Genomic DNA, 288,358 nt, shown 5'->3' on the forward strand with positions numbered 1-288,358 from the left:
TAAGCCATGGATGGAGATACGGATTTGGACTTGTGGTTTTACTTAATTCTCCATACTGGCCAATGATTATAACAGCGATTCGGATCCAACCATTGTGCCCCTGGCCTGAGAGGATGGAAATTCAACATGTAGCTAGATGTAGTATGCTAATGTTAACAGTAACTAGCTGGCCTGGCACATCGTTGCCCATGAAAGGAAGTTAGGCTAGAGAGCAAGCAGTTTAGCCAGGCAGCCTAGGACAACAAAAACAAAAAAATTGTACTTTATGACAGAGTCATAGGCTAATTAGACAACATGAAAGACGAGGATGGCTTTGGTGTTTGACTACAAGTAAGGTGAGTCAACATGTTTTTTCTACTTGCACGCACGCACGCACAGACACACACACACACACACACACACACACACACACACACACACACACACATCAGTACCATGGGCAGCCACATCATATTTAACTTACGTTGATTGGACTAAATAGTTTTTGGTGTCTTTTAGTTGTCACTGTATTAGACTAAGCATACGTGATTTGATGATGTTGAAATGTTGAAGTTGAAATGGTGCTGGAATAGTGGTGGCAGCTCCTGTTTTCTTTGCAACTTGCGTTAACTCTCTGTGGTTCTAAATCAGTAGGGTTGTTTGTTAGATCAAATATATCTGAAACATTACCTTGCTTGACCATGCTGTGGGTCGTCTAACTGTTTGTTACATGAAATATGTTTTGTGGACTTCACCGGACAGATGTTGCTCTCCGGTTTTGTAATGAAACAAATGTCTGGTTGAATATATTCTGCAACTGTTTCTTCTTACCTTCTCGGCCTTAGGTCCATATATCACGGTGTCAAGGCATATAAACCAAATGGTTATATTGCAAACAACACAATTATCACAACACTTACTGTTGGTTGTACTATGGCTTTATGGGGGTCTTTACACCCTTATAACTCCAAGGAAGTAAACTGAAAGATAAATGTACTCTGTGCTACATTTTCACTGGTAATTCAAAACAACACACAAAAGTACTGAAGAGAGTAAAATGACAATTTGAGTTAAATTTAGGCAACTCTCTGAGAGTTGGATATGTATGCCATTTACTGTCATTTTAACTCCAAAAAGGTCAGCCACCATGACCAGAGTATCTTTAACCTGTTATGGCTAGGGGGCAGTATTTTCACGGCCGGATAAAAAACGTACCCGATTTAATCTGATTATTACTCCTGCCCAGAAACTAGAATATGCATATAATTATTGGCTTTGGATAGAAAACACCCTAAAGTTTCTACAACTGTTTGAATGGTGTCTGTGAGTATAACAGAACTCATATGGCAGGCAAAAACCTGAGAAGATTCCAAACAGGAAGTACCCTCTCTGACCATTCCTTGAGATTCTTGGCTCTGTTTAAAGAAAATGTAGGATCTTTGCTGTAACGTGACACTTCCTACGGCTCCCATAGGCTCTCAGAACCCGGGAAAAAGCTGAAGGATGTAATTCCAGCAGCTGGCTGAAAAACTTTAGCGCGTTTGGATGGTGGTCGATCAGAGGGCCATCAGACTGAGGCTCGTGCACGAGGGGATCCCATGCTTTTACTTTCTCTCTCTCTGAACGTAAACACGCTTTCCCGGTCGGAATATTATCACTTTTTTACGAGAAAAATGGCATAAAAATTGATTTTAAACAGCGGTTGACATGCTTCGAAGTACGGTAATGGAATATTTAGAATTTTTTTGTCACGAAACGCGTCGGGCGCGTAACCCTTATTTACCCTTTCGGATAGTGTCTTGAACGCACGAACAAAACGCCGCTGTTTGGATATAACTATGGATTATTTGGGACCAAACCAACATTTGTTATTGAAGTAGAAGTCCAGGGAGTGCATTTTGACGAAGAACAGCAAAGGTAATAACATTTTTCTTATAGTAAATCTGACTTTGGTGAGTGCTAAACTTGGTGGGTGTCTAAATAGCTAGCCGTGATGGCGAGTTACATAGCGAGTTTATAGAGGAGTTCTGTATCTATAATTCTTAAAATAATTGTTATGTTTTTTTGTGAACGTTTATCGTGAGTAATTTAGTAAATTCACCGGAAGTTTGCGGGGGGTATGCTAGTTCTGAACGTCACATGCTAATGTAAAAAGCTGGTTTTTGATATAAATATGAACTTGATTGAACAAAACATGCATGTATTGTATAACATAATGTCCTAGGGGTGTCATCTGATGAAGATCATCAAAGGTTAGTGCTGCATTTAGCTGTGGTTTGGATTTATGTGACATTATATGCTAGCTTGAAAAATGGGTGTCTGATTATTTCTGGCTGGGTACTCTGCTGACATAATCTAACGTTTTGCTTTCGTTGTAAAGCCTTTTTGAAATCGGACAGTGTGGTTAGATAAAGGAGAGTCTTGTCTTTAAAATGGTGTAAAATAGTCATATGTTTGAAAAATTGAAGTTTTTGTATTTTTGAGGAATTTGTCATTCGCGCCACGCCCATCATTGGCTATTGGAGCAGGTGTTCCGCTAGCGGAATGTCTAGATGTAAGAGGTTAACACAAAATGGGGGTGGGATCATATAAACTCCCAAAAAGTGTTAAACCCCATAAGAGTTTAATTCATTATTGCGATTTGACTGTGTACTCATCCCCTGGTCTCAACAGCAGGCCCCTTGATTAAGACAAGTAGGTAATTTACATGTCAAAAGCCGTAGGCACAAAAACAAAAGCCATTACCTAGGGTGCTCGACAAAAACCGATGTCAACGTCTTGAGCCTGACTCCAACAACCAGACAAATATATATAGACCTATTATAGCGTTTGAGAGATAATACAATTATTTTATTCATAATCCAGTAACTGTCATATAATTTAACTAATTAAACATATAGGTTCAACTTCTATTTTACACACAAATTATCCTAGAAATCCACATTGTGAGATCATCCATACAATTAATTCATTTGATGAACAGTAACATCAAGGCGTATGGAGCTCGTCTCATCTGCTCCAAATTAAGAGATTTATAGTGTGTTTCAAAGTATTCAGACCCCTTGATTTATTCCTATTTTATTGTGTTACTAAGTGGGATTAAAATGGATTTAATTGTCTTATTTATTTATATTTCACAATCTCCACAAAATGCTCTGAAATGTAAAAGTGGAAGATTATTATTTATTTTTAAGATTAATAAAAAATTACATAAATAAAATACAGTCATTGCATAATTATTCAGCTCCCTGAGTCCATACAGTATATGTTAGAAACACCTTTGGCAGTAAGTACAGCTGTGAGTCTTCTTGGGACACTCTCTAAGGGGTTCATTCCGACCTGAGTTAAGCAGGCATAAACGACACATAATTCCCTTTTTAAGCTCATTTCTACGCGTATTCTCACCTTGAATTTAAGCATGAGAATAGCATGTATTTCACCTGCTATTCGTTCAGGGTGGAGATTGAATAAATGAAGGTGTGGCAGAGGTGTGTCTACAGATATGCTGTTTTCAGACTTTGACTTAATTCCCTAATAATTCCACCACCTTTACGTATGAGAAAACCATGAAAACATCTAGCAAACCTACCGGTTCCAAGTGGAAAAAGCATATACAGAATTTAACATCATTCTCCATTAACTGTAATTTATAACTTGATAAGAGCTATTGATAAGACCTAGGTAAAATTTGGATAAGGGAATTATAAATATAAATTACACTTGTTTTAGATGTATTTTGCCTTATAATCGCTGGAGACAAATGTGAAACCAGTTATATGGCAGCAAACTGAAGCATATCAACTTTCCCACAGTAAAGTTAATGAAATGCTGTGCTATTATGCATACTTTTTATTGTACAGCCTTTTAACTTGCAGGGATGGGCACTCTTGAATGTCTTAATTATAGGCTGCCCCGACTTTCTCTGTTTTCTATTTCGATCATGTTAAATATTAGCCACTATCAGTATCGACTGTCAGTAGGCCAAATAACAACACATATTCAACCGCCAATTTACTGTTGGCTCCCTTCAGTTAAAATAGGCTACATTATCATTCCATTTAATTACATTGTTTTGTTTACCTTCATTTGCTTCCTCTGTAAACACTGTCACGGCCATGTGGTTGTTGCTGAGGATCATTAGTAACAGTTGATGATATAAAAAAATACTTAGGCTAATTAAATCGTTATGGAGCTGAGCGCTGACCAAGCTGTAACAGTTTGAACCCGACGGATGGTGCACATACACAAATGTATATGGACAGCCCTTCAAATTAGTGGATTTGGCTATTTCAGCCACACCCTTTGCTGACAGGTGTATAAAATCGAGCACACTGGCATGCAATCTCCATAGACAAACATTGACAGTAGAATAGCCCGTACTGAAGAGCTCAGTGACGTTCAACATGACACTGTCATAGGATGCCACCATTCCAACAAGTCAGTCCGTCAAATTTCTGCCCTGCCAAAGCTGCCCCGGTCAAATGTAAGTGCTGTTATTGTGAAGTGGAAAAATCTAGGAGCAACAACGGCTCAGCCGCAAAGTGGTAGGCCCCACAAAGTGGTAGGCCACACAAGTTTACAGAACGGGAACGCAGAGTGCTGAAGCACGTAGTAAAAATCATCTGTCCTCGGTTGCAACACTACCGAGTTCCAAACTGCCTCTGGAAGCAACGTCAGCACAAGAACTGTTTGTCGGGAGCTTCATGAAATGGGTTTCCATGGCCAAGCAGCCGTACATAAGCCTAAAATCACCATGTGCAATGCCAAGCGTCGGCTGGAGCAGAGGAAACGCGATCTCTGGAGTGATGAATCACGCTTCACCATCTGGCAGTCCGATGGACAAATCTTGGTTTGACGGATGCCAGGAGAACGCTATCTGCCCCAATGCATAGTGCCAACTGTGAAGTTTGGTGGAGTAGGAATAATGATCTGTGGCTGTTTTTCATGGTTCTGTCTAGGCCTCTTAGTTCCAGTGAATGGAAATCTTAACGCTACAGCATGCAATGACATTCTAGATGATTCTGTGCTTCCAACTTCGTGGCAAAAGTTTGGGGAAGGCCCTTTCCTGTTTCAGCATGACAATGCCCCCGTGCAGAAAGCATGGTCCATACAGAAATGGTTTGTTGAGATTGATGTGGAAGAACTTGACTGGCCTGCACAAAGCCCTGACCTCAACCCCATCGAACACCTTTGGGATGAATTGGAACGCCGACTGCGAGCCAGGCCCAATTGCCCGAAATCAGTGCTTGACCTTTCTAATGCTCTTGTGGCTGAATGGAAGCAAGTCCCTGCACCAAAGTTCCAACATCTAGTGGAAAGCCTTTCCAGAAGTATGGAGGCTGTTATAGCAACAAAGGGGGGACTAACTCCATATTAATGCTCATGATTTTGGAATGAGATGTTGTGCAGGTGTCCACATACTTATGGCCATGTATTGTAATTGGTTAATGCAGGCAATAGACGAGGGTATAGCCGACTATTCTACACTATTCTCCCTATTATACTTATCTGTACACTAATCTTCCAAAACTACCATCAGTTGAAGAACTGAATGTGGACATTTTCAGAATGAATCAAACCACCGTTTTCTTTCTTTAGTGCATAAAGGCTCTCCAAACATGTTTTTTATGATTCATAAATACTTTCCTAAACCTAAATAATCTACAAGATTTTTCAATTCACCTATTGGTTCTGAAACAGAGACGAATATGCATATATTTAAATGGCTTTCTTTCATTGATCCCTAATATCTTAAACTGTTTCAATTTACCTATTGGTTCTGAAACAGAGACTAATATGCATATATTTAGATGGCATTCTTTCAATGATCCCTAATATCTTAACCTGTTCTGTCGCCAAATTTCGAACTAAAAGTTAGACAGTATTTAAAGGGATGCCTTAAGATAAATGTACTGAAAACCCTATTGAATGAGAAAATCTGTTTGCCAGGAAGTGCGAGGGTTTTCAGCGGTTGAATGAAATGTATTCAGAATGCGCAAGGTAAGCCACATTGCAGAACACGTTACTCAACTGAATAAGGTAAGTGTGAATACCAAATACTGAAAAGTGTGTAGGAAAGGAATGCATTGGAAAGGAATACATTCCTATGTCTGAATCGGCCCTTAAGAGCTTTGCACACCTGGATTGTGCAAAATTTGCCTATTATTATTTTAAAAATTATTCAAGCTCTGTCAATATGTTGGGGATCATGGCTTCATTTTCAAGTCTTGCAATAGCAGATTTAAGTCAAAACCGTAACTTGGCCACTTTGGAACATTCACTTAGGAACATTCACTGCATATCCAGTGTAGATTTGGCTTTGTGACACAGGTTATTGTCCTGCTGAATGGTGAATTTCTCTCACAGTGGCTGGTGTAAAGCAGACTAATGCAGGTTTTTGTCTAGGATTTTGCCTGTGCTTAGCCCTATCCCGTTTATTTTTATCCTAAAAAAACTCCCCAGTATTTGCAGATGTCATGATGATGCAGCTACCACCATGCTTAAAATAAGGAGGCAGTTACTCAATGATGTGTTGTGTTGGATTTGCCCCAAACATTGGGCTTTTCATTTAGGCCAAAAACTTTATTCCTTTAGCCAGGTTCTCCAGACCCCAGGGTTTTCCAGACCCCTTTACAATTTCCAAATGCTGTTACGTTACAGCCTTATTCTAAGATGGATTACTTTTTTTTTTAAATCCTCATCAATCTACATTAAATGCTCCATAATGACAAAGTGAATACAGGTTTTTAGAAATTAGCAAATTTATTACAAATAAAAAACAGAAATACCTTATTTACACAAGTATTCAGACCATTTACTATGAGACTCAAAGTTGAGCTCAGGTGCATCCTGTTTCCATTGATCATCCTTGAGATGTTTCAACAACTTGATTGGAGTCCACCTGTGGTAAATTCAATTGATTGGACATGATTTGGAAAGGCACACACCTGTCAATATAAGGTCCCACAGTTGACAGTGCATGTCAGAGCAAAAACCAAGCCATGAGGTTGAAGGAATTGTCCTCAGTACTCCGATACAGGATTGTGTCGAGGCACAGATCTGGGGAAGGGTAGCAAAAAATGTCTGCAGCATTGAAGGTACCCAAAAACACAGTGGCCTCCATCATTCTTAAATGGAAGAAGTATGGAACCACCCAGACTCGTCCTAGAGCTGGCCGCCCAGCCAAACTGAACAATCAGGGGAGAAGGCCCTTGGTCAGGGAGGTGACCAAGAACCCGATGGTCACTCTGACAGAGCTCAAGAGTTCCTCTGTGGAGATGGGAGAACTTTCCAGAAGGACAACCACCTTAGCAGCACTCCACCAATCGGGCCTTTATGGTAGAGTGGCCAGATGGAAGCCTCTCCTCAGTAAAAGGCACATGACAGCCTGCTTGGAGTTTGCCAAAAAGCACCTAAAGACTCTCAGACCATGAGAAACAAGAGTCTCTGGTCTGATGAAACCAAGATTGAACTCTTTGACCTGAATGCCAAGCGTCACGTCTGGAGGAAACCTGGCACCATCCCTACGGTGAAGCATGATGGTGGCAGCATCATGCAGTGGGGATGTTTTTCAGTGGCAGGGACTGGGAGACTAGTCAGGAACGAGGCTAAGATGAATGGAGCAATGTACAGAGAGATCCTTGATGAAAACCTGCTCCAGAGCGCTCAGGTCCTCAGACTGGGGCAAATGTTCACCTTCCAACAGGACAATGACCCTAAGCACACAGCCAAGACAACGCAGGAGTGGCTTCAGGACAATTCCCTGAATGTCCTTGAGTGGCCCAGCCAGATCTCGAACTTGAACCCGATCTAACATATCTGGAGAGATTTGAAAATAGCGTGTGCAGCAACTCTCCCCAATCCAACCTGACAGAGCTTGAGAGGATCTGCAGTGAAGAATGGGAGAAACTCCCCAAATACAGGTATGCCAAGCATGTAGCGTCATACCCAAGAAGACTCAGGGCTGTAATCGCTGCCAAATGTGCTTCAACAAAGTACTGAGAAAAGGGTCAGAATACTTAAGTAAATGTGATATTTTCGTTTTTAATTTTTTATAAATTAGCAAACATGTATAAAAACCAGTGTTTGCTTTGTCATAATGGGTTATTGTGATGAGGGAAAACAATTGTATCAATTTTAGAATAAGGCTGTAACCTAACAAAATGTGGAAAAAGTCAAGGGGTCTGAATACTTTCCGAAAGGCACTGTAGCCTAGTGCCTTGTTGCATACATTATTGTGGAGTCACTACAATGTTGATGCATCCTCAGTTCTCTCCCATCACAGCCATTGAATATTGTAGCTGTTTTAAATCACCAATGACCTCATGTTAACATCCCTGAGCAGTTTCATTCCTGTCCTGCCTTTCAGTTCAGAAGGACAACTGTATCTTGTCTAGTTTGTTTAATACATAATGAACAATTATTAACTAGAGTCTACCATGCTTAAAGAGATATTCAATGTCTGATTTGTTGTTGTCACCCATCTACAAATCACTGCCCTTTTTATGAGGCTTTCGAAAAGCTCCCTGGTCTTTGTATTTCAATATGTGCTTGCTGTTCAATACTTGACTGAGGGCCCTTACAGATGTTGTATGAATGGGGGACAGAGGAAGGGTTAGTCATTTAAAAATCATGTCAAACACTATTATTTCACACATAGTGAGTCCATATAACAATTTTTGTGATTTGTTAAGCCACATTTATCTCATGAACTAATTTAGGCTTGCCTAAGCAAAGGGGCTAAACACGTCTGCAATGACTATATTTTAGTTATTACATTTTTGTTTATCTTTAAAAAGTGTTCTTCCACTTGAGTATTTTGTGTATATTCAATTCATTGTAATCCCATTTTATAACACAATAAAATGTCAAAAAATCCAAGGGGTCTGAATACGTTTGTAAGGCAAAGATAGCTAATTAAAAGGGAAGCCGTGCCTTTTTCATCAGCACATAAATGAGTTCCTTAATCACTGTGTTGATCCTTGTGTATGTTCAAGGAACCAGTTATCTAATGCTAAAGCCCTTACATGTCCATATGCCTGCTGTCATATTGGAAATTAAAGTTTTTAATGAATGATGAAGATGCCCCCGGAGACGATGGCTGCCAACCGTGCACTTTTGTTCATTTTTTCGCATTATTTGTAAATTATTTTGTACATAAGGTTGCTGCTACCGTCTCTTATGGTCGAAAGCTTCTGGACATCAGAACAGAAATTACTCATCAACAAATTGGACAACACATTTTTCTTTAGTGAGTCGGATGGGAAGGATATACTCCAAACACCCGAACAGGCCCTCATCCCATCATTTGCTAGAGAAAGAAACTGAGAATTCGCGGAAAGCGATCGGGGTGCCTTGTGAGGATCAGGCGACAATTAGCTAATCTGCCTTTGCCATCCGTACAGTTAGCCAACGTTCAATTGCTGGAAAAGAAATGGGACGAACTGAAAGCAAGTATATCCTACCAATGGGACATTAAAAACTGTAATATCTTATGTTTCACGAGTCGTGGCTGAACGACGACATTAATAACATACAGCTGGCGGGTTATACACTATCGGCAGCATACAACAGCAGCCTCGGTAAGAAACAGGGCGGCGGCCTATGTATATTTGTAAACAACAGCTGGTGCAGGATATCTAAGGGAGTCTCGAGGTTTTGCTCGCCTGAGGTAGAGTATCTCATGATAAGCTGTAGACCACACGATCTACCCAGAGAGTTTTCATCTGTATTTTTGTAGCTGTCTACATACCACCACCGACCGATGCTGGCACTAATACCGCACTCAATGAGCTGTATACCGCCATAAGCAACCAGGAAAATGTTCATCCAGAGGTGGAGCTCCTAAAGGTCGGGGACTTTAATGTAGGGAAACTTAAATCAGTTTTAACTAATCAGCATGTTAAACGTGCAACCAGCGGGAAAGAAACTCTAGACCACCTTCACTCCACACACAGAGATGCGTACAAAGCTCTCCCTCGCGCTCCATTAGGCAAATCTAACCATAATTCTATCCTCAAGATTCATGCTTATAATCAAAAACTAAAGCAAGACGGACCAGTGACTCGGTCTACTAAAAAGTGGTCAGATGAAGCAGATGCTAAACTACAGGACAGTTTTGCTAGCACAGACAGAAATATGTTCCAGGATTCTTAAGATGGCATTGAGGAGTACACCACATCAGTTGTTGGCTTCATCAATAAGTGCATCGATGACGTCGTCCCCACAGTGACTGTAGGTACATACCCCAGCCAGAAGCCATGGATTACAGGCAACATTCGCAATGAGCGAAAGGGTAGAGCTGTTGCTTTCAAGTACCGGGACTCTAACCAGGAAGCTTATAAGAAATCTCGCCATGCCCTCCGAAGAACCATCAAACAGGCAAAGCATCAATACTGGACTAAAGTCTAATCATACTACACCTGCTCTGACGCTCGTCGGATGTGGCAGGGCTGGTAAACTATTACAGACTACAAAGGGAAGCACAGCTGAGAGCTGCCCAGTGATATGAGCCTACCAGACGAGCGAAACAACTTCTATGCTCGCTTCGAGGCAAAAAAACACTAAAACATACATGAGAGCATCAGCTGTTCCAGACGACTGTGGGATCACACTCTCCGCAGCTGATGTAAGAACTTTAAACAGGTCAACAGTCACAAGGCCGCAGGGCCAGACATCGGATTACCAGGATGTGTACTCTGAGCTTGCGCTAACCAACTGGCAAGTGTTTTCACTAACATTTTCAACCTCTCCCTGTCTGAGTCTGTAATACCAACATGTTTCAAGCAGACCACCATAGTCCCTGTGCCCAAGAACACTAAGGTAACCTGCCTAAATGACTGCCGACCCGTAGCACTCATGTCTGTAGCCATAGAATGCTTTGAAAGGCATGTCATGGCTCACAACACCACTATCCTAGAAACCCTAGACCAACTCCAATTTGCATACCGCCCCAACAGATGATGCAATATCTATTGCACTCCACACTGCCCTTTCACACCTGGACAAAAGGAACACCTATGTGAGAATGCTATTCATTGACTACAGCTCAGCGTTCAACACCATAGGGCCCTCAAAGCTCAACACTAAGCTAAGGACGTTGGGACTAATCACCTCCCTCTGCAACTGGATCCTGGACTTCCTGACAGGCCGCCCCCAGGTATTAAGGGTAGGTAACAACACATCCGCCTTCGCGGATCCTCAAAACGCGGGCCCCTCAGGGGTGCGTGCTCAGTCCCCTCCTGTACTCCCTGTTCACTCATGACTGCATGGCCAGGCACGACTCCAACACCATCATTAAATTTGCTGATGACACAACTATGGTAGGCCTGATCACCGACAACGATTAGACAGCCTATAGGGAGGAGGTCAGAGACCTGACCTTGTGGTGCAAGGACAACAACCTCTCCCTCAATGTGATCAAGACAAAGGAGATGATTGTGGACTACAGGAAAAGGAGGACCGAGCACGCCCCCATTCTCATCGACGGGGCTGTAGTGGAGCAGGTTGAGAGCTTCAAGTGCCTTGGCGACCACATCACCAACAAACTAACATGGTCCAAGCACAGCAAGACAGTCGTGAAGAGGGCACGACAAAAACAAATTCTCCCTCAGGAGACTGAAAAGATTTGTCATGGGACCTCAGATCCTCAAAAGGTTTTACAGCTGCACCATCGAGAGTATCCTGACGGGTTGCATCACCGCCTGGCATGGCAACTGTTCGGCCTCCGACCGCACTACAGATGATAGTGCGTACTGCCCAGTACATCACCGGGGCCAAGCTTCATGCCATCCAGGACCTATAAATCCAGGCAGTGTCAGAGGAAGGCCCTAAAAATTGCCAAAGATTCCAGCCACTCTAGTCTGCTACCGCAGAGCGCCATGTCTAGGTCCAAGAGGCTTCTAAACAGCTTCTAGCCCCAAGCTATAAGACTCATCTAATGAAATGGTTACCCAGACTATTTCCATTGCCCCCCCTCCTCTTCTACGCTGCTGCTACTAAATTACCTCGACACCAGTGCCCCGCATACTGACTCTGTACTGGTACCCCCTGTATATAGCCCGCTATTGTAATTTTACTGCTGCTCTTTAATTATTTGTTATTTTTATCTCTTACTTTTTTTAGGTATTTTCTTAAAACTGCATTGTTGATTAAGGGCTTGTAAGTAAGCATTTCACTGTAAGGTCTACACCTGTTGTATTTGGCACATTTGAAAAATACAATTGTATTTGATTTGATTTGATGATGTGTGATTTTTAGATAGGGAGAGCTATAAAAATGTACTTTGCATATCATATTTAGGATACACTTTAATGGTTAACCATGGACACTTGACTTAGACACTGAACTAAGATCTGTTATGTGTTTTTCACTTCAAACAGTTAAGGTTTAGCTTGAGGGGTAGCGCCTAGATCTGTGCCTATGGTCATTATCTACGGTGAGGTGCCATAACAGCTCATGGGCAGGGAGTCACCAGAGGGGGCAGCACCTCCCCACCACAACAACAACACTCGTCCCTCCATCCCCCACTACCACTTCCTGGAGAACACTGACTTACAGATGATGACGAACATCGTCTACATTTCTCTTTCTCACAGCCCACTGCTCTGCTCTACCAATAATGGAGTGACTTACGTTATTGTTATTGTATGGCAGGCAGATGAGGCCGGCAGCATAAAACGGAAAAGCAATTAGTTCTAGCTAGGTTCAGGGTTGTGTTGTGAGTGTGATGATGCATGTCCCTGGCTCCTGCCTCATTCCTGCCTCATTCCTACCCAGTCCTTCTCTGTGTGCAGCTAATATAGCCACGTCACATACACTGAGCATACAAAACATTTCAAACACCTGCTCTTTCCATGACACCAGGTGAAAGCTATAATCCCTTATTGTCACTTGTTAAATCCACTTCAATCAGTGTCGATGAAGGGCAGGAGACAGGTTAAATTATTTTTAAACCTTGAGACAATTGAGACATGGATTGTGTATGTGTGCCATTCAGAGGGTGAATGGACAAGACAAAAGATTTAAGTGCCTACGAATGGCGTATGGTAGTAGGTGCTATGCGTACTGGTTTGTGTCAAGAACTGCACCGCTGCTGGGTTTTTCATGCTCAACAGTTTCCTGTGTGTGTCAATGGTCCACCACCAAAAGGACATCCAGCCAACTTGACACAACTGTGGGAAGCATTGGAGTCAGACAATGTGAGGTGCACAGTAATACATAGAGCCACGGCTACATGGAACTCTATTCCACATCAGGTAACTGATGCAAGCAATAGAATCGGATTGAAAAAACAGATAAAAATACACCTTATGGAACAGCGGGGACTGAGAAAAGACACACAGGCACCTGGATGTTGTATTGTAAGTATGTGGTGGTGGAGTGGTGGCCTGAGGGCACACAATGAATGTGTTGGGGAAGGTGTTATGAAATGTAATGTCATGTAGTATTTTAAACTATATGTAAGTCTTATGTTGCTGGACCCCAGGAAGAGTAGCTGCTGTAGATCCATAATAAATAGATATACAAACATGGGCCAGCATCCCTGTGGATTGCTTGACACCTTATAGAGTCCATGCCCGACAAATTGAGGTTGTTCTGACTGTATATAGATATATGCAAACATCCTTACCCATTTAACAATGTTTGGTTTATAGAGTTTCATCAATGACTGTATGAAGAATTTTTAGCAGTAGGTCAATAAGACGACACAAGTATGATTTATGTACAAAGGGATTTAATTGAAATGTTTGTATAAAAAAAAAAATCTGCATCACCAGATCGCTATCATTCATGTCATACAGCTAAACTGAAAGAGAATATCTAACACCAGGCAAGCCACAGATTCATCATAGTCACTAACTAGAATAGCCTTATCCAACCCAATAGCCATGTGCGTCCATGGAGTTCAATGCATGGAGACAGCACACGTGTAATGTACCCCAAAAAGCAGATGTACTTTTAGATTAATTCAATCCAACATTACATGACTATAAAAAAATAGTTCAATCACATTCATAGCTCTTCCAAATTTAAGTAAACCTTGTTTTATTCCCTTTCGACAACTTCAGTGCATCCATCCACAATCTAAAAAAAAAAAATAATGAAGTAAAAATATCATTACAGGAATGCAAAAAAGGCCATGTAAAGATATGCAAATTCTGGAATTTCTCCCCTTCTCTTAAACATCTACAATAAATAAAATGAGCCAAAAGAGTGTGGAATGTCTACACGTTCTGAATAAATTAAAAGCATGGGAAAAAAACTGCACAATATTTGTATTGTAAAAGACATAACTGAGACCATGAATATTGCATTGATTGTGCATTTCACACTTAAGCCATGATACACCAGTCCAGGGCAAGAGCAATGTAGTGCCAGTAGTGAGATGGGGAAAGGCAAAACATTCAATTAAAATACATTTCCAAGGGGCTAAACACAGAGATAATGTTGTTTTAGTATACATTCAGAAATGAAAGGATCCAATTTTGAGAAATCCAAACAACTCGAGGCTGTAGTATGAGTGAGCAGCTTAGTAAGGAGGCGCAGTGTGAGTGAGTTGCATTTCAAGTATTCCATGGTCAACAGTCAACTCCCACCTTCATCCTCTATTTTATGATCCCGAAGAATGCTGGGTGGTGTTGTTTACCACACTCTTATGGAGGAAGACAACTAATCTCCATCATGACAGGGTGGGATACGTACAAACCAGCCCGAAAGGGTTATAACAACAAAAAGTTATGACAAAAGCCCCCCGAGAAGCAGCTTTCAAAAAGGCACTCCAAATCAAAAACATTTAAATATAAAGCATTCTCCAAGCTCTATGAGAGCAGCTATGTCTGTCTGAATAAGGGGCTTTAAACCAGATGCATAAATCAGTCTTGTTATAACAAATTAGAAAATAATAACGTCCAAAATAAATAGTCACTGGTAAAGACCGCCCAAACAGCAAATGTTCCACATTAGGAAACAATTCATGAGTTATAAAAAATAAACAAAAGATAAAGGAAGAACAAACCATAATAAATTATAATAATTCCCTACAAAAGGAAACCAAAAATAATTCTGCCAGCCCAAGCCATGGTGGGGCATAAGGACCAGAGCCCTTTTAAGTCCAGTTAAACACCCCCCCCCCCCCCCCTCATGTCCATTCACTCCTTTTCTCCTCTCATCCCCTCTTCTCTCTTTCATAGGCTCTCCTTGCTGGAGCTTGTGCTAGATGTGTCCGTGTCGATGGTCCTCAGCCGGATGTCCCCATCCTCAGGCTTGGAGGACATCGACACTTCCCCAGCCAAGCGCATCCACGGGTGGTCAAGAATCTGTTCTAGAGTAGGCCTGTCTGAGGGCCGTAATGACAGGCACCACTTGATCAGTTGCTGGCACTCTGGAAGGAGGGAGAGAAAAGGGGAAAACATGGATTAGTATTTTATGGGACAATCTCAAGAGGGAGATGGAGGGTTATAGGAACACACAGGCAGGAAGAAATGAAATAGAAAATAGTGTTAAGAAATATGTTTTAAGACTAGAAATGTGTTATGAATGTAGGTTGTATATTGGAGGTAGTACACACCATTAGACACTCTCCTCCTGAAGTACAGTCTCCCCTGGAGGATTTCCTCGTCTTGCTCAAAGGGGATGTCTCCACAGACCATGTCGTACAGCAGCACCCCTAGCGACCACACCGTAGCCGAGCGCCCGTGGTATCTATGGAAGCGGATCCACTCTGGCGGACTATATACTCTTGTACCTGGGGAAGAAAAGGCTGGTTAGTGACTTTTTTACTTTTATAATAGCATCAAAACAGTTTATTTGGGACATTTGTGACAATAATAATATAAATAGGCCTATATTGCAATACTGTATGATTTGGAAAGTTTATAAATGATGGATATTTAAAAATAGTCAGATAATGTCTCTCTAAAGGCTGAACAAGGCAAGTGTAATTCCATCTAAAACAAGGATGTTATAATGCCTTTTTCTTTTCCACAACAAATCTCTATGTAACTGGGTGACCCGCCTCACTCCCCTCCCTCCAGGCATGAGTAACTTGGATACCAAACAAAAACTCGAGTGAGCAATGTGAGCCATCACATGACATGAATCAGTCCAAGCTCAGGTTTCACAACAAACAGATGTTACGTGGCAGCTGGCCCAATAGCCATTACCTAAAGGCTTTGAAATGAGCGTTTCTTAACACAGACAATTATCAACATAACAAAAACCTATTTTACTACACTAGTGTGTTAAATTGACTAATATGACATTTCTAAAGGTACTTTAAATTAACTACATAGGGATAATCAAAATGAATAAGGATCGGCTTATAAACGTTGCTGATAACATCACCACCCGAGGGAAAACTCTTTATGAGGTACCAAAAACAAACCACTGCGTCACAGCGTCGTGTGGACACACCAGCCAATACAGAGGAGAGGGGGGGATATTATATCATCAGATGATCTAATAAGGCGAGTAGGTATCTATACTAAAACAAAAAAATATAGCTGAAAGCAAGTCATGGGTCAGTGCAGACTATAACGCACCTTCAAAAACACAACAAACCCAGAAAATACATCTGAGCCACTGCTGGCAACGCATTGAGTAAAGGTAGAGTACATACCGTCAAAGTCAGTGTAGACCGTGTCCTTGAGAATCGCCCCTGAACCAAAGTCAATAAGCGTGAGCTCCCCAGTGCGTAGGTCTACAAGCAGATTTTCATCTTTGATATCTCTGTGAACTACCCCGCTGCTGTAGCAGTGGCGGACAGCCTCCAAAACCTGACGGAAAAATCCCCTTGCTGTCTCCTCATCCAAAGCGCCCTTCTCCGTTATGAAATCGAAAAGATCCTTGACCAGCTCCGGTCGTTCCATAACAATCAACCAGCCGTCTGGTCGCTCATACCAATCCAGGAGTTTTATAACCCCCCGAAACGATGAACTGACTTTCTTCAATAAAATAATCTCCAAAGGCACCATCACACCATTCTGTAAGAAAATATGAATCACAAATGAGTTGAGTGACCTAGAATCAATTCAATTATCAAAAAACAACAACTGACATGGGTGAAAAACCTAAACAAACCCGAGTGGTGATACTTACAATAGTTCCCCATTCGGTCACCCGCTCCTTCGGCACATGTTTCACTGCGACCTAATTTCGGGAGAGAAAAAAAAACACACACATCAGATACATTGTAGCCAGACGCGAAGAGATACATAGCAGCAACAACGAAGTAAGTTAGTAAATAACTATGAGATGCCTTGATGGCGCCATGTGCCGAGATCAAAGCACTCCTGTTCTTACCAGTGCGTCATCCGAGAGCCGACTACCGGCGTAGACCGTGCCGAATCCACCGCTGCCCAGCACGGATCCCACTGTGTAAACCTTTTCGAACGGCTCCTTTTCCACTTTAACTGGAGAAACATCAAATTGAGAGCAGATAAGCATACACGATAGTCTCGTCTTTCACAGTGCAAGATAGGCAATCGAGTCGCAGCTGTTGACTAACGTTAGCTTTTCCAGACACAGACAGGTATAGTACCTAGCTAACGTTAGCTATGTTAATCACAGTTGGCTTGCATATCGACAGTACGAAGCCCTTTAAAATAGTTCCATGCAAGGATTTTAGAGTTAGTTAGTAAAATACAAATATTTCATTATTGGAAGCATGAATGACTAACATAAATCTAGTTCAATAAACAGTCCATATTTTCCGGCTATGTAAAGCACGAAGAATGACAGCAAGTTCGAATCATACCTGTCTGGAGCTGTATTTTCACCGGTAAATGGTCCATGCTCGAAGGGTGGCAAATGTGCGAGAATGAGCCAAACTTTGACAACAACATATTCGAACGGAAGACTAACTAAATTCGTGGTTATCTGAAAAGGTAGATTCTGATCCAATCCTATGTAAATATGATTGAAAAGGTTAGCGCTGGTAACGGCTAGCTAATAAATCCAGTGTGCCAACTCCACCCGCCCCGTCGATGTCTCAAATAAAATGCCGCATCGTCCTTTTCCAGATTGAAACGCTGCGTACAACGAGAATCCTGTATCTTAATTCATGCACTTTGAAGACGACAGTTTTCTTGAAGTACTGAAAACAGTAGACTTGCAGAACGGTTATCTATTAGCAATCGCAGAAGATGGTAAGAAATCCAAAAGACTGTGTCGATATTACGGAATGTATTTGCTGTCTGAGCTTTGTCACGATCTTTCCAACCTTTTCTATAACGCCAATGTTTTTTTAACGAGTGGAGGATGGTTGTATCCCTCCGCCCCGAAAGACTACTCGGTATTTTCCTGGATTTTGTCGTTATATCCGGCAATAATTAATTGAAATGTAGAGATAGAGGAATTAATGAAGATTTATACAATATAAAAATAACCATTGTGTAATTTCTCAGATATAATGATATGTATACACGTACTACTTTCTCATAGTATGAGACGCCCAAGGATCTCTTGTCTGGAGGCTTTGCGCTGTGTTCTCTAGGAACCTGGAGGACTTAACCAATGAGATGGTTTATACAATTACCATGTTTTCGATTTGGACCAATCAAATGCTCATTATCATGAAAGGGTGATTTGCGCCCACGTGGTGGGAATTCCGAGACGCCCTTCCCATTTGCTCTGGGACGCAATGGGCGCGTTCGAGGGGACCAATCAATCAATCAATCAATCAGGGGGGGGCAACCCAGACAGGAAGATCACGTCAGTGACTCAACCCACTCAAGTGACGCACCCCTCCTAGGTATGGCATGGGGTGGCAGCGTAGCCTAGTGGTTAGAGCGTTGGACTAGTAACCAAAAGGTTGCAAGTTTGAATCCCCGAGCTGACAAGGTACAATTCTGTCTTTCTGAACACTGTTCCTAGGCCATCATTGAAATAAGAATTTGTTCTTAACTGACTTGCCTAGTTAAATAAAGGTAATAAAAAATAAATAGAAGAGCGCCAGTGACTCAGCCACTGTAATAGGGTTAGAGGCAGAGAATCCCAGTAGAGAAGATAATCCCAGTGGAGAGAGGAGAACTGGCCAGGCAGAGACAGCAAGGGTGGTTCATTGCTCCAGTGCCTTTCTGTTCACCTTTAGACTACACTCAATCATAGGACCTACTGAAGAGATGAGTCTTCAATAAAGACTTAAAGGTTGAGACCGAGTCTGCGTCTCTCACATGGGTAGGCAGACCATTACATAAAAATTGAGCTCTATAGTAGAAAGCCCTGCCTCCAGCTGTTTGCTTAGAAATTCTAGGGACAGTAAGGAGGCCTGCGTCTTATGACCGTAGGTATGTATGGCAGGACCAAATCGGAAAGATAGGTAGGAGCAAGCCCATGTAATGCTTTAGGTTAGCAGTAATATGATAAAAAACATTTTGTTCTAGTCAAGATTCTAGCAGCCGTGTTTAGCACTAACTGAAGTTAATGTAGTGCTTTATCTGGGTAGCCAGAAAGTAGAGCATTGCAGTAGTCTAACCTAGAAGTGACAAAAGCATGGATTCATTTTTCTGCATCATTTTTGGACAGAAAGTTTCTGATTTTTGCAATGTTATGTAGATGGAAAAAAGCTGTCCTTGAAACAGTCTTGATATGTTCGTCAAAAGAGAGATCAGGGTCCAGAGTAACGCCGAGGTCCTTCACAGTTTTATTTGAGACGACTATACAACCATCAAGATTAATTGTCAGATTCAACAGAAGATCTCTTTGTTTCTTGGGACCTAGAACATGCATCTCTGTTTTGTCTGAGTTTAAAAGTAGAACATTTGCAGCCATCCACTTCCTTAAGTCTGAAACACAGGCTTCCAGGGAGGGCAATTTTGGTGCTTCACCATGTTTCATCGAAATGTACAGCTGTGTGTCATCTGCATAGCAGTGAAAGTTAACATTATGTTTCCGAATGACATCACCAAGAGGTAAAATATATAGTGAAAACAATAGTGGTCCTAAAACGGAGCCTTGAGGAACACCGAAATTTACAGTTGATTTGTCAGAGGACAAACCATCCACAGAGACAAACTGATATCTTTCCGACAGATAAGATCTAAACCAGGCCAGAACTTGTCCACCAGCCATCGTTGGTCACCGCCTTTCAATGTGTGTTGCATAATTCTGATAAAATTGTCCAAAATGCGTCTACATGTCAATCAACACGTCCAATATGCACCTACATGTCGACTGCATGTGATCAAAGGTCATGAAGGTTGACCCACATGAACGGGACCAAGACGTGACTAAAACGGGATGCAAATTTGCTCAAATCATGTGGAACCCGCTGTCAGTCTTCGTAACTAACCTTGCTGAACATTGCCAGAAGTAATGCACTGTTTAGCGAACTAGCTTTATTTTGCAGTCGTTTGAGGCCCTCGCTCCCAAATTGTTAGTACAATGTACACATATATTTACAGTTTGTGAGTGTGTGATATGGGGTTGTAGACATGTTTATTTTGACATTATAAATAAAAACTTTTGTAAACAATGGCAACACTATCATGTTGCACTTAGCCTTCCTGTTGGAAAACCACATCAGTATCTGACCTTTGGCTATAGTAGATGCACCTCCCCCGACTTCACTCCTCGACTTTCTTCTGCAGTGGGTTGCTTCAGGTTTACCACTCAAACAAGCCCATCTTTTCATAGCATTTCACCAGGTGGGTGGTGCTATATGTAACGGTTGGTGTGGGTTTCAAAGTGCAACCCAAAGTCTAGGTACCAGTTTGCGTTGTCCTGCGAAGAGATATTGGTCGTGTTCGAGAGCATCAAAACGACTGCAAATGACAAATCACCTTGCATCATAAATAACGACTCATTATTATTTGTAGATCAGTCAGTCAATCACAATTTACCCATGATGCAGTACATTGCGCTTTTGATACGTGTCACATATCAGTTCATAAAAAGAATCATTGAGTTAATAAAGACCCATAAAAACTTGATCTCTTTTTTGCTTTCTTGAGTAAGGCAGCTCCAAAATGCAGGTGTTTCAGCCTAGCTCAGCTCTTTCTTTGGTGGTTGGGCAGCCAGAGGAAAATATGGAGCGTAGGGTTTGGTAATGTTCTCCAGTTGCGCTGTGATTGGCTCAGTGTTCTGTCACTCATGGGGACACTAGGTCACTGCAAAAGAGTAGAGCTCGAAAATTCAAGTGCTGCCAAAGAGTTACATTAGAAGTGCCCATCCAAGAAGGCGCAAAATCATTGCCACAGATAAAATCACGTCAAATCACGTTATATCTACACTAGCTTTGATTGGACATACTTTAAAAATCTTCGCTAGCAAGCTAATAGTCATCATCATGAATCACGTCAACAATCTACTGGCAAATCCTTTTCAATCCTTGTCATATGAAGAGAAATTATGAAAATAAATTATATATAGAACATATCGGTGCTCATCACATAAACATTACACAACAAGTTGGAAATCACAAATTCAACAATGAGGGGTTTGGAAGGAATCAGTGGCTAACTGCAAGCATTGCAAAGCAATCACTAGCCTGCTATTCAGTGGCGTGGGTGTGTGGTCCAAGTCTGGGTTTAAGGGTCTCTTTTCCAAGCTTACAAGGATAAACATTCAATACCATTGGCCATAAAAGGTTGAATATATTGGCCATGCTGTCAAGCCAGCATGACTTCTGCCGCATTCAAAACAACTCGGAACTGGGAAATCTCTGACTGCAGTGAGTTCAAGACAACTGGGAAATTGAGAAACTCGAGCTCCGACTGGGAAAATAAGTTTTGAACAGTCATCCAACTCGGAATTCTAAGTCGGGAACTCTAAGGGGCCTCTTTCTAGAGCTCCGACCTGAAGATCACTGACGTCATGATTCGACGTTGTTCGACCTTTGGAATCCACAGATTTTCTAGTTGAAGATATATACTTTTACTAAGAGTACTGTATTAGTATATTAGTAATTGACTGACCCGGTCTCTCCAGATCTCCCAACAATACTATTTCTAGGGTCAATTTTAGATCAATGTTAAGTATTTTAAGCCGTTCTTGAACCTGAAACCAGAAACAGGCTACCTGTGGGCAATACCAAAACAAATGGTCTATTGATTCTGTATCCTCACAACAAATTCTGCAGAGCTGAGATTGTATGCCCCAAATATTCAACATTTTGTTGGTGGCAAGAATTCTGTACAATCATTTTAGCTGATAAGCATGAAGTCTTGAATCTTGCTTTGTTTTATATATCAACTCATATATACCATGGAATTGGTACATCAAAAATCTCTTCCCAACTGTTTAGCAATCTGTATGGCACTGCTGTCAACATCCTGGTCCTCAAATTAAACTGGTGTACTTTCCTATTTATGCTATTTTTATTCATCTACCAGCTTTGATTCTTTATTGGTCAGACAGACCAGTTCTTTACCTCCTCCTGCTGCAGTGTCATTTAAAAGTTGGATTTTTAAAAATGTACAATACGTAATATTGTACACTTATCATAATTAGGTTTTAGTCCAGAGAGTCAAGAAAAGTTACCTAGGTCTTCAATGACACATTGCAGGGATATGGCTTGTGGACTTAATAGAAAACTTGAGTCATCGGCATACATGGACATCTTTGTTTTTAAGCCTTGGATTTCTAATCCTCTACAGTGGATATTTGATCTGATTTTAATAACTAGCATTATATCTGCAGCCAAAATGTTGTTGGGGCTCCAAGACTTCAGGGCAGAGCATTACAAGGACTATTGTTGCTAGGAAATGTTCTGCCCTCACAGGAGGCTTCTGAGCCTGTATTCTGAACTGATTAGAATGACGTATTTACAGGAAAGCAGGTTGATTTTGTTTAGTTAATTTCATTTGTGGTAGTTTGTATGATATTGTATTTATTTTACCCAAATGTTTTCCTTTTTGGGATCCTTAATATCCACCCGCTCAGTAGGTGGCGAATGGACATTTAATTGTTGTTAACGCCATTATACCATAGAAGAAGAAGAAGTGCATGTCAGAGCAAAAACCAAGCCATGAGGTCGAAGGAATTGTCCGTAGAGATCCGAGACAGGATTGTCTCAAGTCACAGATCTAGGGAAGGGTACCAACATATTTCTGCAGTTCCCAAGAACACAGTGGCCTCCACCATTATTAATAGAAGAAGTTTGGAACTACCGAGACTCCAAACTGAGCAATCGGGGGAGGAAGGCCTTGGTGAGGGAGGTGAGAGATGGGAGATACCTTTCAGAAAGACAACCAACTCTGCAGCACTCCACCAATCAGGACTTTATGGTAGAGTGGCCAAAGGAAAGCCAATCCGCAGTAAAAGGCACATGACAGCCGACTTGAAGTTTGCCAAAAGGCACCTAAAGGACTCTCAGAACATGAGAAACAAGATTCTCTGGTCTGATGAAACCACCTGGCCAATACCATTCCTAAGGTGAAGCATGGTGATGTCAGCATCCTGCTTTGGGGTGTTTTTCAGTGGCAGGGACTGGGAGACTAGTCAGGATCGAAGGAAAGATGAATGGAGCAAAGTACAGAGAGCAGAAAACCAAAGCAGGAGTGGCTTCGGGACAAGTCTCTAAATGTCCTTGAGTGGCCCAGCCAGAGCCAGGACTTTAACCAGATCGAATATCTCTGGAGAGACCTGAAAATAGCTGTGCAGCGACGCTCTCCATCCAACCTGATAGACCTTGAGAGGATCTGCAGAGAAAAATGGGAGAAACTCCACAAATATAGGTGTGCCAAGAAAACTCGAGGCTGTAATCGCTACCAAAGGTGCTTCAAGAAAGGACTGACTAAAGGGTCTGAATACTTACGGAAATGTGACATTTCCATTTCTTTTGTTGAATATATTAGCAAAAATTTCTAAAAACCTGTTTTTGCTTTGTCATTATAGGGTATTGTGTGTAGATTGATGAGGGGAAAAGCAATTTAATCCATTTTAGAATGAGGCTGTAACAACAAATTGTAGAAAAGGTGAAGGGGGTCTGAATACTTTCTGAATGCACTGTAGGTGGGGTTTTTGATTTTGTGGCTGTGGTAACTAGTGACAACCACAACCCAGGTGAGAACGACTGCCCCCTCTCATTGAAACCCCGGAAGTTCAAGGGTGACCGCTGTACTGCAGGCATTGTTAGCACAAAACAGGATCCCCCATTATATTGAATGGAATAATTGCAATCTTTGTGTAACCAATAATTGCTTCTAATACACCAGATGTATGTCTTCAACCAATTATTAAAACATTGGTTATAAGGATAATTTAGTTGCTAACGGCTGAACTACACTCCAATGTACTTTGAAACAACATACTTTCAAGAGCTGTAATTTGTATTTTTAAAATACTTTTCTAAACTATTTTGTTTTATAGCAGTTCATATTTTGTGGCTCCCTTTCACCCTGCATTGGTGTCACTATGGTGTGATGAGAACATGTGTGACTCCCACCATTCCTGTGGCGGTCCTCATGAGAGCCAGTTTCATCATAGCACTTGATGGTTTTTGCGACTGCAGTTGAAGAAACTTTCAAAGTTGTTGAAATGTTCCATATTGACTGACCTTCATGTCTTAAAGTAATGATGAACTGTCGTTTCTCTGCTTATTTGAGCTGTTTTGTCACAATATGGACTTGGTCTTTTACCAAATAGGGCTATCTTCTGTATAACACCACTACCTTGTCACAAGACAACTGATTAGCTCAAACGCATTAAGAAGGAAATAAATTCCACAAATGAATTTTTAACAAGCACACCTGTTAATTTAAATGCATTCCAGGTGACTATCTCATGACGCTGGTTGAAAGAATGCCAATAGTGTGCAAAGCTGTCGTCAAGGCAAAGGGTGGCAACATTGAAGAATCTCAAATATAAAATATATTTTGATTTCTTTAACACTTTTTGATTACTACATGATTCCATATGTTATTTCATGGTTTTGATGTCTTCACTATTATTCTAATTTGTAGTAAATAGTGAAAATAAAGAAAAACCCTTGAATGAGTGTGTCCAAACTTTTGACTGTTACTGTATATATCTGTACATTTTGGTAATTTAGCAGACACTCTTGTCCAGAAAGACTTACGGTTAGTGCATTCAACTAAGATAAATAAACAACAGCATATCACAGTCATAAAACGTTTATGTTAACTGTTACTGAGAATGTTTTTGCTGTTCAGCGGGCTACTTGCAATTTGTATTTTAAAATACTATTTTAATGAAATACATTTCAGTTTATTTTGGTGCATTGATATTTATGATATTTTGTAATAGTTTTTTGTAAATGTATTTAGAAATGTTTGGCCATCGCTGTCTCCAATCCTTTCTCCATCCAACTCATTTCAATGGGCTACCATTGTAATAGGAATCCTCTTCCTCCATAGTTCTGTGTCATTATGAATATATTAGAGACCCATTTGACCTCACATCCTGACACGCCACAACAGTCCATGATGATTTTTTTTCCCATAAAGCAAAGAGGAAACCAGGTCTATGATATGCAGGGCCTATTACAAAGAGTTCATGTTTTATTAATGTATCTTGGGGAAGGCCATAGGCTGTGGTTGGGGTCAAAGGGGGGTGATTACTAGGAATGAATAGTAATTAGGCTCTCTCTGCATAAGGATGGAGGGATTAAGGAAAGACAGATACCCTTTTTTATATCGATCATTTCCATTATGGAATAGGAGGAAAGCCTTGGTGCATTCATCATGCACAATTCATCTTTACCTTTGTGTTTCAGTATCAATGAGCCATTTTAAGATGTCCCATTATCAATTCTATCCAGTTTAGCCTAAGGATAAAAAACGCATGGTGTTCGTAAGGAAAAATCTGTGTACTTTTTCCATCCTAAACACCTGAGTCTGATTCGACCTTGGCTGAGTTGGCTCAATAATAACACAGGACTGACTTTATCCAGTTAAGTCTAAGGAAAAAAAAAACGCATTGTGAGTAGGTGTTCGAAAGGTGAAAGCTGTGTACTTTTCCCATCCAGTCTGACTCGACCTTGACTCATGTTTGTAACGTGTGCTTTCCACCTCCTTTATCTCCCCTGCTCTGGTGATAACCCTTGTGTACACTGAAGAGCAAAGAGAATGTGTATAACATTAGAGACTTCTCTGGAACCTAATCTTCCTATACAGCTACAGAGTTATGTAAATGCATGATGGGCATCCAACATGGCACACTATTCCCTATAAAGTGCACTACTATTGACCTGAGCCCTATGGGCCCTTCTCAAAAATAGGGTGCCATTTCTTAGCAACATGTATGCCCCGCCCACCTGAGGTTCTGTCTTTTTCAGCCATTTACAGTATTTCCTGTGACACTTAAATCTTCCTGCAACTCTTTCATACTCTTGCTTGTGCCTGTCGTTTTATCCTTTTAAAGTTACAACCACGGAATTGTTTGTAATGACTTGTCAAATGGCTGAAATGGGTTCAATGGAATACATTGTATTTCCATTGCATCTATAAGAAGGCATCATCTCAGTACTTACAGTACCAGTTAAAAGTTTAGACACACCTACTCATTCAAGGGTTATTCTTTATTTATACTATTTTCTATATTGTAGAATAATAGTGAGGATGTCAAAATTATGAAATAACACATATGGAATCATGTGGTATCCAAAAATGTGTTAAACAAATCAAAATATATTTATATTTTGGATTCTTCAAAGTAGCCAACCTTCGCCTTTATGACAGCTTTGCACACTCTTGGCATTCTCTCAACCAGCTTCACCTGGAATGCTTTTCCTGGAAAAGCACTTGTTGGCTGCTTTTCCTTCACTCTGTGGTCCAACTCATCCCAAATCATCTCAATTGGATTGTGGTTGGGTGATTGTGGAGGCCAGGTCATCTGATATACCACTCCATCACTTTACTTCTTGGTCAAATAGCCCTTACATAGCCTGGAGGTGGCTTAAGGACAACAAAGTCAATGTATTGGAGTGTCCATCATAAAGCCCTGACCTCAATCCTATAGAAAATTTGTGGGCAGAACTGAAAAAGCGTGTGCGAGCAAGGAGGCCTACAAACCTGACTCAGTTACACGAGCTCTGTCAGGAGGAATGGGCCAAAATTCACCCAACTTTTGTGGGAAGCTTGTGGAAGGCTACCCGAAACATTTAACCCAAGTTAAACAAGTTAAAGGCAATGTTACCAAATACTAATTGCGTGTATGTAAACTTCTGACCTACTAGGAATGTGATGAAAGAAATAAAAGCTGAAATAAATCATTCTCTCTACTATTATTCTGACATTTCACATTCTTAAAATAAAGTGGTGATCCTAACTGACCTTAAACAGGGAATTTTTACTAGGATTAAATGTCAGGAATTGTGAAAAACAGAGTTTAAATGTATTTGGCTTAGGTGTATGTAAACTTCCGACTTCAACTGACACAGCTGATTCAAATAACCAACTCCTCATCAAGCTTTGATTACAGTATTTGAATCAGCTGTGTAGTGTTAGAGGGGGAACTAAACGTGCAGCCAAGCAGGGACCCAGGACAGAGTTAGGGAAACCCTGCTATTCCAGAGTCCTTTGTGTCACTTATTGTGGCAAAATCAAGCTAGTAAAATAAAACACTACCATTAGCATACAATAGGTTTGCATTGACACAACTGAAGTGCACCATAGTAAGGCTACTCCTGAAACTACAGTTGAAGTCGGAAGTTTACATACACCTTAGCCAAATACATTTAAACTCATTTAAACTCTGTAAGGAAAAAAAACAAAACGTGCACCTGGGGTATAATGACACCCGGAGGTATTATTCTCTCAACTTGACACACATGGAAGGAGGACTACATGCATTTGCATAAGTGGAAAGAAGAAAAGGAGATTGTACTATATAGAACACAACTATGTATCCTTTAACTATGGTAGAATGAATACATGGTTATTCCCTCCTGATTTTCTTCTCCCAATATTTCTCACTTCATATAGGAAACTCGTAGTTTGGAGATGTAATGTCTTCGACACTGCAGCACCTTGCAAGGTGAGAACCTTCACATGCAAGCTCTCAATGCTTCACCTAAAGTGTATTGAGAAATGCATTTACCCTTACTTACCGTAGCTTACTGTAGGTATTCCCTATGTGACATGCGGAGTGAATCTGTCAACACACATCTGGATAAAAAGGTGCTAAATAGAACTATATACAGTGCATTCAGAAAGTATTCAGACCCCTTTTTTGTGACGTTACAGCCTTATTCTAAGATGGATTAAATTGTTTTTATTCCTTATCAATCTACACACAATCCCCATAATGACAAAGCAAAAACAGTTTTTTAGATTTTGTTTGCAAATACTACCCTCTGCAACATACAGAGGGTAGTGTGTACGGCCCAGTACATCACCGGGGCAAAGCTTCAAACCATCCAGGACCTCTATACCAGGCGGTGTCAGAGGAAGGCCCAAAAAATTGTCAAAGACTCCAGCCATCCTAGTCATAGATTGTTCTCTCTGCTACCGCACGGCAAGCGGTACCGGAGCGCCAAGTCTATGTCGAAGAGGCTTCTAAACATTTTTTACCCCCAAGCCAGAGGACTCCTGAACATCTAATCAAATGGCTACCCAGACTATTTACATTCCCCCCCATGTCTTTTACACCGCTGCTACTCTCTGTTGTTATCATCTTTGCATAGTTACTTTAATAATATCTCTACCTACATGTACATATTACCTCAATTACCTTGACTAACCGTTTGCCTCCATACATTGACTCTGTACCGGTACCCCCTCTGTACATATTTCTTATTTGTACTGCATTGTTGGTTAGGGTCTCGTAAGGAAGCATTTCACTGTAAGGTCTGTTGTATTCGGCGCATGTGACTAATACAATTTGATTTGATTTGTATATTGTTCTACCTAGAATCCTCTATGAAGGGTTCTGCCTAGAACCCTCTATGAAGGGTTCTACCAATAACCATTTTGTCTTTGGAGGGTTCTTCTTAGAACCCTCTATGAATAGTTCCACCATTCTTTTTAGCCTTTAAAATTAAATCATTTATGACAATACATATCATTAGGCCTTTCTTTGAGGGCCTAGTTACACTCTACCACAGTGGTGTTAGGAAACTCCTGGTTTACAGGCCACATCAGGCCTGCAAGTCACATTATGTTGGCTGGCAAAGTGACATTTAATTCCTACTGGAATCCAGCCAGAATTAGGATAAACAACAAGTGGAATTTTTTGTCACCCCCCCTTCCTGCTTTCATCGCAACTGCCAGGGTTGGAAAGATTGACTATTGAGACTACCTCAATCCTCTAAACTGGAACAATCATCTCAGTAACGGGTGCAAAAACTACAAACAGATTGGATTAGTTTAGAAACATTTATGCTATTTATCTTTGTGTAGAATAAAATTAATCAATCAATCAATGTACATGCAAAAACACAGATATTAAAACAACCAATTTTTGAGATCACCCTACAATAGAGAATGCTAGTAAATATGATATATGGTTCTATGTAGAACCCTTCTTGCCTTCCAAAGAATCCTTTTTTCTTCCAATGAATCATCAAAGAACCCTTTCTTCCAAAAATGGTTATTAGGATGTTAAAGGTCCTAGGTAGAATCATTTGACTTACAAAGAACAGGTATTTAGAACAGATATTTTCTGTTGGCTCTAATTACCTATGACAGCTTTAGGAAAACTATGTCACAGAGCTGAAATTGTTTGATAAGGCTCTCGGGCTGAAGGTTCTACATCTGATCTGTAATTTGATGGGTTGTGTTTCGGGACATATAAATCCAGACGCGTTGACCACATCAAAGCCGTAGGATGGGCAGTGTTATATTTAGCCCAGGCAGTCCGAGCTGGGTAGCCACATCATTTTGGTGGCTGACTGAAATCCATCCAGCTTGGTTGGTACTGCTGGGGCTCTCCATGCCAATGCCTGCTGGGAATACCTCAGGCATGTTATGTTACTGCATGGGGTTAGGGGAAATAAGGGAGATGTGTATATTGCTATGTAGTTAACATGCCACTGTCCTCTCATTATAGCAATGGAGACAATTTTTGATATTTATGGAAAATATAGGGGTACATGAAGACCTTTAGGTGTAGCAAAAGGGTGGTAGCTCTCCAGAAACAAACCTGTTTCTGTCTCTCTCTCTCTCTCTCTCTCTCGGCATGATGTAACAATGTACATATTGCCAAAGCTTATTTTGGATATTTACAATATATATATATATATATAAAAGAGAATCAAAATCGTCAACGGGACAACAGTAACAACAAAATAACCATACATTCAACAATAAGCGTAGAGTACATGTGCAGGTTGATGTGCAGCAATGTAGTGCGCTGCCAACCCACAGCTAACCCACAGCTCTTTGCGTCCTCCCCCAACAGGACGGGTAGCCTATCCTCATCAGAGAGGTCTTTGAAACCTTGAATAAGGGTTTCAAATTTGGGAAAATGACACTCTCTAATTGTTTTATATTTTTTACATTTTGTCAGGAAATGCAGCTCCGTCTCAGGTTCTGCTGTTGTGCAGTGGTTGCACAGCCTTTCCTCTACAGGGAGCCAGGTTTTCCTGTGTCTACCCTTCTCAATGGCAAGGCTGTGCTCACTGAGCCTGTACTTTGTCAAGGTTTTTCTAAGGTTTTGATCAGTAACCATGGTCAAATATTTAGCCACGGTGTGCTGTCGATTTAGGGCCAGATAGCACTGCATTTTGCTTTGTGTTTGTGCTTGTGTTTCCCAATAAGCAATGTGTGTTAGTAGAACAGGTTTGTGAACTCAGCCCCAGGACCAGCTGGATGAGAGGACTCTTTTCTTTGCTCAGCTCTTGGCATTGCAGGGCTTGGAAATTATATGACAGGGAGTCACTGTATTTTAGATGTTTCCAAAACTTAATTGCTCTTTTTTGAGTTTTTATTATTAGTGGATATTGGCCTAATTCTGCCCTGCATGCATTGTTTGTAGTTTTTCTCTGGACATGTAGGAGAATCTTACAGAACTCTGCATGCAGGGTTTCAATGGAGTGTTTGTCCCATTTGACGAAATCTTGTTTTGCAAGTGGACCCCCCTGAGCTCTGGATCTTCTCTGGAAAATCATTATTTTAGTATTTTTGGGGTTTACTGCCAGGGCCCAGGTCTGGCAGAACTGCTTTAGCAGGTCCAGGCTCTGCTGTAGGCCATGTGCTGTGGGTGACAGCAGGCATAGGTCATCTGCGAAGAGTAGGCATTTAACTTCTGAATTGTGGAGACTAACACCAGGGACTGAGGATTTTTCTAGAATAATGGCCAATTCGTTGATGTAAATATTGAAGAGTGCAGGGCTCAGATTGCAACCCTGACAAAGGCCCCGCCCCTGGTTAAAGAATTATGTTATTTTCTTGCCAATTTTAATGCTGCACGTATTGCCAGTTTACATTGATTTAATTATGTCATATGTTTTACCCCCTACACCACTTTCAATATCTTTGTAGAACAGTCCTGTATGCCAAATAGAATCAAATGCTTTTTGTAAGTCGATAAAGCAAGCGTATATTTTGGTATTATTTTGGTGGACATGTTTATCTATCAGGGTGTGTAGGGTGTAAATAGGATCAGTTGTGCGATGTTTTGTTATAAATCCAATTTGGCTTTTACTCAAGACATTGTGCTTATTAAGGAAGTTTAGAACTCTTATATTTATAACACTACAGAAAACCTTCCCCAGGTTACTGTACACACAAATGCCTCTGTAATTGTTAGGGTCAAATTTGTCTCCGTTCTTAAAGATTGGAGTTATGAGTCCTTGATTACAGATGTCAGGGAAATAACCTACACTCAGGATGAAATTAAACAGTTTTAATATAGCCAATTGAAATGTTGCACTAGTAAGTTTGAGCATCTCATTTAGGATGCCATCAGGTCCGCGTGCTTTTTAAAATCATATTAAAACTTCAAAGCGCATTTAAGAAGAATTTAATAAAAAGCTCAATAATTTCTAATCTATCCACCACTCCAAAGTTTTAGAACACCTACTCGTTCAAGGGTATTTCTTATAATTTTTTTTACTATTTTCTACATTGTAGAATAATAGTGAAGACATTAAAACTATGATATAACAAATATGGAATCATGTTGTAACCAAGAAATTGTTAAAAAATTCAAAATATATGTTACATTTGAGATTCTTCAAAGGGCTTTACAGCTTTACACACTCTAGGCATGCTCTCAAACAGCATCATGAGGTAGTCACCTGGAATGCATTTCAATTAACAGGTGTGCCTTCTTAAAAGTTAATTTTTGGAATTTCTTTCCTCCTTAATGCGTTTGAGCCAATCAGTTGTGTTGTGACAAGGTAGGGGGGTATACAGAAGATAGACCTATTTGGTAAAAGACCAAGTCCATATTATGTCAAGAACAGCTCAATTAAGCAAAGAGAAACTATAGTCCATCATTACGTTAACATGGCTTGGATAGGATGGTGAAAAAAACGTGAATGGCAGAGTTTTGATATTCACTTAGAAGACTGGTTAAAGACTGTTGTCCAACTTGGAACCCGACCAGTTACTACAGTGCATTCGGAAAGTATTCAGACCCCTTGACTTTTTCCACATGTTCTTACATTACAGCCTTATTCTAAAATTCTAAACAGCAATCTAAACACAATACTCCATAAAAAATGTATTACAATTAAAAAACTAAAATACCTTATTTACAAAAGTATTCAGACCCTTTGCTATGAGACTCGAAATTGATCTCAGGTGCATTATTTTTTCCATTGATCATCCTTGAGATGTTTCTACATCTTGATTGGTCAACCTGTGGTAAATTCAATTTATGGACATGATCTGCAAGCCATGAAGTCGAAGGAGGCACAGATCTGGGGAAGGGTACCAAAACATTTCTGCAGCATTGAAGGTCCCCAAGAACACAGTGTCCTCCATCATTCTTAAATGGAAGAAGTTTGAAACCACCAAGACTCTTCCTAAAGCTGGCCGCCCGGCCATACTGAGCAATCGGGGGAGAAAGTCTTTGGTCAGGGACCTGACCAAGAACCCAATGGTCACTCTGACAGACCTCTAGAGTCCTCTGTGAAGATGGGAGAACCTTCCACCAATGAGGCCTTTATGGTAGAGTGGCCAGACGGAAGCTACTCCTCAGCAAAAGGCACATGACAGCCCGCTTGGAGTTTGCCAAAATGCATGTAAAGGAAGCTCAGACCATGAGAAACAAGATTATTTGGTCTGATGAAACCAAGATTGAAATCCTTGACCAGAATGCCAAGCGTCATGTCTGGAGGAAACCTGGCACCATCTCTACAGTGAAGCATGGTGGTGGCAGCATCATGCTGTGGGGATGTTTTTCAGCGGCAGGGACTGGGAGACTATTTTGGATGGAGGCAAAGATGAACTGAGCAAAGTACAGAGAGATCCTTGATGAAAACCTGCTCCAGAGTGCTCAAGACCTCAGACTGGGACGAAGGTTACAGGACAACGAACCTAAGCCCCACAGCCAAGACAACGCAGGAGTGGCTTTGGGACAAGTCTCTGAATGTCCTTGAGTGGCCCAGCAAAAGCCCAGACTTTAACCCGATCGAACATCTCTGGAGAGACCTGAAAATAGCTGTGCAGCAACGCTCCCCATCCAACCTGACAGAGCTTGAGAGGATCTGCAGAGAGGAATGGGAGAATCTCCCCAAATACTGGTGTGCCAAGCTTGTAGCGTCATATCCAATAATAATTGTGTCTGTAATCTCTGCCAAAAGGTGCTTCTACAATGTACTGAGTAAAGGGTCTGAATACTTATGGAAACTTGATATATATATGTCACGTCCTGGCCAGTATATAAGGTTAATTGTTTGTAGTTTGGTCAGGGCGTGACAGAGGGTATTTGTTTGATGTGGTTCAGGGTGGTGTGTTTGATTTAAGGGTGTTGGTTTTAGTAATTCCGGGTGTTGGTTTATGTTTAGGTATTTCTATGTGGAGTCTAGTATGTGTGTTTCTATGTTGGTTAATTGGGGTTGGGACTCTCGGTTGAAGGCAGGTGTTGTCTATCTGCCTTTGATTGAGAGTCCCATATATAAGGGTGTGTTTGTGATTTGTGGGTGATTGTTCTGTGTAAAGCCCTATGCTTTGCCAGACTGTTAGGTGTTCGTCTTCGTATTTTGTTATTTTGTATGTTCATTCTTATAGTAAATAAAAGTCAAGATGAGCATTCACGTACCTGCTGTGTATTGGTCCTCCTTCACCGACGACAGCCTTGACAGAATCACCCACCACCAAAGGACCAAGCAGCAGGAGAACAGCATGGATGGATGGACGTGGGCGGATTTAAGGATGTTCGTGTCCAGGGCTATGGAAGAGTTAAGGGAACCCGAGAGGCAGCCCCAATAATTTTTTTTGGGGGGCACAAGGGCTGTGAAGAGGGGCAAGGATGGAGCCCCAGGCCAGCTCCCCGCACAAGCCCTGAGGTACGTGTCTCCAATCTGGTACGCCCAGTACCAGCACCCCGCACCAAGCCCAAGGTGCGTGTCCCCAGCCCCGCCAGTCAACAGTCGTCGGAGCTGCCCGCCAGTCAACAGTCGTCGGAGCTGCCCGCCAGTCAACAGTCGTCGGAGCTGCCCGCCAGTCAACAGTCGTCGGAGCTGCCCGCCAGTCAACAGTCGTCGGAGCTGCCCGCCAGTCAACAGTCGTCGGAGCTGCCCGTCAGTCAACAGTCGTCGGAGCTGCCCGTCAGTCAACAGTCGTCGGAGCTGCCCGTCAGTCAACAGTCGTCGGAGCTGCCCGCCAGTCAACAGTCGCCGGAGTGGTCAGACTGCGCTGAACTGCCGGAGTGGCCAGACTGCGCTGAACTGCCGGAGTGGCCAGACTGCGCTGAACTGCCGGAGTGGCCAGACTGCGCTGAACTGCCGGAGTGGCCAGACTGCGCTGAACTGCCGGAGTGGCCAGACTGCGCTGAACTGCCGGAGTGGCCAGACTGCCCTGAACTGCCGGAGTGGCCAGACTGCCCTGAACTGCCGGAGTGGCCAGACTGCCCTGAACTGCCGGAGTGGCCAGACTGCCCTGAACTGCCGGAGTGGCCAGACTGCCCTGAACTGCCGGAGTGGCCAGACTGCCCTGAACTGCCGGAGTGGCCAGACTGCGCTGAACTGCCGGAGTGGCCAGACTGCGCTGAACTGCCGGAGTGGCCAGACTGCCCAGACTGCCCCGAACTGCCAGACTGCCCAGACTGCCTGGAACGGCCAGAACCTGAGCCGCCTCCAATATAGGTGGGTTGGGGAGGGGGGGTGTAGCACAGTGCCGTCGTTGACGGCAGCCACCCTCCCTTCCCTCCCTTTAGTAAGGGGGAATTTTTCTTTTGGGTATTGTTTGGGGGTATTTATTTATTATTATTTTTTTGTTTTTTTTAAGGTGCTTCTGGGGTAGCACCTTTAAGGGGGGGGTACTGTCACGTCCTGGCCAGTATATAAGGTTAATTGTTTGTAGTTTGGTCAGGGCGTGACAGAGGGTATTTGTTTGATGTGGTTCAGGGTGGTGTGTTTGATTTAAGGGTGTTGGTTTTAGTAATTCCGGGTGTTGGTTTATGTTTAGGTATTTCTATGTGGAGTCTAGTATGTGTGTTTCTATGTTGGTTAATTGGGGTTGGGACTCTCGGTTGAAGGCAGGTGTTGTCTATCTGCCTTTGATTGAGAGTCCCATATATAAGGGTGTGTTTGTGATTTGTGGGTGATTGTTCTGTGTAAAGCCCTATGCTTTGCCAGACTGTTAGTTGTTCGTCTTCGTATTTTGTTATTTTGTATGTTCATTCTTATAGTAAATAAAAGTCAAGATGAGCATTCACGTACCTGCTGCGTATTGGTCCTCCTTCCCCGACGACAGCCTTGACAATATATATACACTACTGTTCAAAAGTTTGGGGTCACTTAGAAATGTCCTTGTTTTTTTAAAGAAAAGCACATTTTTTGTCTATTAAAATAACATCAAATTGATTAGAAATACAGTGTAGACATCGTTAATGTTGTAAATGACTATTGTAGCTGGAAACGGCTGATTTTTTATGGAATATCTACATAGGCGTACAGAGACCCATTATCAGCAACCATCACTCCTGTGTTCCAATGGCCCGTTGTGTTAGCTAATCCAAGTTTATCATTTTAAAATTCTAATTGATCATTAGAAATGTTTGCACAGCTGAAAACTGTTGCTCTGATTAAAGAAGCAATAAAACTGGCCTTCTTTAGATTAGTTGAGTATCTGGAGCATCAGCATTTGTGGGTTCGATTACAGTCTCAAAATGTCCAGAAACAAAGTCCTTTCTTCTGAAACTCATCAGCATCAGCATTTCTGGTTAGAGCCAGCGCAAACTGGCTCTAACCAGAATAGAAAGAGGAGTGGGAGGCCTCGGTGTACAACTGAGCAAGAGGAAAAGTACATTAGAGTGTCTAGTTTGAGAAACAGACCCCTCACAAGTCCTCAACTGGCAGCTTCATTAAATAGTACCCGCAAAACACCAGTCTCAACGTCAACAGTGAAGAGGCAACCCCGGGATGCTGGCCTTCTAGGCAGAGTTGCAAAGAAAAAGCCATATCTCAGACTGGCCAAACAAAATAAAAGATTAAGATGGGCAAAAGAACACAGACACAGGACAGAGATATGGCTTTTTCTTTGCAACTCTGCCTAGAAAGCCAGGATCCTGGAGTTGCCTCTTCACTAATGTACTTGTCCTCTTGCTCAGTTGTGCACTGGGGCCTCCCACTCTCCTTTCTATTCTGGTTAGAGCCAGTTTGCGCTGTTCTGTGAAGGGTGTAGTACACAGCGTTGTGCGAGATCTTCAGTTTCTTGGCAATTTCTTGCATGGAATAGCCTTAATTTATCAGAACAAGAATAGACTGATGAGTTTCTGAAGAAAGTACTTTGTTTCTGGTCATTTTGAGCCTGTAATCGAACCCACAAATGCTGATGCTCCATATACTCAAGCTGTTTTTGCTTTGTCATAGTTTTTTTGAGTAGATTGATGAGGAAAATAACAATTTAATTAATTTTGAATAACGCTGTAACGTAACAAAATGTGGAAAAAGTCTAGGGCTCTGAATACTTTCCGAATGCACTGTATATCCCACGTTACCCAAATTTGCTCCTTGTATTGAGTAGAATGGAATGGAACAGATCAGAACAAAAAACTTAATTGTACCCCCAAAGCCTTCTGGGATGCCCAGGTACCTTGTAGGGAACCGAGGGGAGTCTCATTTACAAGCCAACCGCAAGAGGGAACCTTTTCATGTTGCTGCCAACCCTCTTAAACTTCCACCATTTCCCTTCTTGTCCTTTTATTATGCAATCTCACCCTAACTGGAAACACCAGTGTTAGCCCCACTGGGGACAGAGCTTGTGTGTTTTAAATAAATGCTGCAGGAAGGGACAGAACAAGCTACAGGGCTGTTGTAGCAGACTTAGTAAAACAGAAATCCCATTTGATCATTTAGTTAGGGAACAAGGTTTATTGAGATAGTTCTGCTCTCACATTTCATTGCCCCCCCCCATCTCACAATTTAGCCTACCATGTAAAAATGGTGGCATGCTGCCCAACTCCAAACTGGACCAGTAAAACATTTGTAGTAGGAAAAGGTAACTAAAACATACAGTATCTTGATTCTGAAATGCAAAACAGGTGTTAGCACTACACTTGTAGTACTTTGCCTGTGGTGAAACATTCTGTTTTTGTGGTCAAGGACATTATGGGGATAATATTATTGACTATCAATGGTTTGGGGCTGACAGATGATGACTGACAGACAAGCCATTTGATCTTATGGATCAAATGTACAATTGACACTGTACAATTGAAAGTCTTATAAACAATTCACTCCTCTAAGCGACTTTGGGTCCTTGAAAAGCGCTATATAAAAACAATGTATTATTGTTATTATTATTACTCCTCATAAACAAGCTATATCAACAACCTGATCTCTAACTCTAACCAGCTCCTTCTCTAACCTTGTTATAGGACCGTGGACCTTCTATTTGACTCCAGCCTGACAATATCAGTTCCCCTGCTACTGCAGCCTGCTGCCCCTGAAGAATGCCTGGACACTGCGGCCACTCTATTGGAAAGTGTCTGGTACAGTGGCTTGCGAAAGTATTCACCACCCTTCACATTTTTACTATTTTGTTGCCTTACAACCTGGAATTAAAATGTCTTTTTTGGGGGGTTTGTATCATTTTATTTACACAACATGCCTACCACTTTGAAGCTGCAAAATATTTTTTATTGTGAAACAAAAGAAATAAGACATAAAAATAGAAAACTCAAGCATGCATAACTATTCACCCCCAAAGCCAATACTTTGTAGATCCACCTTTTGCAGCAATTACAGCTGCAAGTCTCTTGGGGTATGTCTCTATAAGCTTGGCACATCGAGCCACTGGGATTTTTGACCATTCTTCAAGGCAAAACTGCTCCAGCTCCTTCAAGTTGGATGGGTTCCGCTGGTGTACAGCAATCTTTAAGTCATACCACATATTCTCAATTGGATTTAGGTCTGGGCTTTGCCTAGGCCATTCCAAGACATTTACATGTTTCCCCTTAAACCACTCTAGTGTTGCTTTAGCAGTATGCTTAGGGTCATTATCCTGCTGGAAGGTGAACCTCCATCCTAGTGTCAAATCTATGGAAGACTGAAACAGGTTTTCCTCCAGAATTCCCCTGTATTTAGCGCCATCCATCATTCCTTCAATTCTGACCAGTTTCCCAGGCCATGCTGATGAAAAACCTCCTCACAGCATGATGCTGCCATCACCATGCTTCACTGCAGGTATGGTGTTCTCGGGGTGGTGAGAGGTGTTGGGTTTGCGCCAGACATAGAGTTTTCCTTGATGGCAAAAAAAGCTACATTTTTGTCTCATCTGACCAGAGTACCTTCGTCCATATGTTTGGGTAGTCTCCCACATGCCTTTTGGTGAACACCAAACGTGTTTGCTTATTTGTTTCTTTAAGCAATGGATTTTTTTCTGGCCACTCTTCCGTAAAGCCCAGCTCTGTGAAGTGTACAGCTTAGTGGTCCTATGGACAGATACTCCAATCCCCGCTGTGGAGCTTTGCAGCTCCTTCAAGGTTATCTTTTGTCTCTTTGTTGCCTCTTTGATTAATACCCTCCTTGCCTGGTCCATGAGTTTTGGTGGTCAGCCCTCTCTTGGCAGGTTTGTTGTGGTGCCATATTCTTTCCATTTTTTAATAATGGATTTCATGGTGCTCCTTGGGATGTTCAAAGTTTCGGATATTTTTTTTAACACAACCCTGATCTGTACTTCTCCACAACTTTGTCCCTGACCTGTTTGGAGAGCTCCTTGGTCTTCATGGTGCTTGGTTGCTTGGTAGTGCCCCTTGCTTAGTTGTGTTGCAGACTCGGGGGCCTTTCAGAACAAGTGTATATATACTGAGATTATGTGACAGATCATGTAACATTTAGATTGCACACAGGTGGACTTGATTTAACTAATTATGTGACTTCTGAAGGTAATTGGTTGCACCACTTTTCTGTTTTTCATTTTAAATAATTTCTGGAGACAAGTTTTTTTTTCATTTCACTTCACCAATTTGGACTATTTTGTGTATGCCCATTACATGAAATCCAAATAAAAATCTATTTAAATTACAGGTTCTAATGCAACAAAATAAGCAAAACACCAAGGGGGATGAATACTTTTGCAAGGCACTGTATGTGCCTTTATCAAAAAGAGATACAGTGCAAGGCACTGTATGTGCCTTGCACTTCACTCCTATTACTTATTTGATCCATTTCACTGTCCATCCCCAGCCTTACGAGGATACTGACACTAAAGTTTAAACTCTGTGAACACTGACCTTATGGGGCTCAGAATCAAAGGAGGTCTGTGTAGATGTTTGGATTAAGATCAGGAGTACTGTATGGTAGGCTGTGAGTGAGTGTGTAGTATGTATGTGATTGTGTGGGAGTGAGGTTATGAGTTCTCTTTTTGATAAAGCCCATTTAGATATCTTACCACAATGCTTTCCATTTCTGAAAATGTAATGCCCTGGTCAAATGTAATCATATGTAAAGAATAATACTTTCACCTGATATCACATTAAAAGGAGCTTATCTGCAATATTCAAACATTCTGCTACAGTTTCAGAGTCTTGTAACTTTCCACACGGATGTCGTGTCGAAAAGGGTGTCACGTTATACATTGAGACACGAGCCACTGAAAACAGGCAGTGCCATTACAAGTGGTGCCTCTATACCCTCTGACCCATGATTCAGAGCAATCCTATTGGCCGGCCTCGGCGATGGCGTTGTGCTGACTGCATGTCTGTGTGGGCCCAAGCTCTGGCAGGGCTGCCTGGTCAGCAGTCTGTGCCCATACGCACATGCATGCATGCACGCACACACAAACACACACATGCTGCTCTGCTTTGCTTTAAAGCCCATAGACTCCCATAGAGATCATCACAGTTCTCTCTGCTCCAGCCTCTTCTGCTCTGCTCTGCTGCGGCAATGGTCAGATCATTATTTATTTAGATAAGGAAGCAGGTGACCACATGTCACGCTGATGACCACATGTCACTACATTGTCCAGAAACTGAACCCATTGGCCTCCCTAATCCATAAGTCTCAGTAGCTGTGACGGGGAGACACTAACAAGCAAAGCTGCCCCCTTGCCACACGTATGACACTTACACAATACCCAAGGTCTCTCCCCGGGCTGCTCCAATCCTTCACACCTGAGTGTGTAGAAACCAGTAGAAACCAATTTACTGTAGCTTCAGCCTTCGTCTTAACACAGTCGGTCTCGTAGCTGAATTCCCCCAGGTAATTTCGCAGCCAGGTGGTAATACAAAGCTTCTGTTTGTTTGTAGTGTTATAGTTTACACTTAGGCTATGTCTTGTATGTACAATGAATTGATAATGCGAGCCACCATGACAATTTGAATTGAAATGAGCTTAGAAGATGATAAGAAAGATTAGCGTTCACATTAAATCGGTAATTTCCCCATCTGAATCCCAGAACGCACTCAGCATGTATTAGTGGCTAAACACTCTCGAAGCAGCATGAGTTAGATCAGTGTTTCCCAACGTCAGTCCCCAGGTACCCCAACAGTTCAAATTTCTATTGTAGCTCCGGACAAGCACACCTGATTAAACTTGTCAGGTGTGTTTGTCTGGGGCTACAACAAAAATGTGTACTGTTAGGGATACTTGAGCACTGGAGTTGGGAAACAGTGAGTTAGCTTGACCAGAACAGAGGGAAACACCAGAGTTAGGGGGTCTGAATGTTTACTCTGCCCAGCCACAGCTCCTCTGTGTGGGCTTCTAATGGGCCATCTAATGGCCTCTGTGGTGGGTTGTACCTTGGGTGTGAGAGCCTGAGACACAGACACAGAGGGTACTAGAGTCAGGGGGTAGTGAACTAGTTAACTGTGCCTGCCTACGGCCTCCTCTGTGTGGTCCTCTGATGTCTCAGTGGTATGCCTGGACTCGACCGGACTACAAAGTATTGTGGGTTAGATTGGCCAGAGTCAGGGGGTCGCAAACTCATTCACTGTTGCCTACTCCTCTGTTTGGGCTTCTGATGACCCAGTAGTGGGCCCGTACCCAATTGTACTGTACTATCCCGGTTCTCCTCAGATCCACACAAACAGGGAGGTAATGAGAATTAATGGCAGAGCAACAGCGTCAGCTCTGAAAATCTCTAAACGACGTCCAGCTAATTGCATGTCATTAGGCATCGCACGCTCAGCAGTTTGGTAAAATAGACTCCTGTCCCATACCTCGGCCTGTAATTACCTAGCTAGTGCGCGGTAATCAAAATAATCTATTCCAAGCTGTGCCCCAGCCCACCATAGATAAGAGGGCGTTATTGAATAATTAAATAACTAGTTATTGCAATCGGCTACCCGTTGTTTTCTCTTAGGTCAACGGTCTCAGAAGGCAAACTCATCTTTACGTAAACGCCAACGGAGGCGTTTAAATACTTAGTGCTTGTGATGATTGGTGTGTGTGTGCATGGCTTGGTTAAATTGTTTGATGAGTACAGAGCAAATGACCACATATGTGTTTCCTAGAGATGCGGCTTTACACAAGGAAGACAGCGCTGGGTCTAACCCATTCGTTGCCAACTGGATGTCTGTTACTTGATCAGGGACAGTATCCATGTAGATATTGTGGCCCTTCCCTAGGATCCCCATCATATTCCACATTGACATTACCTTGCTCTCTAGTAGCTCAGATATGTATCCAATGACCAAAATGACCAATGATCAGCTATAGACCTGCATTGGGCTGAGACAGAGTCATGCTACTGTGAATGCTGGAATGGACATCACAGCACATACAGTAGCCTGGATGGCCAGAGGGTCACTGGCGTAACAAGTGTTCTCAGGACATCCATCTGTATTCTTGGAAATAGGTTTACAACTCTATCAGAGCGCTGACCCATTCAGCCACTGCACCATGCACTGTCCACAAGGACTAGGTTAGTGCATTAGAGAGTCCAGTGCAGACATGTAACTCGATAGGCAGAAGAAGTAGTGTTTTTTCTTGAGCAATTTAGATAAAGTGTTTTGTGGGAATTCTGCCTGGCCACCCAAGAGAAATGCATGGAGAATTTCGAATTTATGTCGCACCCTGACCCCAAACAGACACACAAACACATAAAACAGATCTAATTTAACCATAATGAATTTTGAGTATGTTGTGAGGAGGGAGATCTGTCCATAAAGGGTTACAATACATGTCAGGAAGAGGAAGGTGCATACTGTATGTCATTAAACTAAATGTCACATAATAGGTTGGATCGTCTCTGTGCCACTCCCACGCATGTTTTATTTTTGTATTTATTTCACCTTTATTTAACCAGGTAGGCTAGTTGAGAACAAGTTCTCATTTGCAACTGCGACCTGGCCAAGATAAAGCATAGCAATTCGACACACAACAACACAGAGTTACACATGGAATAAACAAAACATACAGTCAATAATACAGTAGAACAAAAGAAAACAAAACGTCTATATACAGTGAGTGCAAATGAGGAAAGTTAAGACAATAAATAGGCCATGGTGGCGAAGTAATTACAATATAGCAATTAAACACTGGAATGGTAGATGTGCAGAAGATTAATGTGCAAGTAGAGGTACTGGGGTGCAAAGGAGCAAGATAAATAAATAAATACAGTATGGGGATGAGGGAGGTAGATAGATGGGCTGTTTACAGATGGGCTATGTACAGGTGCAGTGATCTGTGAGCTGCTCTGACAGCTGGTGCTTAAAGCTAGTGAGAGAGATATGAGTCTCCAGCTTCAGAGATTTTTGCAGTTCGTTCCAGTCATTGGCAGCAGAGAACTTGGCTTTGGGGGTGACCAGTGAGATATACCTGCTGGAGCACGTGCTACGAGTGGGTGCTGCTATGGTGAGGTAAGTAGGGGCTTTACCTAGGAGAGACTTGTAGATAACCTGTAGCCAGTGGGTTTGGCGACGAGTATGAAGCGAGGGCCAACCAATGAGAGCGTACAGGTCGCAATGGTGGGTAGTGTATGGGGCTTTGGTGACAACGCGGATGGCACTGTGATAGACTGCATCCAGTTTGTTGAGTAGAGTGTTGGAGGCTATTTTCTAGGTGTTTGAGGCTATTTTCTAGATTTTGTAAATGACATCACCGAAGTCGAGGATCGGTAGGATGGTCAGTTTTACGAGGGTATGTTTGGCAGCATGAGTGAAGGATGCTTTGTTGCGATATAGGAAGCCGATTCTAGATTTAATTTCAGATAGGAGATGCTTAATGTGAGTCTGGAAGGAGAGTTTACAGTCTAACCAAACACCCAGGTATTTGTAGTTGTCCACGCATTCTAAGTCAGAGCCGTCCAGAGTAGTGATGCTAGACGGGCGAGCAGGTGCGGGCAGTGATCGATTGAATAGCATGCATTTAGTTTTACTTGCGTTTAAGAGCAGTTGGAGGCCACGGAAGGAGAGTTGCATGGCATTGAAGCTCGTCTGGATGTTAGTTAACACAGTGTCCAAAGAGCGGCCAGAAGTATACAGAATGGTATCGTCTGCGTAGAGGTGGATCAGAGACTCACCAGCAGCAAGAGCAACATCATTGATGTATACAGAGAAGAGAGTCGAATTGAACCCTGTGGCACACCCATAGAGACTGCTAGAGGTCTGGACAACAGGCCCTCCGATTTGACACACTGAACTCTATCAGAGAAGTAGTTGGTAAACCAGGCGAGGCAATCATTTGAGAAACCAAGGCTGTTAAGTCTGCTAATAAGAATATGGTGATTGACAGAGTCGAAAGCCTTGGCCAGGTTGATGAATACGGCTGCACAGTAATGTCTCTTATCAATGGCGGTTATGATGTCGTTTAGGACCTTGAGCGTGGCTGAGGTGCACCCATGACCAGCTCTGAAACCAGATTGCATAGTGGAGAAGGTGCGGTGGGATTCGAAATGGTCGGTAATCTGTTTGTTGACTTGGCTTTCGAAGACTTTAGAAAGGCAGGGTAGGATAGATATAGGTCTGTAGCAGTTTGGGTCAAGAGTGTCCCCCCTTTGAAGAGGGGGATGACCGCAATTGCTTTCCAATCTTTGGGAATCTCCAACGATACGAAAGAGAGGTTGAACAGGCTAGTAATAGGGGTTGCAACAATTTCGGCAAATCATTTTAGAAAGAGAGGGTCCAGATTGTCTAGCCCGGCTGATTTGTATGGGTCCAGATTTTGCATCTCTTTCAGAACATCAGCTATCTGGATTTGGGTGAAGGATAAATGGTGGGGGCTTTGGCGAGTTGCTGTGGAGGGTGCCGGGCAGTTGACCGGGGTAGGGGTAGCCACGTGGAAAGCATGGCCAGCCGTAGAGAAATGCTTCTTGAAATTCTCAATTATAGTGGATTTATCGGTGGTAACAGTGTTTCCTAGCCTCAGAGTAGTGGGCAGCTGGGAGGAGGTGCTCTTATTCTCCATGGACTTTACAGTGTCCCAGACCTTTTTGAGTTAGTACTATAGGATGCAAACTTCTGTTTGAAAAAGCTAAGCTTTGCTTTTCCAAATGCCTGTATATATTTGTTCCTAACTTCCCTGAAAAGTTGCATATCACGGGAGCTATTCGATGCTAATGCAGAACGCCACAGGATGTTTTTGTGCTGGTCAAGGGCAGATAGGTCTGGAGTGAACCAAGGACTATATCTATTCCTAGTTCTACATTTTTTGAGTGGGGCATGCTTATTTAAGATGGTGAGGAAGGCACTTTTAAAGAAAAGCCAGGCATGATCTACTGACGGGATGAGGTCAATGTCATTCCAGGATACCCTGGCCAGGTTGATTAGAAATGCCTGCTCGCAGAATTGTTTTAAGGAGCGTTTGCCAGTGATGAGGGGTGGTCGTTTGTTCGCTGACCCATTACGGATGCAGGCAATGAGGCAGTGATCGCTGAGATCTTGATTGAAAACAGCAGAGGTGTATTTGGAGGGCGAGTTAGTTAGGATGACTTCTTTGAGGGTGCCCGTGTTTACGGATTTGGGGTTGTACCTGGTAGGTTCATTGATAATTTGTGTGAGACTGAGGGCATCAAGCTTAGATTGTAGGATGGCCGGGGTGTTAAGCATGTCCCAGTTTTGGTCACCTAGCAGCACGAGCTCAGATGATAGATGGGGCAATCAATTCACATATGGTATAGAGGGCACAGCTGGGGGCAGAGGGTGTTCTATAGCAAGCGGCAACAGTGAGAGACTTGTTTCTGGAAAGGTGCATTTTTAGAAGTAGAAGCTCAAATTGTTTGGGTACAGACTTGGATACTAATACAGAACTCTGCAGGCTATCTTTGCAGTAGATTGCAACACTGCCCCCTTTGGCAGTTCTATCTTGTCGAAAAATGTTATAGTTAGCGATGGAGATTTCAGGGTTTTTGGTGGTTTTCCTAAGCCAGGATTCAGACACGGCTAAGACATCCGGGTTTGCAGAGTGTGCTAAAGCAGTGAGTAAAACAAACTTAGGGAGTAGGCTTCTAATGTTAACACTCATGAAACCAAGGCTTTTACGGTTACAGAGGTTAACAAATGAGAGCACCTGGGGAGTGGGAGTGGAGCTAGGCACTGCAGGACCTGGATTAACCTCCACATCACCAGAGGAACAGAGGAGAAGTAGGAATAGGGTACGGCTAAAGGCTATATGAACTGGCCGTCTATCACGTTCGGAACAGAGAGTAAATGGAGCAGGTTTCTGGGCACGATAGCATAGATTCAAGGCATAGTGTACAGACAAAGGTAAGGTAGGATGTGAGTACATTGGAGGTAAACCTAGGCATTGAGTAATGATGAGAGAGATATAGTCTCTAGAGACGTTTAAAACAGGTGATGTCATCGCATATGTAGGAGGTGGAACAACATGGTTGGTTAAGGCATATTGAGCAGAACTAGAGGCTCTACAGTGAAATAAGACAGTAATCACTAACCAGGACAGTAATGGACGAGTCGTATTGATATTAGAGAGAGGCATGCGTAGCCAAGTGAACATATGGGTCCAGTGAGTGGTTGGGCTGACTGGGGACACGGTGATTCAGACAGTTAGTAGGCCGATGCTAACAAGCTAACAGTTAGTAGGCCGGGACTAAACAAGCTAGCAGTTAGCAGACCGGGGCTGGCAAGCTAGCAGTTAGCACACTGGGTTAGCAAGCAAGCAGTTGGCAGACCGGGGCTAGCAGTTAGCAGACCGGGGCAGGCAAGCTAGCAGTTACCAGACTGGGGCAAGCAAGCTAGCAGTTAACAGACCGGGGCTAGCAAGTTAGCCTTTGGGGGAGGTTGCGATGGGGGTCAGTCTGTTTTTGCCTCTTCATGCGGTGACGTCGATAGACCAGTCGTGGAATTAGTAGGGTTCCAAGTAGTTCTAGGTAGCAAGTAGGCCGCGGTTAGCAGAATGGGCCTTCAGCGGACGTCGCACCTGAGGGCCCTGTTGGAATCCTCGGGCAGATTATGTCGGTATTCCAGTCGGTATTCCAGTCGGCGGGGTTCCGTGCCCCGTACCGGCAGTAGAAGCTGTCCGGATATTGTAGCCCAGGAGTGGGCTTCGGTGGTAACACAGGAGCCCTTGCCGGGCTAGCTTCAGGCTAATTGGTGCTTGCTCCGGGATAGAAACGCTAGCCAGGAGTAGTCACCCGGGATTGCAGTTAGCTAGTTGTGAAGATCCAGATAAAAATGTTCAGAGTTTGCGGTAGGAATTCGGGGATATGGGGAATTTTTTTTATAAATAATAATAATAATAATAATAGGTCCGTTATGCTCTGGTTTGAGTCACGTTGTTCGAACTGGCGAGAGCTTTCCGAGCTAAAGGTTAGCTGATGACCGCTAGCAATGGTTTGCTGACTGATAGCTGGTAGGTAGTTAGCTGGCTAGCTTCAGTTGAGGGATTCCAGATCCAAAGTAAATAGAAATACTTTAGAAAAAAAACAGATCCACGCCACATTGGGTGAGGCAGGTTGCAGGAGAGTATTTAGAAGTTGAGGTTTAGGAAAATATTTTTAAAAGATATGTGCAGAAAAATATGTAAAAAGATATATACAAGGGACACGACAGGACAAAGACAAAGACGTCTGACTGCTACGCCATCTTGGATTCGAATTTAATATAATACATAATACTTGACCTTTTAAAAGGTATGCATGACCTTACTCTGGAATACGTAAAGACCTGCTATCTCTCTCTCTGGTGTGTTCTCTCCACACACACACACACACACACGCACACACGCACAGACACACAGACACATAGAGGGGCTTTGACCACACTGGGGCCAACTGTTTCCAGCCAAGTTACCCTCTCCAGGCTTTGGCTGATAAGTTTCTGTAACGCGGAAAACCTTGACTTTCATAGCCTGCTGTTTATCTTTCACTTCTGTGTTTGTGTACATACTCCTCCTCTCACCTTTTGGATTTTCCGACTTCCAAGCTGAGGCAAATTTTCCATTTGTAGAATGTTCCATCGTGACCCCCACCCCCCTACACACACACACACACACACACACACACACACACACACACACACACACACACACACACACACACACACACACACACACACACACACACACACACACACACACACACACGCACGTGCCAGAAATATCAGCGTCCACTACTGCCACCGCCAATGAGCCGTGTTAATGATGATAACAAAGGTAGTGAAATTTGTCAAAAGAAAAGGTAAAAATGTGCTTGAGGCATAGCCGCAAGAAGTAGAAGCCGACGATGATGTAAAACCCCCTGAAAAATCTGAACAAAAAATGTTATACTGCACAATTATTTTAATATACAGTACCAGTCAGAAGTTTGGACAGACCTACTCATTGAAGGATTTTTCTTTATTTTTACTATTTTCTACATTGTAGAATAAAAGTGAAGACATCACAATTACTAAATAACACATATTGAATCATGTAGTAACCAAAAAAGTGTTAAAGAAATCAAAATATAGCCACCCTTTGCCTTGATGACAACTTTGCACACTCTTGGCATTCTCTCAACCAGCTTCATGAGGTAGTGACCTGGAATGCATTCAATTAACAGGTGTGCCTTGTTAAAAGTTAATTTGTGTAATTTCATTCCTTCTTAATGTGTTTGAGCCAGTCAGTTGTGTTGTGATAAGGTAGGGGTGGTATACAGAAGATAGCCCTATTTGGTAAAAGACCAAGACCATAATATGGCAAAAACAGCTCACTTAAGCAAAGAGAAATGACAGTCCATCATTACTTTAAGACATGAAGGTCAGTCAATTCCGGAAAATTTCAAGAACTTTGAACGTTTCTTCAAGTGCAGTTGCAAAACCCATCAAGAACTATGATGAAACTCTCTCTCATGAGGACCGCCACAGGAAAGGAAGATGCAGAGTTACCTCTGCTGCAGAGGATTCCTTCATTAGAGCCTCAGAAATTGCAGCCCAAATAAATGCTTCACAGGGTTCAAGTAACAGACACATCTCTACATTAACTGTTCAGAGGAAACTGTGTAAATCAGGCCTTCATGGTCGAATTGCTGCAAAGAAACCACTACTACACCAATAAGAAGAAGAGACTTGCTTGGGCCAAGAAACACGAGAAAAGGACATTAAAACGGTGGAAATCTGTCCATTGGTCTGATAAATCCAAATGAGAGATTTTTGGTTCCAAATGCTGTGTCTTTGTGAGACGCAGAGTAGGTGAATGGAGGATCTCTGCATGTGTGGTTCCCACCGTTAAGCATGGAGGATGTGTGATGGTGATGGTGTGGGGGTGCTTTTCTGGTGACACTGTCTGTGATTTATTTAGAATTCAATGCACACATGGCTACCACAGTATTCTGCAGTGATACGCAATCCCATCTGGTCTGCACTTAGTGGGACTATCATTTGTTTTCAACAGGACAATGACCCAACACACCTCCAGTTTGTGTAAGGGCTATTTGACCAAGAAGGAGAGTGATGGATTGTTGCACCAGATGACCTGACCTCCACAATAAACTGACCTCAACCCAATTGAGATGGTGTGGGATGAGTTGGACCACAGAGTGAAGGAAAAGCAGCCAACAAGTGCTCAACATATGTGGGAACTCCTTCAAGACTGTTGGAAAAGCATTCCAGGTGAAGCTGATTGAGAGAATGCCAAGAGTATGCAAAGCTTTCGTCAAGGCAAAGGGTGGCTACTATGAAGAATATAAAATATAAAGTCTATTTTCATTTGTTTAACACCTTTTTTGTTTGCTTCATGATTCCATATGTGTTATTTCATTGTTTTGATTTCTTCACTATTATTCTACAGTGTAGAAAATAGTCAAAGTAAAGAAAATCTTTGGAATGAGTAGGTGTGTCCAAACTGTTGACTGGTACTATAAATATACGGTGCACTCTGAAATTATTCAGACCCCTTCCCTTTTTCAACATTTTGTTACGTTACAGCCTTAATCTAAAATTGACTAAACAATTTTTCCCTCATCAATCTACACACAATGCCCCAGAATGACTAAGCAAAAACAGGTTTTTAGACATTTTTCAATAAAAAAAATGAAATATAACATTTACATAAGTATTCAGACACTTTTCTCAGTACTTTGTTGAAGGACCTTTGGAAGTGATTACAGCCTCAAGTCTTCTTGGGTATGAAACTACAAGCTTGGCACACCTGTATTTGAGAAGTTTCAACCATTCTTCTCTGCAGATCCTCTCAAGCTCTGTCAGGTTGGATGGGGAGCGTCGCTGCACAGCTATTTTCAAGTCTCTCCAGAGATGTTAGATCGGGTTCAAGTCTGGGCTCTGGCTGGGCCACTCAAAGACATTCAGAGACTTGTCCTGAAGTCACTCCTGCAATGTCTTGGCTGTGTGCTTAGGGTCGTCATCCCAGTCTGAGGTCCTGAGCGCTCTGGAGCCGGTTTTCATCAAGGATCTCTCTGTACTTTGTTCCGTTCATGTTTCCCTTGATCCTGACTTGTCTCCCAGTCCCTGCCGCTGAAAAACATCCCCACAATATGATGCTGACACCACCATGTATCACCGTAGGGATGGTGCCCCGTTTCCTCCAGACATGACACTTGGCATTCAGGGCAAAGAGTTAAATCTTGGTTTCATCAGACCAGTAAATCTTGTTTCTCATGGTCTGAGAGTCCTTTAAAGCTCCAGAGTTCCTGTCAGAGTGACCATCGGGTTCTTGGTTACCTCCCTGACCAAGGCCCTTCTCCCCCGATTGCTCAGTTTAGCTGGGTGGCCAGCTCTTGTAAGAGTCTTGGTGGTTCCAAATTCTTGGTGGTTCCAAGTGTAAGAATGATGGAAGCCACTGTGTTCTTGGGGACCTTCAATACTGCAGAAATGTTTTGGTAGCCTTCCCCAGATCTGTGCCTGGACACAATCATGTCTCGGACCTCTACAGATAATTATTTTAACTTCGTGGCTTGGTTCTTTCTCTGACATGCACTGTCAACTCTGGGACCTTATATAGATGGGTGTGTGCCTTTCCAAATCATGTCCAATCAATTGAATTTACCACAGGTGGACTCCAATCAAGTTGCACAAACATCTCAAGGATGATCAATGGAAACAGGATGCACTCGAGCTCAATTTCGTGTCTCATAGCAAAGTGCCTAAATACTTATGTAAATAAGGTTTTTCAGTGTTTGCTTTTTAATAAGTTAGCAAACATTTCTAAAAACCTGTTTTCACTTTGTCATTATGGGGTATTTTCTGTAGATTGATGAGGAAAAATAATTGTTTAATCGATTTTAGAATAAGGCTGTAACTTGTGGAAAAAGGGAATATGTGGAAAATATGTGGAATATGTGGACTATGTGGAAAAAGGGAATATAAAGCGCAGTAAAGACTGTAGATTCTAATACATACTGTAATGGAAAAGAAAGTAAATGTTCAATGTATGTTTGAAATTGGGAGCTATACTACTTTGTAACATGTTTATCTTGTATACTGTATTACTATAGTGTTTACTGTACTGCATGCTATTTTGTTTTTGTAGAACTGAAAGACGACGAGCACGTGGTGGTAGAAAGTGCTCCTTTGTCAAGGAGGATGCTGCCATTGTGCAAATGGTCATTGAACATAATGCCATAAGACCGGGGGGAAATCCAACAACAGATTATTGAAACCCCTGCCATCTTCCATAACATCAGAGTGAGCTTATCAACCATAAGAAACACCATCTCTGGATGAAGCAAATCCACAGAGTCCCACTTGAAAGTTATTTTCAAAGAGTGAAGGATAAACGGTACGGATATGTGCAAGTTAGTAATGCAGTAGTATTACACTCTTGAAACATTAGAGACTCATTGATGTTGCAAGTGAACTTTACTATACAGCAATTATTGTATTTACTGTCATTTTAGAGAATCATGGAGTTGGATGCAAGTCCCATCCCCCAGGAGCAGAGAGGGCCAGGTGATCCTTCCCTGTATCTCAGTTGGTAGAGCATGGTGTTTGCAACGCCAGGGTTGTGGGTTTGATTCCCAAGGGGGGCCAGCACAGGAAAAAAAATAATGTATGAAATGTATGCATTCACTACTGTAAGTCGTTCTGGATAAGAGCGTCTGCTAAATTACTAAAATGTAAAATGTAAATCCTGAACAGCAAATGTATATTCTAATTTGGGACAATGTGAGTTTCCATCGGGCCACTCAGGTCCGCAACAGGTTCCATGACCATCCCAGGTTTACAATTCTTTATCTCCCACCATATTCCCCATTTCTACACCCCATTGAGGAGTTGTTTACAGCATGTACTGTACATGAATACCCAAACACAAGAGACAAATAGATGACAACAGACCAATATTATATAGGTGACTGCAACTTTCTTTTGGGCAGGAGAAGGCAGCACAAAGAGTGGATTATTTCTGTCTTTGTTTGTCCCCTCCTTGGCCAGTCATGAAGTGGAGGGAAGGATGACAGGGTCTCTCTCTCTCTCTCTCTCTCTCTCTCTCTCTCTCTCTTCCTCTCTCTCTCTCTCTCTCATGGTGTTTAGTTGAGTGTTGATCTTGATCATGTTATGTGGTAGAAGGGCGTGGGGGCACGGGGATGTACAGTACTCTGTGTGCATTCTCCTCAATGAGATGGTGTTGTCAGGAACTGAGCTGTACTGTACTGAAGTGCTCACCCCACCCAGGTGTAAATAGGGATTAACATACCATAAGTAATTAGCTTGTCTGTGTGATGATCTAACTCACTGTTGTTTCCTACTTAAGTTACTGTCTGAGACACAGGATACAGTGGGAAGAAAAAGTATGTGAACCCTTTAGAATTACCTGGTTTTCTGCATTAATTGGTCATAAAATTTGATCTGATCTTCACAACAATAGACAAACACAGTCTGCTTAAACTAATAACACACAAACAATTATACATTTTCATGTCTTTATTGAACACACCATGTAAGCATTCACAGTGCAGGTTGGAAAAAGTATGTGAACCCTTGGATTTAATAACAGGTTGACCCAACTTTGGCAGCAATCAATCAATCAAATGTATTCATGAAGCCCTTTTTACATCAGCTGATGTCACAAAGTGATATATAGAAACCCAGCATAAAAACCCAAACAGCAAGCAATGATGGAGAAGCATGGTGGCTAGGAAAAACTCCCTAGAACCTAGAAAGGTAGGAACTAGGAAGAAACCTAGAGAGGAACCAGGCTCTGAGGGGTGGCCAGTCCTCTTAAGGCTGTGCTGGGTTGCGATTATAACAGTACATGGCCAAGATGTTCAAACATTCACAGATGACCAGCAGGGTCAAATAATAATAATAATCATAGTGGTTGTAGAGGGTGCAACAGGTCAGCACCTCATGAGTAAATATCAGTTCGCTTTTCATAGCCGAGCATTCAGAGTTAGAGACAGCAGGTGCGGTAGAGAGAGAGAGTCGAAAACAGCAGTTCCGGGGCAAGGTAGCATGTCCCGTGAACAGGTCAGGGTTCCATAGCCGCAGGCAGAACAGTTGAAACTGGAGCAGCAGCACGACCAGGTGGACTGGGGACAGCAAGGAGTCATTAGGCCAGGTAGTCCTGAGGTATGGTCCCAAGGCTCAGGTCCTCCGGGAGGGAGAGGGATAGAGAATTAGAGGGAGCATACTAAAATTCACGCAGGACACCGGAAAAAAAAGCAGAAATACTCCAGATATAACAGACTGACCCTAGCCCCCAGACACAAAAACTATTGCAACATAAATACTGGAGGCTGAGACAGGAGGGGTCGGGAGACACTGTGGCCCCGTCCAACAATACCCCCAGACAGCGCCAACTAGGCAGGATATAACCCCACCCACTTTGCCAAAGCACAGCTCCCACACCACTAGAGGGATATCTTCAACCACCAACTTACTACCCTGAGATAAGGCCGAGTATAGCCCACGATGATCTCCCCCATGGCACAAACCCGAGGGGGGCGCCAAACCCAGACAAGAAGATCACGTCAGTGACTCAACCCACTCAAGTGACGCACCCGTCCTAGGGACGGGATGGAAGATCACCAGTAATCCTGTGACTCAGCCTCTGTAATAGGGTTAGAGGTAAAGAATCCCAGGGGAGAGAGGGGAACCGGCCAGGCAGAGACAGCAAGGGTGAATTGTCGCTCCAGTGCCTTTCCCTTCATCTTCACACTTCTGGGCCAGACTATACTCAATCATAGGACCTACTGAAGAGATGAGTCTTCAATAAAGACTTAAAGGTCGAGACAGAGTCTGCGTCTCACATGGAAAGGCAGACCGTTCCATTAAAATGGATCTCTATAGGAGAAAGCCCTGCCCCCAGCTCTTTGCTTAGAAATTCTAGGGACAGTATGGAGGCCTGTGTCTTGTGACCGTAGCATACGTGTAGGTAGGAGAAAGCCCATGTAATGCTTTGCAGTAAAACCTTGAAATCAGCCCTAGCCTTAACAGGAAGCCAGTGTAGAGAGGCTAGTACTGAAGTAATATGACAATTTTTTGAGGTTCTAGTAAACATTCATTCCAAGATGGCATAGCAGTCAGAAGTCCATTGTCCTCCTCTTGTCGTGTCCCGTGTATATATATATATTTACATATTTTCTTGGCCAGTTCATTGGCTAACGTTGGAGATCAGCTAGCCACGGTTGGCGGTCATCAGCTATCCCTTAGCTCGAAAAGCTATCGCCAGTTTTGTACAGTGCGACTCAGACCAGAGCATACCGGACCTATTTTCTCTCCATATCCCCGGATTTCTACCGCAGGCTCTGGACATTTACACCTGGATCTTGCAGCTAGCTAGCTGCTACCCGAGTGACTATTGGCTAACGTCGGTCCCGGAGCTAACATCAATTATTCCGGAGCTAGCCAGCTGAAGAGTTCCATCAGCCACTCCTGGGCTACAATCACCTATCTGGACCCGTTTTACTGCCGATGCGGAGCCCCATCGGGCCTTCACGACTGGACTACCGACGTTATCTGCCCGAGGGAGTTATCCAACTGGCCCTTCCGTCGCGACGTAACCTGAACGCCCATCTGCGGCCCGCTAAACGTTAGCTGTCTTATCGGCTGCTATCTGAATAGGTCTATCGGACAATTTTCTTGGGCCACTATAACTATAACTATTTTGCCAATTGGACTGGTCCCCCCTACCACACGGAACCCCACTAATCTACAGACGGAAACGCACAAGGTGGCTAAAAACAGACCTCCCTCCATCTTCTGCCAGCTTGCTACCTATGGCCCGGCAAGCTGTCTGAATCTCACTGGACCCTTATGATCACTCGGCTAAACATGCCTCTCCTTAATGTCAATATACCCTGTCCTTTGCTGTTCTGGTTAGTGTTTATTGGCTTATTTCACTGTAGAGCCTTTAGCCCTGCTCCTTATAACTTATCCAACCTTTTCATTCCACCACCCACACATGCTATGACATCTTCTGGTTTCAATGACGTTTCTAGAGACTATATCTCTCTCATCATCACTCAATGTCTAGGTTTACCTCCACTGTATACACATCCTACCATACCATTGTCTGTACATTATACCTTAAAGGTATTTTATCGCCCCCAGAAACCTGCTCCTTTTACTCTCTATTCCGGACGTCATAGACGACCAATTCTCATAGCTTTTAGCCGTACCCTTATCCTACTCCTCCTCTGTTCCTCTGGTGATGTAGAGGTGAATCCAGGCCCTGCAGTGCCTAGCTCCACTCCTATTCCCAAGGCGCTCTCTTTTGATGACTTCTGTAACTGTAATAGCCTTGGTTTCATGCATGTTAACATTAGAAGCCTCCTCCCTTAGTTTGTTTTATTCACTGCGTTAGCACACTCTGCCAACCCGCATGTCATAGCCGTGTCTGAATCCTGGCTTAGGAAGTCCACCAAAAACTCTGAAATCTTCATCCCTAACTACAACATTTTCAGACAAGATAGAACGGCCAAAGGGGGCGGTGTTGCAATCTACTGCAGAGATAGCCTGCAGAGCTCTGTGCTACTATCCAGGTCTGTACCCAAACAATTTGAACTTCTACTTTTAATAATCCATCTCTCTAAAAACAAGTCTCTCACCGTTGCCGCCTTCTATAGACCACCCTCTGCCCCCAGCTGTGCTCTGGACACCATATGTGAACTGATTGCCCCCCATCTATCATCTGAGCTCGTGCAGCTAGGTGACCTAAACTGGGACATGCTTAACACCCCAGCCATCCTACAATCTAAGCTTGATGCCCTCAATCTCACACAAATTATCAATGAACCTACCAGGTACCACCCCAAAGCTGTAAACACGGGCACCCTCATAGATATCATCCTAACCAACTTGCCCTCTAAATACACCTCAGCTGTTTTCAACCAAGGTCTCAGCGATCACTGCCTCATTGCCTGCATCCGTAATGGGTCAGCGGTCAAACGACCTCCACTCATCACTGTCAAACGCTCCCAGAAACATTTCAGCGAGCAAGCCTTTCTAGTCGACCTGGCCCGGGTAGCCTGGAAGGATATTGACCTCATCCTGTCAGTAGAGGATGCCTGGTTATTTTTTTTAAATGCCTTCCTCACCATCTTAAATAAGCATGCCCCATTCAAGAAATTTAGAACCAGGAACAGATGTAGCCCTTGGTTCTTTCCAGACCTGACTGCCCTTAACCAACGCGAAAACATCCTTTGGCGTTCTGCATTAGCATCGAACAGCCCCCGTGATATGCAACTTTTCAGGGAAGTTAGAAACCAATATACACAGGTAGTTAGAAAAGCCAAGGCTAGCTTTTTCAAGCAGAAATTTGCTTCCTGCAACACAAACTCAAAAAAGTTCTGGGACACTGTAAAATCCATGGAGAATAAGAACACCTCCTCCCAGCTGCCCACTGTACTGAGGATAGGAAACTCTGTCACCTCCGATAAATCCACTATAATTGAGAATTTCAACAAGCATTTTTCTACGGCTGGCCATGCTTTCCACCTGGCTACCCCTACCGCGGTCAACAGCACTGCACCCCCCCACAGCAACTCGCCCAAGCCTTCCCCATTTCTCCTTCTCCCAAATCCAGTCAGCTGATGTTCTGAAAGAGCTGCAAAATCTGGACCCCTACAAATCAGCTGGGCTAGGCAATCTGGACCCTTTCTTTCTAAAATTATCTGCCGAAATTGTTGCAACCCCTATTACTAGCCTGTTCAACCTCTCTTTTGTGTCATCTGAGATTCCCAAAGATTGGATAGCAGCTGCTGTCATCCCCCTCTTCAAAGGAGGGGACACTCTTGACCCAAACTGCTACAGACCTATATCTATCCTACCCTGCCTTTCTAAGGTCTTCAAAAGCCAAGTAAACAAACAGATTACCGACCATTTCGAATCCCACCGCACCTTCTCCGCTATGAAATCTGGTTTCAGAGCTGGTCATGTGTGCACCTCAGCCACGCTCAAGGTCCTAAACGATATCATAACCGCCATCGATAAGAAACAATACTGTGCTGCCGTAGTCATTGACCTGGCCAAGGCTTTCGACTCTGTCAATCACCACATCCTCATCGGCAGACTCAATAGCCTTGGTTTCTCAAATGATTGCCTCGCCTGGTTTACCAACTACTTCTCTGATAGAGTTCAATGTGTCAAATCGGATGGCCTGTTGTCCGGGCCTCTGGTAGTCTCTATGGGGGTGCCACAGGGTTCAATTCTTGGGTCAACTCTTTTCTCTGTATACATCAATGATGTCGCTCTTGCTGCTGGTGATTCTCTGATCCACCTCTACGCAGATGACACCATTCTGTATACTTCTGGCCCCTCATTGGACACTATGTTAAATAAAGGTGAAATAAAAAAATAAAAAAATAAAAAAGATTCTAGCAGCCGTGTTTAGCACTAACTGAAGTTTATTTATTGCTTTATCCGGGTAGCATTGCAGTAGTCTAATCTAGAAATGACAAAAGCATGGATGAACGTTTCTGCATCATTTTTGAACAGAAAGTCTCTGATTTTTGCAATGTTACGAATATGAAAAAAAGCTGTCCTTGAAATAATCTTGAAATGTTCATCAAAAGAGAGATCAGGGTCCAGAGTAACGCAGAGGTCCTTCACAGTTTTATTTGAGACGACTGAACAACATTAATTGTCAGATCCAACAGAATATCTCTTTGTTTCTTGGGACCTAGAACTAGCATCTCTGTTTTGTCCGAGTTTAAAAGTAAAACATTTGCCGCCATCAACTTCCTTATGTCTGAAACACAATAACCATAACAAAATGTTTTCTGTAGTTGCAGATCAGACCTGCACAACGGTCAGGAGGAATTTTCGAACATTCCACTTTACAAAACTGTTTCAGTTCCACAATAATATTGGGGTGTCTGGTGTGAACCACTCTCTTGAGGTCATGTCACAGCATCTCAATCGGGTTGAGGACAGGATTCACTGGGCCACTGCAGAAGGCGTATTTTCTCCTGTTCAAGCCATTCTGGTCATGCCAACTATGCATTTTTAAGGTTAGGGTTAAGTTCACTCGAGAATCTTAAGGTTATGCATTAACTCTTATTGATTAAGGTAAATGTTAAGTTTTGGTATAGGCTTAAAATAAAAAAATAAAAATTACTTTCTAATCGCTGGATTCGAATTTGCAACATTTATAATCAAAGGCAGGTGCAACCTTTGGAATCAGAGCCCATCCAACTTGCCCACCCACAACGCCCTGGGAAAACCAAAACCAACTTGAAGGTAACATCACTCACTCTTGCCCCTAGTGGCCGGTTATTAAGATCTGCTCATTTCATGAATCAAGTCCTGTGAATACATATATGTTTATTTTTACTCCGGACTCCGACATTGTTCGTCCTAATATTTCTAGATTTTTTAATTCCATTACTTTACCTATATACACATATATACACAGTTGAAGTCGGAAGTTTACATACACTTAGGTTGGAGTCATTAAAACTCGTTATATATATATATATATACACACATACATACACAGTACCAGTCTAAAGTTTGGACACACCTACTTATTCAAGGGTTTTTCTTTCTAGATTGTAGAATAATAGTGAAGACATCAAAACTATGAAATAACACACATTGAATAATGTAATAACCCCAAAAAGTTTTAAACAAATCAAAATATATTTTATATTTGACATTTTTCAAAGAAGCCACCCTTTGCCTTGATGACAGCTTTGCCATCCTGTGCTGTAGATGTCTTGAAGGGCAGGCAGAGTGCTCTTGGTGATACGTTGTCTGACCACACCACCCCCTGGAGATCCCTGCGTTTGCTGACGGTGTAGTTGCCATACCAGGCAGCAATACAGGCCGACAGGATGCTCTCAATTGTGCATCTGTAAAAGTTTGTGAGGGACTTAGGGGCCAAGCCAAATGTTTCAGCATCCTTAGGTTGAAGAGGCGCTGTTGCGCCTTCTTCACCACACTGTCTGTGTGGGTGGACCATTTCAGATTGTCAGTGATGTGTACGCTGAGGAACCTGAAGCTTTTTACCTTCTCCAATGCGGCCCTGTCGATGTCGATGGGGGTCTGCTCCCTCAGCTGTCTCCTGAAGTCCACGATCAGCTCCTTAATTTTGTTGATGTCGAAGGATGGGTTATTTTCCTGGCACCAGTCTGCCAGGGCCCTCGCCTCCTCCCTGTAGGCTGTCTCATCATCGTTGGTAATCAGGCCTACCACTGTCGTCTACAAACTTGATGATTGAGTTGGAGGTGTGCGTGACCACGCAGTCATGGGTAAACAGGGAGTACAGGAGGGGGCTGAGCACTCACCCTTGTGGGGCCTCTGTTTTGAGGATCAGCGTAGTGAAGGTGCTGTTGCAGTCAAGGACACAGTTGCACAGGGTAGGGTTCAGACCCAGGGCCCCGAGCTTAATGATGAGCTTGGAGGGTACTTTGGTGTTGAAGGCTGAGCTGTAGTCAGTGAGGTATTCCTCTTGTCCAGATGGGATGGGGCAGTTTGCAGTGTGATGGCGATTGCATCATCCGTAGATCTATTGGGGCGGTATGCAAATTGCAATGGGTCTAAGGTATTCGGGAAGATGGAGGTAATATGATTATTAACTAGCCGCTGAAAGCACTTCATGATGACAAAAGTGAGTAGTACTGGGCGATAGTCATTTAGTTCAGTTACCTTCACTTTCCTGGGTACAGGAACATTGGTGGGACAGCAGACTGGGATAGGGAGAGATTGAATATGTCTGTAAACACTCCAGCCAGCTGGACGCGGCTCGGGATGCTGTCTGAGCCGGCAGCCTTGCGAGGGTTAACTCACTTAAATGTTTTACTCATGTCGGCCACAGATAATGAGAGCTCACAGTCCTCGGGAGTGGCCCGTGTTGGCGGGAATGTGTTATCCTCAAAGCGGGCGAAGAAGGTGTTTAGCTTGTCCGGGAGCAAGTGGCTGTTTTTTACTTGATAATCTGTGATTGTCTGGAGTTCTTGCCATATACGTCTCATGTCTGAGCCGTTGAATTGTGACTCCACTTTGTCTCTGTACTGACGTTTTGCCTGTTTGTTGCCATACGGATGGCATAACTGGACTGTTTGTATTCAATCAAATTTCCATTCACCTTGTTAAATGCAATGGTTCACACTTTCAATTTTGTGTGAATGCTGCCATCTATCCATGTATTTTGGTTTGGTTAGGTTTTAATTGTCACAGTGGGAACAACATCCCTATACACTTCCTGATGAAGTCAGTCACTGTGTCAGCGTACTGTATACGTCAATGTTATTCTCAGAGGCTACTCAGGACATGTCCCAGTCCGCGTGATTAAAACAGTCTTGAAGCATGGACTCCTACTAGTCAGACGAGCATTGAATAGACCTTAGCATGAGTACTTCCTGTTTGAATTTCTGCCTATAGGAAGGTTGGAGAAAAAAGAGTAATGTTTGTCCCCAGCACAAGGTGTACTTGTGTAATGATCGTGCTGTTTAGTCAGCTTCTTGATATGACACACCTGTCAGGTGGATGGATTATCTTTGCAAAGGAAAAATGCTCACTAACAGGGATGTAAACAAATTTGTGCACAACATTTGATAGAAGTAAGGTTTTTGTGTGTATGGAACATTTCTGGGATATTTTATTTCAGTTCATGAAACATGGGACCAACACTTTACATGTTACGTTTATATTTTTGTTCAGTGTAAAAAAGATGTGCTGTTACCATCAAGTATCATCAGTATTCTCACAGCCTGCTAGAGGATTGTGAACTGCCGTAACGCTGTCACAGCTGTCGTGGAAGATAGAATGGGACCAAGGCGCAGCGGGTTACGTGCTCAACATCTTTATTATAAAAATGAGAACACCACGAAAAAACAATAAACAAACTAACGACAGGAACAGAGTAGCAGACTCAACAAAAGCAGTGCTAACAAATAACTACCCACAAGTGACAAACAAAACACACACCTACTTATAGGACTCCCAATCAGAGGCAACTAGAAACACCTGCCTCCAATTGAGAGTCCAGCACCCAACCTACACATAGAAAAACTAACCTAGAACATAGAAATACAAACATAAACCAGTGACCAACAAACCCCGTAATACATAAATCAACTACCCTCTGCCACGTCCTGACCAAACTACAATAACAAAATATCCTCTATACTGGTCAGGACGTGACAAGCGCATTGGTATGAGCAGTGTGTTTTGACTCTGAGCATTAGGAGTTCACTCCCAGTAGTGGGAAATTGCTTTTATTTTGGCCGGTGAGTGCTGAGGAAGGCATACAGTATATCAATGTTCTCAGGACTTTTTCAAACTTCCAAAATCACAGTGTGTTTCTAGTCATCAGTGTGGGTAATTGCTGTTTTTTTATACATTTCTTTAAGCCGATAAATCAAATTGTTGCTGGCCAAATTGACCGGGAAAAAACTATCCCGTTGCAAATTAATGCTTTTTAGTAATTTATGGGAATATCAGTCAATGCAAATAAATGGTGTTGTCATGCTTATCGGTCAATGGGTTAATTTGCTAAATTTGGTGTAATTACATTGGGGTGTGTGTATTTTATTTATTACATGCGCACAGCATACATGCATACTATGTTGAGCGGAATATCACTTGTCTGAAAGGCTAGAGCTGCTGTTGCAGCTCCTCAGCTTGTTGCTTCAGTGAAACGTGCTACTTTAAACCTAGTCATTGTGCAACACTTCTAAATGCAATCGCGTGTAAAAAATAGTTTTGATGGCCACGATTAAAAGGAGCTATATTTTTTTTTCTCAACTAGTAATTGAAGCGCGCCTCCCATTCGTCATTCAACTGCATAGGCAACGGTAACCAGTCTATCAGCGTGTCACCAACTACTTTGCAAAGTGAGCTGGAGGCATTATGCATTTTGAAAACATATACTTTCCGTTATGGAAAGTAATTGTTTGAAACCTGAATGTTTTTCTTCATATTATGAGGCATGTCTTATCCTCACTAGGATAGGGGGCAGCATTCGGAAGTTTGGATGAAAAGCGTGCCCAGAGTAAACTGCAGGCCCAGAAGCTAGGATATGCATATTATTAGTAGATTTGGATAGAAAACACTCTGAAGTTTCTAAAACTGTTTGAATGACGTCTGTGAGTATAACAGAACAGGTTGGAAAAACTTCCTGGTTGGAAAAATCCAACCAGGAAGTGGGAAATCTGAGGTTTGTAGTTTTTCAAGTGATTGCCTATCCAATATACAGTGTACATTTGGTCAGATTTCACCTCCTAAGGCTTCCACTAGATGTCAACAGTCTTTAGAACATTGTTTCAGGCTTCTATTGTGGAAGGGGAGCGAATAAGACCAGTCACAGTAACTGCCTCAGCTGAAAGCCTTTAGTTGTTGATCGCGTGCGGCCGTGAGCGCAAGCTCCATTCCCTTTCCTTTCTAAAGACAAAGTAATTGTCCGGTTGGAATATTATTGAAGATTTATGATAAAAACATACTAAAGATTGATTATATACATCGTTTGACATGTTTCTACGAACTGTAATGGAACTTCTTTGACTTTTCGTCTGGACTTAGTTCCCGCGCCTTGTGCATTTGGAATAGTGAACTAAACGTGCAAACAAAAAGGAGGTATTTGGATATAAAGAGGAACTTTATCGAACAAAACAAACATTTATTGTGGAACTGGGATCCCTGGGAGTGCATTCCGATGAAGATCATCAAAGGTAAGTGAATATTTATAACACTATTTCTGACTTTTGTTGACTCCACAACATGGCAGGTATGGCTTGTTTTGGTGGCTGAGCGCTGTACTCAGATTATCGCATGGTGTGCTTTCACCGTAAAGCTTTTTTGAAATCTGACACAGTGGTTGCATTAAGGAAAAGTTTATCTATAATCTTATGCATAACACTTGTATCTTTCATCAAAGTTTATGATGAGTAGTTCTGTAAATTGATGTGGCTCTCTGCAAAATCAACGGATGTTTTGTAGGCAAAACATTACTGAACATAACACGCCAATGTAAACTGAGATTTTTGGATATAAATATGAACTTTATCGAACAAAACATACATGTATTGTGAAACATGAAGTCCTATGAGTGCCATCTGATGAAGATCATCAAAGGTTAGTGATTAATTTCATCTCTATTTCTGATTTTTGTGACTCCTCTCTTTGGCTGGAAAATGGCTGTATGTTTTTTTGTGACTAGGCGCTGACCTAACATAATCGTATGGTATGCTTTCGCTGAAAAGCCTTTTTGAAATCAGACACTGTGGCTGGATTAACAACAAGTTTATCTTTAAAATGGTGTATAATACTTGTATGTTTGAGGAATTTTAATTATGAGATTTCTGTTGTTTTGAATTTGGCGCCCTGCAATTTCACTGGCTGTTGTCGAGGTCGGACGCTAGCGTCCCACATATCCCAGAGAGGTTATCTTGCTTCAAAGTAGCCTAGGCAAAATCCAACCATAGAAACGTGGAGGCATTATTTTATAAAGACTTCCTCATGTGCCATTAAAATCAGCATTTCTCTCCAGTTCTATTGGTTTTCAAATCAACTTTCTTTCATTTTACAGAAGCCAAAGGCACAATCCTAGTCATATTAGCAACCCATCCTACTTGTTGCATCTTTAGATTCCTCTCTTTCTCAGTTTCTAACTGAGATTTTCATCACTGGCACATATGGTACCGCTTTTATCAGGTTTGCTTAGAATAGTCGTTTAGAATACTGGTTTCCCACGAAACCATATGTGAGAGAGTATGCTCACTTAAGTAAAAATACCTGAAAGTACTACTTAGGTCGTTTTTTTTGGTATCTGTCCTTTGCTATTTATATTTTTGACAAATTTTACTTCACTACATTCCTAAAGGAAAGTATGTACCTTTTACTCCATACATTTTCCCTGAAACCCAAAAGTACTCGTTACATTTTGAATGCTTAGCAGGACAGGAAAATGGTCTAATTCACACACTTTTCGAAAGAACATCCCGGTCATCCCTACTGCCTCTGATCTAGCTCACTAAACACATGCTTCATTTGTAAATTATGTCTGAGTGTTGGAGCATTCTCCTGGCTATCCTTAAATTAAACAAAACAAGAAAGTGGTGTAGTCTGGTTTGATTAATATAAGGAATTTGAAATTATTTATACTTGTACTTTTAATACTTAAGTATATTTAAAACCAAATTGCGAAAGGGTTTTCTAATGATCAATTAGCCTTTTAAAATGATAAACTTGGATTAACTAACACAACGTGCCATTGGAAACAGGAGTGATGGTTGCTGATAATGGGCCTCTATACACCTATGTAGATATTCCATGAAATAATTTGCCATTTCCAGCTACAATAGTCATTTACAACATTAAAGTCTACACTGTATTTCTGATCAATTTGATGTTATTTTAGTTGACAAAAAATAGTTTTTCTTTAAAAAACAAGCAGATTTCTATGTGACCCTAAACTTTTGAATGGTAGTGTAGGGTTTTCATATTTCTGCTGTTGGGCAGAGAATAGGATATTAGGCATAAAAATATGTTGGAAGGACAAGGCTTTCTATATTTGTACATATGGAAGTCAGTGTTTACTGGTAGCCCTTTCCAGCAGTCAATGACCAAAAGCGCCCTCTTTGGCCTAGTTTTATTTATATTTTTCATAATTTCCTCATTAAATAGTACCCGCAAAACACCAGTCTCAAAATCAACAGTGAAGAGGCAACTCCGGGATGCTGGCCTTCTAGGCAGAGTTGCAAAGAAAAAGCCATATCTCAGAATGGCCAATAAAAATAAAATATTAAGTTGGGCAAAAGAACACAGACAGTGGATAGAGGAAGATTGGAAAAATGTGTTATGGACAGACAAATCTAAGTTTGAGGTGTTCGGATCACAAAAATGAAAAGATGCTGGAGGAGTGCTTGACGCCCTCTGTCAAGCATGGTGGATGCAAAGTGATGGTCTGGGGGTGCTTTGGTTGTGGTAAAGTGGGAGATTTGTACAGGGTAAAAGCAATCTTGAAGAAGGAAGGCTATCAGTCCATTTTGCAATGCCATGCCCTGTGGACAGCTGTTAATTGGAGCCAATTTCCTCCTACAACAAGACAATGACCCAAAGCATAGTTCCAAACTATACAATAACTATTTAGGGAAGAAGCAGTCAGCTGGTATTCTGTCTATAATGGAATGGCCAGCACGGTCACCGGATCTCAACCCTATTGAGCTGTTGTGAGAACAGCTTGACCGTATGGTACGTAAGAAGTGCCCATCAAGCCAATGTCACGTTGGCATGAAGGATTGGGAGACAGACGCAGGTATGCGTAATATGTTTTTTTATTAAACCCAAATTACGGCGTGCCGGGGAGGAAGACAAAACAAATACTATACAAAAACACAGGGTTGAAACCCAAATAAAGGAGCGAGGAGTACCTCGAATAAATACACACGTGCACAATGATTAACACACGGGACGAGACCAGTAATCATCTGCGCAATCCACAATGGCACGAAAGCCAAAACACACAGCACAGGTACTCACACGCACCAACAGACATTGTAACAATAATCGACAGGACAATGGTAAACAAAGGGCACACTTTTACAATTACTAATCAATGGGAATGGGACCAGGTGTGCATAATGACAGTTCCAGAGGGATCCGTGACAGCCAATCCAACTTGTGGGAGGTGCTTCAGGAAGCATGGGGTGAAATCTCTTCAGATTACCTAAACAAATTGACATCTAGAATGCGAAAGGTCTGCAAGGCTGTAATTGCTTCAAACGGAGGATTCTTTGACGAAAGCAAGTTTGAAGGACACAATTATTACTTAAATTAAATTAATTATTTATAACCTTGTCAACATCTTGACTATATTTCCTATTCATTTTGCAACTTATTTCTAAGTTGTTTATTTCTAAGTTTCTAAGTGACCCCAAACTTTTGAACGGTATTGTATATCAGAATATATAAAGCAAAGGGGCGGTAGGTAGCCTAGTGGTCAGAGCGTTGGGCCAGTAACCGAAACGTTGCTAGATTGAATCCCCGAGCTGACAAGGTATAAATCTGTCGTTCTGCCCCTGAACAAAGCAGTTAACCCACTGTTCCTAAACCATCATTGTAAATAAGAATTTGTTCTTACTGACTTACCTAGTTAAACAAAGGTTAACAATAAAAATAAAGAAATATAACAATTCTCGGGCCTTGTAAATGCCTAATTCAGCCTAAATATATATTGCGCATTACATACACTGTTAAACATTTCCTGTGCAATTGGCCAGTAATTTGATTTTCATTAATCTGTTTTACGGAACCAAAGGTGTTACTTGTAATCTAATTTACGGTATATTATTGGAATTACCAATGCAGTGACATATTTCCCCAGTGTTCTTTGCAAGTTTTCATTTTTATTTATAAAATTGCCATTTAGCCAGCAACTTACAGTCAGTACATTCAACCAAGGTTGATTAAAAAAACACATCACGGTCATAGCAAGCAAAACATTATCTTATGATATATCTCTGACTATCTGTGGATAGTGCCAATACATCCCTGAGATATTCACGGTAACGATGCCAGAGCAATGAAACACAGTACAATACAGTAAAAGTGACCATTAAACTGTAAGAAAACTTAGTTTTGCCTATCCCTCTCCCCCTCCCTGTTTTCTTCCCCCTTTACCCCACCCAAGCCAAGCTTATCCCAACCTCCCATCCATACCCACCCTTTCCCATCCCCAACCACCCTTGCCCACCCAAGCCAAGCTTGCCCCAACCTTCTATCCATGCCCACCCAAGCTACTTGTCCTTACCTTCCATCTTTGCCCACCCTTACCCACCCAAGCCAAGCTTGTCTCAACCTCCCATCTTTCCAACCCTCCTGCTGTTACTCATAACTGATCGCTCACATTCTCCCAGTTGCTTGGGGATCTGTTGATTTATCAATTTTAGAGGCTTAATATTTTTTTTTCTTGTTTCTACATATAACCACAGTTTTGTTGGTACAAAACGGAGCTACGCACATGCGATACTCACATGCACCTCTCTATATGTTCAATTGAGACTGATTGAATACCCTACAGGTACTGTTCTGTACAGGTGATATTATAGCACTGCCAATATTCACATTTTCTCATTTGCATGTGCATATCTTACAGGTAATGACAGTTGTTACTTTGTGCTTTTGAACTAATTTGTGGCTGACTGAGTACCTGTTTCATAGACTAGAATAGAGTTTGTTTTTATTTATTTTGACATTTTAGCAATTTAGCAGACACTCTTATCCAGAGTGTGCATTGAACAAATATAGGTCAAGACATGCACAGACAGTCACAGTTCACATAATGGCAGCCTGGTTCATGGTGTTCTGCCCAGAGTTAGAGCTGTAGCAGCCAGTAGTCATCTCTGTAGCACCATGTGTTCTTCCTGTTCTGTTCCTGCCCCGGGGTGCACACTACACTGTCACTCATTCATTAATGTGTGTCAGGAGACCCACCTTTGAAGCTACACCCCCCCCCCCCTCCCCACCCACCACACTCTATCTGTAAATCTCACATAGTTTAATATCAGGTGTCTTTTATTTGGCACACTGGTCCCCTAATGTTATTTTTCTCTCTCGTTCTCTCTCCCCCCCACCCTCTCTCCCCTGATCCCTCATTCCTCGTAAATTAAGACGCATATGTTTCCTCTAATCCTCAGCCAGAGCCGTTAGGTCAGATTGTCGAAGGCTGGCTTCAAGAGGCTGTTCCCTGCCAGGAGATTTTATAAGACACCTTTGAGTAATGAGAGATACTTGTTCTGTGGTTACACATGTGAACTCACCAGTGAGAAAGCAGCTCGTCTTTTAGCTTTGTTATGTTTAATTATCAAGCTATGCACCTACTGCTACTGAACAGAACAATATCCTCATTTAGAATAGATCGACTCCTGTAAAACTTTACATAGAGGAAGTTGCTAAAAGTTATCATGTTAGAAGTGTAGCTCTCTCTGGAAAAAGGCTGAGGCCTTATCAGCGATTTTGTTATCGTAACAGCCCAACCCCTGCTCAAATAATTCTTCCCATTCCCTCTGTGACCAACCGTCTCAATTCGGTCTTATGTAGCAAAATTTGAAACGTTTTTTACGTTGGATAAAAGTAGAGACTCAGAGCTAGAAAATGGTATATCATACACTACAGTTGAGGAACAATGGGAAAGTAATTTTGCTTTGAAAGTTGATGAGTTAACCCCACTTTTGACAAAATGGCCCTTGAATTTTTTGGAACACCTATTGGAGAGCTCTTCTTTATATATATTTGTTGTATTTTTTTTCCTTCACTTTTTCAAACAGTGTATTTATATTTGGCACACCTATTGGAGGGCTCTTCTTTATATATATTTGTTGTATTTTTTAATTTTTCACATTTTTAAACAGTGCATTTATATTTTCCAATGGCGCTATACATTTGGGTGAGGTTTTTTTCTCGCCTGAGTAGTCCCGTTTCACAGCCAAAAATAAAATGAACCATCTCATGTTCAGCAAAATAACAACACAATGTCAAATACAGGTAGCCTAGTAAAATAATTAATTGTTACTCTCGTGCGGGAAACCTTCAATCTTGCGCAGACATTTAGAAACAAAACATGACAATTTGAAAAATAAGCCACGGGAGTTTTTGGAGCGAGAATAAAGATGACTTTCGAGGTAGTAAGACATGTATAAAAGCAACAGATACCATTAATAAGAAGGGGCTAGAAGCATCTCATATGGTGAGCTACTGAGTGGCTAGGACAGGCAAGCCCCATACTATTTTGGAGTTCTTAATTCGTTCTGCTTCTGCGGATATGGCTGGGACAAACCTGGGGGAAAAGGCCAAAAAAACAATACAGACAATGCCTTCATCAAACAACACTGTTTCAACATGCATCAGTGACATGGCAGGAGATGTTTTGAAACAATTACTGCTTCGCATACAAGCCAGTGAATTCTATGCGTTACAGCTGGATGAGTCAACAGACATGGCGGACCTGGCATAGCTCCTGGTATATGTCCATTACGTTTATGGGGGGTCAATTAAGAAAGACATCCTCTTCTGCAAACCACTGGAAAAAAGGACAACATGAGAGGATATTTTTAAAGTACTGGACAGCTTTGTGACATCAAATGGACTTTGGTGGTCAAGATGGGTTGGTATCTGTACTGATGGCGCAAAAGCCATGACAGGGAGACAAAGTGGAGTGGTGACACGCATGCAAGCAGTTGCTCTCGACGCCACTTGGGTACACTGCAGCATCCACCGAGAGGCTCTTGCTGCTAAGGGAATGCCTGACAGCTTGAAATATGTTTTGGGCACTAGAGTGAAAATGGTTAACTTTGTTAAAGCAAGGCCCCTGAACTCTCATATATTTTCTGCATTAAAGCAATGATATGGGCAGCGACCATGTAACGCTTTTACAACATACAGAAGTGCGCTGGTTATCAAGGGGCAAAGTATTGAAAGATTTTTTAAAATTCTGACCACTTGCATGATGACGAGTTTCTCACACGACTGGCCTGTCTGGATGATGTTTTTTCTCGCCTGAATGATCTGAATCTAGGATTACAGGGACTCTCCACAACTATATTCAATGTGCAGGACAAATTGAAGCTATGATTAAGAAGTTGGAGTTCTTTTCTGTCTGCATTAACAAGGACAGCACACAGGTCTTTCCATCGTTGTATGATGTTTTTGTGTACAGATTAACTCAAATTTAAGGACAATGTCAAATGTGATATAACGAAGCACCTGAGTGAGCTGGCTGCGCAATTACGAAGCTACTTTCCCGAAATGGATGACACAAACAACTGGATTTGTTATCCTTTTCATGCCTTGCCTCCAGTCCACTTACCGATTTCTGAACAAGAGCCTCATCGAAATTGCAACAAGCGGTTCTGTGAAAATTGAATTAATTAATCAGAAGCCACTGCCAGATTTCTGGATAGGGCTGTGCTCAGAGTTTCTTGCCTTGGCGCTGTTAAGACACTGATGCCCATACCTATGCGAGAGTGGATTCTCGGCCCTCACTAGCATGAAAACTAAATACAGGCACAGACTGTTTGTGGGAAATTATTATTGAAGACTGAGACTGAGACTCTCTCTAATACAACCCAACATTGCGGAGTTATGTTCATCCTTTCAAGCACACCCTTCTCATTAACCTGTGGTGAGTTATTCACAATTTTTGATGAACAAATAAGGTTTTATATGTAATATGGCTAAATAAAGAGCAAAATTATTGATTATTATTATATTATTATTTGTGCCCTTGAGCTATAAGACCTCTTTGTCCCTCCCCACAAGCCGGGTTGTGACAAAAACTCACACTCATTCTTATGTTTAATAAATGTATCGTATAACGTGTGTGTGGCAGGCATACAATGATGGCAAAAAACAACAATGATGGCAAAAAACAACATTTGAGAGTGCGCAGACCCTGGTGCTAGAGGGGGTACGCAGCTGGAGGTTGAATGTTTGAAGGGGTACTGGACTATAAAAAGTTTGGTGACCACTGGTCTACACCACTCAGCATCATTCACACCCTCTTAAGACTTAGCCCAACCCATCTCTTTAAGGATTCATATGTGAGGCCATGTGCTAAACAGAGTGAGTATGGTAGTGTACTAAACAACCAACGAGTTCAAGACTAAAAGCTAGTTTATACTACGTCTATTGACGTCTGTAGACAGTTGTCACAGTGTCATCATGAACATTCTATTGTCGTCCGACATCAAATTTGACATTGTCATTATGAAAAAGTATAAAAATAAAAAGTAAAGGCTGCATGGTCCAATATAGCATAACTGGTGTATTTTAACACCAATACACACATCTCTTTAAAAAATATTTGAGTATATGTCAATCTAGCAAACCAGGCAACTAAAAGCAACTTTATAAACAATGTTTTGGTTAGGGCCCTGCTTTTATTTTGTCACTCACAGCCGTAAGCTATTCGCTGTAATTAGCTCTCCATTAACTTGTAAATAATCATCTTGTTGTGAGTTTATTTTCCTGGAATAATGAATGCAAATTAGCTAAAGTTAAGACATTGTCAGCTATATGATACGGTCATTCTTTGACCTGGCTAGCCAGCTAACTTAACGTTAGCTAGCTAACAAGCTAGAAACTAACCAAAACATTGTTTAGAAAGTTGCTTTTAGTTGCCTGGTTTGCTAGATTGACATATACTCATTTGACAGCGTCATCATCGTACTGCTCTTTATAACCCTTTTCCCAGGGGTATTGTCAGTAATAATCTTGTGACCACAAAATTCCATTCCACTGTTAACTCTGTTCCTATTAGCCCAATACTGTTAGCCCAAGTGTGTGCAAAACTGTCATCCAGGCAATGGGTGGCCACTTTGAAGAATGTTAAATATACAATATATTTTGGCTACATCATGTAATATCTTTTTTGGTTACTACATGATTCCATATGTGTTATTTGATAGTTTTGATGTCTTCACTATTATTCTACAATGTAGAAAATAGTAAAAATAAAGAAAAACCCTTGAATGAGTAGGTGTGTTCAACCTTTTGACTAGTACTGTACGTATGAAAGTGATTGTCAGTCCTTGAAAACGCTGATAGAGAAAGAACAACCTGTCAGATGGCGTATTGAAGACTGATGTATTCATGTCCTTACTTTCCATAATACCATTGCAGATTCATTTCTTGGTTCTTCTGTGGTACATATAAAGACCACAACACATACACTAAGGCTATATTGTCTATATAAATGCAGCTGCCACTGTATTGAAGCCATTGGATGCAGTTTATCATAGCACACTGCGCTTTATTATGGTCGATAGGTTCAGTACACATCATTGCAGAAAGTAGTCTGGCCCTCTTTGAAGTCTCGCAGATCAATGCATTGCACACTTTTTGTCCTTACATTTACATTTTACTCATTTAGCAGACACTCTTATCCAGAGCAACTTACAGTAGTGAATGCATACATTTCATTTCATGCATATTTTTTATTTTTATTTTTTTAATTCTTTTTGTACTGGCCCCCCGTGGGAATCAAACCCACAACCCTGGCGTTGCACACACCATGCTGGCATTGCAAACACCATGCTCTACCAACTGAGCCACAGGGAAGTCCCCTTGCATACACTTCCACCATACCTTACCTCATCGTTAAGACGTACAGTATAAGTTACCAGACCGGACTCAGGGATTGCTAACCCTAGAGATCCCTTCAATCTCCATCAAATTAGGTAAATCTGCTTTTAGTTTTTTTGCGCCTCTTATGTGGAATGATCTCCAAAACTCCTTAAAGTTGTTGTAGTTGGTGCATCTAGGGTAATTCAGGTGGATGTTAGAGGGCCTTTATACTGTTTCAAATGATTGTGTTTTAATTTTCATGTTTTGTGTTTCCTTTTCATGGATTGTGTAATATAGATAGGCTATGTATAGTGTAATGGATGTTTATTGATGTGTTCATGCAGGGCTCATCTGTAAAATAGGCCGTGGTCTCAGCATGACTCCCTGCTTAAATAAAGGTAAAAAAAAACAGATAGACTTCTGCTTGCAGATTGGTTGTTGTTTGAATGTTGACAGTTCTGTAAGTCACTTTAGATAAAAGTATCTGCTAAATGGCCATATTATTACATATTTAGGTTGAGTAGATACTGTAGACATACACAGTAGATGTAGCATTAGCTCCGGATCTCTCTATTCTCTGTGACCCATTTAACTCTAGGCTTCACTCAGGTAAATCTCTATTGATATAATTAACTAGCCATTTAATCTCTTTTCCAGGTCAGAACAAGAGAGAAAGTAGGTCAAGCGCCGATCACTCCTCGTCTGCATTTCAAATGGCACCCTATTCCTTATATAGTGCACTACTTTGACCAGAGCCCAGTGGGTCTTGGTCAAAAGTTGTGAACTATATAGGGGAAAGGGTGCCGTTTGGGATGCAGCCTTCCTCTCTCTAAGGGAGAAGCCAGAAGCATTTAGTTAAGCTCATTGAATCTATCTGCCATACTACTACTACCTCGCTTAATGATGCATTCTCAGACTACACCCCAAATGGCCCCCTATTCCCTACAAAGTGCACTACTTCTGACCAGAGGTCAAATGTAGTGTACTATATACGAGATAAGGGGGCCATTTGAAACACATTGTCATAGGCCTACACAATTTAAACTCTACAAACAAGCCTTCCCAATTATCTATCTCATTCATGACTTAATCAGAACAGTTAAGATAATCCATAAACAATTTAGATTTCTTGCATGGAAGGAATGTCTTCAGATCTCCTAAAGATCTATGGTTTAAAAAGGTAGCCCTGGACAATTGTCTTAAATTACATACCATGCATTGTTAATACAATTCAATTATTGAATTAATACTTGACTTGTAACAAAATGCTAAAATAATCAAACGAGGCAAACATCTGTCACGTTTAGTCTTAAGTATCTAGGCTGGGCTATCTCTGTAGTACAGTATCTTTAGGCTCTGTGTGAAAGTTTACTTTATACATACAGTATGTTATAAATAACCTTGAGTTTCACTGTTTTACATAAAGCTTCTTTGTTTTAGCTAACGAGTCTATTTGGCTTTACTTATTTTCAGAAGACTTCAGTCAGCCATGCTTCATGTCTGTAGTTTAAAGGAAAACTCCACCCAAAAACGATGTTTTTTATTTGTTTCAAATCAAATCAAATCAAATCAAATTTATTTATATAGCCCTTCGTACATAAGCTGAAATCTCAAAGTGCTGTACAGAAACCCAGCCTAAAACCCCAAACAGCAAGCAATGCATGTGAAAGAAGCACGGTGGCTGGGAAAAACTCCCTAGGAAAAACTCCTGAGAAAGGCCAAAAACCTAGGAAGAAACCTAGAGAGGAACCAGGCTATGAGGGGTGGCCAGTCCTCTTCTGGCTGTGGATATTATAACAGAACATGGTCAAGATGTTAAAATGTTCGTAAATGACCAGCATGGTCAAATAATAATAATCATAGTAGTTGTCGAGGGTGCAACAAGCACGTCCGGTGAACAGGTCAGGGTTCCGTAGCCGCAGGCAGAACAGTTGAAACTGGAGCAGCAGCATGGCCAGGTGGACTGGGGACAGCAAGGAGTCATCATGCCAGGTAGTCCTGAGGCATGGTCCTAGGGCTCAGGTCCTCCGAGAGAGAGAAAGAAAGAAAGAGAGAATTAGAGAGAGCATATTTACATTCACACAGGACACCGAATAAGACAAGAGAGTACTCCGGATGTAACAGACTGACCCTAGCCCCCCGACACATAAACTACTGCAGCATAAATACTGGAGGCTGAGACAGGAGGGATCAGAAGACACTGTGGCCCCATCCGATGATACCCCCGGACAGGGCCAAACAGGCAGGATATAACACCACCCACTTTGCCAAAGCACAGCCCCCACACCACTAGAGGGATATCTACAACCATCAACTTACCGTCCGAAGACAAGGCCGAGTATAGCCCACAAAGATCTCCGCCACGGCACAACCCAAGGGGGGGGCGCCAACCCAGACAGGAAGACCACGTCAGTGGCTCAACCTACTCAAGTGACGCACCCCTCCCATGGACGGCATGGAAGAACACCAGTAAGTCAGTGACTCCGCCCCTGTAAAAGGGTTAGAGGCAGAGAATCCCAGTGGGAAGAGGGGAACCGACAAGGCAGAGACAGCAAGGGCGGTTCGTTGCTCCAGCCTTTCCGTTCACCTTCACACTCCTGGGCCAGACTATACTTAATCATAGGACCTACTGAAGAGATAAGTCTTCAGTAAAGACTTAAAGGTTGAGACTGAGTCTGCGTCTCTCACATGGGTAGGCAGACCATTCCATAAAAATGGAGCTCTATAGGAGAAAGCCCTACCTCCAGCCGTTTGCTTAGAAATTCTAGGGACAATTAGGAGGCCTGCGTCTTGTGACCGTAGTGTACGTGTAGGTATGTACGGCAGGACCAAATCGGAAAGATAGGTAGGAGCAAGCCCATGTAATGCTTTGTAGGTTAGCAGTAAAACCTTGAAATCAGCCCTTGCCTTAACAGGAAGCCAGTGTAGGGAGGCTAGCACTGGAGTAATATGATCAAATTTTTGGGTTCTAGTCAGGATTCTAGCAGCCGTATTTAGCACTAACTGAAGTTTGTTTAGTGCTTTATCCGGGTAGCCGGAAAGTAGAGCATTGCAGTAGTCGAGCCTAGAAGTAACAAAAGCATGGATTAATTTTTCTGCGTCATTTTTGGACAGAAAGTTTCTGATTTTTGCAATGTTACGTAGATGGAAAAAAGCTGTCCTTGAAGCAGTCTTGATATGTTCTTCAAAAGAGAGATCAGGGTCCAGAGTAACGCCGAGGTCCTTCACAGTTTTATTTGAGACGACTGTACAACCATCCAGATTAATTGTCAGATTCAACAGAAGATCTCTTTGTTTCTTGGGACCTAGGACAAGCATCTCTGTTTTGTCCGAGTTTAAAAGTAGAACATTTGCAGCCATCCACTTCCTTATGTCTGAAACACAGGCTTCTAGCGAGGGCAATTTTGGGGCTTCACCATGTTTCATTGAAATGTACAGCTGTGTGTCGTCCGCATAGCAGTGAAATTTAACATTATGTTTTCGAATGACATCCCCAAGAGGTAAAATATATAGTGAAAACAATAGTGGTCCTAGAATGGAACCTTGAGGAACACCGAAATTTACAATTGATTTGTCAGAGGACGAACCATTCACAGAGACAAACTGATATCTTTCCGACAGATAAGATCTAAACCAGGCCAGAACTTGTCCATGTAGACCAATTTGGGTTTCCAATCTCTCCAAAAGAATGTGGTGATCGATGGTATCAAAAGCGGCACTAAGATCTAGGAGCATGAGAACAGATGCAGAGCCTCGGTCTGACGTCATTAAAAGGTCATTTACCACCTTCACAAGTGCAGTCTCAGTGCTATGATGGGGTCTAAAACCAGACTGAAGCGTTTCGTATACATTGTTTGTCTTCAGGAAGGTAGTGAGTTGCTGCGCAACAACTTTTTCTAAAATTTTTGAGAGGAATGGAAGATTCGATATAGGCCGATAGTTTTTTATAATTTCTGGGTCAAGATTCGGCTTTTTCAAGAGAGGCTTTATTACTGCCACTTTTAGTGAGCTTGGTACACATCCGGTGGATAGAGAGCCGTTTATTATGTTCAACATAGGAGGGCCAAGCACAGGAAGCAGCTCTTTCAGTAGTTTAGTTGGAATAGGGTCCAGTATGCAGCTTGAGGGTTTGGAGGCCATGATTATTTTCATCATTATGTCAAGAGATATAGTACTAAAACACTTTAGTATCTCCCTTGATCCTAGGTCCTGGCAGAGTTGTGCAGACTCAGGACAATGGAGCCCTGGAGGAATACCCAGATTTAAAGAGGAGTCCGTAATTTGCTTTCTAATGATCATGATCTTTTCCTCAAAGAAGTTCATAAATTTATTACTGCTGAAGTGAAAGCCATCCTCCATTTGCGAATGCTGCTTTTTAGTTAGCTTTGCGACAGTGTCAAAAAGAAATTTCGGATTGTTCTTATTTTCCTCAATTAAGTTGGAAAAATAGGATGATCGTGCAGCAGTGAGGGCTCTTCGATACTGCACGGTACTGTCTTTCCAAGCTAGTCGGAAGACTTCCAGTTTAGTGTGGCGCCATTTCCGTTCCAATTTTCTGGAAGCTTGCTTCAGAGCTCGTGTATTTTCTGTATACCAGGGAGCTAGTTTCTTATGACAGATGTTTTTAATTTTTAGGGGTGCAACTGCATCTAGGGTATTGCGCAAGGTTAAATTGAGTTCCTCGGTTAGGTGGTTAACTGATTCTTGTCCTCTGACGTCCTTGGGTAGGCAGAGGGAGTCTGGAAGGGCATCAAGGAATCTTTGGGTTGTCTGAGAATTTATAGCACGACTTTTAATCTTCCTTGGTTGGGGTCTGATAGTCCATTGTTGATAAAGTCCCAAAAAGTCCCAAAATTGCATGTCAGCAATCAAGTTTTCAAGATATGTATCTTTGAAAATACAAATATCTGGCTCGTAAGATGCATTTTGCATCATATGATGCATATGATCATCTGGGCTACCAAAAGTGAGAATTGGGTTCTCGATCCGTCCCAGCAGAGCTAGCTCGTAAATTAAGCTCTTGCCGAATTCAGTCAGGAGAAGAGCAAAAACATCTTCTCCCCTGAGAAAAGCCTTCAATGCAGTTATTTGCTGTTCTTTCCATTTAGTTATGCAATCCAGTTCTGATATAACTGCTGCCAACCTCCTCAAGAGCAACCATTGTTGTTATGATTTTCGACTTCAGCGCCCAGTATAGGAGCTTCTCGTTGTCGTCATCAACTAAATCACCCTCACAGATTATCAGAGGAGGCTGATTGGTCTGGCCATATGATGGAAGGAGAGGGTGCGCCTCAAATGGTTTGAGTCTGCTTCATGGCCAGACTGTATCCATGTAGCAAAACAGAATGTAAGCTTGCGAGATCAGGATGTTTCGTACGAAGCTACTCTCCAACCTGGACAAGAGCAACATCTACATGATAATGCTGTTCATTGACTATAGCCAAGCGTTCAAGACCAAACTGTCCTCCAAGCTCATCACTAAGCTCAGGACCCTGGGACTGAACACCTCCCTCTGCAATTAGATATGGGACTTCCTGACGGGCAGCCACCAGGTGGTGAGGGAGGGCAACAACACATCCGCCATGCTGACCCTCAACACGGGGGCCCATCAGGGGTGCGTGCTTAGTGGAAACCCTGTTCACCCGCATCTGCGTGGCCACGCATGACTCCAACACCATCATTAAGTGTGCTGATGACACATTGGTTGGCGTGATCAGTAACAACGATGAGACAGCCTATAGGGAGGAGGACCTGGCAGTGTGGTGCTAGGACAGCAACCTTTCCCTAAATGTCAGCAAGACAAAGGAGCTGATCATGGACTACAGAAAACGAAGCGCTGAGCATGCCCCCATCCACATCGATGGGGCTGTGGTGGAGCGGGTCGAGAAATTCAAGTTCCTAGGTGTCCATATCACTAAGGAACCATATTCCTCATGGTCCACACAATTGTGAAGAAGACACGACAATGCCTCTTACCCCTCAGGAGGCTGAAAAGATTTGGCGTGGAGCCCTCAGTTTCGCAAAAAGTTATACAGCTGTATCATTGAGAGCATCTTGACTGGAAGCATAGCCACTTGGTATGGCAGCCACTTGGTATGGCAACTACTTGACATGCGACTGCAAGGCGCTACAGAGGGAAGTGCGTACGGCTCAGTACATCACTGGGGCCGAGCTCCCTGCCATCCAGGATCTCTATACCAGGTGGTGTCAGAGGAAGGCGTTAAGGCGGCGCTAGTGTCAAACGCACGTTAGTTTGCAATTTCGTCATGTAAAAACTGATGTCACTGGTATTTTCCAGCCCTAACAGCAGGTTCGGCAATTTACCTGTCTTATATCAGCTTGCTTGTGTTCAGATGGGCAGGGTGTAAATATAGTATCCCGATGTGCTTTTGCTGCCTGTATACTTTGTATTTAGAAACATAAAAAACAAATGTTTTTTCCTTCCCAATTCATTTTATTTGATTTAAAACCAAGCATACCCTCCTCTCTTCTCAATTACCACTTGGAAATAATTGTTTAAGTGTTAATTCCTTCATGACTAATAAATCCTAATAATTGAATTTAATAAATGCACTGCACGTTTTACAGAGCAATTCTTTGATTGACGATACGTTCATAATTTAGTAGGTATATTGGTAAATGTTATTCACACTACACATTGCAAGCATATGCTTGGGTTCCATCCTGACATTCCTGGTCTACTTGACTCAAGAAATTAATGCTAGAACATTGGTCACCAGGATTAGCTATTTGTATCTAGCCTCCTAATAATTGCATAACGGTGGAAGATAGGCACATGTTCATTATAGTCATACTGAGAGGTGATGCAAGGCTCACTACCTCAACCTAGATCCTCCAGAAATGCACAGGGCCTGTTGCATTTACTCACATAATCGAGGTAGTGAGCCTTGCATCACCTCTCAGTATGACTCTAATGAACATGTGCCTATCTTGCACCGTTATGCAATTATTCAACATAATTCTCATTTAACTACACCATAAAACTGCTAAATAGTTATTCCAGGTAGCAAATGGTTAACTACTTAACTATCTGCATTGACCCTTTTTGCATTAACTGTTTTGACTCATCACATAACTCTGCTGATACTGTTTATTATCTATCATGTTGCCTAGTCACTTTATCCTTACCTATATGTAAATATCTACTTCAATTACCTCGTACCCCTGCACATTGACTCGGTACTATTATACCATGTACAGTTGAAGTCGGAAGTTTACATACACCATAGCCAAATACATTTAAACTCAGTTTCACAATTCCTGACATTTAATCCTAGTAAAAATTCCCTGTCTTAGGTCAGTTAGGATCACCACTTTATTTTAATAATGTGAAATGTCAGAATAATAGTAGAGAGAATGATTTATTTCAGCTTTTGTTTCTTATAGTACGCAAGTATAAATACCATGGGACCACGCAGCCATCATATCGCTCAGGATGGAGACGCGTTCTGTCTCCTAGAGATGAACGTACTTTGTTGCGAAAAGTGCAAATCTATCCCAGAACAAGAGCAAAGGACCTTGTGAAAATGCTGGAGGAAACAGGTACAAAAGTATCTATATCCACAGTAAAACGAGTCCTACATCGACTTCAACTGTGTATGGGTAGTTATTCCTTGTGTTATTATTTTTCTATTAATTCTCTTTTTTTCTCTCTGCATTGTTGGGAAGGGCACATATGTATGTATTTCACTGTTAGTCTACACCTGTTGTTTATGAAGCATGTGAAAAATAAAATGTTATTGTATTTATGTATTTAGTGTCCTCTCAGCCTCTGAGGTCCTCTCAGGCTCTGAGGTTCACCCTACAACTGACCCCTCGACTCGCTAGCTCTCAATCAATCTTTCAAGTAATGAACCTAAAAAAATAGATAAAGGGGATTTGAAATCTGCAAGCCATTGGATTCACAAAAAAAAAAACTCTGCTTCGGCTTAAAATACAATTATTGTCTATGCTGTTGGAATCCTCGTTGTGCTGGCTGTGTGTATGTGTGTGTGTGTGTGTTTGCTTCCAGTGCTTTCAGAAAGTATTCACACCGCTTTGACTAAATTGCTTGGACTCACTCCGTGTGCAATAATGACTACCTCATCTCCTTTCCCCACACATACAATTAATGTTCCGCAGTGAATTTCAAATGCAAATTTAACCACAAATACCAGGGAGTTTTCCAATGCCTCGCAAAGAAGGGCACCTATTGGTAGATGAAAAAAAGCATACATTGAATATCCTTTTGAGAATTAAGTTCTGAATTACAATTTTGATGGTTAATCAATACACCCAGTCACTACAAAGATACTCATTTGCCAGAGAGGAAGGAAACCGCTCAGGGATTTGGCCAATGGTTAAAGAGTTTAATGGCTGTGATAGGAGGAAACTGAGGATGGATCAACAGTGTTGTAGTTACTCTACAATACTAACCTAGATGACCGGTGTGAAAAGAAGGAAGCATGTACAGAATAAAACATATTTCAAAACATGCATCCTGTTTGCAATAAGGCTCTAAAGTAAAACTGTAAAGGATTTGTCAAAGAAATTAACTTAATGCATCCTATTTGCAATAAGACACTAAAGTAAAATGGAAAAAAAGGCTAATAAATTAACTTTAACCTGTCTTCCTATTTTCAATCATGGTGGAGGCTGCATCATGTTATGGGTATGCTTGTCATCGTCAAAGACAAAGGAGTTTTTTAAGGAGACAAAAGAAACGGAATAGAGTTTAGCTCAGGTAACATCCTAGAGGAAAACCTGGTTCAGTCTGCTTTCCAACAGACACCGGGAGACGAATTCACCTTTCAGCAGGACAATAACCAATAAAACACAACACACTGCCAAAGGTGATTCTAACATGCATTGAGTCAGGAGGTTGAATACTTACTGTATGTAATCAAGATATATTAGTGTTATATTTCTGTATTGAAAAAACATATTTTTACATATGGTCAAATGTTTTATCCACTTTGACATTATAGAGTGTTTTGTGTCGATCCGTGACAAAAAATTACAATGAAATCAATTTTAATCACAACAACAAAATGTGGAAAAAGTCAAGGAGTGTGAATACTTTCTTAAGGCACTGTATGTGTGTGTCCATGCGTGTGTGTGTATTATGCCAGTAGCCATTGTGGTTGGCTGACCTTGGGCTTCTTTGAGGGTGCAGTGACATACAGTCAAGAGTTTATCTAGAGGCTTAGTAACAACCTTTATCAGTTCACGCTGCCTGCCTCTTAGTCATACAGGTATAGAGGAGCTATGTAGAGGACACACATTTGTTTGCATTCCAAATGGCACCCTATTTCCTATATAGTGCACTACTTTTGACCAGAGCCCACAGGGCTTTGGTCAAAAGTAGTGCACTATATACTGTACGTAATAGGGTGCCATGTGGGAGGCAAACATACATTTGGCTCAGGACAGCTTTACATTTAATTTCCATAATGTACCGATTATGCCGTTGGAAAGACGTTGGTGTAATGATGGGAGGTAATAACCAGGAGTATTCTGGGTGAACTTTATCAGGACATTGTTTGAAGGTCAACAGTACACACACAGGTGCTCTCTCTCTCGTGCTCGCTCTCTCTCTCTCTCTCTCTGTCTCTCTCTCCCCATCTCGCTCTCTCTCTCTCTCTGCATGCTGGGAGTGTTTGGTGCATGCTGGGAATTGTACGACTGAGTGCGAGTGTTGTCTGGAGTTCGATCGCCTGTGTTTTCCTTCTTGTTTTCATTTTCTTGGTGGTTTTCCTTTTCCTATGATTAAGGTAATTATTTATTTTATTTAGTTGTTGTAGTCAAATTAAGTCTGTTGTTTTTCTTGTCGAAATTGCCCTGGCTTTGGCGGGGATGACAACCCAAATGGGGATGCCGTCCCTGTCACTTCGGCACGGCTGCAGGTGTGTTACTGAAGCTACTGTCACTGTGGAGGAGTTTCTGGTCGCTGTAGGAGAGAAGGTAGGCTATGAGAATGTTGCTTATGCATCGCGGATGAATAAAGCGATGAATAAAGCGATGAGAGCGCCTTGTTGATCGTATGTTAGAGCATGGGGTACTTCTGAAAAGTATGTTTATTCAAGTTACGTCACTTTTTTCTCCGTCAACAAGGGTAATGATTTCGAATGTACTGCCGTTTATTCCCAATGAGCTATTGGAGCATGAATTATTGCGGTTTGAGAAGTTTGCAAGTTCAATTAAGATTGTCCAGTTGGATTACAAACACCTGGCTTTGAAACGGGTTACGCCGTTTCGGCGACAGATGTTTATGTTTTTGGACTCACTGGAGCATACTTTGGAGTTATCGTTTAAAGTAAAGTATGACAACAGACTGTATATGGCTTATGCTAGTACGGGTAGTCAACAGTGTTTTGAGTGTGGGGATATTGGCCATAAGCGACATGCTTGCCCGAAAAGGGAGAAGGCGGAGGGAGTGGTGCTGGTGGTCCTCGTAACGCCTGGGCCCACTGATGTAGGGAGAGGTCGGCCAACAGTGGTAGAGCAGTCACAAGCACCTGTTGCTGAGGAACAAGTTGTCCGTGTTGATGGTACAGAGTTGCAACTTGTACCAGAGGGGAACACAGCGTCTGTTATGCAGCAGAAAAATATTGTTGTAGGCGGTAAGGACGGATCTGAGGAGCCATTTCCTCAGACTGGTGAAGAGATGCCCAGTACGAGTGATGGGGTACAGGAGGGGGTCCATGTGGAACTAGTTTCCCAGGTAGTGGAGGAGATGCCCACTACGAGTAATGGGGTACAGGAGGGGGATCAGGTGGGGCTAGTCTCCCAGGTAGTGGAGGAGATGCCCGGTACGAGTGATGGGGTGCAAGTGGGGAATGTTGAGTGTGATGTGGCTGATGGGAGTCAGGGGTCTGTGGCCTCAGTTGAGGAGGATCAGGAGAAGGATATGGCTATCTCTCTTAACATCATAGTAGCTGGCGATGACTCAATTTACAATCTAGAGGAGGTAAATGGGTTCCTGGATCAGACTTATGGGAAATCTGTGAAATTGGCAGATTTTTTTGATGTTGATAAGTTTGTGCTGTCAGCTGTGATGTTACAGAAGACGGTGGCGTTAGACCAGTTGAGTGAGAAGAAGTGTTGTCACTTGAGGAAATGTGTTACTGCTGTCACGGCAGCAAAAGGTAGTAGGAAACGTGGTAAGTTTAAGAGAAAATTAAAACTGATGATGATCATGCCTTATAGGGTGTTTTTTCTCTTGGTTTGGTTTCTCTGTGGTTTCTTCTGCTTTTCCTTTCTCTTTTCTATATAGAGGTACTAAGGGTAGGTTCTCTCAGTGTTAACTGGGCAGGAAAAAGAGGGCTTGGGTATCAGAAGTATTAAAACAGAAAAGGCTTAATGTAGTTTTTCAATAGGAGATACATAGGGATGAGGCTAATGAGATTGACTGGGGTATGTGGTGGGAGGGGCAGCATATACTCAGTCATGGTACTAATTTCAGTGCTGGGGTGGCAATTTTGTTTTCCTCAGGCTTAGGGGTGACTGTGGTATCTACAACAGAGATTGTCAAGGGTCGGCTTTAATTGGTCAAGGCGGATGTTATGTTTTTAGTTTTTTTTAATGTTTATGCTCCTAATGCGGTTACAGAGCATATTGCGTATTGCTGTATTTTATAAAATAAAGGAAACCTTAAGACAGTGTGACCAAAAGGGGTGTATGGTGTTAGGGGGGGGACTGGAACTGTACAGTGGATTTTACTGTTGACCGCACTGCTGAAGAACCTCACGTGCGGTCAGTTACTTGCCTGTCTGGTCTATTAACTGAATGAGCTTTCTGATGTGTGGAGAGTAAGGAATTCAAAAGTTAGGCAGTACACATGGTTAAAAGTTAATGAAGGTTCTGTCAGTGCAGGAAGGTTAGACAGGTTGTATGTATCTGAGCACTACTGTAGTAGGGTTGGAAGGTGTAACATTACTCCTGTGGGTTTTTCTGATCACCATAATGTGACTGTGTATATTCACAAGTCCTGTCCACGAAGGTCGTCAACTTATTGGTATTTTAATTTTAAGTTGTTACATGATGTCATGTTTTGTGAAAAGTTGTGGTTTTGGAAAAAATGGAGGATTACTAAATGGAATTTTGAGTCCTAAAGACAATGGTGGGAGATTGGGAAGGCCCAAATACGAGTGTTTTGTCAACAGTATTCTGCTCTGTCTCGTATTGAAGTTAAAGAGATTATCAGGGCCCTTGAACAGGACATCAAATCTATTGAATTGAAGTTGCTCACTCAGAATGAACCCAGACTAGTCATGAATTTACAGGACAAGAGACATGAACTGAGGTAATTTCTACATGGAAATGTGAAGGGTGCCTTGATCAGGTCTCATTTCGCTTCCCTCAAGGTGATGGATGCTCCTATCACTTTTTTTTAAACCTAGGACAGTCGACATTGCAACGTAAACAGATGGTCTGCCTTCGTCTCCCTGATGGGAAGGTGATCATGGATGACAGTGAAATGCCCCAACATGCCGTGGATTTCTACTCTGCCCTCTATAATGCGGAGGATTGTAATTCTCTGTGTGCTGAACAGTTGTTATGTGGACTTCCTCAATTGGGCCCTGAGCAGAGAGCTGCTTTGGACGCTGACATTACTCTGCAGGAGATGTCCACAGCAGTTATGCAGCTCTCATCAGGCCGAGCCCCTGCCATCGATGGTTTACCATCTGAGTTCTATACGCAATTTTGGGGGTCTATTGGTGGGGGATTTTCAGTGGTGTGTGAGTCTTTTCATGTGGGTTCTCTTCCTTAATCCTGTCAACGTGCTGTGCTTTCTTTGTTGCCAAAAAAGTGGGATTTGGCTCTTCTCAAAAATTGCCGATCTGTTGCATTGCTGTGTGCAGAACATAAAATTGTATCTAAACAGTTTGAAAGAATATCTGGGGCTGTTGGATCAGTCTTACTGTGTAACTGACCGCTCTATTGTTAATAACTTGTTTCTAATAAGAGAAGTTTTAGACATTTGTAAACTGTCTGATGTGAATGTGGGTTTACTTTCTTTGGATCAGGAGAAGGCTTTTGACCGTGTGGACCATCAGTACTTGTTCAAAACAATGAAAGCATTTGGGTTTGGGGATGTTTTTTTGTCTTGGATGAGTTTACTGTATGCTGGAGCCTCATGTATGGTGAAGGTGAGGGGTGGTTTGAGTTGCCCCATCCAAAGGGGAATCAGGCAGGGATGCCAATTTCAGGACAGTTATATTGTTTGGCAATTGAACCAATGCTCTTAAGGATCAGCCCCTTTTTTCAATTTTCGCCTAAAACGACATACCCAAATCTAACTGCCTGTAGCTCAGTCCCTGGAGCAAGGATATGCATTTTCTTGGTACCATTTGAAAGGAAACACTTTGAAGTTTGTGGAAATGTAGGAGAATATAATACAATAGATCTGGTAAAAGATAATACAAAGAAAAAAACCAACCGTTCTTTTGACATTTTTGTACCATCATTTTTGGAATGCAAGAGAAAGGTGCAAATCGCATTAGCCTACGTTAGTTCAACCATCCCGTAGATGGGACACCGATCCCAAAGAAGTTTTAAGAGCGAGGCTTACTGTTTTTTCTGTACCAGGGGTAATGAAGGGTCCCACGATAGCACTGTCTGCATATTCAGATGACATGACAGTTTTTATAACAGGGGATGAGGATGTTAAGGTTCTCTCAAACGCTTTAAAGGTGTATGAGGGGGCCTCCTCAGCTAGAGTCAATTAGGAAAAGAGCGAATTGCTGTGGGCAGGTCAGCTTTAGACAGGGTCCGCTCCATAGTTAACAGGGGGGATTCAGTGGGGCAGAGATGGGATGAAGAGCTTGGGGGGTTTTCTAGTCTCCGATGTCTTTATAGGGGAAGGGTGCTGGTAGCCAATAATCTAGCTGCCTCTACCCTGTGGCACACACTAATGATTTTACAGCCACCTGGGGGTCTGACACAAGAGCTTCAGAGGACCCTTGTCAATTTCTTCTGGTCTGGACAACATTGGATTAAAGCTGCGAACCCTGTACCTGTCCCTGCATGGGGGTGGGCAAGGCCAGGTGGACATTTCTTCCAGGATCATGGCTTCAAGCAGCCCAGTCTGTTGTACAGTGACGGTTCTAGCTGGGTTGACACAGCCTATACATCGGTGAGGAGAGCGGGCTGTTTGGGCTTAGACAAGAATCTTTTCCTCTTAAAGCTAGAGGGGGGTGATTTGACTGACCTGACCTTATTTTATGAGTCTGTTATGCAGGCTTGGAGAGTTTTTGTCATATCCCGTAAGGCCGGCACGCCAGCAAGGATGTGGCTTTTTGAAGAACCTCTTTTTTTATAACACTGCCATCCAGTCCCGTGCTACGTTCATGCCTGTTAGGTGTGGGGTGTATCAAGCTGGGTCATCTGATGCGGAGCAGAAGCAGATCATTAGAGGAGCTGGGAGAAAGAGCGGGAATCCGATCATCTCGCCTACTGAGGAAGGTAGTAGCTGACGTCTGCAATTCCTTTCCAGTACTTCATCGGCAGTATGTGACAAACGCTTCCAGTTCTGATCGGTGGACGGAGGGGCTGTATTATGTGTTCCCTGCGCTGAATGTTAGTGCTGCGGCGGGGGTATACAAGGAGGACGTGGGGATGCTGATTTCCTTCGATACCCCGGAGCTAGGGGAATTCAAGTCAGTGGGAAAGAAGGCCATGTACAAAATCTGTGTAAAAGTGTCCCGTGCTTCTTCCCTGGAAGGGGTCAAATTGACGAGGTGGGCGGGTGTGTTTGGTGCAGGTGCCTCCCCAAGAGGCTGTTGGCGGGCTTTATATAAACTGCCTATTGAAAAGAGGACAGCTGACCTCCAATGGAGGATAATCCATGGAGCCATAGCCACCAATATGCATCTAGTACAGTGTTGGGGAAGGGTGTCCATTCTGAGTCTAAAACTCTGTTCTTACAGTGTCCCAGGTTGGTCGGGATGACTGACCTAATTGGTTCTCAGCTCTGGGAGAGGTTTTCTCTTCACAACAGTTTATATTTGGGCTAAAGTACAGGTTTAGTCGAAGGGGTGTAGTTCTCTTGCTTAACTTTGTGTCAGGGGCAGCTAAATTAGCAATATAAGACACAAAATAACAGTATTTGGGGACAGGGGTCTGTGGATGTGGTGAGAATGGTGGAGGGGATGTTGGCAACGAGACTGAAGGTTGAGTTTGCCTATTACAAAATGGTTAACAACATTGATCTGTTCATGAGTATATGGGGTATTCAGAGGCTGTTGTGTTTAGTTACTGTGGAGGGAGATTTGGTGTTGTGTTTTGAATTGATGTGTAACCATGGTTTTGTTCGAGAGTTGATTGTGTTATGGGTTCCCAGACGCAATAAAGGTTATTTAAATCTCTCTCTCTCTCTCTCACACACACACACACACACACACACACACACACACACACACACACACACACACACACACACACACACTAATAGCAGCTGGCTGTAAGTGAAACAGACCCAAACAGTGAGTTAGACTATCAACAATCTGAGTAGTCTAAATCTATCAAATCCAAAAGCAGACAGTGTTTATGAGTAAACCTAGTTAAGTGACACACAACAACACTGTATGGATGACTAAACATGATTAAACAGTAGAGGAATTCACCATAAAATGCAGCCGATGAATCCACACATGCACACACGCGCACACACACACGTCCAGGGACCTAAGCACACATACACACTGCACTCGCTGTGTTAACCTTAACCCTCCACCCTGTAATAACAGCTTAAAGTGGAACTCAACTAAACTATCGTGGAATGCGTTTCAAATGCTTTGAAATCTTTCAAATGGGTCACAATAAATCTAATTTGAGTTTTGAGTCAGCTATGGAAGCATATTCATTTATTTAATGTCTGAGCTTTGTTTATTGTTTTTTAAAAGCCAATCAGTTAAAAAAATTACTTTTTTACTTAGATATTTTTTTTGCAAAAATTCCAGCACTGCAGCATGTTTTTTTACTCGTATTAAAATAATTCCTGAATTGTTTTGTTGTTGAGTGTCTGGTTATTTCTGCTAATATGTGTGGAACTCATTCTTCTTTATTTGCAGTCACATGGCATCAAACCAGGTGAAATATATATAACAGCTATGTGTCCTCAGCTGAATAGCTGTGTTGGCTTTACAGTATCTACAGTATGGAGTCATTAAATCTTGTTTTTCAACCACTCCACAAATTCCTTGTTAATAAACTATAAATTTGGAAAGTCGGTTACGACATCTACTTTGTGAATGACACAAGTCATTTTTCCAACAATTGTTTACAGACAGATTATTAAACTTATATTTCACTGGATCACAATTTCAGTGGGTCAGAAGTTGACATACACTAAGTTGACTGTGCCTTTAAACAGCTTTGAAAATTCCAGAAAATTATGTCATGGCTTTAAAAGCTTCTGATAGGCTAATTTACATCATTTCAGTCAATTGGAGGTGTACCTGTGGATGTATTTCAAGGCCTACCTTCAAACTCAGTGCCTCTTTGCTTGACATCATGGGAAAATCAAAAGAAATCAGCCAAGACCTCAGAAAAAAATTGTAGACCTCCACAAGTCTGGTTCATCCTTGGGAGCAATTTCCAAATGCCTAAAAGGTACCACGTTCATCTGTACAAACAATAGTACAGAAGTATAAACACCGTGGGACCACGCAGCCGTCTGTCTCCTAGAGATGAACGTACTTTGGTGCGAAAAGTGCAAATCAATCCCAGAACAACAGCAAAGCACCTTGTGACAATTCTGGAGGAAACAGGAACAAAGTATCTATATACACAATAAAAAGAGTCCTATATCGACATAACCTGAAAGGCCGCCCAGCAAGGAAGAAGCCACTGCTCCAAAACCGCCATAAAAAAAGCCGGACTATGGTTTGCAACTGCACATGAGGACAAAGATCGTACTTTTTGGAGAAATGTCCTCTGGTCTGATGAAACAAAAATAGAACTGTTTGGTCATTATAACCATGGTTATGTTTGGAGGAAAAGGGGGAGGCTTGCAAGCCGAAGAACACCATCCCAACCGTGAAGCACAGGGGTGGCAGCATCATGTTGTGGGTGTGCTTTGCTGCAGGAGTGACCGGTGCACTTCACAAAATAGATGGCATCATGAGGAATGAAAATTATGTGGATATATTGAAGCAACATCTCAAGACATCAGTCAGGAAGTTAAAGCTTGGTCGCAAATGGGTCTTCCAAATGAACAATGACCCCAAGCATACTTTCCATAGTTGTGGCAAAATGGCTTAAGGATAACAAAGTCAAGGTCTTGGAGTGGCCATCACAAAGCCCTGACCTCAATCCCATAGAAAATTTGTGGGCAGAACTGAAAAAGTGTGTGCGAGCAAGGAGGCCTACAAACCTGACTCAGTTACACCAGCTCTGCCAGGAGAAATGGGCCAAAATTCACCCAACTTATTGTGGTAAGCTTGTGGAAGGCTACCCGAAATGTTTGACCCAAGTTAAACAATTTAAAGGCAATGCTACCAAATTCTAATTGAGTGTATGTAAACTTCTGACCCACTGGGAATGTGATGAAAGAAATAAAAGCCGAAATAAATAAATCTCTCTACTATTATTCTGACATTTCACATTCTTAAAATAAAGTGGTGATCCTAAAAGACAGGGCATTTTTACTATGATTAAAAGTCAGGAATTGTGAAAAAACTGAATTTAAATGTATTTGGCTAAGGTGTATGTAAACTTCCGACTTCAACTGTATATCAACTAATGTAGATAGCCCATTCATTTTCATTTCTATAGCTTTGTTCTTAACTACAGTTATGTTTATGTTTGAGTGGATAAATATGCTTCGCAAAGCAGTACCAGCTTTAAGGAGACTTTCCCTCATCAGTGAGGACAACAGGCACACCAATCTGCAATAATATATAATATACAGAGAGTTTGGGACTATAAGGTTCAATCTTCAAAAAGAGGATTCTGAGATAATTGGCTTTAAAGTTCCGAACCCTCATTGGTTGAATGGTGTCAGCAATTTCTATCTTTTGAACTAAAGGCCAACTTGGCATTTAGAGTACTACATAGGTTGAGAACATTGAACAGAACAATATTTTGACAAAAATCCACATAGAACCAGACACTTTTACGTATGTGTGGCCCCGGGAATCAAAACCACAATCCTGCTGTTGCAAGTGTTATGCTCCACCAACTGAGCCATACAGTTGCAAGCCCCCCTTGCAACCTCGATGTCCCCCTTGCTCCCGACGCCACTCATCTCCTCGGCCTTGTCTTCGGACGGTAAGTTGGTGGTTGTAGACATCCCTCTAGTGGTGTGGGGGCTGTGCTTTGGCAAAGTGGGTGGGGTTATATCCTGCCTGTTTGGCCCTGTCCGGGGGTATCATCGGATGGGGCCACAGTGTCTTCTGATTCCTCCTGTCTCAGCCTCCGGTATTTATGCTGCAGTAGTTTATGTGTCGGGGGGCTAGGGTCAGTCTGTTACATCTGGAGTATTCTCTTGTCTTATCCGGTGTCCTGTGTGAATTTAAATATGCTCTCTCTAATTCTCTCTTTCTCTCTTTCTTTCTTTCGCTCGGAGGACCTGAGCCCTAGGACCATGCCTCGGGACTACCTGGCATGATGACTCCTTGCTGTCCCCAGTCCACCTGGACATGCTACTGCTCCAGTTCCCACTGTTCTGCCTGCGGCTACGGAACCCTGACCTGTTCACCGGACGTGCTTGTTGCACCCTCGACAACTACTATGATTATTATTATTTGACCATGCTGGTCATTTATGAAAATTTTAACATCTTGACCATGTTCTGTTATAATATCCACCCGGCACAGCCAGAAGAGGACTGGCCACCCCTCATAGCCTGGTTCCTCTCTAGGTTTCTTCCTAGGTTTTTGGCCTTTCTAGGGAGTTTTTCCTAGGGAGTTTTTCCTAGCCACCGTGCTTCTTTCACATGCATTGCTTGCTGTTTGGGGTTTTAGTCTGGGTTTCTGTACAGCACTTTGAGATTTCAGCTGATATACGAAGGGTTATATAAATACATTTGATTTGATTTGATTCTGATTGGCTGTCGGAGAGAGAAGTGGAAAGTGACTACATTACTTCCTGCCATGTCAGCACCGTGCATGTCCAATGTCGCATGTGTGTGTTAGAACTCACATAGCAGTAGCTCTCCTCAAACAAACACACACACACACACACACACACACACACACACACACACACACACACACACACACACACACACACACGCACACACTCCCAGACGCCAAGGGAGCAATAAAGGCACAATTGAAGGAAAAGCTTGACTATTTATAGCACTGTAGATTATTTATATGGTTATTGTGTTTATTTTTTACTATTCTATTATTAGTTGAGTGGATTTTGAAATTATGACGCTTTTTTTGGCTGATTGTTGTGGGTAGAGCTATTTATGAACAGGACTAACAATTACACAAGGCCTCATGATTAAGATCACTTTATTGGTGAATTGCACACAAGGTTAAACAGAAACTTTCATTTTACCACAACCCCTCCGAAGGACACATTTAGAGGTTTTTTGAGAGGTGCTGTGGGCTGCCACACTGGAACCGATGTTTAAGTGCCTTGCTCAAAGGCACAACAGCAGGCAGTGGAATCTAGGATTTGATGCCAGCAACCCACCAGATTTTTCCTGTTAGACCGGGATTTTAACAGGCAACCCTCTGGTTGCTGGCTCATCTCTCTAACCGCTAGGCTACCTGCCACCCTTGAGAGAGAGATAAGTGGGCTGTAGTCGCTTTGCTTCTCTCTTTCTACATGGGACCTACTGTTTATTTTTACACTAGCTATACTTCTTTATTTGCAGGTATGTTGTTTTTATTTTATCCACTGCTTACGGTGCAGCAGGGTTTAGAATGTTTTGGGAGGGGATTCATATCTCTGTGTCTGTCTGTCTGTCTGTCTGTCTGTCTGTCTGTCTGTCTGTCTGTCTGTCTGTCTGTCTGTCTGTCTGTCTGTCTGTCTGTCTGTCTGTCTGTCTGTCTGTCTGTCTGTCTGTCTGTCTGTCTGTCTGTCTGTCTGTCTATCTGTCTGTCTGTCTCTCTTCCCCTCTTTATCTCCCTGACCGTCTCAGTCCCTGTTTTTCTGTCGCTCTCTCTCTCTCTGTTTCCCTCTGTTTCTCTCTCTCTCTCTCTCTCTCTTAGATTGTCAACATTATTGTTCCACAGTGATTACATAGACCTTTATTATCTTTTTTCAGATCCCTATATTTTCTGCCCAAAATAGACGACCACACAGTCCAAATGGTGTATTTATGTGCAAATTGTCACTATGCATGAGCGGAGAAGTGCTTATTATGGATCCACAATGCTCATTTGAAATGATTGTATATCGCAAATCCAATGTGAATCACTGTCCCCTTGTCTCCAGGTTCATGCTATCCGGGTTCCTTTGGACATCCCTACCTCATTTAGGTTGAATTGTAAAATGGTTAAGGTAAGGGTTAAGATTGGGGTTAAGGTTAGTTAAGGTTTATGGTTATATTTAAGGTTTGGGTTTGGGTAAGGGTAGGGGTTAAGTTTAGGTTTAGGGTTTTAGGTAGGGACTTCCCAAGGATTCCAGATAGCACTAACCCTTGTCTCCTTCTCTGGGATCAATTTTAACAAACCTAACACAATGGTAAATCTTAGCTCTGGTAGTAGGGCTATAGATCCAGGACTGTGTGCGAAATATTTTTGTAATTTTCACTGCGGGAATGGTGTTGCGAAAGGGCTGGCTGCCCATCATTACGCACACCTGTCACCTTTGTTACACGCATCAGCGCTTCATTGGACTAACCTATACTCCTTCACGTTTTGGTTGCCTTCCCTATATCTGTCTGTTCCTCTGTTTCATCCCCGTGTCAGCATTGATGGCATTATGTTTTTCATGTCCAGACGCTGTAAAGTCCTGTTTCATGTCTGTTTATTAATGAAATGTTCACTCCCTGTACTTGCTTCTCATCTCCAAGCATCTGTCCTTACAGAATGCTAACACCACAATTTGAAGCATCAGGGAGTTTTTGTTTTTTATTTTTGTTGGTGACGTCGGGTCCGGGTGTCACTGCCAATGGAACCGAAGGTGCCTCAGCTGGCTTTTCGGGCTTCCACGCCTTAGCTGACTCGAGAGGTTTCCTTGCCTCGGTTGGCTCGGCAGGCTCCCATGTCATGCCTCAGCCAGCTCGTCGGGCTCCTACGCCTCAGCTGGCTCGTCGGGCTCCTACGCCTCAGCGGGATCGTCGGGCTCCCACGCCTCAGCCGGCTTGTCGGGCTCCCACACCTCAGTCGGCTCGTTTGGCTTCTACACCTCAGCTGGCTTGTCTGGCGCCCATGCCTCGGCCGGCCCGTCAGGCCCGTCCTAGAGAGGGGAGGGGGTATATTATTTAAATGTTCACTCCCTGTACTTGCTTCTCGTCTCCAAGCATCTGTCCTTACATTATATGTGTGAGGAGGGCTTGGCAAGTCACTTGCCAATCAGCACATGTCATGGCTTAATAGTGCATCCCATTTTCTCAAGTTCTGTAGGTTATTGACTGTCTTTGCGTTGTCATCAACTTCAGTGAGAATGCTGTTTATTGACTACAGCTCAGTGTTCAACATTATAGTGACCACAAAGCTCATCAGTAAGATAAGGACCCTGGGACTAAACACCTCCCTCTGGAACTGGATCCTGGACTTCCTGACGGGCCGCCCCCAGGTGGTAAGGGAAGGTAACAACACATCCGCCACGCTGATCCTCAAAACAGGGGCCCCTCAGGGGTGCATGATTAGTTCCCTCCTGTACTCCCTGTTCACCCACAACTGCATGGCCAAGCACGACTTCAACACCATCATTAAGTTTGCTGACGACACAACAGTGTTAGGCCTGATCACCGACAACGATGAGACAGCCTATGCATAGTCACTTTATCCCTACCTACATGTACAAATTACCTTGACTAACCTGTACCCCGCACATTGACTCGGTGCCGGTATCCTCTTTATATAGCCTCGTTATTGTTATTTTCTTGTGTTACTATATTCTCTTCCTAGTCCATTTTGGATTGATACAATTTATGAAATAGCATAGGCTACAGTAATGGGTAATAGCAAGAGTAAAGAAAACATCCAATGTTTGCTCAATATGTTTGGAGTGTTGACAGTCAACATTGTTGTAATTGGCTTCAACGAGTATAGGCCTTTACGCATCGCACTTCTCTTCGAATAAAAAAATACTAGGTTCCCGCAAATTGTATTGAATGTGTGAGGTTCTCAATAAGCATATAGCCTAGGCCTACCGTTGATTTGGCCGACGTGAATAGTTCCAACAGTGCAGCAATATCTAACAAGTATTATCTAACAATTTCACAACAAATACCTAATAGAAACAAATCTAAGTGAAGGAATGGAATTAAGAATATATAAATATATGGACGAGCAATGTCAGAGTGGCTTAGACTAAGATACAGTAGATAGTATAGAATACAGAATATACATATGAGATGAGTAATGCAAGATATGTAATCATTATTAATGTGACTAGCGATCCATTTGTTAGAGTGGGCAATGATTTCAAGTCTGTATGTAGGCAGCAGCCTCTCTGTGTTAGTGATGGCTATTTAACAGTCTGATTGCCTTGAGATAGAAGCTGTTTTTCAGTCTCTCGGTCCCTGCTTTGATGCACCTGTACTGAGCTCGCCTTCTAGATGATAGTGGGGTGAACAGGCAGTAGCTTGGGTGGTTGTTGTCCTTGCTGTTGAACCAGATTTTATTATAGTAGGGTAAGAATAGCCTATAAGGGCTTGTTTTTTTAATAAAACGAAACAGAAAAGAAGCAATTGTTACAGGAAAGTAACACGTTTTTAAACACCATTGTCACTGGATCATCTCATGTCTCATTCCAAGATGGGCATATATTCTACATGGAGGGGTTTTTACTGACATTCAAAATAATAACAGGAGCTGGCTAAAATAATGTACAATAGCCTACATATATAAAAAGGGTATGCTCCCAAACTTGATCTATTAATAAATCTTTGGTGATTAAAATGTATTTCAAAGCAGTCTCACGAGCCAAACCCTTTATGATAGGCTTGAGTACTTGACTAATGCATTGGGCAAGACAAAAACAAAAACTGCCTTCATTGAGAGGAGATGAGGCTATGCTTGGTTTTTAATCAAATGAAACAAAATTGTAAAAACCATTTGGTTTGTATGTTTTTAAGTACTAGGTTTACGGGCTCAAAAAGCACATATTTCTTGTTCCATGTGGCACTGTGCTTCATGACTCGATAGGCTGCACTTCCGCTGTCAAAATATATGCTATAACCAACAGCCCTCTTAGGGCTGAGCGTCTCGGGGCTCTGCACACTCTTAGATTGCATCCTACCTGGCAGGCCGCTTTTACCAGGTGACGTGGAGATGATCTGTGTCTACACCACGTACTCTCATGACTGGTATCCCCCAAGGGCTCGATGCTAGGCCTACACTCGACTCCGTCATATCCTCACAGGGTCTCTGCTATCATTGCTATACGGATGACACTCAGCAACTTTTCTCCTTCCACTCTTTTGACACCCAGGTGGCGACACGCATCACTGCGTGCCTGGCAGATATCTCAGTTTGGATGTTGGCCCACCAACTCAAGCTCAACCTTGACAGGATGGAGCATCTCTTCCTCCCGGGGAAGGCCTGCCCGCTCAAAGACCTCTCCATCACAGTTGACAACTCCACGGTGTCCCCCTCCAAGAGTGCAAAGAACAATGACATGACCCTCGTTTTCTGCAAACATCAAAGCAGTGACTCGTTCCTGCAGGTTCATGCTCTGCAACATCAGAAGAGAATGACACTACCTCACACAGGAAGCGGCGCAGGTCCTAACCCAGGCACTTGTCATCTCCATTCTGAACTACTGCAACTTGCTGTTGGCTGGGTTCCCCACTTGTGTCATCAAACCCCTGCAACTTATATAGAACACTGCTGCCTGCCTGGTGACTGATGAGGAGTCAAGATGATTAACAGCAAGAAAATGAATGAGATGTAAAGAGATTATGCAGTCTGGTCTGGAGCTTGGTGTGTTAGAACACTAATCAAGGTGTGTTTGGGTTCCAGAGAGAGAGAGAGAGAGAGAGAGAGAGAGAGAGGATTGGTAGGAGATGGTAGACAGATCCCAACACTTTGTCTCAAGATACCGACTTTCACGTGTGACCTCACAAGCCACCGCCATCTGATGTGTGACTCTATGATAATCATGATAATCCCAAGTTTGGTCAACATCAACTTGGTTCCTGTATCCTTCCACAGCATTATAAGGCTGCGTTGAGACAATGGCTTATCAATGACCCAATACCAGCTGATTTCATCCCAACCACTGTGTCGCTCAGTTGTCATAATGCTTCAGCAAATGTACATTATCCCAGGGTTTTGGAAGTAACTTCATGTCCCTCTTACTACACCGAATGCTTCTGTTGATCCCACAGCTATTGTATGCAGTAATCATGTGCTTATGAACGAGAGTGATACCGTTAGCACTAAGGCATTGTTTCCTAGCAAGAAGTCCACTGTGTGCAGCTCACCATGCACTAACATAAATACCATGAGCATGTCTACCTCTGCTAAGCTTCCCAGTAAAGCAATAAAAACAATCAAGCATCCCAGAAAAGTGAGAAAAATAGCCCACATTAACATATGTAGCTTATGAAACAAGGTTCATGAAATCAATAATTTTCGTAACAGATGACATTCATATTCTAACAATCTCTGAAACTCACTTAGGTAATACCTTTGATGATACCTTCAGCATCGTAGTTCGAGTCCAGGACACCTACAGCACCAGATGTCACAGGAAGGCCAAAAAGATTAGCAAGGACATCAACCACAGCCTGTTCACCCTGATATCATCCAGAAGGTGAGGTCAGTACAGGTGCATCAAAGCTGGGACCGAGAGACTGAAAAACAGCTTCTATCTTAAGGCCATCGGACTGTTAAATAGCCATCACTAGCCGGCTTCCACCTGGTTACGCAACCATGCACCTTAGAGGCTACTGCCCTATACACATAGACTTGGAATCACTGGCCACTTTAATAATGGAACACTAGTCACTTTAATGATGTTTAAATAATGTTTACATACTGCTTTACTCATCTCATGTATATACTGTATTCTATTCTACTGTATTTTAGTCAATGCCAGTCTGACATTGCTCAATCTAATATTTAATTAGATTAATTCCATTCTTTTACTTTTAGATTTGTGTTTATTTTTGTGAATCATTTTTAGGTACTACTGCACTGTTGGAGTTAGGAACATAAGCATTTCACTACACCCACAATAACATCTGCTAAGCGTTTGATTTTATTTTATTTTGATACAGTGGCAGCAATACATGGTTATAAGATCTACAGAAAATACAGAAATGCCAAAGGGGGAGGTGTGGCCATTTATATTCAAAACCACATTCCTGTAAACCTTAGAGAGGATCTCTGTCACGTCCTGACTATAGTAAGTTGTTATTTTCTATGGTAGAGTAGGTCAGGGCGTGACAGGGGGTGTTTGTCCATTTTTGTATTTCTATGTTTAGTTTGTAGTTTTGTATTTCTAGGTTAGTTTTTGTTTGGCATGACCTCCAATTAGAGGCAGCCGGTTGTTGTTGTCTCTAATTGGAGGCCATATTTAAGTTGATGTTTGTCCCACTGGTGTTTTGTGGGTGATTAATTTTGTGAGTAGTGTATGCCTGCTCTGCATCACGGCTTTCTTGTTTTTGTATTTTAAGTTTATTGTTTATTGCATTAGTTTCACGATTTAATAAAAGATGTGGAACTACGACCACGCTGCGTATTGGTCCGATCCTTCTGAAAGTCCTGACAATCTCATGTTAAATACTGTTGAAGAAATATGGCTACAGGTTCATCTGTCTCACCTAAAGCAAATTCTGGTGTGAAGCTGCTCTAGACCACCAAGTGCTAACAGTCAGTATCTGGATAACATGTGTGGAATGCTGTGATAATGTTTGTGACATCAACAGGGAGGTATATTTTCTGGGTGATTTAAATATTGAATGGTTTCATCATTTGTTTCTCAAATGACTGCCTCGCCTGTTTCACCAACTACTTCTTAGACATAGTTCAGCGTGTCAAATCGGAGGGCCTGTTGTCCGGACCTCTGGCAGTCTCTATGGGGGTGCCTCAGGGTTCAATTCTCGGGCCGACTCTTTTCTCTGTAAATATCAATGATGTCGCTCTTGCTGCTGGTGACTCTCTGATCCACCTCTACGCAGACAACACCATTCTGTATACATCTTCTTTGGACATTGTGTTAACAAACCTCCAAACGAGCTTCAATGCCATACAACACTCCTACCTTGGCCTCCAACTGCTTTTTAAGGCTAGAAAAACTAAATGCATGCTTTTCAACCGATGGCTGCTCAAACCCGCCTGCCCGACTAGCATCACTACTCTGTTCTGACTTAGAATATGTTGACAACTACAAATACCTATGTGTCTGGTTAGACTGTAAACTCTCCTTCCAGACTCACATTAAGCATCGCCAATCCAAAATTAAATCTAGTCTATCACAGTGCCTTCCGTTTGGTCACCAAAGCCCCAAATACTACCCACCGCTGCGACCTGTATGCTCTCGTTGGCTGGCCTTCGCTATATATTCATCGCCAAACCCACTGGTTCCCAGTCATGTATGTCTTTGCTAGGTAAAGCCTCACCTTATCTCAGCTCACTGGTCACCATAGCAACACCCACCCGTAGCACGCGCTCCAGCAGGTATATTTCACTGGTTATCCCCAAAGCCAACACCTCCTTTGGCCGCCTTTCCCTCCAGTTCTCTGCTGCCAATGACTGGAACAAATTGCAAAAATCACTGAACCTGGAGACTTATATCTCCCTCTCTAACTTTAAGCATCAGCTGTCAAAGCAGCCTACCAGTCACTGTACCTGTACACAGCCAATCTGTAAGTAGCACACCCAACTACCTCATCCCCATATTGTTATTTTTGTAAAAATGTTTTTCCTCTTTTACACCCCAGTATCTCTACTTGCATATCATCATCTGCCCATCTATCACTTTAGTGCCTCGATGACCTATTTATTGCCTTACCTCCCTAATCTTACTACATTTGCACACACTGTACATAGATTTTTCTATTGTGTTATTGACTGTACGTTTGTTTATCCAATGTGTAACTCTCTGTTGTTGTTTTTGTCGCACTGCTCTGCTTTATCTTTGCCAGGTCGCAGTTGTAAATGAGAACTTGTTCTCAACTGGCCTACCTGGTTAAATAAAGTTGAAATATATATATGCCCACACCCGCCCGCCCGACTAGCATCACTACTCTGTTCTGACTTAGGTATTTGTAGTTGTCCACATATTCTATGTGTCTGGTTAGACTGTAAACTCTCCTTCCAGACTCACATTAAGCATCTCCAATCCAAAATTAAATCTAGTGTCGGCTTGGATGTAGTCTATCACAGTGCCTTCCGTTTGGTCCCCAAAGCCCCATATACTACCCACCGCTGCGACCTGTATGCTCTCGTTGGCTGGCCCTTGCTACATATTTGTCGCCAAACCCACTGGCTGTTGACTTTAGAAAGGCAAAGCAGGATGGATATAGGTCTATAACAGTTTGAGTCTAGAGTGTCTCCCCCTTTGAAGAGGGGGATGACTGTGGCAGCTTTCCAATCTTTGGGGATCTCAACGATATGAAAGAAAGGCTAGTAATTGGGGTTGCAACAATTTCGGCGGATCATTTTAGAAAGAGAGGGTCCAGATTGTCTAACCCAGCTGATTTGTAGGGTACCAGATTTTGCAGCTCTTTCAGAACATCAGCTGTCTGGATTTGGGTGAAGAAGAAGCGGGTGGGACTTGGGCAAGTTTCTACGGGGGATGCATTGCTGTTGGTCGGGGTAGGGGAAGGCAGGTCGAAGGCATGGCCAGCCGTAGAAAAATGCTTTTTGAAATGATCAATTATCTTAGATTTATCGGTGGTGACAGTGTTTCCTAACCTCAGTGCAGTGGGCAGCTGCGAGGAGGTGCTCTTATTCTCCATGGACTTTACAGTGTCCCAAAACTGTTTGGAATTAGTGCTACAGGAAGCACATTTCTGTTTGAAAAAGCTAGCCTTAGCTTTCTTACCTGACAGTGTATATTGGATCCTGACTTCCCTGAAAAGTAGAATTTCGTGGGGACTATTCGATGCTAATGCAGTACGCCACAGGATGTTTTTGTGCTGGTCAAGGGCAGTCAAGTCTAGGGTGAACCAAGGGCTATATCTGTTCTTAGTTCAAAAATTTTTGAGTGGGGCATGCTTATTTAAGATGGTGAGGAAAGCACTTTTAAAGAGCAACCAGGCATCACCTACTGATGGGATAAGGTCAATATCCTTCCAGGATACTCTGGCCAGGTTGATTAGAAAGGCCTGCATGCCGATATACAAACTCCGAAGATAGATGTGGGCCAATCATTTCACATATGGTGTCCAGGGCACAGCTGGGGGCTGAGGGGGGTCTTTAACAAGTGGCAACAGTGAGAGACTTACTTCTGGAAAGGTATATTTTTAGAAGTAGAAGCTCGAATTGTTTGGGCTTTACCTGGATAGTATAACAGAACTCTGCAGGATATCTCTGCAGTAGATTGGAACTCCGCCCCCTTTGGCAGTTCTATCTTGTCGGAAAATGTTGGAGTTAAGGTGCATTACCACCACCAACTGGAATGGAGTGTGGACCTCAGTTCATCTTTCAATCACCCATGTGAGTATATGCTCCTATAAACCAATGAGGAGATGGGAGAGTTTAGGTCCAAGTTGCTTCGAAACAGCTTCTACCCCCAGGCAATAAGACTCCTGAACAGCTAATCAAATGGCTACCCAGAATATTTGCACCCCCACCCTGATGCTACTCTCTGTTGTCATCTATGCATAGCCACTTTAATAACCCTACCTGCATGTACATAATTACCTCAACCACCTCGACACCGGTGCCCCAGCACATTGACACATGGACTCTGTACCAATACCCCTGTATATCAAATCAAATCAAATGTATTTATAAAGCCCTTCTTACATCAGCTGATATCTCAAAGTGCTGTACAGAAACCCAGCCTAAAACCCCAAACAGCAAGCAATGCAGGTGTAGAAGCACGGTGGCTAGGAAAAACTCCCTAGAAAGGCCAGAACCTAGGAAGAAATTTAGAGAGGAACCAGGCAATGAGGGGTGGCCACTCCTCTTCTGGCTGTGCCGGGTGGAGATTATAACAGAACATGGCCAAGATGTTCAAAATGTTCATAGATGACCAGCAGGGTCAAATAATAATAATAACAGTGGTTGTCGAGGGTGCAACAGGTCAGCACCTCAGGAGTAAATGTCAGTTGACTTTTCATAGCCAATCATTGAGAGTATCTCTACCGCTCCTGCTGTCTCTAGAGAGTTGAAAACAGCAGCTCTGGGACAGGTAGCACGTCCGGTGAACAGGTCAGGGTTCCATAGCCGCAGGCAGAACAGTTGAAACTGGAGCAGCAGCACGGCCTGTATATAGCCCCGCTATTGTTATTTACTGCTGCTCTTTAATTATTCGTTTTTCTTAACTCTTGCTTTTTTTAAATATTTTTTTTAGGTATTTTCATAAAACTGCATTGTTGGTTAAGGGCTTGTAAGTATTTCACTAAGGTCTACATCTGTTGTATTCGGGGGCCTGTGACCAAGTGTCACAAATTATTCTGTCTGAAGATGGCACCGACAGAGTAGGCTGCCTCGCTTCTAGTCCTTAGGAAACTTTGCAGTATTTAGTTTTTTGATGTATTATTTCTTTCATTGTAAGCCCTGAAAATCTTAAATGTAATTACATACAAATAGGAAAAACTTTTGGATATCAGAGCGATGTCAACTTACCAGCACTACGACCAGGAATACGACTTTCCCGAAGCGGATCATTTGTCCGAACCACTCAGAGCATTTGAACTGATTCCAGAGGCTGACCCAAAACAACGCCGCCGGAGCGGTCTTCTGGTCAGACTTCGGAGGTACGCACACCACCCACAGCTTACAAGCATTTCGCTACACACGCAATAACATCTGCTAACCATGTGTATGTGACCAATAACATTTGATTTGAAATAGAACCAAGTTTTATTTTAGCGCCTGGCTACGCAGAGACTCGCGATCAGTGTGGGTGCAATGATTGAATAACATGTATGTATAAATTTATGCTGCGACGCTTGCGCACGTAATATAGACTCTGCACGTGATATAAACTCTGCAAGCGGTGTGGTCAGAATATTACTCCTATTGGCTATGCAAATTGTTTCATGTTCTTTTCTGTGTATTTGGAGCAGAAAATAAAATATTCCAAATGGGTTGTATTCTTGCTTACTTAGACTCCCGGCTCACAGTCACACATCTAGCCCTGCTGTGTAGAAGAGGAAAAAATTCAAAGCTAATAAAGTTGTAACTCGTTCAAACGTTGCAAACAAACATTCCGAAACCTCTTTCCAGGAACTCCGGAACCCAGGTTTGTTCCATGTTTAATGCTAGGTCACCACCTGTGAGGAGTTAACAGCCTGGATGAAAGCGATGGAAGGGAGCGAGGGGGAGAGGAAAGGGGGCCATGGCAAGGCTAGACTATAGCGTGTCGGACCCCCTTCTGTCCCCCCCTCTCTGGGGCCACTCTCTGCTATTGTTTTGACTAAGAGACTATGGTCACGTGTGCGGCGCTGTATTATGTCTGGGTGTCTTGGAATTTAGGTCAGTCTAGAGACCTCTCTCTCCTCCCCTCTTCAATCCCTCCCTTCCCCTGTCCGCTCTCCTCTCTTTTGAGCTGGCTCTCACTGAGACCTCTCCCTCCTCTCTCTCCTTTCAGCTTCTCTGTCTATTTCTCTCCTCTCTTTCTCCCTTTCTCTACCCTCTCCCACCCATCTCTTTTCTTTTTCTGAGAAACTCTGCTCTTTAATCCTGTGTCTTGTGGCACTGTGCTCTTTCGTTCCTGGGTTAGCTAACTGTCTAGATTAATGTGTCCCTGTCTCTGTCTACGTCCCAAATGACAGCCTATTCCCTATGGGACCTGGTCGAAAGTAGTGCACTATAAATGGAATAGGGTGCCATATGGGACGGATCCCTGTCTTTGTCTGTTGTCGCTATCCGCTAGCTGCTGCTGCAAATGCCAGGCGTTTATCAGAGCTAAACAGCTGCTGCCTCCCTACTTCTCTAGGCACTGGAAGAGAGACTCAATGAGAGCTGCACACATATACAGACATGATTGCAGGAGAGCTGGGAGATACAGGCAAACTCATCTGGCGCAGTTGACTGTTCAGAAAGATTTCTTTTTTTGTAGAGATACAGACAGACTCAGTTGACTGTCTAGATTCAAAGTCTGACAAGTGAGCAAGTGATCTTGATTTCGATCCCAGATATGGGAAGTCAAAGCAAACAATCAAATACTTAACATTATGATGGTATTGCGTTATTATGTCTTGTTACATCAGCAGGATATTAAAATAACTGACAAAGAGGTGAAGGCTAAGCTAAATGTGTCATAGTTGGAATGTAGTGCCTAAACAATGGGATTACTTACAGTAACACGCAACAACTTTCACTGAGGACTCATAACTCAGTAGGCTAGTTCTAAACAATATAGTTATAAACAATGTGAAGCCCTAACGTGATGGTGTTGTGTTTGTAATTCCCTGATGCAACACAGGCATCTGACAGGGCTGTTCCATCTGTCTTTATCGCTCTGCCTCATAAGAACTGCCTGCTAATCAACCTTGCAGTCAATTTTATGGTTTTACTGAACAGAAACTTAATGAGAGGAAATTACACTCCTTTATCTTCTTAACATAATTACCTATCCTCTAACCTATTGTGGATAGACTATGTAAACATAAAGCATCTGACTATTTTGCTAAATATTTTAGTTCTGGGTTAACCAAGATTACCTATCCACTGATACCAGACACTCTCTGTCAGCCCTCATATAGCATGCCTAGTCAGCTCAACTGTACAGAAGCCTTCCCTAGTAGTGTTTGCTTTGCTCTGTTGACTTAAATCAGATGGTATCTCACACACAGGGCAGCATGTAATTTGGCTAAAGCAGGGGTGTCAAACTAATTTTGCCCAGGGGGGGCACATTCGGTCTTCAACGAGGTCTAGAAGGCCACACTGAAAATTGGTTATATTTCCTCGCTGTCATAATTTTCAAAACATTATCCTTTATCCATCGTTTTTGGAACTTTTGATGCTCCCTGACTGTTTAGCTAATGCCCGCGGACATTTGTTTCTTTTCCGTAATGAGTCTGGATCTGAGTACATCCACAACAATTTCTAGAATGAAAAACATTCTAACCGTTCTGATTGGTCCCAGAAACCAATGGGTTAGGCCAGAGCCATTCATCAATGGCTTTGCTACTCTGATTGGTAAGATATGATCCAATCGCTGGTTAATTTGTTTTGTACAAAACCCTCATTTTGAGGTCACCACAAACCAGAAGCAGCCTGCCTATTAGGGCTTCAAGGTCGGTGTCCCAGTTGTGATTGGATGAAAAAATTCTCGTAAAATTGCGGTAAATGTGTACATTTTCATGTTTCAAAAATATGTTGTTCAAAACAAGCTGTTCAGTTACTTACTACTCTGCCCATCAATGACTGCCAACAGCAGCAGCTCCGCTTCTGTGGGTGCATAGGCAGTGTGAACATTGCTTGGATTGTTTTGCCAACTATTTGCCATGAGGGGGAACTGCCCCAATCGTAGGATTTCATAGCATAAATTATAACAGCACAAAGTAAATAGACCATCCTTGGGTGCTCAAATGTGCATCCGTACAGTCAGAACTTCTGGGTCTGCTCAGTCTCCCTCCCAATCTAAGTCTCTCGCCGCCAGACAGTTTACTTCTGCACGTGAGACTCTATCAGGTGCAGATGGTGCTAAAGACAAATGAAATTGTAATGAACTTGTAAATCATCATAATATCATGGGAGCCTGGGACCTGATAAAATACATCCAACAAGAGTCGAAGGACATAGGAATACACCAACTATAACCTTCTCTATAGGGATCTGGTAGAACAAAAATGTGATTATTTCCCCCATGTTGTTCATCAGGTTCTACTGTAGGGGGACATGGCGACATGTTGTGTGGACTAAAACAGCATTAAACCGGGTGTATCAAAAAAGCATGACCAAATGAATTAGCCAGCTACAGTAATTTTAAGAAACATTGAGAAATAGTTTGGTCGAATTGTTGGTAGCTTGCTAGCTAGTTTGCTGGTAGCTTGCTAGCTAGTTAACGCCCATGCCAATTTCAAGTCTTTCTGAACTAATAGCTTACTATCTCAAAAATATAACGTTTTTTCAGAATGAAAGTTAACTGGCTAGCACATCATGCTTTGTGACATTATGTTAGCTCTTTATCCACTTATGCATGCTTGTTGAGTTCTCCCTGGTGCACTCATTTGTTTGTGACATGAGCTGGCTGCTTTTTCTAAATACTATAATCTAATCTGTTTATAACAGTGACAGCATGTGCAGCAGTGGTCATTCCATTTTTGCAAAAGTTAAATAAGTGTATATATGCTGTTGTTCAAATGCACAGATTGCTTTATACACACTGCTCAAAAAAATAAAGGGAACACTAAAATAACACATCCTAGATCTGAATGAATGAAATAATCGTATTAAATACTTTTTTCTTTACATAGTTGAATGTGCTGACAACAAAATCAGACAAAAATAATCAATGGAAATCCAATTTATCAACCCATGGAGGTCTGGATTTGGAGTCACACTCAAAATTTAAGTCGAAAACCACACTACAGGCTGATCCAACTTTGATGTAATGTCCTTAAAACACGTCAAAATGAGGCTCAGTAGTGTGTGTGGCCTCCACGTGCCTGTATGACCTCCCTACAATGCCTGGGCATGCTCCTGATGAGGTGGCGGATGGTCTCCTGAGGGATCTCCTCCCAGACCTGGACTAAAGCATCCGCCAACTCCTGGACAGTCTGTGGTGCAACGTGGCGTTGGTGGATGGAGCGAGACATGATGTCCCAGATGTGCTCAATTGGATTCAGGTCTGGGGAACGGGCGGGCCAGTCCATAGCATCAATGCATTCCTCTTGCAGGAACTGCTGACACACTCCAGCCACACGAGGTCTAGCATTGTCTAGCATTAGGAGGAACCCAGGGCCAACCGCACCAGCACAAGGGGTCTGAGGAGCTCATCTTGGTAGCTAATGGCAGTCAGGCTACCTCTGGCAAGCACATGGAGGGCCGTGCGGCCCCCCAAAGAAATGCTACCCCACACCATGACTGACCCACCGCCAAACCGGTCATGCTGGATGATGTTGCAGGCAGCAGAACGTTCTCCACGGCGTCTCCAGACTCTGTCACGTCTGTCACATGTGCTCAGTGTGAACCTGCTTTCATCTGTGAAGAGCACAGGGCGCCAGTGGCAAATTTGCCAATCTTGGTGTTCTCTGGCAAATGCCAAACGTCCTGCACAGTGTTGGGCTCTAAGCACAACCCCCACCTGTGGACGTCGGGCCCTCATAGGGCCCTCATACCACCCTCATGGAGTTTGTTTCTGACCGTTTGAGCAGACACATGCACATTTGTGGCCTGCTGGAGGTCATTTTGCAGGGCTCTGGCAGTGCTACTCCTGCTCCTCCTTGTACAAAGGCGGAGGTAGCGGTTCTGCTGCTGGGTTGTTGCCCTTCTACGGCCTCCTCCACGTCTCCTGATGTACTGGCCTGTCTCCTGGTAGCGCCTCCATGCTCTGGACACTACGCTGACAGACACAGCAAACTTTCTTGCCACAGCTCGCATTGATGTGCCATCCTGGATGAGCTGCACTACCTGAGCCACTTGTGTGGGTTGTAGACTCCGTCTCATGCTACCACTAGAGTGAAAGCACCGCCAGCATTCAAAAGTGACCAAAACATCAGCCAGGAAGCATAGGAACTGAGAAGTGGTCTGTGGTCACCACCTGCAGAACCACTCCTTTATTGGGGGTGTCTTGCTAATTGCCTATAATTTCCACCTGTTGTCTATTCCATTTGCACAACAGCATGTGAAATTTATTGTCAATCAGTGTTGCTTCCTAAGTGGACAGTTTGATTTCACAGAAGTGTGATTGACTTGGAGTTACATTGTGTTGTTTAAGTGTTCCCTTTATTTATTTGAGCAGTGTATATTTTAAAAGAAACTACTGGAAGTTAAAAAATTGGCATAAAATTTCTGTCATGATGCTTTGTTAACAACTCCAACCACCTCGGGCCCTGGATATTCAGCCAGTCAGTGGCCACCAAATACGACTTCAACGAAGACTTAAGTATGTAGTGAACGATAGAGCAGCGGAATAATTCATTTTTGAGTCATCAAGCAAAGTCCACCCCCCACCCCCAAAAAAACATAATATACATGCAGTATTTAATTTTTTTGTATACAGTCAAACCACTCTTGGGCCGTATGTTTGATACCCCTGGTTTAAAATGACACTCATATATCATGGAGACTAGTGCAGCCAAAACACTGTACTGTTGCTGCAGGGCTAGACAAAAACACATACGTGTACACACACACACAGTCAAACAGTAGAGCAGAGGCACCCAGCTGAGTGTAACATTCCAGAGAGCACCCAGATAGACACCCATGACACATAGCTACAGTTCCTCTCACAGTGCACACACAGCTCAAACACAGCTCCATCCCACAGCTACAGCACATCAGGCTGCATTCACACTCACTACTCCTCTCCTGAGGACTGGAGCCTCTCATATGTCTGTCCTGTCTGTACTGGTGGCCAGCACTGATGTGCTTGTGTGTGCGCGCTTGTGCGTGTGTGTGTGTTTATGTGTGTGTAGAGGAGTGGAGGGTTGCGGGTAAATGAAAGCAGTGGGCTGTGACTGTCACAATGTGTCTCCCTTCCCAGGGGACCGTTACAGAGATCACAGCTGGGGGGCCGCATGGATGTTCTGTCCCTGTCCTGTAGGACATATACACACACACACACACACACACACACATACAGAGACATGCAATTACTCCTCTCCACAGTTTAACAGCACACAGGCAGGATGTCACCGTGAGATGGGTTTGTAGGAATCAGAAGGGGATTGTGTACATTGTCAACATTCTGTTAGGGATAGGGATAGGGTTGAATTGCTCACATGAACAGGTTAGGAAATAGGGTGTTGAGTAGAATAGCCTAGGGTGGGGTCATGAGGTTTGCTTGTCCCAGTCATATGGCTGTGGTATGTTGAATCACTCTGTTAGATTTATTCAGAATGATTTGGCTACACCAAACCACAAAATTCCTTATTGTTTGGAATGGATATTTTTTTTTATTGCGTACTGATCGTGATTGTAATCCGGGACATTCACTGTATTGTAAACATAATGGATTGGTATACAACGGCTGAGGTCAATCGGTTAATGACGATTAAAAAGGAGAGTGTTGGAGTTGGAATGGGAGGTGGGATGGGGATGATTGACAGAACAGTGTCAGATGGGAGGCTGACGAACGGGGGGGGGGGGCTGGGTAAGTGGGTTGTGGTACCTCAGAGGTTTGGGGATGGGGCAGGGCATGAAATAGGAGGGGGGCTTATGTACCGTCACCACCCCAGGGCTCAGCGAGAAAGGTTGCCAAGGGCGGGGGGGGGGGGGGGGGGATTAAGATAGGAGAGGCATCGAATTCAGTCAGTGCACTATCAAGATCTGGCAGCTCTGGCAGCTTGTCAAGAAGACTTCACACACTTGTCTATCAAACTGTCATTCAGTGAATAAGCAATTCATCATTTGCATCCACAAGCAATCAACAACAGAGGAAGTGTGTGTGTGTGTGTGTGTGTGTGTGTGTGTGTGTGTGTGTGTGTGTGTGTGTGTGTGTGTGTGTGTGTGTGTGTGTGTGTGTGTGTGTGTGATAACAATGACCTCTATTCCCGGTAGAGTTCGTAGCTATAGTGGTAGCTATAACCACAGGATTATCTCCTAATAAGTCATGGAGTTATGGAAATGACCGTTAGCTAAATCACAACAGAGGCTGAAGAGCATCTGGGAACCAACTCATTTGTTTTCTCTTCTTCTTGGGGTACTTCCATTCTCCTTCCATTCTTCACCAAGAGAGGCTGCATATCTTCTAGATCTGGGTCATTTGGTTTGTGTACATACATTTGTGTACATCATTGTGTTCACTTGTTGGCTATCTAATGATGTTTGGGGTTTCCCTTTTCTTCCAAGAGAAGTGTGTATCTGCTTGTAGATCCAGTGTGTTTGGCAATTTCATGCATGTTGTGTTGGTTGGAATGTGAGATTGTGATAGTGAACATTCCTCTTTGGGCATTTGTTTCCCAGAGACTGAAGGGAACGTTGTCCTCAAGTATCGGGCTGATGATCATCCTTATTTGTAAGGTTGGTGACCTATAGCACAATACATGTGGGGCGGCAAGTAGCCTAGTGGTTAGAGCATTGGGCCAGTAACCAAAAGGTTGCTAGATCAAATCCCTGAGCTGAGAAGGTAAAAATCTGTCGTTCTGCCCCTAAATAAGGCAGTAGGCGGTAGGCCATCATTGTAAATAACAATTTGTTCTTAACTGACTTTCCTAGTTAACTAAAACAGCATGCCCACTTCCATCATTGGATTCAAATAATAAAAAACTGTTTCAACCACTTTCAAGTTCTATTTGTCACATGTACAAATACAGTGACATGCAAGCTCTTACCAACAAATACAAAAAACAAGAGAAATAAAAACTATGAAAGGAGAATGTAAGCTCAGGGTCAGTGCCAGTACCAAATGTACAATGTGCAGGGATACTGGAGTAGTTGAGGTAGATACAGTGTCTTCAGAAAGTATTCACACCCATTGACTTTTTCCGCATTTTGTTGTGTTACAGCCTGAATTTAAAATAGATTAAAATGAGATGTTATGTCTCTGGCCTACACACAATACCCCTGATGTCAAAGTGGAATAATTTTTTCAGAATATTTTACAAATGAATTACTACTGAAAAGCTCAATGTCTTGAGTCAATAAGTATTCAACCCCTTTGATATGGCAAGCATAAATATTTTAAGGAGTAATAAGTCACATAATACATTCATTTGCATTGACTTATGTTCAGATGAAAATGTATCCACAAACTACTGTAAGTCACTTTTAAATTACTAAAATGTAAATTACGTTGTATGCAATGATAGTGTTTAACATGATTTTTGAATGACTACCTCATCTCTGTACCTCACACATACAATTATCTGCAAACAATTATCTGTAAGGTCCCTCAGTCGAGCAGTGAATTTCAAACACAGACTCAACCACAAACACCAGGGACGTTTGCGAATGCCTCGCAAAGAAGGGCACCTTTCCCTTTGAGCATAGTGAAGTTATTAACTAGACTTTGGATGGTGTCGCAGCTAGCAATGAGGAATCGGTCCAGAAGCGGCTCTCTTCCAGGGGGCCAGAACTGATTGAATAGGCCCGGAATCGGGTGTCGGACTAGGCCCATCGGAGCATTTCCGTCTTCCGGAATCCCCCCAGAAGCGGCCCGATGCAAATTTAAATAAATGTATACAAACTTACCTGACAAACTTACCTACAAATTATACCCATCCACAAAAAAACATTTTGTGTCAGAGGCAACACCATACACCTGGTGACCGTGTCAGCGCCTGGCCCGTCACAGGAGTCACTACAGTGCGATGGGACAAGGCCATTCCAGCCGGCCAAACCCTCCCCTAACTCGGACGATGCTGGGCCAATTGTGCGTTGTCTCCCGGGCACAGCCTGCACAGGTCTCGAACAGGCATCTGTAGCAACGCTGTTTGCACTGCAATGCAGTGTCTAAGAACGCTGCGCCACTCGGGAGTTAATGCTTATCAATTGCCTTGCACCAAGTATCAAAATACAAAAATACTTCACAGGGCTCCTCTTGCATCTAGACATTCCGCTAGCGGAACGCCTCGCCAAACATCCAATGGAAGAACATGGCGCGAAATACAAATACCTCAAAAATGCAATAATTTCAATTTTTCAACCATACGACTATTTTACACCATTTGAAAGATAAGACTCTCGTTAATCCAACCACATTGTCCGATTTCAAAAAGGCTTTACAGCGAAAGCAAAACATTAGATTATGTTAGGAGAGTACACAGCCAAAAATAATCACACAGCAATTTTCAAAGCAAGCATATATGTCACAAAACCACAAAACACAGCTAAATGCAGCACTAACCTTTGATGATCTTCATCAGATGACACTCCTAGGACATTATGTTATACAATACATGCATGTTTTGTTCAATCAAGTTCATATTTATATCAAAAAACAGCTTTTTACAGAACTAGCATACCCACCGAAAACTTCCGGTGAATTTACTAAATTACTCATCATAAACGTTGACAAAATACATAACAATTATTTTAAGAATTATAGATACAGAACTCCTTTATGCAATCGCTATGTCAGATTTTAAAATAGCTTATCGACGAAAGCACATTTTGCAATATTCTGAGTACATAGCTCAGCCATCACAGGCTAGCTATTTTGACACCCGCCAACTTCGGGGCTCACTAAGCTCAGAATTACTATTAGAAAAATGGTATTACCTTTGCTGTTCTTCGTCAGAATGCACTCCCAGGACTGCTACTTCCACAACAAATGTTGTTTTTGTTCCAAATAATCCATATTTATGTCCAAATACACCGTTTTGTTCGTGCGTTCAGGTCACTATCCAAAGGGTAACGCGCGAGTGCATTTCCAGACAAAAAAAATCAAAACGTTCCATTACCGTACTTAGAAGCATGTCAAACGCTGTTTAAAATAAATTTTTATGCTATTTTTCTCGTCAAATAGCGATAATATTCCAACCGGACAATGCTGTATTCATTCAAAAAGGAAGAGAAAAAATGGCGAGGTCCCAATCTCTTTGTCACCAGGCAGTCCACTGACAAACTGTGCTCCTGTTATCTGCCCAGAGACAGGAGACACCTCAATCCGGTTTCTGAAGGCTTAGATAGCCAATGGAAGCCTTAGAAAGTGTCATGTAACAGCTCAGATACTGTAGTTTCGATAGAGAAGCAACAGAAGGACTACAAATTCACAGACAGGCCACTTCCTGCTTGGAATCTTCTCAGGTTTTTGCCTGCCATATGAGTTCTGTTATAGTCACAGACACCATTCAAACAGTTTTAGAAACTTTAGAATGTTTTCTATCCAAATCTACTAATAATATGCATATTCTCGTTTCTGGGCAAGAGTAGTAACCAGTTTAAATTGGCACGTTTTTTATCCGGCCGAGAAAATACTGCCCTCTATCCCAGACAGGTTAAAGAATTTAATTTAAATGTTATTTGTTTTTTTTTATCACAGAAACAATGAGAAAATAATACAGTAATACATTTGCGCCAGATAACTCACACCGGAATTGGCCCGAGCTCAATCCCTGTTTCCTGGCCATAAGCAATAATGTCAAAGTCGGCCCAGACTCGGGCCATATGACGTCGGCCGAGTCTGACACTCAGCCGAGTGCCCCAACTCTCAGCCGGAATTGGTCCAGATCCACTGTGCTAGCTGGTGTGTCAATACACCCAGTCAATACAAATATACAGGCATCCTTCCTAACTCAGTTGCCAGAGAGCAAGGACACCGCTCAGGGATTTCCCCATGAGGCCAATGGTGACTTTAAAACAATACAGAGTTTAATGGCTGTGATAAGAGAAAACTGTGGATGGATCAACAACATTGTAGTTATTCCACAAAACTAACCTAAATGACAGTGTGAAAAGAAGGAAGCTAGTAGAGAATAAAACTATTCCAAAAGATGTTTGCAGTAAGGCAGTAAAGTAAAACTGCAAAAAATGTGGCAAAGAAATTCACTTCATGTTCTGAATAGAAAGTGTTATATTTGGGGCAAATCCAACATATCACTGAGTACCACTCTTCATAATTTCAAGCATGGTGGTGACTGCATCATGTTATGAGTATTTAAGGACAAGGGAGTTTTTTAGGATAAAAATAAATGGAATATCCCAAACCACAGGCAAAATCCTAGAGGAAAACCTGTCGCAGTCTGCTTTCCAACAGAGACTGGGAGACAAATTCACCTTTCAGCAGGATGCTTAAGCAAGACGACATTGAATGTTCCGGAGTGGCATAGTAACAGTATTGACTTAAATCTATGGCATGACTTGAAAATGTCTGTCTAGCAATGATCAAATTGATCAATAAAAAGAAGAAGAATTAGCAAATATATTTCAAACAAACATTCTATAATCATCACCACAACTAGACTAACTTTCACAGAACCAATTTTGGTTTGCTGGGTAGTCGACTCTCAGATGGAAAAAAATCCCAGATATTTTTAGTACCTAATGTAAAATTGAAAGATGAATTTGTTGGTATATGCACATGATAGCACATGATAGCTACATGGTATTAGCATTGAAATATGGGTTTTCATGCAGTTGTACCACGTCACAGTCAATAGAGTAGAAACACAACTTGCTGAACCAAAACAATATAATTTGTATTTGTATTTGCATTTATTTTGGATCCCTATTAGGTGCTGCCAAGGCAGTTACACCATTTTAAAAACATTGCAACACATTCACAACAGATTTCACAACACATTAAGTGTGTGCCCTTAGGCCACTACTCTACAACACAAAATGTATGTGTGTGTGTGTGTGTACGGTGCGTATGTTATTGTGTATGTATGTGTCTGTGCTTGTGTTTGTGTCTCCATAAGGTGTATTTTTATCTGTTTTTTAAATTTAATTTTACTGCTTGCATGAGTTACTTGACGTGGAATAGAGTTCCATGTGGTCATGGTTCTATGTAGTACAGTGCGCCTCCCATAGTCTGTTCTGGATTTGGGGACTGTGAAGAGACCTACGGTGGCATATCTAATAGATCTCAAGCACTCACAGCTTAATTTTCTTTATGCATTTTGTCTTATTTTACTGGTAAATTAACATTGCATTGTTATACAGTGCATTCAGGAAGCATTCAGACCACTTGACTTTTTCCACATTTTGTTAAGTTACAGCCTTATTCTGAATTTGATTAAATAAATAGATTCTCTGGTCTGATGAAACCAAGATTGAACTCTTTGACCTGACTGCCAAGCATCATGTCTGGAGGAAACCTGGCCCATCCCAACAGTGAAGCATGCATTATGCTGTGGGGATGTTTTTAAGTGGCAGGGACTGGGAGACTAGTAAGGATCGAAGCAAAGATGAACGGAGCAAAGTACAGAGAGATCCTTGATGAAAACCTGCTCCAGAGCACTCAGGACCTCAGACTGCGGTGAAGGTTCACCTTCCAACAGGACAACGAACCTAAGCACACAGCCAAGAAAACGCAGGAGTGGCTTCAGGAGAAGTCTCTAAATGACTTGAAACCGATCGATCTTCTCTGGAGCGACTTGAAAATAGCTGTGCAGCGATGCTCCCCATCCAACCTAACAGAGCTTGAGAAAGAGGAATGGGAGAAACTCCCCAACTACAGTTGTGCCAAGCTTGTAGCGTCATACCCAAGAAGACTCGATGCTGTACTGAGTAAAGGGTCTGAATACCATTTTTATTTTTAATAAATTAGCAAACATTTCCCAAAACCTGTTTTTGATTAATCATTATGGGATATTGTGTGTAGATTGATGAGGGAAAAAAAATGTTTTAATACATTTTAGAATAAGGCTGTAACGTAACAAAATGTGCAAAAGGTCAAGGGTCTGAATTCTTCCCGAGGGCAAGTATTGCATTGCATTTGCCATTTATCTCTGGTGGGCTTAAAGCAGTGATATTCAAAGTCGGGAATTGGAGTGACGTCGCCAAAATATACAAGAAAAATTCAAGGGTTCCATACTAATATACAAACGTTTTTGAGAAGGATAATTTGAAAAATAAAATTATTGAGTTATTGAGTAAATGTATTAATTGGATTATTTTCATTGTGATAACAGAAGTAAGTGTAACGAATTGAACGTCATTTGTTGATGTAAAAATGTACACATTTTAAGGTTGCATCATTACATTTGGTGTGGTGTGGGGTAACCCGAAATTCAGTGGGAAAAATGCCCCCCACCCCCAGCGGGACCCCCGCTGAAAATGTTTGAATTCCATAAAGAAATATTGTTCAATAGGATCAACACTAACTTAACATAATATTGTAAGCTATAGTGTATATTTATATGACTGGTTTCCAAATATTTTATAAATAAACTTTGGTATTCTGTCATTGTTGTTCAATCTAGGCCCAACATCAAATCAAATCAAATTTTATTGGTCACATACACATATTAAGCAGATGTTATTGCTGGTGTAGCGAAATGCTTGTGTTCCTAGCTCCAACAGTGCAGTAGCACAGTGGCCTGCGAAAGTATTCACCCCCTTTCACATACTTTCCAGGTCCGTGCCCAAACAGTTCAAGCTTCTAATTTTAAAAATGAATCTCTCCAGAAATAAGTCTCTCACTGTTGCCACCTGTTATAGACCCCCTCAGATGCCAGCTCTGCCCTGGACACCATATGTGAATTGATTGCCTCCCATCTATCTTCAGAGTTTGTTCTGTTAGGTGACCTAAACGGGGATATGTTTAACACCCCAGCTGTCCTACAATCAATCTCACACAAATCATCAAGGAACCCACCAGGTACAACCCTAAATCTGTAAACATGGGCACCCTCATAGATATTCTCCTGACCAACTTGCCCCCCAAATACACCTCTGCTGTTTTCAATCAGGATCTCAGCGATCACTGCCTCATTGCCTGCATCCGTTATGGGTCCTCGGTCAAACGACCACCCCTCATCACTGTCAAACGCTCCCTAAAACACTTCTGCAAGCAGGCCTTTCCAATTGAACTGGCCCAGGTATCCTGGAAGGATATTGACCTCATCCCGTCAGTTGAGGATGCCTGGTTGTTCTTTAAAAGTAATTTCCTCACCATCTTAAATAAGCATGCCCCTTCAAAAAAGTTGAACTAAGAACTGATATAGCCCTTGGTTCACTCCAGACCTGACTGCCCTCGACCAGCACAAAAACATCCTGTGGCGTACTGCAATAGAATCGAATAGTCCCCGCGATATGCAACTTTACGGGGAAGTCAGGAACCAATACACACAGTCAGTTAGGAAAGCAAAGGCTAGCTTTTTCAAACAGAAATTTGCATCCTGTAGCTCTAACTCAAAAATGTTCTGGGGGAATGTAAAGTCCATGGAGAATAAGAGCACCTCCTCCCAGCTGCCCACTGCACTGAGGCTAGGAAACACTGTCACCACCGATAAATCCACGATAATCGAGAATTTCAATAAGCATTTCTCTACGGCTGGCTATGCTTTCCTCCTGGCTACGCCTACCCTGGCCAACAGCTCCACACCCCCCACAGCTACTTACCCAAGCTTCCCCAGATTCTCCTTCATCCAAATCCAGATAGCAAATGTTCTGAAAGAGCTGCAAAACCTGGACCCGTACAAATCAGCTGGGCTAGACAATCTAGACCCTCTCTTTCTAAAATTATCTGCTGAAATTGTTGCAACCCCTATTAATAGCCTGTTCAACCTCTCTTTCGTATCATCCGAGATTCCTAAAGATTGGAAAGCTGCCACAGTCATCCCCCTCTTCAAGCCTCCTTCACTCACGCTGCCAAACATACCCTCATAAAACTGACTATCCTACCGATCCTCGATGTCAGCGATGTCATTACAAAATAGTCTCCAACACTCAACTTAGCAAACTGAATTCAGTCTATCACAGTGCCATCCCTTTTCTCACCAAAGCCCCATATAACATCCACCACTGCGACCTGTATGCTCTCGGCGGCTGGCCCTTGCTATATATTCGTCACCAGACCCACTGGTTCCAGGTCATCTATAAGTCTTTGCTAGGTAAAGCTCCACCTGGTCTCAGCTCACTGGTAACCATAACAACACCCATCCGTAGCACGTGCTCCAGCAGGTATATCTCACTGGTCATCTCCAAAGCCAACCCCTCCTTTGGCCACCTTTCTTTCCAGTTCTCTGCTGTCAATGATTGGAACAAATTGCAAAAATCGCTGAAGTTGGAGACTTATATCTCCACTAACTTTAAGCATCAGCTATCTGAGCAGCTTACCGATCGCTGCAGCTGTACATAGCCCATCTGTAAATGGCCCACCCAACTACGTACCTCATCCCCATATTGTGTTTATTTACATGTTTTGCTCTTTTGCACACCAGTATTTCTACTTGCACATCACCATCTACACATCTATCACTCCAGTGTTAATTTGCTAAATTGTAATTACTTCGTTACTATGGCCTATTTCTTGACTTACCTCCTTACTCCATTTGCACACACTATATAGATTTTTCTATTGTGTTATTGACTGTACTTCTGTTTATTCCATGTGTAACTCTGTGTTGTTGTTTGTGTCGCACTGCTTTGCTTTACCTTGGCCAGGTCGCAGTTGTAAATGAGAACTTGTTCTCAACTGGCCTACCTGGTTAAATAAAGAGAAAAAAACTAAAAAACATTTGATTTACACAATATGCCTACCACTTTGAAACTGCAAAATATTTTTTATTGTGAAACAAACAAGAGATTTGACAAAAAAAATACAACTTTTGCATTCATAACTATTTGCCCCCCAAAGCCAATACTTTGTAGAGCCACCTTTTGCAGCAATTACAGCTGCAAGTCTCTTGGGGTATGTCTCTATAAGCTTTTGGAATTTTTGCCCATTCTTTAAGGCAAAACTGATCCAGCTCCTTCAAGATGGATGGGTTCTGCAGGTGTACAGCAATCTTTAAGTCATACCACAGATTCTCAGTTGGATTGAGGTCTGGGCTTTGAGTAGGCCATTCCAAGACATTTACATGTTTCCCCTTAAACCACTCTAGTGTTGTTTTAGCAGTATGCTTAGGGTCATTATCCTGCTGCAAGGTGAACCTCCGTCCCAGTCTCAAATCTCTGGAAGACTGAAACAGCTTTCCCTCAAGAATTTGCCTGTATTTAGCGCCATCCATCAGTCCTTCAATTCTGACCTATTTCCCAGTCCCTGCCGATAAAAAACATCCCCACAACATGATGCTGCCACCACCATGCTTCACTGTGGAGATGGTGTTCTCGGGGTGAAGAGAGGTTTTGGGTTTGCGCCAGACATAGCTTTTTCCTTGATGGCCAAAAAGCTAAATGTTTGTCTCATCTGACCAGAGTACCTTCTTCCATATGTTTGGGGAGTCTCCCACATGCCTTTTGGAGAACACCATATTTTTTTCTTTAAGCAATGGCTTTTCTCTGGCCACTCTTCCGTAAAGCCCAGCTCTGTGGAGTGTACAGCTTAGTTGTCCTGTGGACAGATATGCCAATGTCCGCTGTGGAGCTTTGCAGCTCCTTCAGGGTTAACTTTGGTCTCTTTGTTGCCTCTCTGATTAATGCCCTCTTTGCCTGGTCCGTGAGTTTTGGTGGGCAGCCCTCTCTTGGCAGGTTTGTTGTGGTGCCATATTCTTTCAATTTTTAATAATGGATTTAATGGTGCTCTGTGGGATGTTCAAAGTTTTGGATCTTTTTTTATTACCAAACCCTGATCTCTACTTCTCCACAACTTTGTCCCTGACCTGTTTGGAGAGCTCCTTGGTCTTGGTGCCGCTTGCTTGGTGGTGCCCCTTGTTTAGTTGTGTTGCAGACTCTGGGGCCTTTCAGAACAGGTGTATACATACTGAGATCATATGACACTTAGATTGCACACACATTTCCTAAGGTAATTGGTTGCAACAGATCTTATTTACGGGCTTCATAGCAAAGGGGGTGAATACATATGCACACACTACTTTCCTTTTTTTATTTTTAAGACATTTTTGAAACATGATATTTTGTCATTTCACTTCACCAATTTTGGCTATTTTGTGTATGTCCATTACATGAATACCAAATAAAATCCATTTAAATTACAGGTTGTAATGCAACAAAATAGGAAAAATGCCTAGGGGGATATATACTTTTGCAAGGCACTGTATCTAACATTTCCCAGCAATACACAAATCTAAGTGTAAAAGAACGGAATTAAGAAACATATTAGGACAAGCAATGTGGCATTGACTAAAATACAGTAGAATAGAACACAGTATACACATATGAGATGAAAAAAGCAGTATGTAAACATTATTAAAGTGACTAGTATTCCAATATTAAAGTGGCCAGTGATTCCATGTCTATGTTAATAGGGCAGCAGCCTCTAAGGTGCAGGTTTGAGTAACTGGGTGGTAGGCGGCTAGTGATGGCTATTTAACAGTCTGACGGCCTTGAGATAGAAGCTGTTTTTGTCTCTCTGTCCCAGCTTTAATGCACCTGTACTGCCCTCGCCTTTTGGATGAGTGCGTGGTGAACAAGCCGTGGATCGGGTGGTTGATGTCCTTGATGATCTTTTTGGCCTTCCTGTGACTTAGGTGTCCTGGAGGTCAGGTAGTATGCCCCCGTTGATGCTTTTGGCATACTGCACCACCCTCTGGAGAGCCCTGCGGTTGCGGGCAGTGCAATTTCCATACCAGGTGGTGATATAGTCCGTCAGTATGCTGTAAATTTTGTATCTGTAAAAGTTTTTGAGGGTTTTAGGGGCCAAGACAAATTTTGTCAACCTCCTTAGGTTGAAGAGGCGCTGTTGCACTTTTTTCACCACACTGTCTGTGTGGGTGGACCATTTCAGACTGTCAGTGATATGTACAACTAGGAACTTGAAGCCTTCCGCCTTCTCCAATGCTGTCCTATCGATTTGGATAGGGACGTGCTCCCTCTGCGGTTTCCTGAAGTCCACGATCAGCTCCTTCATTTTGTTGATGTTTTCTTCCTTAACGAGAGGTGGAAGGAGGCGAATAACCACCAGGGGCCTCAACTCCTGTTGTCGGCAGTCTCATCATTGTTGTGTCTTCTGCTGATTGAGTTGGAAGTGTGCGTGGCCATGCAGTTATGGGTGAACAGTGAGTACAGGAGGGGGCTGAGCACATACCCTTGTGGGGCCTCTGTGTTGAGGATCAGCAAAGTTGAGGATCAGCGAAGTGGAGGTATTGTTACCTAACTTTACCACTTGGGGCTGGCCCATCAGGAAGTCCAGGACCCAATGGCACAGGGTGGGGTTCAGACCCAGGGTCCCAAGCTTAATGAGGAGCTTTGAGGGTACTATGGTGTTGAAGTCTGAGCTATAGTCAATGAACAGTATTCTTACTGTATGTAGGTATTCTTGTTGTCCAGATGGGACAGGGCAGTGTGCAGTGCAATGGTGATTACATCGTCTGTGGATCTTTAGGGGTGGTAAGCAAATTGAAGTGGGTCTAGGGTATCAGGTAAGGTAGAGGTGATATGATCCTTTACTAGCCTCTTAAATCACTGACAGAGATGAGTACTACGGGGCGATAGACATTTAGTTCAGTTACCTTTCCTTTCTTGGGTACAGAAACAAAGGTGGACATCTTGAAGCAAGTGGGTACAGTAGACTAGGATAGGGAGAGATTGAATATGTCTGTTAACACTCCAGTCAGCTGGTCTGCACATGCTCTGAGGACGCGACGAGAGATGCCTTCTGGGCCGGCAGCCTTGTGAGGGTTACCACGCTTAAAAATGTCTCACTCACATCGGCCACGGAGAACGAGACCTTGGGAGCGGGCCGCATTTGTGGCACTGTTTTATCCTCAAGCGGGCAAAGAAGGTGTTTAGCTTGTCCTGGAGCAAGACGTTGGTGTCCGCGATGTGGCTGGTTTTCCCTTTGTAATCCGTGATAGTCTGTAGACCCTTGAATTGCGACCCCACTTTGTCTCTGTACTGACGTTTTGCCTATTTGTTGCTTTTTTGAATTCAGCCATATTCCCAGTCACCTTGCCATGGTTAAATGTGGTGGTTCGCGCTTTCAGTTTTGCCTCAAATGCTAGCATCTATCCAGGGTTCTGGTTTTGGTAGATTTTAATTATTAAGGATATCACCACACAATCGCGATGTGTTTCATTGCAAGTAATATTCACTGAACCTGAGCATTTATTTTACTCAAAAACTACAGTTATGCATATTATGCATCTATCCATTGTGGCTTTACCGAGATTAAAAACAATTCATGACAATTAAAAGCCTCTGTACACTCTTCAAGACGTTTGGAGTGGACAGGCAGTCATTGATGCAGAGAGAGAAGAATAAGATCAGGTTTGAAGGACATCAGAGATAGAAGACCTACAATTAGTGGGCAAAGATGATTATTGGACTACTACTCATGCAGTTACTACTACTCATGCATATTGTTGTCCCTCATTCAGCCATGTGTTTTTATGATTTTCTTCACCACATGTACCTTTGTAATAAAACAGTACAGAAGGAGATTTGAAATGTCTTCAGACAGGCTTTAGGACAACAAGTTCAACTAATTAACAAAAATAAGAATAATGTGAACCGGCTTTCACATCATTCATAAAAAGTTGTTTGTGTTACGGTCTTTGTGCATGGCGTCTTATCCACAGAGGGCCGGTGCGGGTGCAGGTTTTTGTTCTAACCAAGCAGTAACACACCTGAATCAACTATTCGTCGTGATTCGTCGCGATTGAGTGATTAATTGATTGGTTGAATCAAGTGTGTACTGGTTGGCAAGAACAAAAGTCTGGGCCCATATTGATCTCTGGATACAATTGGACACCCCCTGTTATGAGTGCTCCTTCCATGATAAATAGTAATGATCAATTGATTAGAAAAGCTTTGAGGGAGAGTATTATAATTTAAGCTTCCATACAAAAATGTCTGTTTGTAATTTTTGGAAATGTATTCTAATTGATCATTTAAGAGGTGGTCTTATTTGGAATACCCATGGACTTTTCACATATTTTATCAAATATTTGTTTCTCACATTTTTTTAAGTGAAGTGAAATCTTCCCATGAGAGAATAATCTTTAATTTTATCTACACTTTTATTTTACGAAAATGTTAAAAGTATACATTAGAAATGTCTGAACTTAGATTTTGGTGGGCTTAATAGGAACACACCCTATTTTCTTAAAATTAGTGTTGAGTGACCTCAAAATAGTGGGCTCGACCAGTATTTCCCACACCTCTCCTTTAGTACCCCAACCACTTTCTGTTAATTCTGGCTTGTAATTCTGGCCTTAATTCTGGCTTGTATTGCCTGTCATACACACCGAAGTGGAGCAGTGCACAGTAAACTACTGAAGCAACCAACGCCCCAATATCTATATTCACTTATCTCAGTTCCCAGTTCTGTATGAGTTAAGATGTGTGTATGTTTATGTGTGTGTGTATGTTTATGTGTGTGTGTGTGTGTGTGTGTGTGTGTGTGTGTGTGTGTGTGTGTGTGTGTGTGTGTGTGTGTGTGTGTGTGTGTGTGTGTGTGTGTGTGTGTGTGTGTGAGTTGAACACCAACTTGAATACTTGCGTTCCCGTGTTTCTTATTATATACTTGGCATTCTGTCTTGTGGTTTTTATTTTATTCTTTTTTCTGTTATCACTGCATTGTTGGGAAAAAGCTCTCACAAAATAATTTCACTGCATTGTTTTACACCTTATACTGTATATCCTGTAAACTTTGAAACTTGAAAACAAACTTGATGTATACTGACGGTCACACACACAGTTAGCAGCTAGTAAATAGTGCATTTTTAGTTACAGAAATGTACCTCTAAAAAGGTTTCTGGGTGTTGTTTTAACGCTGTAGGTTGTAAACACATATTTGCATATTTCCCAGGGTGCCTTTCAAGTGATTTTTTTTTGTTATCAGTATCACCCATGACAGTGTTTGCTAGTGACAGAGAGATTGGTGCATTCAATGGTATTCCCACTTATAGCCTTCACCAAGGGAGCGCCAGGTACATGCCAAATACCAGTTAGTCACCTCTAAATATATGCCTTTGTCAAAGGAGATGATTTACTTTTCCGTCTTCCTAGTTTCTCACCCCTATGCTGGGTCTATATCTGGCCCACACAAAGTCTCCAAATGAGTCCCACATGGCAGCCTATTCCCTATGTACTACACTACTTTTGACAAGGACCCATAAACTGCCATTTGGGAAATACTGTCAGTCTGTCTCTCCTATTCCAATACACTGTGGTCAGAGAACTGCCATGCAGGATCCTGAGGGGGACAGTTTTACAGCGGAGATGTTATTAGGTCAAGTTGGTTATGTAAAGCGTTTAGCATTACCCTGCAATAGATAGCATTCAAGCAGAGACAGAGGAGAAGGAGGGACGGAAATGTAGCAGGGTAGCGTGAGGGAGAGAGGGAGGGAGCCAGAAAAGAGGTTAGTAAACCAGTTGGAAATTGAATAACACTGCCGCTCCAATCCAATGATGAGCTGAGCTTTCAGTTAGCCAGGGCTTCAGTGAATTAAATAGGAGATTTGGCTACAGCGATATAAACCGACCGAACAGATAAAAATTATTTTATGTTCAGTCTGCGTGGTTGCATCTCAATTGGCACACTATTACCTATATAGTGCACTACTTTTGAACAGAGCCCATATGACCAGAGCTGTATGGGCCCAGTCAAAAGTAGTACACTATATTGCCATTTCAGACATGCCCTTAATTTGTTAGTCTGACCCAAATTATGGTTTAGATCAGTGTTTCCCAACTCTTCGAGTACTCCGAACAACACACATTTTTGCTGTAGCCCCGGGTAAACTCACCATATTCAATTCAATGAGATGTTGATGATTAGCTGACAAGTTGAATCAGGTGTGCTTGTCCGGGGCTACAACCAAAATGTTTTACTGTTGGGATACTCGAGGACTGGAGTTGGTTAACATTGTTTTAGATGGCTAAGTACTGTTGTCATTGATAAGGTGTCACCCTGATCTCTTCTCTCTATCTCACCTGCAGTGGATTGGTCTGTAAAGTCTTTATAGCATCTATCACATCAGAGGGAAATCACAGAGAACCTTTTGTACCATTCTCCTCCTTTGAAGCGGCGTGTGCTCATTTCAACACTGTGTGTGAATTGTGTACATTCATATGTGTGTGCGTGAGTGTGTGTGTGTGTGTGCCTGCTTGCCGTGTGTGTGTCTGTATAAGCCTGTGTGTGTGTTATGTGTTGTGCAGTCTGTTAGTGTGATGAGCCTGCTTGCCGCAACGTTCTCCCCAGGCCCTCGCCGCCTTCCTCTGTTCTGTGATTTCTACTAGAACACTCTGTCCCTGACAGCTCTCCTCTCTCCCCCTCCTCTCCTTCTCTCCCTCTTCTCCCCCTCCTCTCCTCCTCTCCGCTGTGTTCTTTCTCTCCTTCCCCTCTCCAGCTTCTCCTGACATTCCATCTTCTATCCTCCCAACCCCAGCAATCAGATCTCTGCTCTCGTTCTCCCTTTTCTTCTTCCTCTTCCTCCTCTTCTTCCTTCGATTCCTTCTCTCCCTCTTATTTTATGCTCTCCCCTATGTACCCTCCAACCCAGAACAATCAGTTATCTCATCTCCTCATATTTCTCCTCTTTCTCCTCTTCTTCTCTCCTGATTCTCCATCCTCTTCGTCCTCCTTTCTCTCTCTTCTCCTCTCCGCCCTCCTCTACCACCTGTTTGCAGGTTTATCTGTTCTTGGCCTTTGTGAAAATAAGATTAATAATAAGAATTATAATAATAATAATAATTATGAATTTGTACAGTGCATATCTGGCACTCAACGTGCATAAGGGAGAAAACAAAACAAAAACATCAAACAGCAACAATACATCAAAAGGTAGAAAAAACAATCACAATGTATCAAAACATTACCTATTAATGCAAAAGATAGACTTTAAGTAGATTAAGTTTTTAAGTGCTTACATTTGGAGACTTTGCTACACTGTTTAGAGTGAGCAGCAGGTCAGTGTGTGAGTAACCTTATCCCCAGGCTATTGTGCACAGAGCGTATAAGCCTGGAATATCAAAAACTCAAAGTCGGCCTTAGTGGGAGTGACCATAGGCCAGACTTGGATGGAAGTGTCTGGGAATGAGATTAGTCTATCCTGCCTTGTCTTTCCTTGTCCTCCCCCTCCCTCCTCCTCTTCACTGATGAGCTTTGGATGATACACACTTGATCTCTATAAGGTGTGTGTGTGTGTGTGTGTGTGTGTGTGTAACATATCACCAGTGGAGGAAAAAGTACTGTCATACTTAATAGAAAATGACTCGAGTTAAAGTAAAAGTCATCCAGTAAAAGTCTGAAAGTATTTGGTTTAAAACATACTTAAGAATCAAAGTAAATGTAATTGCTAAAATATACTTAAGTATCAGGAATAAACCAGATGGCACCATGTTCTTGAATTTTTATTTCAGACAGGGGCACACTCGAACATTCAGATATCATTTACAAACGAAGCATGTGTGTTTAGTGAGTCCGCCAGATCAGAGGCAGTAGGGATGACCAGGGATGAGAAGTGGGGGAATTTGACTATTTTCCTGCATTCAAAATGTTTTGGGTGTCAAGGACAATGTATCAAGTAAAAAGTACAATATTTTCTTAACTTCATCGGGGTAGGGGGCAGTATTTTCACGTCCGGATGAAAAGCGTGCCCAAAGTAAACTGTCTGCTACTCAGGCCCAAAAGCTAGAATATGCATATTATTAGTTGATTTGGAAAGAAAACACTCTGAAGTTTCTAAAACTGTTTGAACGATGTCTGTGAGTATAACAGAACTCATATGGCAAGCGAAAACCTGAGAAAAATCCAACCAGGAAGTGGGAAATCTGAGGTTTGTCATTTTTCAAGTGATTGCCTATCCAATATACAGTGTCTGTGGGGTCATATTGCACTTCCTAATGCTTCCACTAGATGTCAACAGTCTTTAGAACGTTGTTTCAGGCTTATACTGTGAATGGGGAGAGAATAAGAGCTAATTGAACCAGGTGTCTGGCAGAATGGCATAAGCTCAGTCACGCGCACAGCTCTGAGCATGGGTTGAGTTCCTTTTCATTTCTGAAGACAAAGGAATTGTTCGGTTGGAATATTATTGAAGATTTAAGATAAAAACATCCTAAAGATTGATTCTATACATCATTTGACATGTTTCAACGAACTGTAATATAACTTTTTTGACTTTTCATCTGAACTTAGTGCTCGGGCATTTTATATTTGGAATAATGAACTGAACGCGCGAACAAAAAGGAGATATTTCGACATCAATATGGACTTTATCGAAACAAAACAAACATTTATTGTGGAACTGGGATCCCTGGGAGTGCATTCCGATGAAGATCATCAAATGTAAATTAATATTTATAATGCTATTTCTGACTTTTGTTGACTCCACAACATGGCGGGTATCTGTATGGCTTGTTTTGACTGAGTGCTGTACTCAGATTATTGCAAAGTGCGCCGTAAAGCTTTTTTGAAATCTGACACAGCGGTTGCATTAACCTGTTGAGGTGTAGGGGGCAGTATTTTCACGGCCGGATGAAAAATGTACCCAAATTAAACTGGTTACTACTCTGGCCCAGAAACTAGAATATGCATAGTATTAGTAGATTCGGATAGAAAACACTCTGAAGTAGTTTCTAAAACTGTTTGAATGGTGTCTGTGAGTATAACAGAATTCATATGGCAGGCAAAAACCTGAGAAAAATCCAACCAGGAAGTGGAAAGTCTGAGAATTGTAGTTCTTCTTTTGATTCTCTATCAAAACTACAGTTTCTGTGGGGTCACGTTGCACTTCCTAAGGCTTCCATTGGCTGTCAACAGCCTTCAGAAAGTTCTTTCAGCATTCTCCTGTCACTGGGCAGATAATAGGAGCTCAGTCAATCAGTGGACTGCCTGTGGACAAAGGGATTGGATACGCGCGATCCCGCGAGGGGCCGTTCCTTCTTTTTCTTCTTGAATGAATATGCTATTGTCCGGTTGGAATATTATCGCAATTTTACATAAAAAATACCATAAAGATTGATTTTAAACAGCGTTTGACATGCTTCTGAGTACGATAATGGAACATTTAGACTTTTCTTCTCAGGTACCGCACTCGCGCGTTATGCCTTTGGATAGTGCTCTGTACGCACGAACAAAACGGAGGTATTTGGACGTAAATATGGATTATTTTGAACAAAAACAAAATTTCTTGTGGAAGTAGCAGTCCTGGGAGTGCATTCTGACGAAGATCAGCAAAGGTAAGAGAATATTTATGATACTAATTTAGTTTTAGGTGAGTTTAGGTGACCCCGAACTTGGCGGGTGTCTGTATAGCTTGCTGTGATGGCGAGCTATGTACTCAGAATATTGAAACATGTGCTTTCTCTATAAAGCTATTTTAAAATCTGACACAGCGGTTGCATCCAGGAGTAGTCTATCTATAATTCTTAAAATAATTGTTATATATTTTGTCAACATTTATGATGAGTATTTTTGTAAATGGATGTGCACATTCACCGGCCGTTTTGGTGGGAATACATTTTCAGAACATCACGCGCCAATGTAAAATGCAGTTTTTGGAAATATATATGAACTTTATCGAACAAAACATACATGTATTGTGTAACATAATGTCCTAGGAGTGTCATCTGATGAAGATCGTCAAAGGTTAGTGCTTCATTTTTCTGTGTTTGGGTTTTATTGACACATGTCCTTGCTTGGAAAATGGCTGTGTGATTATTTTTGTCTATGTACTCTCCTAACATAATCTAATGTTTTGCTTTCGCTGTAAAGCCATTTTGAAATCGGACAATGTGGTTACATCAAGGAGAGTGTATCTTTAAAATTGTGTAAAATAGTTGTATGTTAGTGTCCCACGTAGCTCATAGAAGTTAAGGAGAAGTTAATCTTTAACTTCTTTGGGATAGGGGGCAGTATTTTCACGGCCGGATAAAAAACGTACCCGATTTAATCTGGTTACTACTCCTGCCCAGAAACTAGAATATGCATATAATTAGTAGATTTGGATAGACAAGACTCTACAGTTTCTAGTATCAAGTAAAAAGTACAATATTTTCTTAACTTCATCGGGGTAAGGGGCAGTATTTTCACGTCCGGATGAAAAGCGTGCCCAAAGTAAACTGTCTGCTACTCAGGCCCAAAAGCTGGAATATGCATATTATTAGTAGATTTGGATATGCCCAGAAACCATAATATGCATATAATAGAGTGTTTTCTAAAGTTTCTAAAACTGTTTGAATGGTGTCAGTGAGTATAACAGAACTCATATGGCAGGCCAAAACCTGAGAAGATTCCATACAGGAAGTGCCCTGTCTGACAATTTGTTGTCCTTCTGTTGCATCTCTATCAAAAACACAGCATCTGTGCTGTAACGTGACATTTTCTAAGGCTTCCATTGGCTCTCTAAAGCTGCCAGAAAGTGGAATGGGGTGTCTCTGGGCAAAGAATAGCAGCAGAATTTGTAAGTGGTCAGCCTGGGGACAGTGAGACTGAGATGCGCGTTCACGAGACTACTCCATTTTTTTCTTTCAGCCTTTGAATGAATACAACGTTGCCCGGTTGGAATATGATTGCTATTTTACGAGAAAAATAGCATAAAAATTGATTTTAAACAGCGTTTGACATGCTTCTAAGTACGGTAATGGAATATTTTGAAATTTTTTGTCACGAAATGCGCTTGCGCATCCCCCTTCGCATAGTGACCTGAACGCATGAACTAAACGGAGCTATTTGAATATAACTATGGATTATTTGGAACCAAAACAACATTTGTTGTTGAAATGGAAGTCCTGGGAGTGCATTCTGATGAAGAACAGCAAAGGTAATCCAATTTTTCTAATAGTAATTCTGAGTTTAGTGAGCCCCAAACTTGGTGGTTGTCAAAATAGCTAGCCGTGATGGCCGAGCTATGTACTCAGAATATTGCAAAATGTGCTTTCGCCGAAAAGCTATTTTAAAATCTGACACCGCGATTGCATAAAGGAGTTCTGTATCTATAATTCTTAAAATAATTGTTATGTATTTTGTCAACGTTTATCATGAGTAATTTAGTAAATTCACCCGAAGTTTTCGGTGGGTATGCTAGTTCTGAACATCACATGCTAACGTAAAAAGCTGGTTCTTGATATAAATATGAACTTGATTGAACAAAACATGCATATATTTTATAACATAATGTCCTAGGAGTGTCATCTGATGAAGATCATCAAAGGTTAGTGCTGCATTTAGCTGTGGTTTGGGTTTATGTGACATATATGCTTGCTTGGAAAATGGCTGAGTGATTATTTGTGTCTATGTACTCTCCTAACATAATCTAATGTTTTGCTTTCGCTGTAAAGCCTTTTTGAAATCGGACAATGTCGTTAGATTAACGAGAGTCTTATCTTTAAAATGGTGTAAAATAATTGATTGTTTGAGAAAATTGAATTGTGGTATTTTAGTTGGTTTTGTATTTTGCGCCGTGCGATACCATTGGCTGTTGGCTAGGGGTTCCGCAGGCGGAACGGGGTTCCGCTAGCGGAACGTCTGTCCTCAACACGTTAATTCTATGGACTGAACGCTCGAACAAAAGGAGGTATTTGGACATAAATTATGGACTTTATCGAACAAAACAAACAGTTATTGTGGACCTGAGATTCCTGGGAGTGCATGATGAAGATCATCAAAGGTAAGTGAATATTTATAATATTATTGTTGACTCCAAAAAATGGCGGTTTTGGTTTCGTGTCTGAACGCTGTGCTCAGATTATTGCAAAGTATGCTTTCACTGTAAAGTTTTTTGAAATTTGACACAGCGGTTGCATTAAGGAGAAGTGTTTCATTAATTCTTTGAATAACAGTTTAATATTTTATCAAAGTTTATGATGAGTTTTTCTGTAAATTGATGTGCTCATTCACCGGACGTTTTGGAGGCAAAACATTTCTGAACATTACACGCCAATGTAAAATGTTTTTTTTTATAAATATGAGCTTTATAGAGCAAAACATACATGTATTGTGTAACATTGAGTCTGGGGAGTGTCATCTGAAGTAGATCGTCAAAGGTTAGTGATTCATTTTACCTGTATTTCTGGTTTTTGTGACGCCTCTCTTTGCTTGGAAAATGGCTGTGTGGTTTTTCTAGTCAAGGTGCTGTCCTAACAATCTAATGCTATGCTTTCGCCGTAAAGCCTTTTTGAAATCGGACACTGTGGTTGGATTAACCTCTATGGGACCGGCGGGACGAATTCGTCCCACCTACGTAACAGCCAGTTGAATCCTGTGGCGCGATTTTTAAAACGTTTGAAATACTATTACTTCAATTTCTCAAACATATGACTATTTTACACCAATTTAAAGACAAGACTCTCGTTAATCTAACCACACTGTCCGATTTCAAAAAGGCTTTACAGCGAAAGCAAAACATTAGATTATGTCAGCAGAGTACCCAGCCAGAAATAATCAGACACCCATTTTTCAAGCTAGCATATAATGTCACAAAAAACAAAACCACAGCTAAATACAGCACTAACCTTGGATGATCTTCATCAGATGACAACCCTAGGACATTATGTTATACAATACATGCATGTTTTGTTCAATCAAGTTCATATTTATATCAAAAACCAGCTTTTTTACATTAGCATGTGACGTTCAGAACTAGCATACCCCCCGCAAACCTCCGGTGAATTTACTAAATTACTCACGATAAACGTTCACAAAAAACATAACAATTATTTTAAGAATTATAGATACAGAACTCCTCTATGCACTCGATATGTCCGATTTTAAAATAGCTTTTCGGTGAAAGCACATTTTGCAATATTCTGAGTAGATAGCCCGGCATCACAGGGCTAGCTATTTAGACACCCAGCAAGTTTAGCCTTCACCAAACTCCGATTTACTATTAGAAAAGTTTGATTACCTTTGGTGTTCTTCGTCAGAATGCACTCCCAGGACTTCTACTTCAATAACAAATGTTGGTTTGGTCCAAAATAATCCATAGTTATGTTCCAACAGCGGTGTTTTGTTCGTGCGTTCAAGATACTATCCGAAGTGTAAATAAGGGTCACGAGCATGGCGCATTTCGTGACAAAAGATTTCAAAATATTTCATTTCCGTACTTCGAAGCATGTCAACCGCTGTTTAAAATCAATTTTTATGCCATTTTTCTCGTAAAAAAGCGATAATATTCCGACCGGGAAAGCGTGTAAACGTACAAAGAGAGAGAAAATAAAAGCATGCTATCCTCTCGTGCATGAGCCTGAGTCTCATAGTACTGTTACTGGCCACTATCCAAACGCGCTAATGTTTTTCAGCCAGAGCCTGCAAAGCCACGATTCAGCTTTTTGCCGCCTTCTGAGATCCCATGGGAGCCGTAGGAAGTGTCACGTAACAGCAGAGATCCTCTGTAATGGATAGAGATAATCAAGAAGGGCAAGAAATGGTCAGACAGGGTACTTCCTGTACAGAATCTTCTCAGGTTTTGGCCTGCCAAATGAGTTCTGTTATACTCACAGACACCATTCAAACAGTTTTAGAAACTTTAGGGTGTTTTCTATCCAAATCAAACATTTATATGCATATTCTAGTTTCTGGGCAGGAGTAATAACCAGATTAAATCGGGTATGTTTTTTATCTGGACGTGAAAATACTGCCCCCTACCCAAGAGAGGTTATCTCCCTCACTAGCTTTAAGCACCAGCTGTCAGAGCAGCTCACAGATCACTGCACCTGTACAGAGCCCATCTATAATTTAGCCCAAACAACTACCTCTTCCCCTACTGTATTTATTTATTTTATTTTGCTCCTTTGCACCCCATTATCTCTATTTCTACTTTGCACTTTCTTCTACTACAAATCTACCATTCCAGTGTTTTACTTGCTATATTGTATTTACTTTGCCACCATGGTCTTTTTTGCCTTTACCTCCCTTATCTCACCTCATTTGCTCACATCGTACATAGACGTATTTTCTACTGTATTATTGACTGTATATTGGTTTTACTCCATGTGTAACTCTGTGTTGTTGTATGTTGTCGAACTGCTTTGCTTTATCTTGGCCAGGTCGCAATTGTAAATGAGAAATTGTTCTCAACTTGCCTAGCTGATTAAATAAAGGTGAAATAAATAAATAAATAAAAGATTGTCTCACCTGTGCATCAATTGAGTCTATGGGGTTAAATAATTCTAACATATTTGTAAACATCATTAAATCTACAGTCGTGGCCAAACGTTTTGAGAATGACACAAATAATAATTTCCACAACGTTTGCTACTTCAGTGTCTTTAGATATTTTTGTCAGATGTTACTATGGAATTCTGAAGTATAATTACAAGCATTTCATAAGTGTCAAAGCCTTTAATTGACAATTACATGAAGTTGATGCTAAGTGTCAATGTTTGCAGTGTTGACACTTCTTTTTCAAGACCTCTGCAATCCGTCCTGACATGCTGTTAATTAACTTCTGGGCCACATCCTGACTGATGGCAGCCCATTCTTGCATAATCAATGCTTGGAGTTTGTCAGAATTTGTGGGTTTTTGTTTGTCTACCCGCCTCTTGAGGATTGAGCACAAGATCTTAATGGGATTAAGGTCTGGGGAGTTTCCTGGCCATGGACCCAAAATATCGATGTTTTGTTCCCCGAGCCACTTAGTTATCCCTTTTGCCTTATGGCAAGGTGCTCCATCATGCTGGAAAAGGCATTGTTCGTCACTAAACTGTTCCTGGATGGTTGGGAGAAGTTGCTCTCGGAGGATATGTTGGTACCATTCTTTATTCATGGCTGTGATCTTAGGCAAAATTGTGAGTGAGCCCACTCCCTTGGCTGAGAAGCAATCCCACACATGAATGGTCTCAGGATGCTTTACTGTTGGCATGACACAGGACTGATGGTAGCGCTCACCTTGTCTTCTCCGGACAAGCTTTTTTCCGGATGGCCCAAACAATCGGAAAGGGGATTCATCAGAGAAAATTACTTTACCCCAGTCCTCAGCAGTCCAATCCCTGTACCTTTTGCAGAATATCAGTCTGTCCCTGATGTTTTTCCTGGAAAGAAGTGGCTTCTTTGCTGCCCTTCTTGACACCAGGCCATCCTCCAAAAGTCTTTGCCTCACTGTGCATGCAGATGCACTCACACCTGCCTGCTGCCATTCCTGAGCAAGCTCTGTACTGGTGGTGCTCCGATCCCGCAGCTGAATCAACTTTAGGAGATGGTCCTGGCACTTGCTGGACTTTCTTGGGCGCCCTGAAGCCTTCTTTTCAACAATTGAACCACGCTCCTTGAAGTTCTTGATGATCCGATAAATGGTTGATTTAGGTGCAATCTTACTGGCAGCAATATCCTTGCCTGTGAAGCCTTTTTGTGCAAAGCAATGATGACGGCACGTGTTTCCTTGCAGGTAACCATGGTTGACAGAGGAAGAACAATGATTCCAAGCACCACCCTCCTTGTGAAGCTTCCAGTCTGTTATTCGAACTCAATCAATATGACAAAGTGATCTCCAGCCTTGTCCTCGTCAATACTCACACCTGTGTTAACGAGAGAATCACTGACATGATGTCAGCTGGTCCTTTTGTGTCAGGGCTGAAATGCAGTGGAAATGTTTTTGGGGGATTCAGTTCATTTGCATGGCAAAGAGGGACTTTGCAATTAATTGCAATTCATCTGATCACTCTTCATAACATTCTGGAGTGTATGCAAATTGACATCTAACAAACTGAGGCAGCAGACTTTGTGAAAATGTATATTTGTGTCATTCTCAAAACTTTTGGCCACGACTGTACACAACTATCAGTGTTGAACCCTAACATTTGTAAAAGGTCCTGAACACTCATTCTGATTCCCATGTAAATTAGCCTTATGAGCAAATAAAATATCCCCCATAATTTTTGTGGGGGATAGAAATGCAATTTTTGGACAAGTACTTTGTCTCTCATGGCTAATTACCAGAAAGTTTGAAGAGACAGGCAGAGCAGGGGGGAGCTTATATTCATGAGCTCGCTTTGACTGACAGCTCTTTGAATTGCCTGTCAAGAAACTTGAATGCAGTGAACGGTGTTGCAGTAAAACCATCTCAATCAAATTTGGTGATAAACAACGCATTAATGATGTAAAACAATATATCATGTTTGATGTTGTTCACAGCAGTACTGATGGATGTGTTGACGTCAGTTTGAATTACCCTTCCCCCCTTTTGTTCCATGCTGGCTGAAGACCTAGCTAGCCAGTAACTAGATAACACCAGACACAGCAGAAAGGGGAAATGTGTAAGTGTCTTTGCCATAGACGAATAGTGAAACATTTAATTATATTTTCCAACACCCTACTGACAAATTTTGGCAACAGTAGAGTAGCTATCTGGTGACTATATATAAACCAAGCCCCTCTGCAAACACACCTTCATTGATGTTGGTTGCAAGGCAGTACTTATTTAAATTAGGTAAGAGAATATCATGTTACCATTGGTGTATTAAAATGAGAGTTAAGGTTACAATGGGCAAAAAAGGTCAATATCAGGGGATGTCTTTATCTATATAAATCTGGATATCTGACATTTTATTAGCTGTGAATATACATGCCCCAGATACGCATGTCCTTAATTTTGTATATGGAGTTAGTGTATTCTCCGTAATGGGACAGTTTCTACCTGCATCCAATCCAGACCTCAGAAATATCCCTGCTACCGTATGAGTCCAGGGAGATATCTGGGGTGAGATCCCTTCAAGACATGCCCCTAATGCTTGTGCACCGGCTTACATGTTTGTAGAATATTTTATCTCTGGAAATGGTATGTGTCAACATGCTGACATATCTAAGCCTTTATACTTAGGCACATACTGTGTCATATCTATAGTCATTACCTGATCAATTATGGATCCATATTTCTACAAAACTTCATGATTTCAATACATATCCTTACATGATATTTAATATTCATCCTCATGCAACTGATCAAAAAAGGACAAAATCTGACTCATGATCAATGTCCAGCGGCCAAATGATTTTACCTGTTCAGGAGCCAAAAATCAATGTGCTTCTTCACATGAAGGTGACATATCTGACCATACATTTGCACCATATTCAGTAGTAGGCTACAAGGCACAGAAAAACAAACGTCGTCATATTTAATCCAAAACACATCTTTGCTATTTCTGTTATAAAAATACAGCATAGCAAATACAAGGCTCCAATCACAACACCTGTTTTCTGTAAAGATACAAACGTAGGCCAATCTTAGCTAAAAATATATTTTATTTATTTAACAGAAAATAAGAGTTGCACAAACTCAATACCCCTGCCAGCTCTGTTTTTTATAGACGATGGATGCAATGAGTGCAGATTGGGTTGTCAGTGGCGTCGGTCTCTTGCAGTGGCATTGGTCCCTCGCAGTCCAGTCCAGACACAACATGCATAAATCATGAATCAAAATTGTGTCAATATTGTAAGAAAACATTGTCATTTCACATAACCATACACAAGGTAGCTCCTCTACCTGCTTCATTCATCATGAGAAAACTAGCTGGAACAAGCTAGCTAGCCAAGTTGCTATATTAACCAGTAATACAAAATATGCCCGAACATTTTAAAACATTAGCTGTCACCTTGGAGCCTGATAGGGGGTAAAAATATCCCTGAAAAGAAGGAAATGTTGTTATTTGTTAGCTAGCTAGGCTACCAGTTAGCTTTTACCCTCCTACCAAGCCTAGCTAGCTTGCTAGCTAGCCCTACTGGCTGCTGGCCAAATTAGCGAATGTTCTTATTTTCATCATATCAAAAAGCATATCAAGATCCGGATATGGACCTCAGCCAAGAGAAGTATATCTGGAATCAATATAGCTTATTATCTTGAATGTGCTGAGAAAACACAGATATGTGATGTATACAGTCAGTATTTGTCAACATGAAGAGAGAAAATAGGATGTCACATATCTCAGGATATCAAATGTCCATATCCGGCCTTCAGGAAATGTCCATGTGTGATATTTGGAGTAATCCCAATATCATATACGTTTTAAAGACACAACGGGATTCAGAATTTGCCAGGATAAGGTGCAAATCCACAAAACTCAAAATATGATTTGGAAAATGTTTATGATATTCTCTAGAATATCAAAGAGATTTCATGCAAAAAATATCCTCTGATATGGACCCCTTTCGCTCAGTGTGATGTCATCCTATCCCCTTAATAATCCCACCTCCTGACAAAGGTGTTTATCATGGAGGAGGGAACTAGTAACCATATGAACAAACTTGATCAGTGTGGAAGCAAAAATAATTTTTCATATTGTCACCATCATATTTTGATCTGGTTTCCTTCCAATATCATCCAATGTCATGTAAAACATGACTTTGGCAGATTATGATCTTTAACATTATAACAGAACAGATTAACCGGAATGACATTTACTTTCACGGGTGGCCAAAAAAAGAACTCTGAATGCCACGCCCCTACTAAATCATGCCTCCAGTCTTCTGAGCTGACCCGCTGGGTCATATCGCAATAACCCAGCATCAATAATCCAGCCTCAACAACCCAAAATTAATTGTTTTAACAAAGAAACAACCCAACTAAGTGACCCAATGCCTGCAACCCAGAAGTTGGGTCATCAAAACAACCCAGCATTTTTTGTGTGTATTAAAGCAACACAATGCTGTGCTTTAATCACGCCTCCATCACGTGCAATGGACACCGGCTATTGGTGTCCCAAAAGACACCCTATTCCCTACATATTGCCATTTTGGACACACAGACAGTCATCATTTTATGACATCTCCACCATGTGCTGGAGATTAGACAGTAATAGACATAGATTATAGATTAGCCATTGCTGACCAGAACAGCCCTACGCCTTAACATGGAAATATCAACGCTATTTGTGTGACGGTTGTCTCAGTGTACCACAATGTTTTGTATCTCCCTTGGCAGTGTGTAGGGGGAGATCAGTGTGTGTGTGCGTCACAAATTGACATTGGGACGGGATTAGTCGTAATGAAAGGAAACGACTACCATATATCCAATTGTTGATAGATACATTGGATCGCTGCCAACTCCAGCAGCATATGATCACAACACAAAGGTCACATGTCTTACCTGTTACTCAGCATTTCCTCTGCTCTCATGAGGGTCTTTATAGAATGGGCTTTTATGAGGTGTGTAGCGAGTGTGTGCGTGCATGCGTGTGTGTGAGACAGAGAGATTGAGGGAATGAGTTTACAAGTTGCAATGTGACTGTGCTCAGAAATAGGAGAGGTCTGCACTTGGGCATTTGGCACACCATACCTTTACCCACGTATGGGTAGAAGTGTCCCATCTATACAGATCCAAAAATAAGATTACGCTCCCACATTCCTAACAACAACCAATTAATGCAAAACCGCAACAACTGACCTTAGATCGGCGTCTCTGACCAATGACCTCCAAGATGCCTTTTAGTCCATCTGTTCAACAGTGGAGCCTCCTCAGAGGAGGAAGGGGAGGACCATCCTCCTCAGTGAATTTCATACAAATAAAAATTGTGAAACAATAAAAACTATAGTAAATATATTCATGTCACCAAATAACTGAATAAAGCACACTGTTTTGCAATGAAGGCATACAGTAGCCTGAACAGCCCTCTCTGGGGTAGCACCATGGTGTAGCCGGAGGACAGCTAGTTTCCGTCCTCCTCTGAGTACATTGACTTCAATACAAAACCTAGGAGGCTCATGGTACACAACCTCTTCCATAGACTTACAACATCCGGAGGACATTCTCCAACCTATTACAGCTTTTGCAGTATGAAGTGACATGTTGTTGACCCAATCAAAGAATTTGAGAATTAAGTAGTACTGAAAGAACAAGCTACATATAGCTAGCAATGCACTGTATAACATGTGGTGAGTAGTGGACTCAGAGAGAGAAAGATAATAGTTGAACAGTTTTGAAATAATACATTTCTTCAAAAAACTAAGGACAAGCAAGACAGAGCGAAATATATATATATTTTTTTACTTTTACTTACGTAGCTAGTGAAGGCAGCTAGCTAGTTAGCCTACTCAAACACCCGGCTCAAACAGAGAGGGATGCTATGTTAGCTAGCTGGCTATGGCTATGGCTATCCAACACTGAAACTGTTCCAAGTCAAGGTAAGCTTTTGGTTTTATAAATGTAGGGGGGCGGAGCTAGCATGTTGGAGTGAACGGCTGTGTGTGAGAGGCTCCTGCAACTTTTTTGCGAAATAATCTAACTTAACCTACTTTATAGCACTTTTTACAACAAACGTTTCTTTCTAATACAATATTGTAACTTTCTATGTGAAAATGCCGAGTAATAAGCGACCAAAGGACAATAAATCCACTTCGGAGGCCTACTCCCCGCCAAACAATGAGACAGACATGGCGGAAGGCACAGGTAACAACGTGACACTTACAGAACTTACCCGCGCTCTGGGAGAACTACGTGTTGCTATAGCTGAGGATCTTAAGGCTACTATTGCTGAACTGGACACTAAAATTGAGAGCACCATTCGAACGGTCGCCTCGCAGGGCCAGAGTATTGTGGACCTTGAGAAAGCCTCTGAATTCAACGCTGGTAGGATCGACGAGTTGGAGAAGCTATGCACGTCATTGCAGGATAGTGTGCAGAGGGTTTCTGTGAAAGTGGTCGACCTGGAGGGCCGATCCAGACATCACAACCTTCGCGTTGTTGGGCTGGCAGAGGGGATAGAGGCGGGCTCCCGCCCCTCCGACTTCTTCGCCAAGCTATTGAAGGATGCAATGGGATCGGATGTTTTGGCTTCAGATCCCCAACTGGACCGTGCACATCGCGCCCTTGTCCCAGTGCCTCGACCGGGCCAACGTCCTCGCCCAGTAATCATCTGTTGTCACAGTTTCAAGACCAAGGATCTTATCCTGCGCGAGGCTCGAATGAGGGGCAACCTGTTACGTAAAGGGCACCCCTTCCGTGTCTACGAGGATTATGCGCCCGATGTGGCAAAGCACCGCGCCGGCTACAGAGATGTCATGACCAAACTCTACAAACTCCATCTTCGCCCAGCCTTGCTCTTCCCTGCAAGACTAAGAATTACCCCGCCTTCCGGGGAGAAGATTTGGCTCTCCTCGGTTTTGGACGCAGAGAAGTTTATCCGGGAATATACGCCAATCCCCCGTACAGGTTAGAGTGCCTTGTCATTGTGTGTTAGGGTCTGCTCATGGACTCGAACCCATACTATACCATAACGGGTGAAACCGTACTAAACGGTCTCGACAGGGCCTGCCGAACATGTAACACGCTGAGCTGACCAATGGAGGGCGGTTAGAGCTCTCATTTAACGTCAGTTTCACTTTAATTCCGACTGGGTTCGGGGTGGTGCCTGTTTGGGAGGCCTTCCAGGTCTGATCATTGACACTTTCGGATGGATATACTTATGTTCCCCCATTTTTGTTTTGTTTCGTTATTTATTTTTCAATTCTTACATTATTCCTATTACCATACCAGTTAGTTATTGCTTGCGGGGGTCTGGGGGTGATGGCTGGGAAGGGGCAGATGCAAACACCTGGATTGCAAGTTGATGTTTTGTGCTGTTCTGCCTTTGTCATAGCCTGGCCCGCTCTCACGATTAGATTCCCACCAGACCTCCGTGGTGCTTGTGTCTGTGTAGGTGTGCATACATATAATTACTATGTGTACTTTATTATTATTTTCTCTTAGCATTTTAGTATTAGGTATGTGTATATTTTAAATTAGTGTAGATTACTATTCTGGGGTGTGTATGTAGATGTGTGTGTGTGTGTGTGTGTGTGTGTGTGTGTGTGTGTGTGTGTGTGTGTGTGTGTATATATATATATATTTTTTTAATATTTATTTCTATAAGTATATATTTTTGGATGTATGTGTATGTGCGTAGGTATGTGTACGTATATGGGTATGTGTGTATATACTTGCGCATGGATGTGTGTAGGTAGGTATGCACGTGTGTGTATATATGTGCACGTGTGTGTGTATGTATGTATATGTACAAGTGTGTATGTATGTATGTATGTATGTATGTATGTACATGTGTGTGTATGTTTATGGATGTATGTGTATGTATGTATGGGTGTGTGTGTAAATAGGTATGTATGTATGTATATGTATATGTGTGTGTGTGTATATGTGTATATATATGTATGTGTATATATATATGTGTATGTATATATATATATATATATATATATATCTCACTATTGTTTTTTTAGTTATTAAAAAGATAATTTTTAACATTTTATTTAGAAAGGAAAGGAAAAAAATGTATTTTTTTTATTTTTATTATTATTATTATTTTATATATTTTTTTTGATTGGGGGTACGTTCAATATATCAAAATCCTTGTTCCCATCTCCTAACCCACAATATGTAATTGTACTGCTGTCTATGTCGGTTGCTGATGGTTTATGTTTAGACCGGCGTTGCTTAGCAATGTAATCTTGTGATGCTGTATCTTGCTTATCTCAGGGATTGACCCAACATGAAGCTTAAGTGCACGATATGTTTAAGTTGCAACTTATTCTGTTTAGGTTTAATAGATGCTAATTGAACACTTTATTCGCGGGAGCCTCCTCAGTTCAGATGTTAGTAGAAGTTCTAGGATAATGAGAGGTGAACGTATAGTTGGGATTTTATTTTTGTTTTACCTCTTGTTCGAGGTTGCGCCGTGCTTTTTTGGCATCGGCCAGACAATGTGTTTATTATTTTTATTTTCATGTTTTTTTCTCTCCTTTTTGTGTATGCCTGTTAAATGTGGGTTGATGGGAGGGGTAAATGTTGGGGAAAGTAGGGGAACAGGGTGGAGAGTAAAGGTGCTTGCAGGGGGGGAGGGGTGGGTTGGATACTGCTCGGGTGTAGGTGCTACATATGCTGATCGTGATGGTTTGGTGCGCTTTCTTACCTTGTTAGTAACTTACATGCTATGCAGGCCACCATAGGAACTACAAATGAGAAGAGGGCGGGGCTTACATTCACTTCCTGGAATGTCAAGGGTTTAAATGAACCAATTAAGAGAGGCAAGGTCCTAGCCCACTTGAAAGCACTCTCGTCTGATATTATATTTTTGCAAGAAACCCATCTGAAAAACAATTCTCACAACAGACTTAAATGTAAGTGGGTGGGGCAAGTGTATCACTCTAACTTCTCTGCCAAAACGAGAGGCACAGCGATTCTGGTACGGAAAGGAATTCCCTTTCAACATAAAACCACTATTGTGGGCAAAGAGGGTCGTTGTGTGATCGTAATAGGAGAGATCCACTCTACTTCTGTAACTCTACTAAATATCTATGGGCCAAACATTGATAACCCCTCTTTTTTCAAAAGAGTCCTTGCCCTGATTCCAGATATCTCCCATACTAACCTGGTCATTGGAGGAGACCTCAACTGTGTACTAGACCAATATTTGGATAGATCCTCTACCCGGCGAACCCCTACCTCCTATTCAAGCGAATTCTTGAATACCTACATAAAAAATTCGAACTTATTTGATATATGGAGGATCTCTAACCCTACGGGTAGGGAATACTCCTTTTACTCTCATGTTCACAATGTTTATACTCGAATTGATTACTTTTTGGTTGATGCTAAACTACTCCCCTATATCTGTAATGTGAGGTATCATGATATTATAATCTCTGACCACAGTCCACTCACCTTCTCCCTGAGATTGGCTGACATCGTACCAAACGAGAGGGTCTGGAGGTTGAATCCTCAGCTTCTCACTGAACCAACATTCTGTGAACATCTTAAAGATCAAATTACATTTTTCTTTGATACCAATGACAACACAGAGACTTCCCCAGCATTATTGTGGGAAACACTGAAGGCTTATTTGAGAGGCTGTATCATCTCCTTTCAGACTGCCAGGAGTAGGCAAAACAGAAGAGAATTGGTAGAACTGGAGGGACAAATTCACTTACTGGATAGGGAGAATGCTAGACACCCATCTAGGGAGAAACATAAAAAAATTATGTCTTTAAAATTTAAATACAATCAGATCCTCTCTGCTAAAATTGCTAAATCTTTTCTCTATGCCAAGCAAAAATATTTTGAGTTTGGTGACAAACCACACAAACTACTCGCCAGACAACTTCGTAAGAATGTGAGTGACCGTATGATTCACAAAGTTAAATCTGCATCTGGGGAATTACTCTCTTCCCCCAAAGACATAAATGACAGATTCCGTCAGTTTTATGAGACTTTATATACATCTAAAGCGGACCCTAACCCCTTAATTATGCAAAACTTTTTGGAGAACTGTAATCTTCCTGCCCTGAACCAGGAAGACTCTAACTTCCTGAATAAGGAAATATCTCTTGAAGAAATTACAGAAACAATAAAAACTCTAAAGAGTGGCAAGACCCCGGGCCCAGATGGATACCCGAGTGAATTCTACAAAACATTCAGCAACATGCTCTCTCCCTACCTACACAAGATGTTGGTTCATGCCAACGAGGATGGAGTGCTCCCATCCACTTTGGATGAGGCGTTTATTACAGTTATACATAAGAAGGGTAAGGATCCGGAAGAGGTAGGGTCATACAGACCAATATCCCTCCTTAATACAGACCAAAAGATTTTAGCAAAAACTTTGGCTAACAGGCTGAGCACTTTAATTGGCAAATTGGTCCATTCAGACCAGACCGGCTTTATCCCTAACAGAAACTCATTCTTCAATCTCAGGCGCCTATTCAACATTATGTATTCTCAGAGGTTACCTAACGTGGACCTAGCCGTTATATCTCTTGACGCTGAAAAGGCCTTTGACCAAGTTGAGTGGCCCTATCTATTCAAGGTCCTACAGAAATGTAATATTGGAGATGGGTTCATAAAGTGGATCCAGCTTTTATATAGGAACCCCTGTGCGAGAATACTCACTAACCAATCATTGTCGCCCCGATTTAACCTTCACAGAGGGACAAGGCAGGGTTGTGCGCTGTCGCCTATGCTCTTCGCTCTAATTATTGAACCTCTCGCTATATATATAAATGTATTGTTGGGTGAATTTTGGCCCATTCCTCCTGACAGAGCTGGTGTAACTGAGTCAGGTTTGTAGGCCTGCTTGCTCGCACATGCTTTTTCAGTTCTGCCCACATATTTTTCATAGGATTGATGGCCAATCCAATATCTTGACTTTGTTGTCCTTAAGCCATAACTTTGGAAGTATGCTTGGGATCATTGTCCATTTGTTAGACCCATTTGCGACCAAGCTTTAACTTCCTGACTGATGTCTTGAGATGTTGCTTCAATATATCCACATCATTTTCATTTCTCATGATGCCATCTATTTTGTGAAGTGCACCGATTACCAACAACAATGAGACAGCCTACAGAGAGGAGGTGAGGGCACACGGAGTGTGGTGTCAGGAAAACAACCTCTCGCTCAACGTCAACAAACAAAGGAGATGATTGTGGACTTCAGGAAACAACAATGGAAGCACCCCCCTATACATATTGATGGGACAGCAGTGGAGAAGGTGGAAAGTTTTAAGTTCCTCAGCGTACACATCAAGGACAAACTGAAATGGTCCACCCACACAGACAGTGTGGTGAAGAAGGAGCAACAGCGCCTCTTCAACCTCAGGAGGCTGAAGAAATGTGTCTTGTCACCTAAAACCCTCACAAACCTTTACAGATGCACAATTGAGAGCATCCTGTCGGGCTGTATCACCGCCTGGTATTGCAACTGCACCGCCCACAACCGCAAGGCTCTCCAGAGGGTGGTGCGGTCTGCACAACGCATCACCAGGGGCAAACTACCTGCCCTCCACAACACCTACAGCACCCGATGTCAAGGCCAAAAAGACACATCAAGGACAACAACCACCTGGGCCACTGCCTGTTCACCCCACTACCATCCAGAACGCGAGGTCAGTACAGGCGCATCAAAGCTGGGACCGAGAGACTGAAAAACAACTTCTATCTCAAGGCCAACAGACTGTTAAACAGCCATCACTGACACAGAAAGGCTGCTGCCTACATACAGATTCAAAATCATTGGCCACTTTATAAATGGATTACTAGTCACTTTAATAATTCCTCTTTAATAATGTTTACATTCAGTATCTTGCATTACTCATCTCATATGTATATACTGTATTCTATACCATCTATTGCATCTTGCCTATGCCGCTCGGTCATCGCTCATCCATTTTCTTATTCCGTCCCTTAACTTAGATTTGTGTGTATTTGGTAGTTGTTGTGGAATTGTTAGATTACATGTTAGATTTTTCTGCACTGTCGGAACTAGAAGCACAAGCATTTCGCTACACTCACAATAACATCTGCTAACCATGTGTATGTGACCAATAACATTTGATTTGACTCTCATCGATTTGAGTAATGACTACAAAATCACTTTAAATATCTGTACTCAGATACTCAGTACTCAGAAGGTCCCTATACAAGGAATAGGGTGCCATTTGGGACACAAAAAACAGTCAGGTGGATGGATATAGTCTCTTTAGGTATGGGTTGCCATGGAAACAACTGCTTTGCAGTGGCTAAAGCAACAGAGACACAGTGTCTGGACGAGTGAGACATTAATTATTATTTACATTTTTACAATCTATATGGGGGCAATACTAGAATAAATAATTGAATGATTCTGTCTCTTTGCAACATAATCTGCAGAGCTGAGATTGTTGTATGCCCCATTTATACACTGAGTATACAAAACATTAGGAACTGCTCTTTCCATGACACAGACTGACCAGGTAAATCCAGGTGAAAGCTATCCCTTATGATCCCCACTTGTTTAATCCACTGTAGATGAAGAAGAGCAGACAGATAATAGAGGGATTTTTAAGCCTTGAGGCAATTGAGACATGGATTGTGTATGTGTGCCATTCAGAGGGTGAATGGGCAAGACAAAATATTTAAGTGCCTTTGAACAGGGTATGGTAGTAGGTGCCAAGCGCACAGTTTTGAGTGTTTCAAGAACTGCACTGCTGTGGGGTTTTCACGCTCAAAAGTGTGAAATCAAGAACGGTACACCACCCAAAGGACATCCAGCCAACTTGACACAACTGTGGGAATCCTTGAAGCTAACATGGCCAGCATCCCTGTGGAATTAAGGCTGTTCTGAGGGCAAAAGGGTGTACAACTCAATATTAGGAAGGTGTTCCTAATGTTTTGTACACTCAGTGTATAACATTCTGTTGGTGACAAGAATTATGTATAGCAATATAAATTTAAAAACTCGAAGTGTTGAATCAACTGTTGTTTTGTGAGACTAATTCATTTTTGTAATTGTGTATCATTTCCAACTGCCGACCAAAGGAGGGGTTCGTGGCTACTGTATCACAGGGTAAAGAAGGAGTAATCTCTGAAGGAGACATTTGGCTCTCACACCCGTTGAAACTGTACTGCTACTGCCTCTTACCGTAGCTAACCAATGATAGAGGTCACCTTTGGATACAATATTCTCCTAATATCACCTCTTTGATAACCAAACAAATATATTATCTTCAAATATGTTATTTTATTTTATTGGAAGGAGGGGGTGTTTGGATAATTTAAACATAAATATTTTGCTCACATTTATATGTCATGAACAGTTTCTGTTTCAATTCTGCCACAGAAGTGGAGGCTGGAGAGAGGAGCTATAGGAGGACAGGCTCATTGTAATGGCTGGAATGGAAAAAATATGTAACGGTATCAAACACAAACGTATGGAAACCACGCTTGACTCCATTCCATTTATTCCATTCTAGCCATTACAATAAGCCCGTCCTCCTATAGCTCCTCCCACCAGACGCCACTGTGCCACAGAGCCTACTGTAGCCTATATTTAAAGTTTCTATAAACCCTGACACATGAATCCTAGCTTCACTCATCTTTTCTTAGCGCTGAATCTCCAATGAAAACATTGTCAATCACGACCCTATAATAGGAGGTGTACTGTGGCTGTAGGCCTGGAAACAGGGAAAGTGAACCATGATGAGAACCCTAATGACTCAGTCATTCCAATGACTGCAAGGCTGGGTGAGTCTACTGATTGTTACTCTACTGCTGCTTGCTTCTGGAGAATGGAATCGTGTGTGTGTGTGTGTTTAGACACTGTCATTATAAAGGCACATGGTGAGACTCAGATGCAGACACAGGAGGCAGATGGTTAGAGTCCAATATGTTTATTAACAACCCAAAAGGGGTAGGCAAGAGAATGGTTGTGGATAGGAAAAAGGTCAAAACCAGTTCAGAGTTCCAGAGGTACAGAATGGCAGGCAGGCTCAAGGTCAGGGCAGGCAGGCAGGAATGGAGTCCAGAAAACAGGCAAAGGTCAAACCCAGGAGGACTAAATCAAATGAAATCAAATCAAATGTATTTATATAGCCCTTCGTATATCAGCTGAAATCTCAAAGTGCTGTACAGAAACCCAGCCTAAAACCCCAACCAGCAAGCAATGCATGTGAAAGAAGCACAGTGGCTAGGAAAAACTCCCTAGGAAAAACTCCCTAGAAAGGCCAAAAACCTAGGAAGAAACCTAGAGAGGAACCAGGCTATGAGGGGTGGCCAGTCCTCTTCTGGCTGTGCCGGGTGGATATTATAACAGAACATGGTCAAGATGTTAAAATGTTCATAAATGACCAGCATGGTCAAATAATAATAATCATTGTAGTTGTCGAGGGTACAACAAGCACGTCCGGTGAACAGGTCAGGGTTCCGTAGCCGCAGGCAGAACAGTTGAAACTGGAGCAGCAGCATGGCCAGGTGGACTGGGGACAGCAAGGAGTCATCATGCCAGGTAGTCCCGAGGCATGGTCCTAGGGCTCAGGTCCTCCGAGAGAAAGAAAGAATTAGAGAGAGCATATTTAAATTCACACAAGACACCGGATAAGACAAGAGAATACTCCAGATGTAACAGACTGACCCTAGCCCCCCGGCACATAAACTACTGCAGCATAAATACTGGAGGCTGAGACAGGAGGGATCAGAAGACACTGTGGCCCCATCCGATGATACCCCCGGACAGGGCCAAACAGGCAGGATATAACCCCACCCACTTTGCCAAAGCACAGCCCCCACACCACTAGAGGGATGTCTACAACCACCAACCTACCGTCCGAAGACAAGGCCGAGTATAGCCCACAAAAATCTCCGCCATGGCACAACCCAAGGGGGGGGGGGCGCCAACCCAGACAGGAAGACCACGTCAGTGACTCAACCCACTCAAGTGACGCACCCCTCCCATGGACGGCATGGAGGAACACCAGTAAATCAGTGACTCAGCCCCTGTAATAGGGTTAGAGGCAGAGAATCCCAATGGAAAGAGGGGAACCGGCAAGGCAGAGACAGCAAGGGTGGTTCGTTGCTCCAGCCTTTCCGTTCACCTTCACACTCCTGGGCCAGACTATACTTAATCATAGGACCTACTGAAGAGATAAGTCTTCAGTAAAGACTTAAAGGTTGAGACTGAGTCTGCGTCTCTCACATGGGTAGGCAGACCATTCCATAAAAATGGAGCTCTATAGGAGAAAGCCCTACCTCCAGCCGTTTGCTTAGAAATTCTGGGGACAGTTAGGAGGCCTGCGTCTTGTGACCGTAGCGTACGTGTAGGTATGTACGGCAGGACCAAATCGGAAAGATAGGTAGGAGCAAGCCCATGTAATGCTTTGTAGGTTAGCAGTAAAACCTTGAAATAAGCCCTTGCCTTAACATGAAGCCAGTGTAGGGAGGCTAGCACTGGAGTAATATGATCAAATTTTTTGGTTCTAGTCAGGATTCTAGCAGCCGTATTTAGCACTAACTGAAGTTTGTTTAGTGCTTTATCCGGGTAGCCGGAAAGTAGAGCATTGCAGTAGTCCAGCCTAGAAGTAACAGAAGCATGGATTAATTTTTCTGCGTCATTTTTGGACAGAAAATTTCTGATTTTTGCAATGTTACGTAGATGGAAAAAAGCTGTCCTTGAAACAGTCTTGATATGTTCTTCAAAAGAGAGATCAGGGTCCAGAGTAACACAGAGGTCCTTCACAGTTTTATTTGAGACGACTGTACAACCATCCAGATTAATTGTCAGATTGAACAGAAGATCTCTTTGTTTCTTGGGACCTAGAACAAGCATCTCTGTTTTGTCCGAGTTTAAAAGTAGAAAGTTTGCAGCCATCCACTTCCTTATGTCTGAAACACAGGCTTCTAGCGAGGGCAATTTTGGGGCTTCACCATGTTTCATTGAAATGTACAGCTGTGTGTCGTCCGCATAGCAGTGAAATTTAACATTATGTTTTCGAATGACATCCCCAAGAGGTAAAATATATAGTGAAAACAATAGTGGTCCTAAAACGGAACCTTGAGGAACACCGAAATGTACAATTGATTTGTCAGAGGACAAACCATTCACAGAGACAAACTGATATCTTTCCGACAGATAAGATCTAAACCAGGCCAGAACTTGTCCATGTAGACCAATTTGGGTTTCCAATCTCTCCAAAAGAATGTGGTGATCGATGGTATCAAAGCGGCACTAAGATCTAGGAGCACGAGGACAGATGCAGAGCCTCGATCTGACGTCATTAAAAGGTAATTTACCACCTTCACAAGTGCAGTCTCAGTGCTATGATGGGGTCTAAAACCAGACTGAAGCGTTTCGTATACATTGTTTGTCTTCAGGAAGGCAGTGAGTTGCTGTGCAACAGCTTTTTCTAAAATTTTTGAGAGGAATGGAAGATTCGATATAGGCCGATAATTTTTTATAATTTCTGGGTCAAGATTCGGCTTTTTCAAGAGAGCCTTTATTACTGCCACTTTTAGTGAGCTTGGTACACATCCGGTGGATAGAGAGCCGTTTATTATGTTCAACATAGGAGGGCCAAGCACAGGAAGCAGCTCTTTCAGTAGTTTAGTTGGAATAGGGTCCAGTATGCAGCTTGAGGGTTTGGAGGCCATGATTATTTTCATCATTGTGTCAAGAGATATAGTACTAAAACACTTTAGTATCTCCCTTGAGCCAAGGTCCTGGCAGAGTTGTGCAGACTCAGGACAATGGAGCTTTGGAGGAATACCCAGATTTAAAGAGTACTAGTAGAAGAGGACTAGTAGAAGAGAAAATAAAATAAAAGCATGGGAAAAACCACACTGATTGACTTGAACATACCAGACAAACTGGCACAGAGAGACAGGAAACACAGGGATAAATACACCAGGGAAAATAAGTGACACCTGGAGTGGGTGGAGACAATCACAAGGACAGGTGAAACAGATCAGGGTGTGACAATCATTTGGAGTGTTATTACCCATAAGCATACCATCCAGGCAGCTAGCTACCAATAGCAAGCATTGCCATGAAAATGAATGCAATGGCACGGCTCAGTTCATCTTCAATGTGTGTTTGTGTTTTTAAAGAAGGAATATATGGGGGTGTGTTGGCAGGTGATGGCAGCACAACAAGTTTATAGAAGCAGTTCTGGAAATATGAAATGTATCCTAGTCAATCTGTCAGTGGGTGAAGTGATGGAAATCGTTTGTCTTTTTATGATGTGTTTTGAGTCAAATGGAGTGTTGGAGGTATGACAGAGTGTACACTGTAAGCCATGAAGCCCTAATGATGACGTCTGCTCAGTGCTTTGTAACTCAGTAATGGAGTAATATTTAATATTTGTTCACCAGGAGTGTTGGTTTACACTAGCGACGTCATGGGGCCTTCATCGCTCAAACAGTGAGAGTGAGTTGTGGAGAGGAGGGGCAGGCTTAAAAGACTCATGTGACCTAACACAAATTGGCATCTCTGTGCCAAAATATCCCCTGCAGTAAAGACACATACCTGTCCAGAGCAGAGCGCTGGTCGTCACGGCATTATTTACAGCATTCCAGAGGGTTTCTGTAATCTTTTTGAGCCAGGCAGGTCTCCTCCTCACACACAAACACGCACACACATGCACACACACATACTTGGGAGTACGCACACACAGTCGTGCATACAAACACTCCTTACCTCTCCTCACCCTCCTTCCTCACTCCTTTACCCCCCTCCTTCCCCCAGGACCTTATGGAAGGTTGGGCTGTAATCACCAGTCCAGATGCCATCTATAGACAGCCCTATTTATATTGCCATCTAAGAAATGGATTGCCCTTTCCGTGTGACTGACAAGATGGAATACCGGAATGAAACGCTCCATTGTTCTTCTTGCTGTAGTCATTCTGATTCTGCATTTGGTGATGTTTCTAAAGTGCTCAGAATTTCCGCACTATTTGAGTTATGTCCGTCATTGACAGCACAATCATCTTATGGTGTTGTGTTGGAACAAAACAGAATCTGCTACAGCCCTGGATTGACATGTGGTATATTTATGTCTTCTGCTTTTAGTTGAAATGGAGGAATGTGTTCACTCTACTGAGCAAAGCAAGCTCAGAGGTGAAGGTTGTTTTAAGGTTAGCTTAAGGTCATTCATCATTTTCTTATGCGATTCATCATACTGACGGTTTGATCTCTGTGAAAGGCCAGCCACCCACTTACAAAACCAGTTCATCAATTGCTAAGGGGAATAGATAACTAGTGATCTTTTCGTATCATAGTTTACTCCAATTGTATATATTTTTTGCAATAATGTTAATAAAAAAAACATAACCCCAAAAGAACATCCCACCCATATTTACTCATGATTCTCATATCCTGTCTATAAAATACAGTCTACTCTCTTTCTTCTCCCTTCGAGCATAACTTTTTATCATTACAAGCATTTCACTACACCCGCAATAAAATCTGCTAAACACTTGTATGTGTCCAATAAAATTTCATTTGATTTGATAAACCACTCTGATCTGAAAACCCATTAAGAGGAAATTGCTACAACTCCCTGCTTATTTGAGGACAGTTCTTTGGTGGTTGCCCCATCAGCCAAGCCCCATGCTGTGATCAGGATGGCTTGCTATTAGTCGTTGACTGAGGATTGGCACATTGTAAAATATTTATGTTATTCCCCTCGATGGCCAACTGTCATTCCTGATACCCCATTGCACTAATAGATAGAGACCAGAGGACATTATGGATAATGTACACGGTGTCCATTTTTACCAGAGCTGATGACTAAGTGGCCACCCGGTCTAGTTACATTGACCACCCCCATTTATTTTTATACTGCTGCTAATCGCTGTTTATCCTGTTAGGGCTAGGGGGCAGTATTTACACGGCCGGATAAAAAACGTACCCGATTTAATCTGGTTACTACTCCTGCCCAGTAACTAGAATATGCATATAATTGGATAGAAAACACCATAAAGTTTCTAAAACTGTTTGAATGGTGTCTGTGAGTATAACAGAACTCATATGGCAGGCAAAAACCTGAGAAGATTCCATGCAGGAAGTGGCCTGTCTGACAAGTTGTTGTTCTTCTTGCCTCTGTTTATTGAAGACTGAGGATCTTTGCTGTAACGTGACACTTCCTACGGCTCCCATAGGCTCTCAGAGCCCGGGAAATAGCTGAACGATATCGAGGCAGCCCCAGGCTGAAACACATTATCGCTTTTGACAAGTGGCCGATCAGAGGACAATGGGCTTAGGCGCGTGCCCGAGTTGACCCCATGATTTATTTTCTTTCGTCTGTTTACTTAATTGCAGATTCCCGGTCGGAATATTATCGCTTTTTTACGAGAAAAATGGCATAAAAATTGATTTTAAACAGCGGTTGACATGCTTCGAAGTACGGTAATGGAATATTTAGAATTTTTTTGTCACGAAATGCGCCGTGCTCATAACCCTTATTTACCATTCGGATAGTGTCTTGAACGCACGAACAAAACGCCGCTGTTGGAACATAACTATGGATTATTTGGGACCAAACCAACATTTGTTATTGAAGTAGAAGTCCTGGGAGTGCATTCTGACGAAGAACAGGAAAGGTAATCAAACTTTTCTAAAAGTAAATCGGAGTTTGGTGAAGGCTAAACTTGCTGGGTGTCTAAATAGCTAGCCCTGTGATGCCGGGCTATCTACTTAGAATATTGCAAAATGTGCTTTCACCAAAAAGCTATTTTAAAATCGGACATATCGAGTGCATAGAGGAGTTCTGTATCTATAATTCTTAAAATAATTGTTATGCTTTTTGTGAACGTTTATCGTGAGTAATTTAGTAAATTGTTAGTAAATTCGCCGGAAGTTTGCGGGGGGTATGCTAGTTCTGAACGTCACATGCTAATATAAAAACCTGGTTTTTGATATAAATATGAACTTGATTGAACAAAACATGCATGTATTGTATAACATAATGTCCTAGGGTTGTCATCTGATGAAGATCATCAAAGGTTAGTGCTGCATTTAGCTGTCTTCTGGGTTTATGTGACATTATATGCTAGCTTGAAAAATGGGTGTCTGATTATTTCTGGCTGGGTACTCTGCTGACATAATCTGTTTTGCTTTCGTTGTAAAGCCTTTTTGACATCGGACAGTGTGGTTAGATTAACGAGAGTCTTGTCTTTAAAATGCTGTAAAATAGTCATATGTTTGAGAAATTGAAGTAATAGCATTTCTAAGGTATTTGAATAACGCGCCACAGGATTCCACTGGCTGTTACGTAGGTGGGACGATTTTGTCCCGCCGGCCCTAGAGAGGTTAATATCTATGCATAGTCACTTTACCCCTAACTATATGCACAAATTACCTAGACTAACCTGTACCCCGCACATTGACTCGGTACCGGTATCCCCTGTATATACAGTCGTTCTTCCTGCCCAGAAACTAGAATATGCATATAATTAGTAGATTTGGATAGAAAACACCCTAAAGTTTCTAAAACTGTTTGAATGGTGTCTGTGAGAACTCATATGGCAGACCAAAACCTGAGAAGATTCTATATGGGAAGTGCCCTGTCTGACCATTTCTTGGCCTAGGGGTTTTGGAGAGTGGTACTTCTGAGAACAATGACACTGGTGCGCGCGTGCATGTGATGACTCCATTTTCTTCTTTCAGTGTTTGAACGGATACAACGTCTCCCGGTTGGAATATTATCGAGAAAAATCGCATAAAAATTGATTTTAAACAGCGTTTGACATGCTTTGAAGTACGGTAATGGAATATTTAGAGAATTTTTGTCACGAAACGCGCTGGGGCGTCCCCCTTCGGATAGTGACTTGAACGCACAAACAAAACGGAGCTATTTGGATATAACTATGGATTATTTCGAACCAAAACAACATTGGGTGTTGAAGTAGAAGTCCTGGGAGTGCATTCTGACGAAGAACAGCAAAGGTAATCCAATTTTTCTTAATGTAAATCTGAGTTTGGTGAGTGCCAAACAATTTTTTTTGCTTAATTCATTTGATTAATATTATGGTCTTTATTTTCCAAGAAAAAATTAATTATACATCTGACAGACAGCGCCTGATTAAGTAACACTAAACAAAGATTAGAAAGAGGCAGATCTTGTAGGAAGAGCCATGGATGTATAGCTGAGGGAAAGTGGGAAGTATCTGGGCAACTACAGTAAATTTTATTTAGAGAGAAGAAAATAGGAGAATAAGAAAGAGAAAAAGTTTTGTTCACATGGCAGGCTGGGGGGAAGAGGTGACTGGCTTTCAAAAGTTGGTGCTGTACAACGTGACCGGTCGGGAGTAGGCTACTAAGTGACTGCGAGTGAAGAGCGAAATAATCCTAACATTGATTTATCAAGACAGGTCCCCATGCTTGTCTCAGAGAGCGCGAAACGGTGTTGACCACACGCGGGTAAGCTATTGCTTCAAATTCTATTATAACAATTGGATGACTTTGGGTGTTCCAGTAAGCAACAATTTGTTGCCTTCATTACCTTACATTATTCTTAAAATAACTCCAGCACAGAGAAAATAAAGGAGCCTTAAATAATTAAACAATGAAGTGATTACATTCACAAATGCATTTGGCTGTTTTTAATATTTGCCATCAACCAAAAACACAGCATATACCGTGGTATTCCATTTCCAGCGAAACTATTCAAACCATCGACTCACTGATGGTTGAAGATTATGAGTGATCGGCAAAGGCAATCTGGAATCTGCTGGCATCACCGCACAACATCAACATCGCTCTAATACAGTCAGAAGACAGTTGAAGAAACTTGGGTGGACTTATGGCAAGGCTCTGTAAAACATTTTATTCATACAGTGGCTTGCGAAAGTATTCACCGCCCTTGGCCTTACAACCTGCAATTAAATCGATTTTTGGGGGGTTTGTATCATTTGATTTACACAATATGCCTACCACTTTGAAGATGCAAAATATTTTTATTGTGAAACAAACAAGAAATAAGACAAAAAAACAGAACTTGAGCGTGCATAACTATTCACCCCCCCAAAGTCAATACTTTGTAGAACCACCATTTGCTGCAATGTAACGTCTGCTTCCAACTCACACTCTCAAACACGTAGATCCCCTGAACGCAGCTCACTTTCCAGCTCACACTCTCAAACATATAGATCCCCTGAACGCAGCTCACAGTCCAGATCCCAGTCACCTGAATTCTGATCACCTGTTCACACCCCTGTATGTCATTATCACACACTATTTAGTTCAGTTCTTTGCACCCCATCATTGGGGGGGGTATTGTTTGCTTTGTGACAGATTTCTAGTCGGAGCTCTGTTTTCCCCGCGATTTAATCCTCCTGTGTATGATAGTTTTTGCCTGTCTCACTAACGACGCCTCTTGCCAATTCCCTGCCTGTACCTTAGCCTATAGGATTTCCTGTTATCAACCGATTTCCTGATCTCCTGGATGACATTACTAGCCTTTTCCCTGCCTGTACTGTTGCCTTTTTGGACCCCCTGTGTATGACTTTCTGCCTGCCTCTGGACCCAGCAATCTGCCTCCCCCTGTGGTTCTTTACAAATAAACACCTGCTGCGCCCTGTGCTTAAAACCAGCTCTCTGTCTCCAATCGTGTTCATTACAAGCAATTACAGCTGCAAGTATCTTGGGGCATGTCTGTATAAGCTTGGCACATCTTGCCACTGGTAGTTTTGCCCATACTTCAAGACAAAACTGCTCCAGCTCCTTCAAGTTGGATAGGTTCCGCAGGTGTACAGCAATCTTTAACCTGTCTGGGCTAGGTGGGATGTCACTGTCCCACTCTATTCAACAGCCAGTGGAACCGTGTGGCACGAAATACAAAACCTCAAAAATGCAATAATATCAATTTTTCAAACATATGACTATTTTACACCATTTGAAAGATAAGACTCCCGTTAATCTAACCACATTGTCCGATTCCAAAAAGGCTTTACAGCAAAAGCAAAACATTAGATTATGTTAGGAGAGTACATAGCCACAAATAATCACACAGCCATTTTCCAAGCAAGCATATATGTCACAGAAACCCAAAACACAGCTAAATGAAGCACTAACCTTTGATGATCTTCATCAGATTACACTCCTAGGACATTATGTTATACAATACATGCATGTTTTGTTCAATCAAGTTCATACTGTATATATATCAAAAACAGCTTTTTACATTGGCGTGTGATGTTCAGAAAATGTATCCCCACCGAAAACTTATGGTGAATTTACTAAATTACTCATCATAAACGTTGAGAAAATACTTAACAATTATTTTAAGAATTATAGATACAGAACTCCTTTATGCAATCGCTATGTCAGATTTTAAAATAGCTTTTCGGCGAAAGCACATTTTGCAATGTTCTGAGTACATAGCTCAGCCATCAAGGCTAGCTATTTTGACACCCGCCAAGTTCGGGGCTCACTAAACTCAGAATTACTATTAGAAAAATTGTATTACGTTTGCTGATCTTCGTCAGAATGCACTCCCAGGACTGCTACTTCCACAAGAAATGTTGTTATTGTTCCAAATAATCCATAGTTATATCCAAATACCTCCGTTTTGTTCGTGCGTTCAGGTCACTATCCAAAGGGTAACGCGCGAGCGCATATCGAGACAAAAAAATCAAAATGTTCCATTACCGTACTTAGAAGCATGTCAAATGCTGTTTACAATCACTTTTTATGGTATTTTTCTCGTAAAATAGCGATAATATTCCAACCGGACAATAGTGTATTCATTCAAAAACGAAAATAAAAAACAGCGTGGTCTCGTGACCGCGCATCTCCAATCTCTTAGTCACCAGGCAGACCACTGACAAACTGAGCTACCATACTCTGCCCAGAGACAGGAAACGCCTCAATCCGCTTTCTGAAGGCTTTAGAGAGCCAATGGAAGCCTTAGAAAGTGCAACGTAACCCCACGAATACTGTAGTTTCGATAGAGAACCAAAATAAAAACTACAAATTCGCAGACAGGCCACTTCCTGCTTGGAATTTTCTCAGGTTTTTGCCTGCCATATGAGTTCTGTTATACTCACAGACACCATTCAAACAGTTTTAGAAACGTCCGAGTGTTTTCTACCCAAATCTACTAATAATATGCACATATTTAACTCTGGGCCCGAGTATTAGGCCGTTTACTCTGGGCACGCTTTTCATCCGAAATCGAAAATACTGCCCCCTATACCTTGACAGGTTAAGTCATACCGCAGATTCTCAATTGGTTTGATGTCTTGGCTTTCAGTAGGCCATTCCAAGACATTTAAATGTTTCCCCTTATACCACTCAAGTGTTGCTTTAGCAGTATGTTTAGGGTAATTGTCCTGCTGGAAGGTGAACCTCTGTCCCAGTCTCAAATCTCTGGAAGACTGAAACAGGTTTCCCTCAAGAATTTGCCTGTATTTAGCGCCATCCAACATTCCTTCAATTCTGACCAGTTTCCTAGTCCCTGCAGATGAAAAACATCTCCACAATATGATGCTACCACCACCATGCTTCACTGTGGGGATGGTATTCTCGGGGTGATATTTTTTTATAACACAACCCTGACCTGTACTTCTCCACAACTTTGTCCCTGACCTGTTTGGAGAGCTCCTTGGTTTTCATGCTGCCGCTTGCTTGGTGGTGCCCCTTGCTGAGTGGTGTTGCAGACTCTGGGGCCTTTTAGAACAGGTGTATACATACTGAGATCATGTGACAGATCATGTGACACCTAGATTGCACTTTATTTAACTAATAGAAGGTAATTGGTTGCACAAGATCGTATTTAGGGATGAATACATATGCACACACCACTTTTTCATTTTTAAATTTTAACAATTTATGAAACAAGTTTTTTTTTTCATTTCACTTCACCAATTTGGACTATTTTGTGTATGTCCATTACATGAAATCCAAATAAAAATAAATGTAAATTGCAGGTTGTAATGCAACAATATAGGAAAAACACCAAAGGGGATGAATACTTTTGCAAGTCACTGTATGTATTATTTTTTTCCCCACAATATATCGTTATGGATCCATTAATATATTTCAAGTCCCTAATCTTGGCAAGAGTCTATTGTCCTGCTGATTGTTGAAATAAACATCTGCATTTTGAAAGAGTATTTTTAACCTCTCTAGGGAGTGTGGGACGCTATCGTCCCAACTGGCCAACATCCAGTGAAATTGTAGAGTGCCAAATTCAAAAACAGAAATAATCATTTTAAAAATTCATAAAACATACAAGTGTTATACATTGGTTTAAGATGAACTTCTTGTTAACTCTATTTAACTTCTTGGGGCTATGTGGGACGTTAGCGTGCCACCCGTGGCGCACCCTATCAACAGCAGGTGCATTTCAAGAGCGGCAAATTTGAAACCAAATAAATGTCAAAATTCAAATTTCTCAAACATACAACTAACTTACAGCCTTTGAAAGATAAACATCTCCTTAATCTAACCACGTTTTCCGATTTCAAAAAGGTTTTACGGGGAAAGCATAAAGTTAGGTTATGTTAGGAGAGTACATTGACAATAGCTGTGTGTAGTGTATTGTCGATTCAAAGACAGGCGTCACCAAAACCATAAAATCAGCTAAAATTATGCACTAACCTTTTACAATCTCCATCAGATGACACTCCTAGGACATTATGTTAGACAATGCATGCATTTTTAGTTCTATCAAGTTCATATTTATATCTAAAAACAGCGTTTTACTATGGCGTTGATGTTCAGGAAATCGTTTCCCTCCAATACCGGCAGTCAAGTCATGACAACAAAATAATTAATTAATATTAGAAAACATTGGTAAAATATTATATTGTCATTCAAAGAATTATAGATTTACATCTCTTGAACGCAATGGACTTGCCAGATTTAAAATTAACCTTACTGGGAAATCACACTTTGCAATAATCTGAGCACTGCGCCAGAAAAATACGCATAGCGATACAGACTAACCGCCATGTTGGAGAGATCTAAAATCGAAAATACTATGTAAATAATCCATTACCTTTGATTCTCTTCATCAGATGTCACTTCCAAAGAATCCCAGGTCCATAACGAATGTAGTTTTGTTCAAAAAAGGTCATCATTTATGTCCAAAAACCTCCGTGTTGTAGCACATGATCTAAGCCAGCCGGACTTCACTTCACTTCAAGAACGGAAAAAATATATTTACGTTCGTTCAAACATGTCAAACGTTGTATCGCATAAATCATTAGGGCCTTTTTTAACCAGAACATAAATAAAATTCAAGGCGGACCATTGGGTTCTCTTTTAAAACGTTTCGGAATGAGAGTACCCACCATCAACTTGCACGCCAGGTGTCTAATCGGCCATCACGTTCCATGGCTCTTCTTCAGTCAGATCTCACTGTAGAAGACTCAAAACACTTTATAAAGGCTGGGGACATGTTGTGGAAGCAACAGGAAGTGCCAAAATATTCCTCAGCCTCTTTGTTTTTCAATGGTATAAGCTTAAAGTCAATTCAACACATCAGGTATCCACTTCCTGTCAGAATCTGTCTCAGGGTTTTGCCTGCCAAATGAGTTCTGTTATACTCACAGACACCATTCAAACAGTTTTTGAAACTTTAGGGTGTTTTCTATCCATATATAATAAGTATATGCATATTGTAGTTACTGGGTAGGATTAGTAACCAGATTAAATCGGGTACATTTTTTTATCCAGATGTGAAAATACTGCCCCCTATACCCTAACAGGTTAACATATCTTCTGCAGCAGAGGTTACTTTGGGTCTTCCTTTCCAGTGGTGGTTCTCATGAGAGCCAGTTTCATGATAGCGCTTGATGGTTTTTGCGACTTCACTTGAAGAAACTTTCAAAGTTCTAGAAATGTTCCGCATTGACTGACCTTCAGGTCTTAAAGTAACAATGGACTGACATTTCTCTTTGCTTATTTGAGCTGTTCTTGCCATAATATGTTCTTGGTCTTTTACCAAATAGGGCTATCTTCTGTATATCACTCCTACTTTGTCACAATACGACTAATTGGCTCAAATGCATTAAATAGGAAACAAATTCAACAAATTGACTTTTAACCAGACACACCTGTTAATTGAAATGCATTCCAGGTGACTACCTCATGAAGCTGGTTGAGAGAATTCCAAGAGTGTGCAAAGCTGTCATCAAGGCAAAGGGTGGCTATTTTGAAGAATCTCAAATATATTTTGATTTGTTTAACACTTTTTTGGTTACTACATGATTCCATATGTTATTTCATAGTTATGATGTCTTCACTATTATTCTACAATGTAGAAAATAGTAAAAATAAGGGAAAACCCTTGAATGAGAAGGTGTGTCAAAACCTTTGAATGGTACTGTAATTATTTGACATATTACCATGCCTATTTCATAAGGCCTTATTTTGAGGGCCTAGTTTTACCCTAATATACTGTAGGGCCTGAAACACCTTTGCCCATCATTATCATATTTCCCAGCATGCTCTATTGCAGGTTGAGTTTTAGAATTGTTATTGATTGATTGATTGATTAATATTATGCTACACAAAGATAAATAAATAAAACATTCTAAACTTATCCAATCAATTAGTTAGATTTGTTTCACACATTACTGAAATATTTGTTTCAGTTTAATTATCTAAGGTAGTTTCTTCACAATGTTCCAAACCCTGGCAGTCATTTTGAAGGCAGTTAAATAACAATTTCAATTGTTGGATAGTGTAACAGTTGTTGTTAGGAATGGACCAAGGCGCAGCGGGTATGTGGATACTCATAGTTTTTTTAATAAACAAAAGTAAAGCATCCACAGGGAAAAACAATAACTGATATTCATGACAGGAACAGTCTTGTAGGCACACAAAACGCAATGCAAGAACAACTACCCACAACCCCAAAGAAAAACACACACTACTATATAGGACTCCCAATCAAACGCAACTCAACACACCTGCCTTCAATTGGGAGTCCAATCACCAACACAACACTTAACACACACAAAAACCCTGTCACATCCTGACCACCCCCCCCTCAAGGTGCAGACCCCGGAATGCACCTAAAAGAAAAAACAAACCCCCAAACAACAAAAAATGTCCCCCTAAACAATAAGGGAGGGAAGGGAGGGTGGCTGCCGTCAACGACGGTACTGTGCTACACCCTCCCTCCCCAAACCACCTATCCTGGAGGTGGCTCAGGTGCAGGACGTGGACCTCGCTCCACCTTCGGCGTCACCCACTTTGGTGGCGCCGATAGCTGCGCCGGGCAGACGGGCCACTCGGGCTGACCCTGGCAGACGGACCACTCTGGCTGGGCCGGAGGACATGCGGGCCACTCGGGCTGGACCGGAGGACAGGCGGGCCACTCGGGCTGGGCCGGAGGACAGGCGGGCCACTCGGGCTGGGCCGGAGGACAGTCGGGCCACTCGAGCTGGGCCGGAGGACAGGCGGGCCACTCGGGCTGGGCCGGAGGACAGGCAGGCCACTCGGGCTGGGCAGGAGGACAGACGGGGCACCCTGGCAGATCCGGGCAGTCGGGCCACTCTGGCAGACCCGGGCAGTCGGGCCACTCTGGCAGACCCGGGCAGTCGGGCCACTCTGGCCGGACCGGAGGACAGGCAGGGCACCCTGGCAGACCCGGGCAGTCGGGCCGCTCTGGCAGCTCCGGGCAGTCGGGCCGCTCTGGCAGCTCCGGGCAGTCGGGCCGCTCTGGCAGCTCCGGGCAGTCGGGCCGCTCTGGCAGCTCCGGGCAGTCGGGCCGCTCTGGCATCTCCGGGCAGTCGGGCCGCTCTGGCATCTCCGGGCAGTCGGGCCGCTCTGGCATCTCCGGGTAGACGGGCCGCTCTGGCATCTCCGGGCAGACGGGCCGCTCTGGCATCTCCGGGCAGACGTGCGGCTCTGGCGACTCGACTGGCGGGCGGCTCTGGCGACTCTTGACTGGCGGGCGGCTCTGGCGACTCTTGACTGGCGGGCGGCTCTGGCGACTCTTGACTGGCGGGCGGCTCTGGCGACTCTTGACTGGCGGGCGGCTCTGGCGGCTCTTGACTGGCGGGCGGCTCTGGCGACTCTTGACTGGCGGGCGGCTCTGGCGACTCTTGACTGGCGGGCGGCTCTGGCGACTCTTGACTGGCGGGCGGCTCTGGCGACTCTTGACTGGTGGGCGGCTCTGGCGACTCTTGACTGGCGGGCAGCTCTGGCGACTCTTGACTGGCGGGCAGCTCTGGCGACTCCTGACTGGCGAGGCTGGGCTGACGCACTAGACGCCTGATGCGTGGGGCTGGTACTGGACGTGCTAGTGCGTATAGTGGGAAGCACCTCCATGCTAGTGCGTATAGTGGGAAACACCGGACCGTAGAGGCGCACTGGCAGTCTTGAGCGCAGGGTTGGCATCACCCCTTCCGGCTCAATGCTCACCTTGCCCTGGCACATGCGGGGCGCTGGTACAGGGCGGACTGGGCTGTGCGTACGTATAGACGAGATGGTACGTACCTCAGCGTAACATGGCGCCCTCCACCTCATACGCACCTCCCTGTAATCACGGGTAGCTGGCTTACGGCTCTTCCTTGGCCTGGCCAAACTACCCATGTGCCCCCCCAACAAAAATTGTTGGGGGTGCCTCTCCGGCTTCCTCGCCAGCCGTGTTCCAGCATAACGTTCGCTCCCTTTTCCTGCTGCCTCCGCTCTTCTCAGTGCCTCCACCTGTTCCCATGGGAGGCGATCCCTTCTGGCCAGGATCTCTTCCCAGGTGTAGTATCCCTTGCCATCCAGGATGTCCTCCCATGTCCATTCATCCACCCGATGCTCCTTCCTCTTCCGCTGCTTGGTCCTTTTGTGGTGGGTTCTGTAACAGTTGTTGTTAGGAATGGACCAAGGCGCAGCGGGTATGTGGATACTAATAGTTTTTTTAATAAACAAAAGTAAAGCATCCACAGGGAAAAACAATAACTGATACTCACGACAGGAACAGTCTTGCAGGCACACAAAACGCAATGCAAGAACAACTACCCACAACCCCAAAGAAAAACACACACTACTATATAGGACTCCCAATCAAAGGCAACTCAACACACCTGCCTTCAATTGGGAGTCCAATCACCAACACAACACTTAACACACACAAAAACCCTGCCACATCCTGACCAAAACTAACACAATTACGCCCTCTGCTGGTCATCATGTTGCAAACTAGCATAATGTGACTTGCAGGTAGGGTTGAAGAATGTTGATACCTTTCCAAAAATTCCAAGGTTATGCAGAAATCCTGTTTGGAAGTTTCTTGTAAATGGAAGCAGGAAATCCAAAATCCTTCAAACAAGTTTTTTTAAATAAATCTGGGAATTTTGGGAAAGTCACCAACAACCTGTATTCAGATTGACTTCCAAGGTTGGGAAGGCTATATGAGACAGTACAGTGTACAGCAAGCAGTTTAGCAGATACACCTGCAGGCCCCAGTAGCAATATATTAATAAAACCAAAAGCTTACCTTGACTTGGAAGAGTTACAGTGTTGTACAGCCATAGCCAGCTAGCTAACATATCATCGTTGGCTGCCATACCCCATTTGTGTCAAGGTACAACGAGTTGTGCATTCTATTATGGGTCTTTGGGCACCAATTTTGTAGTGGACTGTCAGTTGACTAACTGTAGCCCGTCTGTTGCTCTGCATAATTTGTGTCACCCTCCTTTGCCCTCTTTCATCAATGTTGGCTGGATCTCCTTTGGGTGGTGGACCATTCTTGACACACACAGGAAACTGTTGAGCATAAAAAACCTAGCAGAGTTACAATTCATGACACACTCAAACCAGTACGCCTGGCACCTATTACCATACACTGTTCAAAGGCACTGAAATCTTTTGTCTTGCCCATTCACCCTCTGAATGCTACACATACACAATCCATGTCTCAAGGCTTAAAAAAATAATTATTTAATGTATGTTCAGTATACTGTATATTCCATCTAATACTACAATAATTGATAGTATTTCATTATTCATGCAACACGTGGATACATTTAAATTTTATAGCCAACCATTTCTTACCCTGCTCTGAGTGGGCACAATGTTTATAGTGCACCTGAATGTTTGCAAGACTCATAAGGTAGAAGTTCTGTTTATTTAATTCAATGTATGGTTTATTTTTTTCCCTATTTCCCGGTTCGAAGTTCTGTGTGTCTGTGTCCTATGTCTCAGTCATTTTTGTTGTGCCTAATAGGAGCACGTGTGCCTCAGTGTGCATAGAAATAGGCTATGTGGCCTGCCACCACGCTTTGAAGTCAGAATGTTGAATAAGAGAAAATGATTAACACAATGCATACATTGAATAAAATATAATTCATAATAATGAAGTCTGATTAAGACGAATGTACCAATGTAACATTGGAAGTGTAGATTGGAGAACCAGTTTATTGGTTGTAATTGCTTATTCATATTTCAAAAACATTCAACTTAGTTTTTCTGTTGAGTATCATAAATGATTGACACTACAAAGCATACGCGTCAGTCTTTGATAATTAATTTTGGTCCTTGGGGCCAGGTACTTTATTTACTTTATTATTTAGGCCTACCTGTTTCTGTTAGACAGATTCGATTTGGGGAAGCTGTACAGTCTTGCCCTCTACCAGTGTCCATTCAGATAGGACAAGTTAGGCTTGGTAGAGAGGCCATTTCTTTTGTGCTATTTCCTTCAGAAATTATTCCTACCCCTTGACTTTTTCCAAATGTTGTTGCGTTACAGCCTTATTCAAAAATAGACTAAAAAAATCCTCAGCAATCTACACTCAATACACTATAATGACAAAGTGAAAACAGCTTTTTAGAAATATATTTTTAAAAAACACCATATTTACATAAGTATTCAGACCCTTTGCTATGAGACTCGAAATTGAGCTAAGGTGCATCCTGTTTCCATTGATCACCCTTGAAATGTTTCTACAACTTGATTGGAGTCCACCTGTGGTAAATTAAATTGATTGGACATGATTTGGAAGGCACACACCTGTCTGTATTAGGTGCCACAGTTGACAATGCATGTCAGAGCAAAAACCAAGCCATGAGGTCAAAGGAATTGTCCATAGAGCTCCAAGATAGGATTGTGTGACATCCATCATTCTTAAATGGAAGAGGTTTGGGCACACCAAAACTCTTCCTAGTTCTAGCCGTCCGGCCAAACTAAGCAGTCATGGGAGAAGTGCCTTGGTCAGGGAGGTGACCAAGAAGCCGGTGGTCACGCTGACAGAGCTCTAGAGTTCCTCTGCGGAGATGGGAGAACCTTACAGAAGGACAACCATCTCTGCAGCACTCCACCAATCAGGCATTTATGGTAGAGTGGCCAGACAGGATCCACTCCTCAGTAAAAGGCACATGATGGCCCATTTGTAGTTTGCTCTTAGACCATGAGAAACAAGATTCTCTGATCTTATGAAACAAGATTGAACTCTTTGGCCTGAATGCCAAGCGTCACGTCTGGAGGAAATTTGGCACCATCCCTACTGTGAATCATGATGGTGGCAGCATCGTGCTTTTGGGATGTTTTTTCAGCGGCATGGACTGGGAGACTAGTCATGATCGAGGGAAAGATGAACAGAGTAAAGTACAGAGAGATCTTTAATGAATACCTGCTCCAGAGCACTCAGGACCTCAGACTGGGGCGAAGGTTCACCTTCCAACAGGACAACGACCCTAAGAACACAGCCATGACAACGCAGTAGTGACTTCGGGACAAGTCTCTGAATGTCCTTGAGTGACCCAGCCAGAGCCCAGACTTGAACCCGATCAAAAATCTCTGGAGAGACCTGAAAATAGCTGTGCAACAACGCTCCCCATCCAACCCAACAGAGCTTGAGAAGATCTGCAGATAATAATGGGAGAAACTCCCCAAATACAGGTGTGCCAAGCTTGTAGCGTCATACCCAAGAAGACTCAAGCCTCCAAAGGTGCTTCAACAAAGTACTGAGCAAAGAGTCTGAATACTAATGTAAATGTCATATTTCTGTTTTTTTATTTTCATACATTAGCAACATTTCTAAAAAACATTTTTGCTTAGTCATTATAGGATTTTATTTGTAGATTTATGAGGGAAAAAATTATTTAATCAATTTTAGAATAAGGCTGTAACGTAACAAAATGTGGAAAAAGTCAAGGGGTCTGAATACTTTCCGAAGGCACTGTATGTATGTAAATCTACTTGTATATTTTGTATGATATGGCACTTTCACCATTGATCACCAAGACCTGTAAATAAATTTACACTCTGCGCACTTCAGCCTGTCTTATGCAGATTTCATGCCCTTATTACTGCTACAAGGTACATATTTTACAATTACACAGGCTAATAAAGATATGTTGTTCACAAATTAATGAAAAAGGCTGTCTGACAGCCTCAACAACACAAAAACTTGTAGTTGAACAAGTCTTTGCATTTATATAGTGGCAAGAAAATGTACGTGAAACCTTTGGAATTACCTTGATTTCTGCATAAATTGGTCATAAAGTTTGATCCGATCTTCATCTAAGTCACAACAATAGACAAACAGTCTGTTAAAACAAATAACTCACAAATAATTATACCTTTTCATGTCTTATTGAACACTGTGTAAACATTCACAGTGCAGGGTAGAAAAAGTATGTGAACGCTTGGATTTAATAACTGGTTGACCCTCCTTTGGCAGCAATAACCTCAACCAAACTTTTCCTGTAGTTGCGGATCAGACCTGCACAATAGACAGAAAGAATTTTGGACCATTCGTCTTTACAAAACTGTTTCATTCTTGGGATGTCTGATGTGAACCGATCTCTTGAGGTCATGCCACAGCATCTCAATCAGGTTGAGGTCAGGACTCTGACTGGGCCACTCCAGAAGGCGTATTTTCTTCTGTTGAAGCCATTCTGTTGTTTATTTACTTCTGTGTTTTGGGTTGTTGACCTGTTGCATCACCAACTTCTGTTGAGCTTCAATTGGCAGAGAGCCTTACATTCTCCTGCAAATAGTATTGATAAACTTAATTTTTCTGTCAACAATAGCAAGCTGTCCAGGTCCTGAGGCAGCAAAGCAGCCCCTCCACCATACTTTACAGTTGGGATAAGTTTTTGATGTTGGTGCCTTTTTCTCTCTTCACATGTGTTCCTTGCAAACAATTCAACTGTAGTTTCATCTGTCCACAGAATGTTTTGCCAGTAGCGCTGTAGAAAATCCAGGGGCACTTTTACAAACTGCAGACGTGCTGTAATCTTTTTTTTGGACAGCAGTGGCTTCTTCCGTGGTGTCCTCCCATTAACACCATTCTTGTTTAGTGTTTTACATATTGTAAACTCATCAACAGAGATGTCAATATGTTCCAGAGATTTCTGTAAGTCTTTAGCTGACACTCTAGGATTCCTCTTAACCTCATTGAGCATTCTTCCCTGTGCTCTTGCAGTCATCTTTACCTTACGGCCACTCCTAGGGAGAGTAGCAAGAGTGCTGAACTTTGTCCATTTATAGACAATTTGTCTTACCGTGGACTGATGAACATCAAGGCTTTTAGAGATACTTTTGTAATCCTTTCCATCTTTATGCAAGTGAACAATTCTTAATCTTAGGTCTTCTGAGATCTCTTTTGTCCGAGGCATGGTTCACATCAGGTAATGCTTCTTGTGAATAGCAAACTCAAATTTTGTGAGTGTTTTTCATAGGGCAAGGCAGCTCTAACCAACATCTCCAATCTCGTCTCATTTATTGGACTCCAGGTTAGCTGACTCCTGACTCCAATTAGCTTTTGGAGAAGTCATTAGCCTAGGGGTTCACATACTTTTTCCAACCTACTGTACACTATGAATGTTTTAATTATGTATTCAATATAGACAATAAAATACAATAAGTTGTGTGTTATTAGTTTAAGCACACTGTGTGTCTATTGTTGTGACTTAGACAAAGATCAGATCAAATCTAATGACCAATTTATACAGAAATCCAGGTAATTCCAAAGGGTTCACTAACATTTTCTTGCCACTATAGATACGTTGTATTACTTGTCATGAGACTTGACTTGAAAAGTTGTGACTCGACTTGCTCTTAGAATACACGACTTGGACTTGACTCGAGTCTTGACCCGTTTTACTTGGGACTCAACTTGAGACTCGGACCATGTGACTTGAGACTTGCTAGTGACTCGATTAATAGTGACTTCTAGCCCCTTCTTATTAATGATATCTATTGCTTTTATACATGTCTTAACACTCGAAAGTCGTCTTTATTCTCGCTCAAAAAACTCCAGTGGCTTTTTTTTCTAATTGTCATGTTTAGTTTCTAAATGGTGTAGTTTCCCGCGAGAGAGTAATGGTTAATGTGATTGGATGTTAATTATTTGACTAGGCTACCTATATTTGACATTGTGTTGTAATTTTGCTTAACACTAGATGGTTTAATTATATTTTTGGCAGTGAAACGAAGCTACTCAGGCGAGAGAAAAACCTCCCATGTCACATGTGCTCCCTCTCCGGCCTCTAGGTCACCAGGCTGCTCGTTATGGTGCACACCTGTCACCATCGTTACACGCACCTGCGCGTCTTCAGACTCACCTGGACTCCATCACCTCCCTGATTACCTTCCCTATATATGTCACTTCCTTTGGTTCCTTCCCCAGGCATTATTGTATCTGTTCCAGTGTCATGTCTGTGCGTTGTTTGTGTTTTCTTGTTTTGTATTACGTTACGTTTATTTATAAAACCCTCACTCCCTGAACTTGCTTCCCGACTCTCAGCGCACACATTACATCACCCAAATGTATAGCCCCGTTGGAAATATAAATGTACTGTTTGAAAATGTCAATAAAAAAAATTAGAATACATATTTTTAAAATGTGAATATTTAAAAAAAATAAAAATAAATTGGCGTACCCCCGACGGCATTGCGAGTACCCAAGTTTGGGAATACCTGCTCTACAAGCTATGCAACAACCACAATTGAGTTCCTTTGAACAATATAATAGTTAAATGGGGAAAATGTAAGTACAGTGTGACTCATGTAAACTGAAAAGAGTGTACATTTCACACTTTCAGAATTAAATATACACCATTTGTTTGTGGACTGAAGATCCCATCCTATTCTCTCCAGTCAGGACTGGATTGGACTCTGCATCACTCAGAAGGGTGTTAGAACACTATAATTAGAATTTAGATGTCTTTCCTTTCTATTCTAATTCTGTGGTTAAAACATTCTAATGTTTTTAGATTATTATCATTCTATGAGGCAGAACAGAAGAGGCTACATTATCTCCATGGGGCTCTATGTGCAGCAGGATACCCACACAATTCTTCCACTCTGGCAGAGACTAGATGAAGGGAAGTGCGAGGGCTATAACGAGGAAGCTAATGTTCATTCCTGAGCTGGGTAGAGTGAAAGCGTCAGGCAGGCTGGGTAGGGAGCTGGGAACAGCCCTGGGTGTATGGGTGGGTGCCAGCGGCGCAGCTGCTGCTAAATATGTCCACTCTGGACCACCATAAATAGAAAGGGTCAGTTCAGGATACACACTTCTCCACCTCCTCCTTTCTCCATGAGCACTCGCCTCGTTTTGTGTCTATTCCAGCAGGCTCTAGACTCGAAAAGAGAGAGAGAGAGAGAGAGAGAGTGAGTGTGAGTGTGAGTGTGAGTGAGTGAGTGAGTGAGTGAGTGAGTGAGTGTGTGGGGGTGGGTGGGTAAACGTCTCTCTACATTGGAGGCTGCTGACAGGACTGCTGCTGTCACAACGGCTGCTTTATTTTGGCTCCTGCTACCATGACGACTCTGTGGGACGTGTAGTGTGTCTGTCTACCCCAGGTCAGATCAGTGCTGGCCAGCGCCAAATAAGTGTGTGTGTGTGTGTGTGTGTGTGTGTGTGTGTGTGTGTGTGTGTGTGTGTGTGTGTGTGTGTGTGTGTGTGTGTGTGTGTGTGTGTGTGTGTGTGTGTGTGTGTGTGTGTGTGTGTGTGTGTGTGTGTGTGTGTGTGTGTGTGTGTGTGTGTGTGTGTTGCATCAGAGATGTTTTACATTTCACCACCAACCTATAATAAACTGTTGTTTTGGCTGAAAAAGTAGACAATTTGTATTGATGTTATTTGTATTCAAACATTTGCACAATAGATATATTTTTGTCTAAATGTGTCAATAGAGGAAAGACCAAGCCCCTGATGCAAGAGTGTTTTCCCATACACTTGGCCCATCACTACCGGGCATTGCACTATGGTTCAATTGTTACATTTAGCTTCAATTGAAAGTTATACTATGGGCAAATCAATCTGTCATCTGAGGCAGGCCATTCCACCTCTGGCAACTTTTGATAGCTGGCTTCTCAGTTATGTATGTGTGTGTGTGTGTGTGTGTGTGTGTGTGTGTGTGTGTGTGTGTGTGACGACCCTCCCACTCTGATGCTGTATTTTCTCTCTTTGCTCTTGTTCCTTATTAGGATGCCAGTGGGCGGAGTTGGAAGGGTCGTCAGCTAGATGGGAAACACCTGGGCTCGGGTGTGACCCAGGATAAAGACACCTCTTCCACAGTCATTAAGAGACTCTCTCCACGCAGACACTTGGTTGATTTTGGTTGTGTAGTTTTGTGGTTTTTTGGTTATTTGCTTTGGCACCAATCAACACCATGCATTATTACATTCAGGTATGCAAAACACTCACTTACACTACTGATTACACACAATTGTTAATTATTTAGTTACTTTATTTAATAAATATATATTTTGATACTCCTTGTCTCCACGTTGTCTCCCTTTTGTTGCGAACTCTGAGCCGGTTCGTAACAAGTGGGGGCTCATCTGGGATCTTGAACGGATTGTGTTTGGGAGAAAACGTGGAGGTATGTTAAATTCCGTAGGTACTTTGTTTGTAGATTTTGTTAGTTTGAGTTTGGTGCTCAGTACTGGTTGCTTTTGTTTGTTTGGTTTGTGTGCTGTGTTGGAGAGAGTACCTTGGTTAGTTTCCAGGCCCTGCCCACCCTGGAAACGCTTGTTCTACTTGCTGTTGGGACATTGGTCTGAGGACGTGAGTGCAATCAGCTGTGTACCTCAGTGTGAGATTTGGTTAGGGTAGTGAACCTTACCACCAGGAGCTATAGCCTTTTTCCCCTGATAGGCTTAGCGACGTATTTCATTTTTGGAATATGTTGGGCATTGTTAATGTTTGTTATTTTTGTGTGGTGTCTGTGGACTGAGCAGTTGTCTCGGGGGCACATCCGTGGCTTGGTGGAATCTACCAGCGTGCTGGGGGTTACTTCCTCGCCAGTGGGCTACAGTGCATAATTACCCACCGCAAATCTGCATGAAGACTAGGGTTGAGTTATTGTAGGTTTTGGGGAAGCTCCATATCTCATCTCTTTTCTGTGGTGCCAGTGTGATTGTTATTTCTCTTGTTGTGGTTTGGGGTGCTCAGAGGGGTTGAGTGAGATTTTTTTTTTTTTTTTTTTTTTTTTCTCTCTCTCTGACTATGGCGTCTAATGTAGACGAGTTCATTCGCTTTCCATCAGAGGAACTGTTAGACTTATGTACTAAAGAACAGTTGTTGAAGGTTGCTGAACACTACAAGGTTGAAATTAGTGATAAACGTCTAAAAAATTCTATTAGGTTAATATTGAAGGCCAATCTGATGGAGAGTGGTATTCTTGACGTTACCACTGGGGCAGCCTCTGCTGAGGACTTGCCGTCTCCCCGATATGTCACAATTACCGCTCCATCGGTTAGTCCTAGTAGTCTTCTTTTTGAACAGCAGAAAGAGCTGCTTCTGTTACAGATAGAGCACGATCGTGTAAAATATGAGAAGGAATTGGAATTTAAACAGGATATGGAGCGTGCAGATCGGTTGAAATATGAAAAGGAATTGGCTGCTGATCAGTTAAAATATGAAAAGGAATTGGCTGCTGATCAGTTAAAATATGAAAAGGAATTGGAATTTAAACAGGATATGGAGCGTGCTAAAATCAAGCTGCAACAAGATCGACTAGAGTTGGTTAGGGAAGGAAAGCTCTCAGGAGAGAGTTTGCTCTGGGAAGGTGACGCAGATTTACTTAGGAATCGTTCCTCTTTTGGTCATGCCCCGGACACATTTGACATTGTTGGGAATTTACGGTTGTTGCCTCAGTTTAATGAAAGGGACCCTGAGACATTCTTTTCGTTGTTTGAGCGTGTTGCTAACGCTAGGAGTTGGCCTGATTCTGATCGCGCTTTAATGTTGCAGTGTGTGCTGACTGGTAAAGCGCAGGAAGCATATTCAGCTCTTAGTGTAGCCGACAGTGTCAGTTATGATAAGGTTGAAACGGCGGTGTTACAGATTTACGAATTGGTTCCTGAGGCTTACCGCCAACGATTTAGAACTTTAAAAAGGGATGATAAACAAACTCATGTTGAGTTTGTGCGACAATTATCTTCACAGTTTAATCGCTGGTGTTCCGCTTCTGCAGTTATGACTTTCCAAGGGCTGTGTGAGCTGATTATGTTAGAGCAATTTAAGGACACAGTCCCTGATCGTATAGCCACGTACATTAACGAACGGAAAGTTAAAACTGTCGCTGAAGCTGCGGTTTTGGCAGACGAATATGTTTTGACTCACAAAACTATTTTTGTAGAGCCCCGTATTCGGAGTGAGTGGAGACGTTCGGAGAGATTTGGACCTCGCTCACCGAGATACACTGGTTCACGGGCAGAGTTTTATTCAACTAGGGTTGAGCCTGACTCCCATGGTAAAACTGACTTTGGTCAAGAGTGTCACTACTGTCTAGGCTCAGGACATTGGAAAAACGAATGTCCGGTTCTTAGGTCTAGGGATAAGTTCAGTACAGGTACTTTTGTTAAATCGAAGCCTACGGCGTTAGCTGCGCCTGTTCCACATCAGTTCACTCCTGACACATTGTCTCATGCCCAGGGGCAGGTGAAAGTCCATATTGATCCAGACTATTTACCTTTCATTACGGAGGGTTTTGTGTCTCTGTTAGGAAGTAAGAACCTAGTGCCAGTGAAAATCCTAAGAGACACAGGTGCCTCTGAATCATTTGTGTTGGAATCTCTGTTACCCTTCTCTGTTGAGACTGATTCAGGGAATAGCGTGCTAATTAGGGGAATAGGTTTGAACACTCTGTCAGTTCCATTGCATAGACTAATGTTGGATTGTGGACTGGTGAAAGGTGAGGTTGTTGTGGGGGTGCGTCCTTCATTGCCTATTGAGGGTATTGACGTTATCCTTGGGAATAACTTGGCTGGTGAGCGTGTGTGGCCTGTTGTGTCTCCATCTCTAGTGGTTTCCACTACACCGTCAATTGTAGGGATTCCTGATGAGAGTGCGCAGAGTTTCCCAGAGGTGTTCTCTGCGTGTGCAGTGACACGTTCTATGATCCATGGCGACCTAGTTACTGCGTCGGTAAATGAGAATACCCCAAAGACGTCTCTCACTGTTTTCCCCGTTATCCCGTTACCTGTACCCCGCTCCGATCTAATCGATGCGCAACGGACTGACCCCACATTAGAGAAGTTGCGTGACCAAATTGTGCCTGTGGAACAGTTGGGAGATGTCGCACATGGATATTTTCTCCTAGAGGATGTCCTGATGAGAAAGTGGATGTCTCATGGTAGTTGTTTTCTGGGGGAGGCGATTAGTCAGGTTGTTGTACCAGTTAAGCTTCGTGAGTTGGTTTTGACCACTTCTCACAATGACGTTGCTGGACATATGGGCGTGAGGAAAACCTACAATCGCATATTAAGACATTTCTTTTGGCCTGGGTTGAAGAGAGATGTTTCTGATTTTATCAAAACTTGTCACACCTGTCAATTAACTGGTAAACCTAATCAAGCTATTAAGCCGGTACCACTGTTTCCTATTCCGCTACTCAGCCAACCTTTTGAGTACCTGATTATTGATTGTGTTGGTCCTCTGCCTCGTTCTAAAAAAGGTAGTAATTATTTGTTGACTGATGTGTCAGACCACTAGGTTTCCTGCTGCCTATCCTCTCCGGTCTATCACAACTAAGTCTGTGTTAAAAGCTTTGACTCAGTTTTTCTCACTGTTTGGAATCCCTAAGGTCATTCAGAGTGATCAAGGATCAAATTTCACCTCTAATCTCTTTGGTCAGGTTCTCCAACAGCTCCATATTAAACACAATTTGTCTAGCGCCTATCATGCACAAAGTCCAGGAGCACTGGAACGTTTCCATCAAACACTTAAGTCTTTGTTGAGAGCTTATTGTACTGAGATGGATAAGGATTGGGAGGAGGGGTTGCCTTGGTTATTGTTAGCCGCTAGGGAGGTTTCACAGGAGAGCACAGGTTTCAGTCCAAATGACCTTGTGTTTGGACATAGGGTGCGTGGACTTTTATCTGTTCTCCAGGATGATTGGAAGTCTCCCGAGCCTCCTCAGTCCCTGTTATCGTATGTGTGTGATTTCCGGCGACGCTTGTACGCCGCTGGTGAAATGGCGAAAGAAAAGCTATCATCTGCACAGGAAAGGATGAAGGGCATATTTGATCGTCGAACTGAGCCTCGTCACTTTAGTCCAGGTGACCAGGTTCTTGCTCTGCTGCCAATTATTGGTTCTCCTTTTCAAGCCAAGTTTCAAGGTCCATATACAGTGGTGCGCCAGTACACTGAGCAGAATTATCTAGTTGCCACTCCAGAACGGAGAAAAGCACACCAACTGTGCCATGTAAATTTGTTAAAACCCTATTATGCACGTTCAACGGAGACTGAACAGTGGGAGTCTACAGAGGACGGTAAACCTGTTCTTTTGGTTGATACCGTTACATCCTTTGGTTTTTCTCATGCTAGGTCTGTGCATGATGAGGAAGATGTTCCTGGTCCCGACGATTGCATATTGCAAGGTAGATTGAAAAATTCAGAGACACTGGATATTTTGGACGACCTTCTTACTCATCTACCTGTTGATGAGCGAAAAGAGATGGTTGGTCTGATTCGGAAATTTCCAGAGTTGTTTTCTGATACACCAAAACTTACAAACTTGATAGAGCATGATATTGACATTGAAGATGCTGACCCCATTCGTCAGCGATTCTATAGAGTTTCTGCAGAGAAACTGCGTTGTCTGGATGCTAAGGTCAGGTACATGCTGGAGAGTAAGATAGCAGAGCCTTCTTTCTCCAGTTGGGCTTCTCCCTGTATCTTGGTCAGTAAACCGGATGGAACAAACAGATTTTGTACGGATTACCGTAAGGTAAATGCTGTCACTAAGCCAGATTCATTTCCTCTTCCTCGGATGGAGGACTGCGTAGATCAAGTCGGAGCAGCTAAGTTTGTGAGCAAATTTGACCTGTTAAAGGGCTATTGGCAGGTGCCCTTAACGAGTAGGGCACGTGAAATCTCTGCCTTTATTACACCCTCTGGTCTGTACTCGTATTCGGTTATGAGTTTCGGCCTGCGTAATGCACCTGCCACTTTTCAGCGACTTATGAACAGGGTTGTTGCAGGGCTGGCCGGGTGCGCTGTTTATCTGGACGATGTAGTGATATATGCAGATACCTGGGAGGAACATCTGTCCCGTATTCAAGCCTTGTTTGAGCGTCTGGCTGCAGGTCGCCTCACGATCAATTTGGCTAAATGTGAGTTTGCTCAGGCAACTGTTACATACCTTGGAAAGGTGGTTGGGCAGGGTGAAGTGCGTCCTGTTCGGGCTAAAGTGGTAGCTATTGATGCTTTTCCACCACCAACTACAAAAAAGGAACTTATGCGTTTCTTGGGAATGATTGGTTACTACCGTGGCTTTTGTAGGAACTTTTCTACTGTGGTCGCTCCCTTGACAGAATTGTTGAAAGCTAAGGCTGTTTACGTATGGTCTTCTCATTGTCAACAGGCTTTTGAAGATGCAAAGAGGTTGCTTACCTCAACTCCGGTGCTGGCTGCTCCTCGTGTGGATTTGTCATTTACCTTGCAGGTGGATGCTAGTCATGTGGGGGCAGGTGCAGTTTTGCTGCAAGCAGATGTGTCTGGGGTTGAGAGGCCTGTTAGTTTCTTTTCCAAAAAATTTTACCGTTATCAGTTGAACTACTCGGTCATTGAAAAAGAAGCGCTAGCACTCATTTGGGCGCTACAACACTTTGAAGTGTATGTTGGGTCGGGAGTAGTACCTATTGTGGTCTACACCGACCATAACCCTCTCACCTTTTTCAGGTCCATGATGTGTCCCAATCAGAGGATAATGAGATGGTGTTTATTTTTACAATCCTTCCATCTCGATGTGAGGCATATCCGGGGAACTGATAACGTGATTGCTGATGCGCTCTCTCGTGCGCCCTGTTCCTGAATATTTACGTGACTGACCGTTGTTTGGTGTTGTCATGTTCTGTTGTTCCTGTCTGTTCCCTCCTGGTCTCGTTTTCTTCTTTCCTCTTAAAAGTTGCTTCCTGTGTAAAGGTTGCTGAGGTCTGGGGAGGAGATTGGTTGGGGCAAGTGGAACTGTGAACACGTAACCCCTTGTCAATTTGGGAGGCAGAGGCTGATACGTTGTTCCGGGGTCCTTGTTGGTCCCCGGTTTTATGGGGGGGGGTGTGACGACCCTCCCACTCTGTCTGCTGTATTTTCTCTCTTTGCTCTTGTTCCTTATTAGGATGCCAGTGGGCGGAGTTGGAAGGGTCGTCAGCTAGATGGGAAACACCTGGGCTCGGGTGTGACCCAGGATAAAGACCCCTCTTCCACAGTCATTAAGAGACTCTCTCCACGCAAACACTTGGTTGATTTTGGTTGTGTAGTTTTGTGGTTTTTTGGTTATTTGCTTTGGCACCTTTCAACACCATGCATTATTACATTCAGGTATGCAAAACACTCACTTACACTACTGATTACACACACCATTGTTAATTATTTAGTTACTTTATTTAATAAATATATATTTTGATACTCCTTGTCTCCACGTTGTCTCCCTTTTGTTGCGAATTCTGAGCCGGTTCGTAACAGTGTGTGCGCGTGTGCAAGTGTAAGTGTGTATGCTCCTGCCTGTTTGCCTGCCTGCCTTCATCCATGTATGTGTGCCCATGCATGCCTGCATGTCTTCAAATATGTGTGTGCAGTGGCGGGAAAAAGTACCCAATTGTCATACTTGAGTAAAAGTAAAGAGTTCCTTAATAGAAAATTACTCAAGTAAAAGTGAAAGTCACCCAGTAAAATACTACTTGACTAAAAGTCTGAAAGTATTTGGTTTTAAATATACTTAAGTATCAAAAGCAAATGTAATTGCTCAAATATACTTAAGTATCAAAATTAAAGATGAAGTATAAATCAGTTCAAATTCCTTATATTTAGCAAACCAGATGGCATTTTCTTGTTTACATTTTTTTATATATATAATCCTAGTATAAATCATTTCAAATTCCTTATATTTACAGATAGACAGGGGAACACTCAGACATAATTTACAAACGAAGCATGTATTTAGTGAGTCTGCCAGTTCAGAGGCAGGGGATGACCAGGGATGTTCTCTTGATAAGTGTGTGAATTTGACATTTTTCCTGTCCTGCTAAGCGTTCAAAATGTAACGAATACTTTTGGGTATGCATGGAGTAAAAAGTACATCATTTTCTTTCAGAATGTAGTGAAGTAAAAGTTGTCAAAAATATAAATGTCACACCCTGATCAGTTTCACCTGTCCTTGTTATTGTTTCCACCCCCTCCAGGTGTCGCTTGTTATCCCTGTGTTTCCTGTCTCTCTGTGCCAGTTCATCTTGTAAGTTCCAAGTCAACCAGAGTGTTTTTCCTGTGCTCCTGCCTTTTCTATTCTATTTTTCTAGTCCTCCTGGTTTTGACCCTTGCCTGTTTTCTGGACTCTGTACCCACCTACCTGACCATTCTGCCTGCCCTGACCTCGAGCCTGCCTGCCATACTGTACCTCCTGGACTCTGAACTGGTTTTGACCTTTTGCCTGTCCATGACCATTCTCTTGCCTACCCGTTTTGGATGTAATAAATATCAAAGACTCAAATCATCTGCCTCCTGTGTCTCGCCTTGTGCCCTTTTAATAAATAGTAAATTAAAGTACAGATACCCAAAAACCTACTTAATGAGTAGTACGCTAAAGTATTTCTACTTAAGTACTTTACACCACTGCGCCTGTGTGTATCACCCAGTGCCAGAACGGATGCAGAGCGCGTGCTATGTGTGCAGTATATATTTGCATGTAATCCAATTTAATGAGTGTTATAGCATGACAGGCCTTTTCAGCAAACTCTACCCTCAGTCTCAGTCTTGGCACACAGCCCACAGCCTCGTTACAACACTTCCTCCTACTGAAACAACGGAACGATTAAAGGTGTGTGTGTGCTTGCTTGTGAGTGCCTGTGTGTGTGTGTTTGTGTGTGTGTGTTTGTGCATACGATCAGTTGCATGACACTGATTGGACATAACCAGTGCCTCCTAGCCATAAACAACATGATTGTGAAATCAAAACCATTCTGCATCTTAAACAAAGAATAACCTGAAAACTTCTAGTAAGTTGTAGTCAAAGTCAAAGAAAAATCATTATTACATTAAATGTTTATGTGGTACCGACTCGAAACTAAATGAGAAGTCACACCAACTAAATGTTTTAAAGATATGATAACAAATTAACTTTTTTTTCCGCCATGCTCTACGGCAGGTCGATTTTTTAAAAAAGTGTTTAATATCTGTGTTTTGCATATACATTGAGTGATTGATTGATGAAATGTTACGCTACACAAATAAATATTTATTTTCTCTAAACTAATCCAATCATTGAATTTTTGCACCCGTTAATGAAATGGTTGTTCCGGTTTCAATGACTTAGGTAGTTTCTTCCCACTGTTCTTAACCCTGGCAGTCATTATGAATGCAGGTTGCATTTGAATGCAAATTTCAACTGATTGGAAAAGGAATTACACATCGCTTTGCAAATCAACATGATGTGATTTGCAGTGTTAATTTTACAATTCAATCGAAAAGGCAAAGCACGCTGGGAAATGATAGGAGGTGTAGCTTAGTTGGGGAGTTAAATTTAAGAATACATTACAAAAGGTATTTTGTAAGTATACATTACAAAAGCATTTGTATTACTTATATGAAGGTAGCACTACTCACTTCAGTTGTTAAAGTTCCTTAACTATATTTTTTTAGGTAATCGGTTTCCTTATCCACTTATCCAGTATTACAGTTTGGAGGTATATTTATCATTGGATGAATATATTGAAGCCTTGGCCTGAAAAATAGTTATTTCACAGTTTTCTGTAAGTATTTTGACGGAATTAAGGTGATCCTATCTATTTTCTGTCATTTGAACAATGTGGATTTCGAAATATCATGATTCCTGGTTTTCTCCCCTACTGTCATGTTGTCTATGGTTCCTGGAAAATATACTATGGCTATTTTATTTTTACACTTATTTTCCTCATTCTTTTGTGGAACTTCCAGGCCTACAGAGAGACAGACAGACAGACACCATGGCCATCCTGTTGTTTCTAGTTTCCTTGAAAAGGCATAAAAAGTGGAGGTGCTGACAAAATAATAACATTCCTGAAAGATCGTAATCCTTAATCGCATTCTACCCATTCTAATAATACCTTACTAGAACATTTAGAATGCCTGATGGCTCAGGGATACCCTCATGAATAAACTACTATACTGTATAAATACTATTGTATTCACTATAGTGTTTTTGCGAACTAAAGTCTGAAAAAACACCATAGTGAATACTGTATTATTTACAGTGAATACTGTAGTATTTACTGTAGTACTTAAAGTTAACTGTAGTAAAAGAAAACTGTAGTACATATTATAGTAATTAACATAGTGTTTTTGCGGATTGTAGTATACAGTAGTATTTCCTGTAGTGTTTTTGGACTGTAGTACACTGTAGTATTTACTGTACAGTTTTTGCCGACTGTCGTGTACTGTAGTATTTTTGCAGAGATTACTCTAGTATGTACTATAGTGTTTTTATCTATCCAAGATGGCGTAGCAGTTCAGACATCTGTCTTGTCGTGTCCCGTGTACATACCTTTTTTTTCTTCGTATATAATTTCGTATATATTTTTTATATTTTTAACCTCAATTTCAACATACTCTCCTGCAACCCGCCTCACCCAATGTGGTATGGATCTGCTATTTTCTATACTTTAGTACCGGAACACTAGCTAGTAGTCAGTTAGCCACTGCTAGCGGTCATCAGCTAACCTTAGCCCAGTCAACTCCTGCCAGTCTGCACAACGCGATTCAACCCAGGGCATACAGGACTGCTTTTTCTCCACCTAATCTCCACATTTCCAGATTCCTACCGCAAGCTCTGAACCTTTTCACCTGGATCATCGCAGCTAGCTAGCTGCTATCTGAGTGGCTACTCCTGGCTAACGTTTCTGTCCAGAGCCAAGCAGCAGTTAGCCTGGAACTAGCCTCGTGCTAGGCCCATCTCCCGGCTAGCTGATGAGGTCCATCAGCCTCTCCTTGGGCAACAATACTTATTTTATCAATTGGCCTGGACCCCTTTTACTGCTGACACGGAGCCCCGTCGAGCCATCACGACTGGTCTACTGACATAATTCGCCAGATGGGGTTTCAACAGGCTCCTCCGTCGCGACATCCCCTGAAGGCCCATCTGCTAGCCTGCTAGCCGCGGCCCGCTAGCTGTCAAGACCATATCAGACTGTTAGCTGAAGAGGTCCATCAGCCAATTTCTTGGGCTACAATACCTATTTTGCCAATTGGCCTGGACCCTTTTACTGCCTACACAGAGCCCTGCCGATCCATTACGACTGGTCTGCCGATATAACCGTCCCGAGGGAGCTACAACAGACTCTTCCGTCGCGACGTCCCCCTAAGGCCCTTCTGCTAGCCTGCTAGCCCCGGCCCTCTAGCTGTCTGAATCGCTGTGTCTCCAGCTCGCCTAGCTACTCACTGGTCCCTATCATCACTCGGCTACGTATGCCACTCCCTAATGTCAATATACTCTGCCCATTGCTGTTTTGGTTAGTGAATATTGTCTTATTTCACTGTAGAGCCTCCAGCCCTGCTCAATATGCCTTAGCTAGCACTTTTGTTCCACCTCCCACACATGCGGTGACCTCACCTGGTTTAAATGGTGTACCTAGAGACAAAACCTCTCTCATCATCACTCAACGCCTAGGTTTACCTCCACTGCTATTCACATCCTACCATACCCTTGTCTGTACATTATGTCTTGAAACTATTCTTCCACGCCCAGAAACCTGCTCCTTTTACTCTATGTTCCTAATGCACTAGATGACCAGTTCTTATAGCCTTTAGCCATACCCTTATCCTACTCAAATCAAATCAAATGTATTTATATAGCCCTTCTTACATCAGCTGATATCTCAAAGTGCTGTACAGAAACCCAGCCTAAAACCCCAAACAGCAAGCAATGCAGGTGTAGAAGCACGGTGGCTAGGAAAAACTCCCTAGAAAGGCCAAAACCTAGGAAGAAACCTAGAGAGGAACCAGGCTATGAGCGGTGGCCAGTCCTCTTCTGGCTGTGCCAGGTGGAGATTATAACAGCACATGGCCTAGATGTTCAAATGTTCATAAATGACCAGCATTGTCAAATAATAATAATCATAGTAGTTGTCGAGGGTGCAACAAGTCAGCAACACGAGTAAGTGTCAGTTGGCTTTTTCATAGCCGATCTTTGAGAGTATCTCTACCGCTCCTGCTGTCTCTAGAGAGTTGAAAACAGCAGGTCTGGGACAGGTAGCACGTCCGGTGAATAGGTCAGGGTTCCAGCAGGTCTGGGACAACAGGTCTGGGACAGGTAGCACGTCCGGTGAACAGGTCAGGGTTCCATAGCTGCAGGCAGAACAGTTGGAACTGGAGCAGCAGCACGGCCAGGTGAACTGGGGACAGCAAGGAGTCATCAAGCCAGGTAGTCCTGAGGCATGGACCTAGGGCTCAGGTCCTCCGAGAAAGAAAGAAAGAAAGAAAGAAAGAAAGAAAGAGAAAGAGAGAATTAGAGAGAGCATATTTAAATTCACACAGGACACCGGAAAAGACAAGAGAAATACTCCAGATGTGACAGACTGACCCTAGCCCCCCGACACATAAACTACTGCAGCATAAATACTGGAGGCTGAGACAGGAGGGGTCAGGAGACACTGTGGCCCCATCCGATGAAACCCCCGGACAGGGCCAAACAGGTAGGATATAACCCCACCCACTTTGCCAAAGCACAGCCTCCACACCACTGGAGGGATATCTACAACCACCAACTTACCATCCCGGGACAAGGCCGAGTATAACCCACAAAGATCTCCGCCACGGCACAGCCCAAGGGGGGGCACCAACACAGACAGGAAGACCATGTCAGTGACTCAACCAACTCAAGTGACGCACCTCCCAGGGACGGCATGGAAGAACATCAGTAAGCCAGTGACTCAGCCCCCGTAACAGGGGTAGAGGCAGAGAATCCCAGTGGAAAGAGGGGAAACTGGCCAGGCAGAGACAGCAAGGGCGGTTCGTTGCTCCAGCCTTACTCCTCCTCTGTTCCTCTGGTGATGTAGAGGTTAATCCATGCCCTGCAGCACGTAGCTCCACTCCCATTCCCCAGGCGCTCTCATTTGTTGACTTCTGTAACCGTAAAAGCCTTGGTTTCATGCATGTTCACATTAGAAGCCTCCTCACTAAGTTTGTTTTATTCACTGATTTAGCACACTCTGCCAACCCAATGTCCTAGCCATGTCTGAATCCTGGATTAGGAAGGCTACCAAAAATCCTGAAATTTCCATCCCTAACTATAATATTTTCCGACAAGATAGAACTGCCAAAGCGGGCAGAGTTGCAATCTACTGCAGAGATAGCCTGCAGAGTTCTGTCATACTATCCAGGTCATTGCCCAAACAATTCGAGCTTCTACTTATAAAATTCCACCTTTCCAGAAACAAGTCTCTCATTGTTGCCACTTGATATAGACCACCCTCTGCCCGCCAGCTGTGCCCTGGACATCACATGTGAATTGATTGCCCCCCATCTATCTTCAGAGCTCGTACTGTTAGGTGACCTAAACTGGGATATGCTTAATAACCTCTTACATCTAGACGTTCCGCTAGCGGAACACCTGCTCCAATATCCAATGATGGGCGTGGCGCGAAATACAAACTCCTCTAAAATCCAAAAACTTCAATTTTTCAACAATATGACTATTTTACACCATTTTAAAGACAAGAATCTCCTTTATCTAACCACACTGTCTGATTTCTAAAAGGCTTTACAGCGAAAGCAAAACATTAGATTTTGTCAGCAGAGTACCCAGCCAGAAATAATCAGACACCCATTTTTCAAGCTAGCATATAATGTCACAAAAAACAAAACCACAGCTAAATGCAGCACTAACCTTTGATGATCTTCATCAGATGACAACCCTAGGACATTATGTTATACAATGCATGCATGTTTTGTTCAATCAAGTTCATATTTATATCAAAAACCAGCTTTTTTTACATTAGCATGTGACGTTCAGAACTAGCATACCCCCCGCAAACTTCCGGTGAATTTACTAAATTACTCACGATAAACGTTCACAAAAAACATAACAATTATTTTAAGAATTATAGATACAGAACTCCTCTATGCACTCGATATGTCCGATTTTAAAATAGCTTTTCGGTGAAAGCACATTTTGCAATATTCTCAGTAGATAGCCCGGCATCACAGGGCTAGCTATTTAGACACCCAGCAAGTTTAGCCTTCACCAAACTCCGATTTACTATTAGAAAAGTTTGATTACCTTTGGTGTTCTTCGTCAGAATGCACTCCCAGGACTTCTACTTCAATAACAAATGTTCGTTTGGTCCCAAATAATCCATTGTTATATCCAAAGAGCGGCATTTTGTTCGTGCGTTCAAGACACTATCCGAATGGTAAAGAAGGGTTACGAGCACAACGCATTTCATTACAAAAATTTCTAAAAATTTCATTACCGTACTTCCAAGCATGTCAACCGTTGTTTAAAATTTTCTCGTAAAAAAGCGATAATATTCCGACCGGGAGTTGTTGTATCCGTTCAAAGACGATAGAATGAAAACATGGGGTCGTCTCGTGCACGAGCATGAGTCCCATTGTCCGCTGATAGACCACTTAGCAAATGCGCTAAAGCTTTTCAGCCAGGGCTTGGAATTACGTCATTCAGCTTTTTGCCGCCTTCTGAGAGCCCATGGGAGCCATAGGAAGTGTCACGTAACAGCAGAGATCCCCTGTATTGGATAGAGATAATCAAGGAGGGCAAAAAATGGTCAGAGAGGGCGCTTCCTGTTTGGAATCTTCTCAGGTTTTGGCCTGCCAAATGAGTTCTGTTATACTCACAGACACCATTCAAACAGTTTTAGAAACTTTGGAGTGTTAACCTGTTGGGGATAGGGGGCAGTATTTGCACGGCCGGAAAAAAAATGTACCCGATTTAATCTGATTATTACTCCTGCCCAGAAACTAGAATATGCATATAATTATTGGCTTTGGATAGAAAACACCCTAAAGTTTCTAAAACTGTTTGAATGGTGTGGGCCAAACTTGGTTGGGTTCAAAATAGCTAGCCATGATGGCTGGGCTATCTACTCAGAATATTGCAAAATGTGCTTTTGCCGAAAAGCTATTTTAAAATCGGACATAGCGATTGCATAAAGGAGTTCTGTATCTCTAATACTTAAAATAATTGTTATGTTTTTTGTGAACGTTTATCGTGAGTAATTTAGTAAATTCACCGGAAGTGTTCGGTGGGTATGCTAGTTCTGAACGTCACATGCGAATGTAAAAAGCTGGTTTTTGATATAAATATGAACTTGATTGAACAAAACATGCATGTATTGTATAACATAATGTCCTAGGGGTGTCATCTGATGAAGATCATCAAAGGTTAGTGCTGCATTTAGCTGTGGATTGGGTTTATGTGACATTATATGCTAGCTTGAAAAATGGGTGTCTGATTATTTCTGGCTGGGTACTCTGCTGACATATTCTAATGTTTTGCTTTCGTTGTAAAGCCTTTTTGAAATCGGACAGTGTGGTTAGATTAACGAGAGTCTTGTCTTTAAAATTGTGTAAAATAGTAATATGTTTGAGAAATTGAAGTAATGGCATTTCTAAGGTATTTGAATAACGCGCCACGGGATTCCACTGGCTGTTGAGTAGGTGGGACGATTTCGTCCCACATACCCTAGAGAGGTTAAAATCAATTTTTATGCGATTTTTCTCGTAAAATAGCGATAATATTCCGACCGGGAGTCGTTGTTTTCGTTCAAAGACTGAAAAAGTAAAATGGACTCTTCACGTGCATGTGCGCACCCGTCTCATTGTTCTCAGATCGACCACTTACCAAATGCGCTACTGTTTTTCAGCCAGTAACTGCAGAGTCATCATTCAACGTTCTGGCGCCTTCTGAGAGCCTGTGGGAGCCTTAGAAAGTGTCACGTTACAGCAGAGATCCTTTGTTTTGGATAGAGATGACAAAGAAGGCCAAGAAATGGTCAGACAGGGTTCTTCCTGTACAGATTCTTCTCAGGTTTTGGCCTGCCATTTGAGTTCTGTTATACTCACAGACACCATTCAAACAGTTTTAGAAACTTTGGAGTGTTTTCTATCCAAAGCTACTAATTATATGCATATTCTAGTTTCTGGGAAGGAGTAATAACCAGATTAAATCGGGTACGTTTTTTATCCGGCCGTGAAAATACTGCCCTCTATCCATAACAAGTTAATATTAAATTTTGTCAGTTGAATTTGGTGCGCACCAGCTTCACCGGATGTTGTCGATTTTGATCCCGCTAGCGGGATTCAAGCACTAAGAGGTTTTTTAACTAACCTCCAGACAAGCATCAATGCCATACAACTCTCCTTCCATGGCCTCCAACTGATTTTAAATGCAAGTAAAACTAAATGCATGCTCTTCAACTGATCGCTGCCCGCACCTGCCTGCCCGTCCAACGGTTCTGACTTAGAATATGTGGACAACTACAAATATCTAGGTGTCTGGTTAGACTGTAAACTCTCCTTCCAGTCTCACATTAAGCATCTTCAATCCAAAATGAAATCTAGAACCGGCTTCCTATTTCACAACAAAGCATCCTTCTCTCATGCTGCCAAACATACCCTCGTAAAACTGACTATCCTACCAATCCTTGACTTCGGCGATGTCATTTACAAAATAGCCTCCAACACTCTACTCAGCAAATTGGATGCAGTCTATCACAGAGCCATCTGTTTTGTCACCAAAGCCCCATATACTACATACAACAGCGACCTGTATGCTCTCATTGGCTGGCCCTCGCTTCACATTCGTCGCCAAACCAACTGGCTCCAGGTCACCTATAAGTCTTTGCTAGGTAAAGCCCCTCCTTATCTCAGCTCACTGGTTACCATAGCAGCACCCACCTGTAGCATGCGCTCCAGCAGGTATATCTCTCTGGTCACCCCCAAAGCCAATTCCTCCTTTGGCAGTCTCTCCTTCCAGTTCTCTGCTGCCAATGACTGGAACGAACTACAAAAATCTCTGAAACTGGAAACACTTATCTCCCTCACTAGCTTTAAGCACCAGCTGTCAGAGCAGCTCACAGATCACTGTACCTGTACATAGCCCATCTATAATTTAGCCCTACTTCCCCTACTGTATTTATTTATTTATTTATTTAATTTTGCTCCTTTGCACCCCATTATTTCTATTTCTACTTTGCAATTTCTTCCACTGCAAATCTACCATTCCAGTGTTTTACTTGCTATATTGTATTTGCCACCATGGCCTTTTTTGCCTTTACCTTCCTTATCTCACCTCATTTTCTCACATTGTATATAAACTTATTTTTCTACTGTATTATTGACTGTATGTTTGTTTTACTCCATGTGTAACTTTGTGTTGTTGTATGTGTCAAACTGCTTTGCTTTGTCTTGGCCAGGTCGCAATTGTAAATGAGAACTTGTTCTCAACTTGCCTACCTGCTTAAATAAAGGTGAAATAAAAAATTTTTTTGCTCCTTTGCAGTAATCGCTACTTGCACATGTATCTTCTGCTCATCTATCACTCCAGTGTTTAATTGCTAAATTGTAATTAATTCGCCACTACGGCCTATTTATTACCTTACCTCACAAATCTTACCTCTTTTGCACACACTGTATATAGATTTTGTCTATTGTTTTATTGACTGTACGTTTTTTTATTTCATGTGTAACTCTGTGTTGTTGTTTGTGTCGCACTGCTTTGCTTTATCTTGGCCAGGTCGCAGTTGTAAATGAGAACTTGTTCTCAACTGGCCTACCTAGTTAAATAAAGGTGAAATAAAAAAATTAACAAACAAAACTCATTTTATCTTTGACATAGAAGTGGAGGCTTTGTCCTTGAGGAAACCTACTGGAAAATACGGTAGGAAGGTAGGACTGAGGTCTGAACAGATAGTTCAGAGCTTCTGCTCTTTTCTTTAACCTGTAGGGAACACAATATATTGTCTATACTTGGCATGTAGTTTTTTTGCAGACTGTAGTATTTTTGCAGGCATTACTGTGACGACCCTCCCACTCTGTCTGCCGTATTTTCTCTCTTTGCTCTTGTTCCTTATTAGGATGCCGGTGGGCGGAGTTGGGAGGGTCGTCAGCTACATGGGAAACACCTGGGCTCGGGTGTGTCCCAGGATAAAGAGACCTCTTCCACAGTCATTGGAAGACTCTCTCCATGCAGACACTTTGTTGATTTTGGTTGTGTAGTTTTGTGGCTTTTTGGTTATTTGCTTTGGCACCTTTCAACACCCTGCATTATTACATTCAGGTATGCAAAACACTCACTTACACTACTGATTACACACGCCATTGTTAATTATTTAGTTACTTTAGTTAATAAATATATATTTTGATACGCCTTGTCTCCACGTTGTCTCCCTTTTGTTGCGAACTCAGAGCCGGTTCGTAACATTACTCTAGTAATAAGAGCGTCTGCTAAATGACTAAAATGTAAATTTACAGTGTGTTTTGCAGTTAACACTATAGTATTTACCATAGTATTCTGCAGTACACTACAACATTCTATAGAAAGTATTACACATAATCGAGGGATATTACAGTGTGTAGTATAGTATTCTACAGTATACTACAGTTTACTACATCATTCTATACTAAGTACTGTAGTATTCTATAGTAAACTGTAACATTTTTACATGTGGGTAGGCTGCCTGTGGACATGGAAACAGAGTTTTATAAGAAGAACTCTGTTGCATAACCCCAGTTCAAAAACAGACATTGAGGAAGTGTTTGCTTCTTTGTCACTGAATTCCTGAGAGAAGGGGAGAGGACAAGGGGAAAGCACAAGTGGCGATATGCATCTCGTCAGTGGAAAAACAGGATACATGCCTGAGTTGTGCCATGTGCTGGATAGGGGCACACACAATGCATTCGCGGGCACACACACACACACACACACACACACAGTACAACCGGACAGAGGGGGGAACACTCCATACCAGCGAACTCACACCCTGACCCCTGTCACCTTCTGACACTTTCTCCCTGAACAACAATAGTGTGTTGGTGAGTGGGTTCGGAGGGAGTCATAAGGTTCTAGATAAAACACCCGCAGTGAAATCTGTAGAACACAAACACCCAGTTATGAGGCAACAGATTATGTGCCACACTGCACTGTAGGTTCACTCTCATGGTATGGCTGTGTTGGTCATTTATTTGTCCTTGGACACCCACACAGCTCATCAGTGCATCCAATCTAAAGTCCTTTAACTAATATCAAAATAACGATATTAATGCAATCCATTACTGATGTTATTGTCATTACCATTCCCCTGGGTTGAATGACACTTCTGTGGAAGCATGGTAAAATATATTAACTTTTTCAGGTTGACATGAGGACCTCTTTACTGAGGAATGTGGTTATTTTTCATCATTGTGTTTTCTATTTTTAGGGTGTATTTTCTATGTTCCTATGCTGCCTTGATTGTGTAATTGTTGAGATGCAGGTCTCCATAGCAAAAGAGACTTTGGTCTCAATGGAATTCCCTGCTAAACTAAAGGTTAAATAAATAATCAGGCCAAGGTTCAAAACCATGTTACATGTTTCAGGTATTCAGGACTTCTTTACGTAGGCTACACTTCCATTGGGTGTCTTGGATATCTAGGGCTTACTGTGGCTAAATAAAGACACCTCTGGTGGTGTCTAGTGTAGCGAGGGAGTTCCATTGAATATCTATATCGTTTATATAGAATGGTATCTATACTGAACAAAAATGTAAATGCAACATACCAAATTGTCAAAGATTCTACTGAGTTACAGTTCATATAAGGAAATCAGTCTTAAAATAAATTCGTTAGGTCCTAGTCTATGGATTTCACATCACTGGGAACACAGATATGCATCTGTTGGTCACAGACACCTTTCAAAAAAGTAGGGGTCTGGATCAGAAAGCCAGTCAATATCTGGTGTAATCACCAGTTGCCTCACGCAGCGCGACACTTCTCGTTTGCATAGAGTTGATCAGGCTGTTGATTGTGGCTGTCGTACAGGTCGATCCAGAGCATCCCAAACATGCTCAATGGGTGATGTCTGGTGAGTATGCAAGCCGTGAAAGAACTAGGCCATGTTCAGGTTCCAGGAATTGTATACAGATCCTTGCGACATGGACTGAGACATGAGGTGATGGCGCCAGATGAATGGCACGACAATGGTCATCAGGATATTGTCACGGTATATCTTCATTCAAATTGCCATCGATAAAATGCAATTGTGTTCGTTGTCCTGCCCATACCATAACCCCACCGCCAACATGGGGCACTCTGTTCATAACATCGATATCAGGAAACAGCTCGCCCACACAATTCCATACACATGTTCTGTGGTTTTAAGGCTGGTTGGACGTACTGCCAAATTCTCGAAAAAGACCCTGGAGGCGACTTATCATAGAGAAATGGTCAATCAATTCTCTGGCAACAGCTCTGGTGGACTGCAGTCAGCATGCCAACTGTATACTCTCTCAAAACTTGAGACTGATCTGTTGCATTGTGTGCACATTTTAGAGTGGCATTTTGTCCCCAGCACAAGGTGCACCTGTGTAATGATCATGCTGTTTAATAAGCTTCTAGATTAGCCACACCTGTCAAGTGTATGGATTATCTTGGCAAAGGAGAAATGCTCACTAACAGCGATGTAAAACAAATTTGTTTAAAGAAAATAGGAAATAAAATTTTTTTGTGCTTCTGGAAAATTTCTAGCATCTTTTATTTCAACAATTTACATTTCAGTGTATATACAGTGCCTTGCAACTGTATGCAGACCCCTTGGATTTCTTATAATTGCTTCGTTTTACAAAGTGGGAGTAAAATGGATTTAATTGTCATTGTCAGTAATCTATACAAAATACTCATGTCAAAGACAAACATAAATACATAACTAAAATAGGGTTTGCATAAGTATACAGCCATTTGTTTAAGCAAGCTAAATTAGTTCAGGAGTAACATTTGGCTTAACAAATCAAATAATTTATATGGATTTAATTTGTCCCAATACTTTTGGTCCCCTAAAATGGGGGGACTATGCACAAAAAGGGATGTAATTTCAAAATGGTTCACCCGATATGGATGAAAATATCCTCAAAGCTGTGTCAAGGCACAAGGCGAGACCCAGATGCAGACACAGGAGGCAGATGGTTGGAGTCTTACAATGTTTAATAATCCAAAGGGGTAGGCAAGAGAATGGTCGTGGACAGGCAAAAAGGTCAAAACCAGATCAGAGTCCAGGAGGTACAAAGTGGCAGACAGGCTTGTGGTCAAGGCAGGCAGAATGGTCAGGCAGGCGAGTACAAGGTCCAGAAACAGGCAAGGGTCAAAACCGTGAGGACTAGAAAAAGGAGAATAGAAAAAAGAGTACGGGAAAAAAACACGCTGGTTGACTTGACTAAACATACAAGACGAACTGGCACAGAGAGACAGGAAACACAGGGATAAATTCACTGGGGAAAATAAACAAAACCTGGAGGGGGTGGAGACAATCACAGGAACAGGTGAAACAGATCAGGGCGTGACAAGCGGACAGTCTGCTCTTTATGTGACGTGGTAAGGTTGGACCCAGGTGCAGAGAAGAGCCCAGACGAGGAATCAGTGGTTAAGGATAAACATAATACTTTACTAAGAAACAGTAGCCGCAGCACCACAGTACACTTGGGAAAAAAAATAACAACCGCCGCCACCGTCAAACCTCACTCAGGCAACAACCATACACAATTCAAGCTTTCTGCAAAGGACAACAGAAAATACACCTCTTTTAACAGGGAAATCATAATGAGTAAATTAGACACACCTAAGAGTCGTTAATTATCTCTAGGACGGTCTCTGCCACCCTCTGGTGACAGGTGGAACCATGACACTTCAACGTCATAATCATTGCATAATTTAAAATCCAAAGTGCTGGAGTACAGAGCCAAACAACAAACAATGTGTCTCTGTCCCAATACGTTTAGAGCTCACTGTAAATGAAAAAGTGAAAAGAAGAACAGATATATACACAATAGAAAATATTCCAAAACATGCCTTGTATGCAACAAGGTACTAAAGTAATACTGCAACAAAAAAACACAGAAAAGGAATACACTTTTTGACCTAAATGCAAAGACTTATGTTTGGGGCAAATCCAATACAACACATCACTGAGTAACTGCCTCCTTATTTTTAAAGCATGGTGGTGGCTGCATCATAGTATGGGTATGCTTGACATCGGCAAATACTGGCGAGTTTTTCAGGGAACAAAATGAATGGAACTAAGCACAGTCTGGAAAAATGCTAAAGGAAAACCTGCTTCAGTCTGCTTTACACCAGAGACTGGGAGAGGAATTCACCTTTCAGCAGGACAATAACCTACAACACAAGGCCAAATATACACTGGAGTTGCTTACCAAGAAGACAGTGAATGTTCCTGAGTGTTACCGTTTTGACTTAACTCTACAAGAAAATCTGTGGCAAGACTTGAAAATTGCTGTCTAACCATGATCCCAACATCTTGACAGAGCTTGAAGAATTTTTTTAATATTGCACAATCCATTTGTGCTAAGCTCTTACCCAAGAATACTCACAGCTGTAATCAATGCTGTTATAGTATGGACACTATATAATCAATTACATGGAATATGTTATTGTACTTACCTGCAGTATACTATGATTACTATTCATGTGTTCATGTTTATTATTGGCATTGGCCTTGACCTTTCCCCTTTGATGATGTCATCACCCAGGGTTGTACCTGTTCAATGCGACTCTACCACAGGTTGAGTGGGCTGTATCACTTTGCTGTGTTTGTACATTGTACACCTTTTATTTATTAGGTTGAAAGTCAAGGAAAGTAATATTGGATTGCGTGTCGGCATTCCTTGTCAAGTTACTACAAATGCCAAAGATGTTTCTGACGTATTGACTTGGGGCTGTCATGACGTTGCCCTCTTTGAGTACAGGGAGGACAGTTGACCCCCTCCCCCTTGCACCATCCCCCAACCTACCTCCCCCCACCCAGGCCCTGTGTGAAGGGGTTGTAAAAATTCCAAAGGAGAATGTCCTGCCTCATGGCCCAGTTGAGACAGAGAGGGGTTTCATAGAGAGACAAAGGAAATTCTTCCAACTCACAGAATTGGGGAATCGAACGACATTTATGTTCTGGAGAAGGTATAAAAGTTCGGTGAAGAATCCAGCTACGAACTGGTCCGCTTGGTACAATTTTGTGATACTCAGAAGAGACAATATAGCCATATTACAATAATACTGTTTATATAATAGCCTCAGCTATGGGACTTGCATCTAAATGGTTGTATAAAATGTATTAATAAGGATAAAGCTATTTGGAATACGTTGAGATGCTCTGTACTGATGTTAATGTGATAGAATGTATTTCTGTTCAAAGTTTAAATCAGTCATCGGCACGCCCCCCAGGGACACAGACAGGACCAGGAGTCATGTGACAAGCCTGTCCTATGTTCACGTATAAAACCCCCACCCTGATTTTCTTTCATCAGACCAGGCCTCCACTCCATGACGAGTTGGCCAATAGGGTTGACCATCCAATTCCTCTACTGAAAGTTAACTACACCATGTGGTTAACTTTTAGACTATCGATAGTCTGAAGAATAAGAACAAGTCTTTGATATTAATTATTAGTCTGCAGCTAAGTACTCGATATCATCGAACGCGAAGACCGACGAAACATCCATTCTATAACGACATTAACCTCTCTAGGGCAGGTGGCACCAAATCGTCCCACCTACGTAACAGCCAGTTGAATCCTGTGGCGCGATATTCAAATACCTTAGAAATGCTATTACTTCAATTTCTCAAACATATGACTATTTTATAGCATTTTAAAGACAAGACTCTCGTTAATCTAACCACATTGTCCGATTTCAAAAAGGCTTTACAACGAAAGCAAAACATTAGATTATGTCAGCAGAGTACCCAGACAGAAATAATCAGACACCCATTTTTCAAGCTAGCATATAATGTCACAAAAACCCAGAAGACAGCTAAATGCAGCACTAACCTTTGATGATCTTCATCAGATGACACACCTAGGACATTATGTTATACAATACATGCATGTTTTGTTCAATCAAGTTCATATTTATATCAAAAACCAGCTTTTTACATTAGCATGTGACGTTCAGAACTAGCATACCCCCCGCAAACTTCCGGCGAATTTACTAACAATTTACTAAATTACTCACGATAAACGTTCACAAAAAGCATAACAATTATTTTAAGAATTATAGATACAGAACTCCTCTATGCACTCGATATGTCCGATTTTAAAATAGCTTTTTGGTGAAAGCATATTTTGCAATATTCTAAGTAGATAGCCCGGCATCACAGGGCTAGCTATTTAGACACCCAGCAAGTTTAGCCTTCACCAAACTCCGATTTACTATTAGAAAAGTTTGATTACCTTTCCTGTTCTTCGTCAGAATGCACTCCCAGGACTTCTACTTCAATAACAAATGTTGGTTTGGTCCCAAATAATCCATAGTTATGTTCCAACAGCGGCGTTTTGTTCGTGCGTTCAAGACACTATCCGAATGGTAAATAAGGGTCACGTGCACGGCGCATTTCGTGAAAAAAAAGATTTCTAAATATTTCATTACCGTACTTCGAAGCATGTCAACCACTGTTTAAAAACAATTTTTATGCCATTTTTCTCGTAAAAAAGCGATAATATTCCGACCGGGAATATGCAATTAGGTAAACAGACGAAAGAAAATACAGCATTGGGTCGACTTGGGCACGCGCCTAAGCCCTTTGTCCTCTAATCGGCCACTAGGCAAAGGCGATAATGTGTTTCAGCCAGAGGCTGCCTCGATATCGTTCAGCTTTTTCCCGGGCTCTGAGAGCCTATGGGAGCCGTAGGAAGTGTCACGTTACAGCTCAGATCCTGAGTCTTCAATAAACAGAGGAAAGAACAACAACACCTTGTCAGACAGGCCACTTCCTGCATGAAATCTTCTCAGATTTTGACCTGCCATATGAGTTCTGTTATACTCACAGACACCATTCAAACAGTTTTAGAAACTTTAGGGTGTTTTCTATCAAAAGCCAATAATTATATGCATATTCTAGTTACTGGGCAGGAGTAGTAACCAGATTAAATCGGGTACGTTTTTTATCCGGCCGTGTAAATACTGCCCCCTAGCCCTAACAGGTTAATGAATGTCACTTTGAAAGATCCATTCTAACAGAGAGAGAATGCGGACAAAACTCTCCAACAGAACAGAACTCTCCAACAAGGATCCCGACACACACTGAGTGTAAATATATATTGATTGCAATTGTTTCCGAATGAGTGAGCGTTCATGTGCAAAGCATTAGCATATCAATTGTTAATATTAATGAACTCTGTGTGCCTTCTCAGCTGCCCTTTATGACCCTTTGTTTTAACCTCTATGGGACCGGCGGGACGAATTCGTCCCACCTACGTAACAGCCAGTTGAATCCTGTGGCGCGATATTCAAATACCTTAGAAATGCTATTACTTCAATTTCTCAAACATATGACTATTTTACAGCATTTTAAAGACAAGACTCTCTTTAATCTAACCACATTGTCCGATTTCAAAAAGGCTTTACAACGAAAGCAAAACATTAGATTATGTCAGCAGAGTACCCAGACAGAAATAATCAGACACCCATTTTTCAAGCTAGCATATAATGTCACAAAAACCCAGAAGACAGCTAAATGCAGCACTAACCTTTGATGATCTTCATCAGATGACACACCTAGGACATTATGTTATACAATACATGCATGTTCTGTTCAATCAAGTTCATATTTATATCAAAAACCAGCTTTTTACATTAGCATGTGACGTTCAGAAAAAGCATACCCCCCGCAAACTTCCGGGGAATTTACTAACAATTTACTAAATTACTCACGATAAACGTTCACAAAAAGCATAACAATTATTTTAAGAATTATAGATACATTACTCCTCTATGCACTCGATATGTCCGATTTTAAAATAGCTTTTCGGATGAAGCACATTTTGCAATATTCTGAGTAGATAGCCCGGCATCACAGGGCTAGCTATTTAGACACCCGGCAAGTTTAGCCTTCACCAAAATCACATTTACTATAACAAAAATGGTCTTACCTTTCCTGTTCTTCGTCAGAATGCACTCCCAGGACTTCTACTTCAATAACAAATGTAGGTTTGGTCCCAAATAATCCATAGTTATGTTCCATCAGCGACGTTTTGTTCGTGCGTTCTAGACACTAGCCCAATGGTAAATAACTGTCTTGCGCATGGCGCATAACGTGACAAAAGATTTCTAAATATTTCATTACCGTACTTCGAAGCATGTCAACCGCTGTTTAAAATCAATTTTTAGGCCATTATTCTCGTAAAAAAGCGATAATATTCCAACCGGGAATCTGCAATTAGGTAAACAGCCGAAGGAAAATACTGCACGGGGTTGAATCGGGCACGCGCCTAATTCCATTGTCCTCTTATGGGCCACTTGGAAAAGGCGATAATGTGTTTCAGCCTGAGGCTGCCTCGTCATCGTTCAGGTTTTTCCCGGGCTCTGAGAGCCTATTGGAGCCGTAGGAAATGTCACGTTACAGCTAAGATCCTGACTCTTCAATAAACAGAAGCAAGAACAACAACACCTTGTCAGACAGGCCACTTCCTGCATGAAATCTTCTCAGGTTTGTGCCTGCCATAGGAGTTCTGTTATACTCACAGACACCATTCAAACAGTTTTAGAAACTTTAGGGTGTTTTCTATCCAAAGCCAATAATTATATGCATATTCTAGTTACTGGGCAGGAGTCGTAACCAGATTAAATCGGGTACGTTTTTTATCCGGATGTGAAAATACTGCCCCCTAGCCCAAAGAAGTTAACAAGACACCAGCCATGGCTGTTTAGCCCACTAGGGCACATTACTCTACCAATTCTTTGTGACGATAATTACTGTTTGTATACTTTCTGTGAATGACTTAGTTTAGTAAATAAATGATTTTAAGACAATTGATGTATGGATGACTTTTAGTAAAGGCTGGATTCGTGCAGATACAACAATTTACGGCGTTTGGAATGAGACTGGACGCGAGGTAAAATACACCATTTAAACCAGAAGATAATCGGCCTATACTATAATACAATATACACTGCTCAAAAAAATAAAGGGAACACTTAAACAACACAATGTAACTCCAAGTCAATCACACTTCTGTGAAATCAAACTGTCCACTTAGGAAGCAACACTGATTGACAATAAATTTCACATGCTGTTGTGCAAATGGAATAGACAACAGGTGGAAATTATAGGCAATTGGCAAGACACCCCCAATAAAGGAGTGGTTCTGCAGGTGGGGACCACAGACCACTTCTCAGTTCCTATGCTTCCTGGCTGATGTTTTGGTCACTTTTGAAAGCTGGCGGTGCTTTCACTCTAGTGGTAGCATGAGACGGAGTCTACAACCCACACAAGTGGCTAGTGCAGCTCATCCAGGATGGCACATCAATGCGAGCTGTGGCAAGAAGGTTTGCTGTGTCTGTCAGCGTAGTGTCCAGAGCATGGAGGCGCTACCAGGAGACAAGCCAGTACATCAGGAGACCGTAAGAGGGCAACAACCCAGCAGGAGGACCGCTACCTCCGCCTTTGTGCAAGAAGGAGCAGGAGAAGCACTGCCAGAGCCCTGCAAAATGACCTCCAGCAGGCCACAAATGTGCATGTGTCTGCTCAAACGGTCAGAAACAGACTCCATGAGGGTGGTATGAGGGCCCGACGTCCAAAGGTGGGGGTTGTGCTTACAGCCCAACACCGTGCAGGACGTTTGGCATTTGCCAGAGAACACCAAGATTGGCAAATTCGCCACTGGCGCCCTGTGCTCTTCACAGATGTAAGGGAAGACCCCCCTGATTTGGACAAAATAACATGGGAACATATTGGCACAGCACGAATCATACACACGATTGTAAATACCACCGAGAGCGGCCCATCTCCGGGCCAATCTTATGGCAATTTTCCGATGGCAATTGCCAATTGTAACACCCCAAATTTCCTTTAGATGGCGAGCGCGCTCCACCGTGGATTTTCATACAGCAAATGATACCCAAGTCTACACCCAAGGGTCAGATTTTGATAAAATGAATTTTTTTTGGAAAACTTATCACCTCTTAAAAAAGTGCTTTCTTGACCGTTTTTCGAATTTTTTTCGATTGTTATGTCAATTACACATGTATAAGAGCTGTATGAACATGCTTAAAAAAAGTGACATTTTTTTCATTTTTTTTGCAAAATGACATGTCCAATGCTTTTTTTGTCAATTGTGAAAGTATTGCATGTGCCAAATCACAGCAAATATCCAAACAATCGATTTTTTGTCGATTGTTATGTCAATTACACATGTATAAGAGCTGTATGAACATGCTTATCACGTTTTTTATTGACGTCGTTTTTTGGGTTGCTTTTGCTTGTGCACAAGGCATATGTTTTGTGCATATTGAATATGATTTCATAGGAAAAAAGTGACATTTTTTTTCCTTTTTTTTGCAAAATGATATGTCCAATGCTTTTTTTTGTCAATTGTGAAAGTATTGCATGTGCCAAATCACAGCAAATATCCAATAGATAGCTAGAGCTCTCCGCAGTGAATTTTCATATTGCAAATGTAACACAATTCAAGTCCCAAGAGTCAAATTTTGAAAAAATGACATATTTTTTTAAAACTTTTCAACCCCTTAAAAAGTGGTTTCTGGACCGTTTTTCGAAAAAAAATTGATTTTTATGTCAATTACACATGTATAAGAGCTGAATGGACATACTTTTGACATATTTTATTGACCTAATTTTTTGGGTTGTTTTTGCTTGTGCATAAGGCATATGTTTTGCGCATTTGGAATATGATTTCATAGGAAGTCAAAAGTGACATATTTGCTTGTGCATAAGGCATATGATTTGTGCATTTGGAATATGATTTCATAGGAAGTCAAAAGTGACATATTTTTTTATTTTTTTGCCAAATGCCATTAGAAATGTGCAAATGAAATGTCCAATTCTTTTTTTGTCAATTGTACATGTATGAAAGTATTGAATGTGCCAAATCAGGATGTTTGTCCGTTTGCCATGTACGATCATAGGAAGTCGGTTTCCAAACCCAAAAGTCAGTGAACCATGGTCCAAATGGCATTTATACTGCCCAAATGATATATAGCCCTATGTTAAGCCATGAATCAACGCAGATGGTCTACTTGTCATGTATGATGAGGGAGAAGTGGGACTCTGTTGCTTTTAACATTTTTAACGAATTTGACATGCTCAGAATGCATAATTGACTGGCCCGATGATCTCGGGATGGCCGTGCAGTGACTGTGGTTCCTCTCCATCGCTCGTTGTGTTGATTTCATCATGTCAACTTTGGTGATATTTTTTACTGTTGAATCATATTGCAAATGCGCGTTACATTTGCAATATTGCACGTTACGTTTGCAATATGATTCAATGGGCATTTAGCATCACAAATTTAGGCATGCTCAAAAATACTGCAGAAATGCATAATTGACTGTCCCGATGAACTGGGGATGGCCGTGCAGTGACTGTGGTTCCTCTCCATCGCTCGTTGTGTTGATTTCATCATGTCAACTTTGGTGATATTTTTTGCTGTTGAATCATATTGCAAATGCGCGTTACATTTGCAATATTGCGCGTTACGTTTGCAATATGATTCAATGGGCATTTAGCATCACGAATTTAGGCATGCTCAAAAATACTGCAGAAATGCATAATTGACTGGCTCGATGAACTCGGGATGGCCGGGCAGTGACTGTGGTTCCTCTCCATTGCTCGTCACCCAGCAGTCAGCGTCCATGAGTCAATTAGATGTCATTTGACACCAAACTGATACCATCTGACACCAAATCCACTTTTTCCAACTCGTATAGAAGCCAATGATCACATATGTCAGAGAAGGCCCATAATTCACAGTGCTTTCAATTTTAACCATAAAAAAAACCTAAAACACATAGTTACGTTATAGCTGCGGGGCATGCTCTGACATTATGTGTAGGGCTATGTGAGGCAACCCCGAATCCCAAGTTTCAGCTCGATAGGTCATTCGGTGCCCGAGCAATGGCCTTAATTGGTGCTGAAAATCCACTTTTTCAGGGTGTTACTACGGGGTCCCTGAATGAGCTATCGGACAGAGACATTGGGGTCCGTCTCTATGGGCCGAGCCGGTTTCAATGCACCTAGTCTTGCGACTCTGGGACATTTCTACATGTCGCCATGTCCGTGATATTCAAAATGAATTGAACATATTGCAAATGCACGAGGCGGTTTCTCGGTCTGAGAACCTTCTATAGCCACGTAAATCACCGTGCACTATCGACTTGAGCTCTAGAACAGGTTTCTAAAATTTCGGAGCTCTAGGTCTGACGGTTCTTGAATCGTTTGAACGAAAGTAACTATTGAAGGCGGTATAAGCCTCTAAGCACCACACTATGTCCCTATGGCCAAATTGTGTGTGTTTGTTTTTGTTTTTTTGCAAAAAGAATAGACACACGTTGTCTTTGGGGTAGGCATATACAGAATCCTGAATATGAAGTCTCTACCTTAAGAATTGACTGAATGACACAGGGTTGAGTTGCGTGATTTTCACTATGTGCAGGTTATATGACAATAGCTCTAGGGTGTTTTTAACCACTTCCGGTTGTCACAGGAAGCTCTTGCTTTACATCACTCCAGCCTGACACTTGGCTTTGCGCATGGTGATCTTAGGCTTGTGTACTATTGCTCGGCCATGGAAACCCATTTCATGAAGTTCTGGACGAACAATTCTTATGCTGATGTTGCTTCCAGAGGCAGTTTGGATCTCGGTAGTGAGGGTTGCAACCGAGGACAGACCATTTTTAGATGCTATGCGCTTCAGCCCTCAACGGTCCCGTTGTGAGCTTGTGTGGCCTACAACTTCGTGGCGGAGCCGTTTTTGCTCCTAGACATTTCCACTTCACAACAACAGCATTTACTGTTGATCGGGGCAGCTCTAGCAGGGCAGAAATTTGATGAACTGGCTTGTCTGAAAAGTGGCATCCTATGATGGTGCCATGTGGAAAGTCACTAAGCTCTTCAGTAAGGCCATTTTACTGCCAATGTTTGTCTATGGAGATTGCATACCTGTGTGCTCAATTTTATACAACTGTCAGCAAAGGGTGTGGCTGAAATAGCCAAATCCACTAATTTGAAAGGGTTTCCACAAATTTTCACATGATTGTATTTTAGAAATTTGAGAAAGGCAGCCAGTCAGTTTACCTTTATCAAATTTCTAAATACAATCATGTGAAAAATGTACAGTTTGGAAAGCAAATGCTGTCCTAACTAAATGTGTAATGTGCTAAGTATTTGAAACATTTCTTTTTTACACACATAAAAAACATTTGATTAAAACTTCTTCAGCCTACCATCCCGTTAGCGGGATCATTTTCCAGCGAAAACTCCTAGCGACATTAGCATAACGAAATTCAATATATATTTTTTTCAAATATAGGGCTGTCTCATATCGTTTTATAGATACACCTCTCTTGAATCGACCCTCGTTGTCCGATTTCAAAAAGGTTTTACAGGAAAAGCACAATATTAGATTATGTTAGAGGAGTACATTGTAAAAGTCGCATCATATGAATTTTCCGAGCAAGCACACCCATCACATATAACCAAAAAACAGCTAAATGCAGCACTAACCTTTTACAAACTTCATCAGATGACACACCAAGGACATCATGTTACACACAGCATGCAATCTTTTGTTCAATAAAGGTCATATTTCTATATAAAAACAGCATTTTACATCGGCACCTGAGGTTGACTAACTATTTTCCCATATAATGCGTCCCGGGAAACAGTGCTACAATTTTATAAATTACTATTCGAAAACGATTTTTTTAATATATATTGTCAATCTAAGATTTATAGATGAATATCTCTTGAAAACACCTGTCAAAACAGATTTTAAATTAACTTTACAGGGTAATCACACTTTGAGATCAAATGGGATGCGATACCCAGAAATTGAGCTCGAAAACCTAGCTCGGCGCCATCTTTGAACATTTGAGCAAGTAACATCTGATATTGTATAATATCGCCAATAATCCCTCACCTTTAGTTGTCTTCATCAGAAAACACTTCCCGATGTCCCAGGTCCATGACAAATGTATTTTCGGTCGAAAAAGTCCATGCTTTATGTTCCATTAGCTTCCTGTCGTTAGCGCGTCCTAAGGCTGTAATCAAATGTTGTTCCGTGCGCGGCACCTGTCTAACGCAAAATGACTGTTTACGGTTAGTTAGGTTCGTTCAAACATGTCAAACGTTGTATAAAATAATCGTCAGGGCCTGTTTCAACAAGAGAGCCAATCAGATTCGAGTGGGACGATGTCATTGTGTTTCAAAAGGCTTCCAAAGGTGGGGGCAGACACGGCCGCCGACGTCACAATGCTCATGGCCCTACTACTCTGACCAATTGCCACATCGTCTCTTTCACTGAGTTTCTACCGCAGAACCCTCAAAACACTTTGTAAAGACTGGGGACATCTAGTGGAAGCACTGGAAAGTGCTCAATTTTCATTTTTTTACGTTGTGATTTATAGGTAAGGCTGTGAAGTCGAGTCCACAATTCAGATTTCCACTTCCTGGTTCAATCGGTCTCGGGGTTTTGACTGCCATACGAGTTCTGTTATACTCACAGACACCATTCAAACAGTTTTAGAAAATTTAGGGTGTTTTCTATCCATATAAAATAAGTATATGCATGTCTTAGCTTCTGACTTTGATTAGTAGGCCGTTGAAAATGGGAACGATTTTTTTCCAAAATGCGCTGTGGCGCCCCCTATCCTAGGGTAAATCCAACAGGTTAATAAAACATGTAATCAGTCTTCTTCCTCAACTGAAGGGGATGATGACACAATCTTTGCGAGGGGAGACTATTTGATTTAATTCGTCCTCAATTCGTGGTTCAAACACTTAATTCAGGATAGATGGAGTTAGCCCTGAGTTAGCCTGCCCCAGAGCAGGTTAGTTCTGAAGGATTTATTGTCATAGAAATGTAGCTGGCTTAAAGGTGAGCCATTTTCATGGTACTGGTTATCCCAAGATCAACCCGAGTTGAGTTTGTTTACCAAAGTTACACACACACACACACACACTAGCACCCGTGTTGAGGATCAGTGTAGCAGATGTCTTGTTGCCTACCCTTATCACTTCGGGGCGGCCCATCAGGAAGTACAGGATTCAGTTGCAGAGGGAGGTGTTTAGTCCCGGGGTCCTTAGCTTAGTGTTGAGCATTGTAGGCACGATAGTGTTGAGGGCTGAGCTGTGGTCAATGAAAAGCATTCTCACATACAGTACCAGTCAACAGTTTGGACAAACCTACTCAACTCAGGGTTTTTCTTTATTTTTACTATTTTCTACATTGTAGAATAATAGTTAAGACATCAACACTATGAAATAACACATATGGAATCAAGTAGTAACCAATTTGTTTTTAAACAAATCTAAATATATTTTATATTTCAGATTCTTCAAAGTAGCCACCCTTTGCCTTAATGACAGCTTTGCACAATCTTAGCATTCTCTCAACCAGCTTCATGAGGTAGTCACCTGGAATGCATTTCAATTAACAGGTGTGCCTTGTTAAAAGTTAAATAGTGGAATTTCTTTCCTTCTTAATATGTTTGAGCCAATCAGTTGTGTTGTGACAAAGTAGGGGTGGTATACAGAAGATAGCCCTATTTGGTAAAATACCAAGTCCATATTACGGCAAGAACAGCTCAAATAAGGTTTGGGGTAGGCCGTCATGGTAAATAAGAATGCGTCCTTAACTGACTTGCCTATTTAAATAAATGTAAAAAAATACATTGGCTCCGTAATGGACCAAAGTAATGGACCATTCCACCAAGTTAAATGATTCACAGCAGGTGACATCGTTTGGTTTCATGGGGGGTGGCAGGTAGCCTAGCGGTTAAGAGCATTGGACCAGTAACTGAAAGGTTGATAGTTAGAATCCCCAATGTGGAAAAATCTGCCATTCTGTCCTTGAGCAAGGCAGTTAACCCACAACAACAACTGCTCCCCCGATGACATTGATCAAGGCAGCCCCCTGCACCTCTCTGAGGTGAACTGCATTCAGTTGTGCAACTGACTAGGTTTTCCCTTCCCTCTAATCAGCATGGTGGAAAAGGAAGTAAGTCTTATGTCTATTTATAATTGCTTTATCATCTTTGAATGAGGTGGTTGAGCTCAGCACATCAACCCTGTTTACTCAATTAACGTTAGGAAAACTTGAATTTGATTTAACTTTCATTATGATTGGAACATATGTATAGTTTCTAATTTCATGAACACCATGTTGTCCCATGCTCTTCACCACATGAGGAGTAATGGCCGATCTTCACCTAAACCCTCAATCCTCTAATCGTCAACGCTGTTAGAGGCCCAATAGTAACTTTATCAGTTTCATATTATAGAGTTTGTTTGTACAATGGAAACTTGATCAATGAGACAATGTTGGATTTTAACTAAGCATGCTTTCAAATAATAGTTAGGCCTTACATATGTGTCCGTAACAGGGTTGACAGACAGTGTGGTACAAGTGTAGATAAAATGCTCGTAGTTCATAGGATTTTAATGCCTTAGATGGGAAAAGGTATTTTCTGTAGGCTAAACATATCCTCCATGCAAGATTTTAATGTTCTTAAAAGTTTGAATGCCCAAAAGGTACCTTTTTCATGGAATGACCCAGCAGACGACCAAAATACATTTCCAGGAGGAGTGAGGCTGGAAAACAGGAAAAGCAGGGAGGAGAGGAGGGAAGGATGGGGAATTCTGTTGTGTGCTATGGGTGGTCAGGATGTGTGAGCGTTTTTGGGCAGGGGGCAGTGTGTGTGTATTTTGGAGGGGGGGACAGGGTGCGGTGGTGGAGGGAGCTTCGGAGGGAGTCACTACTCGCTACGCCCTGTTGGGGTGTTGTCACAGTATGCTGGCTTGCAAAGTGATGTTTAACTCCTATTGGAATCAAGCCAGAGTAGATTCCCACAATCTGCATTCAAAATGACTGCCACGGGTCAAAAGATAAAAAAATGTGATTACCTAAACCACGTGTCAAACTCATTCCATGGTGGGCCACCGCACATCTGCAGGTTTTTGCTCCTCCCTTGCACTTGATTGAGGAACTAAGGTCTCTGATTAGTAAGGAACTTACTCCATTCAACTTAATTGAACGGAGAAACCAAAAAAACAGCAGATACAAAGGCCTATTTAGTGTTTATATGCTGTTTAATAAGACATGTTGTCACGGTTGTTGAAAGGAGAAGCGGACCAAAGTGCAGTGTGTGTGTCGTTCCACATTTTATTTACACTGTGAAACTATGCAATACATATAAATAAACTGAATGACAAAAACAACAAACCGTGACGTAGAGGTGAAACATACACTGACTCAAAGATAATCTCCCACAAACCCAGGCGGAAAAAAAACCTATTTAAGTATGATCTCCAATTAGAGACAACGAGGACCAGCTGCCTCTAATTGGAGATCATCCCAAACAAAACCCCAACATAGAAATACAAAACTAGAACCTGAACATAGAAATAGAAAACATAGAAAAAAAACCTGTCACGCCCTGACCTACTCTACCATAGAAAATAACAGCTTTCTAAGGTCAGGACGTGAGAGTACCCCCCTAAAGGTGTGGACTCCGACCGCACCAAAACAACAAAAGAACCCCAAAAAAGGGAGGGTTAGGGAGGGTAACAAATGTCTATGGCGGCTCTGGTGTAGTAAGCAGAACCTTCTCATCCTGCGGATCCTCCAACAGAGGAGGCGGCTCCGGTTCGGGTCGTAACCCCCACTCCGCCCGCTGATCCCTCTGCTTTTATGCCACCGGACCGTGGATCGTCGGAGGAGGAACCGGACCGTAGATTGTCGCCGGAGGCTCTGTACTGCGGACCGCCGCTGGAGGTTTCGGGCTGCGGGCCGTCTCAGGAGGTTCCCGGACTGCGGGCCGTCTCAGGAGGTTCCCGGACTGCGGGCCGTCGCTGCTGGCTCCATGCCGTGAAATACAAAACAACAAACCGTGACACAGCGGTGAAACATACACTGACTCAAAGATAATCTCCCACAAACCCAGGTGGAAAAAAAACCCTACTTAAGTATGATCTCCAATTACAGACAATGAGGTCCAGCTGCCTCTAATTGGAGATCATCCCAAACAAAACTCCAACATAGAAATACAAAACTAGAACCTGAACATAGAAATAAAAAACATAGAAAACCCCCTGTCACGCCCTGACCTACTCTACCATAGAAAATAACAGCTTTCTAAGGTCAAGACGTGACACATGTAGCCTATTTGAAATGATGAGCGCTTCTTACAGTCACCTTTCATTGTTGTTTTTTGAAATATTTTTCATTCAAATCCTAGGGTTTGGTTTCAATACTTGAAAACCAAATGGTACGTCCAGATAGTCACCAAAATAGATGGGTGTTGGTTAAATGGTGATCGTAAAGAATGGAGTGAATTTAGTGCATCAGTTTTTTTCCTGTGAGCAAGGAATGGTTTTTAGTGGAGCGGTTGGAAAGGATGTGCAGCACCACTGTAAGCGATGAGCGGGATTTCTGACCGCTCAACTCCACTCATATACTCTGATTACTTGGGAGTCAACCTCACTTGGGGGGGCGGCAGGTAGCTTAGTGGTAAGAGCGTTGGGCCAGTAACCGAAAGGTTGCTTGATTGAACTGAAAGGACTGAAAGGTCAAATCCCCGAGCTGACAAGGTAAAAATCAGTCGTTCTGCCCCTGAACAAGGCAGCTAACCCTCTCTTCCCCGGTAGACCGTCATTGTAAATAAGAAATTGTTCTTAACTGACTTGCCTAGTTAAATAAAGGTAAAATATATATATTTTACTCACCACATTTTACATTGGCGCGTGACTTTCAGAAAATATTTTGCCTCCAATACTGCCGGTGAATCAGCACAACAATTTACAAAAATACTCATCATAAACGTTGATAAAATATTAAACTGTTATTCAAAGAATTATAGATGAACATCTCCTTTATGCAACTGCTGTGACAGATTTCAAAAAAGCTTCACGGGGATAGCACACTTTGCAATAATCTGAGTACTGCGCTCAGAAAACAACAGCAGGCAAAACAGATACCCGCCAATTTGGAGTCATCTAAAATCATAAATTGCATTAGAAATATTCACTTACCTTTGAGGATCTTCATCAGAAGGCACTTCCAGGAATCCCAGGTCCACAATAAATGTTGTTTTGTTCGATAAAGTCCATAATTTATGTCCAAATAACTCCTTGTTGTTTGCGCGTTCCTTAAGCTACTCCAAATGTAGGAAGCACGCCGGAAATGTCACGACAAAAAGTTATATTTACGTTCGTTGAAACATGTCAAACGTTGTAAAACATCAATCTTTAGGGCCTTTGTAACGTAAAACTTCAGTAATATTCCAACCGGACGATTCCAATGTCTTGAAAAACGTTATGGAACACAGATACCTCCTCATGTGAACGTGCGTAATTGTGGCCTGTCATTCTCTCGGTCATCAGACTCCAGGAGGTCTTGTTCGCTCTCTGTTGACTGTAAAAGCCTGAAACACATTCTAAAGACTGTTGACATCTAGTGGAAGCCTTAGGAAGTGCAAATTGAACCCTAAGTCACTGTATACTGAATAGGCACAGTCTTGAAAAACTACAATCCACTTTCTGGTTGGATTTTTTCTCAGGTTTTTGCCTGCCATATGAGTTCTGTTATAGTGTTTTCTATCCAAATGCATATTCTAGTTTCTGAGCCAGAGTAGAAACCTGTTTAAATTGGGTACGTTTTTCATCCGGCCGTGAAAATACTGCCCCCTAGCCCTTACATATGATTAGACTATAGTTTAGGACAATGTCTGTACATACATTTTGATAATGGAAAGAAGTGGAGGGTGCTCAACCAACGTGAGTTGAGGTGCAATCCCAAAATTTGATCATCATAGAAAAGGAAAATGCGGCACAGGCTACCATGGTGAGCAAGCATTACACCTTCCATTTTCAACAAATATTGATTACCCATTTATTTGTCTCTGCCTTGCAAATCGTTGCGCTAAAACATAGGGTACATCCTATACGCAACAGTAGCTCAAGAGAAAGTGTGTGCTGTCATCATTCTTGCTGCTTCAAGATCAGTAACCATACCTGCAAGATCAGGTGTGCATGTGGACTCAATTAAATAGAGTAGCCTAGGCTGTAGCCTATGCATGGGCGGAGAAGCATGTGGCAGTTTACTTTCCAAATGTTGTACTTCCTAAATATGATTAATTTTACTACAGTTTACTACATTTCCTAGAAATAAATATAGATCCTCCATATTTGTCTGTCTGAAAGTCTCTCCAACTCTGCTCTCTTCAAACTAAGTCTAGTAATACCAATGGCCTAATATAATGGTCCACGTGAGAATCTATGGTCATTTAACCTATTTCTTAGGTTATTTTTGCACATTTTGATGTTGCCTATAGGGTGCAAAATTACTGGGACCATGGCTGGCAAGTGAGCTGCGTCACATAAGCCTAAAACAACATTTGAAGACTGCGGTTTGTTCGGGACAAGTTATTGTGGTAGAGCGTGGGAGTCCGACACAAAGACAAAGGGTGCAGGGGTACAGTAAGAAAAGCTGCAGGAGCAGGCGGAAATGGGATGAATAAATAAGTCCTGCACAGACTCACAACCTCTCATTTGCCAGCCACCTGAATGTCCTGCTATGCCACTGGATCTGTGGGTCTGTTAAAGATTCTTAAAAGATGAGAACCATTTTTCCCTATGGAGGAATGACAAACTAAAAATGGAAAAGGAAGACAAAACAACACACCAGCAAGAGACCAGTAAAAACAACCCCAGAAACAAAACCCCAAAGCCAGCATGCAGGCCCCCTACTAAATCAGAGTCTCCCTCTCCAAAACCTTTCCCCAATCTATTCCCTACCCACTCTTTCCCCTCCTTTCACCACCCCTGATCCCTCCACCCTAGACTGTACAGGCCCAGATCCCTCCTCCCTCCTCCCTGCTGCCTTTGATACACCCTGACCCCCACGGCCACTGATTGCGCACAGCAGCAAACCAGCCATACTCAATCCAGACCCCCCGAACCCTCAGATCCACCTTCACCCCTTCCAGAATCACCATCAGTACAGGGGGCCACCAGTCAGTCAGTGCGGAGGCAGGCCAAGACCCATGAACAGCCAAGAAACACCAACGACCAGCTAAAGGCCCTCATCCACCTCTGCAACAGAATGACCAACCCCGGATCCCCCCCAATAATCATCATGACCCTGACAATACACTAATTTCTCAGTCTCCAGCATCCAGCCTTGCCGGTGCATCGCTCCTCCTCCAGCACCAGCCCAGGCTGATGGACATACCCTCCACCACCTCCGTCCCCCTTCTCCTTCTCCATATCCATATCTCTCACCCTTCCTCCTTTTACACCTATCCCTCTCACAGAACCAAAACCAGACCAGAAACAGGAACCATTCATTACCACACCAGAAGAGGCACGGAGGAAGGAAGAAAGATCTAAATCTATGCCGGAGCGAGCAGGCCAGAGGGGAGTACCATCACTGACCTCCAGGTCTTGGTCTTCCAACTGTGTTCACCTGCTCTTCACATTCTCCCCTCTGCAGATCCAACACAAGTTACAGCACCAGACCCAGTCCCAGCACTAGCACCAGTGCCAACACCAGAACACCGGAAGAGGTGTGGAGGAGGGACCAAAAATCAAACCTTCACCCAGAGCGAGTAGACCACAGGGGAGTTCCACCATTGACCTACGGGTCTTCGCTGTGTGTTTGCCCGCTCCTCAGGTAGTCCTTCCTCCTTTTTGCTGATCCAACACCTGTCCCAGAACCAACCAAGTTCCCAGTTTCCAGCACCAGACCACGAGACGAGGCGCAGAGGAGGGACCAAACTTCATATCTTTACCCGGAGTGAGCAGGCTACAGGGGAGATCCACCACTGACCTCCAGATCTAGGGCGTCCTTATGTGTCTGCTTGCTCCTCAGGTTGTCCTTCTGCCCCTCTATAGAGCCAGATCCCAGTTTCCTGTTCCAGACCCAGAACCAATCCCTGGTTTTCAGTCCACCCCAGCATGGTTCCCAGTTTTCATCTCCAGTACCAACCCCTTCGCCAGCCACGAGCACAGCAGCGGCCACCACAACTGTCATCTCCATCCAGCTGCTGCCAGCCCAGACCCTACTCCTTCCCCTCCCCCAACACAAGGACACAGACATACCATAAACTGCTCCAACAGACCAACCACTCCAGTAAAGACCCAAAACTCCTACAAGATTGCGTCATCAATAGGAAGGTAAGGTTGGAGTATGGAATGAGTAGATCTGTTAAATTGTCTAACTTGGGTCAAACATTTCAGGTAGCCTTTTGCAAGCTTCCCACAATAAGTTGGGTGAATTTTGGCCCATTCCTCCTGACAGAGCTGGTGTAACTGAGTCAGGTTTCTAGGCCTTGCTCACACACGCTTTTCAATTCTTCCCACACATTTTCTATGGGATTGAGGTCAGGGCTATGTGATGGCCACTCCAATGCCTTGATTTTGTTGTCCTTAAGCCATTTTGCCACAACTTTGGAAGTATGCTTGGGTCATTGTCCATTTGGAAGAACAATTTGCGACCAGGATTTAACTTCCTGACTGATGTCTTGAGATGTTGCTTCAATATATCCACATAATTGTCCTTCTCCATGATGCCATCTATTTTGTGAAGTGCACCAGTCCCTCCTGCAGCAAAGCACCCCCACAACATGATGCTGCCACCCCCGTGCTTCATGGTTGGGATGGTGTTCTTCGGCTTGCAAGCCTCCCCCTTTTTCCTCCAAACATAACGATGGCCATTATGGCCAAACAGTTCTATTTTTGTTTCATCAGACCAGAGGACATTTCTACAAAAAGTACGATCTGTGCCCCATGTGCAGTAGCACATTTTTTTATGGCAGTTTTGGAGCAGTGGCTTCTTCCTTGCTGAGTGGCCTTTCAGGTTATGTTGATATAGGGCTCATTTTACTGTGGATATAGATACATTTGTACCTTTTTCCTCTAGCATCTTCACAAGGTCCTTTGCTGTTGTTCTGGGATTGATTTGCACTTTTCACACCAAAGTACGTTCATCTCTAGGAGAGCGAACGTGTCTCCTTCCTGAGCGGTATGACATCTGCGTGGTCCCATGGTGTTTATACTTGCGTATTATTGTTTGTACAGATGAACATGGTACCTTCAGGTGTTTGGAAATTGTTCCCAAAGATGAACCAGACTTGTGGAGGTCTACAATTTTTTTCTGAGTTCCTGACTGATTTATTTTGATTTTCCCATGATGTCAAGCAAAGAGGCACTGAGTTTGAAGGTAGGCCTTGAAATACATCCACAGGTACACCACCAATTGACTCAAATGATGCCAATTAGCCTATCAGAAGCTTCTAAAGCCGTGACATAATTTTCTGGAAATTTCAAAGCTGTTTAAAGGCACAGTCAACTTAATGTATGTAAACTTCTGACCTACTGGAATTGTGATACAGTGAATTATAAGTGAAATAATCTCTGTAAACAATTGTTGGAAAAATTATTTGTTTCATGCACATAGTAGATGTCCTAATCGACTTGCCAAAACTATTGTTTCGTAACAAGACATTTTTGGAGTGGTTGAAAAACAAATTTTAATGACTCCAACCTAAGTGTACGTAAACTTCCGATTTCAGCTGGATGAAATTTTCCAGAATAGAAGTGAGGCAGAAAGAAGGGCATGAGTTGTAAACCCAAACCGACTGCGAAATACAAGTTGAGTAGTTTATCCTTTAAGTCAAGTGCAGGAGAGAAATGCATGTTTCGTGCCTGAAAACCCTGAGCAGTTGACGAATAGTGAACTTGAAATGAATGTAGACAAAAGTGAGAAGGAAAGACCTGCATCGTCAGGTGAGGCGAATGCTTCCGAGCTTCACCCCAATGATCAGGAAAATGCCATATATGACTCTGGCCCAGTGTGAGTAAGATTCATGGAGAAAGTGGATCTATGTCTTTTGGCCGATCCTTTTGTGGTATCAGGCTGGATGAAGAGGGAGCTGAGTTCTGTCAATTCAGTCAAAGTTTCCAGAGATTGATTTTTTGTGTGTCTGCTGCTCAGAAGGAGAAGGTGCTGCATAATTCGAGACTCGGGATGAAAGCGGTGTCCTGCTTTGCTCTCCGGAGCAGAGCGTTGCTGAATGTAGTGATAACTGGGGTGGGGTACATTATTAAGGTGGACCGAGAGAAGTTGGGGATCTCCGGAGTCTGTGATGAACATCATTTGGTGTGATTTAGACCCAGTGGCGAGGGCGAGACAGAGGAGATCCTGTACATCCTTCTGAGTTTTGATGGTTGTGTTTCAGATTATTTTGTCCCAAATAGAAATGAACAGTAAATAATCTATTGTGTCATTTTGGAGTCAATTTTATTTTAAATAAGAATAGAATGTTTCTAAACACTTGTCACGACTGTCTTGTGAGGATCCAAGTAGGTCAGATCAGCTTTGCAATAAATAACTCCAACCAGATCCCCTCTCACCCACAGAGGGGGGGGGGATCTGGTGGGGGTTGACAGCTCACGCCCTGTTGTAAATCATGAGAGAACACTCAGCGATCTCCTTCTCCAAATTCACCAGAGGAATGTGGCTTTGTTTCACAGATTTTCCTGCAGAAACTCTAACACGTTATAAAGCGAATACTGGAACAATATTTCTAACAAAGAACGTGGAGAATGGTCACAGGCGACCTAAAATAACACTGATGTCAGTTTGGTTGTTATTTTGTGATGTCATTAAAAATGTTATAAAGGACATACTGTACTCTTGAAAAGTATACACACTACATACATGATGTTTCCATCCTCTACGTTGTGCATGCTACATGAAAGAAGCTGAAAGTGTTTTTGTTAAGAAAGGGATGTGATTTTAGAAACTATAAGAGGAAATTGTTTCTATAACTGTGGACAGTAAGTAGCCACCACCCCCTTGAGTGAGGTCAGAGAGCGTGTCAGCCTGACGGAACTGCCCTTTTGAATAAACTGTATAAAATTATGGTTTAAGAATTCACTTATTAGACCAGAGAGACATAGAGCTGCAGCTCACATTTGAAGTGGTTTGAACTCTGAATCTCAACATGAGGTAGAGATGATAAAGTCACCTCCCGGAAAATCACTGGTAGGGCTGATTAGCTGTCCTAAGTAAAGTATCTAGAAAAGCGAATTGAAGTGGAACCATTCTACTACTCTTTTCAAACCATCGTAGTACGCTACTCTCATCACCCCACTGGGAACTATCAACACGGCTGGCTAGGCTTTCTTCAAAGAAGCATCTTCTGGAGCGAATGGAAGGAGAAAAAACTTGTAGTTCCGTTCAGGACTACACAACAAATCACCAGATACCGGACAACAGCAGAGGAGAACAACAGTAGAAGACGGGTTGGAACCCCTTTTTGACAGTCAATGCCTTGCAAGTGTGCAGTGAACAGGCCCAAACCCCTTTCCAAGAAGGCCTTGTCCACCGAGAGAAACCAAGGATATTCACGTAAATACATTCATAATTGCTTACTCCAAGCGGGCGGCGGTTTGTGTACAAAGTATAAGTGAGAGTAGTTTCTAAATGTACCAATGTTAAGTGTCTCTGTCCATCTCTCTCTCGCCCTCCCCATGTCTTTTGTAACAAGCAGCCATATTGTTGTCAGTCCGCTGTTTCTGTATTAAGTGTGTATGTTTATCCTGTGTTACCATTTATTTAGCTAGTAAATCAACAATGAAACCAATTTGTGTAGTACTGAATCTTAAGTAAGGCTCAGGTTTTTGCAGATGCAAGGTTACGACTGTTCAGAATGATGATATGAGGTTATGATTAATAAGTTGACTGTTTATGGATGTGATGGGTAAAGGCCTTTAGAGTTTAATTCAGGAGATGGTAACTCTTTAACCTGTTAGGGTATAGGGGGCAGTATTGAGAATTTTTGAAAAAATATGTGCCCATTTTTAACCTGTTTGGGATAGGGGGCAGTATTGAGAATTTTGGAAAAAATATGTGCCCATTTTTAACTACCTCCTACACCAACTCAGAAGCTAGAATATGCATATTATTGTTCAGGTTTGGATAGAAAACACTCTGAATTTTCTAAAACTGTTTGAATGGTGTCTGTGAGTATAACAGAACTCCTATGGCAGGCAAAAACCTGACAAGGTTTCAAGCAGGAAGTACCCTGTCTGACAAGGAGTCGTGCGTCTTGCATCTGTTTATTGAAAAGTAAGGATCTTAGCTGTAATGTGACAATTCCCAGGACTCCGATAGGCTCTCAGAACCCGGGAAATAACTGAAGGTTGACGAGGGAGCCTCAGGCTGAAACACATTATCGGCTTTGGTAAGTGGCGGCTCAGAGGACCTTTGAATGAGGCGCATGCACGATTCGCTCCTGAGGAGAAATTTAATTCGGCTGTTTAGGCTCAATGCATATTCCCGGTCGGAATATTATCACTTATCTACGAGATAAATGGCATAAAAATTGGTTTTAAACAGCGGTTGACATGCTTCGAAGTACGGTAATGGAATATTTAGACATTTTTGTCACGCCAATGCGCCATGCGCGACACCGTGATGAAGCATTCTGATAGTGTCTAGAACTCACGAACAAAACGTCGCTGTTTGGATATAACGATGGATTATTTGGGACCAAACCAACATTTGTTATTGAAGTAGAAGTCCTGGCAGTGTATTCTGACGAAGAACAAGCAAGGTAAGAACATTTTTCTTATAGGAAATGTGATTTTAGTGGAGGCTGACCTGGGTGGGTATCTAAATAGCTAGCCCTGTGATGCCGGGCTATGTACTTAGATTATTGCAAAATGTGCTTCATCCGAAAAGCTATTTTAAAATCGGACATATCGAGTGCATAGAGGAGTAATGTATGTATAATTCTTAAAATAATTGTTATGCTTTTTGTGAACGTTTATCGTGAGTAATTTAGCAAACTGTTAGTAAATTCCCCGGAAGTTTGCGGGGGTTATGCTTTTTCTGAACGTCACATGCTAATGTAAAAAGCTGTTTTTTTATATAAATATGAACTTGATTGAACAGACATGCATGTATTGTATAACACAATGTCCTAGGTGTGTCATCTGATGAAGATCATAAAAGGTTAGTGCTGCATTTAGCTGTGGTTTGGGTTTATGTGACATGATATGCTAGCTTGAAAAATGGGTGTCTGATTATTTCTGGCTGGGCACTCTGCTGACATAATCTAATGTTTTGCTTTCGTTGTAAAGCCTTTTTGAAATCGGACAGTGGGGTTAGATTAACGAGATTCTTGTCTTTAAATAGCTGTAAAATAGTCATATGTTTGAGAAATTGAAGTAATAGTATTTCTAACGATTCAAAAATCGCGCCACTGGATTTCAGTGGCTGTTACGTAGGTGGGACGAGTTCGTCCCACATGCGCCAGAGAGGTTAACTGCCTATTACACCAACTCAGAAGCTAGAATATGCATATTATTGTTCAGGTTTGGATAGAAAACACCCTAAAGTTTCAAAAACTGTTTGAATGGTGTCTGTGAGTATAACAGAACTCATTTGGCAGGCAAAACCCTGAGACAGATTCTGACAGGTAGTGGATACCTGATGTGTTGAATTGACTTTAAGCCTATACCATTGAAAAACAAAGGGAAGGAGGAATATTTTGGCACTTCCTATTGCTTCCACAAGATGTCCCCAGCCTTTACAAAGTGTTTTGAGTCTTCTACAGTGAGATCTGACTGAAGAAGAGCGTTGGAACGGTGATGGCCAATTAGACACCTGGCGTGCGATTTGATGGTGGGTACTCTCATTCCGAAACGTTTTAAAAGAGAACCCAATGGTCCGCCTTGAATTTTATTCATGTTCTGGTTAAAAAAGGCCCTAATGATTTATGCGATACAACGTTTGACATGTTTGAACGAACGAAAATATATTTTTTCCGTTCTTGAAGTGAAGTGAAGTCCGGCTGGCTTAGATCATGTGCTACAACACGGAGGTTTTTGGACATAAATGATGACCTTTTTTGAACAAAACTACATTCGTTATGGACCTGGGATTCTTTGGAAGTGACATCTGATGAAGAGAATCAAAGGTAATGGATTATTTACATAGTATTTTCGATTTTAGATCTCTCCAACATGGCGGTTAGTCTGTATCGCAATGCGTATTTTTCTGGCGCAGTGCTCAGATTATTGCAAAGTGTGATTTCCCAGTAAGGTTAATTTTAAATCTGGCAAGTCCATTGCGTTCAAGAGATGTAAATCTATAATTCTTTGAATGACAATATAATATTTTACCAATGTTTTCTAATATTGATTAATTATTTTGTTGTCATGACTTGACTGCCGGTATTGGAGGGAAACGATTTCCTGAACATCAACGCCATAGTAAAACGCTGTTTTTAGATATAAATATGAACTTGATAGAACTAAAAATGCATGCATTGTCTAACATAATGTCCTAGGAGTGTCATCTGATGGAGATTGTAAAAGGTTAGTGCATAATTTTAGCTGATTTTATGGTTTTGGTGACGCCTGTCTTTGAATCGACAATACACTACACACAGCTATTGTCAATGTACTCTCCTAACATAACCTAACTTTATGCTTTCCCCGTAAAACCTTTTTTGAAATCGGTAAACGTGGTTAGATTAAGAAGATGTTGATCTTTCAAAGGCTGTAAGTTAGTTGTATGTTTGAGAAATTTGAATTTTGACATTTATTTGGTTTCAAATTTGCCGCTCTTGAAATGCACCTGCTGTTGATATGGTGCGCCACGGGTGGCACGCTAACGTCCCACATAGCCCCAAGAAGTTAAATAACTGCTCTCGTGGTGCCCCAAATCCTAATGAGTTAGTTGTTACATGATTAATTTAACCGGGTAACAATTAAACATAATTAGTTGATTAGATAAATAACCGTCATCCGATTAATTAAAGTAGAGTCACAACACACTTCTACATTAATATGGATGCTACCATGATTACGGATCATCCTGAATGAATCGTGAATAACGATGAGTGAGAGTTACAGATTCACAAATATCATACCCCCAAGATATGTTAACCTCTCACCATTACAATAACAAGAGAGGTTAGCATTTTTGGGGGTATGACATTTATGCCTCTATAACTTTCTAATCATTATTAACGATTCATTCAGTATTATCTGTAATCATGCTAGCATCCACATTAATGTAGAAGTGTTTTGAAACATTTTCTATTCTTATTTACAATAAAAGTGACTCCAAAATTACACAAGACATCATTTATCGTTAATTTCTATTTTTATATGGGTTGGTAACAGGCTGATTGGTCGCTTGCTATTCTTGGGTAGCGGAATGACTTTTGTTACCCTCCAGGCCTGAGGGCATACAGTTTCCTGTAGGCTTAGATTGAAGAGATTACAAATAGGAGTGGCAATATCGTCTGCTATAATCCTCTGTAATTTTCCATCCAAGTTGTCAGACCCAGGTGGCTTGTCATTGTTGATAGATAACAATATTGTTTTCACCTTTTCCACACTCACTTTACGGAATTCAAAAATTACAATACTTATCTTTTAGAATTTGGTCAGTTATGCATAGATGTGTAGGTTCAGAATTTGTTGTTGGCTTGTCATGCCTAAGCTTGCTCATCTTGCAATGAAAAAATCATTAAAGTAGTAAGCAATATCAGTGACTTTTGTGATGAATGAGCTATCTGATTGATGGAGCCGAGTTTGCCTTTTTGCCAAACATTTAATTTAAGGTGCATCAAAGCTTTTTGTTTCAGAGCACAGTTTCTTCTCCTTTTTATTCAGTTTATGGTTAGGGTTAGTTTAGTCACATGATTTCTCAATTTACAGTATGTTTGCCAATCGGCTGTGCAGCCAGGCGTATTAGCCATTCCTTTGGCATTGTCCTTCTCACCATAAAATGTTTCTATTCTTCATAAATCCTTGGGGATTTAACAGTTTTTACAGTCGTTTTCTTAAAGGTTGCATGCTTATTAGTACACTATATTAGGCCCAGGCTATGGAACTTTGGTTTTCGTAGATGTGGCTTCTATATTATGATAACTACAACTCATGGATTTGGATACTGCTTTAGTAAGCCGTCATTGTAAAATAAGAATTAGTTCTTAACTGACTTGCCTAGTTAAATAAAGTTTGAATTAAAAAATAAATACAATTTTAGAGCAGATTTATGCAGCATTAGTAAAGCTTTGATGAATTGAAGTGGATGATTTCATTCCTGTGCTGTTTGTAAATAACCTGGTAGGTTGACTGATAACCTGAACCAGGTTGCAGGTACTAGTTACAGTTTGAAGCTTTTTCTTGAGTGGACAGCTTGATGAAAGCCAGTCAATATTTAGGTCTCCCAGAAAATATACCTCTCTGTTGATATCTCATACATTAGCAAGCATTTCACACATATTATCCAGATGCTGACTGTTAGCACTTGATGGTCTAGAGCAGCTTCCCACAAGAATCGGCTTTAGGTGAGGCAGGTGAACCTGTAGCCAATTTACTTCAACAGCATTTTGTCATGGTTCCACCTGTAACCACAGGGCAGCAAAGACTGTCTTAGAGACATTAACGACACTCAGGTGTGTCCAATTTACTTATTATGATTTCCCTGTTAAAAGAGGTGTGTCTTCTGTTGTCCTTTGCAGAAGCTTGAATTGTTTACTGTGTGTGGTCGTGTCCTAAGTGAGGTGTCGAGACAGTGTTGGTTGTTTTTTCCATGTGTACTGTGATCCTGCGGCTACTGTTTCTCAGTAAAGTATTATGTTTATCCTTAATCACTGATTCCTCATCTGGTCTCTTCTCTGCACCTGGGTCCAATCTTACCACATCACACATTTGACATGAGATTTTGATTTTATTTTATTTGGATCTCTTTTAGTCCCCATTTGGACTAATCTTCCAAGAGTCCTTAAATATTAAAATACAATTTATATACGAACACATTTTCACATATAACACACTATTACAAACATACATAATATACTAACGTAATAAAAATAAATAATCAATCTAAAAAATATGAATTCTTCATCTACTGTAATCCCACAACATTTCTGTGTATTATATTTAAATTGTTTTAAAATAATGTTTAAATGTATATATTGAAAGGTTTCTGGTTTGCTCAGTTAATTTTATTCCATTTCTTTATTGCTCTAAATCGAAATGTTCTTTTGCCTATTTCTCTTTTCTGTCTGGATAACGCATAGATGGTGGACAATCTATTCCTAGTATTTACGGAATGTCTGTCTCTTACCAACTGATTGCCGTTGTGAATTGTACTTGGCCGTTTTAAATGATGTATATTATGAAATAAAATAAGCATGTTTTTTTCAATTATCTTGTCGATTGATGACCAACCAAGAACATTGCGTATGACTGCAACAGAAAAACCATATCTCCACCGTAAAACAATCCTTGCTGCTTTGTTCTGTGCAATCTGCAGCCTCCTAACTTCACTTGATGATGCATTTCCCCAGACCACAGAACAGTAGTTCACTTGACTCTCAATTAAAGCTTGTGTTATTTGCTTAAGAATTTTTCCTGGTAAATATTTAGCTATCCTTCTGATTATGCATGCTGTTTTAATATTTTTTTTACATAGATTAGTTATTTGAGATGACCATGATAAGCAGTTGTCTAGCTGCACTCCTAATAGTTTGGTTTCTGCCACTTCTTCAATTTGTACTCCTCCCATACTTAATTGTATCCCATGCTGTTTTGGCCTTTTCCTAGTGGAACAGACCAACATAACTTTGGTTTTCTTGGTGTTTAAAACAAGTTTATTCTGGCAAACCCACTCCCTAATATTCTCCAAATCTCCTTGTAAAGCTTGCTGTACCTGTTGAACCGATTGTCCTGCTGCAAAATTGTAGTATCATCTGCAAATACAGTAGCTTGAGTTTCAGCTAGGGCATAGGAAAGGTCGTTGGTATATATTAAATAAAGAAGTGGCCCAAGGCAGCTGCCCTGCGGTATTCCACAGTTTAAAGCATGAGGGGAAGAAAATGAACCATTGATATAGGTGGACTGTTTCCTGTCAGTTAGATATGACTGTACCCAATTCAATGCTACCTCCTTAAAACCATAATGCATTAATTTTGTCAAAATTATCTCATGATCCACTAAATCAAATGCTGCACTGAAATCTAAAAATAGTACCCCCACAAACTTGCCATTATCCATAGCATTGAGCCACTGGTCAGTCATGCAGTGGTAGTGGAATGATTTTTGCGATAAGCATGCTGATTGGCTGTAATCAGATCATTATTTTCCATGTACTCCCATATTTGTCTACTCACAATACCCTCCAATATCTTACTGAGTGTAGGGAGTAGACTAATTGGTCGACTATTGGCAGGAGTAGCGGGTTCTTTGCAGTCTTTTGGAATAGGACAAAGTTTAGCATGCTTCCATACATTTGCAAACATCCCCTTTTCCAGTGACCAATTAAATATGTATCTCAGTGGAAATGCAATCTGGGGAGCAGCACAGCGAAGCAAAAAATTGTCCATAAGATCATAACCTGTAGATTTCCCATCAGGTAATGACTTCAAAAGGTTTAACACCTCCTCCACTGACACCGTTTGCAGACTAAAAGAGCAGATCTTGTTGCTCATAATATGATCATCAATCCATTGGACAATAGCTTGTTTGGAAGAATGTATGTTTACATTGTTGCTCAGTAAATTAATTTTCTTTGTGAAAAAATCTGCAAAATGATTGGCAATATCAACTGGTTTTGTTATTATTCTCCCGTCAACCTCCACACTAGATGGGCATGATGAGATAGATGTACCAAGTAAACCCTTAACTGTATTCCATACCTTTTTAGAATCATTTTTACAATCAATAAAAGCATTGTTGAAAAATAACTTTTTTTTCCTTCGATTCAATTTAACTACATAATTACGAAATGTTCTATAATTCTGTTCATCAATTTCTAGTTTTGACTTGGCTGCTAAGACTTTTAACATATTTCTTTGAGAAAAAGCCTCACCCAGTTCATCATCAATCCATGGAGATGGACGTGCACCAACTGTACTCTTTCTTATAGGGGCATGATGGTCCATAACCTCAGTGAGCAAATCAATAAAACATTCTGTAGCGTGATTTAAATCATCCTCTAGATAAATCAGCTCCCAGGGTACAGCAGCCAAATCATTTAGAAATAGCTCATAATTAAATGTTTTAAAATTTCTCTTGACCACAATCCTTGGGGGTTTCTTTGGAACCTTGGTGTTCATGGTTACGGTCACAATATTATGGTCTGTCCAGCCCATTGGCATTGATCTGGCTTTTAAGCATTGCGATGGTATATTACAGAAAATCAGATCAATGCATGTGTCTGAACGATGACCCAACTTAATTGATGATCTAGTAGTATCATTAACCATTTGTTTCAAACCACAGTTCATAGCATATCTCATCAATTTTGTTCTATTCAAATTATTGTGATCCTTCCAATTTATATTAAAATCACCCAAGATAAATACATCTCTGTTGCTATCTGTGGCCTTGTCAAACCCAGTGCATAAGTCATCCAAATAGGACACCTTAGAGCTAGGAGGTCTGTACACACATCCCACCAATATGGCTGCCTGGTGAGGCAGATGTACTTGAGCCCATAGTGCCTCTACTTGACATACATTAAGGTCATCCCTCCTCTTAAAAGGTATCTGATTCTGAATATACAGTGCTACACCCCCACCATTCCTATTCCTGTCCCTTCTAAGTAGACTATATCCATGAATGTTAATTTGCCCATCATTTACAGATGCATCTAAATGCGTTTCGGTCAAGGCCAAAATATGAATATTATTTATCTTGACCAAGTTAAAAACCTCATGTATTTTGTTAGGAAGGCTACATACATTAACCTGAGCTATATGCAACCCTTTCCTTGTCAAGTGAAGATCAATAGAGAATGTATTCGTTATAGTTGAAGTTGTCATGATACACTACAACATACAAACTCAAATTTGAACATTAAATTAAAATAGCCAGGGAGTTACTCTAGAGTCCCGATACAATTGCCCGTTGATATAAAGTTTATCCATCACCATGGAGACTCGTTGATTCAGGCAACGTTTTTCCTTCATGATGGGATATAGTTTTTTTCTCCTTTCATTGATCTCGGTGGGGAAGTGATTATTCATTCCAAAATCAGTGTTTCTGAGTTCTCTGCCCATGTTCTTCATCATTTCCTTTTGCTTAATTTTGTCAAAACATGCAATAATAGCCCGTGGCCTATTTCCAGAGGTCTTACCTATTCTATGGACTCTGGAGAAAGTTACATCACGCACAACATCAGTGGGCAATTTTAATTGAGTTGACATAAAATCTCGGACTGTGTCCTCACAGCCTCTGCTGTTGTCATTCTCCGGTATCCCTGAAAATATGAGATTGTGCCGCATTGATCGACACTGTACATCAAGCAAGGTTTCTTTAAGTTGTTTGTTCTCCCTTTGTACCACCTCCACCTTGCTATGAATAGAGTCTACAGTACCTTTCATCCCTTTGTACCACCTCCACCTTGCTATGAATAGAGTCTACAGTACCTTTCATCCCTTTGTACCACCTCCACCTTGCTATGAATAGAGTCTACAGTACCTTTCAGCTCCGTGTTCTCTTTCCTTAGATCATCAATCTGACGTTGGCTGAATTCTAGACTAGCACATAATGCATTGATGTCCTCTCGTAATATATCCAAGATATCAAGTTTGGCAAGCCTTTCATTGATGGATTTCAACAAGTCAACATCCATATCTGTAAACCTCTCCCCACTCGCCACACGCGCCCTCTTACTAGGGGATGGTTTGGTTCCATCGTTGATACCAATTGTCCAACCTGATTTTGGTTTGTTTTGTTGATTGGGTTGGTTGTCCTTAACAATGCTTGAGTCCTCCGAAGCTAGCGACATGTTTCTAAGAGTTCGTAAGTATCTCTCGTCAATGAATCGTTCAAGCTCTTCAATGGATTCTGAATCATCCAGCGTGTTTACAGACAAAGTTTAACAAACAAACAAATTGTTCAGCTGCTAATGAAGCAGGAGGAAGCCTGGAATCGATGCTAGCCTCCCCCTGATACCACAGGTGGGTCCTGCTGGGCTGGTAGAAAAGTCTCTAGCCTAGAATGAAATGAGAGAAGAGAATTTACATCAAAAACATTGCCTGTTTCTCTCTCCCCATGCAATCAGAGACAATAGCTGGCGATCATCTCTAAGCTTTACAGGAATAGGAATCTGAACATAAATGGCAACACCTCCACCATTGACATTCCTGTCTTTTCTGAAGATGTTGAAACCATGTCGTGCTACCACTGTATAATCTAAGTGAATTTCAGAGAGTCAGTATATGAATGTTATCTGATACTAGCAAGCTATCGATTTCATGAACCTTGTTTCTGAGGCTACATATTTTTATTAATAGGCAAAATTACACATTCTGTTAACATCACCAAAGTGTTATTTCCTTGCAATTTGTAGTCTGACATTTATTTACATATGATAACTTTTCACAAAGAGGTTTGGATGTAGTCAACTACTTTTTCAAAGTAACTTAAGTTAGGTAAACTATATTTTTCTTAAGGGTAGCTGTAGTGTAGCTGAAATTATTTCAGTGTGAAGTAATTGGTAGCTTGGTAAACTATATTTTCAGAGTAGCTTCCCCAACAGTGATCAATAGGATTCAGACCCTGATATAACGTACTGTACTGGGTGTTTGTTGTGGCGTGGATAAGATACTGTACAGCGTGGATAAGATTTCTGTACAGCACTTTGAGATATCAGCTGATGTAAGAAGGGCTATATAAATACATTTGATTTGATTTGATACTGTACAAGGAGACTGGATTTTGCCTCCTGGTGTATTTCACAAGGTTTCCATTGAGGGTTGAATTGAGATATGAAAGGAAGAAGGCAGGTGTTATGCGTAAAGAAAAGACTCAGAAACAACAGTAAAAATCCACAAACTCCACCAATGAGCAATGAAAAGACTGGCGATAAGGGTCTGTCTAGTCCTCGTCTTAGAGTATCCTAATAGTATCGAATGGGAGGCCCCCTGATGTGTCTGTGTAACTCAGTAAACCTGCAGATGTCCGTCTCCTATTGTGTGGTAATGACATGTTGCTGCATTCTGTCATCTCTGTAGAGGGATGTCAGGAGAGGACAGTTCATCTTTTTACTGTCTGTGTGTGTGTGTGCGTGTGTCAGCAGGTAGGCCAGGGTGACAGCGATCAATAATGCATTAGGCCTCATCACAGCTGCCTGCCAGCTAGGGAGAGACAGCACTGGTACCACACTCCTATAGCCTGTCTCCTCTCCTCTCTGAGAGAGAGAGTGAATGAGAGAGAGAGAGAGAGAGAGAGAGAGAGAAAGAAAAGAAAGAAAGAGAGAGAGAGAGTCAGATAGGGAGAGAGACAGCTCTGGGAAATGCACTCCAATGGCCTGTCTCCTCTCTTCCCTAAGAGAAATAAGAAAGGAAGACAGGGATAGAGAGAGAGAGAGAGAGAGAGAGAGAGAAAGAGAGAGAGAGAGAGAAAGAAAGAGAGAGAGAGAGAGAGAGAAAGAAAGAGAGAGAGAGAGAGAAAGAGAGAGAGAGAGAGAAAGAAAGAGAGAGAGAGAGAGAGAGAAAGAAAGAGAGAGAGAGAGAGAGAGAGAGAGAGAGAGAGAGAGAGAGAGAGAGAGAAATGGAAGACAGAGACAGATTTGGATGATAAAAACCTAAGCAAACTTTCTGCCTCTTCACAAGAAATGCAACATTCTGAGCCAATGAAATTTGATAGGCTAACTGATCATTTGGAATCTTTTTGTGAGCTCGTTTCAGAGCATAAAAGGTTGAGACAGAGGAAGGATCTATTGTTTAGTAGGATGGTTTGGTGCAAGGTTAAACTACAGAACATCTGCCTTCTTCTCCCCATCCCCAACCTTGCCCCCACCCCCCTTAAACCTGTTAGGGATAGGGGGCAGTATTTTCACAGCCGGATAAAAAACGTACCCGATTTAATCTGGTTATTACGCCTGCCCAGAAACTAGAATATGCATATAATTAGTAGGTTTGGATAGAAAACACCCTAAAGTTTCTAAAACTGTTTGTCTGTGAGTATAACAGAACTCATATGGCAGGCCAAAACCTGAGAAGATTCTATATGGGAAGTGCCCTGTCTGACCATTTCTTGGCCTTCTGTAGCCTCTTTATCGAAAATACAGGATCTCTGCTGTAACGTGACATTTTCTAAGGCTTTAATTGGATCTCAGAAGGCGCCAGAACGTAGAATGATAACTCTGCAGTCCCTGGGTGAAAAACAGTAGGGGTTTTGGAGAGTGGTCCTTCTGAGAACAATGAGACGGGTGCGCGCGTGCATGTGAAGACTGCATTTTCTTATTTCAGTGTTTGAACGGATACAACGTCTCCCGGTTGGAATATTATCGCTATTTTATGATAAAAATCGCATAAAAATGTATTTTAAACAGCGTTTGACATGCTTCGAAGTACGGTAATGGAATATTTTGAATTTCTTTGTCACGAAATGCGCTGGCGCGTCACCCTTCGGATAGTGACTTGAACGCATGAACAAAACGGAGCTATTTGGATATAACTATGGATTATTTGGAACCAAAACAACATTGGGTGTTGAAGTAGAAGTCCTGGAGTGCATTCTGACGAAGAACAGCAAAGGTAATCCAATTTTTCTTAATGTAAATCTGAGTTTGGTGAGTGCCAAACTTGGTGGGTGTCTAAATAGCTAGCCGTGATGGCTGGGCTATCTACTCAGAATATTGCAAAATGTGCTTTCAACAAAAAGCTATTTTAAAATCGGACACCGCGATTGCATAAAGGAGTTCTGTATCTATAATTCTTAAAATAATTGTTATGTTTTTTGTCAACGTTTATCGTGAGTAATTTAATAAATTCACCGGAAGTTTTCGGTGGGTATGCTAGTTCTGAACAAAACATGCTAATGTAAAAAGCTGTTTTTTGATATAAATATGAACTTGATTGAACAAAACATGCATGTATTGTATAACATAATGTCCTATGAGTGTCATCTGATGAAGATCATCAAAGGTTAGTGCTGCATTTAGCTGTGGTTTTGGTTTTTGTGACATATATGCTAGCTTGAAAAAATGGGTGTGTGATTTTTTTCTGGCTGGGTACTCTCCTGACATAATCTAATGTTTTGCTTTCGTTGTAAAGCCTTTTTGAAATCGGACAATGTCGTTAGATAAAGGAGAGTCTTGTCTTTAAAATGGTGTAAAATAGTCATATGTTTTGAATAATTGAAGTTTTAGCATTTTTTAGGTATTTGTAATTCGCGCCACTATATACCATTGGATATTGGTGAGGCGTTCCGCTAGCAGCACGTCTGTCCCTAACAGGTTTAACACACACACACACACACACACACACACACAAATACAGATTTATAGAACATATAGCGACATACAAGAAAAAGCAATGTGCTGCTGCGCTCAAATGGGTAAAAACTATAAGGCCAGGGAGATATGGTACAAGGGGCACTTTGATAAGAGTAGTCTATGACAAACGGAATGAACATACTAAACAAAAAAATAAATAACACTTTATTTGCATAATCCATCTGTATGTAGATGCTTTACAGATTATCAGTAACATTTCAACTAACTATCTACTACCTGTTGCTCTAACCGTAACCTTAACCCTTATCCTATCCTTAAACTCCAATCTTACCCTAACCTTAGCCCGAACCTTAACCCTTACTCTAACGCTTATTCTAAACCTAATCCTAACCTTAGCAAACAGTTGCTTATCAACAGATAGTTTGTTGATAGTATGACCATCTGTAGAGCATCTACAGATGGAATATCTGCACTATCCAAATAAAGTGCGACCAAAAATTGAAAAACACATGCTCCTTTTTTTTTATTTAACTGGGCAAGTCAGTTAAGAACACATTTTTATTTACAATGATGGCTTACACCGGCCAAACCCGGACGACACTGGACCAAATGTGCGCTGCCCTATCGGACTCCCAATCACAGCCGGGAGTGATACAGCCTGGATTCAAACCAGGGTGTCTGTAGTGACACCTCAAACGCTGAGATGCAGTGCCTTAGACCACTGCACCACACGGGAGCCCTCCTTCTATGACATAGACTGACCAGGTGAATCCAGGTAAAAGCTATGATCTCTTATTGATGTAACTTGTTAAATCCACTTCAATCCATATAGATAAAGGGGAGGAGACACGTTAAATAAGGATTTTTAAGCCTTGAGACAATTGAGACATGGATTATGTATGTGTGCTATTCAGAGGGTGAGCGGGCAAGACAAAATATTTATTACATCAAATCAAATTGTATTGGTCACATGCATGTGTTTAGCAGATGCTATTGCAGGTGTAGCGAAATGCTTGTGTTTCTATCTCCGACAGTGCAGTAATATCTAACAAGTAAAATCTAACAATTTCCCAACATATACCCAATACACACAAATCTAAGTAAGGAATGGAATTAAGATTAATTGACTGAGATACAGTAGAATAGTATAGAATACAGTGTGTGTGTGTATATATATATATATATATATATATATATATATATATATATATATATATATATATGAGATGAGTAATGCAAGATATGTAAACAGTGTTCCATTTATTCAAGTGGCCAGTAATTTCAAGTCTATGTATATACTGCAGGCAGCAGCCTCTATGTGCTAGTGATAGCTATTTAACAGTCTGATGGCCTTGAGATAGAAGCTGTTTTTCAGTCTCTAGGTTCCAGCTTTGATGCACCTGTACTGACCTTGCCTTCTGGATGATAGCAGAGGGGGGACAGGCAGTGGCTCGGGTGATTGTTGTCCTTGATGATCTTTTTGGCCTTCCTGTGACATCAGGTAGTTTGCCCCCTGGGATGCGTTGGGCAGACCGTGACAGGTAAGGTATTGGTGATATGACCCTTAACTAGTCTCTCAAAGCACTTCATGATGACCGAAGTGAGTGCTACGGGGCAATAGTCATTTAGTTCAGTTACTTTTACTTTGGAGTGTTGTATATTGCTTATTTTATAGAAGCACATAACTATCTAGGCCAGGTATTCCCAAACTGGAGTACCCCCAGGGGTACGCGCAATGTCGTCAGGGTTATTCACAATTTTCGATAAACAAATAAGGTTTTATATGTAAGATGGTTAAATAAAGAGCAAAATTATTTTATTATTATTATTTTTTTTTGTGCCCTGGTCCTATAATAGCTCTTTGTCACTTCCCATGAGCCGGGTTGTGACAAAAACTCACACTCATTCTTATGTTTAATAAATGTATCGTATAGTGTGTTTGTGGCAGGCTTACAATGATAGCAAATAACAACATTTGAGAGTGCGCTGAGCCTGGTGCTAGAGGGGGTACGCAGCTGGAGGTTGAATGTTTTAAGGGGTACAGGACTATAAAACGTGTGGGAACCACTGATCTAGGTCTATTTGCTGATTTTTATTATGATGTAAATGCCATATGGTGTAATTGATAGTGTACCTAGCAGCGATAACATGTAAACACATACTGTACCCACTTATCACATATTTATCACAGCAACACCTCCATAGGTGGTGGGCCATAGCAAGCTATCTGCTTTAGCTTTTGAGGCGATCGATCTCTGTCGAGGGAAGAGCTGTTTTTTTGCTTATTGTGTATATTTATTTCTTCTAAACACATTTCCGTTTGTTGGCAATGTCAATTCTTGCAATTTTTTTCAAAATACTTACTTTTATGTTTGCTAGCTGGAAAGGCAAATGCTGCTGAGTACCCAATTGTAAACCAATCAAATCTTGTGTACAATCCATGGTACTATCTTTGCTGAATAGGTCTGCAAATTACATGATCCGTATCTAAGGTAGTAGACAGCTGCTGACATTTCGCTCTCACCACTGGTGTCCCCCAGGGCTCTGTTCTAGGCCCTCTCCTATTCTCGCTATACACCAAGTCACTTGGCTCTGTCATATCCTCACATGGTCTCTCCTATCATTGCTATGCAGACGACACACAATTAATCTTCTCCTTTCCCCCTTCTGAAAACCAGGCGGCGAATCGCATCTCTGCATGTCTGGCAGACATATCAGTGTGGATGACGGATCACCACCTCAAGCTGAACCTCGGCAAGACGGAGCTGCTCTTCCTCCCGGGGAAGGACTGCCTGTTCCATGATCTCACCATCACGGTTGACAACTCCCTTGTGTCCTCCTCCCAGAGTGCTAAGAACCTTGGCGTGATCCTGGACAACACCCTGTCGTTCTCCACTAACATCAAGGCGGTGACCCGATCCTGTAGGTTCATGCTCTACAACATTCGCAGAGTACGACCCTGCCTCACACAGGAAGCGATGCAGGTCCTAATCCAGGCACTTGTCATCTCGCTGTTGGCTGGGCTCCCTGCCTGTGCCATTAAACCCCTACAACTCATCCAGAACGCCGCAGCCCGTCTGGTGTTCAACCTTCCCAAGTTCTCTCACGTCACCCCGCTCCTCCGCTCTCTCCACTGGCTTCCAGTTGAAGCTCGCATCCGCTACAAGACCATGGTGCTTGCCTACGGAGCTGTGAGGGGAACGGCACCTCCATACCTTCAGGCTCTGATCAGGCCCTACACCCAAACAAGGGCACTGCGTTCATCCACCTCTGGCCTGCTGGTCCCCCTACCTCTGAGGAAGCACGGTTCCCGCTCAGCCCAGTCCAAACTGTTCGCTGCTCTGGCACCCCAATGGTGGAACAAGCTCCCTCACGACGCCAGGACAGCGGAGTCAATCACCACCTTCCGGAGACACCTGAAACCCCACCTCTTTAAGGAATACCTGGGATAGGATAAAGTAATCCTTCTAACCCCCCCCCCTTAAAATATTTAGATGCACTATTGTAAAGTGGTTGTTCCACTGGATATCATAAGGTGAATGCACCAATTTGTAAGTCGCTCTGGATAAGAGCGTCTGCTAAATGACTTAAATGTAAATGTAAATGTAAAAATGTCAAGAGAGATCTCCATCCAACAAACTGCTATCAAATATTTAGGTATAGAAATGTGATACCATCAATGCAAGCTGTAAATGACTCCCAACTTAGAACACAGCAACCTTAGTAATGTAGCTAGCTCGCTAGTTAGCTAGTTACAATAAGTAGAACTGTTGCTAGCTAGCAAGAGCAGATAGCTTTATCACTAGCTAGTATGTCATTCCGGGACAAGGATCGTTTTAACTAACAGTTTATTTCAAGTATTAATTTAAAACTACAAAAATGTATAGGACAAGTAGTGTAAATATAATAGAGTTATCAAGTTATCACTAATTTCATTCATACTTACAAATAAGAAATGCCACATTATCCCTGTCAATAGTTGGACTTGGATGATTTCAGAGCACCCTGTCAGGAAGCTCATTTTCTACCTCACAAACTACATTCCTTTGCTATGATGATTTAATTTATTCATTAATTTTTGTCTCTCAGTTTTGTCTCACATGATCTATTCAGCTCTCCTGTGTCCTGTTTACAGAAATCAACCAGCTGCTATTGACCAAGAATGGGTGGATTCACTCACCTGTGAGGAGAACCAACCTACTGCAGTGTGAACTAGCCCTACTGTCACGATTTAGACATTGAGACCACATATACATTTGCCTGTTGTCTTTTCTTTGTGGGCTTTGTCTGATACAGTCGAGTGCATTTTAGAGTTTAATAACTTCAACTACAGATACACATACTTGTTTGAGCATCTCAAAGACTAAATTCAATGTAGAATCAGTTTAACAGGTGACAAATCATTTTACTATTGTAACATGCAGTGGGGAGAATGCTATTGTCTCTGTCAGGAGCCCAGGCTTTTGCCATAGATGGTATCGTTCTCGTCTCTGGACCACACAAGCTTTAGATTGCATTCTGCTAAGGCAGGGTTTCCCAAACTCGGTTCTGCTATCCCTGGGTCCACGTTTTTTGTTTTTGACCTAGCACTACACAGACAATCAAAATAACTAACTCATCATCAAGCTTTGATTATTTCATTCAGCTGAGCAGTGCTAGAGCAAAAACTGAGTTAGGAAGGATGCCTCTATCTTTGAGGTGACTGGATGCATTGATACACCATCCAAAGTGTAATTAATAACTTAATGCTCAATGTCTGTGCCCTTCTTTGCAAGGCATTGTAAAACCTCCCTTGTCTTTTTGGTTTAAACTGTGTTTCTAATTCACTTCTCGACTGAGGGACCTTACTGATAATTATTGTATGTGTGGGGTACAGAGATAAGGAAGTCATTTAAAGTCTTGTTCATCTAACTGCATTGTCTGATTTCCAATAGGCTTTACAGCGAATGCATGCCATGCGATTGTTTGAGGACGGCACCCCACTTCAAAATATTTTTCAACCAGCACAGGCTTCATAAAATCACAAATAGCGACTAAGTATTCACCTACTTTTTGAAAATCTTCCTCTGATTTGCAATCCAAAGGGTCCCAGCTACAACATGCATTGTCGTTTTGTTAGATAAAAATCCTTCTTTATATCCCAAAAAGTCAGTTTAGTTGGCGCCATCGATTTGAGGAATCCACTCGTTCAACCTGCAGAGAAAGGAATCCAAAAAGCTCCCGCTAAACTTTGTTAACCTCTGGGCTAGGTAACTACACAATTTATATTCAGCTATATCTCCAGACCTCTTCCCATGATTAAATGCAGTGGATTGCGCTTTCCGCTATACGCAAATGCCGCCATCCATCCACGGTTTCTGGTTAGGGTAGGATTTAATGGTCACAGTGGGTACGACGTCTCCAATGCACTTATTCATAAACACACTCATTGAGTCAGCGTAAAGGTCAATATTGTTCTCTGAGGCTGATCGGAACATATTCCAGCCCATGTGATCAAAACAATCTTGGAGCGTGGCTTCCGATTGGTCAGACCAGCGTTGAATGGTTCTCGTCACTGGTACATCCTTTTTGAGTTTCTGCATATAAGCCGGGATGAGCAAGATGGTGTCGCAGTCAAATCATAAAGCATACACCCCCGCCCTTCCTCTTCCCAGAGAGATGTTTATCTCTGTCAGCGCGATGCATGGAGAAGCCCAGTGGCTGAACCGATTCCGACAACATATCCCGAGAGTGCCATGTATATTGTAATGGTCACCTATGCTGTGTGTAAAATACTTTTTTGAAGGTTGTACTGATTTATAATGAGCTAAGCTATTTGCCAGCTATGTGTGGTGCTATGTTTGTTGACATTATACAATGCATTCTGGGTGTCACGTAAACTGTCACACCAAAGATGTTATAATGAGGTGAAGTTATGGTTCACTCTCTTTCGGGTAAACTTCCAGAAGTGAATGAAGGGAAGTGGATGAATGTAGACGACACACCACCTTCAACATGGATACTATAAACAGACCAAACTCATCTGGTCTCCTCTTATCTTTGGTTGATGCAGAAAAAAACAAGCATGGCGGAGCGCACAAACTACCCATCGTCAGATTACTTTTGATTTCCAGAAAGTGTTTTACTCAATTATTTTGATCAATGGTGAAGTCAGCCATGATTATTTCTAGATAGTAATTGCTATTAGCTAATTCATATTGTAGTTTCTGTCAGCCGAGAGTTATAAAAATATGACCGCTTGTGTTACGTCAGTCTTTCCTCAGTTAGCACTAGGACAAATGTAGCCTTCATTTTTCCGGTTTGGATGATTGTGTTGTGCTGCAGCTACTTCTGTGAATGTCTGAACATTTCATCCACAAATAAACTGCTCACATTCTGGATATAACTTTGTAAGGACTGTGTTTGTGCAAAATGTTTAAAAAAAAAGTGTAACCAGCTCAAATGCTGATTGTTGCGTCATTCAAAACTACATTTTTTTTACTGTCTATTTTGCCATTTCAATGCAATTCGCGGTTCACGGTCATCCCCCTCTTCAAAGGGTGTGACACTCTAGACCCAAACTGTTATAGATCTATATCCATCCTGCCCTGCCTTTCTGAAGTCTTCGAAAGCCAAGTTAAAACAAGTCAAAATGCATTTCTATTTAATCCTCAAGTACCCTAAAATTAAACTATAATATTTCATACAGAAAGAAGTATGTTCAATAGGAAAGCAAAATTAGCAGGTGTGCATCCTCTTCGTTACGTACGCAGACTGATTTCCAACTCTGACTCCCAATACTAAAACTCTAAATTCTTCCTCGTTTGGGAAGAAACAAGTCTGAAACCTTGAACAAAGACTGTTGACATCTAGTGGAAGCCATAGGAATTGCAATCGGGGACCTGTATTTGGATATGACCCTATACGTTCCATTGGAAGAGCATTGGCTCTGAAAAAAAATTATCTGGTTAGTTTTTCTTTGGATTTTCAGGCAGTTTACTTTGGGCACGTCAGTCAGACAGGAAGTGTAGAAAAATAGACCCTAGCCTAAAGAAGTTAAGCTTTTAACCGATATAAGACACTTGTATGTACCTACAGTACTCATATTCTGCATACGCATTCATTAATATTTCTAACTCCGCTGGAGAGAAGTAGGAGGTTCGAGCTCTTTTTTCTCCTGTTGCCATGATGAATCATGTTATCTGCGTTCCATTGATGAGGGCTTTTTATCTCCTCATGAACATGCTTTACTCAGGGTTAACTTAACTCAGAGTTGATTGAACTACTTCTTATCACCTGTTCTGAAACTGAAAACTCTGAGTTTCACAGCTCAGAGTTAGTTAACCCAGAGTTCAGGTTTAAACTCAGAGTTTGTTAAACCTGCTTTCTGAAAAAGTGCCCTGGACACGCAGGTTGAAATATCAAAACAAACTCTGAACCAACTATATTCATTTGGGGACAGGTTGAAAAGCATTAAACATTCATGGCAATTTAGCTAGCTAACTTGCTGTTGCTTGCTAATTTGTCCTGGGTTCTTATTTTACCTGAAATGCACAAGGTCCTATACTCCGAAAATTAACCCACAGGTAAAAGTTTGTTTTCTAGTACTCTCTCCTCCTTCAGGCTTCTTCTTCTTTGGACTTTATATGTCGGTTGGCAACCAACTTTAAGGTGCATTATCACAACTGACTGGACTGGAGTGTGGACCTCAGTTTATCTTTCAATCACCCACATGGGTATATGCTCCTAAAAACCAATGAGGAGATGGGAGGTGGGTATATGCTCTTAAAAACCAATGAGGAGATGGGAGAGGCAGGACTTGCAGTGCGTTGAGTGTCACAAATAGAACCAAGTTCTGTTTTAGCGCCTGGCTACGCAGACGCTCATTGACGTGCACAAGCAGTGTGGGTGCAATGATTGAATAATATGTATGTGTACATTTATTTCTCAATGAGTGCAGTCTGGTCAGCATGTTAGACACTCGGCCCTCCGTGGAATGAGTTTGAAACGTGATCTAAAGCATCTAAACTGGACAACTATTTTACTACAGATTGGATTAGTTTAGAAAAATGTATGGTATTTATGTTATTTTTTTGAGTAGGCCTAGCATAAGATTAATAAATTAATAAATATACATGCAGAATATAGATTGACATTTTTTTTTTAAATAGACCTTCAATAGAGAGTGCTGGGAAATATGATAATGATGGCCGTGGTTTTGGTTTACCACTGGTTATAAACACCATAACTATGGTTATTTTACACCAATATTTTACACCAACACCAATGAGTGTTAATTTTACACTTAGAGTTAATGTAAGAACTGAATCAACACCAGAATTGTCACACTGAAAAATAAACACTAGGTAACATTGGCCAATTTGCTGTTTGAGACAGAATCACTGCTTGTTCCTTGTTCTGCTATAGCTAGACATCCAGGCTCCAGTGTAGCAGTTTTCAAGTCTCGCTGAGTTCAAAAGGCTGCTCTTTTAATGAAAAAAGACTGTCTGAAAGTAATGAAATGAAAAAAAGGAGTGTGTGAAAAGTAATGCCACTTTATTTCTCTCACACAGGATGATGTAACCAAATGAATATCCTGCATCTTTGCAATATCCTGCATAACTGCATATTTTAAACATCCTCTGACTGGTGTCTTGGTTCTTGTTGTCACGTCTCTCTCTCTTTCTCTTTCTCCCTCTTCAGTGGGCTCGGAGCAGATAAAGGCCTCTCTGTTCCGAAGACAAAGAAAGCTCTTTCTGAAGAAAGAATGCTGAGTTTCCGGTGTGAGCTGCCTGGTCGTGTTGGAGGGGAGAGGAAGGGCAGACGGCTGGGCATGAATATGAGATGCACTGAGGGGGGGGTCGATGAGTGTGCGTGTGTGTCTGTATGTCTATGCGTGCGTGCCTGTGTGTGTGTGTGTGTGTGTATGCGCGTGCGCACGCATCCAGGGTGTGCGGTTAAAGAGGGTACAGAGTTTGTCTTAGCCTGGCAGGAACCAGCCAGCACCACAACTGCACCCCTCTTTCACAATGAACCAGAGAGAGAGAAAGAGGAGACACTGAACCCTGTGTGTGGTTTAAACTGAGGGCACCGTTTAGATAACTCTAAACTACAGTAAAGGACTTACTGGGACAATCCCTTTCTTAGATAACTATTGGGCACGGTAGGACACACATTGGGATGCACTGCCATACTGCGACAACAGTGTCAACAGAGTTAGCAGATTGGGACAAGGCCCCACTTAGATAACAGGAAGGACACATTGGGACAAACTGGCATACTAGGACATAGTGCAACTGAGTTAGTAGCAAAGCCTGTGAGTGTCTCCCTTATTCATCTATGGGAAAACAACGTCTTGGAGATGTTATTGTTTTCCCATTAGATGAATAAGGGATAAACTCACAGGCCGTATAAGGCCTTATGTTGAGGGCTTCGTTTTACGCTGATGCAGTGGCCTGAAACCAATGGTTAACATGCCACATCAGGCCTGCATGTCACATTAAGTATCTTGCAAAGTGATGTGTAATCCAGCCAGAGTGGGGACATCCAACATTTGGAATAACTGCCAGGGTTGGGAGGACTAAAATATGAGACTACCTAAAGCCTCTAAACTGGAACAACCATTTCAGTAACAGCTACAATTAGTCCAAGTAACATATTGGATTAGTTGAGAAAAATGTATGTTATTTATATTTGAGTAACATTAATCAATCAATATACATGCAAAACATTGGTTATTAACACCAACACTAGGGTTTTTACACCAATGAGTGTTTATTTAACACTTACAGAGGGAATTCTCCTCAATCAACACTGGAAATGTCACTATGAAAAATCAACACTAGGTGACACTGGCCAATTTGTTGTGTAGGAACCTTAATACTGGTACAAGTCAATGTGAAAACAACCTCTCCAGGACATGCTGTAAGGACCTCTTAACAATGCAATAGTTGTTGGAAAACAGACAAAGGTCAGAGCCATTACTGCTCAAGCACTTCACATTGTTAATAACACGAATCAATAACATTGCTACATTTGCTCTATTTGATAAAAAACAATGAACTGTTTATCAAAGGTGCATGATAATAAATGTTGGTTGTGTGTGTGTGTGTTTGTGTTCATGTGCATCCCCCTGTGTTTGTATGAGTGTGTTCATGCCCATGTGTGTGTCAGTGGTGTACTGTACTGTGTGAGAGACATAAACAAAACAGAGTGGGTGGGTGAGTCTAGACTGTTGAGTACAGTACAGTATGTTGTTGAACTGAGCAGCCATCCAGCCAGTCAGGGTATGACTGACATCAGTGTGTTACACTCAGTGGCTTAGTGTTAACAGGGAGGCAGCAGCGTGCTGTGTTTATGTTTCTGTGCGTTTCTATATGTGTTACTGTGTGTTACTGTGTGTGCTTGTAGGATTGTGTGTGAACTTGTAGGGCAGGACACAGTGTTCCCTGTGGTGTGTGGCTGATTACCTGAGGTCCAGGGGACCGTCACAGGAGGATAACACTGTTCTGCTAACCAGGCCAGACTGTACTGCACTGTACACACAGTCCTGTCACAAATCACCATCATGATGAGAGATTTAGGGACAGACTGAGCCTAGGCGTGTGTGTCTTTGTGTGTGATGTTTGTGTGTGTGTGATGGGGGCAGGGGCTGTGAGTTTCCGGGACAGACTGAGCCTAGATATGTGTGTTTGTGTCAGCCCCTGCTGAGATTGTACTTTAGTAGCCTTACTGTATAACACCTTTCAACATGTATAGCGTAGAGTAATACATACTGTACCTCTCCTAATGAGTTACATGTACCACTTTGATTGTTGAAGTTATATTAGGCCACAACAATACTACAGGTTAGACTAGGTCAGGGCTCTCCATCACTGTTCCTGGAGAGCTACCATCCTGTAGGTTCACTCAAACCCTAACCTAGCACACCTGATTTGAATAATTAGCTGGTTGACAAGATGAATCAGGATAGTTACAACTGGAGTTGGAGCGAAAACCAACAGGAGGGTAGCTCTCCAGGAACATGGTTGGACAGCCCTGCTCTAAGCTACATTCACTACATTACTCTCCTGCTCAGTTCATATGCATAGCTAAGAGTAATCCAATACATTAGGCCCATGCAGCACATTACCTCTACTTGCTGGTTACACTCCATGCACCACCTCTATCACAACGGTAACATTCAGCCACAGCTACGGTATAGAGCCCTCAAACTCAACTCTGGACCTCGAAGTCAGTGACACTCCTTTTTTTCATTGTTCCCCTCTAATCAAGGACTGATTTAGTCCTGGTACTACAGGTGGGTGCAATTCATTATCAGGTAGAACAGAAAACCATCAGGCCCCGGACCTCGTAGTGTAAGAGTTGAATACCCCTGGTATAGAGGTTACTGTAGGGCTAGGATAGGGGTGTCAAACTCATACCACGGAGGGCAGACTGTCTGCGGATTTTTGTTTTTTCCTTTCAATTAAGGCCTACACAACCAGGTGAGGGGAGTTCCTTAGTAATTAATGACCTTAATTCATCAATCAAGAGAGGAGCAAAAAAACGCAGACACTCAGCCCTACGTGGAATGAGTTTGACACATGTGGGCTAGGCGGTTCTATTAGGCAAAAACTATATTACCCTATACTACCCAAGTCATTCAGGCAGTTAAGCAAGAGGCTTATTCTAACTTACTCTAGCTTACATTTACAGACATACATTACAGTATGTTGCCTGTGAAAAAATCTGCCAATGTTTTTATGGTCCTCTTTCAAACAGCCCAATTCTTACCACATTTATGAAGCCTTTTACATATCCCATATGCATGCTGGCACCGTGAGTGCTGTAGCGATGTATCGATGTGGGTGGGCGTCTATTTTAATAAATCCATTGAACATACCCCATCATAAAGAAATACATTATTAATTTGTTTAGACAGGTCCTAAGAAACATTGTAAAACTAATACAATTTATTTTCAAAAGAATAGAACAGCATATTTGAATTATGTTACTGGTCTGTGCAGGCTATAGGCTACATGGCTGTGCCATGCAAATTAAATCAATAGTTCTTATTTTGTTAATTAAACAGACAAGAGAAACTTACATCCCCTTGCGCTGATCACAGTCAACAAGCATTTATTTTATAGTAGGAAATAATATAATGGAATATAACAGAATAAATTATAAATAATATTTTTCCCACAACTTTATTTTCACGGAATGTGGAACCCCTGTCATATAACAAAATAGTTGTATTTTGAAACAGAGCCCATGTCCTCATTTTATTTGCTTTAGTGTGTGTGGCTGATTCCCTGAGGTCCAGATTCTGCTCTTTCTGATCATGTAAAGAAATGTAAAATCTGACCTGGATGAACCTCTGATTTGAGAAAATTGGCTTTTTGATCTAGGTTGGATGCAAATTAAGTTAGAAACGTATGCATTTTAACCCATCATTTATAAGCCAAATATAAGGGCATGTAATTATTTACCTGTCAAATTCATGGAAAAAATATCAAATGGCAGTGTGCATTGTCCCTAGGCTAAATGCCAAAGCATTACTGTGGCAATAGAAAAGAACAGCTCAAGGACAGAACAACACACATTTGTGATTGACTGTGAAGCTTTGTGATTGACAAAGTTTGATGTCAAGTCTGATATCAGAGAGAATACAGTAGACAGTGATTTATGACCCTATGTCATGGGTGACGTGTGTATGCCCATATATGGCATCCTGTCAGTACATCCTGGCGGGAAGTTATCACGTGCTCTAGGGAGTGCCCATATATGGGCATCCTGAAAGGACATCCTGATCCTGTTCTCACGCGTTAGAGTGTGTGTTAATTTATGCATATATTGCATCTATTCCTTTGAAGTTGTCATGATGATTGATGTGTAGGGACCTCGTAGAACTAGGGGGAATGTGTTTGAAAATTTCAAAGAGCATGGCCCCCACCCCCGGTTTTATTGACCTTAGGTCTGTTGTCTATGAAACAGGAATTGGGGGGGCAGGTATTGGGGGGGCAGACGCATTATCAATAAGCCCTAGAACAGCACAAGCGCTCACGATAAACCACTAAAGAAATTAAACATGGATTTTGTGATCAGTGGCACAGCCGTGATGACCGTAACAACAGAAGCAGGACCTCGGTTGAAACATAGAGAAAGGTCCGAGTATAAAGCATCAATACACGATGCGCCAAAAAAGCAGATTCTAAATATGTATAGAACCCAAATACCGCCTGCAACTGCGCTGAAAGATCAGGTGATGATGTCTAATGGACAGCAATGGGGTTATCTGTTTGATTACCCAGCCTGTAGAGTGAAACTCTATACCGTAGCCGAAGGAGAAGAAAATACAACCCTGGCTTTAGGAGTGGACTACGGGCTTGAAGACTGGCAGGTTTTTCGCAAGATGGTGTGTCCCGAACTGAGAGTTATCACAAAGGGGTATAACTTGTTCGCGGGCTACGAGACCAGTTGGGAAGGTGCCCCTGACTCCTCAGGAAGAATATTTCACAGGGTGAAAATACAAAGAAAGAATGGACTACCATGTGGCTGCGTGGAGTTCTATATCAGCAACGAGGAAATCCGCAACCAAAACGTTTGTGATGGTGGCCTGACTGGGGATTTTAGGTTGCACATGCTTATTCCTTTCAACCTCTCTTGGGTAGGGGGCAGTATTTTGACGTCCGGATGAAGAAGGTGCCCAGAGTAAACTGCCTGCTACTCAGTCCAAGAAGCTAAGATATGCTTATTATTATAAGATTTGGATGGAAAACACTATGAAGTTTCTAAAACTGTTTGAATGATGTCTGTGAGTATAACAGAACTCATAAGGCAGGCAAAAACCTGAGACAAAATCCAACCAGGAAGTGTGGAAATCTGAGGTTTGTATATTTTCAAGTGATTCCCTATCCAATATATAGTGTCTGTGGGGTCATTTTGCACTTCCTAAGGCTTCCACTAGATGCCAACACTCTTTAGAACGTTGTTTCAGGCTTCTACTGTGAATGGGGAGAGAAAAAGAGCATATGGAGTCAGATGACTGAGAAAATGACATGAGCTCAGTGACGCGCGCTGACATGAGAGTTAGATGTGTTCCTTTTCTTTTTTGAAGACAAAGGAATCGTCCGGTTGGAATATTATGGAAGATATATGATAAAAACATCCTAAAGATTGATTCTATACATCGTTTGACATGTTTCTACGAACTGTAATATAACTGTTTTGACTTTTCGTCTGAACTCACTGCGCGAGGACAGTGGATTTGGATTACTCGACTGAACGCGCGAACAAAATGGTATTTTGGACATAAAGGATGGACTTAACGAAACAAATGAACATTTATTGTGGAACTGGGATTCCTGGGAGTGCATTCCGATGAAGATCATCAAAGGTAAGTGAATTTTATAACGCTATTTCTGAGTTTTGTTGACTCCACAAAATGGTGGGTTTGGTTTTGTGACTGAGCGCCGTACTCAGATTATTGCACGGTGTGCTTTCGCTGTAAATCTTTTTTGAAATCTGACACAGCGGTTGCATTAAGGAAAAGTTTATCTATAATTCTTTGAATTACAGTTGAATATTTTATCAACGTTTATGATGAGTATTTCTGTAAATTGATGTGCTCATTCACCGGAAGTTTTGGGAGGCAAAACATTTCTGAACATTACATGCCAATGTAAAATGTTTTTTTTGTTGATATAAATATGAACTTTATCGAGTAAAACATACATGTATTGTGTAACATGAAGTCCTATGAGTACTATCTGATGAAGATCATCAAAGGTTAGGGATTCATTTTAGCTGTATTTCTGTTTTTTGTGATGCCTCTCCTTGCTTGGAAAATGGCTGTGTGGTTTTTCTTGTCTAGGCGCTGTCCTAACATAATCTATTGTTATGCTTTCACCGTAAAGCCTTTTTGAAATCGGACAATGTGGTTGGATTAACAAGAAGTGTATCTTTAAAATGGGATATAATAGTTGTATGTTTGAGAAATTTTAATTATGAGATTTTTGTTTTGAATTTGGCGCCCTGCTATTTCACTGGCTGTTGAATAGTGTGTCCCGCGGGTGGGACGCTAGCGTCCCACATACCTCAGAGAGGTTAAAAATTGGGATCTAATGGAATTGAAAATGTTAGAGTTGTTGGACGCTCTTTTTGTACAGAGCCAACAGCGGCAGAGCATTGTTCAGCTAAGGAAGTGCATAATATATACGAATCCTGAGGATTATGATTCAAAGGAACCCCAAGAAGGGTCATCCTCAGAAGGGTCAGCCCCCGAAGAAAACTAAGTATGTGGCTGCTGCGTTAACCTCATTAGGGGGTGTGGGACGCTAGAATCCCATTTACTCAATAAATGTTTGTTTTGTTCGATAAAGTCCATGTTTATATCCAAAAACCTCAGTTTTGTTAGCGCATTTTGATCAATAATCCACTGTCTCAAACAACATCCAGTGAAATTGCAGAGCGTGAACTCAACAAAAGAGAAATTCTCATAATAAACATACATAAAAGATACAAATGTTATACACCTGTAACGCCCTGGCCAGAGAGAGGGGTTTTTGTTCTTTATTTTGGTTAGGCCAGGGTGTTACATTGGGTGGGCGTTCTATGTTCATTTTTCTATGTTTTTGTATTTCTTTGTTTTGGGCCGTGTGTGTGTGTGTGTGTGTGTGTGTGGCTCCCAATCAGGCACAGCTGTAGTTTGTTGTTGCTGATTGGGAGTCACACATAAGGAGCCTGTTTTCCCTTTGGGTTTTGTGGGGGATTGTTTCTGTTTAGTGTCTTGCACCTGACAGTACTGTTTGGCTGTCGGTTTTCTTGTTTTGTTGTATCGTGTTCGTTCGTAAATTAAAAATCAAGATGAACACTAACTCCGCTGCACCTTGGTCTACTTCCACAGACAGCCGTTACAACACCAGCTTAAAGATACATTTTTTGTTAATCCAACCGCTGTGTCAGATTTCAAAAAGGCTTTACGGCGAAAGCAAACCATGTGATTATCTGAGAACAGCGCCCAGCAGACAAATCATTGCAAACAGATAGCAAACAAGAAGAGGAGTAACAAAAGTCAGAAATAGCAATAATATTTATCACTTACCTTTGATGATCTTCATATGGTTGCACTCCGAAGACTCCGTGTTACACAATAAATGTTCGTTTTGTTCGATAATGTCCCTCTTTATGTCCAAAAACCTCTGTTTTGTTGGTGTGTTTTGTTCAGCAATCCATTGGAACAAAGCGCGGTCACAACAGACAGACGAAAAATCAAAAAAGTACAATAAAGGTTTGTAGAAACATGTCAAACGATGTTTAAAATCAAACCTCAGGTTGTTTTTGTCATGAATAATCAATAATATTTCAACCGGACAAAAGCTTCGTCAATAGAAAAGGAGAAACAAGATAGGCGCACTCAAGATAGGCGCACTGCCAAGGCGGCAGCTAATCTTCCTGGGGTCCAGCAACATTAAGGCAGTTTATATACAGTTTAAATATTAAATGACATAACATTTCATAACACTTTACCGAATACATTTAGTGTGTTTCCTCAGGCCACTACTGCACTATCACATATTTATAATACAACATCCATGTGTACGTGTGTGTAGAGTGCATGTCTAATCATGCGTATGTTTGTCTGTGCCTGTGTGTGTCTCTTCACAGTCCCCGCTGTTCCATAAGGTGTTTTTTTATCTGTTTGTTAAATCTGATTCTACTGCTTGCATCAGTTACCTGATGTGGAATAGAGTTCCATGTAGCCATGGCTCTATGTACTGTAGTACTGTGCGCCTCCCATAGTCTGTTCTTGACTTGGGAATTGTGAAAAGACCTTTGGTGGCATGTCTTGTGGGGTATGCATGGGGTCCAAGCTGTGTGCTAGTAGTTTAAACAGACACCTCGGTGCATTCAGCCTATCAACACTTCTTACAAAGACAAGTAGTGATGAAGTCAATCTCTTCTCCACTTTGAGCCATGAGAGATGTACAACTACTTCATCCCAATATTATTTATTTTTTTGCTCTTTTGCTCTTTTAAAATGTCATGGGATATATTTTCTCTGTTGTTTTTAATGGTAGGCCACACTGGTAAGCCTACATTATGATCAAATAACCACAGTAGTATACTTGGCCAATGTTAAAACTTGCTGGCAGCTGTCTATCGTTGTCTCTGATTAGGAATCATACTTAGGCAGCCCTTTTTTCCACCTTCAGTTGTGGGATCTTGTTTTTGTACAGCTCAGTAAGCCTGCAGAACGTGACGTTCGTTTTTTCTTTGTTGTTTTGATTTCATGTTCTGAGTTTAATAAAAATAGAAATATGAACACGTACCACACTGCACCTTGGTCTACTCATTTTGACGATCGTCACAAATATGTAGCCTAATAGAGAGAAATATGGCATGACCGTACAAATGTACTGAGGTAGGTAGGCAGACAGCATCTAGCTACAGCCATGTCTAACAGGCATGTTTTTCAAATATTTTTACAGTAATTCCAGTTTATCAGTTTTAGAGACTTACAATAGTTGTATTATTGTTTTTCCTCACTGTCAGCTAGTACAGCTAGCTTGATGGATAGCCAATAATTGTTATTTACATCTGTTTGGAATCCTACCTTGCGTCATGTAATTTTTAAATGCAGCCACGGTCATAATCATAACCAATGTCAACCCTTGTCAATTATGTTAGATAGCTGGTTAGTAAAACTATTTACAGTTGCTGATGTTACTTGCTAAAAAGTAACAAACGGGAGGCCAGGTGCATAGTAACAAGTTAGCAGGTGCCAGGTTAACTAGGTAGCCAACTCCAGTCACATGCTAACGTTTGTTGGTAAACCTAGCTTTAGGTGGCTTGTTGTAACACACAAGGTTTTTGGCACTCCAAAATTACATTATGGTACTGGTTTCTGCGTGGGTGGTACTGAATTAGTGTAAATTACTGGCAACATAGTAAACAGCAAATTACTGTAGATTTACAGGTAAAGGTATTCAGAATCCAAAATTACAGTATGGTACTGTATTATGTAGGATGTTATTGAACTATAGAAAATGACTGGAAGCACAGTAGCCAGAGAATTACTGTAGATTTACTGGTAAAGATATTTAGATTCCAAAATTACAGTATGGTACTGAATTGGAGTACATTTCGGTGTTACTCATGGTTCCATTTTAGGACCGCTATTGTTATCACGATATATTTTACCTCTTGGTGAGGTCATTCTGAAACATAATGTTAACTCTCACTGCTATGTGGACGACACACAGCTGTACATTTTGATGAAACATGGTGAAGCCCCAATGTTGCCCTCCCTGGAAGCCTGTGTTTCAGACATAAGGAAGTGGATGGCGGCAAATGTTCTACTTTTAAACTCGGACAAAACAGAAATGCTAGTTCTAGGTCCCAAGAAACAAAGAGATCTTCTGTTGGATCTTACAATTAATCTTGATGGTTGTACAGTTGTCTCAAATAAAACTGTGAAGGACCTTGGCATTACTCTGGACCCTGATCTCTCTGTTGATGAACATATCAAGACTGTTTCAAGGACAGATTTTTTCAATCTACGTAACATTTCAAAAATCAGAAACTTTCTGTACAAGAATGATGCAGTAAAATGTATCCATGCTTTTGTCACTTCTAGATTAGACTACCCAGGTAATGCACTAAATAAACTTCAGTTAGTGCTAAACACGGCTGCTAGAACCTTGAATATAACCAAACTATTACTCCAGTGCTAGCCTCTCTACACTGGCTTCCTGTTAAGGCTAGGGCTGATTTCAAGGTTTTACTGCTAACCTACAAAGCATTACATGGGCTTGCTCCTACCTATCTTTCCGATTTGGTCCTGCCGTACATACCTACACGTACGCTACGGTCACAAGACGCAGGCCTCCTTATTGTCCCTAGAATTTCTAAGCAAACAGCTGGAGGAAGGGCTTTCTCCCATAGAGCTTCATTTTTATGGAATGGTCTGCCTACCAATGTAAGAGACACAGACTCGTTCTCGACCTTTTAAGTCTTTATTGATTGATTGTGTCACGCCCTGACCTGAGAGAGCCTTTTTATGTCTCTATTTAGGTTTGGTCAGGGTGTGATTTGGGTGGGCATTCTATGTCTGTATTTCTATGTTGGGGATTGCTTTGTTTCGGCCGGGTATGGCTCCCAATTAGGAACAGCTGTACATCGTTGTTGCTGATTGGGAGTCATACTTAGGCAGCATGTTTTTCCTTTGGGTTTTGTGGGTAGATATTTTCTGTTTAGTGTTTTGCACCTGACAGAACTGTTTGGCTGTAGGTTTTTTGTTTTTTGTGTTTATAGTGTTCTATCTTCAATAAATTCATGATGAGCACTAACCACGCTGCACCTTGGTTCACTCTCTCCAAAGACAGCCGTTACAGATCTACCCACCAAAAACGGACCAAGCAGTGTGGAGGGGAGCAGCACCAGGAGTGGAGGAAGCAGCGTGCTCGGGAGGTGATGGCATCCTGGTCGCTGGAGGAATTGGAGGGAAAAATAGACTGACCTATTTGACCATTGCGACAACCTGCCGGGGAAGCAGGTGGAGGTGAAGAGGCAGCCCCAAAAATTATTTGGGGGGAGGCACACGGGGAGATTGGCGGAGTCAGGCGTTAGACCTGAGCCAACTCCCCGTGCTTACGGGAAGTGGTGTGGTACTGGTCAGGCACCGTGTTATGCGGTAGAGCGCACGGTGTCTCCAGTGCGCGCTCATAGCCCGGTGCACTACATCCCAGCCCCCCGCAAGTGCCATGCTAGAGTGGGCATCGAGCCAGGACGGGTTGTGCAGGCCGTGCGCTCTAGACCTCCAGTGCGTCTTCAGGACCCGGTCTATCCTGTGCCTGCGCCCAGAACCAGGCCTCCTGCATGTCTTCCCAGCCCGGTGAGTCCTGTGCCTACGCCCAGAGCCAGGCCTCCTGCATGTCTCCCCAGCCTGGGGAATCCTGTGCCTGCGCCCAGAACCAGGCCTCCTGCATGTCTTCCCAGCCTGGTGAGTCCTGTGCCTATGCCCAGAGCCAGGCCTCCTGCATGTCTCCCCAGCCGGGGGGATCCTATGCCTGCACCCAGAACCAGGCCTCCTGCATGTCTTCCCAGCCTGGTGAGTCCTGTGCCTACGCCCAGAGCCAGGCCTCCTGCATGTCTCCCCAGCCGGGGAATCCTGTGCCTGCGCCCAGAACCAGGCCTCCTGCATGTCTTCCCAGCCTGGTGAGTCCTGTGCCTGTGCCCAGAGCCAGGCCTCCTGCATGTCTCCCCAGCCTGGTGAGTCCTGTGCCTGTGCCCAGAGCCAGGCCTCCTGCATGTCTCCACAGCCTGGTGAATCCTGTGCCTGCGCCCAGAGCCAGTCCAGAACCGCCCGCCAGTCCGGAGCCGCCAGGGCCGCCCGCCAGTCCGGAGCCGCCAGGGCCGCCCGCCTGTCCGGAGCCGCCAGGGCCGCCCGCCAGCCGGGCGCAGCCAGGGTCGCCCGCCAGCCGGGCGCAGCCAGGGTCGCCCGCTAGTCCTCCGGCGCAGCCAGGGAAGCCAGTGAAGTGGGGTGAGCCAGTGGGGTGAGCGGGGTCTGCGTCCCGCTCCAGAGCCTCCACCGCGGAGAGAAGCCCATCCAGACCCTCCCCTATAGGTTCAGGTTTTGCGTCCGGAGTCCGCACCTTTGCGGGGCGTTACTGTCATGGCCTGACCTGAGAGAGCCTTTTTATGTCTCTATTTAGGTTTGGTCAGGGTGTGATTTGGTTGGGCATTCTATGTCTGTATTTCTATGTTGGGGATTGCTTTGTTTCGGCCGGGTATGGCTCCCAATCAGGAACAGCTGTACATCGTTGTTGCTGATTGTGAGTCATACTTAGGCAGCATGTTTTTCCTTTGGGTTTTGTGGGTAGATGTTTTCTGTTTAGTGTTTTGCACCTGACAGAACTGTTTGGCTGTCGGTTTCTTGTTTTTGTGTTTATAGTGTTCTATCTTCAATAAATCCATGATGAGCACTAATCACTCTGCACCTTGGTTCACTCTCTCCAAAGACAGCCGTTACAGATTGAGTGTAGTCTGGCTCAGGGGTGTGAAGGTGAACGGAAAGGCACTGGAGCGACGAACGTCCCTTGCTGTCTCTGCCTCCAGTAATTATGCCTCAATAGTTTATGTGTGGGGTATGTGTTAACCTCTTATGGCTAGGGGGCAGTATTTTCACGGCTGGATAAAAAACGTACCCAATTTAATCTGATTATTAGTCCTGCCCAGAAACTAGAATATGCATATAATTATTAGCTTTGGATAGAAAACACTCCAAAGTTTCTAAAACTGTTTGAATGGTGTCTGTGAGTATAACAGAACTCATTTGGCAGGCCAAAACGTGAGAAGATTCTGTACAGGAAGTACCCTGTCTGACCATTTATTTGCTTTCTTTGACATCTCTTCCAAAAACTAAGGGTCTCTGCTGTTACGTGACACTTCCCACGGCTCCAATGGGCTCTCAGAGCCCGGGAAAAACCTGAATGACGTAATTCAATTGCGCTTTTGCTAAGTGATCTATCAGAGGACAAAGGGCTTAGGCGCGGGCACTGGCCGCCCCCGCCTTTCTGTTTTTCCCTCTGTTTACAGACACGCAGATTCCCGGTCGGAATATTATCGCTTTTCTACGAGATAAATTGCATAAAAATAGATTTTAAACAGCGGTTGACATGCTTCGAAGTACGGTAATGGAATATTTAGAATTTTTTTGTCACGTTATGCGCAATGCGCGCGACCGTGATTTACCATTCGGATAGTGTCTAGAACTCACGAACAAAACGTCGCTGATGGAACATAACGATGGATTATTTGGGACCAAACCTACATTTGTTATTGAAGTAGAAGTCCTGGGAGTGCATTCTGACGAAGAACAGGAAAGGTAAGACCATTTTTCTTATAGTAAATATGATTTTGGTGAAGGCTAAACTTGGCGGGTGTCTAAATAGCTAGCCCGTGATGGCTGGGCTATGTACTTAGAATATTGCAAAATGTGCTTCATCCGAAAAGCTATTTTAAAATCGGACATATGGAGTGCATAGAGGAGTTCTGTATCTATAATTCTTAAAATAATTGTTATGCTTTTTGTGAACGTTTATCGTGAGTAATTTAGTAAATTGTTAGTAAATCCCCCTGAAGTTTGCGGGGGGTATGCTAGTTCTGAACGTCACATGCTAATGTAAAAGCTGTTTTTTGATATAAATATGAACTTGATTGAACAGACATGCATGTATTGTATAACATAATGTCCTAGGTGTGTCATCTGATGAAGATCATCAAAGGTTAGTGCTGCATTTAGCTGTCTTCTGGGTTTTTGTGACATTATATGCTAGCTTGAAAAATGGGTGTCTGATTATTTCTGGCTGGGTACTCTGCTGACATAATCTAATGTTTTGCTTTCGCTGTAAAGCCTTTTTGAAATCGGACAGTGTGGTTAGATTAACGAGAGTCTTGTCTTTAAATAGCTGTAAAATAGTCATATGTTTGAAAAATGGAAGTTTTCGGATTTTAGAGGAATTTGTATTTCGCGCCACGCCCATCATTGGATATTGGAGCAGACGTTCCGCTTGCGGAACATCTAGATGTAATTAATTAAGTATGCTCCCTCTAATTCTCTCTCACTCTCTCTCTTCTCTCAGTGAACCTGAGCCCTAGGACCATGCCTCAGGACTACCTGGCCTGATGACTCCTTGCTCTCCCCAGTCCACCTGGTTGTGCTGCTGCTCCAGTTTCAACCGGATGTGCTACCTTATCCCGGACCTACTGTTTTCGACTGTCTCTCTCTACCGCACCTGCTGTCTCTAACTCTGAATGATCGGCTATGAAAAGCCAGCTGACATTTACTCCTGAGATGCTGACCTGTTGCACGCTCTACAAGCACTGTGATTATTATTTGACCCTGCTGGTCATCTATGAACGTTTGGACATCTTGGCCATGTAATGTTATAATCTCCACACATCCAGAAGAGGACTGGCCACCCCTCAGAGCCTGGTTCCTCTGTAGGTTTCTTCCTAGGTTCTGTCCTTTCTAGGGAGTTTTTCCTAGCCACCGTGCTTCTACATCTACTGTACATCTGCATTGCTTGATGTTTGGGGTTTTAGGCTGGGTTTCTGTATAGCGCTTTGTGACATCGGCTGATGTAAAAAGGGCTTTATAAATACATTTGACTGATTGATTGATTACTGGCAGCACAGTAGGCAATAAGCTACTGTAGATTTACAGGACATGAATATACAGTACCAGTCAAAAGTTACTCATTCCAGAGTTTTTCTTTATTTTCCTATTTTCTACTTTGTAAAACAGTAATGAAGACATCAGCTTTGCACACTCTTGGCATTCTCTCAAACAGCTTCATGAGGTAGTCTCCTGGAATGCATTTCAATTAACAGGTGTGCCTTGTTAAACTCTCTCGGGTATGTGGGACGATTTCGTCCCACCTACGTAACAGCTACTGAAATTCCAGTGGCGCGATTTTTGAATCGTTAGAAATACTATTACTTCAATTTCTCAAACATATGACTATTTTACAGCTATTTAAAGACAAGAATCTCGTTAATCTAACCCCACTGTCCGATTTCAAAAAGGCTTTACAACGAAAGCAAAACATTAGATTATGTCAGCAGAGTGCCCAGCCAGAAAAAATCAGACAGCCATTTTTCAAGCTAGCATATAATGTCACAAAAACCCAAACCACAGCTAAATGCAGCACTAACCTTTGATGATCTTCATCAGATGACAACCCTAGGACATTATGTTATACAATACATGCATGTCTGTTCAATCAAGTTCATATTTATATCAAAAAACAGCTTTTTGCATTAGCATGTGACGTTCAGAAAACGCATAACCCCCGGCAAACTTCCGTTGAATTTACTAACAGTTTGCTAAATTACTCACGATAAACGTTCACAAAAAGCATAACAATTATTTTAAGAATTATAGATACATTACTCCTCTATGCACTCGATATGTCCGATTTTAAAATAGCTTTTCGGATGAAGCACATTTTGCAATAATCTAAGTACATAGCCCGGCATTACAGGGCTAGCTATTTAGATACCCACCCAGGTCAGCATCCACCAAAATCACATTTCCTATAAGAAAAATGTTCTTACCTTGCTTGTTCTTCATCAGAATACACTGCCAGGACTTCTACTTCAATAACAAATGTTGGTTTGGTCCCAAATAATCCATCGTTATATCCAAACAGCGACGTTTTGTTCGTGAGTTCTAGAATGCTTCTTCACGGTCTCGCGCATGGCGCATTGGCGTGTCAAAAATGTCTAAATATTCCATTACCGTACTTCGAAGCATGTCAACCGCTGTTTAAAACCAATTTTTATGCCATTCAACTCGTAGATTAGTGATAATATTCCGACCGGGAGTATGCATTGAGCCTAAACAGCCGAATAAAATTTCTCCTCAGAAGCGACTCATGCACGCGCATCATTCAAAGGTCCTCGGAGCAGCCACTTACAAAAGGTGATAATGTGTTTCAGCCTGAGGCTCCCTCGTAAACCTTCAGTTATTTCGCGGGCTCTGAGAGCCTATTGGAGCCCTGGGAATTGTCACGTTACAGCTAAGATCCTTACTTTTCAATAAAAAGATGCAAGACGCACGACTCCTTGTCAGACAGGGTACTTCCTGCTTGAAACCTTGTCAGGTTTTTGCCTGCCATAGGAGTTCTGTTATACTCACAGACACCATTCAAACAGTTTTAGAAAATTCAGAGTGTTTTCTATCCAAACCTGAACAATAATATGCATATTCTAGCTTCTGAGTTGGTGTAGGAGGCAGTTAAAAATGGGAACATATTTTTTCCAAAATTCTCAATACTGCCCCCTACCCCAAACAGGTTAAAAGGTAATTTGTGGAATTTCTTTCCTTCTTAATGTGTTTGAGCAAATCAGTTGTTTTGTTATAAGGTATGGGTGGTATACAGAAGATATTCTTATTTGGTTAAAGACCAAGTCCATATTATGGTAAGAACAGCTCAAATAAGCAAAGAGAAACGATAGTCCATCATTACTTTAAGACATGAAGGTCAGTCATTCTGAAATATTTCAAGATCTTTTCAAGTTTCTTCATGTGCGGTCACAAAAACCATCGAACACGCATACCTCGACTAACCTGTGCCCTCGCACATTGATTCTGTACCAGTACCCCCTGTATTTGGCCTCGGTACTGTTATTTTACTGCTGCTCTTTTATTTTTTTACTTAACATTCATTTTTTCTTAAAACTGCATTGTTGGTTAAGGGCTTGTATGTAAGCATTTCACTGTAAGGTCTACACCTGTTATATTTGGCGCATGTGACAAGTAAAATATGATTTGATTTGATCAAACTGGCTCTCATGAGGACCACCACAGGAACAGAAGACCCAGATTTACCTCTGCTGCAGAGGATAAGTTAATTACAGTTAACTGCACCTCAGATTGCAGCCCAAATAAGTACTTCACAGAGTTCAAGTAACAGACACATCTCAACATCAACAGGTCAGAGGAGACTGGTGGAATAGATGATGGCACTGGAGGGGATGGCTGCCATTTTATTGGCTCTTAACCAACTATGCTATTTTGTTAGTATTTTTCGCATTGTTGGTAACTTATTTTGTACATAATGCTGCTGCTACTGTCTCTTATGACCGAAAAGAGCTTCTGGACATCAGAACAATGATTACTCACCTCGATTTGGACAAATCATTTTTCTTTAATGAGTCAGACGGGAAGGATATACTCCAAACACCCGAAAAGGCCCTCATTCCAATCATTCGCTGGAGAAAGAAACTGAGATTTCGCGGAAAGAGACCGGGGTGCTAATCTGCTTTTGCCATCAGTACTGTTAGCTAAAGCTCAATCACTGGAAAATAAATGGGACAAACTGAAAGCACGTATATCCTACCAACAGGACATTAAAAACTGTAATATCTTATATTTCACAGAGTCGTGGCTGAAAGACAACATTTATAACATACAGCTGGCGGGTTGCACACTCTATAGGCATGATAGAACAGCAGCCTCTGGTAAGACACAGGGCGGGGGCCTATGCAAGTCTCAAGGTTTTGCTCACCTGTGGTAGAGTATCTCATGATAAGCTGTAGACAGCACTATCTACCTAGAGAGTTTATCTGTATTTTTCGTAGCTGTCTACATACCACCACAGACCGATGCTGGCACTAAAACCGCACTCAATGAGCTGTATACCGCCATAATCAAACACTCATCCATAGGCGGCGCTCCTAGTGGCAGGGGACTTTAATGCTGGGAAACTTAATAAAAAACATTGTTTGACATGTTTCGCCAAACTTTACCAGTACTATTTGGATGTATTCATCTGCATGTTGTGACCGCCATTGAGACAGTGGATTACTGAACAAAACGCACCAACAAAACAGTTTTTGGGACATAAAGAGGGGCTTTATTGAACAAAATTAACATTTATTGTGTAACCGGGACTCTTGTGACAACAACCAGATGAAGCTCATCAAAAGTAAGTGATTAATTTTATCGCTATTTCTGTCTTTCGTGACTCCTCTACTTGGCTTGAAAATGTTTGAATGCTTTTGTAAGCGGGGCGCTGTCCTCAGTTATTCGCATGGTATGCTTTCGCTGTAAAGCCTTTTTGAAATCTGACACAGCGGCTGGATTAACAAGAAGTTCATCTTTAAGCCGATGTATAACATTTGAATTTTTATAAATGTTTAATTTGACTATTTCTGTATTTTGAATTTGGCGCTCTGCCATTTCACCGGATATTGGCCAGGTGGGACGCTACCGTCCCACCTGCCCATAAGAAGCTAAATCAGTTTAACCTAATTTCTATCAGCATGTTAAATGTACAACCAGAGGGAGAAAAAAAACTCTAGACCATCTTCACTCCGGGTTAGAGCGGGACTCTAATCTGGAAGCTTATAAGAAATCCCGCTATGCCCTCCGACGAACCATCAAACAGGCAAAGCATCAATACAGGACTAAGATCGAATCGTACTACACCGGCTCTGACGCTTGTCGGATGTGGAAGGGCTTGCAAACTATTACAGACTACAAAGGGAAGCACAGCTGAGAGCTGCACAGTGACACGACCCTAGCAGACGAGCTACTTCTATGCTTGCGTCAAGGCTGTCACGCCCTGACCTTAGAGATCCTTTTATCTCTCTATTTTGGTTGATCATGGCGTGAGTTGGGATTGGCATTCTATGTCCTTTTTTCTATGTTTGGTATTTCTTTGTTTCGGCCGGGTATGGCTCTCAATCAGGGACAGCTGTATATCCTTGTTGCTGATTGGGAGCCATACTTAGGCAGCCTGTTTTCCTTTGGGTTTTGTGGGTGGTTATTTTCTGTTTAGTCATTTGTTACCTGACAGAACTGTTTGACTGTTGTCTTTTGTTTAGTTGTAAAGTGTTCTCATTTTCCATTAAATTTCATGATGAGCACTAACCACGCTGTGCCTTGGTCTACTCCATTCAATAGCCGTTACAAAGGCAAGTAACATTGAAACATGAAATAGAGCATCAGCTGTTCCGGACGACTGTGTGATCACGCTCTCTGCAGCCGATGTGAGTAAGACCTTTAACTTCTTATGGATACGTGGGATGGTAGCGTCCCACCTGGCCAACATCCGGTGAAATGGCAGAGCGCCAAATTCAAATTAACTTACTATGAATATTAAACTTTCATGAAATCACAAGTGCAACACATCAATACAGCTTAACTTGTTGTTAATCCAGCCGCCGTGTCAGATTTCAAAAAGGCTTTACGGTGAAAGCAAACCGTGCAATTATCTGAGGACAGTGTCCAGCACACAAATGCATAACAAATCATTTTCAACCAGGGAGTTGCAACACGAAAGTCAGAAATAGCGATATAATATATGCCTTACCTTTGAAGATCTTCTTCTGTTGGCACTCCAAAATGTCCCAGTTACATTACAAATGGTCCTTTTTGTTCGATAAAGTCCTTTTTTATATACATAAAAACTCAGTTTAGCCCAGCACACAAAACATTACAAACAGTTAGCAGCCAAGTAGATTAGTCACGAAAGTCAGAAATAGCAATAAAATTAATCACTTACCTTTGATGATCTCGTATGGTTACACTCACAAGACTCCCGGTTATACAATAAATGTTTGTTATGTTTGAGAAAATCCCTCTTTATATCCAAAAAACTCAATTTTGTTGGTGCGTTTTGTTCAGTAATCCAATGGCTCAAATGCGGTCACAACAGGCAGACGAAAATTCCAAATAGAATCCGTAAAGTTCGTATAAACATGTCAAACGATGTTTATAATCAATCCTCAGGTTGTTTTAGCCTAAATAATCTATAATATTTCAACCGGACAATAGCTTCGTCAATATAAAAGTAAAACAAGAAAGGCGCACTGTCGGTCGCGCGCAGTAACCAGCTCTGGGGACATCCCAGGGTCCACTCACTCAATGTTGTCATTCTTCCTAATTGTTCAGAATAAAAGCCTGAAACAATGTCTAAAGACTGTTCACAACTAGTGGAAGCCATAGGGAATGCAATCTGGGTCATAACCATTTATATGGTAGATAGGCTTTCAATGGAAAAACACCCATTTCAAAATAATGGCACATCCTGGATGGATTTTCCTCAGGTTTTTGCCTGCCATATCAGTTCTGTTATATTCACAGACATTATTATAACAATTTTGGAAACGTTAGAATGTTTTCTATCCAAATCTACCAATTATGTGCATATCCCAGCTTCTGGGCCTGAGTAGCAGGCAGTTTACTTTGGGCACACTTTTCATCCAAAATTCCGAATGCTGCCCCCTATCCTAAAAAAGTTAAACAGGTCAACATTCACAAGGCCACGGGGCCAGATGGATTACCAGGATGTGTACTCCGAGCATGCGTTGACCACCTGGCAGGTGTCTTTACTGCCATTTTCAACCTCTCCCTGTCTGAGTCTGTAGTACCAATATGTTTCAAGCAGATCACCATAGTCCCTGTGCCCAAGAACACTAAGGTAACCTGCCTAAATGACTACTCCGACCTGTGGCACTCAAATTTGTAGCCATGAAATGTTTGAAAGGCTGGTCATGGCTCACATCAACACCATTATCACAGAAACCCTAGACCCACTCAAATCTGCATACCGCCCGAACAGATCCACAGATGATGCCATCTCTATTGCACTCCACACTGCCCTTTCACACCTTGAAAAAAGGAACACCTATGTGAGAATGCTATTCATTGACTACAGCTCAGTGTTCAACACCATAGTGCCCTCAAAGCTAATCATTAAGCTAAGGACCCTGGGACTAAACACCTCCCTATGCAACTATATCCTGGACTTCCTGAAGGGCCGCCCCCAGGTGGTAAGGGTAGGTAACAACACATCCACCACGCTGATCCTCAACACGGGGGCCCCTCAGGGGTGCGTGCTCAGTCCCCTCCTGTACTCCCTGTTCACTCATGACTGCACGGCCAGGCACGACTCCAACACCATCATTAAGTTTGCCAATGATCACTGACTATGATGAGAGGAGGTCAGAGACCTGACCGTGTGGTGCAAGGACAACAACTTCTCCCTCAACGTGATCAAATAAAAGGAGATGATTGTGGACTACAGGAAAAAGAGGACAGAACACGCCCCCATTCTCATCGATGGTGCTGTAGTGGAGCAGGTTGAGAGCTTCAAGTTCCTTGGCATCCACATCACCAACAAACTAACATGGTCCAAGCACACCAAGATAGTCGTAAGGAGGGCACAACAAAAGCTATTCCCCCTCAGGAGACTGAAAAGATTTTGCATGGCTCCTCAGATCCTCAAAAGGTTTTACAGCTGCACCATTGAGAGCATCCTGACGGGTCGATTCACTGCCTGGTATGGCAACTGCTCGGCCTCCGACCACAAGGCACTACAGAGGGTAGTGTATACGTCCCAGTACATTACTGGGCCAAGATCCCTGCCATCCAAGACCTCTATACCAGGCGGTGTAAGAGGAAGGCCCTAAGAATTGTCAAAGACTCCACCCTAGTCATTGTCTGTTCTCTTTGCTAAAGCATGGCAAGAGGTACCAGAGCACCAAGTCTAGGCCCAAGAGGCTTCTAAACAGCTTTTACTCCCAAGCCATAAGACTCCTGAACATCTAATCAAATGGCTACCCAGACTATTTGCATTGCCCCTCCCCTCTTATACGCAGCAGCTACTCTCTGTTATTATCGATGCCTAGTCACTTTAATAACTCTACCTACATGTACATATTACCTCAATACCAGTGTCCACACACATTGACTCTGTACTGGTACCCCCTGTATATTGCTGCTCTTTAATTATTTGTTACTCTTTTCTCAGATTTTTTTTAATGGATTTTCTTAAAACTGCATTGTTGGTTAAGGGCTTGTAACTAAGCATTTCACTGTACGGTCTACACCTGTTGTATTCGGCGCATTTGACAAATACAATTTGATTTGATTTGATTTGAATCAGGCCTTCATGGTCGAATTGCTGCAAAGAAACCACTACTAAAGGACACCAATAAGAAGAAGAGACTTGCTTGGGCCTGATGAGTCCAAATGTGAGATTTTTGGTTCCAACCGCCGTGTCTTTGTGAGACGTAGAGTAGGTGAACGGAGGGTCTCCGCATGTGTGGTTCCCACCGTAAAGCATGGAGGAGGATGTGTGATGGTGTTGGGGTGCTTTGTTGGTGACACTATCAATGATTTATTTATAATTCAAGGCACACTTAACCAGAATTGTTTCCACAGCATTCTGCAGCAATATGCCATCCCATCACGTTTGTGCTTAGTGGGACTATTATTTGTTTTTCAACAAGACAATGACCCAACACACCTCCAGGTTCTGTAAGGGCTATTTAACCAAGAAGGAGAGAGATGGAGTGCTGCATGAGAAGACCTGTCCTCCACAATCAGCTGACCACAACCAAATTGAGATGGTTTGGGATGAGTTGGACTGCAGAGTGAAGGAAAATCAGTCAACAAGTGCTCAGCATATGTGGGAACTCCTTCAAGACTGTTGGAAAAGCATTCCTGTCACGTCCTGACCAGTAAAATGGGTAATATGTCATTGTAGTATGATCAGGGCGTGACAGGGGGTGTTTGTTTTGGGTGATTGGATGTTTTGGGGGTTTTGTTCTATGTTTTATATTTCTATGTTTATTCTAGTTCTATGTTGGTTTTTGGCAATGACCTCCAATTAGAGGCAGCTGGTTGTTGATGTCTCTAATTGGAGGCCACATTTAGTTGTGCTCGTTTCACTTGTGTTTTGTGGGTGGTTGCTTTCTGTTTTCCGTTTAGTAGTTGTTGTACCTGACAGAACTGTTGGTCGTTTTGTTATTTTGTTTGTGTTCTCAGTAAATAAATTAAATATGAGCACTATACACGCTGCGCCTTGGTCCCCTTTCATCGACCACTGTGACAGAACCACCCACCAAACAAGGACCAAGCAGTGGAAGAAGGAGCAACGGGAGAAGTATCTCGAGTCATGGACGTGGGAGGAGATACTCGAGGGTAAGGGTCCATGGAGCCAGGCTGGGGAGTACCAGCGCCCGAAGGCGGAGCTGGAGGAGTCGAAGAGGGAACGACAAAGGTACGAGGCATTGTATCCTCCTATTCAGGAGGTGGAGAGGCAGCCCCATAACATTTTTGGGGGGGCATAAGGGGAGTGTTGCTAGGTCAGGGGGGAACCCTGACCTAACTTCCCGGGCTATTCGGAGGGAGCCGTGGAGCTAACCGGAGCAGAGAAGGGAGTCGAGCGGAAGGAGGTACTGGCAGAGAGGGCACGACTGAGCAGGCGTGCGGAGGGGTGAGCAATGCATTACGGGGTGATGCGCACTATCTCGCCCATCCGCACGCACAGTCCGGTGCGGTCGGTATGGGCTCCGTAGCGTTGCAGTGCAAGAGTTGGCACTCAGCCAGGAAGGAGTGTGCGTGCTCAGCGCATCTGGCCGCCAGTGCGTCTCCTCGGTCCAGCTTACCCTGCGCCTGCTCTACGCATGGCAGCCCTCACTCTCCAGCACAGCCCAGTTCGCCATGTGCCAGCGCTCCGCCCGTGCCGGGCTACAGTCACCATTCAGCCAGGACGGGGTGTGCCAGCTATAAGCTCCAGACCTCCAGTGCGCCTGTCCAGCCCAGTACGTCCTGTTCCTGCTCCCCGCACTCGCCCTGAGGTGCGTGACACCAGTCTGGCACCTCCTATGCCAGCCCCACGCATCAGGCCTCCAGTGCGCATTCCCAGTCCAGAGCTTCCGGCGACAGTTCCCCGTCCAGAGCTTCCGGCGACAGTTCCCCGTCCAGAGCTTCCGGCAACAGTTCCCCGCCCAGAGCTTCCGGCGACAGTTCCCCGGCCAGAGCTTCCTGCGACAGTTCCCCGTCCAGAGCTTCCGGCGACCGTTCCCCGTCCAGAGCTTCCGGCGACAGCTCCCCGTCCAGAGCTTCCGGCGACAGCTCCCCGTCCAGAGCTTCCGGCGACAGCTCCCCGTCCAGAGCTTCCGGCGACAGTTCCCCGCCCGGGGCCTCCAGTGACGCCCCTCAGCCCGGGGCCTCCAGCGACGCCCCTCAGCCCGGGGCCTCCAGCGACACCCCTCAGCCCGGGCCTCCAGCGACACCCCTCAGCCCGGGGTCTCCAGCGATGCCGCGCAGCCCAGAGTCTGCTGAATGGGAGCTACGGCCAGAGCCAGAGCCACCTCCATGGTGGGAGGATTGGGAAGGGGGGGTGTAGCACAGGAACCGTGGTTGACGGTGGCCACCTTCCCTTCCCTCCCTTTAGGTTTGGGGTTGTTTTTGTGGGTTTTGTTTTGGGGGGGTACTGCACCTTGGGGGGGGTACTGTCACACCCTGACTAGTAAAAGGGGTTATTTGTCGTTGTAGTATGGTCAGGGCGTGGCAGGGGGTGTTTTTTTGGGGTGATTTGATGTTTTTGGGGTTTTGTTCTATGTTTTATATTTCTATGTTTATTCTAGTTCTATGTTGGTTTTTGGCAATGACCTCCAATTAGAGGCAGCTGGTTGTTGTTGTCTCTAATTGGAGACCATATTTAGTTGTGTTTGTTTCACTTGTGTTTTGTGGGTGGTTGCTTTCTGTTTTTTGTTTATTAGTTGTTGTACCTGATGGAACTGTTGGTCATTTTGTTATTTTGTTTAAAACCTGTCTGGGCTAGGGGGCAGTATTTTCACGGCCGGATGAAAGACATACCCAATTTGAACAGGTTACTACTCTGGCCCAGAAACTAGAACATGCATATTATTAGTAGATTTGGATCGAAAACACTCTGAAGTTTCTAAAACTGTTTGAATGGTGTCTGTAAGTATAACAGAACTCATATGGCAGGCAAAAACCTGAGAAAAATACAAGCAGGAAATGAAAATCTGGTTCCTGTAGTTTTTTCAAGTCATTGCCAATCGAACACACAGTGAGTTAGGGTTCATTTTCCACTTCCTAAGGCTTCCACTAGATGTCAACAGTCTTTAGAAAGTTGTTTGAGGCGTCTATGATGAACAGAGACCGAATGAGAAGGTGGGGAAGTTGGTGTCCCAGGGAATGACATCACTTCACTGGCGCACATTCACGAGGAAGCTCTGTTCCAAAATGTTTTTCAAGACACAGGAATGGTCCGGTTGAAATATTACTGAATCTTCACGTTCTAAAGGCACTAAAGATTGATGCTATACAACGTTTGACATGTTTGAACGAACGTAAATAGATTTTTTTTTTTACTTTTCGTCGTGACATTTTCCTCGCATTTTGAGTAGCTTACTGAACACGCAAACAACATGGAGTTATTTGGACATAAATTATGAACTTTATCGAACAAAACAACATTTGTTGTGCACCTGGGAATCCTGGAAGTGCCTTCTGATGAAGATTATTAAAGGTAAGTGAATATTTATAATGCTATTTATGCATTTAGATGACTCCAAAATGGCGGCTATCTGTATTGCGTAGTGTATTTTTCTGAACACAGTACTCAGATTATTGCAAAGTGTTCTTTCCCAATAAAGTTATTTTGAAATCTGTCAATGCGGTTGCATTCAGGAGATGTTAATCTATAATTCTTTGAATAACAGTTTAATATTTTATTAACGTTTATGATGAGTATTTTTGTAAATTGTAGTACTGATTCACCGGAGGTTTTGGGGGAAATACATTTTCTGAGCGTCACGCGCCAATGTAAAATGCTGTTTTTGGATATAAATATGAACTTGATAGAGCAAAAAATGCATGTATTGTCTAACATAATGTCCTAGGAGTGTCATCTGATGAAGATTGTCAAAGGTTAGTGCATAATTTGATCTGGTTTTCTGCTTTTGGTGACGCCTGTCCTTGCATTGAAAATGGCTGTGTGTAATTTTTTGTCTATGTACTGTCCTAACATAATCTAACTTTATGCTTTCGCCGTAAAGGCTTTTTGAAATCGGACAACGTGGTTGGATTAAGGAGATGTTTATCTTTCAAATGGTGTAAAATAGTTGATTGTTTGAGAAATGTAAATTATTAGATTTTTGCTATCTTGTCAAGCAATCCCGTTACCGGGATGAGAACGGGAAGGGGTCCCATAGAGGTTAACCTGTCTGGGGTATGTCGTCCCACCTACGTAACAGCTACTGAAATTCCAGTGGCGCGATTTTTGAATCGTTAGAAATACTATTACTTCAATTTCTCAAACATATGACTATTTTACAGCTATTTAAAGACAAGAATCTCGTTAATCTAACCCCACTGTCCGATTTCAAAAAGGCTTTACAACGAAAGCAAAACATTAGATTATGTCAGCAGAGTGCCCAGCCAGAAAAAATCAGACAGCCATTTTTCAAGCTAGCATATCATGTCACATAAACCCAAACCACAGCTAAATGCAGCACTAACCTTTGATGATCTTCATCAGATGACACACCTAGGACATTGTGTTATACAATACATGCATGTCTGTTCAATCAAGTTCATATTTATATCAAAAAACAGCTTTTTGCATTAGTATGTGACGTTCAGAAAACGCATAACCCCCGGCAAACTTCCGTTGAATTTACTAACAGTTTGCTAAATTACTCACGATAAACGTTCACAAAAAGCATAACAATTATTTTAAGAATTATAGATACATTACTCCTCTATGCACTCGATATGTCCGATTTTAAAATAGCTTTTCGGATGAAGCACATTTTGCAATAATCTAAGTACATAGCCCGGCATTACAGGGCTAGCTATTTAGATACCCACCCAGGTCAGCCTCCACCAAAATCACATTTCCTATAAGAAAAATGTTCTTACCTTGCTTGTTCTTCATCAGAATACACTGCCAGGACTTCTACTTCAATAACAAATGTAGGTTTGGTCCCAAATAATCCATCGTTATATCCAAACAGCGACGTTTTGTTCGTGAGTTCTAGAATGCTTCTTCCCGGTCTCGCGCATAGCGCATTGGCGTGTCAAAAATGTCTAAATATTCCATTACCGTACTTCGAAGCATGTCAACCGCTGTTTAAAACCAATTTTTATGCCATTTATGTCGTAGAGAAGTGATAATATTCCGACCGGGAGTATGCATTGAGCCTAAACAGCCGAATAAAATTTCTCCTCAGAAGCGACTCATGCACGCGCATCATTCAAAGGTCCTCTGAGCATCCACTTACAAAAGGCGATAATCTGTTTCAACCTGAGGCTCCCTCGTAAACCTTCAGTTATTTCGCGGGCTCTGAGAGCCTATTGGAGCCCTGGGAATTGTCACGTTACAGCTAAGATCCTTACTTTTCAATAAAAAGATGCAAGACGCACGACTCCTTGTCAGACAGGGTACTTCCTGCTTGAAACCTTGTCAGGTTTTTGCCTGCCATAGGAGTTCTGTTATACTCACAGACACCATTCAAACAGTTTTAGAAAATTCAGAGTGTTTTCTATCCAAACCTGAACAATAATATGCATATTCTAGCTTCTGAGTTGGTGTAGGAGGCAGTTAAAAATGGGAACATATTTTTCCAAAATTCTCAATACTGCCCCCTAGCCCAGACAGGTTAAGTGTTCTCAGTAAATAAATTAAGTATGAGCACTATACTCGCTGCGCCTTGGTCCCTTTCATCGACCGCTGTGACAATTCCAGTTGAAGCTGGTTGAGAGAATGCAAAGCTGTCATCAAGGCAAAAGGTGGCTACTTTGAAGAATCTAAAATCTAAAATATATTTTGATTTGTTTAACACTTTTTGGGTTACTACATGATTCCATATGTGCTCTTTAATAGTTTTGATGTCTTATTCTACAGTGTAGAAAATAATAAAAAATAAACAAAAACCCTTGTAAATTATTATTCACAGCGAACTAAGCCAACCTCAGCGTGAGCTCTGGTCGCGAATGGTTGAACGACTACAACCATTTACAAACAAATTATAACCAATAACATAGTCTGTTCGAACAAAAAAGGTTTTAACTTTAAAGTCTCTAGTACAACCAATATTAAAAACAGTCAAATGCATTTGTGAATTAAATTGCTTTAGCCGACATGTTGCAGTTTATTCACTGTTTAATTATTTAACACTCCCTTTGTTATTTGATTTTATAACTAAAATGCTTGACTGTATTTGAAGACATGGATGACATGCACAAATGAATGAATGAATGATTTATTGATATACTGTATATTGAAGTAGGCCTTTATGCCAATAAGTAAGTTACACTAAAACAGCTACAGTAAACAGGACTCTTAGGTCTACAGCTCCATTTCATTTCAATAACTTAACTTCTCAAAGATGTCCTCTGGTGGTTGAACTAGCATTAATGGAAACAATGGTTGACAGTAAAATACTATGACGTCATACACTCCAACATGCCATACCATTCCGCAGCATCCCGTAAGCTGTGCTGCAGTATGTTTCAACTTTTAAAGGAAGAACTACTGTAGGTGGTGTGCTGAAGACGAAAAACGTGAAATTGATCAATCCCTGTCGAGGGATGAGCTGATCTTCATGTATATGACAGTGAAACATTCTTATGATGACTATTACATTTGTTGGCACCTTCAATTCTTGCACATTTTCTCAATAAGTATATTTCAACACTCTTGAACTGCTAAACTTGGAACCAATCAGAACTCCCCTTGTGATGAAGGCAGCATTGGCCTGCTTCTATCTACAATGTAAAAACACGAGCGGCTGTCTGATGAAGAGGAACAGATATAGCTAGCTCCCAAAGACTGAAATAAGATAAATATGAAATATGATAAATATGAAATGTGCAGCATGCAATACAAATTGTCTTGATCGTATGAACAGGTAACTTCGTTGACCGTTAAGCCAATTTATTGAAAGCTAGCCAGCTAGCATACATTGACCAAGTCATGATGATTGATGATGTTGTTGATTTTAAATTGCTTGTTTTTTTGTTGTTTTACAGTGCTTTGGGATTTCTTTATGTAATGAATTGCGCTATACAATGCCTTCAGAAAGTAAGTATTTACACACGTTGACTTTTTCCACATTTTGTTGTTACAGCCTGAATTTAAAATGGATTAAATTGAGATTTTGTGCCACTGGCCTACACACAATACCCCATAATATAAAAGTGGAATCATGTTTTTAGAACATTTTACAAATTCATTAAAACTGAAAAGCTGAAATGTCTTGAGTGAATAAGTATTCGACTGCTTTGTTTTGGCAAGCCTAAATAAGTTCAGGAGTAAACATTTGCTTAACACGTCACATAAGTTGCATGGACTCACTCTGTGGGAAATAATAGTGTTTAACATGAATTCTTAAATTAAAGGTGGGTGAGGTACCCACAGGTGGATGATTTTACTTGTTTGAACAACATAAAAAATATTAACTACTGAACTGTATTTGTACTTGCAGGAAATAAAGAAGACGTCATAAAAAGAAAGGCATGTTGTCTTTATTTGAGACTGGGGAGGTGATGGGTCAATCAGAAATGATGATAGCATACTGTGTCTCTTACATCTCGTCCGTCAGCGGAGTGGTCAGAATCATTATCAGGATCATTCACTGGTTGAGTTGGACATTGTTCTCCTCTAATTGTGGCAATGTTGTGGAGAATCACACATGCCACAATAATGTCACATGCCCTTTCTGGGGTGACCCTGAGCCTATGAAGGCACTGGAACCCAATGGTCATCTCTACCCTGTCTCGCGTCCTGCAGTGAGCCAAGTTATAACGTGTGAGCCAAGTTATATATATATAAACTCACCACGGACAAATATAGTGCTCAGTGTACACTGACAAAAAGGATTGCGAGTCATGCACAGACCCAGGCCAATTTGCTTCTACATTGCTGATGATGTGGTCTGCATCGCATATGAGCTTCACAGTGCAGAACAGTAATTAGCTGCAGTAGCTGTATTGTGAAGTATCTTTCATTTGGAATGCTAAAGGCTACTATTTAGGCCTACCTGCACATTAATGCTGTGGAAAGACTTCCTATTCACATTATCTCCTTAATTTACTGAAGGAACTGTGATAGGAATATGAGTGCCATCTATGCAGCCAATCACACCTGGAAACCCTAAAATATATCAAATTAACTGATTAGTGCTTGAAGTCTCAAAGCTTCATACAAAATGAATTAATTATTGCTTAGACTGATACCTGCAATTCTGTGGAATTGTTCTTGATGCGTCTTGTGGGTCTGTGACTTGGGAACACCACAAAAGTGTACAGTAAACGTTTCAGTGCTAGAGTCACATTTGACAGCCCGACAGACGGTTGCCTTGGAAATATGCTCAGCATCACCGATGTTATATAGAAAACTCCCGTTGGCAAAAAAACGAAGTGCAACACAAAGAGTTTGTTCTGAATTGAGAGTATGTCCACGATGTGTCATATGAACGATATGAGGGCTGAGAATATTGTTCAGATGAATGATCGATTGTGCAGAAAAATGGAAACGCACAAACAGATAATCATCAGGGAATGAAAAAACATCCAAGCGGGGTCTGATCATCCTCTCCTGACTGAGATTTCTGTGGAGTATTTTTATTCAATATCAACTGGCTCTTCAAGAAAAGGACACACCATCTCTGACACCTCCTTCAGTCAACAGGCTTCAGCTGAAGAGGAGGAGAAACTCAGGGTTAGTTGAAGAAAACCTGCCAGTGAGCAGGTTAGCTTCACGGAGTATGTTGCCATAGTAACTGACTCAGAGTTAAGCTGAACTGGCTTTGTAAAACCAAAAACTAAGTCTGAGTTTTCACTAAACCCGCTTTCTGAAACAGGGTCCAGATCGCGTTTGGTGTGGGGGGATAAAATCAACATGTGCGCGATGGCGCACAGGGATGCGCATGCGTGCGGTCTGGTCAGCATGTAAGGGTTTTCGCTCCTCCCTTGTACTTGATTGATGAATTAAGGCAGAGTTTCCCAAACTCTGTCCTCGGGACCCCAAGGGGTGCAAGTTTTATTTTTTCCCTAGCACTACACAGCTGATTTAAATAATCAACTAATCATCAAAAAAAAAGATATTCCCACTCTGGTTGGAATCCAATAGGAATTACACATTACTTTACAAGCAAGCATTATGTGACTTGCAGGCATGATGTTACAAGGAAACCATGAGTTTCAGGCCACTGTGTTAGGGTAAAACTATAACCTCAAAAAGGCCTTTTGAAATGTGTTGTCAAATAATTTAATTGAATGATAATATATTCGCTTAGGATCTCACTTCATGAATGCCACAGGATTGAAAATGTCACTAACTAACAAATACAGTCTTGGGTGGTAGCTCTACAATTCACTGGAAAAGCAAGGCACTCTAGGAAATATGCAAATAAGGCCTTACACTAAGCCGTGTGTTAATTTAATACTGAAAAGTGTGGAGCCATATAGACACTGTGTTAAATGTAAGACTCTCAGTATTGATTTAACACTGGAGAATTTGCTGAGCACCCAAACGTCTTGTCTGCTTGAGAAATAAGACTTGACATCCATTACACACAGACACAGACAGACACAGGCACAGACAGACATAGACAGACACAGACGTGTGCGTGCACACGTACACATACACAGTCCTGTCTACAGGGCAGAGTGTCTTTCCCTGCATGTCTTTTAACAGTCCCAAACTGAGGTCATAGAAAATATGAGGTGCAAACTAAACACTGTATCATTACAGTAAGCTCCTGCATGACGGCATTTTGTTGTGATGCTTAACAGAAGCATGGCCTATGACTTGTCAACTCACTACAGTACAGTCAGTGTTCAACTTTCAACCAAATGCTGAACCATTACTGCATTTTTTAATGATGCTTAACATTAGTCTAGACGAGGACTTGTCACCCTCTACGGTAACTTTCCACCAATGTCTGGACCTTCAGCTTTGAGCCCTTGAAAAGAGCTGCAGTGTATATAAATCCAACGATTGTTAACTATTATTATGCTGTACTTTTAGGACATGGTGGAAACAAAAAGTTGAACATGTCAACCACAACAGCACAGTAAGTGTTGAACTCTTAACCCATGACTTGACTCTCAACTTCACAACACAAGTACAGCAAAGTGTTGAACATTCAACTGATCGCTTTAATCTGACCCCCACCCTGAGTACAACCGCTTTGTGCATCTTGTCATTATCTCTTATTTCTCTCAGTTCTCTTTCTCTCCTTCCTGTCATTCACACCTTAGGAACCCCTGGTGTTGTGTTGACTATATACAGTATGACCTTTGATCTAAAGGAGCCTGTAGTCCAGCACATTGTGCCCTGAGCCGCCGCAGCTGACCCTAAGCTCTGATTGTTTACGTAAAGAAAGCATAGAGAGAGCCTGAACCCTGACACACAGAGCAGGCTATCATGGCAGGGCAGCTGTAATATACACACGCACGCACAGCTGTATATTCTACATTAAATACAGTATTAGACTTATATTAGGCTGCCTATTGCTATTATGTCTTTCATGGTTTTCCATAAGTTGGAAACAGAATATTGTCTCTGGGTAATCAATACAGTAATAGTTGATTGGCTCTTCACTTATCTTTGTAAGCATTGCAATACTTACCATTTTGAGTTAATTACAGCAATGAAGTCTTTATTACTTGCTCATATTCCATGACTTACACAAGCATTGTAAAGAAAGCTGTAAAGGCTTCTTACCAGTAATTGATTTACAGTGGTGAGTAAGCTAAATATTTCCTTACAATGTGGTTGGCTCGTAATTGTGTCGGCTTGCCTTTTGAAAGATCTTGAGATATCAGCGGTCACGCACACTTTTTTCTCTCTCTCTCGTGTCGGTGCCAACACACACATACACACATAAACACACACACTCGCTCAATGGCATCTTAGCTGGTTCCCCAGGATGTGATTGTCAGTCCACAAGTACAGTAATGGCGGCCTATCCTAGCTGTGTGTGACATGTGACTTGTAACCCTCTTAACCCTCATGTGGCGGAGGAACAAACATTTGCCACTCTTTACAGGGAGGAACCACAATCTGGAAGCCATTTTCCCTGATGGACCAGACCAACTGTGCCCAGCCTTTCATGTCCTGGTGGCCAGGGGAGGAATGCTGAGGTCTGAGTATAGCGTGGACCGTGAGCTGGGTAATTACAGAGTAGTGGGGGATAAACTGTAACTCAGGAGAGAGGAGGAGAGGAGAGAGGGAGGAGAGCAGGAAGGCGGTGGCTTTGAGTTGGGGTTAAAGGAGATCATCTGTACTACACGGAAGGTGGGTAGTAGAGGAGTACACACATGTACTGTACACATGTTCACACACACACACACACCAGAAGACTCGCATACACACCGACAGGAGGAGACATACACTGGAGATTATCAAACACACGCACAAAGCTTCACACTATACACACTCTCTCTCTCTCACACACACACACACACACACACACACACACACACACACACACACACACACACACACACACACACACACACACACACACACACACACATATATTTGGGAAAGATAAAAACCTGTCACTAAGATGTCAACAAGGCCAGCACAATTGTGCAAGAGAAGAGAAGAGGAGGAGAGTAGCTCTTAGCCAAATGGGCAACAATAAAAGTCCCATGTTGAAACCGACAAGCTTTAAATCACCGCACAGCAAATTGTTCAGTGTTAAACAACACTTTTCAGTGTTAAATTAACACAATGCTTATTTGCATATTTCCCAGAGTGCCTTTCGAGTGGATTGTAGCATTACCACCCATATGACTGTATTTGTTAATGACAGGAACATAGTTGTTGCATTCATCTATTTTTAAACCTGTGGCCTTCATCAAATGTGATTCTAAGCGAATGTGTTATCATTCAAATAAAGTTCTTAAACACAATAAAATATTATATTTTGATGGCCTAGTTTTACCCTGATACAGTGACATGAAACTTATGGGTTTCAGGCCTGCAAGTCACATTATAATGGCTTGCAAAGTGATGTGTTAATTCTATTGTAATCCAACCCAAGTGGGGTTATCCAACATTTGGAACACTTATTCACCCGCAACCTGCATTCAGAATGACTGCTGGATTGGGAAGATTAAGACGACAAACTTTGGGACTTGTTGGTACAGCACAGGGCTTTGTGCACGGTTTCCGATTTGAGGTTTGGCAAGGGAATTGTAGTTCAGTTTCTTGTCGCCCTCAGCTTGACTTCAATTAAAACAAACTTTATTTGGTTTAAAATATGTAGACTAAGATATTTGACTACCTAAAGCATCTAAATTGGAACAACCATTTCAGTAATGGGTGCAATAAACCCAAGTAAAAGATTGGATTAGTTTAGAAAAATGTGTTATTTATATTTGAGTAGCTTAAGATTAAGTAGTCAAATCAAATGTATTTGTCACATACACATGTTTAGCAGATGTTAATGCGAGTGAAGTGAAATGCTTGTGCTTCTAGTTCCGACCATGCATCTAACAAGTAATATAACCTAACAATTCCACAACAACACCTTATACACACAAGTGTAAAGGAATGAATACGAGTATGTACATAAAAATATATGAATGAGTGATGACCGAACGGCATAGGCAAGATGCAGTAGATGGTGTAGAGTACAGTATATACATATGAGATGAGTAATGTAGGGTATGAAAACATGATATAAAGTGGCATTGTTTAAAGTGGCTAGTGATACATTTAATTACATCAAGATGGCAAGATGCAATAGATGGTATAAGGTACAGTATATAGATATGAGATGAGTAATGTATGGTATGAAAGCATTATATACTGCTCAAAAAAATAAAGGGAACACTTAAACAACATATCCTAGAGCTGAGTGAAAGAAATAATCTTATTAAATACTTTTTTCTTTACATAGTTGAATGTGCTGACAACAAAATCACACAAAAATAATCAATGGAAAACCAATTTATCAACCCATGGAGGTCTGGATTTGGAGTCCACACTACAGGCTGATCCAACTTTGATGTAATGTCCTTAAAACAAGTCAAAATGAGGCTCAGTAGTGTGTGTGGTCTCCACGTGCCCGTATGACCTCCCTACAACGCCTGGGCATGCTCCTGATGAGGTGGCGGATGGTCTCCTGAGGGATCTCCTCCCAGACCTGGACTAAAGCATCGGCCAACTCCTGGACAGTCTGTGGTGCAACATGGCGTTGGTGGATGGAGCGAGACATGATGTCCCAGATGTGCTCAATTGGATTCAGGTCTGGGGAACGGGCGGGCCAGTCCATAGCATCAATGCCTTCCTCTTGCAGGAACTGCTGACACACTCCAGCCACATGAGGTCTAGCATTGTCTTGCATTAGGAGGAACCCAGGGCCAACCGCACCAGCAATTGGTCTCACAAGGGGTCTGAGGATCTCATCTCGGTACCTAATGGCAGTCAGGCTACCTCTGGCGAGCACATGGAGGGCTGTGCGGCCCCCCAAAGAAATGCCACCCCACACCATGACTGACCCACCGCCAAACCGGTCATGTTGGAGGATGTTGCAGGCAGCAGAACATTCTCCACGGCGTCTCCAGACTCTGTCACGTCTGTCACATGCTCAGTGTGAACCTGCTTTCATCTGTGAAGAGCACAGGGCGCCAGTGGGGAATTTGCCAATCTTGGTGTTCTCTGGCAAATGCCAAACGTCCTGCACGGTGTTGGGCTGTAAGCACAACCCCCACCTGTGGACGTCGGGCCCTCATACCACCCTCATGGAGTCTGTTTCTGACCGTTTGAGCAGACACATGCACATTTGTGGCCTGCTGGAGGTCATTTTGCAGGGCTCTGGCAGTGCTTCTCCTGCTCCTCCTTGCACAAAGGCGGAGGTAGCGGTCCTGCTGCTGGGTTGTTGCCCTCCTATGGCCTCCTCCACGTCTCCTGATGTACTGGCCTGTCTCCTGGTAGCGCCTCCATGCTCTGGACACTACACTGACAGACACAGCAAACCTTCTTGCCACAGCTCGCATTGATGTGCCATCCTGGATGAGCTGCACTACCTGAGCCACTTGTGTGGGCTGTAGACTCCGTCTCATGCTACCACTAGAGTGAAAGCACCGCCAGCATTCAAAAGTGACCAAAACATCAGCCAAGAAGCATAGGAACTGAGAAGTGGTCTGTGGTCCCCACCTGCAGAACCACTCCTTTATTGTTGGTGTCTTGCTAACTGCCTATAATTTCCACCTGTTGTCTATTCCATTTGCACAACAGAATGTGAAATGTATTGTCAATCAGTGTTGCTTCCTAAGTGGACAGTTTGATTTCACAGAAGTGTGATTGACTTAGAGTTACATTGTGTTGTTAAAGTGTTCCCTTTATTTTTTTGAACAGTATTTAAAATGGCTAGTGATAAATTGATGACATACATTTTTCCATTATTAACCTGTTGGGGCTAAGGGGCAGTATTTGCACGCCGGATAAAAACGTACCCGATTTAATCTGGTTACTACTCCTGCCCAGTAAATAGAATATGCATATAATTGAAAACACCCTAAAGTTTCTAAAACTGTTTGAATGGTGTCTGTGAGTATAATAGAACTCATTTGGCAGGCCAAAACCTGAGAAGATTCCAAACAGGAAGCCGTGCTAAACTTGCTGGGTGTCTAAATAGCTAGCCCTGTGATGCCGGGCTATCTACTTAGAATATTGCAAAATGTGCTATCACCGAAAAGCTATTTTAAAATCGGACATATCGAGTGCATAGAGGAGTTCTGTATCTATAATTCTTAAAATAATTGTTATGTTTTTTGTGAACGTTTATCGTGAGTAAATTTAGTAAATTCACAGGAAGTGTTCGGTGGGAATGCTAGTCACATGCTAGTCACATGCTAATGTAAAAAGCTGGTTTTTGATATAAATATGAACTTGATTGAACAAAACATGCATGTATTGGATAACATAATGTCCTAAGATTGTCATCTGATGAAGATCATCAAAGGTTAGTGCTGCATGTAGCTGTGGTTTGGGTTTATGTGACATTATATGCTAGCTTGGAAAATGGGTGTCTGATTATTTCTGGCTGGGTACTCTGCTGACATAATCTAATGTTTTGCTTTCGTTGTAAAGCCTTTTTGAAATCGGACAGTGTGGTTAGATTAACGAGAGTCTTGTCTTTAAAATGGTGTAAAATAGTCATATGTTTGAGAAATTGAAGTAATAGCATTTCTAAGGTATTTGAATAACGCGCCACGGGATTCAACTGGCTGTTGAGTAGGTGGGACGCTGTTCTTCATCAGAATGCACTCCCAGGACTTCTACTTCAATAACAAATGTTGGTTTGGTCCCAAATAATCCATTGTTATATCCAAATAGCGGCGTTTTGTTCGTGCGTTCAAGACACTATCCGAAAGGGTAAATAAGGGTTACGAGCACGATGCATTTCGTGACAAAAAAATTCTAAATATTCCATTACCGTACTTCGAAGCATGTCAACCGCTGTTTAAAATCAATTTTTATGCCATTTTTCTCGTAAAAAAGCGATAATATTCCGACCGGGAAATCGTTTTTTATTAGAAAGAGAGCGAAAGTAAAAGCATGCTATCCCCTCATGCACGAGCCTCAGTCTGATGGCCCTCTGATAGAGCACTTGCCAAAAGCGCTAATGTGTTTCAGCCTGGGCCTGGAATTACGTCATTCAGCTTTTTCCCGGGTTCTGAGAGCCTATGGGAGCCGTAGGAAGTGTCACGTCATGCCAGAGATCCCCTGTTTTTGTTAGAGATGATCAAGGAGGGCAAGAAATGGTCAGACAAGCCACTTCTTGTAAGGAATCTTCTCAGGTTTTTGCCTGCCATATGAGTTCTGTTATACTCACAGACACCATTCAAACAGTTTTAGAAACTTTAGGGTGTTTTCTATCCAAAGCCAATAATGATATGCATATTCTAGTTACTGGGCAGGAGTAGTAACCAGATTAAATCGGGTACGTTTTTTATCCGGCCGTGCAAATACTGCCCCCTATCCCCAACAGGTTAAAACTTTCCACCCTCTCCACTACTGTCCTGTCAATGTTGATAGGGGGCTGCTCCCGCTGCTGCTTCCTGAAGTCCACGATCATCTCCTTTGTTTTGTTGACATTGAGTGTGAGGTTATTTTCCTGACACCACACTCCGAGGGCCCTCACCTCCTCCCTGTAGGCCGTCTCGTTGTTGTTGGTAATCAAGTCTACCACTGTAGTGTCGTCTGCAAACTTGATGATTGAGTTGGAGGCGTGCATGGCCACGCAGTCGAGGGTGAACAGGGAGTACAGGAGAGGGCTGAGAACGCACCCTTGTGGGGACCCAGTGTTGATCAGCGGGGTGTAGATGTTATTACCTACCCTCACCTCCTTGGGGCAGCCCGTCAGGAAGTCCAAGACCCAGTTGCACAGGGCGGGGTCGAGACCCAGGGTCTTGAGCTTAATGACGAGTTTGGAGGGTATTATGGTGTTAAATGCTGAGCTGTAATCGATGAACAGCATTTTTACATAGGTATTCCTCTTGTCCAGATGGGTGAGGGCAGTGTGCAGTGTGATGGCGACTGTAAACACACCAGCCAGCTGGTCTGCGCATGCTCTGAGGATGCGGCCGGGGATGCCGTCTGGGCCTGCAGCCTTGCGAGGGTTAACACGTTTAAATGTTTTACTCACGTCGGCTGCAGTGAAGGAGAGCCTGCAGGTTTTGGTAGCGGGCCGTGTCAGTGGCACTGTATTGTCCTCAAAGCGAGCAAAAAAGTTGTTTAGTCTGTCTGGGAGCAAGGCATCGTGGTCCGCGACGGGGCTGTTTTTTTTTGTTGTTGTCCGTGATTGACTGTAGACCCTGCCACATACCTCTCGTGTCTGAGCCGTTGAATTGCGACTCCACTTTGTCTCCGTACTGACGCTTAGCTTGTTTGATTGCTTTGCGGAGGGAATAGCTACACTGTTTGTATTCGTTCATGTTTCCGGTCACCTTGCCCTGATTAAAAGCAGTGGTTCGTGCTTTCAGTTTTGCGTGAATGCTGCCATCAATCCACAGTTTCTGGTTGGGGAATGTTTTAATAGACGCTGTGGGTACAACATCACCGATGCACTTGCTAATAAACTCGCTCACCGAATCAGCGTATTCATCAATGTTGTTGTTCGACGTTATGCGGAACATGTCCCAGTCCACGTGATCGAAGCAATCTTGAAGCATGGAATCCGATTGGTCGGACTAGCTTTGAACAGACCTGAGCGCGGGAGCTTCCTGTTTTAGTTTCTGTCTATAGGCTGGAAGCAACATAATGGAGTCGTGGTCAGAGAGCGGGGGAGGGCCTTATATGCGTCGCGGAAGTTAGAATAACAGTGATCCAGGGTTTTGCCTGCCCTGGTAGCACAATCGATATGCTGATAGAATTTGGGGAGCCTTGTTTTCAGATTAGCCTTGTTAAAATCCCCAGCTACAGTAAATACAGCCTCAGGAGATGTGGTTTCCAGTTTACATAGAGTCGAATTAAGTTCTTTCAGGGCCGTCGATGTGTCTGCTTTGGGGAGAATATACACGACTGTGATTATGATCGAAGAGAATTCTCTTGGTAGGTAATGCGGTCGGCATTTAATTGTGAGGAATTCTAAGTCAGGTGAACAAAAGTACTTGAGTTCCTGTATGTTGTTATGATCACACCACGTCTCGTTAATCATAAGGCATACGCCCCTGCCCTTCTTCTTACCAGAGAGATGCTTGTTTCTGTTCGCGTGATGCATGAAGAAACCAGGTGGCTGTACTGACTCAGATAGCGTGTCTCGAGTGAGCCATGTTTCCGTGAAACAAAGAACGTTACAGTCTCTGATGTCTCTCTGGAAGGCAGCTCTTGCTCGGATTTTGTCTACCTTGTTGTCAAGAGACTGGACATTGGTGAGTAGTATGCTCGGGAGTGGTGCGCGATGTGCCCGTCTACGGAGCCTGACCAGAAGACCGCTCCGTCTGCCCCTTTTTACGGCATCGTTGTTTTGGGTCGCCGGCTGGGATCCGATCCATTGTCCTGGGTGGTAGGCCAAACAGAGGATCCGCTTCGGGAAAGTCGTATTCCTGGTCGTAGTGTTGGTGAGTTGACGTTGCTCTTATATCCAGTAGTTCCTCCCGACTGTATGTAATAAAACCTAAGATTTTCTGGGGTAGCATTGTAAGAAATAACACATAAAAAACGAAATACTGCATAGTTTCCTAGGAACGCGAAGCGAGGCGGCCATCTCTATCGGCGTCGGAAATACATGCAAAAACATGGCTATTGAAGCAAAAAATTTAAAAAGTCAAGCTGCAACAGAGCATTCTGGGAATATGATATGAACAGGCGTTGTTTCGGTTTAACACTGGTTATTAACACTAGGTAACACTGGCCAATTTGCTGTCCAGTTAGATTCTATTCATAAAGTATTTAACATTATGATCAAAGAGCCTGATGGGACTTCTATGCCACAAAGAACAAAATTGTTACGCAAAAGATTGATTTGTGGCAACTTTGAGTTCTAGTGGGCAGGTTTAGACGATTCATCACGATCATCTGATTACATTTAATATCACAAACATGAAGTCATACAACAAAGAACGATAGAGATCTGTGGCCATTTAGAAACCGGATTTACCCTGGCAAATTTTGAAGATTCATACAAATGTCTGATTGCGTACAATTTCACAAACATAGCGTAACATGAGCATGCTACTCTTAACAATGGACTTCACTGTTGTCTTTCTGCTGAAAGGGAGGTGAGAGCAGGTGACTGCCGTAATCCATACATAAGTGATCTCTTTCTTTCTCTCTCTCTAAATCTCGCTCGCACGCTCTCTCTCTTGCGCTCTCTCGCCATATCACTGACATCTACTGCTTTTCTATCTATGACAACACAACTATGTCTACTAATCATGGTTTATCAGCCCAGTTACCCTAAATATAGCTCCCACCGCAACATACACACACACAGAGAAAACAACGAGGAATAACTATGGAATAATAGTAAACAGCGTGTGTGTGTGTGTGTGTGTGTGTGTGTGTGTGTGTGTGTGTGTGTGTGTGTGTGTGTGTGTGTGTGTGTGTGTGTGTGTGTGTGTGTGTGTGTGTGTGTGTGTCAAGGTTATTATAGTAAATGGAAATGAAAACTGATCATGAGAAATTATTTAGTCAAACATTTTTTTTACTGAAATATATCATTAACATAGCTCCCTCCGCAACACACACACACACAGAGAAAACAGCGAGGAATAACAATGGAATTAATACTAAACAGCACGTGTGTGTGTGTGTGTCAAGGTTATTATGGTAAATGGAAATGAAAACTAATCATGAAAAATGATTAAGTCACCAAAAGATTTACTGAAAGTTAGAAAATATCTTCATTGACACAGTCAAAATTAACTAAAATAAAATAAAGTCCATCACAAATTATGTTTAGTTTTAGATTTCTGGGGAAAAATTGAATGTGGTTTTCAAGCTACATGCTACTAAATCTGGCTGGTAAATGTTGTCAGGAGATGGCGATTTTCAAAAAGGCCTAGCTTGTCTATCACTAGCGATCACTGGCTAACTGGGAAAAGCTAGCTAACTTGATTATTCTTACATCTACTACTAAGGTTAGAAATCATTGGATTGGTGTAAACATGGGATAAAGAGTCTTCTATTTTTTGTGCTATTACTTTCAAATCCAAGTCACTTTGAGAATTACTTTATAATTTAAACCTAACATAACCATAGCACTCGAGAACCCTAGGCCATACAGCCATAGGGTTCTCATTTGAACAGTTGACTACAGTGGGACCAACATGTACAACACTGTGTCTAAACCTTAATAATCACAGCGTGCAATACGGTGGAAAGATTTACTTTCCCACAGAGGTGTTTTGCATTTCACTTGCTGAGCTAATGGAAACTCGGGAGGGAACTTAACAGTTGGCTTGAAGCTGTGTTACACAAAAATCCTCAGTAAGTGTTTGTAAAATAACTTTACAAATACAAGGATGAGCTGGCCAATCAGCGGTCTAGAAGAGGATGAGCTGGCCAATCCGCAGCCTGCTCGCATTAATATTTTCAACGACTGGTATACACCCACACCATTCTGTTGTTGGGGTACACCCACACCACTCCAAAACAGACTACTTAATTACCATTTTGGAAGGAAAACTATTTCACTCATATTGTAAGTAATTATAGATCATATTTCATAGACACATTGGGCAAATGCCTTGGGGGCCAATGTGGGCTAATGAACAAATGGCACATCGACCCAATATGGGAGGCTTACGTGGGGCCAATATTTTCAGCCAGGTCATTTAAGATTGAAGTCAAAATTGGACATCTAGTCATATCTGGAGGAAAACCGTCCACTGGGGGCAACAGTGAGCGCTATTACCATTAAGTAGGCTTGGGTTTTGTTAGTGTTGTGGACAGAGGTGGTGGATAGCTGTAATCTCATGACTCTGGCTCTGAGGGTTGTGTGTTTAATCCCAGTTGTGATCACTAGTTTTTTATTTTGGTTTTAACCCTATCCCAAACCTTAACCCTTACCTTAACTATTTGGAATGAGGGCCTAAACTTAATGTTTTAGTCCTATCCCAAACCGTAACCCTTACCTTAATGAGTGCCTAAACATTATGTTGTGACCCTATCCCAAACCTTAACCCTTACCTTAATGAGTGCCTAAACATTATGTTGTAACCCTATCCCAATCCTTAACCCTTAACTTAATGACTGCCTAAACATTATGTTGTAACCCTATCCCAATCCTTAACCCTTACCTTAATGAGTGCCTAAACATTATGTTGTAACACTATCCCAATCCTTAACCCTTACCTTAATGAGTGCCTAAACATTATGTTGTAACCCTATCCCAAACCGTAACCCTTACCTTAATGAGTGCCTAAACATTATGTTGTGACCCTATCCCAAACCTTAACCCTTACCTTAATGAGTGCCTAAACATTATGTTGTAACCCTATCCCAATCCTTAACCCTTACCTTAATGACTGCCTAAACATTATGTTGTAACCCTATCCCAAACCTTAACCCTTACCTTAATGAGTGCCTAAACATTATGTTGTAACACTATCCCAATCCTTAACCCTTACCTTAATGACTGCCTAAACATTATGTTGTAACCCTATCCCAATCCTTAACCCTTACCTTAATGAGTGCCTAAACATTATGTTGTAACCCTATCCCAAACCTTAACGCTTACCTTAATGAGTGCCTAAACTTGGAACAATACAGAGCAGCAGGAGCAACAAAAACAGTTCAAAATGTTACGTTTGGAGCAACTTCGAAATGTGACGTTTGGAGAACGTGAATTACGTTTGGAGAACGCAGATGAATTCTGCAGTGAGACTTTGAGAGCGTGTTAATATTTTAGCCTGCATTGGGCCCACATCGTGCCAATATGGCCATGTTTGCTGAAGTTTACTGGATTACTACTCTAAGGCATCTGCTGGCAGACTGTAGTGGAATGGGGATCAGTAATATGTGTGTGTGTGTGTGGACACATGTCTGTGTGCTTGCATGCATTCATATGTGTGTGCATTTACTGTACTTGTGTGTGTGTGTGTGTGCGTCAGCATTTGTGCACGCCCATTGGCATGCCATTTGCATCTGTATTTGTGAATGTCATCCATGCCTGTGTGTAAGTCATCCCTCACCATGTGTACAGTATAAAATGTACTTAGTGCGTAATATAGCCTAGTGTCCTATCCTGAGCTGCCTCAGCCAGTCTGTAGTACAGTACAGGGCTGCTGCTGCACTGAGCCTCCCAGAGTAGAGCAGAGCGGTAGCATTAGCTAGCATAGTGTAGCAGAGTGTTGACTCAACACAACCTGTGTCACCGGGCTCCATTCTGTAGCTGCAGCACAGCAGCCAGAGCAGAGCAACAACGCTTCATTCATGGAACACAATCCTGTTGGCGTGCCTGAGGGGAGGCGGCGCCCCGGATCAAATGCCCACACCCCACACAGACTCACACAGACATGGAGGCGCACACACAGGCAAGCACAAATGCATCGGCATGCACACACACTCACATACACACATGGAATCTGTGCCTGAGGGAGTCTGTAGGGGAGCAAAGGGGCGCAGACATATCTGGCCTCCTCAACACCTTTAATCAAACACATGGAGGCAAGGGTGACAGAGCACGAGCCCCTTTCACTCCCCCTAACTGCAGCGAATCAGTGGGGCTGGGGACCTCGCAACCCAACTCTGCTTCACTGAGCCACCATCACTCACGTGGAGGATGTGCAGTTTTGCCACCAATGCAGCATTGCTTGTTCTCTTCAAATCACTGTGTGTGTGTGTGTGTGTGTGTGTGTGTGTGTGTGTGTGTGTGTGTGTGTGTGTGTGTGTGTGTGTGTGTGTGTGTGTGTGTGTGTGTGTGTGTTTGTGTGTGCGTGAGTGTCCTTTCTTGCGTGCATGTCTGCTTTCAAGCATGCGTGTAGTGTGTGTGTGCTGCATGCGTGTGCCGTGTGTGTGTGTCTGCATTAAAACACACAGTGGGCTTTGAGATCACTTGGCTGTGTCAGTAAAATAAAGCCCTAACTCTAGCGTGATTATTCTAACACCCTCTGGCTACACACTCATTGATTCTATCAGGAACTGCTAATGAGATAATTGTGTGTGCACGCGCACGGGCGTGCAGGCTTGCATGCATTTGTGTGCGTGCGTGTGTACGTGTGTTGCATCAGACCGTGTGTGCCTGCATCTGTGTGTGTGCATTCATGCACATGCATGCGTTTCTCCCAGCATCCCTGTGTCTGTGTGCCCGGCTCGTGTCTCTATGTGTGTCCCTTTGCCTCTGGAAGAACTGCTCTGTTTATCACGACAAGGAACTCATTGACCTGGTTCAGTAAGAAGCCTCGTCCCTCCTGAATGCTGCTCGAGAAGGGTGTAATTGCAGATCGCAGTTAGGGGTGTTTCTGATATCTACTGTACTTCAAGTTACACCCATTGATGCTTAACATTGGTTCGTGGTCATTTCTTTCGCATTGGGGACAACAGTTGTTGACAACCAACTGTAGCCTTGTAGTTAAGCCTAACCCTAACCCTTTTCCTAACCTTAACCACATTCTCCTAACCTGCCACGTTAGTTATCTTAACCTGCGAGTCAAACAAATCATCTGTGTTGATAAACCATCAGTCTCATAACACCAGAACTGACCAATGAGAGGCATCAATGGGCGTTTCCTGATATAACGGAACACCCACATCAAGAAACACCTTGAATTACGGTCTGCAATTACACAATATTGCACAGCTCTGCTCAGAGGACTGGAGATGCCCCCTGCTGGTGGAAGGGAGAATAGCAGCCTCTCCAACTCAGCCCCATCCCACCGCTGGAGTATCCAGCTACATCACAAAGCAAGCTAGGTTGGTCATGTATCAAACACAGTTGGATCTAAGGACTGTAGAAAACATGACACTCAGACCTCACTTTCTGCACCATCTTGCCTCTCTCCTCTCCAGGAATAGCTCTAGATGAACACATGTCCAAATCCACCCAGAAAGACATAAACATTTATTCTAGTGTAAGTCTGGTAAGAATTATTCAGTTGTGTGATTCCTGGAATCTAAAACGAACCTAATAATGCATCTTAATTTAATGTGACGATATATGTATTGGCGACCAAAAGGCCAACAGTTTCTAACCAATTGTGCTATTGGACATAAGGAACACCTATGTGAGAATGCTATTCATTGACTACAGCTCAGCGTTCAACACCATAGTACCCTCAAAGCTCATCACTAAGCTAAGGAACCTGTGACTAAGCACCTCCCTCTGCAACTGGATCCTGGACTTCCTGACGGGTCGCCCCCAGGTGGTGAGTATAGGTAGCAACACATCTGCCACGCTGATCCTCAACACTGGAGCTCCCCAGGGGTGCGTGCTCAGTCCCCTCCTGTACTCCCTGTTCACCCACGACTGCATGGCCAGGCACGAGTCCAACACCATCATTACGTTTTCTGACGACACAACAGTGGTAGGCCTGATCACCGACAACGACGAGACAGCCTATTTGGAGGAGGTCAGAGACCTGGCCGGGTGGTGCCAGACTAACAACCTATCCCTCAACGTAACCAAGACTAAGGAGATGATTGTGGACTACAGGAAAAGGAGCACCGAGCACGTCCCCATTCTAATTGACGGGGCTGTAGTGGAGCAGGTTGAGAATTTCAAAATCCTTCGTGTCCACATCAACAACAAACTAGATTGGTCCAAACACACCAAGACAGTCGTGAAGAGGGCACAACAAAACCTATTCCCCCTCAGGAAACTAAAAATATTTGACATGGGTCCTGAGATCCTCAAAAGGTTCTACAGCTGCAACATCGAGAGCATCCTGACCGGTTGCATCACTGCCTGGTACGGCAATTACTCGGCCTCTGACCGCAAGGCACTTCAGAGGGTAGTGCGTACGGCCCAATACATCACTGGGGCAAAGCTGCCTGCCATCCAGGACCTCTACACCAGGCGGTGTCAGAGGAAGGCCCTAAAAATTGTCAAAGACCCCAGCCACCCAAGTCATAGACTGTTCTCTCTACTACTGCATGGCAGGCGGTGCCAGAGTGCCAAGTCTAGGACAAAAAGGCTTCTCAACAGTTTTTACCCCCAAGCCATAAGACTTCCGAACAGGTAACCAATGGTTACCCGGACTATTTGCATTGTGTGCCCCCCCAACCCCTCTTTTACGCTGCTGCTACTCTCTGTTTATCTTATATGCATAGTCACTTTAACCATACCTACACTTACATACTACCTCAATAAGCCTGACTAACCGGTGTCTGTATATAGCCTTGCTACTCTTATTTTCAAATGTATTTTTACTGTTGTTTTATTACTTTCCTACCTTTACACACACACACACACACCTTTTTTTCACACTATTGGTTAGAGCCTGTAAGTAAGCATTTCACTGTAAGGTCTACACCTGTTGTATTCAGCGCACGTGACAAATAAACTTTGATTTGATATTCAGTATTGTGACTGGGGTTGAGGGCGGGGAACTGTGAGTGACCGTGGTCACACACCCAGTGATACAAGCTGTTATTCACCGACACACACACCCCCCATCCCAGTAATACTGGTTTGTAATCGGTTGACCCTGGATTAAACCCTCAGTATTACAGGATTAGTTAGAGACACACACCAGGTCAGCCAAGCTTCTTTACTTTTACTTATGGACTGCATTATTCTCAGAGAGAGCGAAAAGCCTGCACGCATGGCGTGTGTGCATTATCTATTCGTGCTTTTGTGATTTCTAGTGATCTAGATGAGGATTCTTAGAGTGGATTATAAACATTGAATATATACAGGGAAAATGGTCCACATCTTCTGCTTTCCCCCCACCATTTTCCCTCACACGCACACATTCTCTCTCTCTCTCTCTCTCTTTCTCTCTCTCTCTCTCTCTCTCTCTCTCTCTCTCTCTCTCTCTCTCTCTCTCTCCCCCTCTCTCACTCTCTCCCTCTCTCTCTAGACAAACACAGGAGCAAGAGAGGGAACCATCACGCCACAGTGTACCTTCCCAAAGGTCATGTTCATCTTACAGTGCATTCCTAGCATAGCTCACCACTTGTTTTTGACAGGTGACTGCTGACAGCTAGTAATACCTCTTTGTGTAGGTAGATATTATAGGTCTTTATGCCCTAACAACAGGACACTAACAGGTGACTTCATGTGCATCCCAGATGGCACACGATTCCCTATTTAGAGCACTACTTTTGAACAAGGCCCATAGTGCTCTGGTCAAAAGTAGTGCACTATATAGGGAGTAGGGTGCCATTTGGGATGCAGGCTTTGCCTAGCGTAGTTGCCGTGCCTAGCATACACACAAGAATGCTGTGTTAAAAACAACCCAATTTGGGTACATATTGGACAGAACACACGTTGGGTTATTTCGACCAAGCCAGTTAGGTCACTTGGTTGGGTTAATCAGCCTCTGCCAAGTCCCTAACACCCGGATGCTCCAGTTCTCAGGGGAAATGGAAAGAGAGCCTGTGACGATACTGACGCTTTTGGATGTTAACAAGGCTACACTCCATCTTAACTCTTACTCCACATTTACTGGATTGGTTGAACAATGCAGAAGAGAAACTCCCCTATTTTCCTCTTGTCCAAAATAGTATGCAAGGGCATTTATTTCACACCTGCTACTTTAAGTTATTGGGTTATTGAGTTGGGTTTTGGCCACCCGTGAGAGTAAATTACAACATGTTCTGTTTTATTGTCATCACATGTCAAAGTTATCAGATAAGGTTAAAGTAGTGAAATAAGGTGGTGGGTTTTAATGAGTGTAGAGTTAGTTAGTAGCATAATTTAAAATATATTTGTGTTCTATTTTTTCTTTTTCCCATGTTGTATCACAAAGTAATGGTTTTATTCTAAAGTTCAGTTGGGGGCAGTAATGCAACATGTTAGATGTTAACTGCAGTTAAACTCCGCAGAAGAAGAAATGTCAAAGTTGAGCACTAACACTTTTGTAGCTTTTATGAGGTTTACACAAGAGTATGAGTTCCTCAACTGCCTACGCATCTCCCAATGTTGATATGGTTACCACAAGCATTTCACTACACTTTGCAATAACATCTGCTAACCATGTGTATGTGACCAATAAAATTTGATTTGACTTTGTTATAGTATTTAAATAATAATGTTATTACATGAATATTAAAATATGTAATGTGCAAAAATATTGAATGAAAATTGCAATGCACAAACCTAACGAACAGAAGTAGCTGAAAGTCATGCCCCCACCTGGCTAAGCCTCCTGAAAATAACCCTATTACACAAACATGGGTTAACCTTTTCACACACGAGTTCCAAATATCTCTAACGGTCCCCCCAGCATGAGTTTTTTTATGCAGGTGATGTCATAATGCACTCACTGTTCCAAAATGAGATTGTTTCGCAATAAGACAGTTAACCCAAGCTGACCTCAAACCACGCAGCCTGCTAATCATTTATAGGCTGTTTCAACTTGTCAATTTGAAATTATTTTCAATTGAATTGAGGTTTGTTCCGCATCCTCAATAATTCACATAGAAGTAGTACATTTCACTGTGGCAGAAAATTTACATTTGAGTCATTAAGATGAGCCGGACAAACTTCTTTCTTCGATGAGATGCTGCGTTCAAAACAACTGGAAACTCGGAAATATCCGACTTCAGAGTGTTCAAGACAACTGAACTCTGAAAAAAATAGGTCTGACTGGGAAAAATTGTTTTTACCAGTCATCCAACTCGGGCCTCTTTCTAGAGCTCCCACTTTCCGACCTAAAGATCACTGACATCATGATTTGATCTCTTATTTTTAAGAGTTCCAAGTTGTCTTAAAACCTGTTGGGGATAGGGGGCAGTATTTGCACGGCCGGATAAAAAATGTACCCGATTTAATCTGGTTACTACTCCTGCCCAGTAGCTAGAATATGCATATAATTATTGGCTTTGGATAGAAAACACCCTAAAGTTTCTAAAACTGTTTGAATGGTGTCTGTGAGTATAACAGAACTCATATGGCAGGCAAAAACCTGAGAAGATTCCTTACAGGAAGTGGCCTGTCTGACCATTTCTTGCCCTCCTTGATCATCTCTATCCAAAACAGGGGATCTCTGCTGTTATGTGACACTTCCTACGGCTCCCATAGGCTCTCAGAACCCAGGAAAAAGCTGAATGATGTAATTCCAGCCCCAGGCTGAAACACATTAGCGCTTTTGGCAAGTGCTCTATCAGAGGGCCATCAGACTGAGGCTCGTGCATGAGGGGATCCCATGCTTTTACTTTCGCTCTCTTTGCATTAAAAAACTATTTCCCGGTCGGAATATTATCACTTTTTTACGAGAAAAATGGCATAAAAATTGATTTTAAACAGCGGTTGACATGCTTCGAAGTACGGTAATGGAATATTTAGAATTTTTTTGTCACGAAATGCGTCGTGCTCGTCACCCTTCTTTACCATTCGGATAGTGTCTTGAACGCACGAACAAAACAGAGGATATTTGGATATAACTATGGATTATTTGGGACAAAACCAACATTTGTTATTGAAGTAAAAGTCCTGGGAGTGCATTCTGACGAAGAACACCAAAGGTAATAACATTTTTCTTATAGTAAATCTGACTTTGGTGAGTGCTAAACTTGCTGGGTGTCTAAATAGCTAGCCCTGTGATGCCGGGCTATCTACTCAGAATATTGCAAAATGTGCTTTCACCGGAAAGCTATTTTAAAATCGGACATATTGAGTGCATAGAGGAGTTCTGTATCTATAATTCTTAAAATAATTGTTATGCTTTTTGTGAACGTTTATCGTGAGTAATTTAGTACATTTTTTGTAAATTCACCGGAAGTTTGTGGGGGGTATGCTAGTTCTGAACGTCACATGCTAATGTAAAAAGCTGTTTTTTGATATAAATATGAACTTAATTGAACAAAACATGCATGTATTGTATAACATAATGTCCTAGGGTTGTCATCTGATGAATATCATCAAAGGTTAGTGCTGCATTTAGCTGTCTTCTGGGTTTATGTGACATTATATGCTAGCTTGAAAAATGGGTGTTTGATTATTTCTGGCTGGGTACTCTGCTGACATAATCTAATGTTTTGCTTTCGTTGTAATGCCTTTTTGAAATCGGACAGTGTGGTTAGATTAACGAGAGTCTTGTCTTTAAAATGCTGTAAAATAGTCATATGTTTGAGAAATTGAAGTAATAGCATTTCTAAGGTATTTGAATAACGCGCCACAGGATTCCACTGGCTGTTACGTAGGTGGGACGATTTCGTCCCGCCGGCCATAGAGAGGTTAACGAGAGTCTTGTCTTTAAAATGGTGGAAAATAGTCATATGTTTGAGAAATTGAAGTAATAGCATTTCTAAGGTATTTGAATAACGCGCCACAGGATTACACTGGCTGTTACGTAGGTGGGACGATTTCGTCCCGCCGGCCCTAGAGAGGTTAACGAGAGTCTTGTCTTTAAAATGGTGGAAAATAGTCATATGTTTGAGAAATTGAAGTAATAGCATTTCTAAGGTATTTGAATAAGGCGCCACAGGATTCCACTGGCTGTTACGTAGGTGGGACGATTTCGTCCCGCCGACCCTAGAGAGGTTAATCTATTCACACGTACCAACACACGGGTGTGATCATTCTACAATGGTCCCTGTAGCGTACGATCAAACCGGTGTGATTAGAATGCTAATTTAGAACATCCAGTTTTGAATGACGCAACAATCAGCATTTGAGCTGGTTACACTTTTTTTTTCACATTTTGCACAAACACAGTCCTTACAAAGTTATATCCAGAATGTGAGCAGTTTATTTGTGGATGAAATATTCAGACATTCACAGTAGTAGCTACAGTACAACACAATCATCCAAACCGGAAAAATGAAGGCTACATTTGTCCTAGCGCTAACTGAGGAAAGATTGACGTAACACAAGCGGTCATATTTTTATAACTCTCGGCTGACAGAAACTACAATATGAATTAGCTAATAGCAATTACTATCTAGAAATAATCATGGCTGACTTCACCAATTGATCAAAATAATTGAGTAAAACACTTTCTGGAAATCAAAAGTAATCTGACGATGGGTAGTTTGTGCGCTCCGCCATGCTTGTTTTTTTCTGCATCAAGCAAAGATAAGAGGAGACCAGATGAGTTTGGTCTGTTTATAGTATGCATGTTGAAGGTGGTGTGTCGTCTACATTCATCCACTTCCCTTCATTCACTTCTGGAAGTTTACCCGAAAGAGAGTGAACCATAACTTCACCTCATTATAACATCTTTGGTGTGACAGTTTACGTGACACCCAGAATGCATTGTATAATGTCAACAAACATAGCACCACACATAGCTGGCAAATAGCTTAGCTCATTATAAATCAGTACAACCTTCAAAAAAGTATTTTACACACAGCATAGGTGACCATTACAATATACATGGCACTCTCGGGATATGTTGTCGGAATCGGTTCAGCCACTGGGCTTCTCCATACATCGCGCTGACAGAGATAAACATCTCTCTGGGAAGAGGAAGGGCGGGGGTGTATGCTTTATGATTTGACTGCGACACCATCTTGCTCATCCCGGCTTATATGCAGAAACTCAAAAAGGATGCACCAGTGACGAGAACCATTCAACGCTGGTCTGACCAATCGGAAGCCACGCTCCAAGATTGTTTTGATCACACGGGCTGGAATATGTTCCGATCAGCCTCAGAGAACAATATTGACCTTTACGCTGACTCGATGAGTGTGTTTATAAATAAGTGCATTGGAGACGTCGTACCCACTGTGACCATTAAATCCTACCCTAACCAGAAACCGTGGATGGATGGCGGCATTTGCGTATAGCGGAAAGCGCAATCCACTGCATTTAATCATGGGAAGAGGTCTGGAGATATAGCTGAATATAAACTGTGTAGTTACCTAGCCCAGAGGTTAACAAAGTTTAGCGGTAGCTTTTTGGATTCCTTTCTCTGCAGGTTGAATGAGTGGATTCCTCAAATCGATGCCGCCAACTAAACTGACTAGCTGAAAATAAACTGTGTAGTTATTCGCTCTGCAAGGCAATCAAACAAGCAAAATGCCGGTACAGGGACAAGGTGGAGTCGAATTTTAAACGGCTCAGACACAAGATATATGTGACAGGGTCTACAGGAAATCACAGACTACAAAAACAAAAACAGCTACGTCACGGATAATGCTTCCGGACAAACTAAACACCTCTTTTGCCCGCTTTGAGGATAATACAGTGCCACCGTCGCGGATCGCTAACAAAGACAGCCTGCCCCCCCCTCTCCTTCTCAGTGGCAAGACGTGAGTAAAACATTTAAACTTGTTAACCTTCGCAAGGCTGCTTGCCCAGACGGCATCCCTAGCCGCATCCTCAGAGCGTGCGCAGACCAGCTGGCTGGTGTGTTTTACAGATGTATTTATTTAATCGCTCCCTATCCCAGTCTGTTGACCCCACATGCTTCAAGATGGCTACCATTGTTCCTGTACCCACGAAGGCAAAGATAACTCAACTAAATGACTACCGCCCCATAGCACTCACTTCTGTCATCATGAAATGCTTTGAGAGGCTAGCCAAGGATTATATCATGGCCACCCTAGACCCACTTCAGTTTGCATACCGCCCCAACAGGCCCACAGATGATGCAATCGCCATCACACTGCACTATCCCATCTGGACAAAATGAATACCAAAGTAAGAATGCTGTTCATTGACTACAGCTCAGCATTCAACACCATAGTACCCCCCAAGCTCAACATCAAGTTGGAAGCCCTGAGTCTCAACCCCTCCCTGTGCAACTGGGTGCTGGACTTTCTGACGGGCCGCCCCCAGGTGGTGAAGGTAGGAAACAACATCTCCACTTCGCTGACCGTCAACATTGGGGACACACAAGGGTGTGTGCTCAGCCCTCTCCTGTACTCCCTGTCCACCCACGACTGTGTGGCCATGCACGCCTCCAACTCAATCATCAAGTTTGCAGACGACACAACAGTAGTGGGCTGAATCACTGACAATGACGAGACAGTCTACAGGGAGGAGGCAAGGGACCTCGGAGTGTGGTGTCAGGAAAATAATCTCCCACTCAACGTCAACAAAACAAAGGAGAACACCGTGGACTTCAGGAAACAGCAGCGGGAGCACCCCCCCTATCCGCATCGAAGGGACAGCAGTGGAGAAGGTGGAAAGTGTTATGATCCTGGGCGTACACATCACAGACAAACTGAAATAGCCCACTCACACAGACAGTGTGGTGAAGAAGGCGCAACAGCGTCTCTTCAACGTCAGGAGGAAGAACAAATGTGGCCTGTCACCCAAATCCCTGACAAACTTTTACAGATGCACAATCAAGAGCATCCTGTCGGTGTAAGAACACAAGGCGAGACTCAGAAGCAGACACAGGAGGCAGATGGTTGGAGTCTTAGATGATTATTAATCCAAAAGGTAGTAGGGAAGAGAATGGCCGTGGACAGGCAAAAAAGTCAAAACCAGATCAGAGTCCAGGAGGTACAGAGTGGCAGACAGGCTTTTGGTCAAGGCAGGCAGAATAGTCAGGCAGGCAGGTACAGGGTCCAGAAAGAGGCAAGGGTCAAAACCAGGAGGACTAGAAAAAGGAGAATAGCAAAAGGAGTATGGGAAAAACACGCTGGTTGACTTGACTAAATGTGCAAGACGAACTGGCACAGAGAGACAGAAAACACAGGGATAAATACACTAGGGGGAAATAAACGACACCTGGAGGGGGTGGAGAATCACAGGAACAGGTGAAACAGATCAGGGCGTGACACCCGGAAGACCACAGAAAACAACTGTGGTGGATAACAGAAGAATTCTTTCACTGCTGAAGAAAAACCCCTTCACAACAGTTTGCCAGATCAAGAATACCCTCCAAGAGGTAAGCATAGCTTTGTCAAAGTCAAGAGAAGATTTCACCAGAGTAAATATAGAGGGTTTACCACAAGATGTAAACCATTGGTAAGCCTCAAAAACAGGAAGAGCAGATTAGGGTTTGCCCCAAAAAAATATTTAAAAAAGCCTATACAGTTCTGGAACAACATCCTATAGACAGATGAGACAAAGATCAACTTGTACCAGAATGATGGGAAGAGAAGAGTATGGAGAAGGGAAGGAATTGCTCATGATCTGAAGCATACCACCTCATCTGTGAAGCATGGTGGAGGTAGTGTTATGGCGTGGGCATGTATGGCTGCCAGTGGAACTGACCAAAGCAGCAAGATGAATTCTGAAGTGTTTAGGGCTAGATTATCTGCTCAGATTCAGCC

General features: G+C 42.2%; 1 protein-coding gene and 1 long non-coding RNA gene across 2 annotated transcripts; both read right to left on the reverse strand.

Moving 5' to 3' along the window:
- Positions 1 to 13,694: 13,694 nt before the first annotated feature.
- Positions 13,695 to 18,219, reverse strand: LOC115180246 (serine/threonine-protein kinase pim-3). Its single transcript, XM_029742183.1, has 6 exons — positions 17,735 to 18,219; positions 17,281 to 17,390; positions 17,077 to 17,127; positions 16,598 to 16,961; positions 15,548 to 15,724; positions 13,695 to 15,361 (listed from the first exon to the last, which is right to left on the reverse strand). Exons 1-6 carry the CDS (start codon positions 17,820 to 17,822, stop codon positions 15,165 to 15,167), a joined length of 987 nt encoding a protein of 328 aa, XP_029598043.1. The 5' UTR covers positions 17,823 to 18,219; the 3' UTR covers positions 13,695 to 15,164.
- Positions 18,220 to 221,090: 202,871 nt separating this feature from the next.
- LOC115180372 (uncharacterized) lies at positions 221,091 to 221,921 on the reverse strand. Its single transcript, XR_003873066.1, has 2 exons — positions 221,454 to 221,921; positions 221,091 to 221,349 (listed from the first exon to the last, which is right to left on the reverse strand). It is a non-coding gene; the product is annotated as an uncharacterized LOC115180372 (long non-coding RNA).
- Positions 221,922 to 288,358: the final 66,437 nt, after the last annotated feature.

The sequence above is a fragment of the Salmo trutta genome, chromosome 40 (genome assembly GCF_901001165.1).
Source record: "Salmo trutta chromosome 40, fSalTru1.1, whole genome shotgun sequence".
NCBI classification, from domain to species: Eukaryota; Metazoa; Chordata; class Actinopteri; order Salmoniformes; family Salmonidae; genus Salmo; species Salmo trutta.

Coding starts and splice junctions, on each gene's coding strand:
- LOC115180246 (XM_029742183.1), bottom strand. CDS start 17,822: ATGTTGTTGTCAAAGTTTGGCTCATTCTCGCACATTTGCCACCCTTCG. Junction 16,962..17,076: donor TGACCGAATGGGGAACTATT/GTAAGTATCACC, acceptor ATTTTCTTACAG/AATGGTGTGATGGTGCCTTT. Junction 15,362..15,547: donor CAGGAGGAGAGTGTCTAATG/GTGTGTACTACC, acceptor CCCTCCTTCCAG/AGTGCCAGCAACTGATCAAG.